Below are 264,300 nucleotides of genomic sequence, written 5' to 3'. Positions count from 1 at the left end.
AGCGTAATAATACCATAGGCTATTTGAGGAGAAAGCACAACAAGCAGTGAAGTATTACAGTAGGCTATTATGTGCATAGTTTGTACAAACGAATTGAAACATGCAGAATGACATGCCACACACTTATTGTAGTTTCACAGCAGCGTTTTTTTCCCCCATCAAATGTAGGCTTGCTGCATTCCAGTTTCAGATGGACGCTCCTGGTCCCACCGCTGTAAAAATAAAATGTAGTATATTTAAACACTGATGTGTTTATTTGAAAAGTTTCTTGTAAATTCTGTTTTTATTTGTGTGTCACCGAAGAGGACAAGTATAGATACGAAAACATTTTGCTGATTACTTACTTGCAAACAAATAATGTCATGTACACCCCCTCTCAGCTTTTTTTTGATTTATTGGGTACTTTTCTCTGTTTGTAATCAAACAATTCACATGTGGTCAGAGCTTTTATTGAAAAATCTATAGGCAAGGAATAAGGAGGAGTGAGAATAAAAAGCGTAACCTTCCTAATATTTTAATTTAATAAAATAATAATTACATTTTTATGATCGGAACTCGAGCTTGGAGTGAAAGATTAAGTAATGCCAAATGTAATGGCTTTTTTGCATTGTAAATTTCTTGTATTATAGCATCCATGTCAGTAGATGTCTTTGTGCCATTTGACAGGGATTGTAGATGGAATGGGGGAACTAGTTAATGTGTTTAAAGGAACCAAAGCAGATTAGTTTTGTATTTGGTTGCATATCCTTTGCATGTCATGACTTTCTGATGTCTGTGACCTATCATCAGGGTCTGGATATGTTGGAAGTTGTCCAACAAGCGAAACTAAAACTTGCATTTGAAGGGATCTCTATGCCAATTATGCTGATACAGTATGGAACACATTTGTTGGCTAAATGGCTTTGAGTCCTCAATGGTCCAATGTATCAAATGAGCCTCAAACCATCATGCTGCTGCCAGATATGCAGTAGATACTACAATAATTGTTTCCCCTGACTAATTTTTCTGTTGAACTCAATGGAAAAACTATTGAGGAGAAACAACCCTTGTTGTATCTACTGCATATCTTTGTCTCTCTCAGTGTGCTGCTCTCAATGCTATTTCACTGACCATTAAGAGCCCAGAATACACAGGTGTGCAGTTGGAGGCTTGCATGGAGTCCACTGGTAATGCCCTGGGAACCTGGCAATCTCCCCCCGCAAATACAATTATCCATGGGAGTCGCTGAACTTCTTGATGTGGCTCATAAGATCAAACTTTAAAACAAGTTAACTTGAGTGGCTTGTATTTCTAATAGGATTGACTGAAATGTGTATGTTTTGCAGTGCTCAGGTAACAAGCAAAGTGCTATCACCCATTCTAACACCAACATGAAAGACAACTCCACTGTTTACTCCTGGATGCCCCCTAGTGGGATCAGCAATATCTATTTCATGTAAGCAATCCAATAGCAGATTATTTAACCTGAACACAGAAATGTCCCGGCAGTGAAAAAAAAAAGAAGATTCATCAAAATAAATCATTGATGGATGTAACGCAGAGACTACCACACAGTTGTGGTTCATCCATTAATTATTTAAGCAAATAACATCACAGCATGGAGAGGATCATACATGAAAATTCTGGACCAGACTGGTTTCTAAGATGACCTTGTTGACTTAGAAAAAAGTGTGAATGTCAGGACTCATTTAGCAGGACCTTCAGAGACTAAGAATGATGGATTTGTTTCATGAGCAATTTGGTGATCAGCATGGAACTCTGGAAGTGGAAGACATCATTAATGAAAGAAAACATTGGGCCTTATGCTCTTATTTTTTTGTATGAAGGGCTCATACGAGAGTGAGATTCGACACACGCTCCTAATTTCTGATTTGTCCTACAGTAAATGAATATGTCCGCTATAATACAGTGTTCACGGTACTGTAGGTGGGATAGATGACCAAAAATATTAGACAATATCTACAAGCCGCATGGTAACTGTGCAACCTTTATGAGTGGCTGCAGACGGGTACAACATCAGCATTGCTAAGTGGTGCCCTTCAGCTCAGTCACCCAATCGTGCTTGAATAACCCCAACGTATTTTCAGTTTGCAAAGACCACCAGAAAACAGTCATTCTCCAAGAATGTGGCAAAAGGAAACTAGGTTTTGGAGGTTATGGAGGAGAGCAATTCAGCTTTTGAACCTCAAAAGTAATTTCCTGCATTCTGGGACATTAAAACCACCCACAAAAAAATGCCTTCAGCATGTGATGAACCACCATAATTTAAGCCAGTGATTAAAGTAATCTGACATTTTATTTTCTCTGAACAGACATTGCAATAAAAAGGACTACAAAAGACACATTTATTTAAGAACATAAACAAAATAAATTTATTTTAATTTATTTTACTTAATGTTTGAACTTCTTGAAGAAATATGAAACAGAAGTTGGCACAAAATCTTGAAACAGATCGGCTCTGGTTGCGCACCCCCTAGAAAACCCAGTAATCTTTAGCTATGAAACTAATTCACGTTTGGATAACCCTAACGTATTTACTTATGAAACAAATTAGCAATACTATTATTTCATTGAGAGTTATCTTTAATCTGTAGATATCTGTAGTGTCTTGTTTGGGGTTTCTCCCTTGTTTATATACGTCACGACGCTTTTATTTATAACGTTCTTTGACTCGTCATGTTTATGCGATTCCAATTGGTCGCTAAGGAGTTTGAAAATTCTAGTGACTCCTCCTCTTAACAACGGCATCCTAGCTCAACGCTGACTGGTTTAGCCTTTGAGACTCTAAACCAATCGTCTGATGTCTCAGCTTCGACGCACTTTCAAAACGCCCTTATGCGAGCAATAGGTGCTTTGTGGTATGTAATTGCTAGCTTGAACATTGTATAAAGCCTTACAAAAGAAAATTAAAGAATCTCGCTAGTCGTAAAAGGTAAGATAATAGTTGTTTTATCGCCGGATTGTTCGTCTTCCAGGCATTATTTTGTTATTCAATTGCTTCTCACAATAATTTTAGAGCAGATTTGCTAGCTAATTGGGAATGCGGAGGATTGGCTTGTTTGCTAGCTAGCTACGCTGGTTCGCTAAAGTTGTTCAGTTGTTATGTCTTGTCGCTTTAGTTATCTAATCTTACGTTTCGATGTGCCTGAAAAATAAGCTTTCTCTCCCGCTTTTGGATAGTGATCAATTACACTGGCTAACAATGAATGTAACCTCACTGCCATCAAGCTAGCTAACTATCGAAACGGCTGTGGCGTGCAAATGTAGCTAGCTAGTTGCTAATCAATACAATTCCTTTATCCACAGGAAACGATTGTTTGTCATTTATAGAGAACGTCTTGTGAAAATGCCATTTCCAAGGGGGAGAAAGCCAAGTGCCTCTATCCCTAAACACCATGTCAATGTGCCCGGGATGGAGAACCAGGTGGGTTATCTAAATCATTCTTGATTGGAATTTCATGGGTTTTAATTTGTCATCATTGCTATGGCAATATTATATTATTATTTGTGCCACGATTGTTTTTAAGTCATGTTATCTGGTTAATCGCTTCTATAGACTTTGATCGACATCAGTCTTCTGATGCCCAAAGTAAATAATTTTGTAATACGTTAGATTATGGTCGTTGCTATTACAGTATGAAGGAGTATATCTGGCAGCAGCATAATCTGCGCACTTCACGTTCTGTTATCTTATGCATTACAGGAAGACGCTTTCCATGTTAAGAGATCCCCCTCATCTCCTCAGGGCGCACCTAAGAAAAGATCAGCCTTTGTTGACATCACCAATGTAAGTACGGATAGGTTTTCCTTTTGGTTGTGAACTGTGCGGAAGAAAATAAAATCATGCATTTAATTTACCCAACCTAGGCTGTGTTTTGACGATGATGGCCATCAGAATTGTAAGTCAAACAGGCGGCTTGAAACCCAAAATGCCAATGGGAATGACCCTTTTTTTCCTGGACAGGGCCCAAGCATGCACACTTCTGAGTTTATTTTTCGTTTGCTCACATGCATAAAAGATGGTGGCACTCCAGTGGAAATATGATTCGTGATATCATGTTAATCGATTTTAACAGGCTAACAAGATCCAGGCCAGCAACCATACAAAGAAGGAGAAGAGCACTAAGAAGATTCAGAAGAGCAGTACAGTTGCTGTGAAAAATGAAGCCAACCTCAAGAAGTGATGATAATAATAATAATAATAATAATAATAATATTTCTTTGCTTCCCCTCTTATCGTCTTCAGGGTGCGCTCATATTTTGTGAAAGGTTATTTGTCTCATTGAAGCATATTGCCCAATATATTAAACTCTTAATGGCAGTTTAAGGTTGGATAAATAAATTAGACTTGTAGTGGTTATAAACATGCAAATAAAAATTCTATGCACTGCTAATAATCCTTAGTTGTTAACAGAATACTCTCACAATGAAAAACGTATCTGCCAGCTATTTGTCTTTACGTGTCCTCTCAATCTGTTTTTGCTCTCCGTTTTGTCCTGGTGTAGGTCAAACTCTCTTAGCTCAGAGGGGCAGCCTGAACTGGTGAATTCGCCTAAACTGGTGAAATCGCCTGTACAAGAACCCAAAGCATCCCCATCCGAAGAACCTGCTAAGGATCAACCATGGCAGGTGAGGACGGATTCTGCTGTTCATTGAATAGATGGATTTGTATAGCGCTTTTCCAACGCTAAAGTGCTTTCATAGATAAAAAATGCTCCTCTCTGCCTCAGCTGAAGTGTAGCTAGCGTTCTGTGGTAAAATGGTTGCCATTCATCACCTAGGTGGGTGCTACACATTGGTGGTGGTTGAGGCAATGTGTAGCACCCACCTAGGTGATGCATTGGGGATAGCTTGTACAACACCCTGGAATGTCCTGAGAAAGAAACTGCAGGCTTACTGAGCAACAGACATCGAACAGGTCGATCAAGGAAAACAACAACAGCAGTTCATGACAAACATTGTGAGAGCTCTGAAGGAAACAGACATCAGAACAAAACATCAGTCAGTAACATCACAAACAATCTCCATAGGGCAGGGGTGAAGGTATCTCAATCAACTGCTTGAAGAAGACTATATAGAGGCCTGATCGGAAGGCACGATTAAAATTAGCAAAAAAGTACAGAGATGAGCCAACAGAGTTTTACGATTAACCTCTACCAAAGTGGTGGGAAGCCAAAGTGTAGAGAGAGAAGGGATCTGCTCATGATCCAGAACATACAAGCTCATCTGTGATGCACGGCAGAGGAAGTGTCATGGCTTGCACTTGCGTGGCTGCTTCTGGTGTGGGCTCACTAATCTTTATTGATGTAACTGCATGATTAACTCAGAAACATTCTGTCTTCCAACTGACAGAGAAATGCATTGGAACTAATTTGGGGGAACTTCATCATGCAGCAAGACAATGACCCAAACCACACTGCCAACACAATAGGACTTCATTAGGGAGAAAAGTGGAAGGTTTTAGACTGGTCCAGCCAATCACCAGACCTTATTCCAATTGAGCATGCATTTCACCTCCTGAAGAGGAGATTGAAGGGAACCCCCCTGAAACAAACAACTAAAAGAGGCTGCAGTAAAAGCATCACAAAAGAAGAATGCTACAGTTTGGTGATGTCAGTGGGTCGCAGGCTTGATGCAGTTATTGCAAGCAAGGGATTGCAAGTGTTATTTACTTAAATACTCTGTTCCAATACTTTTGCTCACCTAAAGATTAGGTGGTCTGATACCAAAGGTGCTATGTTCAAAGTAGTTTAACACATTTAGGTGTAAATACCAGGAAATAAAAGCCAAAATTCTTGCCTCGTCTCCCCTGATGTCACACCTTGGCGGTGCACAACGGTCATTTTGCACTTGACAACTAGCCTCACATCACCCGAGGAGAAGAGGGAGGAAATTACTCATCCAAAGTAATTGGATGATGGCGAGAGTACGCAGCCATACGTGCTTTTGTCAAGGGCACAGGGGGACCCTACTGCTTTGGTTTAATGTTTAAAGTTTCCTCCTAACCCCGCCCCCCTACCACATCTCTTCATAGGTACCTGAGGAGTTTGACATTGATAAGGAGCACCGTGGGGACTGCTGCATGACTTCAGAATATGCCAAGGAGGTCTTTGACTATCTGAAGTGCAGAGAGGTCAGCTTTCGCTCAAATGTTGAATTGCAGGGGGGAGGGGGGGGCGGGATTGGGATTAGTTGATTGATCAATCCTGTTATTTTGTGGTAGGGATGTGCCTGACAGGCCAAAATTATTTTTGAATAGTCTATGGCTATTGAGAGAGAATATTTAGCTGATTTTGATTTAGTACCTCATAGCTTGCTAGTTTGGACTTTACACTGGTCCTACAACTTACTATTATCACACATTTTTGTGGCTTATTACTGTTGAACAAACTAATGGCTTCCTGGATGGATGACGTCAAGTTTCAACAACTGGCGGCACTCAATTCCTCATGTAGTCAGCGCTTTACTTGGTGGTGAACATAGAGTTTGACGCTGATCATGTAGGAACCGCTTTATGGTTTGTGACTGCAGAATTTCAGTCAATTTCTTTGCTTTTAAATCCAAGTGCAATGTCCTTTTAGTCTTGTGGTACGATAACTTGGTGCCGTACTATTTGCATTTTACTTCTTTGTCATTAATGTTCTCGAAGAATTCCCACATGGAACTTTTTCCTTGCCATAATTGAATGTTAGCTGCATGCACCGCATGTGTTGCGCAGTAGGCTATTTCACTCTGAAGTAGCTCAGGCCATTTCATTAGCCACCAGATAGCATGGTGAACTGTATACTGATTAAATAAACTTCAATACAAGGACCTGTCTGTTCAATTGAAAGGACGTTCTACCTTAGAGACTTAAGTCATAATGCAAAGGACATCTGTCCCAACTCAAAGGATTCAAAGGATTCCACCTTGATTTTTGGCAGTGAGAAGGGATGATTCATACAATAACCCTTCCTTTGCCTTGCTTGTCCAGGAGAAATTTGTCCTGCAGGATTACATGCACACACAACCTGACCTGAATAAGGACATGAGGGGTATTCTGGTGGACTGGATGGTTGAGGTCCAGGTGAGTGAAAGGAATCATGGTGACGCTGGTTTGTTTCATTCTCCGTCCCTACCTTAGTTGTCAGGTTGGCCACGGCTGCTTAGTCCTCACATCGTGCTCCCCCCTGCTTCACACACAGGAGAACTTCGAGCTGAACCATGAGACGCTGTATCTAGCTGTGAAGCTGACTGACCACTACCTGTCCTCCATTGTGGCCCTCAGGGAGTCTCTGCAGCTTATTGGTTCTACATCCATGCTCATTGCATCCAAGTTTGAGGTAAGAGACTAATGGCAAAGGGTCTTCTCTTGTGAAAGCCAGAATTTGAGGGGGGGGGGGTGGTTATGGCCAGCCCAACACCAAACCCTGTGCTTATTATTTTATTTGTATTTTTCCATAAAAGATGTTGCTTGTTCTAAGCGGTTTAATTTCTCCTTGAGCTGCTAAATGTTTTAACCCATTTGTTGGGTTTCTCTCAACCTTGATGTTCTCACCTTCGCTCACTAGGAGCGCAGTCCCCCCTGCATTGACGACTTCCTGTACATCTGTGATGATGCCTACAAGCGCGAGGAAATGATCGCCATGGAGGTCAACATTCTGCAGACGCTGAAGTTCGACATTAGCATCCCAGTACCATACCTCTTCCTCCGTAGATACGCCAAGGTGAGCGCTGCTGCTTGAACTGAACTTTTGTAATCAATCAATGTACATTATTGGCTTTATTTAATTTTATACACTTTGTTTTTGCCATAGAAATTGCAGCACTTTTTATACATAGCCCCTCTATTTAAGGGCACCGAAAGGTTTGGGACATATTAATATAAATGAAAGTGCTTACTCGCATATCCTTTTAATGCAATGCCTGATTGAAATCTGTGACCCAGAGACATCACCAGATGCTTACTGTCTTCTCTAGACATGCTCTGCCAGGGCTGTGCTGTCAGTACAACATCTTCAGCTCCTGCTTGTTTAAAGGGCTAATTGCCTTATGTTTTCTTGTCAGCCTATGAAACGCGTGTTCATTTTGGATTTTTTCAGTCAAGAATTTTTTCAGTTTTCACTATGAAATACTTGCTTAAGCAGTAGGCTTGGTCTATGGTATAGGGTCTCATTGTCTTGCTGTAGGTTGAAGCGCTGTCAAATTTGTTGAACTTGAGCAGGCAAGATGTGTTAGAATGACATTTCAAATTTTGATCTTGTACTAATAATTGTTTACATGGGAGTTTTTTTTTTTTTAAATTAACACATGAGAGGCATGCGTGTTTATGCAAGGCTCAAGCTGAGGTAGGCTAACGATCAGTGGCGGCTGGTGGCCATATACCTGGGTGGGGCGCCATACACACCATACAATCTACAACTGGCCAACAGATTTAATATTACACAACAAAACATAGATGTAAATAAACAGACACAAGGAATCACAAACCATCGCAAATTGTTCTCACAAAGACCAGACACTGCAAAACCTATTCCCTCAAATTAGGAAGTTAATTTAATTGTTAGATTATACCATGGTCTGGGTAAATAATTTGTGAACTGGCATTTGATATAACTGTGAATGGTTTTGTGTACATGTGAATGGTTTTGTGTATAATGTTAAGTACATTAACATTATATCAAGATATTAGTCAGCTCTCTTAATGCTAGTTTTCTAATGTTATGTGACGTCCTGAAATGGTTGTTTGTAAACGAACAACTCTCAATTATCTATAATCTTTCCCTATATTGACTATATTGACAGCACAAAATGGAGAAGCTGGCTATGTTGGCAAAATTGTGTGATTCTGGCATTTCAACTTTTCCAAAACTGCCAATAGGCAGTTGCAACACTGGTGTATTAAGTGCTTTCATTTATATGTGGTGAAACCAAAATGTGTTTAAAAGGAAGAAAAGGCCTTTGTGCCAAACATTATGGAGCTCACTTTGTTTTGCATGGAATACGTATAACACACAGGCACACATACACAAAGGTCTTCAGATTAGGCCAGGGTGACTGGACTGAAATTAGAATCAGTATGAGACACTGGGAAATGCTTGGATTAGCAGTCATGATGCATCACTTTAGACCATTAGCAGTGCCTGAACAAAGAACTCCACATTCATCTTTGACATTGTGTCCTCTTGGAAAGCAAGAGCATCTTTTACAGAAGCCAACAATCAGCTAGCCAAGCCGCCTCCACTGGATCTTTTCTTTTCTTTTTTGTGGTAACTTCAGTATTGTCTTAAATCTGTATTTGGGTATTTGAGCAATTTACGCTTAAAATGCATTATGTCTCACCCCCCCGAATGAGCATGTATATGGTTAAAAAAACGTATTTTTACAAACGTTATTTGCATTTTCTACACATTTTGCAGTGTTAAGTGATTCATGTCATCTACACATTTTCTTTTTTTCTTTTTTTTCTTTTTTTTAAGTGCTTGGCTGTATTACAGATCAGGTTTTTGTGATAATCAAACGGCTGCTCTGATCTAATAGCGGTTAAGTGGTTTATGTACCCTGAGCTGAACCTTTTCAACTCAGAATACCGTATCTGCAGGTAAAACTCTTAAATGCTATTTTTAATTAGCTGGCGAAGGTATAAAAGTTTGGAAGCTTTGAAACATGTCACTAAGCAAGTAGTTTTTGGTCCCCTGTTTGGGGTGGTCATTTACCTGAGGTCCTTCTCCCCAGTGTGTCCGTGCTAACATGGAGACTCTCACGCTGGCGCGGTATGCGTGTGAGCTGAGCTTGCTGGAGGTGGAGCTGGTGCCCGAGCGAGCTTCCTGCCTGGCCAGCGCCTGCCTGCTGCTGGCTCTCACCATGAAGAGTCTGGGAGGATGGGTAAGGAAGAGCCTGCCTGACACCACTCTTGTTTCTCCCTCTGGGATGTATGCCAGTTAACCCTCACGGGATCCCACATGTGCTGCTGTAAAGCTGGGCTGAGAACTGCACTGATTCAGTCTGCCCCCCCCCCCCCCCCCCAGACACCCATTCTGGAGTTCCACACAGGATACACTCTTTCAGAGTTGGGCCCTTTAGTGAGGAAACTCCACTCCATTGTGGCCTGCCCCTCTGATGACAAGCTGAAAGCTGTGAGAAGCAAGTACTCCCACAAGTAAGGACCCAAACTCCCCTGCTTTTGATAACTATTTGTTGTTGAGCTAATAAGATTAGTGTACGTGCAGTCTTCAACAGGGCCTTTTTCTTTATTTGTTTAACTTGAAGCAACCAACTAACTTGATGTACTCTCTGAGAGTTACTGCATGTTACTGTCTGTAACAAAGGGCATCTGTTCTCTCCCTACAGTGTCTTCTTTGAAGTGGCAAAAATTCCTGTTGTGGATATTCAGAAACTAGAGGAAGCCTTAAAGTGAACCAAAATGTATATTGGGGAAAAAAAAAAAGAAAAAAAAAACTGAATAGATTAGTTGGAAAGACATTGTAAATATTTATCCTGTTATACCACTTGTTTTATATATTAAGAAAATTTTGTAATTAGATAATGGCTTTGTGTTCAAAATTTTATACATATAATTTTATAGCATTTGTACTATGCTCATTGTATAATTCTGGTAAAATAATTAAATTAAAATATAGGTCACGCTTGCAAGAAAAGCAGTATTTCCATGAAACCAGAATGTGGAATTAAATTTTTTCAATTCCAGTTTTTGTGTGGCCATCTGCCATTATAAGCGGGTCGAATCATTGAAGTGTGTCTTGTTCTTGTCTGTCCATATAAATGTAAGTAAATATTTTACAGTTTATCATGTCACTGTCGCTTGGTCCAATAACCTTTGAATAATGGACAACTGTTTGCTATTTTTAAATGGCTTTGAGTGTTTTGTAAATAAAGATGGTTCTGCCCTCATTCAAATTAACATGTGAGTTTTTTCCAAATAGTTGCAGGAAGAGCTGCAATGCAATGTTTTAGCCAGTAGAGGGCAGTTGCCCTCCGTAAGCAGAAAATAGACTGAAGCAATGAAAAAAATAAAATAGAGCTAAGGCAGGGAAAAATGCATGCAAATGGTCAGCTTATTGACTGCATAAGCAATTACAGAACTCGAATACAATTTTTTCTTTTGAACACTTGACATTTTGCTTACAAATCTTGTCATTACTCTATTTTAATGCCCCAGAATAACTCCATAGATGTGTATTAGGCTAACAAAATAAGGTGTCAAACTCCAGTCCTGGAGGGCTGCAGTGTCTGCTGGTTTTGGGTGTGTTTCAGCACAAGAGATACATTTCAAAGTGTTTCATTGGCTAAAGAGTCCACACCTTGTTCTCAAGGCCTTAATTGGCTGCTGATTGAAAGGAAACCACAAATACCTGCAGACACTGCAGCCCTCCAGGACTACAATGTGTAGCGTTAATGAATGACTCAATCACCCTGAAACACCCGCCTGGAGTGGCTGGAGACGGGCAGCACTGGTGTTTCTGAAGATCTTATCAGCTAATACAGTATGGCCTGAATGACTGGTAGTTTTTGTGTGGGTGCTGCAAGTTCCTCAGTCTGAATAAGTCAGTCTCACTCTGATTAATGATGCAATCACTTCCTGTGGTATAATCGGCCTAAATACTTGATCGTTTAGTTTCGACCCTGTTATGTGGAATCATTTGTATTACTTATGGTGGTGGGCTATGAAAAGTAAATAGCTTCCTTTGCAGACAGTTTTAGGTCAGGTCAGTACATTACAACTAACGAAATCGCTTGTGGGCCGGCAAAACTCGGCTTTGGCAGGACTAGGACGCAAACCCCGGTCCTCGATGTGCAACTGCAGCAAGGTCTGATGCTTTAGCCTTGTGCCACCGCAGTACAAACGGATTAAAAAATAAATAAATTTAAAAAATATTTGCCATATTTTCAAATCCAGTAATACTAACTTTGTCCACTAGACTTGCTGCAATGCCTTGTTCAATATCTGTTTTCCAAAATTACATTTACATTTACATTTTAGTCATTTGGCAGACGCTTTTAATCCAAAGCGACTTACAAGTGCATAGGTTCTACCACAAGTCAAAGCATGAACAAAAGAAAAATGACAATGAATTTTAAGGGCCAAGGATGTTATGTTGAACGCTGCCTGTCTATTAGTTAACCCTTTGAAGTAACATGATGCGATTTGCGTTTAAAGAGGGCTCCTTAATATTTGGGCCCCATTGGAGTGGGAAATTATGTCCCCAGCCACATTACAATGTGATGCATTTCCTTGCATTTATTTTTCATATACAGTGAACTCCAGTAAAGTAGAACAGTAACTCCATAAACTTGTAAGGATTTCATGGGTCTTGCGCCCATTTTACACCACATGGAGCACAGCTTAGCATGTATACAGCACGTATAGACACAGCACTGCAAGCAGCACCACATTTTACACTGACTCCGATTCCAGTCCTGTGTGGTACATGCATAGTTTCTGTAGCCTATATACACCAAAGTAATTGTGTGGCTTTTCCACGTCCGTTTTGAACAGAAAATCAAACAATAACACAGAACAACTGTTAGCGTTTAACATTTTAATGTTCCCAAAAAACAGCATGTGCCGCAGTAGCTGTGAAGCTTATGGTACTCAGAAGCTAGTTACCGCTTCTTGCCTGCTGCTATGTTACTAATAATTGCTACAAGGAAACAGCTGGAATTGGGAACAAAGGAAGAGTAATAGTCAAATATTTTAACAAATAGTTGCTGTCACAATGTAGGCCTATTCTACGTTCTTAATGACAAGAATAAGAACATACAGACTGATGAACATTCAGAAATGTCCTTCGGTATTGTCTTCAAAAAAACGTTTTTTTTAAGTGGAATAATGTAACCGATAAGCATTTAGTTTCATTAAACCTGAGAATTAGGAACATCAGATAAGTAAACAGCCTGAGGCGGGCAACGGTTATTCATATGCTACAGTTCAGCCTTCTACATTTCCAGTGTACTGTGAAGTGGCGGCTAGTGGCCATTTACCTGGGTGGGGCGCCATGAATACACGCGCGCACACAGACACACACCAGTACTCACCCCCAACCTCTAATGACAAAGGAAAGACAAAGCAATGCTAATGTAACCCACTCTTTGGTAAGTACACCTTGCCTCTAGCTATGGTATAGACAGCTAGAACCATAATGTATGTACACCGTGTAGTACACGGAGTGTACAGCGACAACACATGTAAGTTTAAATTAAATTAATTTTGTTTAGTAACACATGAAAATTACAATGACATTAGGCGGCTTTCTGAATGACAAAATCAAAGAAATAAAAATTAGGGCACTTAAAAGAAAATAGTCTTTTCTCTTTCTTTCAGGTGAATGTGTGTGTGGCAACTGACACCGCCTACCACTAGGTGGATCAATAAGTTCAGTTGACCTGGTTCTAAATAAGATCAACTGCGAGGCTTGCCATCGACATTAACTGGAATCAGTGGACTCTTCTTCGAAACGATTTTCCCAGGCGCACTCTGTCTATAAGACCTGACCTGTATTTACAAATAAGGTTTATATTTTTGTGTTGTACAACAATTTAAACTACAGAATAAAACTTAACATCAAGTAATTACTTAATGATAACGTGTAGGCCTTTAATTATTTTCAATTTCAATAGAATATCTGTACTACACTTACTGTAATACCAGGCTTACTTTGTGTCACCTGTGCCTGATCCAAATTCTCGAACAAACAACGCAGCAGTCTGCTGCAATCCCTGTCCATACCCATGGCCCATGGTCCCACATCGCTATGGACTTTGTTGCTGGTCTCCCTTACTCTGATGGTAACACTGTTGTTCTCACCACTTCTTTCCCCAACCCAAACTACCCACGTGTTCCGCCTTCATGGCCTTCCGCGAGAAGTGGTCTCGGATTGAGGCCCAGAGTTCTACAGTAGGTTCTGAAGAGCCTTGTGTGCCCTCATCGGGGCTTCCCCGAACCAGAACTGTGGAAGGGTCTGTGCTGCCTCGCTGAGAAGACGTCTGCATTCTGGTCTCAAGCTCTTTTGTCGGTGGAATACGGCCACAACTCTCTCCCGGACTCACCTTTTCACTGCTGACTGGGTTACCAGTCCCCTCTATTCCCTGAGGAGGAGAAGGAAGTCATGGTCCCTGTCACACCACACCTGAAAAGCTGCCCGAACCACCCTGTTGCGCTACGTCTAGGGGATGAGGAGCCGAGCCGACCGCTATAGACATCCTGCCCCTTGCTATGCAGTTTGTCAGCAGATTTGGCTATCTGCTAAGGACATTCCCCTCCAGAACACCTCCTGCAAACTTGCCCTGAGATTTATAGGCCCTTCACCATCTCCTGTGTCATCAGCGCCTCTGTTTGTTCATCCGTGCTCCTGTTTGGTGGCTATTGACCTTTGACAGTCGGCTCATGTTAGATGCAGTCATAAAACTGTCTCAAGGAAACCGTGGTTTACAAAGTGAAAAGAATCAGGGCAGAGCTTAATTGTAATTGAATGTTAAATTAGCATTTCTACTTTTACACATTTTAATATTTTATACAGACTTTGTTTTATCGTGACTGGACAGTGACTTCTGCCATTTCTGGTTCACAGAGCCAATATACAGCAGATTTCTGTGAGGTCTGTCCAACTCCCAGTTTGAAATCTAATGAATTGATCCAGGTATTTAATACACATTTGTTTATTTTGGCTGATTTAGAACTTCCAGTTAAGCTTGAGATTTGCAGCCTTGTGTATTTTATATAACATGTGAATAGATGGCTAATGTATCTGTATGCCACAGCTCATCAAACTCCAGACTGACTGCCACAACCTTTCAGGCCTCACTGACAATCCTGAATGTACATATGATTCAGAAAAAGATAAATCTGATTGGGACATTATTATAATGATTATAATTATATATTATAATTCCTGCCAACTACAATAGCTATTGTGTTCTGTAAATAAAAATCTGTGTCTGTTATGTCACCATCTATGTCATGTGTTGGCCTACACGATAAAACCGGTAATCCTCATTTACTCCTGTAACTTTTTCAGTGAATTTAAAAATAAATATTTGCCTTTTATTTTCATTTTTATGTAATGCTTTCGCAACACTCAATATTTCCTGTCTTGCTAAAGAAGCCTTGTGGAGCTAAATTTGAGTCCTTTGAATCCTTAAATATATTCAGGGATTGTTCATGCTCAGCATGCAGCGTGATACCCCCGATGGTACTCCTAGCCTTGAATAAGGTAGATTACTTCTGGAAAGACAATTCTAGATAATCCATTGCTTTCATTCGATTGCCAGTAAAGATGTTAAGAATATTCTAATCACACACTTGTGCACTTACACCTTAAATGGTCATTTATATTTCCCTAAGCTTCAACAGTGGTCGTGTAACTCTTCTTCTGCTCTACATGATGCCTCTAAAGCACATTTTGTTAAGTTCTGGGGACCAATAGACAAGCTAATATACATAAAAAGATATATATATTTATTATTTTATTTTTTTTGTATATATTGTGTACAGGTGACACATCTGTTGAAAGAAATTAATGCATGGATACATGTATGACTTTATAATTAGATATTTACATATACACATATTCCATTATACCTTAATATTCACCTTGATACAAGTAAAAAATATTAAGCCATATAGGGGAAATTCCACAGTAATGTAAACCTGAGCATGAAAAAAAAAAAACTTACTTCCCAATTAAACTCACTAATTTATTTGTCCCATTACCATTGAAATCAATGCTATTTGGTGGCCATCTAGAAAACATTAAGAACCATTCCTGATGACAACAAATGTTTTATGATAAAATGTGATTAAAAATGTCAAACAATGTGCATTTCATTATTATTATTTATTTATTTATTTCAGATTTTTCCCTTTTTTCTCCCAATTTGGTAGCCAATTGTACCTCGTCTGATTCAATTGGAGGTAGTCGTATTAGATGTACCGCCCGTACCCCGTCCCTCGGCGGCCCGAATGAGAGCGACACGCCTTCTTCAAGCCGTCTCGTCTCGTGCCCGTTGCCGTGATTCCGAGGCGCCCAAGGTGCTTATTGTGCGGCGATCTAATAACCCTGCCAAGTCCCTCCCTCTGGAGCAGCGAGCCAATTACTGCTGCCCCACGTGAGCCGGCCAAAACAATGTGCATTTCAGACATGTCACATCCATAACACAATGGTGTCACATCCATAACACTGGTATCTCCTCTTACTTTCAGCATTTAACTTTAAAATTCACTGTTTCACTGTTTCACTATTCTTGTCATTCACAGAATTTTTAGAAAGTGTATAATCTCTCCGAAATACCTGTCTTTTTGCGTCACATCCATAACGCAAGTTATTTGTCAAATCTTTACTGGCTTAACAATATTTTTCAAAAATGTACTAAAAGGACATCTCCTCCTTATGCTGGCTACTCCTTATCCTAGGTTGGCAACACACTCTCCTAGGCTGGCAACTGACTTGGACTACTGATTTACGGTGATGCTAACGATAAACAAGGGGATAAACATATAGAGCAGGCTCCAGAATTATAGGCAAATTAAGAAAAAGGCTGTATTTTGTAAACCACACAAATAATAAACATTGGAAAACGAAAATGATAGGTGTCAAAATTATTGGCACCCAAAGTAATTATTGTAAATTAAATCAAACAAAAGTGAAATTGGCAATACCATTTTACTTAATATAGCTCAGTCTAAAGGAACTAATATTGTTATTACATGTTACTTAGCTGATGCTTTTATCCAGAACGTTGTGGGGTTCAGGGCCTTGCTCAAGGGCCCACCAGATGTGCAGATCTTGTTGTGGCAACAGCTGGGATTGAACCACCAACTTTGTGGGTCCCAGTCAAAATTAAACCATGCACCTGGAGTTTGGCATACATCATTGGAATTATGACTGGAAGAGAATGCTGTAGTCAGATGAGACCAAAATGGAATTGATTGGTTAATTTTGTGAAGATTAAGGAGATAAGATAAGGCGATTGAGAGAAGATATGAATGAGGAGTGAGGCAGACAAGGTTTTTAACACGAAAGAACAATCGTTGTGATGAATCAGGAGGTGAGGGAGAAATGCGCAGAACAGACAGAGAGTCAGGGAAATTCACTGCGGTATTAAGATTTAATGAGAAAGCAGAGGAATATATGAAGACAATTCTGACAACAGCCTTGGTTTAGAGTATCGGATAGATTTTATATGTAAGAGTCCTTAATCTTGGCAATTAAATGATGTGAAGATGAGGCTCAACATGAGAAAGCACTGAATAGGGAAGAGATAGGGAAACTCAAGGTTATACGCTCAGGGAGGCTGGGTGCACACAAGTATAGAGGATGTAAAGGAATAATTAGTAGAATACTAACATGTTTGAGTATGGAAGAGATGAAGAAGAATCTTAAAGAAGGGAAATAGATGTGAAACAAGGACTTTCAATAGATGTGTCCGCGATAATGACACTGATTACACGCCAATTCGATATCTCCCATTGAGTCCAAACATTCACATTCCAGCTGTCTGTGTTATTATATATTATATTATTATATTATTATTATTATTATATATTAGTTGTTAATTGAATTCACTCAACTCTAGGCCTAAAGATAAAAAATCAGTATGCGTTTTCACAGTCTCATGTTACCTAGTGATTTGAAGTCTCATGTTACCTAGCGGGATGACAACAGTATATATTTTTCAACATGCAGAGGTAGCTAATGTTAGCTAGCTTAGGTATTTGCCTACTGCCTAACCTACTAAGCTAATGTTACCCGGTTTAACTGAAAAAGCTATAGCTACGCAAGTAATGGAATCCAAACTAGAAAACTATATTCAATTATTTCTCAGATAAAACCTAATAAACAAGCAAGCTCAGGCTTGCTACACCAAACTCAATAGCTAGGAAATGTTTCCACTTTTATTTGTTAACCAAGAAAAAACTGCCAGCTTTTCATAAAGAGAAGCATTCTGTATTTGCTGTGTTAAAATGAAAAGACTGCTATGTAATTTTAACTAAGACTGCAATCTCCACTGTTTCTTGCTTGCTCCTAGCTAGCATGGACTTGAAGTGTAAGCCAACTCAGTATCGCAGTTTGCTTTGCCATCTTGTTATAGCTGTTCGTATCTTCATACATACAGTGTAAGCCATCTCATGCATGAACATTTTAACAAGGTATATCAGTCACTCAGTAATAGAAAACACAATTGTGTAGGATCAAACTACCATATCATTATACTGGGGCATGTTTCCAAACTTGGTTTCCCAGCCGATCACTTGTCTAACACTATGGTACACATCAGAGACAAACCAAAATGAGGTGCTTGACTGTATGCTCACTGTTTATGGAAAATAACAGGCTGAAATATCGAGGGCAACATGGCTGTGTAAACTGGGACGACAGATATGGCATGTGTTAGCCAATGTGTAATTGTGCTTAGGTAGGCAACATTACTGATGGTTCAGTTAAGAAGATTTTTCTTTCGTGCACCTACGGTTTAATTTCATACTTTTATCACTGCAATGTAGTAGAGGCCTATATTGCAGTCCTGTTGCTCATCCGGTAGCGATTTTGCGACATTGCCATGGTTATGGATTCAATTTCCACTGGTGCCAGCCATAGTGAGAAATCTATGCACTCATGCTATTGTAAGGTGCTTTGGATAAACTAATTCACCAATGGCCTGGAAAGGTTGCCACCCGGAGACTCCGTAGTTCTGCTGGGCGACTTCAATGCTCACGTGGGCAATGACGGAGAAACCTGGAAGGGGGTGATTGGGAGGAATGGCCTGCCTGATCTTAACCCAAGCGGTGTCTTGTTATTGGACTTCTGTGCTGGTCATGGATTGTCGATAACAAACACCATGTTCGAGCATAGGGTAGCTCATAAGTGTACTTGGCACCAGAGCACCTTAGGCCAAAGATCTATGATCAACTTTGTGGTCGTATCATCAGACCTGCGGCCGTATGTCTTGGACACTCGGGGGAAGAGAGGAGCAGAGCTGTCAACTGATCACCACCTCGTGGTGAGTTGGATTTGGCTGGCCCGAAGGTCCCCTGCAGCAGCAGACACGTACCGGGTGGCCAGAAGGGCTGCGGCTTCGGGGAGGCTATGGAAAAGGACTTTCGGTTGACCTCGAGGAAGTTCTGGCAAACCATCTGATGACTCAGAAAGGGCTTGTCTCAGGCAGTTTTCAGCAGGGGAGGAGAACTACTGACCCGGACTGGGGATGTTGTCGGGCGGTGGAAAGAGCACTTCGAGGAGCTCCTGAACCCGAACAACACGTCCTCTGTAGAAGAGGCAGAGCCCGAAGACTCGGGGGAATCTGCATCTATATCCCTGGCGGAAGTTGCTGAGGTAGTCAAAAAGCTCCTCAGTGGCAAGTCGCCAGGTGTGGATGAGATTTGCCTGAGATGCTGAAGGCTCTGGACATTGTTGGGCTGTCTTGGCTGACACACCTCTTCAGTGTCGCGTGGATGTCGGGGACAGTACCTGCAGAGTGGCAGACCGGGGTGGTGGTCCCCATTTTCAAGAAGGGGGACCGGAGGGTGTGCTCCAATTATCGGGGTATCACACTCCTCAGCCTCCCCGGGAAAGCATACTCTAGGGTGCTGGAAAGGAGGCTTTGACCGATGGTCGAACCTCGGATTCAGGAGGAGCAATGTGGCTTCCGTCCTGGCCGTGGAACAGTGGACCAGCTCATTACCTTGGAACAGTGGAACAGTGGACCATTTACATTTTTACATTTACATTTTAGTCATTTGGCAGACGCTTTTAATCCAAAGCGACTTACAAGTGCATAGGTTCTACCATAAGTCAAAGCATCACATCCAGAAACTAGCAAAATACACATGAAATGCTGTTCTAAACACAGTTGTCATCATAAGTGCATATTTATTTTATTTTATTTTTATTTTTTTTGCGGGGGGGGGGGGGGGGTTAGACAAGGATAGGGATATCAGAAAGGAGGGGCAGGGGAAATCAGGAGGGAGGACTAAGGTAGAGTTTGAAAAGGTGGGTTTTGAGTCTGCGTCGAAATAGGGGGAGGGATTCTGCTGTTCTGACAGTGGTAGGCAAGTCATTCCACCACTGAGGAACCAGAACGGAAAACCGGCGTGAACGTGCAGCTCGACCGCCAGGTGCACGTAGAGAGGGAACCGTAAGGCGACCAGAGCTGGCAGACCGGAGTGGTCTAGCTGGGGAGTAGGGAGTGATCAGGGATTGTATGTAAGGTGGGGCAGTCCCCTTAGCAGCCTGAAATGCCAACACTAGGGCCTTGAAACGGATGCGTGCGGCAATAGGAAGCCAGTGGAGGCCAATGAGAAGCGGGGTGACATGAGCCGACCTGGGCTGACTGGTGATCAGGCGGGCTGCAGCATTCTGGACCAGCTGGAGGGGCTTGATGGCACACGCTGGGAGACCGGCTAGGAGGGAGTTGCAGTAATCCAGGCAGGAAATGACGAGCGCCTGGACTAGGAGCTGGGTGGCTTTCTCAGTCAGGAGATGACGGATACGGCGTATATTATACAGAAAGAACCTGCAGGTTCTGGCAGTGGAGGATACTTGCGGAGCCAGGGTGAGGCAGTTATCAAGAGTCACCCCAAGATTCTTTGCCGTACGGGAGGAGGAAACTACAAAGTCCTCAACAGTCAATGAGAGGTGAGATGAAGAAAAGCTCAGTTTTGGCAAGGTTGAGCTTCAGGTGATGGGAAGTCATCCACGCAGAGATATCAGCCAAGCAGGCAGAGATCCGTGTGGTGATTTGGGTGTCGGGGGGGAAGGAAATAAAGAGTTGGGTGTCATCAGCGTAGGAATGATAAGAAAAGCCGTGGGAAGAGATAACAGAACCAAGAGACATGGTGTATAGCGAGAAGAGGAGAGGCCCAAGAACCGAGCCCTGCGGGACTCCAGTTCGTAGGGGGTGAGGGTCAGAGACTGAGCCCCTCCAAGTCACCTGGTAGGAGCGACCAGAGAGGTAGGAGGAAAACCAAGCGAGTGCAGAACCTGTGACCAGTGACCAGCGAGGTTGCTGGCGGGGTCATGGGAGTTTGCCCATCCAGTCCACATGTGTTTTGTGGACTTGGAGAAGGCTTTCGACCGTATCCCCCGGGGAACCCTGTGGGGGGTACTGCAGGAGTATGGGGTACCGGGGCCGTTGTTACGAGCCATCCGGTCCCTGTATAACCAAAGTGAGAGCTGTGTCCGCATCCTCAGCACAAAGTCAAGCACATTTCCAGTGGGTGTTGGACTCCGCCAAGGTTGCCCCTTGTCACAGGTCCTGTTTGTGATATTCATGGACAGGATCTCAAGGCGCAGCCGAGGTGAGGAGAGTGTCCAGTTTGGTGACCTCAGAATTGTGTCTCTGCTTTTTGCGGATGACGTGGTTCTGCTGGCTTCATCGGGCCGTGACCTTCAGCACGCACTGGAGCGGTTTGCAGCCGAGTGTGAAGCGGCCGGGATGAGAGTCAGCACCTCCAAGTCCGAGGCTATGGTTCTCTGCCAGAAAACGGTGGATTGCTCCCTCCGGGTTGGGAACGAGTCATTGCCCCAAGTGAAGGAGTTCAAGTATCTTGTTCACGAGTGAGGGTAGAAGGGAGCGTGAGATCGACAGGCGGATCGGTGCAGCGTCAGCAGTAATGTGGGCGTTGCACCGGACCATCGTGGTGAAGCTGGAGCTGGAGTTGAACCAGAAGGCAATGCTTTTGATTTACCGGTCGATCTACGTCCCAACCCTCACCTATGGTCACAAGCTTTGGGTAGTGACCAAAAGAACGAGATTGCGTTCTGGGGAGAGGGATGCCTGGAATACCCAGCTTAGCCTACTGCCACCGCGACCCGACTCTGGATAAGTGGGTGACAATGGATGGATGGATGGATGGATAGACCAAACGGCATATTCAAAATTGCATATTTTCAAATGAAATGCTGGAGCATGAGTTATTAATAGGTATTAGACTTTTTTTTTGCCCTCCCATTCAATATTACCACCAGCCACCACTGACTATAATCCTTGTGAAAGTTTGAATCTGAATAGTTTGCAAAAACAATAGAGGATAAAACAGACAGGTTATAGATTAGCTAATAGATAATTGGGACGTGGTATGCTTAAATAATGGTAAAGGAACCATTATTATCAGTATCAGTATTAGATATAGCATTAGTATCCACTGCTCTGGCAGGAGTTAGTGATTTGGAAGTGTGTAAAAAAACAATAGGCAGTGACCATTATCCAGCAGTATTCAAATGTTGGGTTAGAGGGAGAATTGGAATGGGGTTAGTGTCGTAAAAAGTACCAAAATAAACCTGCCGACTGAAAAACTTGCATTAAACGAAGGGGGAAAGCAAGCCAAGCTTGGCACAGGTTCTTCTACATTTTCTTTGCTACAAAATATTTCTGGGCCATGTGTGAAAAAACAACAATGCATCGGCAAAGAATTAACAGATTTCAGTTTCCTGGATCTTTAAGGATATCTGTTCTGCCCCAGTCCTTAATAATGTGCTGTCCCTGCAGCAGGTTATACTATTACTGTATCAAGATATAAATTTAAATTATTTCTCATATGCTGGTCTGTTTGACTGCAGCAGGCATGGATTGCATTCTAATGCTGAGATCAATACAGAACTCATCTTTGGAGCTTAACCTGTGGAGATATTTTCAGGTTTCAAAGAGAGGTTTCAAAATGTCCTCTAACATGAAATGTTTTCTGTCTTTATGTCAGTTGGATCAATCCGATCGCATGGAGACCAAATGCTTTGACTAAACATGCATAAATGAACTACAATATGTACCCATCTCTAGCAATGGGACATCATCATTTCTTACACCTGTGACCCATTCAAACAGGTCTGGACTTTCACTCATTTTTGCAAGAATGTGCCCTGAAGGTATTTCCATTGAAATATCTGAATTCAAGTAATTAATGTAAAAATGAACATAAATCTATTCCAGAACAAAGAATGTTGGATCATATTTTATGTGCTAATGTACAACAAAATTAAAAGAAAACTAAAATCAGTAAAGTGGAAGAGATACATTCAAATAAAGGATGGGGCATTCTGTTAAAAATCAATCACTTTCTGACCTGACACTTTTAGATCCAAACATGTTAACTATAATGACAGTATTAGAATGTGATTTGATTAACCAGAATGACCAACCATTCAGGAGACAGGGAACTTTTCAGCTTCGCTTGCAGCTCACACGAACACAGCGCTCTCGTACACGGCTCTCTCTGGTACGGTGATTCCCCGGTCTCAGGCACCTACTGTGAACAAAAGCACACATTTAACATTGTGGACTAATTTGAAACATAGTCCAGGTGTGTGCCTACTTAACCTGTAGGCATGGTCCCCGGATTGTCCTGCTTCCTTTCTGTAAACCGTGCCCTTGCCACATCAGGTTGTCAATAATTTCAGTACTTTTGGTCCAAAATATACAATACATATTTTTGTCCTTAATCCACTGCAACAGGTAGAACATACTGTCTAAGTCCAAATGAGATGAGCAAAGTATCATTAGCCCTTGACCAGTGGCTTCAAAATAAAAAGTATCTCCATACCTTCATATGGCTTTCGTCCACACACGTTTTACTGGCTTGCGCTTCCTTATAATGCAATTAAAATTTTATTTTCTGTTTTTTAATCATGTTATAATAAACAAATGGGAAAACAATGTTTTTTCTTCTTTTCCCTCGCACCATGAAGACATTTCATTGTTCCAGACCCTGGTGCTTTCTTATGCTCTCAGTAGCCCTGACCAACATTATCTGGCCCCTTAAAATTCATACCTCACACACTCAACCGGTACTTGACTGCTATGATTGCTCCCTGCAGTATCCCCATGTTGAGGGCCTTCACACGATCATCTGTGACTCAGAGTTTAAATGAGCCCCTTTCAAGATCTGGCTTTCCATTTCCATCTGAATTCTCACCTCTCTACCTGTGACTGCCCAAGCCTGCTTCTGTCCTGAACCTCTAAACACAGAGGGAACCTTTTGAGTAATTGCTGTGCTTTAAGTACGTACACGCTTTGATTAAAGTGTTTTTGTGATTTCTTTTTTACTTTTATTAGGTAATTTTGTAAATATTGTTTTACAGTGTAATTTGTACGTTTCACTGTTCTCTGAAGCTGGGTTTACACATGATTGATATATTGAGTTTAAATAACTTAAAGTTCAGGAGCGGTTAGTTTATGAGCACTGTGCAGGGTGGCACATGAAATCCAAATGGACATTAAGCAACATGACCCTAGTCACCTTTGAAGAAGCAATACTTTATTCATCATGCCCATGTACATCACTGATTAAACAGAAAGGTAATTTGCACTCACTAGCAAGCACAGTGCCATGGGAGGGCACGGGGGTAATGTATAAAACATTCACAAATAAGTGATGGAAACAAAAACACAGCATATTTTCACAATCTCGGTCAGATAAAATATGTTATTTTCTCTTTATATGGTTATTATTTTTAATTTTCTGTAGCAAAAATACTTAACAGTTCATAAAGCATCACAAAATGCAAAAGAAGAAACTGACCTGCAGCTCAAAAATATACAACCTATCCAACCTCACCCTTCGATCTGCTCAGCCTTGAAAATCTTATTTTTTCCAGATGGAGGTAACTCGTAAGATATCTTATCCAGTGAATATGGGAAGGTGGATCAATTTTGCCTCCATTTAAGGAGAATTAGTCCCTTAGCAATAAGAGTCAAAAAGGGCATCATTCTGGAGAGGGGACAAAGCTACATTCTGGGTGGTAGGCCAGTAACAGTGACCAAAGGGCAGAGATCAATATTAACAGCTAAAGCCTTCGAGAGTAAATTAAAGGTTGCCTGCCAGAATAAGAGCAGGGCAGAACCAGAACATTTGCAGTAGTAGGGCTGGTGCTTGGTAGCATCTATTCCATATAAGGTCTATATCTGGTTTTTTAAAATATATTTTAAGTTTAGTCCAATATACAGTGGGCTCCAGAATTGTTGGCAACCTTGATAAATGTGCACACAAAATGCCCCATATTTAGGAATGCCTACATACATCATTTAAACATTTAATCCAAATAAGCTCTGCTGAAACAGCGTGACAGTGCTCCTGTAAATGTTCAAATTGTACATGCAGATCAAATCAATACGGAGATGATCTGATAGTGTAATGTTGGGGGTGACGGAGAGCCAGTTGCGACTAGGAGAAAACCCCTTCAAAAAAGCGTGCACGCGAACGTGTTCGCCACTAATACTCCCAAAACACAACGGAAGTAAATACTTTCCTTCTCCCGAGACAGAGGGAGGAACAAAAACAAACCTGAAGGCGACTCAGAATAACTAAACCGAAAAGAAGCCCAAAAACTGGCTGAGGAGAAAATAAAACAACCCTTTAAAACTGGGCGAAATAACAAACCGAACTTGGTGCTTGTAAACCCTCAGTGAAGTAGTGGACTGAGGAAATCCCAAAAAGAAAATACAACCTAGCGAAAAAATGCTAGGCACAATAAAATAAAACCCACGAGACGCAGCTCGGGAATAAAAGGCAAACAAAAATACAATTACCGGGGACACCGTCCCTCTACCCACGACTCACATGAGTCTCAAATAAAAAGAACAAAGAACCTTAAAGGAAGGCGCCAGTGAACAAGAGCGAACAACTGCACGCCAACCTTACCCGTAATAGCAATCACAATACTACCAGCACAATACCGGACTCATAGAGCAAGAGTCTACCCTGTGCTTTTACCGGCTTGGTATAAGAGCGAACGGTTAATACACAAGCACTGAAAGGAAGTCAGGACTGGGCTTAAATAGTCTCCCGGGAGGTAATTCCCCTGAAGTAAATGAGGATCAGGTGTAATCAATGATCCTCAGCCCTCAGGTGGTGATCAGGGGTATTACCTCCCACCCTGACAGGACCCCCCGACTAAGGAGCGGCCCCAGACGCTCCTTCCGCCCCTCGCCTGCGAAATTCCTGGATCAACTCAGGGTCCAGAATGTTCCTTGAGGGGACCCAACATCGTTCCTCAGGGCCAAACCCCTCCCAGTCTATGAGATACTGTTTTCCCCTGCCCACACGATGCTCCGCCATGATGCGCCGCACGGTGTAGACCGGCCCCCCGTCAATAAGGCGTGGAGGTGGTGGTGGAACCTCCACAGGGGCCAACACACTAGTCAACACCGGTTTAAGGCGAGAGACGTGGAATGTAGGATGGATTCTCATAGACCGGGGCAGTTGCAGGCGTACCGTAACGGGATTGATTTTCCTGGTTATTTTGAATGGCCCTATGAAACGTGGCGCGAGCTTACGCGACTCCATCCGCAGAGGGAGATCCCGCGTGGACAGCCACACACGTTGTCCTACCCTGTAGCAGGGCGCCGACTGGCGGCGTCTGTCAGCCCACCTTTTCTGATTGGCCGCCGCCCTTATGAGAGCAGCTCGCACCTTGCCCCACGTGGCCTGGCACCGCCGAACAAAGGCCTCTGCAGATGGCACTTCGTTCCCTCTCTCCAACTCTGGGAACAATGGCGGGGGGTAACCGAATTGCGCCTCGAACGGCGAGAGCCCTGTGGAGGCGTTCAGCAGTGAATTGTGGGCATACTCTGCCCACGTGAGGTGACGACTCCATGACGTGGGGTTGTCAACCGCCAGACACCGTAGCGTGTTTTCTAGGGTCTGGTTAGTGCGTTCTGTCTGCCCGTTAGTCTCAGGGTGAAAGCCTGAGGACAGACTAGCCGAAGCCCCCAGCAGAGAACAGAACGCCCGCCAGAACCGGGATGCGAACTGAGGACCCCGATCCGATACCACATCCTGAGGCAGCCCGTGCAACCGGAACACGTGGTCAACCACCAACCGTGCGGTCTCCACTGCCGATGGCAACTTGGGCAGTGCCACAAAGTGGGCCGCCTTGGAAAACCGATCCACCACCACTAAAATGGCCGTTTTCCCCTCGGATGGTGGAAACCCCGTGATAAAATCCAGTGCGATGTGACTCCAGGGCCGCCTTGGAATAGGTAACGGACGTAACTGCTCCGCGGGAGGACTGTGGGAGCCCTTGCTGCGCGCGCAGACTGGGCACGCGACCACAAATTCGCGGACCTCCCTCTCCATCCCGGGCCACCAGAATCGCCGGGACAACAAATCTGCGGTGCGCCGAACCCCGGGATGCCCTGCTAAATGTGAGGTGTGCCCCCACTGCAGCACTTGGGACCGGACCCTCGCGGGCACAAAAAGACGGTGCGGTGGACCCCCCTCTGGATCCGGATCTTGCCGTAGTGCTCTCCACACTGCTGATTCAACCCCCCAAATGACTGGCGCCATGATCCGAACCCCATACAGAATGGGTTCCGGATTGTGTTCCCGGTCAGTTTTATCATAAATCCGGGAGAGAGAGTCTGGTTTGATATTTTTAGAACCTGGCCGGTATGTTACCGTAAATGAGAAACGCGCAAAAAATAGTGCCCAGCGGGCCTGACGGGAATTGCGCGTTTTAGCGGTCTGGATGTACTCCAGGTTCTTGTGGTCCGTCCACACTGTGAACGGATGTTCCGCCCCCTCCAGCCAGTGCCGCCACTCCTCCAAGGCTAATTTTACTGCCAGCAGTTCTCGATCCCCCACGTCGTAGTTTCTCTCAGCCTGAGACAGCGACCGAGAGAAAAACGCGCAGGGGTGCACCTTTTGATCTTGGGGAGACCGTTGTGAAAGAATGGCCCCCACCCCCAATTCAGACGCATCAACCTCCACAATAAACGGCAGAGACGGGTTCGGGGTTATAAGAATGGGTTCAGAACAGAACCGCTTCTTTAACTCCATGAACGCCGCCTCAGCCTGAGGAGTCCACACGAAATGCGTAGGGGCTTTCTTTCGGGTGAGCACAGTGATGCGACTGCTGTACTGAAATTCCGGATGAACCGGCGATAAAAATTGGCAAACCCTAGGAATCTCTGTACCTGCTTCACTGACTCCGGGGTTGGCCAATCCCTCACGGCCGCAATTTTTTTTGGATCCATCCACAATAAAACCGAGGAAAGTTACCGAATTTGCGTGAAACACGCACTTTTCTGCCTTTACAAAAAGGCGAGCCTCTAATAGGCGTGTCAGTACCTTCTTAACATGCTGAATGTGCTCCGAGAGTGTGGCGGAAAAGATCAGAATATCGTCTAAATAGACGAAAACAAATCTCTCCAGCATGTCCCGAAGCACATCATTAACGAGCGCCTGAAACACTGCGGGGGCGTTAGTGAGACCAAACGGCATAACCAGGTATTCATAATGGCCAGAGTGTGTGTTGAAGGCTGTTTTCCATTCATCGCCTTCCCGTATGCGTACCAGATTGTACGCATTACGGAGGTCTAATTTGGTGAAGACTGACGCTGTTTGCAGGCGCTCGAACGCTGAGTTCATCAATGGCAGGGGGTACCTATTCTTTACAGTGATCGCATTCAGACCTCTGTAATCGATGCAGGGCCTTAGGCTCCCGTCCTTTTTTTTGACAAAAAAGAATCCCGCCCCTGCCGGTGATGATGAAGGTCGGATGAACCCGTTGGTTAGGGCATCTTGAATGTATTCTTTCATAGCCCTGCTCTCAGGTACTGACAGCGAATAGAGCGCACCCCGGGGCGGAACTGTACCAGGATGCAACTCTATAGCACAGTCGTATGAACGGTGGGGAGGTAACACAGTAGCCCGTTGTTTACTAAAAACCTCCGCCAGGTCACTATACGACTGCGGGACATTAGATGGCAGCGGGAACGCAACAGCCCCCACCATCCGATCCTCTCTCCCACTGATAGCGATTTGTCCTAGGCTATCGAGATCCCTGTCTGTGACGTCACTACCCTCTCCCTCGTCTATGGGGGGGCTCCAGTCCCAGATTGGGTCCCACGCCAGGCTCCCTTCCGACTCCTCCTCCTCAGGTGCCCTAACCCCAGGGTTTAGGAGCTCACTAGACTCCTCCTCATCCCATTCGGAGCCTATGTCAGTATCAGTGGGAGGGGTAGGGGAATCATTCCCACGGTCGGTGTGAGCGGCGCACTGCGGACCCCACCGAGACACCGGATTACTCTGGCTACCCCAGTTCATGTGAGGCTGGTGTTTCATAAGCCAGACGTGTCCTAAAATTATCGGATATGCCGGGGATTCCACCACATAAAAATGTATGCGCTCCCAGTGCCCCTGGAACGGGATTCGCATAACCACCCGCTCTGTCCGCTGGCGAACCACCCCGGTCCCCAACGGACGCCCGTCTAGTGCAGTGATCGACTGGGGTTGCGGCATAGAGCGAAACGGCAGCCCCTTCCCTTTAGCCCACTGCTGGTAAATGAAATTATCCACCGCCCCAGAGTCTATAAAGGCTTCTGCCCCAACGGTGGCTCCTTCCCAAATCAACTCCATTCGTACTGTGGTGCGAAAGCTAATACCCTTGAGCGGTCCCACTAGTGACTTTCGCTCCACTAGTGGGACTGCTCTTTTGCTTTTAAGTCCGGACAGTCTCTGCAAAAATGCCCTGGCCGATGACAAAGAAAACACAACCCCTCTCTCCCGGGTCGTTTACGGGCACGCGCCAGAGTGGTAACCCCCAGTTGCATCGGCTCCTCCCCTCCGCGTGTCTCCCGGCTCCTCTCAGCCCTTATAGTTCTATCTGGGGGAGGCAGGCTGGGCCAATTGACTCTGCCCTGGCGACCGGCCTTTTCTCTATCTCGTTCCCGCACCCGGTTGTCAATGCGAATGGCGGTGGAAATGAGTGCCCCTAAAGTCTCCGGGGGTTCCAGGGTAGCAAGAACATCCCTAACGGGGTTGGATAGTGCACCCGAAAACAGAGTTATCAGAGGGTCGTCCGCCCACCCCGTCTCCCCAGCCAGAGCTTGAAACACCACAGAGAATTCGGCCACGCTCTGCGTTCCCTGCCTCATTTGTGTTAGGCGGACCGCGGCCTCTTTACCCGTAATGTTGTGATCAAACACTCATGGTCATTTCTTGAATGAGGGACTGAGAATCACTCATAACGGGGGACTGGGCGCGGATCAGGGGTTCTGCCCAGGCCAGGGCGGTGCCGGTCAGTAAGGATAAAATAAACGCTACCCGCGAGTCCTCAGTCGAGAACCAAGAAGGCTGGGCTTTAAAAAATATCAGGCACTGCGACAGAAAACCCCTACATTTGCCCGCCTCCCCTCCATACCGTAGCGGCAACTGTAACTTGGGCTCCCTGATTATAGGTGTAGTAAACAAGGAAGAGGGAGCCGCAAGTTGGGTAGGAGTGGGAAGTGGTTGATGGTCTAGAGAAGACTCTTGTACCTGCCCTGAGTGAAACTCGCTCGCTAGTTGTCGAAAACTGTCAGCCAGACCTAACAGCACATCCTGCTGCCTACCTAACTTGGCCAGGATTTCGTCCTGACGCCGAAACACTAAGGTCTGCTGCTCAGTGGTGGCGGCTTGCTGGGACTGCAACGTCTGCAGCACCTGCTCCTGCCTACTAAGCATAGCCTGCTGGGCGGCTACCACTGCTTCTAACGAAGAGTCCCTCCCTTCCATTCCAACACTAGACGCTGGTCTCTCCCAGGTGGCTTGTGTATTCTGTAATGTTGGGGGTGACGGAGAGCCAGTTGCGACTAGAAGAAAACCCCTTCAAAAAAGCGCGCACGCGAACGTGTTCGCCACTAATACTCCCAAAACACAACGGAAGTAAATACTTTCCTTCTCCCGAGACAGAGGGAGGAACAAAAACAAACCCGAAGGCGACTCAGAATAACTAAACAGAAAAGAAGCCCAAAAACTGGCTGAGGAGAAAATAAAACAACCCTTTAAAACTGGGCGAAATAACAAACCGAACTTGGTGCTTGTAAACCCTCAGTGAAGTAGTGGACTGAGGAAATCCCAAAAAGAAAATACAACCTAGCGAAAAAATGCTAGGCACAATAAAATAAAACCCACGAGACGCAGCTCGGAAATAAAAGGCAAACAAAAATACAGTTACCGGGGACACCGTCCCTCTACCCACGACTCACACGAGTCTCAAATAAAAAGAACAAAGAACCTTAAAGGAAGGCGCCAGTGAACAAGAGCGACCAACTGCACGCCAACCTTACCCGTAATAGCAATCACAATACTACCAGCACAATACCGGACTCACAGAGCAAGAGTCTACCCTGTGCTTTTACCGGCTTGGTATAAGAGCGAACAGTTAATACACAAGCACTGAAAGGAAGTCAGGACTGGGCTTAAATAGTCTCCCGGGAGGTAATTCCCCTGAAGTAAATGAGGATCAGGTGTAATCAATGATCCTCAGCCCTCAGGTGGTGACCAGGGGTATTACCTCCCACCCTGACAGATAGTCACCCCAGTTTTGTGTTGGCGAGTGTTGGCGAGAATAACATATTCAAATAGAGAGAGGCAGAAACAATTACATATCTATAAAATGGGGCAGATTGGAAAACTGTATATTACATGAAATATAATACTAATATAATAATAAAATATTACAACACCCCAGTCTTTTAATTTGGAATAAGAGTGCTGTCTCACCCATGTTCTGTGGAATTGCTGGTGGTCTGTATTTGTGAGATTCTTGAAGAAACACTAAGCTTAACTTTGCTGGATACAACTGAGGATCCTAATACATACATGTAATTGGATTATTTAGGCATTCACACTCAGAAAACATTTACAAGACACTGATAAATGTAATATACAGTATTATGGAAGAAATATAATAATAATAATAATAATAATAATAATAATAATAATAATAATAATAATGTAATCATATATTTATTGTTTTATTTAAAATCCAACGTGCAGGAGTACAGAGCCAAAACAACAATAAATTGTGTCACTGTCCCAATATTTTTTTCTTTAATCCCAAGAGAAGATATTTAGCAGTTACCAGTTTGAAGCAATTAGGCTTTTACAGTCCTATAACCATGATTATACAACCCAATGACCTGAGAAAAATATTTGAAATTATCATAAGCTCATTGACCTGAGAAGTGAGACAAATTGCATATGCAATATCCCATTTGAAAATGTGACATTGGAAAACTTGGAAAATGTGTTGAATCCAATGCCATCCTGCTGTCAATTAGACTATGAGGCATTAGAAAATGATTACAAACCAGCTAATATATTAACAATGCTGTATATAGAGTATAAATATGCTATAAGCTACTGTCAGAGTTTTTGACTTTGAGCCAAGGCTTGACTTTGAGGCTTTGTAAATGTCCTCCCCAAAATTTAGCTTCAATCACCAGGGACTTAATTTCTACAGTAAACACTGTATATGGAAGGGCTTGAAAGATGCGTATGCCAATTCCAGTGCAAAAGCTGGGATTTAAACTTGACGGGAGCATATGTGTACCTGTACGGAAAACGCTGGCCGTTTAACTCAATTCCTTTTACTTCACGTGAAAGTCCAAAGCCTTCTAACAAACAAATCCCTTGTCAGATGAACATCTAAGCCTAAGTAGTTTTTGTCTTTTTGGCATTAGTCAGAAACTGCATATTTCAGCATATAGACTGTCAAAAAAACTAAATGATAACATCATCGGCAGTAAGGGATTCAGCTTATGCAACCAGAGAAGCGGTTTGGAGTCCCACAGTACAGATGCATAAAATTCTAGTGCTCTTTTATTGCAGAACCCATTCAAATCCTGAATGTGACGTTCAACAATACCATTTCTATTTGATGGCGAAGGGTTCAAGCGGGGAGATATTTATGTGGGAGTAGTATCTGTATATTTGTGTGGATCTGTCTTTCATCTATGTGAAAGTTTGTTGCTTTATTATTTAGATGCAAGCTACATTTCTTGTAATCAGACAATAAAAATATTGTCACATCATATTTTAAATAATGTCCCATTGCAGGCTGATAATTGCTGTGACTCAATTCATTGTAACAATTATTATGAATTCCTGGCTATGGTAGTTTAACCTTATGGAATTTAACACTTAAAGTAAGCTTTGCTGTGCACCCAATGTGCACCCTTCTTTGCATCCCATTTAATGTCCGACCACTTCTCTTACATTTCGGATATGGTTGAGCCGCTGTGGCATGCTACCACTAAACTTCAATTTTCATTCATTGCTAATGCCACCAAACAATATAGCCCATTTGGCCTCTTCCCCCAACTAGCGTCTCAATTTTACACTGTGAAGTTTCTCTTTTGCTTTGCTTAAGTACGAAAAAGTGCCTAAAAAGATAAGCTTGTCACTGGGATGGTACATCATATTTACATTAAATAGTACCTCTAGCCATGGGATTAGGATTTCATTTGTAAATTTAGCTTTGTACAAAAGATACAAGCAAAGAACCCAAATAACAAGCAAAGTACCCAAACATTATTTTACCTCTCAGGGTAGGTTTGGGAAATGTTTTCCTGAAAGAACAAAAATACCTCCACCGTACCTTTATTTCTGAGAATGCAGGTTGCAGGGATAAAGATGACGGAATTTGATTCCTGCATTGAGCTTTCACTTCACCAGGCTCTGCAGTGGTTAACATGGGTGAAATTGGCTCAGGAGGTAAGAGCAGTTGTCTGGTAGTCGGAGGGTTGCCGGATCGATCCTGCCCTGGGTGTATTGAAGTCCCTGAGCAAGACACCTAACCCCCAATTGCTCCATGACGAGCTGGTGCCTTGTATGGCTGCCAATTGCTGTTGGTGTGAGAGTAAGAGTGAGCATGTGTGTGTGTGTGTGTGTGTGTGTGTGTGTGTGAATGGGTGAATGAGAAGCATCAATTGTACAGCGCTTTGTATAAAGGCACATATAAATGCAGACCATTTACATTTACTGTTTGAAGTAAATATCGAGGAATAAGCCCTGAAACACTGACCTTCATGTTTTGAAACTGAATTTGAAGAATGTGATAAAAAACCCAGCCACTCAATTAGGCTCCTGCCAGGTGTTTCGCTTCAAATGCTAACCATGCGATTCTGCTGGTATATGTGCAGCAAGTGTGGAATGGTGACTTTCAAGAGCATTTTTTTTCATGTGGACTTGCAGCATTGCAATTGAGTATCCTGCTCTTGTTAACCATGTGATCATAGCCCTTCAGTGCCATAAAATTAACGGAAAGCTGGTTTCCCCACTCTCACCCAGCTAAAGAAGAAAAGCAGAAATAAACTGAATGTTGAACACAACCTCCATACTGCAATTGTCTTCAATTACCACAAACTTCCAATTGGTTATTAACAGGAGACAGCCCCAGGTTTCTCGTTAGAAAGGATTGGATCATAACACTAGCATTGGCAATTCTGTTTTATAATTAATATTAATATGTTGGCCCATTTATTGTTTGCCTACTTAGAGAAGGAAAATTAAGATCAGAAAAAAACAAAACAAATTGTAGTCCGCATGAGGGTCACTGAGGTGAAGTGGCCTGTAAAAAATAGGGTTGTGATGCAAAAGAGTTAAGAAGCACTGGGCTACATTACTATGCTATGTGTGTTGGCTGTCACACATCTTTAACTTCTGGGTCTAATTCTGCTGAAAGCAGTCAAATAATAGATAAAGAAGGAATGTCTGAAGCAGTGACACTGCAATTTTCCTTGAAAGAAAATCAATTGTTTGCCTGCCTCCATCTCTTCCCCATGTAAAATGTCTAACAAACAAGATACAAAATACATTTGAGCAGTGTGGCAAAAAAGACAGTCTTACTTCTTTAAATTACCTTTGTGTCTTATTTCTAAAGTGGTAATAAAATGAAGCAATGCTTTTAGTAACTGGCTTCCTAGTATTTGTGCTGAAAATGAGACTGTAGCTTCGTAGCTTTAACGCCTTACGTATCACCCCTTTTCTTGACACAAGATTGAAAATGACATACCCAAAATAAAATGGTTACTATTCTTGAACCCTTTTGACTACAGGCATAATCCCGGTGTCTTCTGAAAGGTTTTGGGGTTTGTTTTCCAATAGTTATAATTAAATAATTGCTTTTTTTATTTATTAAAACAAAGCTCCAAAACTCAAACACAGTGAAAGTGGAAGATATTTTTCTCACTGAAAAGATTTTCTGTTTTTGAGTGGATACAGATTATTGTGGCGGTGCCTAGCACACTTAGAAACACAATGGAGCCACAGGAAAAACACTGTAAAAATCCCATTGTGTGATGCATGAAAACACTGTAAAAAGTACAGTGTTGTGGAAAGACAGCTTGTTATGAATTGATAACCCGTTGTGTAATGCATGAAAACGGCGTAAAATGGCTTAAACAGACAAACAACTGACATCAATGAAATTATGTTTCTCAACTGAATGCATTTGTCTTTTACAGTAAGTGTTGCAACTTTAAGGAATTAGCAGGAATACAGGGGAGGTAAAAGTTCCAGCACCCATAATTGTCTGAGTAAAACATTAAGAACAATCTTCACTATATCATTCATTATAAAATATGAATGTGCCAACATCCAAGGGCATCCTCTGTAAAATGGCAGCATAATCTATGCAAAGGAGAGTGGAAATGAAGGGCTCTCCCAGAGAGGCAACTGACTGCAGAACTGCCCTCTCACCCACATTTCACTCCTATGAGCTGGCTCCTATGACAGGCTTAAGAACAAACTGAGAGAGTAGGGGCAGGAAAGAACATTAACAGAAAAAAGCTGAAGCAAAGGCATTTTTTACCACTGCCCCCTCACCAAAAGCAGAATCACCACATTGTGTCAGTTCTGCCTTGCCTGCTCAAGCCAACTGGACCAACATCATGGCTCTTGTGTGTGTGTGTGGCTCTGCATTTAAATTTTCTCATCACATTTGCATAGCTGACTCACTTCGTTGACCTCCCCCCTTAAAACTGATGGATAAACTGTCAGATTCTGCAGCATTACGGTTTCTACATTTTTGAGTGACGTTCAAATCAACGGAGAAACCAGAAAACCTGAACAGCAGCTCTGATTACTGAGCTAGAGGCACAGCAGGCAGAACACAGCCATGGTGTTACATTAATTTCCTCCACGGTAAAGCTCCATGGCAGTTGATGAAGATATGGAGCCCAAAGGAGAAAACTTTGTGACTCAGCAGATAAAGTACTGAGGAAACAATGGAGGTCCAGTTAATCTCTGTGGTGTGATTGGATTTATTGGTCGCACGGTTTAAACACTTCCTGCTTTCCTACACAATGTCCCAGGATGGCACTGACAGTCTGCACTGAGCTGGTCTTAACATCCCCCTCAATGCCAATGCTTAATTTGGCCACCACTTCCTCCCCCTTAAAACCGTGCTGACGAATGTTACCAGAAAGATCCCCATTAAAGGCACTGCAACAGCTAATTGCCAAAACTTTGTGCAGTTATATACCAAGGAAACTTTTCTTGTCTTTTTAAGATGGATGATTGCCACTTCCCATTAAGAGATAATGAACCACAATTTATATCAATCATTAGAGGATCCAACTGACTACAGTAATGGCTTGACGATACATGATATTTTTCTCTTTTATCTGTCATTATCAATGCATTTTATCACCACAAAACATAAAATCCCAATAGATCAAAGGGCTCTTGTTGCATTCATGCTAGTCATCCATGTGGATTTGGATTTTCCCCATTTCGTTCGTACCCTTACCCTCCCTTCAGCAGATGTGCTCTTCAATTAGCTGGAAAGTTAAGAATAATACAACATTTAATTCTTCCTTCTGTCTATCCCTTCTTCCCTTTTTCAGACTGTCAGGTGGTGTCACAGAAAGTTACCTACAGTGGGCTCCAGAACCTTTGGGACCCTTAATACAAATTGAGAAAAAAGGCCGCATATAATATACAATGTGGATAATGATCTATATTTTATGTCCAAACATACAGGAAAACTATTTTTATTGCAATACAGTATCAGATTTCAATGTTTTTTATTTAGTAATCAAATTTTTTCTGAAAACCACAGGTGCCAAAAGTGTTGTGCCAATTATTGTAAATAAAATCAAACAAAGTGAAATTGGCAATATAATTTTACTTTAATTTAGTAAATCTCAGTTTAAAGGAACTATATTGTGTTATTCCATCACTTCCAGTTTCACAAGAGAATAAAAATGAAGTAACAAGCATGCAAAATCCTTTTGTCAACCATCAGCATGGGAAAAGTCAATTCAGAAGACACAGATAATAAGTGACCATCACAAGTCGGGTAATGGGTGCAAACAAGGCTGGATTATGTACTATAATGGCCCCAAGACCCCTTGGTGTTTAAAACGTAAGTTGACCACTAGGGCCCTTGGGCCCCTCAGCACTTACCATCGATGGGGTGTGGCATATGTGCATTGTCTCCATGACTTATTGGAAACCATTGTTGTTCAGCCAATGAGAAAATTTATCTTCAGAATTTCAAGCAACATAACTCTCTATGTGTCAGGCAGGTATTTTGGTAGGAAAAGCCCCAGACAGATTCCTGTTTTCTTGCTTAGTATGCCACAGTAATATATCCAGGCTTTTTAAATCTTTTTGTAAAATAACAGCTTTTTTAAAGGCTATTTCAACAATCCCTCCTAAGGGCTTAGGGTTATTTTCTTTTATGTGCTTTTCAATTTTTTTCTTTTATCTACTCAAAGCTGCCTTTAGGTACAAGTATACTATAAAATACTACCCCTTGATTGTATTTCCCAACAACAGTATTTGAAGGGTGTTGTTAATATATATTAATATTATTTAATAAGCATTGAGATATGCTATAGATATATTCATATAAAAAGCATACTAGTTCTGAAATATGGACCACGATCATTGGAGCTTCCAAAAGGAAAGCCAAAAAAGAAAAGGAGGCAAGAGAGGCAGTTTTGCTTCAAAGTGTTCCACTCATTGCCTCTGATAGTAATAATGATGCACTGTTGTCAGCTGTGAGGAAGCAACTAGCACTAGTTCAGTTTCCAGTAATGTAGTCCCCCAGAGCCATCCTTTGAAGGTGAACTCTCAATAGCTAATGGTATACAAGAACCATCATCTCCACCTCAAGAGCAGTTGGGCAGTTTATAAGAATCCAATCAGCAACCAAGCTATTCCTGGTACTATGAGGTCACTAACCCTGCATTATGGCAAAGCACATCCAGTGACATTAAATCAGTGCTTACTGAAATAGGAGCAGTCCCCTTCCAAAACCATAGTGTAAAATATCTAGCTTCAGTCCGAGAAAGGAAAGAAGTTTCAACAATGTGCTTCTGAACTTTATATTGCCAAATGGGCAAAAGGTTTCTAGACATTGACTACTGTACTCACCCTCAACAGGTTGTGTGTACTGTTTTGCATGCAAACTGTTCTCCAGCAAGCTCTAGGGCTTTTAATCAGGGGCCATAGTCAGGGGTAATCTAAGGCTTTGGTCAGGGGTTTAGTGACTGGAAGCACTCTGAAAGACTGAAAGCACTCTGTTTTGTACTTATAAAAAGAGTGCAGAACACAGATCATGCATGCTTGCCTTGCACCAGCAGACAAAGGGCAGTGCTATCGATGCAGATCTTGCAGCAACATTTTGAAAAGGGTGATCACGTTCTTGGGTGAAAGAGCATTTGCGTTTAGGGGAGATGATGAACGGTTTGGGTCAACCCATAACAATTTCCTTGCTATCACAATGTCACCTACGGGTAGCTGAACATATGAAAAAGTTTGGTGGAAAAGGAAGAGGCACAGTGTCCTATTTGTCATCGACAATATGTCAAGAACTCATTGATCAATAGGTCAGAAAACTCGTCAAACATTAGCAGAGTAGATTTGGGATTCCAAATATTTTTCAATAATTGTTGACTCTACCCCAAACCTGTGGACTAATTGATGTTCATATTCCAGTTTGTTAACAGCAGCACTAATGGAGTGGTGGAGCAATTCCTAGGCCCATCACTGTACACATTTTGCTATCCAGTTCTCGGTGGAATGCTCGGGCAGAGTCAAGCAAGTACTGTGGAGAAATGACACCCAGATAGGCCTTTGGTGGTATGTGCAATGATGATAATGAGAAAAAAGAGACTTGAATTGAGGCCGGTGGACTATGTGTTAAATTGGACACCTTATGGTGTTCATGGCACATTTCTGGGACGTCATATTTGATTGGTTCCACGCTACAATCATGCACCCACAGAAAAGTGACATTGACATCTCTGTAGCAGCACAGCTTTTGTCTTCATTGAGGGATTTTGTGGAGGGACAGTGAAACCAATTTGAGGCTTTCGAAAGGGCAGCCTTAAATGTGACAGGCGAAAGAGGAAAAGCAAAACATTTACAGATGAGAGATCAAAGTCAGGTGTGACACTTGAAGGAAGGGAGTTTCAAAATAGAAACATTTTATGTGGCCATTGATAAGCTAGTGGCATGCCTTGAACATCGCTTGGACGCTTACAAGCGTTTGACCAGCCTCTTTGGAGTTCTGTTCATGACAGATCAGGTGTCATAGTGGAAAAGGTAAATGCACTCTCCGCAGCATATCCATCCGACCTGGACAATTCAAGTCTTTCATGTCTGACTCTGAGGGTGAGAAGTGCCAAACTAAATTGCTTGAAACGTTGCAGGCACTTAATCTGCAGTCAGTGGTCCCCAATGTTTTTTGTGGCACTTTGGATTTTTTCACTTTGCCAGTGATAAGCTGTCAGGGTGAGCGGACATTTTCCTTTTAGGTAAGATAAAAAATGAGCTGCAGAGTAGCATGTGCCAAACACGTCTCAGCTCATTGTCACTTATGTCAATAGAGTCAGACCTTGACAGACAGCTAACCTTTGATGATTCTAGTGGATTATTTTGCAAGGAGGAAGGCAAGATCAAGGGTGCCAATAATTCTGGAGCCCACTGTATGTACTTAGGAAGCAATGCAATGCAATCCTCCTCAGACCAGGAAGAAAGCCCCATTATCCCAAATCTATAACTCGTGGTTATTCCCTACAGAGTCCAAAGGAGACATTTCATCTCAAAAAACTGATTTGGAAAAATATAATAGAGAAAATACAGTTATGCTATGGTTGAACCAGACACTGTTCAAGAAACCATAAACTATGTGTTTCCTCTTGTCATTGGTATCAACGAGTTCCATCTACCAAATTAGCTGTGGCAAGACTGGGATTTTCAGCCATTGAAGGCCTGTAATTGTGGAATGGTTGAATGAAGGAATGAACATTCATATTAGAAGAATAGAGTGTTATATAAAGTATATAGCAGATTCTCCACTCTAAAGTAAATACATATACAAACATTTGATGGGACTTGTATGTCAAATACATTTATTTTGGTATTAAGAATAATTGGTAATTTATATATGTGTGTATTTTAATCTTTCTATGTTTAATGTTTCTGTACACCATTGTGCCCGTTTAATGTCATTTAGCCATTTTGTCCCATGCTATCATTGTCCATTTTTCTGCAGCAATGTTTAACACCATGGTAAATTAGCATTGCTCTGGGTAAGAGGATCTGGCAGGTAAATTTATAAATTATGAAAAACAGAAACATTAGCATTTTGTTTCAATGCCATAAGCAGGTTACTGCTTGCTGTTTTAACCAGAAATATAAATCCAGTTCACTATCATCACCTTTATGATTGATTTCAATTCATTCTGTCCATCAGGTTTTCTGGTTAAGAGAAGACCAGCTGATGATCTTGCGTGTGCGCTGTGTGTTAATGTGGGGAGGCAGTACTCTGAGCCCAGCCTCAGGCATTAACAGATGGGCGAGCGTTCTGTTAAAATAAAATAACATTAATGCAGTGAGTGTAATGAGCAAACCTATAAAAATGAATGGCATTCCATTTCATAGACAGTTGTCATACATCACTGACAGCTCAAGGAAACTCTAGCTGTCAAATCACTGCTCGCTACTGCTTTACCCACAGCTGTTCTATTGACAAACACTGAATGTAGATTTCTGAAAGCACATAATCACAAGCCGCCTGGTCAAGGATGCAAAAGCATTCAGTGATCTTTCACTTTCAAAGCAAAATGCAACATGCCACTGTGATGGCTCTTGAGGAATCAGAGTCAGACTGTGCTCAGATCCAGCGTGCATTTTCTGGGATATTAATAGGATGTTAGACGCCAAGCACCTTGTGGACAATGTGATGATGGCTGGGAACCATTCTGATACATGCGTGACCTTTTTTTCCCAGTCCAAAGCTCACAGCTCAATAAGGAATGCTTTCCCTGAAACATAGTATATAGTATGTGTATTGGCATGACTGTACTGGACTGAATGCCAAACCGTTTACAGTATCATTTTAGGGCAAACTCAATTCATTCAAGTCATTCAATTTAATAAAACATTATCTCAACTTTGAGAGCAGGCAAGGGTGGCATGAGAGGCGTGCTGGTTTTGGCATGGTTTTGGTCCTGGTGCCTGTTGTGACCCATTATTCAGTCTGTGTTTTGGCTCATTAAAAGCAAGCAAATGACATGGAAGCTGTGCTGATTTAGGCTGCTCCAGGAGATGGAAGAAAAAATGATTTGATGCTATCACTACTTAATCATCTGCATGCTAATTGCTAAATTAAACCTCAATTTGCTAATTGACCCCCCTAGTCGCTGTGCTGAAATAATAAAAATACAGCCTATCAAAGAAGGTGGAAGTGTCCATATTTGAAATAGCAACTTGGCGTGCCAAGATGGAATTTTCTAAATTTGTATAGTTTATAAATATACAAGAATTATGTCATGGGAAAAAGAGGAGAAACAGTAGATGCATTTTGAGTTCAAGGTGCAGGGGATGGCAGGAGGGAGTGATTGTGTGCATGACATTCAGAATAAATCTGCATTGCGAAAAGAGGAGACATCTCACAGAAATTGGCAGTATGTCCCTTGCCAATGTCTTGCTCTTGGAGGCAGTATTTACGAGCAACAGAGCTTTATAAACTAAAAGTCACAAAAGGGAGTGTCTCGGTGGCACAGCCCTCATTGCGAGCCGTGACGTCGGCGGTTCGAATCCGACCGTCAGACATTTGGCGCATGTCTTCCCCTCTTTCTCGCTCCCATTCTTCCTGTCTCTCTATACCATACTGTCCAATAAAGCTGAAAAAGGCCTAAACAATATCTTGGAAAAAAAAAAAAGTCACAAAAGGGTGGAAAACATCCTTCTCTTATTCATCAATCAGAGGCAAACCATTTACTCCTCTCTCAGGGTCACGGTAAATGTAAATGAGACACAAGACCTCTGACTTGCTGTTTTAACAAAGGTTACAGGTCCATTGCCAATAGATACAGATTACAAGAAGCCAGGGGAAATGATGCAAATTGTACTTGCATGTGGCTTCTGAGGGATTATGTGTCTGTGTGAGCACTATCCCACTCTCTGATTTAAGTTTAAGTTTAAGTTTCCCTTTACAGGCATTCACTGAACTCAAACAGTACCAAGACAATGTAAGTAATAAATCACAAAAATATTTACAGTGCATAATGACAGGTATACAGTATGGGATACACAGACTGACTATTGTTTACTCTCACAAACCGTTCCTTCCTGGACTTAAGCTTGTGGCTCCCATATTCAATTGGCACTGCACAACACAGTATCCCCACTATCCTTATTCCCCACCCATAATTCTCTGCACTCATGTAGACAAGAGACATGACCACAGAGAGGCAATTATCCAAACTCCCCACACAGCAAAAAGCTCAGCTCAGAGAGATGTAATGTCTTAGATCACATCAGAATAAACAGATCCTTCTGTTCGACTCCACTGACATTTGATTTTAGGGAGCACACACATAGGTAAGCTATTTGTGTAAAAAAGGTATGACGTCTATTGTAGTGCTCAGGATTAAAACAACACAATATGGTTTCTACACAGATGGACGGTGATCAAATGGTGGCAATGGCTGCTTGCGCCCAGTGCGGTTTGCAACAACACATTTTGACTGATTGCACACATCCAAATAGCTCTTCAGGCAAAGAACACACACTCAGCCCCTTGCTGTGTACTTACTGGTATTTGTCACACAGCAAAGTGTTCAGAGTTAAATCAACTCTAGAGTCTGTTAGATCACAACTCTGAACATTTTACTGTGCACGTATCAAATTCAGAGATGAGCACATTCCTTACTGTGCAGGATTAAGGCTGGAATTCAAGCAACATTTGCTCATAACTTTGACTAATAAATAAAATCACCATTTTTTTATTTTTATCGGAGAATCCGCCCCTTTCTCACCCCCTACTCGACCCAGCTCCTGGTCCAAGCGATGGTTCTGTCCCGCCTGGACTACTGCAATTCCCTCTTGGCTGGCCTCCCAGCGTCCGCCATCAGACCCCTCCAACTCATCCAGAATGCAGCAGCTCGTCTGGTCTTCAACCTTCCCAAATACTCACACGTCACCCCCCTGCTTACTTCCCTCCACTGGCTGCCTGTCATGGCTCGCATCAAATTCAAAACATTGGTGCTAGCCTTCCAAGCAGTTAAAGGGTCTTCCCCAGCTTATCTACAAAAAATCATCAGACCCTACACCCCTGCCAGACCTCTTCGTTCAGCCTCCACAGGCCGCTTGGCACCTCTCCGAACCTCCACCTCACGCTCACGACTACTGTCTGTTCTGGCTCCACGGTGCTGGAACGAACTCCCTGTTGAGGTCAGAACTGTAGAATCTCTCCCCACCTTCAAGCGCAAGCTGAAGACGCACCTCTTCAAGCAGCACCTCTCCCTGTCCCTCCCTACCTCCCTGTGAACCTTAATTGTTGTCTCTGTGATGTGGTTTGTGTATCGGTATTTTTAGTTGGCTAGGTAAGCAGTGTTTGGATAGTTCACTTTGGTCACTTTTGCTCTGTTTGTTTGTTTATTTGTTCTAAAAAAAAATAAAAAAAGGCCCTCGTCCTTATCTTTGTTGTACAGGTAGCAGTTGAAATTGTACTTCCCTCTAGGGTCTTTCAGCGAACTTATCCCTGGTTATGGGTATGCACTTTGTTGTACGTCGCTCTGGATAAGAGCGTCTGCTAAATGCCAATAATGTAATGTAATGTTATCGTTTCATTTTATGTGACTGCAGCTAAAACTACAGCTACATGCAAGCTACTGTATATGCATTAACTGCATTAGTTAGTTAACAGTTGCCACCACATGATTGGCTGATTAAATATTTTCATTAACAGGCTGGTGTACAGGTCTACCTAATTAAGTGCTCAGTGAGTGTATGTACTGTTATCACAGTGTTCATGTGTGAATTAGGAACTACTACGGGTTCTATACCATTGGAGACAAAACAAATGAAACTCACCAGTAACACATGCAAGTTGCAATTGCCATACTAACCCTTCAAAGGATATTGGCCAGTACAGTATAGTTTAGTTTAAGCAACCCATGCCAGTTTTGAGAATTAATGATGGACTTGTGCGTAGGCTTACCAGACATCATCTTTTTTTCTGAAATAAAAGCTGTGCAGTCCTCATCTCTGAGGATGCCCACATGCCATGTAGCATTGATTCTGGAAAATAAAGGCCAAAGTTGCCAAACTGAGTTTGTCAAGAAAAATAGTAATATTTGTGTTAAAGTGTAAGTAAAAAGTTAAGGACAAATAATAATAACAATAAGTAGTTATTTAGCAGACTCTTTTATCCAAAGCAACTTACATTTGATCGGATCAAACAGGGGACAATTCCCCCTGGAGCAATGTGGGGCTAAGGCGCAATTGCTCAAGGGCCCAACAGCTGTGCGGATCTCATGGTGGCTACACCTGGGATTGGACCACCAACCTTCCGGTGTCCTGGCCATGTACCTTAGCCAGTAGGCTACAGGCTCCCCCGAAACGTCGCTTAAATACAAGCCTAGGTCCTCAGAAGATTATTCCACCTCTAAACTTTGTGGGGCCTCCCAGCTGCTCTCTATCAGTACTCTGCAAGACCACGCCTTCCCCCTTGACTGGATTCCTATCCATGCAGCATGCAGATGAGATGCTCCATCGTCACACATATACAGTACACACATGTGTACTGACAACCAAGAGAAAAGCAAATCAAAAAGAGGAATACATTGGGAATTCACATATTACCTGTAAGTAATGACTTTATGTCTTTCTTTGTTCCCTGTAGGTTCGCATAACTGCTTATTCCATCCACTGCTTGATTCACCGGAGGTGATCTTTATCCCCTTCATTGTCCTACACACAGTAGCAACAAAAATGAGAGACCAACCAGCAGTTCTACAGCTGTCCTCAAGAGCAATCATTTTATTTATAAAAAGGTAACATGACCTGTTGGTGCTAAATAAAGCATGGAAACTGGAGCTATGTATATATGGACTTATTTTCTTTCATTCTGGATATCACTCGGGCACCTGCCCCATATGTTGTATGTATTGTATTACCATCCATCCATCCATCCATTATCTTAACCCGCTTATCCTGAATAGGGTCGCAGGGGGGCTGGAGCCTATCCCAGCATACATTGGGCGAAAGGCAGGAATACACCCTGGACAGGTCGCCAGTCCATCGCAGGGCACACACACCATTCACTCACACACTCATACCTATGGGCAATTTAGACTCTCCAATCAGCCTAACGTGCATGTCTTTGGACTGTGGGAGGAAACCGGAGTACCCGGAGGAAACCCACGCAAACACGGGGAGAACATGCAAACTCCGCACAGAGAGGCCCCGGCCAACGGGGATTTGAGCCCAGGACCTCCTTGCTGTGAGGCGGCAGTGCTACACCATCCGTGCCGCCACCTATTACCACCTTTGCTAAAACAAGGTTACATTGTCCCAGTATCTTAGAATAAGATTCTTACATTTGCAAAGGTTGCTGGGATTTCTCAAGAACACTGCAACGGTTCTGTGAAGCAGCTTCTCTTCTCATGACCACAAAGATTCTCAGGATAATGCTGTGGAGCAGAACATTCTCTGCAGCACATTTATTCTTTGGAGGGAACTTTTTCCAAAGACATTATTGTCAGCTACCCTCAAGCTATTGATAAGAAGAACCTGTTTGCAATGTGCGATGTGATGCAAACTCCTGTTTTATCAGACTGAATATCACAGGTGTTGTTTTCCCCTGTGGCAGTAAATCCAGCTCATTGTGACAGGCATGTCAATAAACCTTTTGCACAAGGCAAGCAAAAAACTCTTCATGGTGCAATTTTGTCTTATAAGAGACGTTAATGTAAGCTTGTCCAATCAAACACAAACCCACAAGCAAAAAACCAGGGTACACAGAACCAAGTTAAAAGGTATCTTTGATTATGTATTTTCTTGTGTAGGTGCACTGAATTTTTATTTGTGCTTACACACACATTTGCTATCCATTCACTTCATCCAGATTTTCTGTGCTTTGAGATGAAAAACACATCAACACTACATTTATTTGACAATGAGGGATAGAAGAGAAGCCTGATTGTCAGTTTACTTGCCAAACAATCATCCCAACACAGTGAAATCTCTCGGGAGAAATCACAAAACAGCTCTGTATTAATGGAAGATGTTGTACTCAGTTCAGCTGGCAGAATTTCTTGTTTCGTGGATTTGATTACTTCAGTGCATGCACATCAGATATGCAATATGAATGCTACAAACTGAACATGGTACAATGCTATATAGTGCTATAATGCTAAACAGTGGCCAGTCTGTCCAGTCTGTAGAAATTAACCTATTCCAAGTGTGTCACACATACACAAATGATTATAGTAACTGTGATTTTGAATTGATTATTGATTACATAACCAAAACTGCTTTTTATGCAAGCTTTATGTGCAACTGTGGACACACATATGCTATAGGCTGCATTGAGCCAAAATGCCTCTGTATGCCTTCCAAAAGGCTGCCACTGCTCTTAAAAACAGTAACAACCTGCCAGTTCCAACCATCTTTACTGTCTAAGCTTGGCAAGCAAGCAGCAATGATTACAGCTAGCTAGCAAGAAAACAGCATTAAGAGAAAAATACTCTAGGAGTGATCACCTCTAATGTTAGTTGGATCCATCATCCGTAATATTTACATTTTGAAAAAGGATTGTGTGTGGGATATGAGGTGTGGGTCACCTCCTGTAGTGGACATTTCTAGCTTCACTGCATGAATGTGTTTTCTGACGTGTCCAATTTGACGAGAATGTGGTTCAATACTCTGAAGGGTTTTCTATTTCTCAGGGACATCATTGATGTCAGAATGGATATATAAATAACCGTTGTAAAGGTGCTGACTAATTCAAACAAAACCCAGTGACAGAGCTGAATGAAGTGGTTTGAACACAAATCAAACACTGTAATAGCAAATGTCCTGTTTGGAGTGGCTCTTTGTCCTTGTTTGTCCTCCTGCAGTGTACTGCCTGAAAGCTGTTGATAAATCACTCCTTGTACCCTGATACAGCTGCCTTCATGATCCATCCTTACCTAAGCTAGATGGATCTAGTCAGATAAACTGCCATTTTAAATTAACACCAGCACCATTACAATTGTATTCACAGGGTTTTCAAAGCGATTATCAAAAAGAAAAATCTTTTATTATTTGTTACTGAAACCTTTTTTTCAGATAGAAAATAGTCTGAAAATAAGGCGAAATTACTATACTTCACATTTTCCTAATTTTCTCAATCATTAATAAGGAGAGAGTTTAGAGTAATACTTCTGGTTGTTTTACCTGTCATATGCATTATTCACCCACCTGTTCAGAGCTTAACCAGTGTGGTGCAGGAAGGGGACACTCCTGCACCCAGGGCCCTGGTAAAAGCCCCTTTCTCTTCCCCAGTGTCCCTACAGAAGAACGGCAACACCATGGAAAGCTTGCAGTTGGAAAGCCCAGTGCAGCAGCACTCCAGGTCCATGGAGAACTACACTTCCCAATCAGGGAGGAATGCAAGAAGGCAAACCTGGCATCAATTAGAGCTCACAGCTGCAGCCACCCTTGTTCTTGAACTGCCCTGTTCTTGATGAGCTGCAATATTAGGGAGGCTGCCAGGGGACAAAGGGTGAGTAGGAGAATGTGGTTCAATGGTTCAGATGTGCCCTCACAGGCACTGAATTGCCGCCACGCCGCCACATGGACTGCAGCCAAGCCCTGCGGCCGCCCACCCTGGTTCCGCATGGCCTGCCCTCTGCACCTCCACAAGGAGCCCATGGCCAAAGGGGCTGAACCCTGAGTACCTGCACCTACAGGCCTCACCCCCCTTTCCCTACCCCTGACATAAAACAACCCTTGTGGCGCTTTCAGTTCAGTTTGCCTCTGTCCTCCTTGTGCTGTCTTACAAAAGTGCGGACCGTCCCCAGACCAGGTTTTGTGCTTTGAGCTTAACATTATACACAATTGGATACAGACAAACCATGCTCAACTTATTCAAAACAGTGTGCATAATATTTGGCTCTAAGCATTCATTTGCATGTGCTCCAAAACTGGATTTACAGATATAGGCCTACCTATATAACAAGTAAAGCTTCTAGGACTATGACTTGACTCTGACTATGACCCAAGGTTGATTATGCTGGCAGACCAGGGGGGTGGACAATGATGCAACCACCATAACCAATCACATACAACTGCTCCTTTTAACTGTGCTGTCTGGCTGACAGTCCAAGAGAGCTTTCTCCACAACTGTGAATTTGCTAAATAATAGCCCCAAAAAACTGTTTCACAGCAATTTTCTACCCACAACCAAGTCTAAAACGTACCTTAATTTGGTGTGAAAACCGTGAACTTGGCATCCTTGATGTAGACCATTGATGCGCATTAATTTAGAACCGGCAGTACTTCAGAGCTGGGCATTCATGAAAAAATAATCTACCCCTCCCAGCTAATTAGAATTGAGTATTCAGCCAAGCCGTTGTATAGATACACATAATTAACTGTGACAGGTAAAACAACCAATATATATTTGGTAAACAATGGCAGCACAACACAGCACAATAATGCCTAGTATATTATAGTGTGTGACAATAACATTAAATCTATTTGCTTGTTATTTTGAAAAAAATATGATACATTTTGCACTAAAAATGTGTAAATACCAAAACATGTTGATTGTTGTATTCATATACATTCCATGAGAACTTTATTAGATTTATTATTTTTTTACCTATCCACCTTGAGGTTTGACATAATGTGTGTTCAGCGATGCTCTGCGGCATATCACTGTTGTAATGCGTGGTTATTTGTTTTACTGTAACCTTTCTGTCAGCTTTGACCAGTCTGGCCATTCTCCTCAGACCTCTCTCATTAACAAGGCATTTCTGCCTACAGAACTGCTGCTCACTGGATGTTTTTTGTTTTTCGCACCATTCTCAGCAAATCCCAGTTCAGCAGTTTCTGAAATACTCAAACCACCCTGTCCGGTCATTCAGTCACTTGGTTGATGTGAACATTAACTGAAGCTCCTGACCCGTAACTGCCTGATTTTATGCATTGCGCTGTTGCCACACAACTGGCTAATTAGATAATCACATGAATAAGTAGGTGTAGAGGTGTTCCTAATAAAGTGCTCAGCAAGTGTATTCGTCTGCCGATTTGTATTAATAAAGTTAAAAAACAATACCTTTCTATGTGCAAGCAGGAAAGTCTTTTCCAAAGCAATATCAAATCAGAAATAACATCAAATAACATCTTGTGAATGAAGGCCAATATATTGCAAGAGAAAGAAATAATGAGCAATACAAAACCATAAACGGTCATAGAGGATGACAATCAACTGCTGTTGTTCCTGTCCTATTTTCCCATATGAACTGCCAAAAGATGCAAAATACATGATTGATTTTTTTTGTTTATTATGAAGAACAGCAGCGTGAAGTCTACAATATTTCTAATTCGTCTGTCTTGTTCTTCTGTCCTCAATTATTAGATGTGTCATTTGTTTGGGTTCCCTGGGATGTATTAAAGTAATTCCATGATTGTTGCTCTTATTGTGAATATTTTGGGGGGGGGGGGGGGGGGTTGGATTGCTTTAATCCTGTATGTGTTTCTTTGAAACACATGTTGAAAGCTCCAGCATGAAAAAACTGATTTCATTTCTAAATATCCACCAATAATTGTTATTTTCAACTGATAATATTAACAGATATAAGGAACTGTAAAAAAGATTCCAATATTCCAGGAAAGATTTAAAGATATTACTCCGGTATTTTCGCTACCGGTTCTTTTCTATGAAAAGACTGCCAGTCCCACTGATCTGGGTAGACTAGGAAATACTGATTGCATCATTGACTTGTGTATGACTGTATTTATATTTTACTTACGACTCTTGCCTAACCCTTTTGATTTGTTTGCCCGAGTGCTCGACCCTGTTCACCCACCCTGACTTTGCTTTGCCCCTCTGCTCACCGTATAGTGGTAAGGTTATAGTGTTTCCAGCTGCATCCTTCCAACAGGACACTGTTTGTTATTTTGCTTTGTTATTTTCCCTTTATTATTTTTGAAGGTGGTATTGTTTTTTGTACTCCTGCAATTGCCCTTGACCAAGGCACTGGAGTTGGTCCCCAGGTGCTGCATAGTGGCTTCCCACTTCTCTAGGATGGGTCAAATGCAGAGGACAAATGACTACACAGAGGTCGATAAATATATGTATATCTTATCTTATCTCATCAGGCAATTCTTCCAGACCATAGAAAGAGGTAGGGAAGGGAAATCAAATATCCCTGATTGGCTTGGGGAAACCAGAAATGATTCCAGCTCCATTTCACCAATTCTTGGGATTTCCCCTCTTAGCTTGCTACATTTAAGAAAAGGCACCCAAGTCCGTGCAGTGCTTTAATAGCAACTGGAAATACACAAATCACAGCACACTGGAATATTGACAAGTCATCATGCATAAGTGGCTCTAAATGCTGGGACTTTACTCAGCAGGTGAGCCAATCAAATGTAGCTGGTGGCAGCGGGTTTTAATTTTGCGCAGCATGCTGCTTGACTGATTGGCCTCAGTCGGGGCAAATGGGCTGCAGTGACTGCTGCCTTCCCGCTGATACTGTTGCTGCAGCATCCTGATTACTCATTGCTCTTGTTCAGCACCAGAATGGCTTCTGTCCTCTCAGCCAGCAACAGGACAGATAACACTGCCACAATCCAGGGAACGTCTCCCAAAGGAAACTTTTGCCAGAGAATTACTATGCTCCATTGTAGCTCTTGGACTCTTAACATACAGCCTAATATGATCAATTACTAAACTGAATGAATGTTCTTCTGAATGATATTACCCTCATATGAACACCTCTGTTAGAACGCAACAGAATAACTGGCAGGTCCCATTCCTGCCATAACTCAGGAAAAATCTCCCAAAGGAAATTCACCAGGGCCCATTGTATTTCTAGGACTATATTCATGCAGCCTATTATAGCATTAATGGTCTCCCATCCAAGTACTAACCAAGCCCACGCCTGCTTTGATTCAGCCATTTGGCAGGAGCTGGGTGCATGATGGTATGGCTGCTGACAAATATGATTCCATGGTTCCAATAAAATGTGATCAAGTAAATTGTTGCTTTGCATGACAGCCTATTTCTGTCAAAACGAACAATTCTCCCAAGTTGCACTCCCTATTATTTTTGCCATCAACATCACAAATGAATTGTAGTATTATCACAAGATCGGCATCTCATGGGCAACAATGCGATTTCATACAAAAATATAAGTCAGTACAACTATTTTGATTTCTGCCTTGTTGTGATATTGATTAGGCTAGTTAAATCTATAATAGCCTAGAGAGGCACAATCCAATGTTTTCATGTATTGGACCTTGACTAAAAGAATCTGAGATGACCAGTGAGGATTGATGCTATAGGGCTAGGCTGACCTCAGTGGCAATCATGCCTGCAAAAACCATGAATTTATTTCAATATAATTTATTTTGATTGGCTAATTCGTAATCTTGAGAAAATGGGAGTAGCAAAATAATACCAACCGATCTTGGCTTCGATAATAACATGATGATCGAATACCCAATTTAATTAGGCTACTTTCATTGATCTGGAGGGGTATCCACATGTCTTGCATGTGGCAAGACAATGCTTGCCAAGATTATGCTTCAGATTCCACATTTATACACGAAAGGAAACTTGATTGTGACAGTCCAAAGCTCCAAAGCTGCTGCCTCGATTTTGGCATGCCAAAAACTTAATCCAATCATATTATAATAGGACACTTCCCTATATGGCCCCTCATTAGCATTTAACACAACTACTTAACTAGTTCCTGTCACACCCTTGCCTTATGTGGGGATACATGGGTTAACCGACCCTTAAAAATACTTGCACCGTACCACAGATAGACACGTTGTTTCTACTAGTAAACTAGTTATGAAAATTGTGTGCGATTAGCTAACTAGTTACATAAATATATGCTAACTAGTGACTATATGCAACGTAACTAGTTAACATGTCACACTTTTTCTGCTGCACAAGTGAACTAACTTAAAATCCAAGATGTTAGGTTCAAAAGGCCACTATTGGGCTGAAAGACTCACCAATTCTGACGATGATGTCACTATTTGGTACTGTGTGCAACTAGTACGCTTTCTGACAAGTAGAATAATTAGTAAGGTGCAAATCCTTGATATCAACAAGGCTTCATTCAACTAGTAAGACAAAATCTTGAACATGTTGTGAAAAACAGGAAACGCAAACTGTATATGGATATGGAATGCATTCTAATTTGGCTTTCCATACGAATAAAGGTATTAGGTAGCTAAATATCACTGGTGAAAGGGATGCTTCGTCCACTTAGTTTTAAGCTACAGTTTGTCTACAATTGGAAGGCAAGCATGCATTGCATCTCAAATGCATATAACAGTCTCTGTCCTTGTGATCTTGCAAGACCGTTCTCGTAAAAGAACATATGTCAAGAACGTTCTTGCGTTTTTGAAAACACCCCAAGTTAAGCTCACAGTATGAGCCTGACAGGTGATGTTACTTGCCTGATGTAATCAGCACTGCCCTTTTTCGGAATTGATAAGACATTGCTCTTAATGAAAAGTCTTTAGAGCAAATTAAAGCCATGAAAAAATGAATGGAGCAGTAAACAGCCAACTGATATTGGTACTACAAAATGCTACAGCCTTCAGAAATATCCAAAGAAAAATTTGCATCCTCTCCTTTCAACATCCAGACTTCGCTTTTCCTGCTATACTGCTGCTAATTATACAGCGAAGAAATAAACACAACCAATGAATTATTTATTTCAATGCAACACCTGCAGCAAGTTCAGAAGTGTCACAGGCATGTATGCAGTAGGTGCCAAAACAGCGCACAGATTCACTCAGTTACACCACATCCTTCCCATAATGGTGATTAAGAGGCACGTGATCCATAAGTATCTGAAAGCCTCAGAAGCACATTATAATGACAGATGTACATTTTCATTCACAGAGTTCCCTCACAGAATGGTTGTCATCAACTCTGAGATGTCTGAAGAAAGCCTGCTGATTTAGTTCATGTTACCATCCTTGAAAACATACCACATTTTCAATCAAGCCTTTTGATTTTGAACGTAACTGACTGGATGATACACTGTCAGGTTCAGTGCACCATGAAAATCCATCTTTTTAAAATGTTTATTTAATCTACAAGCATCCATACATTTTCATTTTGTCTCATGACATTGCAAAATACATCTAATTTATTTCAGTGTATAAGGTGACAGTGTAGTTAGGGAACTGTGCTTCCAAGATTCTGTGTTCTGCTCCCAGCTGGGGCACTGCTGTAGTACCTGTAAGCTGTAGTACACTACTAACAGTACTAACTAATATATGAGCACCCCTGCTTTAAATGTCTATGCATTTGCAATGCAAACCTGAACTCTAAATGGTAGTTAAAGATGATACCTTTCTGCAAATATTAAAGCAAGACTGCTTTTTATTTAAATGTCTTACTGTTGCGCCCTGTGCAAAAGTTTGGTAACCCTTTTGGATTATTCTTTGTTTTTAAAAGGTGATTACTAAGGCCAAGACCCAGGTGATCTACTAGTTAGGGCTGATTGAGGCAGGTGCGTATAATTCCAGGGCTGAACTTTTTATTCTGAAGTAACATGCCTTCTAAAGTATCATACTGCAGTGGCTGTTCTGTCTGGTGTGAACAAACATGGGTTGTCCAAGGATTTCAGAATGAAGGTGGTGCATTTCCATCAAGAAGGAGAAGAATACACAAACTCCCTCAATGTTTCAAACTACCCATTTCCACTGTCAGAAACATTATTAGAAAATGGAAAAGTTGAAGTCAAGGCAAGGTTTGGAAGACCAGGAATCATTTCAGATAGAATGGTGAGAAATGCTCAGAAAAGCCCATACATCACTGCAAAAGAGCTGCAAAAAAGAGTAGCAAATACAGGCCAAGCTGTTCATAGGCATACTTTAAATAAGACCAACATGGCAGAGTTGCCAGAAAGAACACAAAATTAAGTGTCTGTATGTGAAAGACCCCCCCAAAAAACATTGAGAAGCCTGAAGCCTTTTTGAACTATGTGCTTTGGACTGATGAAACCAAAATTGAACTTTTTGGCCACCACCAAAGAAGGTACGTTTGGACAAAAAAGGTTCACCTTTGCAGAGAAGAATACCTTGCCAACTGTGAACCATGGAGGTGGATCCATTATGCTTTGGGGTTGTGTGGCAGCTGACGGCACAGAAAATATTGTGAAATATTGAGCTTATAAGGAAGAATGGATTCCACCACATATTAAGAAATTCTAGAGGCTATGTTCAAAGATCAGTCCAGACATTAAAGTTGAAGAGAGGGTGGGTATTCCAGCAAGACAGTGATCCAAAGCATATCTCAAAATCGGAAAGACGGATGAAGGTTTTGGAATGGCCACTACAGTCCCCAGACTTTAATATTATTGAAAATCTGTGGAGAGATCTCAAACATGCAAGGAGACCGAAGAATATTTCTGAGCTAGGGGTGTTCTGGCAGGAAGAATGGGGGAAAATTCCAAAAGTGAGAATTGAAAGAGTTGGCTACAGGAAGCATTTACAAGCTGTTATAGTTGCCTGAGGAGGGCTCCCAAGCTTTTGCACAAGGCCCTTTTCCTTCTTTTTTATTATTAAAAATGTGTAAAAATGTAAAATAAAATGTAGTCTTGCTTTAAAATGAGAAGAAATGTGTCATGTTTAACATTGTAAAATTTAGAGGTCAGGTTTGCTTCTTAGATATCAATTGTAAAAGGCCTTTTTACCAGGGGTGCCAAAATTGTTGCACAGTAGTGTAACCTGTGTTGCTATATATCATTCAGATTTATTAATGGATTGTATGTTCATTTGTTTCAGATGCTATGGAAATGATTATGCTTAATGCTATATGCATCTGCTAAATGTTTTAATGTATGCTTCAAACCAGATGATATTTTAATTTTAGCAGTTGCTTTTTATGCTTAGAAGATGAGTTAGTTATATTATATTGATATGGCGTCAATTCCAGTTTACTGACTTAAGCCCAGACATGGAGAATTACCCCTGCTAAGCTTGATGGACCAACTCTATGGAGTTGCCTGAATGGGAAGGATTGACATATTTAATCAGACATATGGGGCTCTAATTTCCAGCATGGCGTGTTGCAAGCTGTTGCACCAGTGTACAGTTTCGTTTTCATGGATCTTCATGTGCCCAAGTTGTTTGGTAAGTTTTTTATGCAGTTCATTGCAATGCCCAGACAATAACTGGACAAAGAAACAAAGAACTGGCATAACATAGGCATTGGTAAATATGTACAGGAAAAGTAGGCCTATTTTTGTAACAGCAAACTGACGGAAAGTCATTTGAAAGTACTCAGATAATCCAATTGTAATGGATTAAGTATTCACAATATGTAGGACATTTAATTTTGATGTTTTGAATGAGCATAATATGATTTCATAAAATTCCAGATTGGGGTTCACATGCTTAATGCTGACTTAATTTGTCTTCTGTGGGTTTCCACTGTAATGCAATGTATAAAGCTCCTGTTCCCAAACAATGCAATACATGCAATATTGCATTTTCCTCTCCATTTATCAATCTCTTATTCTTATTCAATATTTTTGCTAATATTATTATTATTATTATTATTATTATTATTATTATTATTATTATTATTATTAAATAATAATATTCAAGTCTGGGGACTGTAGTGGCCATTCCAAAACCTTCATCCGTCTTTCCTGGAGGTACTTCATGGTTGATTTTGAGATATGCTTTGGATCACTGTCTTGCTGGAATACCCAATAATAATAATAAAAATAAAAAAATAAATAATAATAATAATAATAATAATATTAGAATTATAATTGATTAATTGGCTAGGTCTGTGGTTCCCAAAATGTGGGTTGGTCAGTTTGATTGGGTAAAAAAATATGAGAAAATGGAAGACTGACTGTAAAGGGATAAAGACTGTGCAACCCTTAAGTCAGCAGTCGTATTAATCAAACTAAACATGGCAGACCCTGGAGCAATGTGGGGTTAAGGGCCTTGCTCAAGGGCCCAACAGCTGTGCAAATCTTATCGTGGCTACACTGGGGATTGAACCCCGCCAACCTTGCGGGTCTCAGTCTTAACCACGAGGCTACAGGCTGCTGACAGGGAATTATTTTGACCTATATTACAGTACAATGTCTTTGAATTTCAATTTGAAGCAATTAGTTTGAGAAGGCTATTCCGTAGCGCTTGAAGAAGCACGGTTTCATCGGGCGGATCCATCATCCTCCAGAAGTGCCCTCACTGACGTGGATGTCAGCTGAGTTAATGAATGGGTGCAATTTCAAATGAACCACCTTTGCTCGGCCATTACTCTCAGGGAATAAACCAGTGAAATATACATGTTCCTGCCCATTGACAACTCCACCACTGCACTACTGCTGATAGTCCCAGATCACGCCACCATATATTAATATACTATCATAAAAATATTTCTCACTGTGCATTCTTCCCAGGTGAGGGCAATATAGTCTCCTACCATGCAGGTTGAGTCATTCATCTGAAACAAAATCTTTCATTCCTTATTTACAATTACTCCATTCAGCCCCCAAATAAGTAAGAGCCGTTCTCATTTTTGCGAATCAGATCACAGTGGCTTAGATTTAAAATGCTGCATCAACCTATCATAGACTCACTCAGCTTTGAGAAGAAAGATCTTTGTGCAGTGCCTGAGCAGTGGTTTCAGAGTTTCAGGCCCTTCTCAGCTGGAATAAATCCATTAATCTTATGCAGGAAATTAGACTTATTTTTTTTGACTTAAGTTATGCTGCTGTAGCCTAGGAGTTTAAATAACCCCAATTGAAACCAACAGTTTAAATAAACACAAAATTATTGCAAAAGAACAATTTTGATACTCGCCTTCTTATCGTCTCCCAAATTACTTGCCTTTTATCCATAAATACGAAGAATCTGTGCAAAACATTTCATTATAGAGCCTGAGGTACAGGAAGTGAAAGTTCGGCACCTGTGTGGGAAAGTGCCACCAGAGACATCCACAAAGAAATCTATAAAAATAAAAATGTTTTTATATTTTCGGACATGGCGGCACGGAGGGTGCAGTGAGTAGCACTGCCGCCTCACAGCCAGGAGGTCCTGGGTTCGAATCCCCGTCGGCCGGGGCCTCTCTGTGCGGAGTTTGCATGTTCTCCCCGCGTGGGTTTCCTCCGGGTACTCCGGTTTCCTCCCACAGTCCAAAAGACATGCAGGTTAGGCTGATTGGACCCTGCGACCCTGTTCAGGATAAGCGGGTTCAGATAATCGATGGATGGATGGATGGATTTTCTGACATTTTATACAAATACAGAGGGTCAAAATAAGTCCATACAACACATGCAAAGTTGGTACAGGAAATCCAAAAACATAGCATTGCATAGCATCCCACCAAAATAGAAAATTGTAAAAATCATACAGTATCAAATATTCACTGGTTTTTGAGAGATGTAACACTGAATGGGGTCAGATTGACCCCAAACAGAATAGGAGGGTTAACAGGCTGGCACCTAACTGGCCGAGGGGTGGGGGGTTGGAGGTTTAGGGGGGGAATAGCCACTGGTGTGTGGAGAGATGCTGTAATCCCAGCCATCTCATCGCACATCCCTGGCTGATGCGTGAGCCAATTGTGTGTCATCCTGGACCTGAGTTAATTTACTTCTTTACCGTTCACTACCCTTTTGCAGACTTCTGCTCGGGTGAGAGATGGGAAAGAAATGGAAATGGACTTGCCAGCACAGATTGTTCAGTTCCATTGAGATTCTCTGCCACCCTCCCTCACTACACAGATACCAGAGGTAGGGCCAAGTTAATAAGACAACCTAAGTACATGCTCGTATGTACTAACGATCTGTACCTGATGAATGTAAATTATGATACTCTAAATTAAAATGATGTATTAAGTTCTTCAGACACTTCAGAACCATTCAAATGGGTATTCATTAAATATATGCTCTCGTACTGACAAAGCTGGCTCACCTTTGGGGTATCAAAATGGCTGACACATTTGGTGGGAGTGTAATGTAATGTAGATTAAATTCCCAGTTGCAATGCTGCTATTGTGCCATTGAGGAAGGCACTTAACCTGAATTGCTTCAGTAAAAACAAAATGCAGTCTAGATGGATTATACACAAGCAGTGTCTTATGACTATACAGTATGTCTCAGTTGCTCTATAAAATTGTCTATGCTGAAATATAATTGGTTATGAATATACTGTACATTGCGATAATCAGTTTTCTTTTCTCATCCTGCCCTGTTTAATGACTGTACAATTACAACTCTCTTCCTGCTCCTCTACTGATGTAAAGCTTCCATTTCTTTCCTGTTTTGGGGGTACATGCTGAATCTTGATTTGAATTTAGCCGTTAAACCTGCTTACTCATCATGATCAGTCATGACACTGGTTATTGGAATCTAATATGCAGATTCAGAAAAGAGTGCAGATTTGAATACATGCATTTGTACATGTATCTTTTTTAGAATGGTTTTATGTAGTCTTTTTTGAAGGGGATTTCATCAAGGAGATATATCTCATACACATGGACAGCCTAATGTCAAGCATGGCTTCCCACTTGGACCTATCTACCGTTACAAAAAGGACGCACTTTTGTAATTCATTGAACTTGAATTGTCCACCATACCAGTGTAGAAACAGGCCATGACATTTCCCTTCCACATGCATTAACCTCATAGAGCCAGGAATGCAGGTTTTTGCTGGGTTATCACAATTCCTCTGTTACATATACTCAGATTAACCAGTCACCTGCTTCTCTCCTGGTAAGGTCACTAGCCTAGACTGATGTTTAGATTGTGCTTGTGTAGCGCTGTGCCAGATACCCAGAAGGCAATGAGCTACCATTCATCACCAGTCACAAAAACATGCTCAGGCAGACAAGCCAGTCAGCCGACAGTCTTGTATCCTTAATGTCCTCAGCAGCAGTCTGCAGTTTGTCCAATAACAAATCACAGCATTGTCTGAAATATTAGCTTCCAAGGGCAGGGGGAGACATTTGTATTCTTGTTGCAATGAATCTTAATATTTCCCCTAATTTTTTAATCTAATTTTTCATTCCGAAAAACTGAATTACTAACTTTAAAGGGCAAGCAAGAACTCTGATATTAGGAAGTAATGAATTAACTGCTTTTCCTTAAAGAACCAAACATATTTAGAAGAGAGGGGGACTCAGATATGTGGGAATGAATGAATTAAATGATTCTTTATCTTAAAAATTGAGGAAATAGTGCGGATTTTTGTCTCAAAATTCTCATTTTCTTCTCAGCTTCTCAGATCTCTTGCTCTTCTGTGTTTTGGGCTTTAAAATCAAGATGGATTCCAGTTCCTTAATCAAGGACAGACAGATTGATTGGATTGATGGATTACATATAATCTGCATCATTTGCTCAGGATAAGACAACACATTTTATTAGGAACACCTGTACACGCCGTTGGCATGTGGTAGAACAGGAGATTTGGATGTGCAGCTTACATATCTGCAGAAATTGTGTGATGCAATCATGTCAACATGGAACAGAATCACAAAGGAATGTTTTCAGCATCTTGTGGAATCCATGCCACAAATAATTGAGGCTGTTTTGAGAGCAAAGGGAGCCAAGTATTAGCCACGTGTTCCTAATAAAGTGCTCAGTGACTGTATATTAACTGAATATCACCCTTCATAAGTTTCATTTAAAAAGGCTGTAGAGCGTTAAATATACAGTAGCTTTTTCTTTGTGGAGTAGTTATATGAGCTTAAGTTTGAGTCAAATTACTTTCTCAACAGTGGGCAGGTTTTCCTGATTGAATTGAATTGGTGCTCTTTGTTGGCAGTGGGTAAACAACTTTCTAAACTTTCCACAGGGCACCCACCCACCCCCCACCCCACCACTACCACCACCACTTACTGTAAGCTTTCTTCCTTGATGCAAGTCTGCTTGCTGTCCTTGTAAAAATTTCAATCATAGAAACATAGCGACTTTAATTACAACTTAAATAGCATCTGACCTTTCCACAAATACCTTTTTTTTGTGCACTCTTACAGAATCAAATAAATTCTGTACCAGGCCACACTTTGTGGACATGAATATTTAACTGTTACTTTTACTGATACCAAGCAGTATCTCCTGTATAGGGTTTAGAGAGGACAGACACATTGGTTTGAACCATATGGCTAGACTGTGTAGCTGGTATGGTTAGATGGTTAGTCGGTGCACACACCAGGTTGAACTAAGAATACAACAAGAGGCATCATTGTGTTTAAGCCAATAAAGTTTCACAAATATTGTGTTTGGATATGGCAGACCACAACCACTAAGGTTCATTGACAGCCAAGGTTATTCAATATCCATAAATAGATTCAACAAAATGAATTGTCTAATATAATGAAATGGATGACAGCATCTTCTACATATGTGTGTTTGCACAGAAAGAAAGAAGACATGTTAGCTACTGTGAGTTTCGTATTTTTCTTGATTTGGCTCTGTCCTCACAATTTTAGATCTGTAAACTATTTGCATGTGGTTAAAGGTATGTAATTTCGGACTCCTAACTGTCAAGAGAGGAATTGCAGCAGCAAACACCTTCAAACCACAACACTGTTTATCCCTCCCCCTTCTCTGTAAATGCGCTGATGTTGAAACACCATTGGCTATGGCAATTAGTACCAATTTTCAACCAATGAGCTTGAATTATTGTACAGCGATACAATGTTTTGGTACAGAGGGTAGGGCCGTCAACTGTGTATTTTGAAATCCAAATTTAAGGACTGTAACAATTTTTTTACACACAAATCTTACCTATTGTACCTATGAAGTACAGATTATCAGCTTTAATTAAAGGGTATTTTAGACATTTTTGGTTTCACCATGTAGATAACACAGAAGTTTTTTATACATAGATGAGCTGCTTCTGTACACTTCAGAATTCATTCTGCTGCTTACATCATCTTGATGAGCTGCGCCTCCTTTTGGCCTCCACACTTGCTCTTATCTGTCCACAAGACCGTTTTCTAGAACTCTGCAGACTCCTTTAGGTACGCAAACTATAACCTGGCCATCCTGGCAGGTTTGCATCTGCACATAGCCTCTGTACGTTTGTTAAGTCTTACTTTCACAGGAGTCACTGATATACCCATGCCTGCCTCTTGAAGAGTGTTTCTGATCTATCAGACAGATGTTTGGATTTTCCTCTGTATTATATGATCCAGGCATGCATATTCTTTCCGTACAACATCCGGAGAATCCGTCTCACATCTACTTCACCTAGCTCCTGGTCCAAGCAATGGTACTGTCCCGCCTGGACTACTGCAACTCATCCAGAATGCTGCAACTTGTCTGGTCTTCAACCACCCATTCCCATATAACCTAGTGATGTGTCGGTTGCGAACGAAACGGCTCTTAGAGCCGGCTCTTTGAAATGAACGATGGGAGTCGGCTCCTGCCTGGGAGCCGCTTTGTTTTTTCTTTTTTCTGTTCAAGCCGCACGTGATTGGTCAACTACACGATGTGTGACGTGTGTGTCTCTGCACTGAGCTATATTGGATACTGCTATATTGAGGTATGGCACAGAAGTTGTTTTTTTCCTGGTTTTAAAGGCTACATTACCGTTACTTGATGTAAATTTATTTATGTGCCAGGCTGTTCTACTTGTTTAAGTGCTTGCCTTTACCCACTGAGTCATTATTATTATTATTATTATTATTATTATTATTATTATTATTGTTTATTTCAAAAACCTTATTGTGTTATTATTTTGTAAAGTGTGATTCTCTAAGCTTCTCTATGTTGTTTCACTGTAAATAGTTAAAAGTTAATAAATAATATAATCAGAGATTGGACCTTTTGTCTAATTGAGTTGGGTCTTTGTTTTTGTACTTTATAATTTATTTTTTGTAGCACTCTGCTCCTTATTGAGTATAATAAGCCATATAAATAATAAACATTTGATATAATGTATGGGTTTTACATTAGTAATTCATTTTACATATAATTTAACGTTATTTTTGGTAATGAATTAATTTAAACACCAAAAAATCTGAAGAGCCACTTGGGAGCTGAAAGAGCCGGCTCTTTTTAGGTAGCCGAGCCAAAAGAACCGGCTCTCTAAAAAGAGCCGGAATTCCCATCACTAATATAACCCCCCTGCTCATTTCCCTCCACTGGCTGCCTGTTTTGGCTTGCATCAAATTTAAAACATTGACATTCATATTTTCTTTTTCCTTTTTAATTAGAGAGAATGATGATGTTCCAAAAATCATGTAAGCCATTATTTTACTGCATAATTTTTCTTGACCATAAGAAAGTAGAGAAAAGTAAGCAACGTGTATAAAAGAACATGATGCAGTAGGTTGGTTTTCCTCCTACCTCCCTATAATTCCTAATTGGCTATGTAGGCTGTTTATTGTAGCCATCACACTTGATGGTAACTTAATGTTATTTCTTTCCTACTTGTGTATGCAACACAATCTACGTATGGTACGAGCTAGAAATAAGGAATAAAGTGATTCCAACATGGAATGGATTTACTGTAAGCTGGTATAAAATGCAATTATTACAATGCTGCGGTTATCTGGGGAAGCCAGTATGAATTCATTTTTATATAACAATGTTCTGTGTTTTTGAGATAATGCTGAATTTAATTTAATGTCATGGGTCTAGAATTTGCAGTGACTTAAAATGTACCATTGTCCTTATGTCAGATGCAATGTTTTGCACTAGCCTTTCTCTCTTATTATTATTGTTATTGTTGCTGTATTTGTATGTCTTATAATTGGTCCCTCATTTATCACAGTATAGTGGCTGAAAAACTAGCTGCCTCTTGAGGGCACACTCCTTCCCTTCATGGTGGTTTCTCATTACAATGATTTTAGGGTAGAGTCAATGACCTGTTCTTCACCAGGATGGAACATTGAATTGACCTTTCTGAACTATGTATTTCTGCTGATTACAAAAACGGGATTTAGTTGAACAGATTATGCATTATTATGTCTATTAGCATGAGATATTGGCATTATTTTCCTTCATGTGATTCATTATTTTATTTCAGTTCTATCATGCTCACACTCACTTCTCCTGAGCCATAAAGGAGCAAATCTATCATCTTTGCTTTTCCAAAATGGGTTTGATTTCATTTGGGACAGTTGACAAAATTGTAAATTAAAAATAGGCTTATTGATTTTTTCAATGAGGATAATTGTACTTAATCTTCTCCAGGCAGTGCAGCAGAGGCAGGGGAGGACAGCAGAACTGAATTTTCTCAGTTAAAATATACAAACAGAAATATGTATGGTCTGAAAACCAATGTATCAGAAGAATTCAAATTGCCACTAAAAACTAAAATACATCATCTTTAAAGCCTATGTGTTTTTAAACTTTTCATACATCCTGAATCTTTTTATTTGTGTTCTATACTGATCTAAGGAGATTGGTGTTGGCCTCTAAGAACAGAAATATTTTTGTATTTCATATTATTTATTATTTATAGGCTAAGTTTTGGAGCTTGAAAGAAGTCACTTAGTCGATAATAGCAGGTGAGACCCTGCTCTGTTCACCACCCACAGCCCTCAGTGTGAAATACATTTCCCCATTGGGTTGCAGCCAGTGACAGTGCAACACTCATAGGTCCACTGTACAGTGCCTCTTGCCTTAGCTTCAGGCCTTAGCTCCAGGGCAGCCATTCCCTGGACAGTTCTATTCAATTTGGAACTGCTTATATTAATGACAAGTCCGTAATGAGCTGTGGGAGGAAGCAGGAACCAGACAGGGTTGTTTTGAGCTCACTCTGAAGTGCTCATTTAAATGTTCTGTCCTCAGCGAGACAAAGTTGCGGCAGGTCAGTGAGGTGTCTGACCCTCAGCAGCAGAGGGCCTTCATCAGTGACTAAACAAAGCAATAAAAAAACAAAATGCCAAATTATAAAAAATAAAAAAAACACATAACTGGTTAACCCTATCATCAATGTTGAACAGGACATCGCATTAAAAGATCAAACGGAGGCATTTTAAAGTTATGTGCTTGTACATGAGCTGTCGTTGTCCTTGAAACATTAATATTGATGAGCAAATGATCTATCATGGCTAATAAGGCTTCTGCAATTATGCTCAGTCTCAGCTGTTGCACCAGTATCAATGTTAATCAGACCTGTTAATCAGCAGGAAGGTACAATAGAGGGCAGTCCCTAGCTGTCTGTGTACTCTTTCTCAGAATGAGCGTTCAACATGACAAATCTGCCACCCTAACAGCTGTTCCATCATTAGATGATGTCCTCTAAGATGTCCCCTTTTTTGTGAAATGGTTAGCAAGCCCACACATTGTTGTCTTAGTTCTGCTAATGCAGGCCAGGTTTTAAAGTTTATTGATAAACAAAGTGTTTGCAAACCTTCAAGGAAAATAATTGCCTCTGGTGGACATCAGGATTTAGGAAACGTAAACCTTCCTAAACTAATCTGCTTCTCTGAAGATAATTGTCATGCCTCCGAAAGTCTAATTTTTGAAAGTTTTCTTCGGTTTATTCCCAGCTGAATTATTCCCTGTTTATTCACAGGGGTGAGACTACTTTGATTTCAGATGTTGAAAAAATGAAATGTGATATTAAATAGAGAAATTGGCTTTCCAGGTTCATTTTTTGAGCAGTAAATGTATTGCTAGTTCGACTTTAATGTCAATTTACAATTTACAAATATTGTTGTCATTGGTCTTGTACTGCTGATGTACAATACCACTGTATATGAAATATTACTTTCATATAAATAATATGTACATAGCCTTTCAAACTGGAATTATATTACCATAGTAAATTACATTATCCAATACAATTGTAAAACCCCCTTCACATTATTGTCAATCAAGGGATGTTAATTAGATACTACATATGTTGGAATATATGAAAAGAATACTGTAGGTCAATACTGAGGATCTTCAAGTAGAAATTTTAGGAGAAGAAGAAATAGTGGCATGCCATGACATAAAATCATTTTAGGGTACAATGTTATGATAGCTTTGCATTTGCATAGATACATTCAATTTTAAAGTAAATTTCAGGACACCAATGTCCTCATTTGGATAATCCAAGTTGATGCAAGTTTATATCATGCAAACCTCTTGGCATGAATCATGATAAAGGGAGGCCCATGCATGACAATTCCTCTGTGATTCAGACTAGTTGGTCATGAGAAGATGCTTTTACATTTTTTTTAATTCTTTTTTTTTTTTTTACAAAAGTGAAGACTTTTGTAACCTCAGCCACCAGCTCTGTTACATCACACAAAATGATCACTTCGTATTGGTGCATGTATGATTTGGAGAGCAGCCAGATGATAATTGTTTGAAATTAGCATGTTGAAATATGAGCAACAATGTATCTGGTGAATCTAGTGGTGACTCAATTAAAACCCAAGTATGAAGTATTCATTGTGTATTCCTTCCAGTGCCGGCAGCTATTTAGGATGGCCCCCGGTGCAAGATTTTCTATGGGCCCTTCCTCTGACAAAAAAGGCCAACCAAGATGCAGGCACGCGCACACAAATGCATATAACCTACGCACGCGCGCACACACACGCGCACACAGCGCCATTAAACAGATACTTTAAAGACAATACTTTGGATTTTATTTGACTCATGGGTAAGTTTGCTTATTGGGACAGGCTACATCGTTTAAACTTTAAAATATTTGTATTAATCAAGTCAGAACCATGGACCAACGTGGATGGTCATAGAATCAAATCAACAAGTCAACAAATCAACTAACGATAGTTGGGATGTTTACATAACTAAAGCTTAGGCCTATGCTACTCGTGTCAGTATCAGAGAAAAAGCACAACACAATAAATTCACTGAATGTATTGTTCACCATGTTACAATAAAATATGAACTGATATATGAAAATCTTTTATTAGCTTTTGTTTTATCTTTCAACTTGTCATTAGTATAAAAAAAACCCCCAAAACCCAGTATATTTATATTTTCTGCAGGTACTTATTCTGATATTCTTACTCCTCCTCCAGTTGATAAAACTAAACGGACCTATTTGGTCGCTTCCTCTTTCTTAAGGGATACAATTTATACTTTCTATATCATATATATTTTAAAACAGCCCCCTGACTTAACATTGGTGGAACGCTAGGTTTACAGCAGAAAACCAGTACAACAATTGAACAAACAAATCAAAGTCACGGTCACTGCTGGGAGAATTAGCAGTGTTCTTCGCTAATTTGAAAGCAATGCCCGTGAAGTACATTTACGGACTTATGACTAATGTTAATTAATGATTACAAGATTGAGCAATGTAAGAATGAAGTTAGCTCACATCAACGTTACTGCTTTGAGCAAAACAGGAATCCAGGGGTGGAAATGTAGGTTGTGAGACGTTTTGACAAGATGTCAAGGTTAACCCCAATACAGCTCAGGGTTTGCCTGGATAAAGCATGGCTACGTCCTAGTTGCTAGAAGACGTTTCAGCCAAATGTAGCCGAAGTTTCACAGTAGACTGTATCTAGCTTGCTATCCTACCTGCAAGGTTTCACTGCCGTTGGGTGCAATGATTGCGATGGGCAACTGCTACTGGGAACAGCGATTATTTTTCCAAAACGCCATCCAGTTTAGGTAGTTTTGCTACCTTTTCCTCCTGGTCCTTTTTCATCCTTTCTTTTCTGCGACTCACTTTAAAATAGAGACATGATATGAATTTAGCATGATTACATATTGTTCAAAGAAATAACCATGTAATTGTTATAACCATGACCAAGAGGAGTTTGCTTATTTAAGGATATATAAACATTGTGTTATATTCCAATGAGTGGTGAAATATAAAGGGTACTGATATAAGTACACATAGAGATATGGACCCTCCCAGACGAGGGGCCCTCGTGCCCTATGTGAGAGCCACTGATTCCATCATAGAAATTCACATTTAATGGAAGAGAGGGAGAGGTATGCTTTTTTGGCTCCATTTTGCACCAATTGATGTTTGCAGCATTGCATTCAGCTTTTCATTTAGTGGATATGATTGGCTAGAAATCATTGTTTTTTTGGGGTAGATCTGTGATGTGGTGACCAACTCCCCAGGAACAGACTCAGGAACCACCAGACATGAGACACCACAGCAGGTCCAAGCATTGACAATTTACCTATGTACACAGGCAGGCAGTGCAATATAATTTCATGATATGTCTGTCTTTATTGAAAATCCTTAGTCACTCCCACCAATTGTACCCACCAATTATTACCCTGCACGCTGGCAAGCACCCATCTCAAGGTATAGCATCCCACTAATTACTCTCAGGGTGGCCAGCCCATCCCTCCCCCTCCCCAGGTACCAGTGACTTCAAACCCAACGCCTTGACATCCCAGCACCTATCAGTACATTACAGTATTTCATTACTGATTATAAGCAAGATCCAGATGGACAGAGACTCAATCTAAGGCTACAGGAGTAGCATTTATGTGTACCACTTGGAATCCCAATCCAGCGTATTCCTCAGGGCCCTCTACTGCATTGCAGCTTTCCCATACAAGCCCCCCATGGCCTGTACTTGTAGGCCACAATCCTCCCGTAGTGACTATGAGTCCCATACGCCACATCAATCTGTCACTGAACTGCACTGCTTTCCTCAGGCTTATAAGCAGGGAGGTACATATGTACACAAGGCCACATTATTTGGAACCTATGCCACCTTCTTGCTCACAGGACCATAGCAGGGGAAGGGATGTTTGACAGTGACTGATTTGACAGCTGTTAATAGGATTAATGTTAATAGGGTAGTTGTTAACAGGATGCTGATTGATCTATTTTGTTGAACCGCTGTTTCTGAGTGTGTTTTTCTGTATTTTGTCTTGCTCCCGTAGTCCTACTGTACACATGTATGTGCTTCTCTTGATAAGTTGTTGTAGTCCTACTGTACACATTTATGTGCTTCTCTTGGTAAATTGCCCCAGGTGTTTGTGCAATGTACAGTAGAGTTTATTTGCTCCGAACAAACCTAAAACATTTCACTCTGTCTTTTGTCTTTTAGTCTGTTTTGCTGTTCAGGCTAAAAGATGTAGCATCAATTTATATGAAACATGGCAAGCATTTACAGTAATGAGAACAAATAAAACTTGGGGTTTGGTTTTATCTAAGGCTCACTGTCAGAGAGCAACAGGTAGAAATTGTCACAGCTATAGTGCTAAAATAAAACACCAGTACTAGCATCTGCTTATATATTTCAGACAGCTGTATTCATGTAACACACAAAGACGATGCAGATTTCTAGCGCTTAGATTATTGTATGCAATTCAATTACAGACAGTCAGAATCCACTTGCACTGCCTTTTCTGAGCGAATGCAATAAGTCTTCAGCACTTTGTAGCTGAGCTCCTCCATATCTGGCCAACCACTAAATGCAGTGCCTTCCCCCTGGAGCCAATAATCGCACCATACAGAGGTATTAAATTATATCTGAAATTCAACGGAGTGCTGCTGTGTTCTGCAAACTTGGTTTAATTTAAAGTTAACTTTTTTTATACATTTTTTTATACCTGGCCCATTTCTGATGAAAGGCATTTTTTTATTCCAAGTTTTATTTTAGTTTTTCTTATTCACATTCACTTAAGCCCATATTATTATGTCCAGCTGTTGAAATTTATTTGAAGTTATAGGCATAAGATCCCCTAACAGGCCACCAAATCAGTCAAACAAATAACCCTTTAAACCTGGAATCAACTCTATTTACTAAGAGCTATAGCGGCAGCACATATAATTTATCCTTGTTAAAATGATCAGACATACGGTGTGCTTGATACAATACATGACACACACACATTGGGTGGCTACCAGCATAGCATGACCTCAGAACGACAACCTTAGCACATCCTATACCGAAATACCGCACAAGTTTATGATGCAAAGTACAATAATGCTATCAACATAAATTGGTAATGGGCTATAACAACATAAGACCTCATCCGGTCCAGAAAGCAGAGGCTGCTGTGGGTACATGCTCACCAAAACTGGACAGCTGAAGACTGGAAAAATGTAGCCTGGTCTGATGAATCTCGATTTCTGCTGAGGCATACAGTCGGTAGAGTCAGAATCTGGCACCAACAGGACCCACAGACCCAACCTGCCTTGTGTCAACAGTCCAGGCTGGTGGTGATGGTGTAATGAGCATCAGATGAAGCAGATGCAGAGATGACTTTTAGAACCCTTCTGAGTTCTGAAGAACATCACAACATTCAATAACATGCCAGGAAACAGAAAACACCTGGAATCAGTTCAAATCTCATTCCACCAGCCCACACAGAATATCCATGAGTGATAGCTCAATGTTTTATCATTGGGTAATAGAAGACCTTTGCCAGAATGGAATGGTACTTCAGAATGCCTGAACATATGTTTACAACCACATGCCCACACTCATACACATATACACACACGCACACGCACACACACACACACACACACACACACGCACACACAAATACACACAGACATGCAACAATGGCCAGAGATTTTATTGATTGTCTGGATCCCATTTTTCAACAAACTCATTTGGAATGTCTGCAGGGGGGGAGACACACTCTAGAATTTACAGCTGGTTGAGTGACATACCTGACTGTGAGTCATATCTCCATCAGAAAGCATAAGCAGTAGTCTTTTAAACTATTTGATGAAATGAAAATATATTACTAAAAAAATCAAGACAACTCAAGATATTTTGTTGCTTAATGGAAAAAACTATCACAACTAAATAACTAAAATAATAACAGGGCATGCACCGTAGCTTCTCAATCATGTATTTGGATGTTTCCTGTGATCTGGCAAGCTCATTCATCTTTTGAAAACAGGTAATAAACACGATCAAGTGGTAGATGCATCATTTATCTGGTTTTGTGTGACAATTTTTCACATACCAAATGCTGTGCAAATGGCAAGGACAAGTTGCCCTCAAACCCAAGCATTGCTACAGCATAGAAATGGAGCAGACTGCAAGGATAAGGTCTGGGGAGGTTTGTCACATAATTCAACCTTGTACCATATGGTATATACAGTCAGGTCCATAAATATTGGGACATCGACACAATTCTCATCTTTTTGGCTCTATACACCACCACAATGGATTTGAAATGGAATGAACAAGATGTGCTTTAACTGAAGACTTTCAGCTTTAATTTGAGGGTATTTACATCCAAATCAGGTGAACGGTGTAGGAATTTACAACAGTTTGTATATGTGCCTCCCACTTTTTAAGGGACCAAAAGTAATGAGACAAACTAACAATCATAAATCAAACTTTCACTTTTTAATACTTGGTTGCAAATCCTTTGCAGTCAATTACAGCCTGAAGTCTGGAATGCATAGACATCACCAGACGCTGGGTTTCATCCCTGGTGATGCCCTGCCAGGCCTCTACTGCAACTGTCTTCAGTTCCTGCTTGTTCTTGGGGCATTTTCCCTTCAGTTTTGTCTTCAGCAAGTGAAATGCATGTTCAATCGGATTCAGGTCAGGTGATTGACTTGCCCATTGCATAACATTCCACTTCTTTGCCTTAAAAAACTCTTTGGTTGCTTTCGCAGTATGCTTTGGGTCATTGTCCATCTGCACTGTGAAGCGCCATCCAATGAGTTCTGAGGCTGAATATGAGCAGATCATATTGCCCGAAACACTTCAGAATTCATCCTGCTGCTTTTGTCACATCATCAATATATACAAGGGAACCAGTTCCATTGGCAGCCATACATGCCCACGCCATGACACTACCACCACCATGCTTCACTGATGAGGTGGTATGTTTTGGATCATGAGCAGTTCCTTTCCTTCTCCATACTCTTCTCTTCCCATCATTCTGGTACAAGTTGATCTTTGTCTCATCTGTCCATAGCATGTTGTTCCAGAACTGTAAAGGCTTTTTTTAGATTTTGTTTGGCAAACTCGAATCTGGTCTTCCTGTTTTGAGGCTCACCAATGGTTTACATCTTGTGGTGAACCCTCTGTATTCACTCTGGTGAAGTCTTCTCGTGATTGTTGACTTTGACACACATACATCTACCTCCTGGAGAGTGTTCTTGATCTGGCCAACTGTTGTGAAGGGGTTTTTCTTCACAATGTTTTTGCTGTCTCTCTGATGGGTTTGTTTTGATTTTTCAGCCTAATGATGGCTTGCTTCACTGATAGTGACAGCTCTTTGGATCTCATATTGACAGTTGACAGCAACTGATTCCAAATGCAAATAGCACACTTGAAATGAACTCTAGACCTTTTATCTGCTCCTTGTAAATGAAATAATGAGGGAATAACACACACCTGGCCATGGAACAGCTGAGCAGCCAATTGTCCCATTACTTTTGGTCTCTTAAAAAGTGGGAGGCACATATAGAAACAGTTGTAATTCCTACACCGTTCACCTGATTTGGATGTAAATACCCTCAAATTAAAGCTGAAAGTCTGCAGTTAAAGCATATCTTGTTCGTTTCATTTCAAATCCATTGTGGTGGTGTATAGAGCCAAAAAGATGAGAATTGTGTCGATGTCCCAATATTTATGGACCTGACTGTATGTCTGAATGGGCAATGCTTCAGTGTGGTAGATAAGAATGTGAGGACCTGACACTGGGGTGTGTGGGCTGAGGAGTAGGTGGTGTGTGAAGAGCGATACATGCAGTCTACATGGAAGATAGACCCATTATGTATTTTAGTGGGTTTGGAAACATAAGTGATAGTCCATAAGGACATAAGTGTTCACACTGATGTACTGCCATTTGGGTCTATAGCTGGATCAACTCCCCTGCCTCTCTGCTGCCCTGATTCCTATCTACACTTTGGCTGGAAACGTGGAGTGAAAAAAAGTCAAGGGGGAGACATTCAAGTGGTCCTTCAGAGTGAATCTCCCTAGTGGTGCCTGGTTGGCTATTCACCCCATAGCTATGAGAACAGAGGAATACAGTGGTCAGAGTATACATATGGGCTAACAGTTCTTCTCTCCAGGCAGACTCAGAATTAACAGTAAAGCAGTTAAGATTGTGGTGTATGCAATGAAAGACTCAAACCTTTCAATGTAGGCTACAAGAACACACTTTAGATACATTTAAGTTAACAGTAATGCAGTTTGAGTATGTTCTGTTTCTAACAATGTTCTGTTAAAGGCAAAAAGCATGCGCTTTCCGTGATGGATCAAAACGATTAAATGTGTCAGCCTATCAATGCAAACCCTGTTGCTTACTAGCAGCAACTACCCACTAATTCAGTTTTAACTTACAGCACTTGTTACTGTGTGCATGCTATTTCAGTAATTGCCCACTGTGCATAATATCTATCTGTTAAGTAACTTAATCAATGTGTTAACTTTACTGTGTGGCTAAAATGCTCCATGTCTTTAGCGCTTGACTCCCAGGCTTATTGCAGACTTAATTATTTCATGCCAGCTTAATCTTTAACTATCATTTGATGATTTCTTGCTTGGGGAGTTGAAATAATGTGATTCTTCTGGCAAAGATTTTCTCAGTGCATCTTCAAGGCCCTATGTGTTTCCATCTCACTTGTGCCTTGATTTATGCCTGCTCTTATCAGCCACATTTATAATATCACCACCCATATTACTGCATATAGTACAGAGGAGAGAGGCACACCTTGAAACATAAGAAACATGTTTCTGGGGCGGAATGCATCATATCTAGAATGCATCTGAAACTAGTCGCAAAAGGCTTAGTACATCTGGCCTTCAGTGCCTCTTGCTGATTATGGAAGACCTTGAGAATTCATGCATTTGTGGAAGTTTAATGGGTAAATCCTTTTGACTGTGACTACATGAGTGGTATAAAAAATGGGTGGAGCTGGAGAGAGGAGTGGGTTTTTTGGGTTTGGATAATGGAAATACTGCAATTGTTTAGTTTGTTAATTGTGAGTGTATGACATTGTATCTCAAGTATTGAGAAGTAACAGTAGCTTTTGTAATCAAGTCAACGGATTGGATGCCTTTTATTGATCAAGCCACTTTCCAAAGGTAAACTATGACCCAACACATGCATGCATTTTTTGACTAAGTCAGAAAAGCAGATGTGTATATGATGAATTGCAAAGATGAAATGCACTAGTTGGCAGCAGATCAGCATGTAACAGAACCCTAACTGTGGATTATTCCAGAAACACATGCTATTCAAAGGGTTCTTTTGGTGCCAAGTTTGCACTCTAATTTGGCTCTACCAGTCTATAATCAGTCAGCCTGCCCCCCCCCTCCCCCTGCAAAAAAAACACTGTCAAAAATAGAGCATCTACTGAAAGCCTCGGCTAGATGCATGCTTTAAGACCATGTGGTCAAAGTGCAGACTCAGAGCTTTTATTAAAGAGTATTTTCATACATTTTGGTTTCACCATGTAGTAATTACAGCACTTTTTATATGTAATCCGCAATTTCAATGTTTCAGATAAATTAACATCATTAACATCACGTCAATGTCATGTTTTGTATTTGGTTGCATATTTTTGCATGCCATGTCTGTGACCTGTCAACATCATCAGTGTCTGGATATCTTATTTTCAGGTTGTCCTACAAGCGATACTAAAAAACTTTTTATGGATCTCTATGGGAATTGGGGGGTGGGACTAGATTCAGCTGTAAATTATACTGATACAGTATAAGTCAAAGATGGCTTTAAGTCATCAAGGTATCAAATGAGCCTCAAATCATCATGCTGCTGCCAGATAGATACTACAAGAATTGTTTCTCCCGAAGAATTTCTGTTGAACTCAATCTTTTTCAAAAACATAAACTCTCACAAAGTGACAATTACATAGAAAGAAAATGAAAATTTATATAAACATTTGCAAGCATAGACATCACAAAAACATTCCATGACATATTGTTAATAAAGTCTACCCCTTTACACCAATTATTCAAAGTTGCCATTCAGACCCTGTGCAGTCTGGCATTTTTCAAGGATAAGAATGTTAAGATAATAACAGAGCCACACAGACTTCATATGAATAGGAATAGTTTTCTTTGCCGCTGTCAAACCTGCCATAAAGAAACATCCCTGTTTTAAGTTTAATTAATTCAGGATTCATCACGAAAAGGAACATTATTGGACATAAACAAATGTAAATATTTTAAAGATCAGCTAAAACCTTTGCTATTTTCTTCCACAAGTCAGCTATAATGGGGCATCCTCAAAATGTATGCAGAAAGTTACCTAGTTTCCCACTGTTACAAATCTTGCAGATGTTATCATTTTTAAGTTTCATCTGGCAGGCCTGATATGGAGAGATATAAAATCTGTGAGCCAATTTAAAATTTGAAACCTGATGTGCAGGATTCTTGGAAGATGTAAATACATAAACCCAAATCCTTTCCCAGTTAGGCTTCACATCCAAAGAATCGAGCTCCCTATTTCACACCAAGACTGCACCAAGCGGTCTTACTTCAGCGATAATCAGCTTGTCATAAAGAAGACACAAGACCTCTTGTAACCTTAGAAAGGGTCAGGAACTTGAGCAAAGGATGCTTGGATAAAGAGACATTCTAGGAAACACCGTAGGCACACGATGCCAGGTGCAGTCTAAGATACATGAAATAGTAAGTACCAGGCAACGAAAATGTTTATTTTAAGTCTGAGAAAGTTTTAAAACCATTTTTGTCAAATGGTCATCCAAGTCGTGCAGATTCCTATTTGACCAAGAGGAGAAGACACATGGCTTTGATCCTGTTATTGTTTCACAAAGGAGAGCAAAGAAGTAAAGAAGCAAACTTCTGTTTAACGCCTGCAAAGGGAAGGTCTTAAAGCCTATGTGGTGTAATTTGGTGTGGTTCCGGAGACCCAAATGCAGACCAGGGAATTTCCAAAAATCATAGTTTATTTCAGTCCGATATCAAAGCCTGGTATTCAGAACACACAGTGCCAAATAAAATTGCAGAGGAATGGTAAGGGTACAGTTAGCCTGTTAGTTTACGTGATTAAACTATAATTAGTGTGTTAATATCATTAGTACTATACAAAATCTATGTTATTTTGTATTAGTTGATTAGTGCTATCACAAACATGGATGGAGAAAAAGCAGGAAGTAAGAAAAGTGAGACTGAGAAGGAATCATGGGAATCCGGAAAATTCCAAAAACACCTGAATAGTGAATCACGCAGACAGGGAAGTGACTCGGGCTCAGAACTACATAAAGACACAGACATCACAGGGGAAGACGAGTCCAATGAACTATGAATGTAAACAGAAAACCAGACATGAATAAGAAAAATAATACATTTACAAGAATACAAAATTAAACTAACAGACACAACTCAGGAACATTACATGTGGTGCCACCGGCTTCTTCAATAGAGAGCCGAGGGACCTTGGAAGAGTACTCAAACTCCTGATGGCTTTCATCTGAAGGGCCCAGAAATAAAGCTTAAAATTAGGGTATGTGAGGCCACGTGCTAGTTTCTGACATTGCATTTTTTCTAGGGATATTCTTGGGCATTTATGATTCCATATACATTTCTTAGAAACCTCATCAACAATTTTTAAAAAGTTAGTAGTGGAATAATTGTCAAATTGATGCGAGGAAAAATTTTCATCTTGACCACCGAGATCCTGCCGTGTAACAAAAGATGTAAGGCAGACCATCTGTCTGAGGCAGACATGTTCACAAATCATCAAATACAAGTGCTAGTCAAGCCTCAAGTCTCTGAACTAGAGTCCAAGTCAAGTCTCAAGTCTCTGAGCCAGTCTCAAGAATGGAGCAGCCTAAACAATAGTATGGCTATAGAAATTCATCACAATTCCTATGCTAATTGAAGATATACATATTTTGTATATGACATCAAGTGTGTGACAATTGAAGAAGCAGTATTATCAGGGGCACACAAAAAGATAGTCATTATTTCCTGTATTTATTGATATATAAATTAGCCGCGGTGGCGCAACAGGCTAAGATGCAGCAGACTTGGGGTTGCAGTTCGCTGCAGTTGCACACCGGGGACCGGGGTTCGATTCTCGGTCCTGCTAAAAGCCAAGTTTGGCCGGCTCATGTGGAGCAGCATAATTGGCTCGCTGCTCCAGGGGGAGGGACTTGGCAGGGTTAGTAGTTCACTGCACAAAAAGCACCTCGGGCGCCTCGGAATCACGGTTACTAGCATGTGGCGAAACGGCTTGAAGAAGGCGTGTCGTTCTCGTAGGGCTGCCAAGGGGACGGGGTGTGGGCGGTGTATCTAATACTAGCTCTAATTGAATTAGACGGGTACAATTGGCTACCAAATTGGGAGGAAAAAAAATCAGAAATAAATAAATTAATTAATTAACTACCATGCCGGAGCCAACGTTTTGGCAAAGCCTTTCTCAAGGTAATTAGGTAATTAATATATCAATATATCAATAAATAAGATAAAATAAATAACCATTCTATTTTTTAAGAACTCTGTGTGACTAATGTGACTTATAATGTAAGCATTACCATGGGCTGTAATATAAGATGATGGTCAATAATAGGGTCTGGTTACATAAACACATATTAAACTTAATCCTGGACTAAATGCAGCTTTGTATGGATAATCTCCGATTAAATTTACATTTAGGACTAGGCTTAATCTGCATCTGCGACTCAATAATTATAATAATAATTATTATAATTATTTGTAAACAAAAAATTTTGAATTACGTTGCAGTATTGGTTTATTAATATACTCTTATCTTTTTAAATGCAAGGTAACTGTTAAACATTTACTTTAGTCATTCAGAAAAGTCAAATGAGGCTAGATATTGTTTATGCAAGAAATCAAGAGCCATGATTTTGTGACGACATCTACCTTATGCTATAGGAGAACATCAAATCCTAAGCAATGCCCTTGCACTATCGCATAGGAAAATGATAAATCATTTCAAAACCGCATGCAACTACAGTACATGCCAAACTCTGGTTCTATTGTAGTTTTTAATGTTTGTAACATCAATTACAAACAAGCTCTCTCGAAAATACAGTTCATATTTGTATGGCACTGGAACACCAAACAATGCCTACGCAACTAGTATATCACGTCACCTAACATTCAAAATCACTCGCTGTCCTGTTTGCAAATCGATCTTAAAGACCATACTGAAAGGTTTTTAAAATATTGCATCAGAGTCCAGATCAAAATCCCATTACATAGCCGTTTTACTGAAAACGCAGCTGCTTGCGTGAACTACGTTGACAATGAAAATGTACGGGCTTTTCAAGCCAACCTGAATAAGTTTGTTTTAAAGTTACTGTACATTATGCTCGCGGTTCTCTAGCTTGCATAGCTTTTCAAGATCAGCCATTTGAAATGCATGCCAATATCGCTACAACTTGGCAGTCAACAAAATAAGCTTTGTTATGCTGATTAAACGGTGACGCGAACATTAGCTATACTGAGTCTGAAATGCGAGTTATATTAACGCATCACTGAACAGCGGTGGGATCAGCTCCGGTGCTGGTAAACTGATTTACCTTTCCGTATGAGTTTTCAAATGTCTGTTTCACGTGGTTTCTCCCGCATCTTCCACATTTTGCTAGTTGCAATCATTTTGTTTGGCTCGATGAGCCTGAATTATTTAAACTCAAAGGCCACAACTTGCGGAACTAATCTTAGCGAGCTATACTGCGAGGAATACATTGTAGGGTGTTGCTATGTTTGCTACTAAAACTACATGGGGTGTGTTTTAACTAAGGAATATCTTTCATATCAATAATTGAAAAATAATAATTGGCTGTGGCATTATTCACTTCGTAATATTCAGTCTCAAGTCTGTGTATGTGCGACTCAAGTGTGACTTGAGTCCGAGTCACTGACTCAAGTCCCTATCTCTGGTCTGAGGTCATTTCTTATGTTATCTAGTCAAATTATTGGTGTGAAAGCAGGGAACAGACCCAGGTCTTGCTGAAGACTTTACCGCCGTCGTGGTAGACGGCTGGAACGGAGGACTGGTCAGGATACATTTCTTCGGTCACTGGGGCAGGTATGGACTGACCGAAGGATGGACGCATGGCAGCCTGGGCTCCAGCCCTTGATGGTTCATTGGACTCAAACAGGTTACTTGTTTGCGGTCTGACTGGAATTGCCACTGTGGAAGCCTGGCTGAAGTTACGATTACAGCAGAAGGGGATGTGGCAGGGATGTAGAGGCATAGTCGGACGGATAAGTTAAACTTCATATGATGTGATCATCTCCCCTTGAAACATTTAATAAGTTTCAGCCTTGGGAGCATGGATTTGTTTCTTGGGCAAAGTGAAAAGATCAATGAATTAAAATTACCCTAAATGGCGAGAAGCTTTAGAGAGAAGATATGGAGGATATTGTACACAAAGGGATAAAAACATTTATACTAATCTTCTCTTTATAGGGAAGCGACACAAAGATAAGAGGAACAGAAAGCCTTCAACTCAAACAGTGGACACTCTCTTTAAACCAAAGAGATTACAAGTGATTCTGTTTTCTTCAGGTGGTTATTCTCCACACACGCTACAATGTTAGAATCACACAAACTGTGCAACTAGACTACGTTTACAATGCAATGTTAATGCCAGATGACATATTAGAATGGAATTAGCAACCAAACGTTGTTTAATACAGACATAACATAGTACATGTGAATATTCAGTACATTTAATCCCTTGTCAGGCCTGGACTTATTACACCCCCATCCAATGTTGTGCACACTCATTGCCCGGCAATATAGGGTTAAGTAAAAAAATATATATTGTGGAGGCATTTGTATTACTTACTTCCAACAGGTGTCAAGTAAGCTAATCGGGACAACATGTTTACTATGTTCTTGTTTTTCATTGTTATATTAACCCAATATAGTTAATTAAGCCTCCAAGGTCAAGATTGTTAACTATATACAAAAATGTTTATTTTAATATTGGCATTGCTTTGTCTTTCCTTTGTAATCATATAAGTTGGAGGTGAGTACTGGTGTGTGTCTGTGTGGCAGAGTGATCACATTTGTGTTTCACCCAGTGCACATTTGCATAAAGTATATTTTTAGTGGCCAGAGGTTCTATGCCCAGCCACTTTCAATTCATTGATATCATATTAGCCACTCTGTTTCCCCTCTGTTTAAATAAAGCAAACCATGCATAAGATGGCAGCAGACTGTCATTTCCTGTGAATGCTGTCAACATATTCAAATAAATTTAAGCAATTTTTAATACTAAAAATTTCCAAACAGTGGAGTGTCAGTTAAAATAAGTAACAGTAGCAAGACCCAGCATTTTAGCAGTCTCGTTGAAAATTAACAATATCTTGACAGAACATTAACGGATACTTCAAGATATGTGCAATATTCTGGAGGAGAGATACTGTGAACTGATGACACAACAGATCTTAAGTTTACAATGATATTCATCATTGAATTTATTTTGTGTGTATTTCCTGTTTGCAATATTTTCCAATCAATAACTGATAACTGGTAAAAGTGAATCCAGATTATTAACCTGCTAAAAACAAAAGGCCTTTCCATGCCAACCTGCCATTAATATCAGTTATCAATTAATTTCAGCTGAGTGCAATTGATTTACTTAAGATAAATCAATTTAATTGATTCTTAAGATATGCTTATCATAAAAGATGGTTTGTGGTTTATAAAATAGGTGCCTCACATGTACTGTATGAACCTGAATCCTGACCAGAATATTGTGCTGATGCAAGGTGATTCAGTTTCACATTCTCCAAATCAAATTGGAGACATACTGTATGATTCAAGCCATTGACATAATGCTGGCTGAATCTTTCCAGAATGAAATGTTATGAGGATATGAGTTATATACTGTAGTTCTAAATTGATATTTTAGTTACTCTGAATCAGTGTATAATGTAGATCTTAAGTGTGTCATATGAAGTACGACACACACACACACACACACACACACTAAGGAATCATCTCTCATACATACAGTAGTCCACCTAACATTTTCAGAACAATTTCATTTGTACCTTTTTTGCTTGGAAAACATATTAATTTGTACCCAAAGAGAACCTTACTGTACTTTCAGGGTATATTTGGGAAAGTTGATCCTTGAAGAACAAATATGTGCCCTGTCACTTTATTTCTGAGAGTGTATGCATCCTGGGTATTTTTTTAACAAGCTGCAAAAAAACTGATGGCAATATGGCATATGCTTCACCATTAAATTTACATTCACACTTAAATGCACATATGATACTAAATTATGAGGTGCATTAACCATAATTGTAGAACACACAACATCGTGATTTGCAGATGCTGTGTATATGATCTGAATCTTATTTTATGGACTGAACATAGGGTCGGATGTCTACACTGAGTGTGCCTGGATCACTGGCAACCTACTCTCATAGGGTGAAGTCTGCACAAGGTCTTGTCTGAAAGCTGGAGAAATTGATTACCCTTCTGCCATTTTGATTACAGCTCTTGTAAATTTAGACTCAGCAGGCAGTGCTTCCATTAAGTGGTTGGTGGGGGAGGTCTGACCTGGCCACTGTAGTGGGTGATGGGACTTCAGCGTTAAATAATGAAGTGTTGATCCAGGAAAGAAGATCTCATCCTTCCATAAAGCCATGCTAAAGTAATTCTTAAAGTGTTTGCACACGGTTGGGGTTATAAAATGTACCTGCTTTGGAAGGAAAGCCAACGCAATCGTGAGTCAGCTGGAAATCGCAGTATTCTGTTTGAGATGGGAAACCCAAGTGTTTTACCCAACTTAATGATTGTATGCACATTATGTGTTGAAGCACGCTGGAATGTACTTTGGTCAGGCTTGGTAGGTGTACAACTTGATTATTAATTGTAAATTAATAATTTGCCAAGCTGTCTTGGTGCACCATAAGTGCATTTTGCCATCTGCCAGGAACCAGTCAGAATATGCGCATGTGTGGTGCTCCCTGTAACTAAAACTGTTGGTATCTTTCCATAGGAGAGCTGTGGTGTTTAATTTTCTGTGGTAGAAAAAGCAATACATTGTGAAAACATGAAGATCATGAGTCATTAATCTGAAAGATACCTGGTGCCTTGAAAAAAGTGTAGGCTTTCAGTGATTTCTCCTCAGAGATGTACAAGTATTTTTCTAACAACCATTTTTTAAAACAGAAGTCACTCAGAACAGTTAGCACAACCAACGGAACAGAATCACTATTTGCCAAATTAAGTATTTCACTTGCAAACTGCTCTAATTCTGTCAAAATATCAAATGCATGCCACATGATCAAATAAGTGTATTAAAGCAAAATTATCTTTCATTGCACAAGGTGCACAAAAAATGAACTATAAGTGTGGGTATGTCCTGAGCACATGCTCTTTTTCATGACCTCTTCCGTGCTCTCTTTCATGGTGATGCAGTATTGCAACACGGAAGCATTTGTACATTTTCACTTTATTAACAGTAACAATAACAGTTGAGCACCAAAGCAGAAGTAACATCACCAAAAGCACCAGTGCAAGTTAATCTATGCTAACCATGAACCCAAAGACAAAACTCGGAAGAATAGGCTACATACAGATTACTGCTACAACAAAGCAAAATCATAACAAATTCACTTCAATTCGATTAAATCTGTGAAGTAGTTTTACAGAGGCAGTGTTACAAAAAAGTCTGCATCATACGATTCTGCTGTCCTGATTACTTTGAGAAGTTCAGTCCCCTGCTGTCAGGACTTTGGTTTATGAACCACAACAGTTCTTCAATCGAATCAGAGTGTGTCTGTTTACCATTCTTTGTGCAACAGTAATAGCAGTAGTTGACTATCAAATGTTCCTGCTGTTAAATGACAGGTGGGAAATTGAATATGTAAAATATGTAACTATGGCTGAAAGAGGCTCCTGGAGCTGTACTACAAATGCTTCATGACCAAAGTAGAACCCCAAATCGAGAGAAATGAACTGGAATATAAAAAAGATACAGCATTTCAGGGCACCTGGCATCGATATGTACAGGACTGAACCACACACACACACACACACACACACACACACACATACATACATACATACATACATACGCACATCTTTTAGAAAGTGCAGAAGTGATTACACCAAGGTAATAAATATTGAATAGCTCAAACAGTGTTAAAGTGATGGTCTTAAATAATCTATGAATATACCTTATTCAGAACAGTATAATTATACAGTTTAATCGGGATTTCATTAATTAGCTCATCATTTCTTATTTCACTGATAACAATCAATGTTTGTCAATTAGGCCTATCGTCGAGCACCAACTCCATGCGTCCTGCGCAATTTTTAAAACTAGGTACCCTTCATTTCTATCTACCTCCAAATGACTCCAAAGCAGCGAAATTCCCCTGTTTTTCTTTGTTTCACCGCAACATATTACAGACTGTTCGCCCGCCTATACGCATTAATTGCAACAAACAGTCAAATGCACGCCTGTGCAGTTTTCAATCTGACTATTCGGTGCACTACGGAGATGCGACGGGCTTCTGTTCTCATCATTAGCTTACGATTTGATTTCCTGGCTCTCCGGACCTGCTCAAGTCCGTAGTTCACTGCAGGCTCAACCAGCGACTCAGACAGTGCATGAGCTGATGGAGGTAAGGGAGCAGTTTGACGCCATCTCCCCGTTTCTACGTTCTTCCCTGTGATGTGATGGTGGTCGCATCAGACCTCTCAATGTGGAAATTTAAGTTTTAGAGAGTGTATCAAAACCGAAAATAAGATTCAAGAGTGATAATGCAACAACGAGAATTTCCAACGCGAGGACATGAAATGGACTTAACTTGACAGGTAAATAACTTTTTATTTTATTAAATACAAGCTACTCCGTGAACCCATGCTTATTATTATTAGAATGCCTATTGTAGGTAACGGTGGATTGTGGACGTTCGAGAATTTCATTTCAAGGTCCAGTCAGCTGTGGGATTGTCTTACGTTGGTGTTTCTCACACAATTCTATTGTACTTATAGGGGGTACTGTAAGTGTACTCTGGTCGTGAATTTACATGCTTATTTTTTCACACATACATACATAGAGTGGAATGAGAATACATGGTGGATGCACTGTTGCGCATCCGTCTACATTCGTTAGACAAACGCCCGCTACGAACTTTTATGTCCCTATTAAAAATCCTATAAACTTCGTCGAACAGGATGTTAGTCTGCATCTCAGACACAACGAAGGAATTTGGACCCGATGCTCGTCCTGTGTCGACATTCAGTAAGGATGTGTTCAGCTCACCACATGTAATAGACACGAGTCATTTTGTGATAACTGCAATGCAATGCTTAGCCTAATTCTTTAGCCAGTTTCAAATTGCTGCCGCATGAGTCCATGCTAGCTTACTTAATGTGCTCTTTATGGAATCTGTAATTAGATATGTAACAGTTATTCTGTGCTGTAGAATTGCTTTGTGTGCACATACATGATCAGACATGAGTAATATGGATGTACCCTACAACAATTCATTCAGTAGGTTATATTTTCCCCACACGATTGCGTCCGAAAAGCACTGCTGAGAATAAAATGAAGACAATGATTACGCTAGTGGTTCTAGCAGAGAATTACAATTTAATACAACAGTGCTGTAAGACGGGCTAAGGTGGGGTTCATTGTAAAACAGACCTCCTTAAACCACATTGTTTTCCGTCAATGGTGCGTGATACTTGTGAACGTTTTTTTTTTTTTTTTTTTTCATCTTCGAATGATCCATTGCGTTGAAGGATTCTAAATACATTCTTAAAAAAATGTAACTCCCTTACATTTTATTCTGAAACGTACCCTCGTATTTTTTTAATGTAAATTTAGGTGAAAATTCCTCCATCCAATCTCCAGAATATTTTTTGATCTTTATTACTCCATTCAGTGTCATTTGTCATGGAAGCAAATACATTTTTGTTGTACTTTGTCAGGCAGGTGCCATTCGGGGCTCAGGAAAGACATGGCGTGGGGTACATGGACCAGGTGCTCTTGCGTTATACAGACCAGCAATTACAGGAATGATTAGGTCCATACAAACTGAGTTTGACATCACTGTTTCTTGGTCGATACACAGAAAAATTTTAAGCTGATGGAAGTGGCTCTTTGTATGTAATATGTGTAGATTGCTCGTCAATATTAAATTGCTACATGTGCATTAATCTACATTACATTTTGCCATATAATGCATTTTGAGGAGGGAATAGGCAACGCTACTACATAATTGTTCCACTGGTTAATTTCAGGCACAGTTCTGCTACTTATTCTTTGTCAAAATTCAGGCAAATAAGTATACTAAAGGTTTGTCCAATTTCCTGCTTAGATGAAGTGAAAGCTCCTCGCTATTTCTTTTTCAGTTATTTGAAGCCAAATCATATTCTTAGAATGGCTCAGAGTCAAGCAAAGCCTTTCATTGCCAAATACTTGCTACAAATGCATCATCTTTCTCTGAACTATATGCAACAGTGTTGCATGTTTGTTCATTCCTTAGTGGTGAGGAAGGCAACACCGGTTCCGTCTAGCTGCTGCATTCTCTTTCTATCTTCAAGTACTCATTCAGCATGATTAGTTTAAATAATGAATTGGTAATGTATTCATTTGTAGAAGATCAAGAAATTGCTCCATGGTTGTGTATACCTGGAAGAGTATTACTGTTGAGGATTGGAAAGGTATCTGTAGAATTTGTAAAGTTAAGTTACTTGGTCAGTGCCACTTTAACTGTGAAATGTCCTGTGGAAAATTGTTCTACAGCTGAATTATTGAACATTCAGGTCTACAGTTAATTGAAATGAACAGAATGTATTCCAAAATATTTAAATGATTGAAATAATTTGTGATATTAATGCATGGAATTGATGGTTATGATGACAGCATATCAAATACTGAATTGAATTTTCTTTAATATATTATACATATAAATGAGACAGGTGCGTGGGGGGTTGGACCCAAAATGCACAACTCAGAAACAGGGGTGTAATAAAGTCCCGTCAGGGCTTTATTCAGAGAATGTCCAGTGAACGTAGTCAAAAAACAGGCAATGTTCATACACAAAGACAGCAGGCAAAGTCGTGGTATAGGCAAGCAATGGTCAAAAAAACAGAAGTCTATAATCTTTGGTCAATAAACAGGCTTGGATCGTGACAATGGCTTGACAATGGCTTGACAATGGCTTGACAATGGCTTGACAATGGCTTGACAAAACCGCTCAAAAACAGGGGGGCAACAATTTTGCGAAGACATGACATGAAACTGAGCTTTATATGCAGGTGTAGACAGGTGTAGACAATTAGCTTGAGAGCAGCATGAGAATGGAAATCAGGTGTGGAGGATTAACAAGTTAACGAGGTAATTAGTAATCGTTAGTAATAAACCTATCCTGCCCTAGCGTTAGTAAATTAGTAATTGACATGCACAAGAAATGTAAGGTAACATGAACACATGGTTAGAATGTTAGTATTACCCAATCCTGATCTAAAGTTAGTAGATTAGTAAGAAGACAAAGGAAATTGACAGAAAGGGAGAGAGAGAAAGCAGGAATGCAAGGTTTGCAGAAAGACGAAAAAGTACGCTAAACAATGAACAGAACCACATAACATGAAACAAACATAAATCATGACATAACAAGTTCGCAACTGTGACATGAATAAACTACATAACGTGACAAGACAAGACTGACGATTAAATCATAACCACTAAACATGAAACGTAACATGACATGAAAATTAAATGTAACTGAAACATGACATGACAAACATGAAACGTGACAATAAATGCATACTGTACATGAAACCTCAAGCTGAATTTATTCTAGATGTAATGAATATTTTATGTAACCCTATTAGGAAAAGGGGGTGCCACGGATAGTGCAGTGGGTAACACTGCCGCTTCACAGCAAGGAGGTCCTGGGTTCGAATCCCGGTCGGCCGGGGCCTCTTTGTGTAGAGCTTGCATGTTCTCCATGTGTCTGCGTGGGTTCCCTCCCACAGTCCAAAGACATGCAGGTTAAGCTGATTGGAGAGTCTAAATTGCCCGTAGGTATGAATGTGTGAGTGAATGGTGTGTGTGCCCTGAGATGGACTGGTGACCTCTCCAGGGTGTATTCCTGCCTTTCGCCCAATGTATGCAGGGATCAGCTCCAGCCCCCCTGCAACCCTGTTCAGGATAAGCGGGTTAGGATAATGAATGAATGAATTAATTAATGAATGAATGAATATTAGGAAAACGGATTATAAATTGTACAGAATGCAAGGGGTTAATTTTTATGCCTCCACGCCGGTGCCAGCCCTGAGGCATAATGTTTTCAGGTTGTCCGTCTGTCCGTCCATTCCATTCTTGTGAATGTGATATCTCAGGAATGCCTTCAGGGAATTTCTTTCCACTTGGACTCAAGGATGAACTGATTAGATTTTGGTGGTCAAAGGTCAAAGGTCTAAGTTGCTGTGACTTCACAAAAGACATTTATGGCCATTACTCAATAATTCATAACTAATTATGACAGAATTTCACAGAAATGTCTAATAGGATAAAAAGATGAAGTGAGATGCCATTTTATATCCAAATGGTCAAAGGTCAACTTAACATGAATTCTTTAATGAAATGTATAAAACTAATTAAAAAAAACATTAAGCTCTACTTGTTGTGGAATCATAAAGTTTAGAACTTAGTTATTGCTGGACAGACAGGGATGTAAACTGCAACTTTACTGGTTGACGGAGACATACAATCACGAGGTGGTCATTTTGCCATAGTTTTCTTGTGGTTTAATGATCTTGTTTTAATGTGGTGTTGAACTTTGGTTAACCTTGCCAGGTCATTCCTGTGTTTCTGTACTTTCGGTGTACTTCTGTTCAGTGATTGGTTGTTCATTTGAGTTTGTTACCTTGTTTAAAAACTGTCTGGGTTTTTAATTAATGTCTATGTCTGGGGTTTCACTTTGTTTTTACTTGGCCAAGAATGGAGTGTAGACTGCATATACAGAACAGTGGGTGAGTTTGCAGCTGAAAGTTCTGGAATTTGGAGGAGTGAGAATTGCATTCCAATTTTATACAGTGAGTGAGTGCGTAGCTGGGCAATTTTTTTTATGTTTTCAGAATGGGAAGGGTTTGTGAGACTGTACAGCGAGTGCACCACTGAATGTCTACCTTTTAGAGAATGGGCAGTTGACAGGACGGAAACCTGGAGAGAATCTAGGCCTCCACGTGGGACTGACTCAGTCTTTTCCCAAGGAAATTGGGAATTGGGAAATTTAAATGCGAAAATCTTCACTCTCTCTCAGAAATACAAACAATACGCAAAAAAAAAATGTGAGTGCACTGGGCTCCAGTGATAAAAGTGCCAATAGTACAGAACTAAAATAACAAAGAATGTGTCACTGTCCAATCAATTCACTGTATCTCTGACTTGTTTTGTCTTTGGGTATGATTCCCAACTGGGGTCCTGCCCATGTACTGTATGTACCCTTGAGCTGGGACTTAACTGCAGGAGAAATGTCCAGCTGTATGTTAAAGAAATGATACAACAAAATGTTTATGTTTATGTTTTTATATATATATATATATATATATATATATATATATATATATATATAAATGTGGGGATGTGCCTTCAATGTTGTGAAAGTTAATGAATTTGTAAAATTATTCCAGAAAGAAAATCCAATGTACCCTTGGTCACAACAGACTTGACGACATAATATTATTTGAAAGGAGAAAGAAGAAATATAAGTAGGATGAAAATGTGTCAGTGATAAATTGTTAGGCATCTGTCTACTATTTGAACACAATGTACCAAAGTGGTCAAATACAGTACATGTAGTTGTCAGTACAAACTTTTATCATCTTAGAATTGTAACACAATTATTTATTACTTAATTATACCATGGTTTGGTGAAATACTCAATTGTGATTGGTCACAAAGGTGTTATTTTCCTATAATTTGCACAGAGAAACTGAATAAAATACAGTGCTCTTTTTTTATTTGCCTCTGTACTCCACAAATTGAGATTTGTAATAAAAACATATTTTCAACAAGTGCACATTGTCAGATTTTAATAAAGGGCATATTTATACAGTTTGATTTCACTATATAGAAATTACAGTAGTGTTTATACATAGTATGCCAGTTTTATGGCACCATAATGTTTGGGACACAGCAATGTTATGTAAATGAAAGTAATCATGTTGAGTATTTTGTTGCATATCCTTTGCAAACAATGACTGCTTGATTCATGGACATCACCAGTTGCTGGGTGTCTTCTCTGGTGATGCTCTGCCAGGCCTGTATTGCAGTCATGTTTAGCTCATGTTTGTTTCAGGGGCTAGTCCCCTTCAGTTTTCTCTTCAGCATATGAAAGACATGCTCAATTGGGTTCAGATCAGGTGATTGACTTGGTCACTCGAGAATTGACAATATTTTAGAAGTATGTTTGGGATCATTTTCTTGTTGTAGAATGAACCACCAGCCAATGAGTTTTGTAGCATTTGTTTTGTGGCTCCCTCCAACAGAGCCAACAAAAAACTTAGAGAAACAAAATTGCCCAAAATGCATTGCGATGCACCCTTTCTTCTTGCTGACCGTTTGAATTGCTTCCGTTTGAATTGATGCTGTCGTGGCACACAATACCAAATCTACACAGATGTCTCCACAATGTCAGTATGAGTATTTTGTCATTACAGTTTACTCAAGGCATACATAATGCTGCTGTCGATTTGGATGGAATCATAACCTTTTATGGCCTGATTGTAGGCTGTGTGGTCACTTCATTGTAGTGTCTTTCCTGTGCTTTGCCTTGGTTTCCAGTTTTATACTACACACTTGCCTTTAACAAGAATTTCCCCAAGCTGGGATAATAAAGATGAAAATAAGCCTGCTAGCATGCTCACTAATCTAAAGTTGATTAATAAAATAATAACATTTTAGATAACTAACTCTGGTTAGTTGTCATGCTTTCACTTTCATAGTACCCTACTACTAATTTTACATTGTATTGTTTGAAAGACTGGCTGAAACTGAAACAAGCCAAGCATTCAAGGACATAATGGTTTACGCATTCATCATTTCCACACAATAAAATGTAAGTAAACACATGTACAACGATATCAATCAAAATTGGAATGTTGTAAAGAATTAAGCATATAGCTGCAAAAGACAATGATAAACACACATTTATTGTTACTAAATGCACTTTATGAGTTTATACCCTGGTGTGAAAACAAGCATAAATTGTGTTAAATGAAGTGATTTAGGTCAAGTTGAGCCGCTCAGTGTAAATCCTGTTTGTGAAATTGATGTGCATCTTTTCGTTCCGCTGCTATAGTCTCTTTCCCTCTCTGGCACTGCTTTCCAGCCCCTGGGTATCTAAAGAGCCGTCTTTCCTGTTCAATCATGCTCATTGGATTTCTGTTATCTGATTACCCATCAAGTGTCCTTCCTGTCCTGCGTGCTTTACAGGAGGCACTCTCCTTCCTTTCCATTCCATTGTCTTATTCTTTCTGTTGTCTCCCTGCTGCTTAAAAGGGCAATTTGCTTGTTTTCATATGTGTTTGATTGTTTGTGTCCTCCCACGCTCACAAGGAACACTGTCTGCTATACGGAAAGGGAACAGGAAATGCACTGTTGTTCTGGCATGAATTAAAAATCATGGTTGTTGACATACGGTCAGTCAGGCTCTTTGAATCCTCCCAGAGCATCTTGGGAGTGTTTGAACACTTACCTAACCAGTTCCTCACTATTCGGGCCATTTGAGTTAGGTGCCTAAAAAATGTTAGATTTTCTGTTAATAACCTTCCAGTCCATTTTATTCACAGCTGAAAATTTTTATCTCCATTTTGCTGTTTTTGCCTCCTGCATCTGCTCAGACTGCTGCCATATTGGCTTAGTCCAAATTGTGTTCATCTAGTTGTGTTTCATAAGCCAGAATTTTTATCCGTGGGTAAACACATTGGAAAAAGGAGCCAGGTGCTGACATGGCCATCACCTGAGTCACTATTGCCACAACAGCCTCCCACTGTCTTTGGCTTAGATATTATTTATCCATGTTGTTGTGGGCTCACAATATGGTAATTTCCAGGTGATGGTGTGTTTTCATAGGGGAATCTCATGCATTTCCTGAAACAGGACTGACAAAACGTTTCTGTGAAAGCAGTCCGAGTCCTTGAGCCATTGACCAAGTTGTTTGTTCAGGATCTCTTTGTGTAATGGCCATATTCAAAACCCCCTGTACACTGCTGCAGTTTGCCTCTGGGCAGGTCTTGGAGCTTAAGATGGCAGTTATTGTAACATTAAATGTTTCCTGTCTGAAAAAGATGCAGAAAAAAGAATCACAAACTTTTACTAAATTATTCAGTCTAGTCTCAGCCACTACTACTGATAGCTTATTTTGTCATTTGTGCATGAAAATGTCACAAGCCTAAAGATCATTATACTTGATGATTGATTGGTGATTGATAAAAAATAATGTAGTGTCTGCAAAAAAAGCACAACACTAGAGCAGCATCTATACATTAAACGTTTTTTAATAGGAAGGTTAATGAGAGCATGCACATGGGTGGGTTGATTTCATGTGCTATTGTGCAGATCCAAGAGGATCTAATTTAGACTCACTGGGCAGTGAATGCAGGTGATGAAATAGATGGTACACAAAGTGTGGCTTCATGAAAACATAAATACTGGAGGTAACATGCCAGATAGGCCTACAGTACACTGCATTATAAAAAGATATCCAGCAATATGGTGTCCCACAAGGAGGATCGCGCTAACATTTTCGGGAAATGCGCTCCAAGTCAAGTAATTATGCAGCTTTTAAAAGGTATACAAAAAGCTAAAGCAAATACAACATGGAAATGTGCTGCAAGAGAAAAAACATACTGCAAAATGCCAAAGCAAATGTAAAAAGGAAATGTACAGCAAGTTCAGAAACAATTCAACTGGGATGCTTGAAATGTTGGTGCAGTGGGTAGCACTGCCGCCTTGGTCCTGGGTTCAAATCCCCGTCGGCCGGGGCCTCTCTGTGTGGAGTTTGCATGTTCTCCCCATGTTCGCGTGGGTTTATTCTGGGTACTCCGGTTTCCTCCCACAGTCCAAAGATATGCAGATTAGGCTGATTGGAGAGTCTAAATTGCCCGTGGGTATGAGTGTGTGAATGAATGGTGTGTGTGTCCTGCGATGGACTAGCGACCTGTCCAGGGCGTATTCCTGCCTTTCGCCCAATGTATGCTGGGATAGGCTCCAGCCCCCATGGATGGATGGATGCTTCAAAAGTGAAAACTAAAAGGAAAACGCACTCCAAATTCAATTCAATTCAGTTGATATGAAGGAAGTGCTCCATGCCAGTAGGGGGAACAACGGAATAGAGCTGAAACATTATCTCCCACTTTTTCCAGTATCTCTAGTTCCAGAAGTAAATATCAATTGATTTCCAAAAATGCCTAGCGAAAGAGTTTTAAGTCTTGAACTATCTAACTAGTTTTAGACCAAGGAAATTTTGAAAAAGGAAAAAAGGCAAAGGTACGAGACATAAACTTATGCAGATATGGTCAAGAGGTTCAGCTGTTTTTCAGACCAAATGTTAGAATGGGGAAGAAATGTGATCTAAGTGACTTTGACCATGGAATGATTGTCAGTGCCAGACAAGGTGGTTTGCTGATCTCCTGGGATGCACAACAATCTCTAGAGTTTGAGATAATGGTGCGAAAAACAAAACATATCCAGTGAGCAGCAGTTCTGTGGGCAAAAATGGCTTGTTAATGAGACAGGTCAGAGGAGAAGGGGCCAAGCTGACAGGAAGGTGACAGTAATGCAAATAACCATGCAGTAATATGCAGAACAGCATCTCTGAACACACAACACATCAAATCTGTAAGTGCAGATGACCAATAAGTCTAAGTAAGTTTATTAAGTTTAATAAATACCTAATAAAGTGCTCACTGAGTGTACAATTGATCAGAGTCTGTATTTTTACAGATCACTGTATACATTATTAATGTTGTTATCATGACTGCATAATTTTACCAGTTATGTTGTGTATATATTTAGGATATTTTTCCATTGTAAAATCACAAGCGGTACATGGAAACCTGGAGCTAAATTCCTGGTAGGTTACAGGCAGAGTTGCCACTGTGGTACTACAGTGCAGTGCCTCTCTTCTCTATGTGGTGCAAGTGCCGAGTGGATGCCCCAACAGAGGATTGTGGGAGTGGGGATGTTGTGTTTGGTTGTCACTTACCCGTCAGCCATGGATGTGCATCAGTGATCCTTATTCAGACACCTGGAGTTGTGATTGGCTCTCGGAAGGACGTCTGCATCTATGATCGCTGGGTGTCTTGGTTATTTTGGTTTGCTTTTGCCATTTACATTGAGTTCAGGGAATTTGTGTCTGTAGCAGAGAAAGTTAGACAGGGCATTCTAGACACAGCCTAATTTTGCCTGGTGACTTAGCATTATTAGGTTTTATGAGAGCTTATTTTATGATTGCTCACATTTGTTTTGTAGTGTGTGTGCGTCCATATAGAAACAGAATTTCTTGAGTGGTTTTCCTTACTAAAGCAGTGGTAAAATGAGCCTGTTAACATTACTTAATATCTGAAAGGAAACTATAATTATTTCTGATTACACTTTTTGTTTTTAGCCATTCTATATAATGCACAATAAGAAATGTTTCATGCAAGAAAAATATTTTAAATGGCAAAGAAGCATAAGCGTGTTTAACAGCTTTAGGTGACACCTTGCTGGTGAATTACTGAATAACATACTGAAAAGTCAGGGTCTGTAAGTAAACAGATCTGGAGTGAATCACAGCTGAAGAATAAACATTTTTGTTGCTCATGTAAAGCTGGTCATTAGTAACCTTTACTGGGCAAAAGTGAAATGATGAATCAAAATTTTGTAAACATTGATTGAAGACAATGTGTTATGCTTTTGATCCACTGTCAGTTAAGATAACATAGAAGCCAAGTAAATAATGGGACAATTACAGAATATGCAAGAGAGTAGAATGCATGCATACACAGGTACTAATGTTGTCAAAAATCTTGGGTTTTTCAGTAAATATCAATATTGAATTTCTTGAAATGGTACAATACCCAAATACCAAACAATCAATACCAACTGTGCCTTTTTTGCCTTTGCCATGAAAAACGGGACTATTTACCCAGTGTAAAAGTCAAGATAATAACTTATATTTCCGCTCCAACAGCACCACACAGACAAACACACACACAGCTGCCCACATGGAGCCCTGCCTTTTCCCAAGCCCAGCTTAACCAATCACTCACTGTGCTGTTCTCCACTATACTTCTCGACTTTTCTGAGCATATTATTGCAGGCAGATTAGCATTAGCCTTTTCTTGGACAAGAGCAATATTAATTCATCATGCATTTATAAAGTTTTCACAAAAACATTCAACCATTTTTTGATATATAACAAAGAACAAACTATGTATTTTTCCACTAAGGCTATAGGCTACTAATGATGGTTAATTAAGTTTGTTGGTTTTCCCTCAAGAGAAATTAGTGAGAAAACAGCCAAAGTGATGTAGGAATTAATTAGAAAAAGGCTCAGTTTTTTATACTGGTGATATGGGAATTAGTCATAAAAAACAAGTTTGTATTTTCAAAATCCAACACTGTCCCAAAACTAAATACACAAAATAAGAACAAGAGGGGGTACACTTACACAACAAACTTTTATGCTTAATACATTTTCCAATTTAATAGGGGCTTTTACTTGCATTTTTTGGTTAATTAAAGGCTGCAAATTGGCTGACTCCTGCTAGTTGAATTGTGCCTGTTCAGTAACTTGGGGTTGGTATACAGGAATTGTGACTGGGAGAAATTACTGCACAGGGAAGGGAGAGCCAGTTGCCTCAAGGTTATGGAATGGACAGAATATGGCTGGGGCATAGGCTGTGAACATTGATTGGAGGTGTGGTGGAGCTCTTCCATTTGCTGCCCTGTAGACTGGTACCAAGGTGTTAAGCTGAGTGTAAGCTGTAGTAGATAGTCAGTGAAGTGAGATAAGGAGGGGTGTGACATGAGCACACTTGGGAGGGTTGTGAACCAATTGCACAGCTATGTTCTGTATTAACTGCAGGGGTTTACTGGGAATTGTGCATGAAATAGTCCAGGCATGAAGGTACCAGGGGGCGGTTTCTTAGAATAGTCAATAGTGAAAAATGTGTACAGTCGATTCATTGCTTCATGGAAAGAGAAGGAGAGTTGCTGGTCTTGGGTTACCTGGCTCCTTTCAGGAGAAGAGCTGTGAGTGGGCTCTGCAGCAGCATCTGGATTGAGAGTTACAGTATAATATGGGGTGATGAGAATTTCTTAATGAATTTCTACAGTCCACCTCATTCTTAGCCAGGTTGTGAGAAAACACATTGATGTGGAATGGCAAGACCTCCAAAAAGTTCAGGCAATTGTTCACTCAGTGTTGATCTTCTGACTCTACCCTGCAAGACACAGGTTATTTGGTCAATCTTTTAAAATGTGATTATATTTTCTTAGAACATCAGTTAACAATGACCTGGGTTTATTATTTTGGAGACAGTTTAAGCTGCCTATTAAATGTTAATATTGTATTGCTCCAAGATTAAATATTCATCAAACATTTATTTCCCCAAACATTGTAAGTGTGAAGTCATATATCCTCTGACAAGAAGCAATGCTTTTTATGTGTGCATCTGTCTGCCAACAAAATTTTAATCAAAAACATATATGTAAATGGTTAATACCGTTTATTCCACATTAGTGTGTAAAGCCAAGACGACATTTGTTTCAATTGTCCTCGTGTCAGGGACAGTTGTAACAGTGCCATGGGACAGTTGGAACACTCATTTAAATCTATGGATTTATCCAGAAATCCATGTATGGGTGACACTTGGCTGCCCCCTATTGCCGGAAAAGTATTTCAGACAGCGATGGATTACACTGCTCACATTTGCCACCTGGAGGTCGTTGTAACATATACAAATTTGCCGCCAACCAAAAGATCTCTCAAAGCGGAAGCGCCAAATGAAGCACGTAAAGCACTGTAGGTCAGAGCATCTGCTAAATCAGTGTGATGCAATGTAAGGTATTGAGCATGACATAGCAGGTTTGTTTTAGATGATGTGTATGAAGAATATTACATAATGCTATTAATCATGCATCTATCAATCTAAAATTTGAAAATTAGGCATCTATCACCATAATTATGTAATGCATTAAAGTCAGTGGACCCTATTTTAAGGATGCAAATGGAGTTTGAAAATGTTAAGAGTGGTAATGATTGAGATTAAAAAGGTATGTTTAAATTAGTTTAGTCATTTTAATAATGCTTAAGCACTTTATTAGGTATTTATTACACTTAATTTATTAGACTGCTGGTACCTGTATGAGTAGCTACTTCACTTATTTAACCACATTAAAGCTCTACAAATGTTTGTAGGTAGGTTTACTGCATATTTTCCAAATGTAAAGTGAACTAATTGGCCACAGTAGATTAGACTTGCCCATGAACCTTTTTTATCTACAGCATTAGCAATGGTAGTTCAGTTTCCAGTGGTTGCATGTACGCATTACCTTTAAAACATTTCTGCAGGCACATTCTTTTGAGTTCAATGACAAAGCTTAAAGTGATCCATCACAGTAAATACATTTTTAGTTTCATTTGGTAGATTTTTCCACCAGGTAAAATTATTGACGTGTATGTAGACTATATTTTGTATTGTGCCACCTATTTTGGTATGACGAAAAAGCACATGTTCGGCTCTATGATGACCCCCATGTAGCCCAGTATTTCAACAATTTAAATAATGCAATGTATTTCAGTCACACTTAAAATGCTGTGTGCGTATGTTCGTAGCGCAGAGGGTACAGTCATAGCCTCAGGTAGACCTGTCAGTTCATGGACATGAGTCTGAAATCCACAACAGAAGTATTTGCATATCGTTGCTGGAACATGGATTGACAGGCCTTCCACATTTGTTTCTTAGGAGCATGCTGTGTAATTCATGGTGACATTATTGTACTGCCATTACCTTAAACCATGTACAATTAAAAGCAGCCCGTTTGGCAATGTGAGTGATTTTTAATTGCACACTATTGTGCGCATATGAAGGAAATGTCCATTCTACTGAGACATTATTTCTATGCATTGCATAAGTAATTGTTTCACTGCTATATCTCTGTGTAGGTGGTTGAGTTCTTTACTGTACATGGGTGCTGACTACTTGCCCCTGTAAACTGCTGCTATAGCCTATCCACTTAAGTGGTGTTCAGAGATGCTCTTCTGAATACCACTGTTGTAATACAGATTTTTTGCATTACTGTCCCCTGCCTGTCAGCTTTGACCAGTCTAGACCTTCTCCACAGACCTCTCTTATTAACAAGGTGTTTTTGCCCGCAAAACTGCTGCTCACTGAATGTTTTTTGCACCATTCTCTGCAAATTCTAGAAATTCTAGAGAGAATCCCAGGCGATAAACAGTTTCTGTGATATTCAAACAACACTGTCTGGCACCAACAATCATTCCACGGTCAAAGTCACTTACAGCAGATCACATTTCTTGCCCATTCTAACATTTCGTTTGAAAAACAGCAGAACCTCTTGAACATGTCTGCCTGCGTTTATGCATTTTCATGCTGCCACATGATTGGCTGATTAAAATATTTGCAAGCTGGTGAACAGGTCTACCTAATAAAGTGTACAGTGAGTGTATAAGCACACAGGTTCTTTCTAAATGAAGCCAGTTTCAGTTTGTAATGGGTCATTTATTTGGCCGTACATTGGCCTCTCAGGACCCAGCGAATTCAGTTAAGGCTGAATTTCATTTGTTATGTTAGTTTTATTATTATTATTATTATTATTATTATTACTGATTTTGTAGATTAGGTAAGTTTAAGGACAAGGATGGAACTAGAAACTGTTCCTACTGCTGTTTGCTAAAGACAAACAATCCATTGTCTCAGAAGCAAAGAAACTGAAGAGTGTAAGGATCTACGCTAAGGACAGCTTTTCTAAACTTTTCTGAAAATGCATCTAAAAGAAAGAGAGAAACGAATTACCAGAGATGTTGGCAGCTTGTGAACCGGCATCTGCCATTATGTGTTATGTGCAGCTGGCTAGCACAATGTTTCAGTCTGTATTACGTGTGCATTGTTATTATTATTACAGTATTTAGATTCATGACTTTGACAAATATTGCCTCCATTGTTTTTGTCCTATGAAAGAAAGTGCTACTGACTGATCAGTACAATGCAGTCCATAAGTATAGTATTTGGAAAGTGGTACCATTTCTGTTTGGCTCTATACTCCAGCACATTGGATTTAAAATGAAACAGTGGATATGAGGTTAAAGTACAGACTGTGACCTTTAATTTGAGGTTATGACATCAATATTGAGTGATTCATGTAGGAGCTACAGCCCTTTTTACACATCCCCCATTTTACAGGGACCAAAGGTAATTGGGCAATTGGCTTCTCAGCTGTTTCTGATTAGTCAGGTGTATTCAATGGCTTGTATAGTGCAGGTATGAAAAAGATTTCAGTACCTAGTCTTGATTATAAGCTTTTGATTGCATTTGGAGTCTGTTATTGTCAACATGAGGACCAGACTTGCTAATGACAGTTGAAGACGCCGTTATGACATAAACGTATAACAGTCAGAGACATCTGTCAAACAATAGGCTTACCAAAACAAACAGTTATCATAAGAAGAAAGGGAGTACAGGTCTATGTTTGGGATCCATGGGATGAAGCACCTTCCAATGAGTTTGGAGACATTTGATTGAACTTGAGCAGATAAGATGTGTCTAAACATCAGAATTATACTACTGCTATCAGCAGTTATTGGCACGACACAATAACCGTGTACAGCAGTTATCACATTTATCAAATATTCACAAAATAAACTTTAAATGAATGTATTTTGAATTTAACTATGTTTTATAGTAAATGTATTCTTTCGCTGAACAGTAGTTTATTGGTTGCTAAGCAACGGTACTAACGTTAGCTAGCTAGCATGACACTGACACACAAGTCATTTGTCTTTTTTGTAGACGTTTATCTGGACACTGCCAGATAACATGCAGTTAATGAAATAACTTGTGCTGAGTTTAGCCCTTTTTAGCCGTGCGTATATCATGGATATTGGCACGGCTGGAACACAAAACCTTCTATTTGAATTGTACTGTACCTTATCCAAACTGCACTCTAAAAATGAAAGTTTCAGAAAAGAACCCTATAGGCTCCTTAATTAGCCGTAGAGTTCATTTAATAACCCTTAGCCTGACAACAGTTCACATTTGAACCTTTATAAGTTTGAAAATTATCCCCTTTAAAAAGGGTTCTGGGATGTATTGAAAATATTGAATTCATTGTTTTCAATGGACTAAAGATTTATTGATATATATTGATATTTATTTAATATTTTTTAATGTGATCTATCAATGTTGTTGTTATTATTAATGTACTACTATTATTATTATTATTATTATTATTATTATTATTATTATTATTATTATTGTTATTATTATTATTATTATTATTATTATTATTATTATTATGCTACACAACAGATTCCACCAGGCACCTTTCAACCCCTGACATTGTTTTCATGGAACCTTTATAAAACCATAAAAAACTGTTCCTGGAGCGAAAAAGGACCCCTGAAAGTTCCTCCAGGAACTTTACATTTTCAGAGTGTGTAATTTGTTCTAATGACCGTGGTATGCATTAGTTGTATAAAAGCATCTGTTATATAAGTGTAATGTAATTTTATTTCCCATCCAATATGCTGAAGTAAGGAGCCCAAAGAACAGAAATTGTACCACTGTCCAAATACTTCACTGCACTGTTCAATGTACCTGTAATCCTATCAGTATAGAAACTGTTATTGGTTAACCAAAAACAATATGTAAAATGAAAGAACAAATAGCAGAAACAAAAAAAATTGTGCACTATGCCAAAACTTTGTGCTGGTTTTACACAAATGATTGACAGCTGGTTTAAGTACAGAAAGATAACAGAAAGGCAGTAGGTGCAGTGTAATTTGAGTTTGGAGCTGCATTTCAGATCATAGATTACAGTAAAGGCTCATCATTTTCTGAGTTAACTTATTAAAAAATCTGGGAATTCTTTGGGCTTTTATTTTTTAAAAACCATGTGAAAAATATGAACATTTTTTAAAAATGTGTGAAAATTGGATTATGATAATGCACATTTCTGGGATAAATATTTAATTTTCATTTTAAACATTGTCCTTTCTTTTAACCATAGGCTTTGTTAATGGACATATGCAAAGCCAGTGACATCACAGTGTTGTCACAGACAACATGAATCAGGATAAAATTGGTATTCTTTTTGCGGTGTTACTTTTTCCTGCTTCTGTCTTCAAACCGTAGTTGTTAGACATAGGGGAACCAAACTATTCCTTTTTGTTTCCAGGGTCGAAGGACACCCAACTCAACGATTTAGCTGGTTTCTGCTGCAAAAATAAAACAGTCCTTAGGCATTTGCTTCCTTTGTTGCACCGAAGAAAATTACATTAACTACCTTATATTATCGGCCTTTCTCCGCGACCATGCTCTCTTTCAAAACACACACACAACAACCAAAAACACAACTCACTCACCCAGCGGCCTCACACACACACACACACACACACACACACACACACACACAAACAATCAAAACATTCAAAATTGAAACAATCCCCATGATTCCCACTCTTAAAGCTGCATACCCTCATTTATAAACAATGGCAATGATCCAGAGAACCAAATCCATAATAGATTTTAATTCCAAAAACATTTCAAGGTGGAGAAACATGGTCTATCACTATCACAAATTATAGGAAAAGATTCATGGCTGCCTGTCATCTTTGCCAGCAGTGGTTGCACAAGGTAATAATGAATCACACTACTTTACACATGTGGGAAAATAACAATTTTTTTTAATGCATATTCATCAAGGGTGCCCAATAATTCTGGAGCTGATTGTATTTCATTCCTTTTCTTTTTTAATTAGAGATAGTGAAGAGATCTACCTTGATTATCTGGCCATGAGGGCTTTGTTTCCAGAATTTATGTGTCAAGGTGTCCTTGAGATCCCTGAACTCCCCATTGACTGTGCCATCACCATAATTCTCTGTTTTGTTCCTGCTGACTGCAACCAGAGGATGTAGTTACTTTATTCTTTTGGAGGACCACATCTGCCAAAATAAGAAATAAATGAATAAATTAGACTGGCATCATGGAAGCTCTGTGTCACTGTATGGTTTCACAAATATATATTTTATTTGAAATGGCATGCAGTTTAAAAACGATTATCTTGCTTTGTTAGAAGAAGTATTTCAGATTTGCTTTACGTTAATGAGAAGTGAAATATCTGAAACAGTACAGTGCTTATACTGTCTATGGCAGCCACCAGAAAGCAAGCCTCTCTGGGTGTTCTCTGTCTGTTCCCTGTGAAGAGCTGGAGCCAGCGATGAGGTTGTCTGCCTCCTCATTGTGCATGCTGTGTGCTTCCAGTGGTGTCTGCACAGCGCCTGCAATGTGGAGGCAGAGGGCCTCTGAGTCTCCCTGGTCTGAGAGACGACACTGCCACATCACCGTTTTATTTGTTCTGCACTCCCCTATCCCTCTTCATACTTTTTTAAACTTACATTTTCACCACAATCCCCCGCAATCACCGAATGTGCAACCTCATTCTCTAAACAGTGCCTTAAAACCCCACACCATTAAAGCAATTGGCCACTACACTATTTCATATGTTTTCCACTTTTACTGTATAATTGTACCACTGCCCCAGCTGGTTGTAAGGACATCACAGCTGAGGATTGCAGAGGGAGGCTGCAACACGCTAGAAGTTCTTTACCTGTGTACTCTGTAAGGCAAAACATCAGGTATGAGGTTAATGAAGTGTTGTGCCCTAAGAGAAGAGCCTGGGTGCCCAATGAGATTGATAAATACTGTAATAAACTTGTTTTTCTATATTTGTGTGTCCAGAAAATCTTTTGACAGCGATACTATATACACAGTCTGTCCAGTATTGATGCAAATACTTTGAACTTTTAATGTCAGGGTTTACGCAATGATCAGAAGGTGCTACACATTTGGTGGCAATAATGTAGAGATTGACCAACTTTGTGTGTTTTGACGCATGTGGTTAACATGCTATGGGTTCTTTGGCATGTGGTTTAGTGTTATCAACATTTTTGTACTCTTTTGGGAATTGCCCTTAGTGTTTTGAGAATGATGTTTAGGTTTTGGGAAATGCATCTAAGTGATTGAGAACACAATTGAGAACACAAATGCAGTCCAAATGTTACCTGCCTATTATAATTAAATGTATGTTACCTGTAATATTACAACATATTACACCTTGTCCCGGTCACCCTCATGACAAAACTGGACACTACACTGATTTGGCAATCCAACAGTGGTCTGATACATTCAGCATGGTACACGGCTCCTTCACTGAGAAATGGCTTCCTTGAGCCCCTTGTATACCTAAATCCTTGATCCAGAGCAGAACTGTATTTGACCATTGCTTTGCCTGAGAATGCCCAATGCTATTATTGCAATCAGCACTTGAGTGACTTACTGTATAACACTCCCAAACATTGCATGCCAAACAAGCAGTGTTATTGAAATTCACAAGCCTATAAGTAATGCAAACCTATACTGCTTTATTTAGTTGTGAGATGAAAATAAATTTTGAGGCATTCAAACTTGCGTTTTGTTTATTTTGGATTAACCAAGTGGGTGTGCCTGGGGAAACAATTAACTTGACTGCCCTGTATCCTGGCTGTGCTGCTTGTCAGTCATCTTGAATTTGTTGTAAGAATTCATTTAACATATTTCCATAAATGAGTGAGAAACTGTTACGTTTCATGCTTGTCATGTCATGTTTCATGTTTAGTTATTGTCATGTCACGTATTATGTTAGTCTAGTCTCGCCATGTTTTTATGTTTTATTTCTTGTTAGGTTTCATTTTCATGTGATGTTACGTTTCATGTTCAGTTCTTGTTACGATCTATTTTCTAGTCTTGTCATGTGATATAGTTTATTCATGTCACAGTTCACAAACTTTTTATGTCATGATTTATGTTTGTTTCATGTTATGTTGTTCCGTTCATTGATTAGCATACGCTTTTTCGTGTCTTTCCGCAAACCTTGCATTCATGCTTTCTCTCTCTCCCTTGCTGTCGCTCACGCTTCCCTAATTGTTTAATTTTCCCTTGTCTACTTACTAATCTACTAATGTTAGATCAGGATTGGGTAATACTAACATTCTAACCATGTGTTCATGTTTACCAGTCCATGGTCCACAGTCACTCCATGCCGCACGAGCAGCCTCCCTCTCCTCTGTCCTCATTCTTCTAGATCTCTCTGCTGCCTTCGACACTGTGGATCACTCCATCCTCCTGTCTGCCCTGTCAGCAACGGGCATCTGTGGCACAGCCCTGGACTGGATTGAGTCCTACCTCTCTGGTCGCTCCTTCCAGGTTGCCTGGGCTGGTTCGGTATCGACACATCGGCCCCTCGCCACAGGAGTTCCCCAGGGCTCAGTCCTAGGCCTGCTTCTTTTTTCTCTTTACACTCGCTCCCTTGGCCCTGTGATCACTGCACATGGGCTATCCTACCACTGCTACGCGGACGATACCCAACTATTCGTCTCTTTCCCGCCGTCTGATACGCAGGTTTCAGCCCGTATCTCTGCTTGCCTGAGGGACATCCAGAGCTGGATGGACAACCACCATCTAAAGCTCAACCCAGGCAAGACTGAAATGATACTCATCCCTGCTAATACCTCTCCTCATCTGGATCCCTCAGGGACACCACACTCGCGCTATTACCCAGTGCAAGAAACCTCTCACGTCACCCCCCTGCTTACTTCCCTCCACTGGCTGCCTGTCATGGCTTGCATCAAATTCAAAACATTGGTGCTAGCCTTCCAAGCAGTTAAGGGGTCTTCCCCAGCTTATCTACAAACAATCATCAGACCCTACACCCCTGCCAGACCTCTTCGTTCAGCCTCCACAGGCCGCTTGGCACCTCCCCCTCTCCAAACCTCCACCTCACGCTCACGACTACTGTCTGTTCTGGCTCAACGGTGGTGGAACAAACTCCCCGTTGAGGTCAGAACTGAAGAATCTCTCCCCACCTTCAAGCGCAAGCTGAAGACACACCTCTTCAAGCAGCACCTCTCCCCATCCCTCCCTACCTCCCTGTGAACCTTAATTGTTGTCTCTGCGACTTACTTTGTGTATCGGTATTTTTTGGTCACTTTTGCTCTGTTGTTTGTTTCTTTGTTCAAAAAAAAATCTTATCTTTTTTGTGCAGGTAGCAGTTGAAATTATACTTCCCTCTAGGGTCTTTCAGCGAACTTATCCCTGGTTATGGGTATGCACTTTGTTGTACGTCGCTCTGGATAAGAGCGTCTGCCAAATGCCAATAATGTAATGTAATGTACCTTACGTTTCTTGTGCATGTCATTTACTAATTTACTAACGCTAGGGCAGGATAGGTTTATTACTAACGATTACTAATTATCTTGTTAACTTGTCAACCCTCCACACCTGATTTCCAGTCGCATGCTGCTCTCAAGCTAATTGTCTGCACCTGTCTACACCTTGTGGTGCCTCGGGGTGGCTCCTGAGGTGCAGTGGGTGGGCGCAGCTGGAAACCAGACACAGGAGATAGCAGATATCAGAAAATTATTCTTTTTATTTCTGTGTTTTTTTTTTTTCGGGGTATTGGTGATAGCGCCCCCCCTCAGGGCAAGGCAGGGGAAAACTGGAGAAATAAAAGGGGCCGTTCTTTCCTCCCTCCTTCCCTCTTCAGCCGCGTCAGAGCTGGGTGGGGGAAACACAAAGATATAGGGTAAGTAGGATGGGATTTTATTTGGCTCACGTGTCAGGCGTCCGTTTCCGGGTCTTTGGGGTTGCCGTTCGTAAAGGTGGGGTCTCCTTCAGGGTCAGTACAGTGTAGAAGGTCCTTCCTCTCTCTGCCTTTCCCACTCACACACTCAGGAATGGTGCCAACTGAACCTGTTTGCAGCCTCGACCACGCCTTAAATACCATTCCCTGCTTATTAGGAAACAGGCTGCAGCTGAGTCAGTACCTTTCCACTCTGCTCACTCACATGCGCTGTCCGGGGTCCTGGACTGCAGGTAGAGGGATCTCTCTCCAAGGTGCTGACCTCCCCATCACCTTCATAGGAAGATACACTCCTTCACAGACCTCTCCCAATGCGCGACGTCTGCACGGTTGCCCTGCACGAGCCCCTCCAGGGTTCTCCACCCATGTGGCACAACATGCAGGAGCAGGGGTGCCACAACATGCAGGAGCAGGGGTGCCACAACCTGCATATAAGCTCAGTGTTCATGTCATGTCTTTGTGAAATTGTTGCCTCCTGTTTATCAGTGCACTCTTGAGCGGGTTTCCAAGCCATTGGCTGCCTGTTATGATCCGAGCCTGTTTATTGACCAAAGATTATTGACTTCTGTTTTGTTGACAAACTCTTGCCTGCTGTCTTTGTGCTTTTGCCCTGTGGAGCGGACTTCGGTCTTGACTCTTGCACCACCTTCGACCTTCGATTCCTGGTTACTGGACTTATTGCATGGTTTACCGATTTCGAGACTGCCTTCTCCCTCGGTACTGTACTTTGGTTTTGGCTGGATTATATGTGTATGAACTTTGCTTGTTTTTCAACTAGGCTCATTGGACATTCCCCTAATAAACCCCTCATGGGACTTTCTCATGTCTTTGTTGTCTGAATTTTGGGTCCACCCACCACGCACCCGTCTCAGAAACAAGGTTTTTTTTGTTTGTTTTTTTTTTCAGATCTGTAGCCTTCTTATTAACTGCCTCTTTTATCATCTTTATATCTAGCTATTTGACTGCATCTGCCAGGACTGTACTGTAGCTCAGAACATCTGAAATAGCAACAAAAAAAAAAGCAGTTATGAATCATGAAGTCATTTTTTAAATGCCTGAGCCATATTTTGGCTTGTGACTAAGCAATGTTTAAAACTGCACTGTTCTCGCTCAGTGACTGAGTGGGCTGACTGATTTAATTGACTGAGTCTGAAGTGCCCCCAAAGGACCTTAATATTACCAGAAAATGGTGAAACGATTCCACTGAGGAAAAGTGGCCACAGCCAATGAATATTGCCCGTGCTGTTCTTGTTTTAAAGAAAGGCGCAGTGACACCAATCTTAAGCACTCTGTCCTACAACATTGTTTTTCAATCTGACAATCCTCCAAGGTTTTTTTGTAAAGTGTTGTATCAGCACCTGACATCACTGCTCTGATAGGCGCTGCTTGGTTGCTGCTCCAGCTCTTCTGGGAGCTGCACCTCCATGTCTGATACAGAGAGAAACTGCCTCACTTGCTCCGGAGGGAGGAGCCTCCATTTTATGGGCACAAGGAGACTGGCTTCAAATGACTGGCAATTGGCATCTGACTGGTATGTGAGTGTTCTGACGGGATTTTCCTGTCCTTCAGAAAAGAAAAGAATGACATGCATTTGCTTAAGTGAAACTGTATTCAGCTTTTTGTTGCTTATTTCAGCTTTGATAGAATTCTAGATACAGTTGTCTCCAACATAATTACTCAGATTTTACTGTAATGATCTCATTCTTATTCCCACACTAAGATGAAACAGGATAAGATTTAATTCAGAAATGTGAAATGATTCAAGGTAATTATGACCATTAAGTTTGATGTCATGACTTTTAACCCAATAGTGTTTTATAGACCATTGCAGCAACCCGTCAGCACAGCCACATAAACTCATGAAGACTACAACATAAATGACTGAAGAACTCAAATTAATGGGGGCTGTTTGAGAAAACATTAATGGAAAGTTTCAGTTTGACATTTCAGTGAAGTACCAATCAAGAGTGTGTAACACTTCAAATGCGCTTTATTTCTTACTTTTCTGTGAGTGATTTTGATCTTTATGTGTGTGAGATATGTGTGTATATGTGTGTATGTATAAGCTACTGGATGCCTAAAATTTCCCTCGGGATGAATAAAGTATCTATCTATCTATCTATCTATCTATCTATCTATCTATCTCGAGAGTTCCGGCAGAAAACCTTTTTAAAGTATTTGAATTTTTTGACATTATAAAAGTGCCTTGTATGACAAAAACATTGCAGTGAAAATATATTTCTAAAAAATATTAATCAATATGTTTATTGACTGCCAAAACTGAAAGGCATTCCTTTTTTGGACAGACAGTGATTTTATTTAAGCACTTATGGGCGGATGCGACCTGCACGTTACATCTCCCTTTACAGACGGATGTGACACCACCGTATTGGATCATATTCATTCTTACCCCATGTTTTTCTAGACGCTTGACGGTTGAAATTCATTGTGATTCCTAGGCCTTTCTATGGGTTCGCCTTAGTCCATAATGGGTTCAAATTGTTTGCTTTTATTGTAGGTCACGGTCAAAACAGGGGTGTGAAAAATATGTTCCTAGCATTTAAATTTGGTCCCAGTTGGACTTGTAATGTGGTAAAACCAAAACCTTATGCGAGCTTCCTTATTAGAAACAGAAACAGAGGGATACTGGAAAAAAGGGGGTAAGGGGCAGAGAATTATGAATTATGAGTAATGGTAGCTTTGTGCTAATGAGTGATTTAATGCTAAGACACCAGCCAGGGATCATTCACTTTCTGCTAAATGAATACCCTTCAGGAGGCTGAGTAGAGTACTTCCACTACAGCCAATGTGGATGTACCACGACTTTCACACTCAGATTCTGCTACGTTCAGTGTCGGGCCACTAATCGACACATAAATCTCTACCGCAATTTGTCGCTGCGCATTAAGAGCCCTCATGTTTGTAAAAGAGAGAGACCAGGAAAAGTAATGCACTCAGCTGGGATCTGAAGTGCTAAATCAAGTCTGGCATCCTTTAGGGAGAGTTTAGAGGATACTTCTAATGTGATGGCTGGTTGTGCCAAGGTGCCCTAATAAACTAAATCTCTTGACCCTTCCCTTCACTCTCTGGACTCTCTGAAATATGATGAAGTCGAATCTTCAGTTTATCACATAACAGCAGATTATGGCACGTTTAGCTTTTAATGTGCTCTTGAGAGTCAGACTCCTGAGAGTACAGCATTGTCTGTTGCAGCAAGAACAGGGCTTGACATTAACACCTGCCATCCGCCAAATATAATTTGGCAGTGGCGTGTTCATTTGTTCACTCTTACTAGCCACTTTGGTGGATGAGATTTTGGTAGCATCTGGCCTTTGGAAAACCTCTGGCCGCAGTGGTTGGTGAGCCAGAAAGTGATCAAGAATTTAGACAGTAAGCAAGCAAGAAGGTTTCTCAGACAGACCTACAGGGTTGAATGTGAGAATATGGATGCACTCAGTGAAAAGGTTTGTTGTGCATCCTATTGCTGAATAAAGTAGATTAACCTATCCGTCAGGCCTTTTTAAGGTACTGTGGAGAGCTATAATGTTTCCCCCATCTCTCAATGTATGCTGCTGTGATGAAGAGTAATGACAGTTTGCTTCAGGCTGAACAGTCCTCCAGGCAGAATAAAACTACTGTATAGGTCTTCGTTCTGTATAGTATACCTGTCTTGAGACAAAACAAGAATATTCTTTCAAAACACTCAATGAAAATGCTTTGCTTGTGATGCCATGAAACTGCTTTAAATACAGGACAAAAAAAAAGTAGTTTTTAATTGCTTTTGAAATCTGTTTTTAACTCATTGCTTTAAATGTGTGGAGTGAATAGCCCATTAGAGCATGAGAACATAAGTATAATGATACTAACAACCCATTCATCCCATTTAGGCTCATCACTTTTCTTGTATTCTAAAGTACATCTAACAGTGTCAAACTTGATCTGCAATCCACAAGAATATGCTGACACTACAAAAGTTCTGGTGAACTATTCAACATAATTCTGCCTTTTTCTGCTGATAAACTGAAATGCCTTCTGTTATTCATTATACTTACACCCTTGCGTTTTTAAAAACACCAATTACATGTTTGCTGAGTTTCAGTTTGAGAACAAGTGATCATGTTTCTAAAGCCTTTCTTAATATTCAATTTGTATGGCTGGTTGTTTGTCACAGAAATCTTTCCCTGTTCCTTTACTGTGTTTGTTTAGGAGGAGGATAATTAATCAAAACAAACACACAACCATGTTTGTATTATTTTAGCAATGCCAGTTGTTTCTAACTGTTAAAGGCAAAAAGCATATATTCCGCGATGGAAAAAATGAATGATGATTTCTTGCAGTTATGTGTGAAATACTGTGATTTTTGTTGCAAATATTATTCCAGTGCAACGTTATTTCAAGATTCGGAGCCTGTGTCTCTGTTTCGCTTCAGTTCATGCCTCTTTAGAGGCAGAGAAATCATGCCCATTGCTAAGGGGCGGCCTGTAGCGTAGTGGTTAAGGTACATGAGTGGGACCCGCATGGTCGGCGGTTCGATTCCCAGTGTAGCCTTAATAACATCCGCACAGTTGTTGGGCCCTTGAGCAAGGCATTAACCCTGCATTGCTCCAGGGGAGGATTGTCTCCTGCTTCGTCTAATCAACTGTACGTTGCTCTGGATAAGAGTGTCTGCCAAATGCCATATATGCCAATAATATAATGTAATGTAATGTGTGAACTTTAGTAAAGTCAATGGAATACATAATCAGTCTCACTTATAATATCTCCGCATTTTATTTGCACAATCCTTAAATGCATATGCATTAAGGAGAGAAGTGCACCTTGCGATGACTCACCTAGATGGCACGCATTCAGCCCCGTGCACCAGTTTTATACATACGACACATGTTTCCATGTGTGCCTGAAAAAGGCTTAGTACATCTGGCCCATAGACTATACTGTCTTTGTGACTACAGGGGGCAGCCTGCTGCCTAATGACTAAGGTGAATGGGACCCCAAAGGTTGGCGATTCAAGCCCCAGTGTATTCAAGTCCACACAGCTGTTGCACCCTGGCTTAAGGCCCTTAACCCTGCATTGCTCCCTGCATAGTCTAATCAACTATAAGTTGCTTTAAATAAAAGCATCAGGTAATACTTTCTCCAGAATTGGAAGGTTAAGACACACTTAATTCCTGGAATTATTCCACTGTAATTACACCAGTCTTTATGTCTATTACTCATTGTTACATCATTCCATGCAATTACATAGCCCATTTATTTATATAACACATAATTGACATAATCCTATGCATTTCTTTCAGCTGTTAAACCTTTTTCTTGTAAACTCAGTCTGTAGACATTCAAAATGGTCTGTCAGTTATGATTAACAGCTTCTGTTAATACCAGCCACAAAAAATATTTAGTGTGAAATTCCCTCCCATGATTACATTTTGTTTTCCATATAAATGTTTCAGAAATTCTTATTCAGAAATAAAAAATACTTATACAGCTTACATTCATTACCTGCAATCCATTCCACGGCTGGGTATTCCCAGAAGCAATTCAAGCTGAGCCCTTTCCTCAAGGGCATAATGGTTATGCATAACCTGGGAACTGAACCTATGGAGATACAAGCCCAGTTCCCAAACTATTATGCTACATTACCACCTATGGCTCTAGGCATGAAAGTGCTTTGCAACATAATATTTTCAGCACACTTTTATATTCATTTAATCTTCATGACACATTCATGTTGTACATTTGCATAAGCACTGTGTAGAATGAGTGCAGTAACAGTCACATTAAGTGTTAATGATGTGCAATTAGATATCCCACAGGGAAAAGCATAGATAATTATTGATATCATGGCACTAGGTTTTGTCAAATTATTTATATTGCAATATAACCTAGAATATTATCATAGGGCTGCCAAGCAGCTGATATCATTTAATGAATGATTCATGAAGCTTTTATGCCATTTCTAGTACAGTATTTATGAATATGTTATAGATACATTGTAAAGATGCAGTTCATGTAAAGTGATTTTTATCCAGCAGGTGTGAAGAATGCATGCTTTAAAAGTGTGTTTATGTTTTATATATTCCCCAGGCAGGGAAGGAGAAATACATGTATTAGTCATATCCAACCATGATTTTACATACTAGACTTTACTTATTGAAATGTACTGTCCCCTCCAAAAGTATTGGAACAGCAAGTCCAATTCCTTTGTTTTTACAATACACAATACACAATACATTTGGAGTTGAGATAAAAAGATGAACACGAGACAAGAGTTCAGAATTTCAGCTTTTATTTCCTGGTGTTTACATCAAGATCTGCTAAACTATTTAGAACATAGCACCTTTGTTATCAGAGTGTATTTAAGTAAAGTAAGTAGCATATCCCTTGTTTGCAATAACTGCGGGGGGGTTGCCATCATGAGTTACAAAAATATTTCAAGACAACTTTGGAACAAAAATTGCAACTGTTTCATGTGATACTTCATAAAATGTTTTGTTTGAAACTTGAAATCTGATTATATAGCAGAGCAGTGGTAAGGGTTGTAGCTGCTACATCTTAGTAATGTGCAAACTACCTTCATGCTATGTCTACTTCCCAGACGGAAAGTGACATGGCATCTATGTCTGTTGTGGTATGTTGCTTTTCCCAATGTGCTATCTGGGTAGCTACTCATCATTTTCACCAGCCAAAATATATTTTTTTCATTTAAAATGCTACTGAAAGGTTACCCGCCAAAGTCGCTAGCAGCATAAGAGTGGCGGAGTTACATGCCACTGCTAAATGCTACCTGCATTTAGCGGGTGGTGGGTGTTAATGTCAAGCCCTGTTTAGAAGCCTCACATTTCCATATATTTTATGACCTTTAAAAAGCTGGTGTTCCTGTTTGCTGACTGGACATAAAATATGACTGAGTAAACAGTGCCTCAAAGAGAACCTCGCATATTTACTCAATTAAGTGTAATGTATGCTGGAGGCTTTCTGTCCAAGACAGATTGAAAATGTTTTGAAGGAAAAGGATACTCCAACTCTTGAGATTGGTTGAAATTCTTCATATACTGTATGTGTGTATATACAGGGCAGTCTGTAAGTATTTGGACACAGTGGTACAATTTCTGTTCTTTTGGCTCTGTAATCCAGCACATCAGTCAATCCATGTAGGAATTAGATCCCTTTTTTTTTTTGATCCCCTTTCCCCCCCACTTCCATTGTGCAGGTGCAGTATTAGAAAGCTTTCAGTATCTAGTCTTGATTCTAGGCTTTTGATTGTCTTTTGTGTCTGTTATTTGTGTTTGTCAAATGAGGGTGCGCATTCTGCCAATGAAAGTCAATTAAGCCATTATATAGATGTGAGTTCAGTGTACTCCTGTGATCTCCACAGTCACCAGATCTCAATCCAAAAAAAACACCTTGTGTGATTTAACGGAAGATTCACGGCATGAATATGCATCTGACAAATCTACAGCAACTACGTGATTCTACCATGTCAACATGGACCAAAATCTACTGTTAAATCAATGCCATGAAGATTTCAAGCTGTTCTGGTGGCGAAGAGATCCTACCCAGTAATAGAAAGGTGTACTTAATAATGTGTATGTATAAAAGGGATATCATTATTACATGAGTGCTGGAGTACAGCATCAAAACAATAGAAATTATGTCACTGTCCAAATACATACAGACTGCACTGTACAGTATAGTATACATACAGTGCATATACAGTACAGTACCCGCATAGACTATCCTTTTTTATTTATAGTTTTAATCCTGTAGCCTGTAATAAAGATTATTTCATAGATATGGTTGAATTAAACATTTTCAGGTAGGCTTCTAGCCTCTAGTTTCATCTGTACTACATTAAAGTGGTTTTGCAATTTTATAAATCGGGATAGCCATCTTTATTTTGCAATTCCCCTCAACTGGGATTCCTCTAAATTGTGACCAAATGGAGACGATACATTTTTGGATCCCATGTTCTTCTCATATCTCACCCCTACAATGCCAGCATTTGTCCAGATAATAGGCTGACAAGAACAAGAACATGACATGTAGTGTGACTGTAACTACCTGCTATACATACTGTAACTTGGAAATCAGTGATTATGTTCGTACAGACTGTGACCATTGATCTCGCTTAATGTTGCCACCTAATAAAGTTGGGATGTTTGACATAAAAGCTACTTTTAAATACCTGGAATTAAATATTTTTAATGACTTCATTATACAAATCAATTGGCTCTGAGTCGCAACTGGCCACTATATAATTAACATAGTCAAAGCACTTTTTGCTGAGATATATTCTGAATTGAAGAGATAGGAATTTCCAAAGCTGTTCAAATCAGTACCGCCTTTCTTATGCAATTATTGGCATCTTGTCTTCAATGATTCATTTTTCAATGTCCCAGTTTGTGTGCATTCTTGTGTTGTGAACATACTGTGTTGTTCTGTATTACAGCAAGCAAAAACAAGCTTTATTAATGCTTCAAATGCCAATTTGGATTTAGGGAGGGCACTAACGAAGAGAGGCCAAGGTGTTTCTGGTTGGGTTGTGAAGCCTTCTGTTCACACTTTGAACTTGGTCAAAAAACTGAGTCTGATCTCTAGACAAGTAGCCTAAAACACATTTGTCTTGCTCAAGAAAACAGACTCAGATCATAACGCGTTAGGTATTTTCTTCAAAAACAGAAGAGAAACCAACTGTCCAAATGGGGGGACAATGTATAAAAATGGATGTACATACCCTCAAATTAAAGGTGACAGTCTGCACTTTGACCTCATCATTATTTCATTTCAAATTCAATGTGCTGGAAAACAGAGCCAAACAGAGCCAGTCTAAATACTTACAGATAACTATATACCCAAACTATATTGCTGTGTTTTGCACACTTATTCAGACTTTGAGCATGAGAAATAACTAATCAAGCATACACAGCTGCAGTACAATGACTGCTTTTCTTCATTGGTAGAGTGTAAAGTATGGATGTGACCATTTGCGCTCTTACCCCATGAATTACCTCCTTGATTTCAGCAGACTGAAGATGCCATAGAGCATCTCACTATATGCCCCTGTCAAAGGGAGAACATTAACATCACAACACAGCCTCTTCACTTATGTGAGCAGAGGAAATTCACTGCAGACTTCAGCTTGTCTGCAATGGGAATTAGACGAGCATTAGAAACCCAGGCTTGTACTTTGTAATGCATTTTTCTGGTCATAAGTTGTTTTCTTACTCCTTGTCACTTTTATTGATGTCTATCAAGGATACATGGTTAAAGGTTATATTTTAGGTGGAACATCGACCCTCCCCGTGTCTTATCTGTTGCCCAAGCCTCCACCTGCTTATCATTTCTAGTGTCTCATTTTTGCTGTTTGAGGGAGCGTGACAATCTTACCGTGGGTTTGTTCCATTCTTTTCTCTGAGGATGGAGAAAGGAAATCAGATTGAACTGTGCCCTAAAACAGGAATGTGCACTTGGAAATTAATTGCTGGGTTTTTGAAACAGGGTTTGGCCTAATATTCAAGCAAATAGAAAACAGCTCACAGAGCAGTGTTGTCTGGGTGAAAGAACACATAGATAGCTGAGAGCTAAGTGACTTTTTCTAGCCCCCTCCTCCCACCCCATCTTCCTACTGCCAATGTATTATGACCGATGGCCATTCTCGCTGAATGATTTGGTATTTTGCCAATAGAAGGAATGTACATTACTTAATGAAAAGAGAGTCAAAGAGAGGGATTTGTAAATTAATAGGAATGGGCTTTGTGCTGAAAGGAGGGGGAGAACCATTTATGTATCGCACAATCGCAAAAGACTAGTCTGGACTGAAAAGGTTGATGGCTAAAGAGAATTTGAAAAGTTCACAAATGGCAAAAATTTTAAGAAATGTTGCATCACTATTTAAATTAAGATAAGTACAAAAGGATCTGAGAAGAAACAGTGACCAATATTGACCAAATTTGAGCAACCATAGCAATTTTGATATGTTCCTAACCCCATGCAGATATGGACCCTTTGGCAAACAATGAAACTAGGGGCTTTATTTTCTCGCATTGGCATCTTGCGAGCTGCACTGGTGAAGTGGTATTTTCATCACAGATTTTTATGCGCCTGAGCCTCTTGGTCCTTTTGTGACTTGTGCACTGATGTAGGAGGAGAGCTGCTGCTAAGGGAGTGCAGTCACGATAGAGCAGCGCATTGCAATTTTGGTGCAGCTTATTGCAATTTTCCTGTCAGACTAATGTGGCATTGTGCCACTGATTTTCTGTAGGCTTTACGCCATTTTCTGCCCATTGATTAATCATGTGTGAGGTGGAAACCAGGTTTTACCTGTTCTCGACCCTTCTATACTTTATAAGTATTTATTATACTTATGTTTTTGACTTATTGGTCTTCTGCTGCTGTAGCCTATCCACTCAGACACATTTCAAACATTGTGTGTTCAGAGATGCTCTTCTGCATAATGTGTGGTTTGCTTTACTGTCATCTTTCTGTCAGCTTTGACGTCTCTCATTAACAATGCATTTTTGCCCGCAGAACAGCTACTCACTGGATGTCTTTTGTTTTTCACACCATTCTCTGCTAAATATACAAGACTGTTGTGCATGAAAATCCAACTTAGATCACATTTCTTCCCCCGTAAAAGAATGCAGACATGGTCAGCTGTTCTCAAAAATGATAAGTGCTCTACTTCAGGATTCACTTGTAGGCTGAATAAAGCCACATCTTCTATCCTTCAGTGTGCTTACGCCCAACAATATTTCGTACAATAATAACCTTCATTGTGCTCCAAGACCATTCTAAGTCCTTCTAAGATAAAGGGATTTAGGGCAGCTGGATGTGAAACTTACTGTAGGAAATGTTGGATGTTGGATGTAGGAGTGTTTAGGAACTGCCAACAGCTGGAGCTAGATTCCATCTTAGGAAATACCAGCTAATATTCCTAAAATGGAATCTAGCTGCAACCAGCTGGAAATGGTATCACAGGGCTGTTATCTCAACCTTCTCATTGGCAGCTTGACCATCTCCAAACCAGCTTCCAACCAGCTGGGTCAACTTAAAACCAGGCTGTAACCAATGTGGAATTTCCGCCAGGATTATGATATGGACACATATACCTATAACCACCGTTTGAAAATATTGCTGTGAGAAGGCACACATACAATTGGCTGCCAAACCAAGGCATGTAATAAATGACATCACAACATTTTAACAGCACAACTGCAATAAACACACTCCCCTTGGTGTACAGAGCACAGCCCGGCAGCTTGGGATGTTTGAGTAATGACATAAGGTCATAGTACCTTCTTTATGGAAGAGAACCATACAGTATATGGACATATCTGCCCAAATTTGGTCACCCCACTATAAATGTAATGTGGTTGCCATAATCACTGATTGGATCACTCAGGGAATGTTTACATGTGGGTCATTCAGTGGCAACCATTTGAGGCCAATCCAGGATCTCAAACTATACTTGACTGAGATGGTTGGTGGACTTCATGGCTATTGCATGGAAAACCCAGGCAGGGCTAACAAATGTCAAATTGAAGGTAAATAATTGGTGAGTAATTCATAACTATAGTCATAACAGAATAGTGTGAGAGGAAGTGAGGGTGGATTGGGACACTGATCCTGAACCCACCCTGCTGCACACCTCCCTTTGTCAATCATCAAATTTTTCAAGGTCAATATAAATGAACTTACTTTTGTTTTCATCTTTTCATTAATGAAAACAATTTGTACTTATTTTGCAGGAAGATTAATCCTTGAGGCTACTGCGACATTTAATAAGCCTTTCATGCATCCCGCAATGAATACCTAGGGAATGTTTACATGGCTACCTGCATATTACAGTGATAAGCATTTAGGAATGATTTTTGTTCAGTATTTCACATCTTATAGTCTTGGAGGGAAACACAAAGTGAAGTGTTCATACAGTATTTCAGCTTGTGGTCACGCTTCATTTATTAATCTGTTGACCCTGCAGTCTCTTTGGGAAACAGCAGCTGTACAAGTGTAGCTGCTGAATGATAAACAAATAGAAGTAGCATAGAACATAACAACCAGAACCTGTTTTCTCAAGTCTTTGTTAGAATTAACCAAAATGTCAGGTCAAATTAGGCTCATCTGTAACAAGCTAATTCTTTTGTACTTAATTCATTTGCAATGCATTTTTTCTTATGCATAATTTTTTGTAAAACTCAACCATCTTATTTTCATGCATGACATAACTATATTGCACTGTTTGACCCATTGGATTAAAGACTCTGTCAAACTTAATATCTAAATATGGTTATAGGAGAACTGAGAAAAGGAGGTTATACCTGCAGTGGTGTAGCAGACCATAAAAAACAAGCAATTTTCACCTGGCAGAAAGACAAAAGATACTATGTTTATTTATTTACAAGAGACTCTTTATGTACCTGCAGATTAAATGGTTTGGGTGAAGGAATGGGGGGGGGGCAATTCATTTTTCCCATGGTACAAAAAAAATGCCACTTTTTCAAAACAACCTGGATGTTAAAGTAAAATCTTCTCAAGCTGACCCACAGCGAAGATGGATCATCCTGACCACATGAATTGAGTAAAAACTTTGTGGTATTATTAAACGAACAATAGGTAAGAAAAGGCTCACTGACATGTACATTTAACTTACTACATATGCCCCAAATAATGATGATATAAACTTCTTTGAGATTATTGTTAATAATGTATTGGCCTTATAAGCTTTGATTGGGGACTACAATACTGTTTTAAAGCCTGTCCCCGCAGGCCAAGGACAAAGTAAAAAGAGAATTCCTTTGAGTTAGGACCATCATTAAGAAGTGTATTGTGGTTCATATCACAGTCATTTGAATTGCTGTTAGAGTTGTTACTACGTATATTCAGATAATTCCAAGACATTGTGTATGTATTAATTCAGTTGCACTCAAATACTAGCTTTCATACCTTTCCCATCCTGATAATGAAAATGCCCATAGGAAGATAAAGTATTCCCTCTGTGTGCCATACATTAATTTCAGGCAGAAAGCTTTTACTAGGGGATGAGAGATATGGTTCTTTGATCACAAGACATTACCTCTCGTGCCTGCCAACCCTGATGTAGTCTTTTAAAGGCGAACATACAATAAACCCACATCTGCGCTAGCCTTGCTCATGCACTGGCATTCTCATCTCTCCTTGTATGGTGACGCCTACATGCTTGATGTTCTGATCTCTTCTACAGGGCCAAGCCCACACGCGCTACATCTCCTGCTTGCTCACTCCCACACTGCAAAGTGCTTATCTCCACGTGTGTGGCCTCACTGATCACCGTTTCACCTGTGTGACGCCTAAAGCTCCAGCTATATCTATTTAGTACAGTGCAGTGGATCGGTAACACTCATACGGCACTGATAGTGTGGTCTGCATAGCAGAAGTGGAAGCAGAGTGCTGGAGGAAAAATTTCCAAGCTCTACCTCCTGTTGCGTGTGAGTAAGTAGTGCCGTGCCCTGGATTACGACTCCCGCCTACTGAGGGAAATCTATGAAAACTGACAGAAAGGTCAGCCCTGTATCCAGTTAATTGTTTGCTTCTCACTGCCTCTCGCCACTCTGCCAATTGCCCCTCTGTGGGGATTGTCCAGTCACAATGACTGACACATTGATTTTTTAAATTGTACCTCGTGTGCCTTAAAGTGAGCCTTTAATTTATTCCAGTAGAACCCCAGAGAACCGGACACGTCTGTACTGCGAGTCGTTCGGGGCACTGACATTTTCAGAACTCTGAAAGTGATGCTGGAATGCACCAATTTTAGGAAATTAAATATTTATTTTACTTCATTTTGATTCTTAATAAACCAATAACCTCAATTGATCCAGTCGGCAAGAATGGACACAAAATGTCATAACCTCTCCCGGCTCAACACCTGAGGGGGAAAGTACAATAGGTAATTTCGGTCTCCTAATGGTCAAGAGAGGAATTGCAGCAACAAACACCCTCAAATCACACACACACACACCATTGGCTGTGGCAACCGATTTTCAACTAATGAGCTTGAATTATTGCACAGCTATACAATGTTTTGGTACAGAGTGTCGGTCTGTCAACTGTATATTTTGAAACCTGAAATATAAACTATAAACACAGGCAGAGGTTGAGTCAACATGTCAGTGAGCCTTTTTCAATGATAGAAAGGGATTGGTCTTGTATTAACACAAAAATACTGACTTTTGTACCTTTCAATATAATGATTGAATGCAATTTTCCAACATTTTTATTTATTAAAATACTAAAATAGCTTATTTATGATGGCTCTCTATTCAGAATAATAGCAGATGCAGGTTTGCTTACCCCTCCCCCCCCCCCCCCCCCCCCCAACCCGGAAGGCTCTGCTTACATGCCTATGACACCTTGCTGACAGGATTTATGGCATTCGCCCAAACAATAACTGTCATATAAAGTGCACTCAGATAGGCTAACCAACAAACAAATCAGAAACAAATCCACATTGTGACATTGGCAAAGCTCACACTCTTGTTTTTCATTACAATTGTGAATTTTGCAATGATGTCATGCGTGTATAATCCCAATTATAGCAACCCATTTCCTCCGATTCACTGCTTCCAAAAAAATAATAAGATTGGACAGAATTAATATTCTCTCAACTCAGCTGAAGAGAGCAGCCACCTCCAACTGAGGACCAGTGACATTCTGTTTAACTCCTTCTGCAGCACACCTTTTTAACAAAAGCCTGAAAAATGGAATAAAATTGTTGCTATTCTTGAAACCTTTTGACTACAGGCATAATCCTCATCTCTTCTGAAAGGTAACCATTTGGAGTTTCCAAGGGCCAGGATTACTCGAAATATTACTGAAACAAAATAACAGAAGAAGACATGGTTCAAATTGCATGACAATACCATGGAAAATGAGTGCATTGTTTTTTTTCTGAACAGTGCCTAGGTGGGTTTCCAAAAAGGCCATTTGGAGACTCCAAAAGCACACATGGTAAGCAAGTGATAGCATTGTCTGCAGAGGTGTTATATGCCATATTGTATACATGCTCATGGCAACTCTCCCTTTTTTCTTGGGTTTTTACCATATTTTTTTGCCATCTACTACCGTTCTCCTGTTTTATTTCTTCCCTAATCTTCTGTACATTCATAATGAATGGATTCATTTTTAATAGCCAGCATTTATATAGCAAGCGCTGTACAATAGATGTTTCTCTTTCACACACACACACACACACACACACACACACACACACACACTCACACACACACACACACACACACACACACACACACACACACTAATGGCGATTGGCTACCATGCAAGGCACCAACCAGCTCATCTGGAACAATTGGGGGTTAAATGTGTTGCTCAGAGACGCTTGGACACTCCCAGGGCGGAATCGAACGGGCAAGCCCTCCAACTGCCAGACAACTGCTCTTGCCTCCTGAGCCCAAAATGACCCCCCCCCCCTTAATTGGTCTTGTGTATTGCTTTTCAATCATGATCCACACATTCCGCAATCTTTCACCACCTCTTGCAACATAACCTGCCAGCCCAAAAGTAGTGTGCATCAAGGAAAAAAAAGTGTTGTCGGTGGTCTTGTGTTTCCTCTATTTCTAACAATGTTAAATTAAAGGCAATCAAGTATGTTCTTTCTTTGCTTGATGGACCAATGGAAGTGATTAATGCATCAAGTATTTCACTCGTAAGCTGTTCCTATAGGCTAGCAAAGTGCATCAAAATCACTTTCTTTTCTACTTCAAGCACTTGTTAGTAGCTGTTGCATTCCCACTCCTGTGCATGGGATCAGTTAGGCCTAATTGAATAAATTAAGGTCAAAAACACAATTTTACATTCTTTTCAACAAATTTGCCACAAATTATAATTTCACCTCCAATATTCCAACTAAAGTAACACCCTTGGTTGCGCCAAACATTAACAAAAAAGTATGGATGAAAATGACATTTCTGCAGTAAGGCCTAGCACAGAGCCATGTAGTGGGGCTAGCTAGATATTATGTAGTTAGATTAAATTGTTTAATTAAACCGTTTTGTGCGACTCCATAAATGATCTGATCTTGAACATTAAATTAATAATAAAAATTATTAATAATAATAATAATAATAACAAATATAATATGTAGGATGACATGTAGGACGTTAGGATTTTGTTAGGCTACCAGTTGCATTGGAAAGCAAAATAAGGGAAGGCTTCTGTATTAGGCACTTTCATACAGTGCAATTATCATTGATATGCCACCCACATAAAACATCATTTTGGACAGCTTCAGAGTGCAAAATCATGCTCTTCAGTGAAGAGAATGTGGAATTTGTACTGTAGATACAGCTTTGGATATTTTATGAAGACATTTTATTCATTCTCTTCTCACAGCCTGATTTCCAAGTGGTTCAGAGACACAGCTGAAAGCAGCCTAATGATGGAATGGAGCATTAAGACAGTGGACTCTGTTTTGTGGATGTAAAAATCCCCTTGCAAGTGCAAACACAGCTATCACAAGGGAAGATTGATATTTCTGCTGCAGCATAGGTCTGCCCAAGGACATTTTCTCCAATGCTAGTATTTTTGTGTGTGTGTGTTCTCACTGAGTAAGTGGAAAGGGGACTGAGTCACTCATTTTGTTGGTGTGGATTGGAACTGGCGCACAGCACAGCAGTTGCAAACAGATTTCAGGGCTTTGAAAATCCTACTGCCAGGGGTCAGCTGATGCAGTGATTGGTTGGAATGAAAACCAGCATACTCTTGTCCATGCATGGCACATGATTGGGCACCCTTGCTACAGAGCAGGTATCATCAAATCTGGCCCGCAAAACCAAATCCAGCCCTGGTTTTATTTTCTCCCGGCTAGTAGTTTACATACATTACCCATTACCTTTATTTAACAGACAGTCCTAAATAAGGACATTAAATCTAAATCTGTTGGGGTTATATTGATTTGGCAGCCATTTCGTTTTATTAGCTTTTAGGGACTGGAGGTGTTCACCCAGTATTTCCCGTTCGGGAGGTAGCCTAGATATCACAAGTAGGATCACTGAGTTGGATCAGTTCACAGAGTACAACCCAGATTATAACCCATATCAGTCTATGGTTCAGTTTTGGAGTGGCTCCAGGTTTTACTAAGTGAATTTATTCAGCTTACACTGTAATTTTGATTTGTGATATCTAGGCCTTGTTTCTCGTAACACTGTTTACAGACACCAGTGATAGTTTCTCATCAATTTGTTAACCGTATTTATTCAGACTCCATGGTTAAACCTTTTTGTATTTAGTTAATATTGTGTTTCCTTTGTAACTGTAGAGGTCGGAGGTGAGTACTGGTGTGTGTCTGTTTGCACACGCGTGTGTATGGTGCCACCAGCCGCCACTGCTGATATGTTAAGTTAAATCGGCAGCACACAGTAGCCTACATCTTACTTTTATAAACCAATGCATTTATGGTATAACAAAGTTGCTATCTAATTAATTCAAGAAGTAAGATTGTTAGTTAGCTAAGTACTGTACAAGAAATATGCTTTATATGCTAGTAATGAAGGCAAGTAAAATGGTGTATCCATATTCTGACGAGCGTGTAGTGAAGCCATATCATGGCAGCTAAACAAAATAAATTAATATTTAAACATTAAATTAATGACTTACTATTACATGATTGATCTGGGACAGAGACATAGTACTGAAAACTGTTGCCTAGCAGTAGATCAAATCAAACTGAGGCTAGTTATAATACCTTCTTCTAACACATAATACTACAGCTTGACCAACAAACTAACTCACTGATGGTGACTGATCCATGCTCAATTCAGTTGGATTTCACTAACATTACACCTCAAGTCTAATTTATTCAGTTTGAAGACAGGTCATGCCGTTTGATCAGGTAACATCAAAGGGTCTTGAACATATGCCCAGGAAGCTGAAACTGCTCATTAACCGATACCTGAGTTTCAGATGTTTTACACATGTCAGCAATCTGACTATTCTTGTCATATTTTTCTTAATTACTTTCTTCAATCAAAGGGAGACTTTGATTTGAGTTTCTCTCCCAAGACAAGGCCAAGTTTACTTTGAGGTCTGTGTCTCACTCAGGTAATTCCCCGCAGGTGGAAAATGAATTACTACTCATCTAATCTCAGATCAAACTTGATGGGTGTTAATTTGGGTCAGATGGCAGAACAACACCCGCCAAAGATTGTCAAAATTGATTATGACTTAATTAAGAGTAAGGTTTGTGGGCAGAAAACATAGCTGTGTAAGCCTTGAAGTCTGTGGGTGTGGTTGGTCTCCTCCTGCAGATATTCTAGTCAGCAAAGGCAGGAAACGTTACCTCCTTAGCAAGCTGAAGCAGACCACACTCTGGGTCAGAGGATGTCAGCACTGATCAGTGTAAAACAGACATTAAAGTGCTTGGCGTCAGAGAGCTTGGTGTCTGCCATGTTCTCTGCCCTTGGTCTAAACAATGACTCTACCCTGTACAGGCAGTTGTTCCACACAGCCAGTTCATTAACCGAGCAGATGCTATGGATGTCTGCTGTCTGGGCCATTGCTTCTGGGCCTCGCATCTGGTTTCTTTGCAGTTTTGTTTGCAGGTGTATGTGTGCAATGTAGGAATGATCCCCCAGTCCCCAGCAGCTACTGAATAAGCCTTAAGCAGTTGTCTGTCTCTGAGACTGAAAAATACTTATTTAAAACTTGAAAGGGCTATACTAACATTAGATAGATGCTACTAGGATTAGCATTCCTAAGTGCAGTGATACATCAGTCTCATGATACTTAATGGCATGATGATTACATTTATGCGGTGCTGGCGGTGAAATTTCAGTTTGATATTCTGTAGCTACAGAATTTTATGCACTAAACATGTTCATTTATCAGATGAGGTCACTTTAATAAGAACATGAGAACAAGAGAGTGTTGAAATCTGGGTCATTATTTGTAGTGACATCATTTGACTAATTTTTAAATGGTTTTTTGTAGCATTTAGCCATTGAAACATATTTGTTCAAAAGCATGGAACAATTATTAATTTGCCATGTTTTGCAATTTGACTGAAATGTTATTTGATGAAGTAGGTTTTCATTCACAGGTGCTATGTACACGATTTCAACAAATTTAGAATTTTCATTCACTTGTGGAATTTGTGTATTTAATGAATAGCATTCAAATTGTCAAAATATGTTTGGGTCCAAATTTGACTCATCACTTCAGTCTTTGCATAAGACTGGCATATTAGCATATTTACTCACGGTAAATTGTAGCCGGTTGCATCTATGTGTTCTCGCAAAGCTGTTTCTTCCTTCTGGATAATATTTTTCTCAGAATGGTGGAAAATCCAATTGGCCAAGCTAAATTTTGAAAATATGTGTGAGATGCAACACACATTTGTGAAAGATATCAGACCTGATCTGGTTGCATCACACATTACATCAATTTATTGTAGATTTTCCTGATGATTTTTAAGTTTATGTAAATAACAAAAACTAATTAATTAAGCTCTTATACAAGGACTTCATCTGTGGAAGGTAGTCATGAACTCAGCAGGCATGTACTGTAATAATTCTTCTGACTCACTTTGCAAATGTAACAAAGTGTAATTTGATCAATATATGTTATGAACATTATTATTCTTTCTTCATTGGAGTAGCATTTCTACCTTGAAATACATGAAAATCCAACATAAGAGGAGAGGACAGGCGAATGACTGAGACAAGATGAATGTTGATCACAAGAAACTCCTCGTAGCTATTGTATCCAGATCGATTCTTGATTTATTTATTATCAAATGTGTTGATTGGATGGTACTTTTTCATGTAGAGCCAGTCCATGTCAAGCTTCAAGGCCTGTGGGTAGAATGTAGCCTTTTTTGTCAGAAAACGTGGATTTCCCAACTGTAGACAATGAATGATTTATTGTTTCCTGTGATCTTCCCTTTGTGAGCATGACAGACAAGGATATTTCTCTGTGTAGCTCTAACCGAACAGCCACAGCTTTAGCGCAGACATCTCCAGGGTTGACTAAGCATTGGCCAGTGTACCTCCAGAGTGATTAGATGTATTGACCACTGAAGGCTGCAGCACGGCAAGTGCAAATACGTGATATCATAAGGTTATCCGATCTGAACGCACTGTGTAAAGAATTATGCCTTTCAATGATTACTGTGACAACTGTGAGCACGGCTAGGGGAGATTATTTACCTCTGTAGTAAGTAATCTAATATCTCTGTGGTAGATGGTTGGATGATGGCAGCACTGTTTTTACCGCAGAGATTTATTTACCAATTCGCACATTAAATAATGTTCCCTCCCAGTTCTATCCTGTTTACTTTATTGAATAGATCATCTGTTTTTCTACCTCTTTTTTCAAGGCCCACGGACGTAATTTGTCTGTAAGACAAAAGAAACAATAAAGAATACAGATTAATAATGTATGAGTAAATTAAAACTGTATTTGGATGAGCTATAGCTTTTCACTGAACTGCAGTAAGTTTAAGCACATTTTATGACAGCGCACAAAACATCTTGTATCTCCTACAAACACCAGTGAGAACAGTTCAGCTGTATTAAAGTGAACATTGTGCCAGCTTTTTCCACAGGATTGGCTTTGGACAAAATAATTTTGTTTAAATAAATTAACATAATTCTTGTTTCTTGGTGTAATCAATATGAAGACAGCTTTAATCAATCTGGCTGTGAGTGAGAAATGGGTCTATTTGAGTGTTTCTGCATTGACCAGGTCAGTCTCTGAAAGCACAGGGTTTCTGCATGCCAGTGGATGTATCAATGACAGGGCAGCTGCCTGTTTAGGCACCAATTTAATACTTCTCCATCTGTCAATTCAAGGCATGATTCAAACGGAAGGCATTTTAAAAATGTGTAATTTTAAGGTGCCTGATTATGCCTACATTTGAATCATTGAACTAAATGCACCATTCTGATCAGAAATGATAATACATTTGCCACAACTTTATTTGTGGAGATTTGGTCACGCCGAGAACCGCTCCACTTGCTTTGCAATGCACTCTAATGGGGCCACTCAAACAAGCCTTGAAATCCATTCTAAATGTGGTTTTCCAGAAAATACAATCTCAATTTGTAAATGTATTTAATAGACAACTGTGCACAGTTATTGCTCCAAACATAATTAATAATGTTCATTTTCAATACTGTACTTACAATATGGCAGGCTGATTATTGCCATCAATAATCAGAGAGGTGTGTTGGTAGAGATGATCTCTACTGTAACTTCCCTGGAAGCAATGTTATGTACTCCACTGCTTGTCACAGTTCTAACTGAGAACAACATATGCTTATGCTAAAAAGAAGTCTCTCTGAAAACACCAATGCCTGGTAATGGACAGAGGGAAAATTATATAAATTACATGAATGTCCCCTTCAGGCTATGCAGTTATTATTTTTTGGGCATTTCATGGCTCGTTTGCGTGACCCCATTATACTGCAGTGCAAAGCCTAATGGAACAGTTCTCAGGGTTACCAAAGCTCCACAATGAAAGGTGTAACAAAATTATTATCACTACTGATCAGCCTGGTGGAAATAGTTTGATTAGATGATTATATCTCATACAGGCATCCTGCCTCTCTCTGGAAGTTGTTACCTGCTCCCTAATACCCATGAGTGGTCAGAAAAGTCAGAAATCTGCACCTCAGGCAGAAATTCACATTATCCATAGAAATATATTGAACTACACAGGCCTTTGGAAGATGTGAATACACATACGCATCTTGAGGTTTAGGCCCAATGAACATTTTAAATGTTGAAAATGACTGTAACTGTCTGGGGTATATAAAAGTGACTTAACCAATATGACTAATTAATTAATCATTTTCTAACTATTTATATGCCCATATTGTCATGTATGGTTCTCCTCTAGTCACGTTATTAGACAATATTTGCGGTACAGAGAGTTAAAAATTGAAATAAATCTATAGATTTAGGATTGGATTGGACATTGTGATAAAATGTATCCAATGTCCGGATTGTGTCAGTGTCAAGCGTTACCCAGGGAAGAAAGGTTTTCTTTGGTTATTAAATCACCTTGGGTTTTCTACATTGAATTCAATGGGCAAAAAGCTCTTTTGTTTCCATTTCCTACCTGATTCAACTGATCAGAAACATAATCAGGTTTTACAAAATCACTTCTTCTAATAATCTGGTTTAGCCGGCGCTTTTGTAAACAATACATTGTTATGAGAATCAGGAACATGAGACAAATGATAGCATTTATTAAAAAGAGGACATAACATATTAAAAGCTCTCAATGGAGCAATGGAGTAATTTTCTAAACTACGAGTTTACTATGGGTCCGTACATACAGATGGCTCTGAAGATGACTCAGCTGTACAGTGACAGGGGACTCCATGGGTTGACACCATTTATAATCGCAAGTTCCCACCCAAGTCACTTTCCTGTCAACTGCCTGTTAATTGACTTTAACACATACCCAATGTAAGCTTCAGAACACTCCATGTTAGAATGCATTTACCATAGATGAAACTAAATTGCCTGAAGTCAGCCATATGTCTCATTTACAGAACAGAAACCACTGGATCATGCTGGAATGTGATTGGCCCAAAAAAAAAAGACGGCCGCCAGATGTGGGGAGAGGGGCCTGAGAGTCCCTCCCAGAAAATATTGACGCTTGTTTTGAGCACTACATTGACATTTGAATTCATACAAGGTGTGAGTCAATGCTATATTGAAGTGATAGGGTGTTTAATTCAGTCACCTCTACACCTCTACTGTGCTACAATAACCAAAAATGCATGAGAATTTCACACCATTGTTTGTTTTCTGTTTCCATATCATATCAAAACTTCTCAAAGCTAGAGCTAGAAATGTTCAATATTGTCATGTGAATGTCATGGGCTATCATTCGTGGCATCCATAACTTTGCATTTATGTGTAGGTACACAAAGTTACATAGTAATAATCATTGGGTAAATTTGGTATTTCTGAAAATATCAAGCGGATGGGTATATTAGTAGTCACCTTGTAACTGTGTGTAATAACAAAAAGTATGAAGACTCCAAAATGTGGAGAAGGAGAAAAGAATCAGGTAACACTTAACATTATAGTGCTCTGATTCCAACACAGTATATCTGTGTAAACACAATGTAAGAAATATTGTAATTTTACATAATCACACTGTATCTACGTTGTTACAAAGTTATATACATATATTTGTTTCTAATTTTTTCCCAATTTGGTGGCCAATTGTACCGTTTATTTAAATTGTACAGTATTGAAATAGGAATCCTCATCTGCAGAAAGAGCGAGTTTACTTTTACTTCCTGAAACATCATCTTCGTAACAATGAAATGTGGCTTAATGGAAATATACACATGGTTCAAACGCAACTCTGGTTTCATTGTCGGTCATTTTGATATATTTGAGAGTGGCAAGTCATGATAAAAAAGAAAACTAATGTAGATTCAGAAATAATAGAGTTATGCCACTGAGATTAAAGGGGGTGATTTATCCTGGTTCAAGGAGTTAATACAATTATAGACCAGTTTCAGCAGAAATATGAAGATCAGAGCAGAGGAAGTCAAAACACCGGCATGAATGACAAAGTGAATATTGTTACTTGAGTGAGAGGAGAAATTAGCACACGATGAAAACATTTTTTACGGATCTCCATGATTCACGTCATGTCAGATTTGGATCTCAAAATATCGATTTCCATCTTAAAACGGAAGAATCACATCCCTGAATCTGTGAATTAATAACACAAAGCCAGCAAGAGGGGTTTATTTTCTTCAGAACTTTATTAAGCACAAATTACATGAACGTTATTACGCACAAATGAGATACAAGCCTACTGTTACTTGTTATAAAGCCTACACACTGGGAAACACCTGTGCAAGATGTTGGGCCCTATTTTCACAGTTACTGTAAGTTGCAATTGTGAAACGCTAGGCCTAAAGCAAAGCGCTGGCAAATTAGGGCATGTCCAACTCAATTTCAGTAATTATGTGATAACAGGAGCACAGAGATAAAAGAGACTGGTTTGATAAGAAAAACATTAACTGTGGGTGGGGCTTTCATTATTGCCATGCTGTATCTTTCCCGTTAAAAACACTGCACTAGTGCCTCAGCCAACTGCAAATTTTGTCATGGCCTCAAACAAAATATATTTTCCATTTATATGCCAGATCTAAGAACTGGGCAGGAGCAGGAGGCAGCTGTCAGAAACGCCCTCCATTCAGCCTCATCACGCCTGCAAACCAGATGGATGGGAAACAAGATGGAGCATTTACTTTGAATTTATTATAGCTTTTAATTTTCTTTTCAACTATAGCTGTCAATTTCTGTGCAATACCACTGTTTAAAATAAACAAAAGCGCTTCAACTAAGTCTAAAATCAATTAGACTTTGTTGAAACGGTTGTGTAGTTGGCTGCAAAATGAAAGTACACTTGCTACGGAAGCAGCTTCACAACCAACCAGTCTCCGCTTTCTTGTGCCTTCTGTACTGCTCTTATCTTCATTGGCATGACTCTGCCTCTTACACTATGAAGTCTCCATAATATGTCCTCTGTGAGGTGTACCTCTCATCCATGATGTATGGCTATGTACACAGAACACCACAAAGAATACACGGCCTTTCTGAGGGCTGTATAGTAATGTACACATCAAGATATATAAGACTTGACGTGCGTTCAAGAAGGCAAACTATGTATGTAGCAAACAGTTACTGTTGAACGATTTAAAATTAAAGTTCCATTTAGTTTGCCACCAATACCTTTTTATTATGAAATGGATGTGACTTTGGTCTAACAATGCCAGCTAGTTCATTAGCTGCTTGCCTGTGATTTATTTTTAAAGGTAAGAACAAATGTTACATTGATTAAAGGGTATTCAAATATATTTTTCTCTCTGCGTTTTCCCCATCAGCAGCCATTTTTGTGCTTGTGTGACCGAAGCCTTATTGTTGCAATATGATGAGAATTTGACCACAGATTTTAAAGGAATGTTCTGGTCAATATAAAAGAAAAACACTGAAAATATTGTTTACTCCGTATCTATATTATTATTAAAATATAAAATAAAATAATATTTAATTAAAAATTGTCTGAAGATTTGATGTATGTGGTGTTGCCCAACAGATTCACTATGCACTAAATAAGAATAGGTGACTGGTGAATGCCCATATAGTTTGCTATATAGTGTAGTAAATAAACAGAGAATTTGGGGGGGGGCGTGGTGGCGCAACAGGCTAAGATGCAGCAGACATGCGGTTGCAGTTCACTGCAGTTGCACACCTGGTCCAGCCAAGTTTGGCCGGCTCACGTGGAGCGGTATAATTGGCTTGCTGCTCCAGAGGGAGGGTTGGCAGAGTAAGCTGATCACCGCACAATAAGCACCTTGGATGCCTCTGAACCACGGACACGATTAGAGAGATGAGACGTCTTGAAGAAGGAGGGGTGTGGACGGTGTATCTAACACTAACTCAAATTGGAATAGAGGGGGGTACGATGGGCTACTAAATTGGGAGAAAACAAGGGAAAAATCTGAAATGAATTATAAAAAATAAAAAAAACATCAGACATCATCTTTTGCAATCGAACAGCGTGATCATGTCAGCTATGCTGCTGCATATAGCCTCAAAACCATTAACAAACATATCACATAGCCGGTTCTTAAATAGTTGTAGACCCCCTTATGATTCCCGTAGATACTGTGATCTCCATACAGGTACATTGACTTAATAGCCAACATTGGACTGCATAACTGCAACACAGTGTTTCAAATAGCCAAATTAAAATAAATATCTGCATCTATATCTATATCATATCATGCGTTCATGTTTTCATGCATCCACATGTGTGCATGCATGATGACACAAAAATATGAAAATGAGTCGGTGCTCGAGTTAAAACCTGGTCTTAGTTGGTTTAAATGCATACGGATTATTCAACAATAACTAAAATAACTGAATAATAATGCAAACTTGCATGAAGCACACACCCTACAGTCCAGCCCATGTTGATGGAAATGAGTTTGCAGACCAGGAATCTACCTAACCTGGCACAGGTAAAAACATTCTGTTTGTGCCAGAAAAAGCTAGCAGTGTTTTTGCATTTGCATTGTCACCAAAATATGTCATTGTGTCATTCTGCAGTTTAGTGTGGATTTGCAATTCTGTTCAGATCACCTTAACTAACAACCCCGTTCCTAAAAAAAAGGAAAAATGGAAAAAGAAAAAAAGAACCACAAATTTCTGTAGAAACAGCAAAGAAAGCAGGTGGATGTTTCCTTGCTCAGAAAACTGTCATTTGCTTCACAATGTGTTTCAGTTTTGGAGAAAGATAATTTTCAAGGGAAAAGGTCACTGGGCACCCATGGATGAGGAAGATTAAGAAAGGAAACAAACATGAAACATCCTTGAGATGCAGGAGTGCAACAGTCTCCCAGGAGATTAGAAAAACTTTTCGGAAGAAAAACAGGTGTGGGCTGTCTGGTATTCAGCTCACTACTTTACAGGGTTTTGCTGATAGGTAGAAGAAAGATAGTAAGGAGAAATCAATGTGGATGCCAAGATTCACAAAAACAAACATATGGGTTTCAATTAGCAGACCCACTGCTGATTGAAAGCTTTCCATTTAAGGAGCTTAACCCATTTTAATTCTACTGTATGCACAACTGAGAATAGCTGTATTGAACACTCAGATAATTTTGAAAGAAACAGACACTGGTCATTTGCTTTTTCATTCAACATGGTTTCGTTCTCTTTTGTGAAAGAGAAGCTGCTCTGCAGCATGAATGTTGCAGTTTGCCAGTTCTAATAACGAGGCTAGTCCAGTCCTGAACTGGCTTGAGCCTAGGCTTCCCAGCTGCACTGCTTTTCGCTCCTTAAATTACTGTCTTCTGAGGAGTAGTAAATGGTTCTTCAGACCTTCAACCCCTGCAGACTAGTTTTATTTGTATGGTCCAATCAAACACATTCATTCAAGCCGTGCTCATGGCTCTGTTATGTCTGGGCTAAGCTCTGGCTAATTTGCTGACACTGTAGGGACACACCAGGCGGCACGATACTTCTGCCTTGCTTGTGTGTTGAAGCTTAAGGTAATTTTCCCTTGGTTTCATATGTAAGATGACAGCCCGTCTCCCCCTGACGTTAGGATCGGGCACTAGCGTGGCCCAGCTGTTCTTCACCGAGCAGATCAGGCTCAGTCAGCCGTCTCGCGATCCTCACCCAGAGAGAGTGAGCAAGAGAACCCGAGCAGACATGCCATCTGTCAGCAGCCATTTACTCGGATGGCGGGAAGCAATTAGGAGAATTTGGCCATACTCCTTAATTAACGGCCTCTTGTGAGGGCTGTATATGATGGACATACTTCTAAACCGTCCCTCCCAGACCCATGCCAATGGGTTGGGAGAAGACCAGGGGGGGCCGTTTTTTGCCATTCACTATGCACATCCTTTGCCGGGCTATTACAGAATGAAAGTAAAATGGAGATGAAGGGATAAGTCATGTCTGGTCTACTCCAGGGTTCCACAGCCAAGGACACCCTCCACTCTGCTGAATTCTGTTTTGTGAGAAGTGTATCAATCCTGCTGTTGAATGTGGTTGTAAAATGATTGTGTGACCATGGTGACATGCAGTGTGATGAGGTCTGGACCCAAGTTTGTGAACCTTTGGGTGTTCACTGTAGTGACAGACATATGCCATTGTGCTAAATGCAAAGCCATTAAAAGCTGGCCAGATTGCCTGTGAACTTTGATCTACTCGCCTTGTGGCCTTGTGGAGAGGACAGGGCCCCCCTGTCACTGGAATAACGGACGTTGCCCTTGTGCATTTGGAGTTTATTGTTCTTCACCCTGAGCCATGGAACTAATTTATGGCTTTTCTGTTGGCCAAGCAATTAAATCTCACTTTTTTTCTATTTAGGAGGTTCTTAAGGAAGTGAAAGGATGATTTGTTTTTTATTTGTCCACTTCTCTATTGCAGCCTAATTGAGTGCCAGGAGAAAGGTGTGCAAGGCAAACAAGGACCTTCAGATGAATGATTAATTTACTTTTCCCACTGGGTAGAAATGGAGCTTCATTGGAGATGATAGTCTTCATTCTAGGCTTTTGATTGCATTTGGAATCTGTTATTGGCCAAAACGAGGACCAGTGGAAGCCATTATGAGGCTGATAAATAAGAAAACAGTCAGAGCCATAGGTGAAACATTAGGCTTCCCAAAATGAAGTATTTGGAACATAATTAAGAAGAAAGAGAGCAGTGGTGAGCTCAGTAATTGCAAAGGGCCTGGTAGATCTCTATAGTTGGTGACTGAATAATTCTCACCATAATGGATAAAAAAAACCCAAGCGTCTGCCGATCAGAAACACTCAATCCTCCCTTGGAGCAATGCAGGGTTAAGGGCCTTGCTCAAGGGGCCAATGGCTGTGCGGATCTTATTGTGGCTACACCGGGATTAGAACCACCAATCTTGCATGTCCCAGTCATTTACTTTAACCACTATGCTACAGGCCACCCAACAGAAAGACTGTCAACAGAAGACTGCTGAAACTGCTCAAACAAAACTACTGCGAGGTGCAAACCAGTAGTAGCCAAAAGAACAGGATGTCCAGGTTACATTTGCTAAGAAGGGTGTTGTGGATAGATGAGATAAAGATTCACGTGTGTCACAATAACGACAAGAGAAAAGTGAGGAGGTTGAAAGGAACTGACCAAGATCCAAAACATACCACGACATTTGTGTAAACATCGTGATAGTGGATGCTATGGCTTGGGCATGTTTGACTGCCACAGGTACTGGATCACCTGTTATCATTGATGATGTATCTGTGGATAGCAGAAGCAGAATGAATTCTGAACTGTACATAAACAAACTAATCAGGCACATCATTCAGCAGCAAGACTATGATCCCAAACAGACTGCTAAAGCAACAAAGTTGTATTACAGTTTTTCATAGCCAAAATGTAAAATTCTTGATGCTGAAAGAACTCTTAAGGCAATTAGCATCATCAGAGAAGATAAATTGTGGAGTACAAAGCTAAATCAAGAAAATATATTCATTTCAAGCAAGAATTATGGATTGCATCATATATAAAACAGTACTTATTCAGGCATTACCTCATATTTTCATTCCCTAGAAATCTCTACTCTACAAATTTTCGGGAGTTATAGTTCCACAAAGATTATTTTAAAAAAGAAAATGAAATTAGTTTCTCATAGTAAATGTCTCTGGTATTTCAACTGAGGATAATCTCACACTTATTTTCCCAGGTGCCATTACAACAAATGACTCAAAGCACTCATAAAGCCTGATTTAATGTATTCTTGAAGAAAAAGGAAATACCCAACTATTAGGCTGCGTTTTAGGGGAGGTAAAATAAATGAGTTGCATGTGATGTGAGATGTTTTAGACTGCTCTGATTGGGGGGGCTGTCACAGGGAGCACTTTGATACGTCCCACTGTTGCTGTGCATGGCAGCATTCCATACCTTAGAAGGTAGTACCAAGGAAACAAGGATGAAACAATTTGCGACTATAAGAATGGGAAAATGACAAACAGGTTCTGCTTGATTGGAATCTTTGGCAGGAACAGGATGAGGTCTGGGTTGTAGAAAAATAATTCTGCTCCATGTTCTGTAGAATATCTGAAATTTGTGTTATGTCTAAAAGGTGAAAAAAAAATGCATTAACTCTTAAGCTATTAATAGATGATTCCCCGATAAGGTAAGTACCCGTTGTTCTATGAGTTATTAGTTGGGAGTACAAAGAGAGCATACTTTTTGCACTGTTTACTGGATACAATAGGAAGCCTCCCAGGCTCAGACTCTCCCAAACCAGTACACTGCTCTGGCCAGACCATGCCCAAACTTGGCTTTCTCCTCTCAAATCTGCTCCTGCTAAAATTCATCACCGGTGTTCTGTGAACTTTAAACCCTCATGGAGCTTACCAGAGGTTCAGTGACATTTTGATACCAGTTCCCAGGAAAACGTTGGCACAGTCACATCTGAGCCTTTGTTCTGGAATATTGTTCTGGAAGGTTTTTCCAAGCCACTGGGATCACCAGTGTTATCACCTCTTTCAAGCAGGGGTCTCATTCAGTTATTTACAGCCCTTACCTGGCCCTGCTGGAAATGCAAACAGTCAACATTTTTGCAAGTGCATCTTATGGTCTGTTCATTGATGGAATGACGCATTCCATTCCACAGAGAGTGAGTCAAAATGTGCTGAGCATCAGAAGAAAAGCTATCACTATTCTTGCTGGTGTATGTGCTTTGTGGTCCTGTTTCATATCATAATTTACATTACATTACATTATGGGCATTTGGTAGATGCTCTTATCCAGAGCGACGTACAGTTGATTAGACTAAGCAGGAGACAATCCTCCCCTGGAGCAATGCAGGGTTAAGGGCCTTGCTCAAGGGCCCAACGGCTGTGCGGATCTTATTGTGGCTACACTGGGATTAGAACCACTGACCTTACGTGTCCCAGTCATTTACCTTAACCACTACGCTACAGACCTTTCTATAATGTAGAAAGGTCTTTTTCACTAGGCTTTACACTTTTCAGCCCATAATAATTTGACCACAAGTGTGTACAGATGAACAGTGCTATGTTTCAACCACAATCCCGTTGTCCAGCTAGCCAACATGTGCATGAGGTGGGTCGACTGTTATTCACCACCACACCTCCATGCATCCCTGACACTTTAGATGTGTCAACACCTTCTAGTGCTGGTGAAGACTAGTACCAAACACAATCCTGATCTAGTTTGCCTCCTCAGGGTTCAGCTGAATCAGTGAAATCCATACCGCCTCTTAGAGAGGACCCGTGTCAGAGTGATTTGTTTCCCAATGTAGAGCGCTTGTCCCTGCATAAATCAATGTTCCCATTTGTGTGGAAAAATATCGAATGGTAGGCCTCTTTTTTTAATGAATGTCTTCATGTTGCTCTCTTGCTTTCTGTCCTGCCAGTACAGATGGATTCTCATATGCTTCCCCTGAGGTGCATGGTCCATGGGAGACAGAAGACAGAGTGGCTGAGAGATTCAGTTGGGGCACTGGACAGGAACTTAACCAAATGGCTCCAACATGGAAGAGTAAGTCAGGCCCCATCTCAGTTACTTCCTGTAGCAAATGAGGCAGCCAATCAAGGTGGGAAATTACAGTAAATTGTGGGATTTACCTGGCTCTTACTCAGCAGCAGGAAGGGGGATATCATCTTCAGAGTTAGGTTTATAATGACAGTTTTAGGGGAAATCTCTGAGAAGTAATCTGTGGACCCTTTCAAAATAGCAGTTCATGTCAGTATACCTGAATACTATACTACAGCATATTTTAATTATACTAAAATATTGTAAATGTACAAGATTAACCCCTTAAGTATCACCCCTTTTCTTGACAAAAGCTTAAAAATGGTGTACCCAAAATAAGATGGTTGCTATTCTTGAACCCTTTTGACTACAGGTATAATCCTGGTCTCTTCTGGAGGGTTTGTTTTTCAAGAGTCAGAATTACTCTAAATATTACAAAAACAAAGTGACAGAAGCTGAAACACAGTGACAGTGGAAGCTTTTTTTTCTCACTGAAAAGATTTCATGTTTTTGACTGGATACATATTATTGTTGCTATGGCTGGTGCACTTAAAAACACAATGGAACAAATCCCCTGGACAAACACTGGACAAAGCCCCTTTCAAAATTGAGGATAATAACACCAAAACTGAGCATTCTGCGATGTTTTCTCTAATCTATGTCTTGGCAGTTTTCCAAAAAGGAATTCTGGAGACTCCAAAAGGACACATGGAAAAATAAATGATATTATGGGTCTTATGAAGGGTAAAATACTGCATTTTGCTTACTAAACTATAGAATACTTTTTATCCTGAAAAAGATAAACTTCCCCCCACCTGTCACCCTCCCCTACTTCTCTGTCCCAGACTCCCTCTCCTTGCAGCTTTCCTCAGACAATAACAGGTTGAGAAGTTCATAACAAATAAGTACAATAATCACAATAATAACATCTTGCATACTAATATATTGATTGAGGTCCATTTATTAAAATTAATGTTAAAATTAAAAATATCAAATACCCAACCCCCATCAAAAAGTCAAACACATTCCATAATTGTACATGCTATTTATTATTCAAAAGCAGGCTGGCTCCTTATTTATAAGCATACTGAATAATAAAACAATCTTTTGAGACTGTACTTAGATGCTCTAAAAATATAAAATGGGGTCACGTCACTGAAAATATTGTCTATTGTGTTGTCAACAGTGTTTTCACTGTCATTGTCAGAAATATTCACTCAGAGGAGATATTAAATCTATTAAAACTATTCCAAAGAAAGTCCTCTATTTAGATGTTGGCATTGCAAAATAATTGTTTTGTTGTAAAACGTCAACCATTTTTGGCATAACACATTTGACCCGTTTTTGCCGAAGTGCAACTGGCATGGGTATTGAAAACGCTAGTTTCATTCAGCAGGCAAATGAATACTGTGTTGCTTTATGCAAGCCTAATCAGTTATACACCACTGTAAACATAATGTCATTAGCTAAAATGCTTTTTAGTCATCACTTCAAAAACATAGTATGGGCATATAGTACCGCCCATAGTCGGTTCTTTAAGGAGCTGAAGTTATACTGAATTTTCTTACACAGGGATGGGGGTAACACATTTTCTCTGCAACTACATTACAAATACTGGTCAGAGATGGTTGTACTTGGGCTGGTAAATTTTGGAGAGAGCCTACACAAAATGTAGATAATATAATTTCTATGTACAAGTATTTTTGTAGAAGCATACAATGGCGAAATGGACAACGATGATAATTCCTCCAGAGAAATTCTAAGTAATCAATGGACATTCTATCAAGGTTTTTCAGAGTTAGAACATTTTTAGAATGAGAAACTATTATGCATTTGGTCTGCTAGACACTTATTGTGAAAAGGATGCTGACATTACCTTATTTCTTGTAGTATGTGGATTTCCAAAATGTAGAGAAGGTGAGGTCCCTCCACACTTGTTCTACCACCCACCCAAAATAAGGAACTGTTGTCGCTAAAGCAATGGCTTCTTAAAATAGGTTATACAGATAGAACCATGAGTTTTAACGCGTTCAAACTGTATATCCTGTTACCATAGTGATTGAAAATTGCACCCTGAAAAAAGGAATGAATGCAAAAACAGGGGTTAAACATGAACTATACTTAATAATACTATTTAGCATGGGTACCTTTTAAATTTAAATAGAACCCATGCTGTCATTGCAGATGCACTTAAAATACTATTAAAATGAGACAAAAGGACATGCCTTTGTGCTACTGTTAATAATACAATGTGGGGAATTTATCAGTATTTGATATAAAGAAGGGTGAGACAAAAAGGAAACAGTTCACAAAAGATGCCAAAGCAAGAATCTGAAACTGATTGTCCTAAAAAGACCTATATTACCATTGGTTTGATTAATTATTATTCACACAACCGATGGTATACAAAGGCAAATTGAGAATAGATCATTAAAGAATAAGGCTACATAACTGTAAGCAAATAATTATGTAAGATGATGTAATGTCGCATCACTTCCAGTGTTACTTTCAATGTTTCAATGTTCCAAACAATCACTATGTCAGAGACCTTTTTATCTCTCATATAAGCTATAGCCTGCCTTGTGTGATGGCAAGATGCAGTATCAAAAGATGTAACTGTTTAAACTCTGAGGGTAGTTACCAAGCTGAAAATAGAGTAAAATGGCACATCATTTTGAAAGAAATCAAAATGCTTGTCTATTAAGGGAATGGATTCTTTTCATTTATGCTCTAGGCATTAACTCAAGGATCCTACTCACATCAAGCACACTTCAATAATAAGAAAAGGAAGATATAGGGAGAAAACGGTGGCAGTCCTGGACCATTCATCCTTTGATGCAAGACTTCTACAGAAAAATCAATCACAGCCTTGCTCTCTTGCTATCAACTTTGCCTCTTCAAAACAGTTAGCGCTTCTGCTCAATATGGTTTACTCAACTCTTGGTGGGCTCACTGCTGACCCCAAGTGGAGCCTGAGTAAATAGCAAGCAAAAAGAGGATATTTGTGCTCTGATGATGGGCAGCACCAGCAGCCCTATGTCTGTGGGTTTAGGCTCCACCACCGCCTCACTGGACACAGGCCAGCTGGGTGTGCTGACAGCGTCCATCAGCCTTAATCAGAGCCATAACCGGAGCCAGACAGACCCCAGGGTGACCATCAAGGAGAAGAACTGGCCGGCCCTGCTAATCTTGGTCATCATCCTCCTTACCATCGGCGGAAACATCCTGGTCATCCTAGCTGTGTCTCTGGAGAAGAAGCTACAGAATGCCACAAACTTCTTCCTGCGCTCACTGGCCGTGGCTGACATACTGGTGGGCATTCTGGTCATGCCCATCTCGCTCATCAATGTACTGTACGGTGGGTGCTGGGCGCTTCTGCCCTCTAATTTTATCATCTTTCCATCTCTCCTCCATCACTCTCCTCTTCATTCTTATTTACTTACATCCTCAATCCTCCATCCTCTTCTGTCCTTGCAGCTCCTTGACTATGTCCCTCTCCTCTTTACTCCTCTAGTTGTCTATCTTTCCTTTCTCCTCTTCACTTCCATTCCGTCTCTCTTCCCCCTTCCAGTCAAGCCAGACAGTGGCCTCGCTCATGACATGATGATGATGTCATACTTAACTAATTTAATAATAATAATAATTTGTCCAAAGACATGCAGGTTAGGCTGCTGGAGAGTCTAAATTGCCCATAGGTATGAGTGTGTGAGTGAATGGTGTGTGTGCCCTGCGATGGACTGGCGACCTGTCCAGGGTTTATTCCTGCCTTTCTCCCAATGTATGCTGGGATAGGCTCCAGCCCCCCTGCGACCCTGTTCAGGATAAGCGGGTTAGGGTAATGAATGAATGAATGTTAATTATCTGAAGTGACTTACAGTTGATTAGACTAAACCGGGGCTTGAACCACCAACCCTCCAGGCCCCAGTCATGTACCAGTCATGTACCTGCTCAAATTCTGAACTGAAACAATATTGATGACATTATTCCAACTTAAGTAAATAACAGATGCACAACTGCTGCAAGAAAAGAGCAGTACTTTATAAGGAGTGATGGTTATCTCTTTTTCTGTGGCTGTGCAAGAGTAGATAATCTGTCAAAGTTAAAGGGTTTCTGTTTCCAGGGTACATGTCTGATACAGTTTCAAACTTTATATTATCATGCGATTTGGCTGAGGGTAGAAGCACAATGTGTTCTACTTGAGAAAATCCTGAATATTTTTTAAAACTTGTTCCTACACACACCCACACACACACACACACACACATACATGCACACAGGCACACACATACACTTAACTGGCCCTCCTATCTCCACAATGATTAAAATGGCATCAATACATATACATGCATCAAATACATTTGGAGGACATGAGGCCTCATTGATTTCTCATGTCATTGTCTCTCTAATGAACTGACAAGTGCCCTAGTATCTACCTATTAGAGACATTGCCAAACAGCAGGGGGAGAACTGGTGTTATCAGCAGTGCCAAATGTGTATTAGGGCCAGGCACAAGCCCCACTATGTAGAGTCATCCTTTCAAAGTGCACACACCACAGATTATAATCTTGTGGTTCAGAATGAGGGAGGGAGCACCTGCACCTGTGTCTATGGGCCTGGGGATGATATGAGGAGCCGTGTGCCTTCTTGACTGTTAAAGGAACTGCATATTTTATCATTTATATTTACATTTCTGGCTTTTAGCAGATGCTCTCATCCAGTGCAATTTACACAGCCTATGGTCTTTGTACACATTTGTACACTTTGTACACATTTTACTGAATACTCGCTACCTGCTGTGCTACACTGCGGCAGTTATCACACTTCCGCTCTGTTCTGCATATAAAACTATGCCATTAATACAAGCAACTATTTTCATCCACACTTTTTTTTCATCCACAATTTTTGTTTGTTTTTACAATGGGATGCAAAAACCCCTGGTTTAATTGTCTGTTACAATGAATCTGTACGTGATCAAAGCAAACATGAACTCTAAATGGTACTCTAAATGACTCTTAATCACAAGACCTTTCTGCAAATTTTAAAGCAAGATAGATTTTTATGTTTATTTTTTACTGTTTATAAATTATAAAATGAGTCAGGTAAGTATAATTCCAGGGCTGAACTTTTTATTCTGAAGTAACTTATTCTGAAGTGCCTTGTAAAGTTTCCAACTGCAGTGGCTGTTCTGTCTGGTGTTGACAACCATGGGTTCCTCTAAACAGTTGTCCAAGGATTTTAGAATGAAGATGGTTCATTTCCACCAAGAAGGAGAAGGCTACAAACTGCCTATTTCCACTGTCAGAAACATTAAAAAATGGAAGATAAATGGAACAGTTGAAGTCTGGAAGTCCAAGAAAGATTTCAGATAGAATGGCCTGAAAAAAATGCTCAGAAGAACCTGCACAGACGGATGAAGGTTTTGGAATGGCCACCACAGTCCCCAGACTTGAATATTATTGAGATATTATCTGTGGAGAGATCTCAAACATGCCATATGTGCAAGCGAGAATTGAAAGACTCTTAGCTGGCTACAGGAAGCATTTACAAGCTATTATAGTTGCCCGAGGAGGAGTTACAAAGTACTAACTGACAGTGTTCCCAAACTTTTGCACAGGGCCTTTTTCCTTTTTTATATTAATTTGGCACTGTAAAAAAAAAAAAAGTAATCTCTCTTTAAAATTTGAAGAAATGTGTAATGTTTAATATACCATTTAGGGGTCAGGTTTGCTTCTGTTCACTTAGATATTCATTCTAAAAGGCTTTTTGACAGGGGTGCCCACATTTTTGCACACCAATGTACACTTAATGTTGATATTTGATACAATTGCATTGTTATAATAGCACAATTTTACAGTCATAATGTGTTAGAGTCACACAGGGACACACTTATATTTGGTGGGATGTACATGTTTGTTTCTTTTTATCCGCAAGCACAGTTTGATGAATTACTTGAACAGGTGGGTGAGCTTTTTGGTAGACCAAGCTAGTGCCAGAAAGGTATCTAGCACTTACATGCAGAGTGGGTCGTGGCAGTGTATGTGAGAACTATCTGTGTGGCATTGGGTGAAAAAGCAGGGCGCACTGATTGGCTGGAGGAGTACGTAAGGGGTCCAATGCAGAGCTCCACTTTATGGGGCCCCTCGGTGTTAGCCATGCCCACATGCCAAAGCGGTAATCAATCAGCCATGTCTTCATCTTTTTGCTCCTTCATTACATCTTCACAATTGAGCCATTCCCTTTTCCCGTCTGTTCTTTTGGGAGAGAAGAAGGGGAGGGTCTGACATTGGTCTGGCAGCCACTTGGAGGCATTAGCATGTGGACTGAATCCGGGCTGATGGATTGTTTGGTGGTAAAAAGTGATGGGAAGGACAGGGTGTTCGGTCATGGCAATGGAGCTCTATCCAGTGAAAAGTCACATGATTAAAGAGATGTTTCAGCAGCCATTCAAATCGAATGGCAGGTAGACTCTGGAACAGGCCAGCTGTTCAGACTCACAAACTGAGAGATGATGGAGCGTGTTTATGGACTTCCTTTGATTTAATTGAATAAACAATAGTCATCTTTGCCCAATGGGTGGGAAGGGAAATATGAATGAAATTACAATTAACTCTCCTTTACCATTCAATGGTACCAATAACAACATCGCTGTGACCTCAGCATGTGTGTAGTGTAAGCTAAATCCCCCATATCTCTTGTTTGTGTATGGGGGAACATAATAATCATCATCATCATCATCATTACCATCTTTATTTAAGCTCAGTTCATGAATGGTACATGTCAAATCACCTTTTCCTGTGCATTAAGACTAAATACAGCATATAACAACCACTTTGACCATTAAATGCTGCAATAATAAGTGTTCATGGTTAATTTCCAAAGGAGTAACAGTTTAACTGATATCTGATATTTATCAGCAAACCGTAGCTTAATATTTCCTGTCTGCATTGTATGAGTACAAAATCAAAGTTGGCAGCTGAGGTTTATCAGGGGGTTGTAAGTGACTCATTACATTATTACATTACAGTCATTTGGCAGATGCTCTTATCCAGAGTGACTCTTGAATACTGAAAAGAGATAGCCAATGCAAGGAATTAAATATATGCAGAATGATCTTGAATTTATCTTGATTATATTTATTACTTTTTGTGTTTGCATTTTTGATTTAATTCATTATTGGAAGGCAGTGTAAGCGCCCTATACTTGCTGGGCTGGGAAGTATGATAGAAATTTGAGTTGGAACTTATTGATGTACGGGCCAAACTATACCTGTCCCTCAAACCTCTCTGTTGCCTCAGATTATGCCTGGCCTCTACCCCACGCATTGTGCCCCATATGGATCTACCTGGATGTGCTCTTCTCCACCGCCTCCATCATGCACCTGTGCGCCATCTCGCTGGACCGCTACGTTGCCATCCGCAACCCCATCGAGCACAGCCGCTTCAACTCCCGCACCAAAGCCATGATGAAGATCGCCGCTGTCTGGACCATTTCTATAGGTGAGAGCTGGAGGGGAGGCTGTTTTTATTATCAGCCTGTAGCCTAGTGGCTAAGGTACTTGTCTTGGACCCGGAAGGTTGGTGGGTCAGACCCCGGTTTAGCCACGATTACATCCGCACAGCTATTGGGCTCTTGAGCAAGGGCCTTTAACCCCACATTGCTCCAGGGGGGATTGTCCCTTGCTTAGTCAAATCAACTGCAAGTCACTTTGGATCAAAGCATCAGCAAAATAATACACTATTATTACTATCGATTACATAATACATTGGAATTCATCATCAGGAATTCAGAGATATGAGTTAGCACATGAATGTACAGAAAACAACTACAGTACTCACCCCTGGTGAAGCAAAAATGTAAAATTAGTTCCCTTGGCTGGGGACCTTGGTCTTTAGCTCAACAAAATGGTAAAATAATAAAATCAGTTGAAAGCAGCAGTAAAAGAGAACCTAGTAATCAGTCATTACATCATGAGTGCACCACCTGAGTTAAGTGAGCAACAGCGCCTTGCTAACAACATTTCCATAGCAGTGAGCGTATGAGCAACATCATTACACTCTGAATTTATGCCAGCATAGAACCATAATGAAATCAATGACTCACATAGCTAACACCCATACAAAACCACAAAGCTCAATGATACTGTATTATTTAATGGCTGTAGTAATTGTACAATAGTTCAAATTAAAATTAAATAAATGGGTTGTGTTGAACAAGACAAACAAATGTGTGGGTGGCAGTGTTGCGTGATAGTTATGGAACCGGCCTTGTATTTCAAAGGAACAGAGTCTGCTAAATATGTGAATGTAATACCTATAATTCAAACCTTGATTAAGCACCAATCCCTATCAAATCTATGATCCTCAATTTAGAGTGTGCAGTTGAAACACAATGTACCTCCACGCTTTCTCAGTAAAAGTTAGAGTTCACCCCCTCTTTAAAAGAGCCCTACAACTGCCCCACAACTAACCCGATCCTCTGCTTCTGCCCAAATGACCCAGTGCCACGATTCATGATTCATGCTCCACCTGGAGAAAAACTGAGCTATGGATTTTCTCCCTAGACCTCATTCCGTAGCCAGCTCTGATTTTTTCCCATTTTTCTCTTATCTTCAAAGCCTTAGGAGGAATGGTACCTCATAGCCCCTCTGAAGCCCTGGGTCACATCCTCAGAGAGATTCACTTTTATCGGAAATGTATTTGGCTTCATCTTGCTCCCTCTGGTTATTCTTCTGTTTATTTCATGTTTTATCTGTAATAAATTGTCGCTTTTATTGCACTTGGTAAGCTGTCTCTGCTGGTTACTTGCGGTATGTTAAGCGCTATATCTGACAGGCAGTTTGATTGACTCCTTCGCTGTTAGTGATGTTGCATTTTGTGCATTTTACAAGGTTGTCAAACACAATGCTGTGACAGGAAGACAGAATGTCAGATTGTGAAGTGGAGACCTTAGATATGAAATAGAAAAATGGATTTCCACTCTCCCCTTACCCATTGAAGACATTTTTCTTCCTTCTCTCTCTCCCTCTACACACTCTCCCTCCTTTGTCTTTCCCTCTTTCCCTCCCCCTCCTCTCTCTCCCTCTCCCCTCCTACCTGTCTCTCTCCCCCCTCTCTCCTTCTCTGTCCTCTCCCCATCTTGCTCTCTTCTTTGTCTCCCATCCTCTCTTTGTCTCTCTCTCCTCTCTCTTCCACCCCCCGTCTCTCTCTCCCCTCCTCTGCCCCCCTCTCCCTCTCTCTCCCTCTCTCTCTCCCTCTTCCCTCCTCTGTCCTCTCCCCATCTTGCTCTCATCTTTTTCTCCCATCCTCTCTTTGTCTCTCTCTCTCTCTCTCTCTCTCTCTCTCTCTCTCTCCCTCTCTCTCTCTCTCTCTCTCTCCCTCCCTCTCTCAGTGATCTCCATGCCCATCCCTGTGATCGGGCTGCTGAATGAAGAGAAGGTGTTTGTGAACGGGAGTTGCGTGCTGAACGAGGAGCGCTTCATGCTGGTGGGCTCCTTCGTGGCCTTCTTCATCCCACTGATCATCATGGTGGTGACGTACTGCCTCACGGTGCAGGCCCTGCAGAGGCAGGCCTCGGACCTCCTGTACGAGAGCAAGAACACCATCTCCCAGCAGCCCCCGCAGCCGCCCCCCCCGCCCCAGACTCTGCCCAGACGCAACAGCCTCAGCTGCCTGAGGCTGGAGCCGTCACTCTCCACCACGCCCGCCAACAGCATCTCCGTCATACCCGGCTCCGAGACCCCCTCCCAGTTCAGCTCTCCCGGGGTGCGGGACGTGGGGGGCCACGGACGGAGGGGCATGATGCAGGCCATAAAGAACGAGAGGCGGGCCTCCAAGGTCCTGGGCGTGGTGTTCTTCCTCTTCCTGGTGATGTGGTGTCCGTTCTTCATCACCAACGTCATGTACGTGCTGTGCCGGGGAGCTTGCGACGAGTCCCTGCTCGGGGAGCTCCTCAACGTCTTCGTGTGGGTGGGTTACATCTCCTCGGGGGTCAACCCGCTGGTCTACACGCTCTTCAACAAGACCTACCGCCGTGCTTTCTCCAACTACATGCGCTGCCACTACCCGGGGGCGGGGCTGAGACCCCACGCCGCCCACACCCCCTGCCCGTCGTACACGGTCACCCCTACCCTCCTGTGTGGAAAGGAGAGCGTTGACCGCAACAGCAACTGCCACAACGGGGGAGGGAGTCCGGTGGAGGGACCGGAGGGGGGTGACACGGACGACAGGCTGGAGCTCAGGCCGGAGATGGCCAAGCTTTCCGTCAACAGCTGCCTCGCCCCCAGGGAACACACCAGCTGCATGTGATGTGACCTCCACCCTGTCTGCTGCCACTCTCTCAGCCAACGGTGCTGTGGTGAAGAGTGGGCAGGACATGGCACACCTCACTGTGCGTGTGTGTGTGTGTGTGTGCATGTGCATTTTTGCGTGGACGGTAGGGGACAGACAAGGAGAGGTGAGCGTGACTCACTGGAAATCCCTTCATTGGGGTTTGATAGCAATCAACACACACAAGGAAATGGACTAAATGGTTCTGCCGGTTACCAGGACGCATTGCTTTACATCACGTTTAAAGGGAAATGTACATATTCTCTGACAAATTGCAATACAATACAGTTTTTGGACTAGCTTGGCAGCTGTGCACAAGAGAAGATTGTTTAGAAATGCATATCTACGGGACGGAAACATGGAGTCACATCACCCCCATGTGGTGGTAGGGATGATTTGCTCTCGTCTGGATAACAAGGCTGGTACAAATATGGTGTTGTTTCAGAAAAGAGGCATTAAATTAATTTTGCAGACAGCTGTTACATATGTCAATGTGTTTAGGGCATTGAACGGCATTGTAATTGCTGATCAGCCATTATAAATACCTACTCCCTAACCCTGGGTGGAAGATTCCACCAGTTACCCTGGCACTATTCGATAATTAGCTGCATGCTCCAATGACAGTTCATTCGTAGATTTTACCACAGTAACACAATTCAGACACAACAACAGAGATTATCGAGAAATGTAGAACATCAGATTGAGTAAATGGCAGATGTTTGTGTGAAATCCAAAAACGAAAATTGTCCACCCCTGCTCAAATCCACAACCCCAGTATTTACCATTCCCTGGGATGTAGCACCAGAAACATCAGTTGTTGTCTAAGGTGTTCATCTCTATCTTAAACATGCATATATTGAGCTCTATGCAAACATAGAAAGGTGCATCTTGTGTTGCATTGGCAAATATAAATAGGTGCTGAAAGTAGTGGGTTTCTGACCTGGGTCAAACGTTTTTGGGATTCAAATACTCTTCTATACTATGGAGCTTGTCTGGTGTATTCAAACTGGTGAAATACTCTCAAAAAGTGCAAACCCCACCTTCTAGTCCTTTTGGTTAGCTCAATTGCACCTGGCAAGATCAATAAAGCACAGAAAAGTATTTGAATGCAAAACAATTACGTATTTGAGCCAAGTCAAATATATTCCAAAGGGATTGTGGTTCTGCATCTGACTGATTCCCTGTTTTTGTAATTGGTTTGTCATCTCAGACATGTGATAACAGCAAACATTATGTTATATTTGCCATTTGTCCTTCACTCCAGGGGAAAAAAACAAATGTTCACCCCATAGTCCATCATCTGGTGTAGGCTATATTTTAAGACAGCTTTAACCCTCCTAATGTGTTAGTAAGCTGCACGCACCTTTTGTGTTAGTGGGTCAAATTTGACCCATGTTTTAAATCGGCCCAAAACACAAAATAAATCATCATCCAATATTGTTTTTTAACTTATTATCCATTCATAACCATACAATCACTTTTTTATTTTTGTATGGTTCCCAACCCATTTACCTTAGAAACTCCATTTCAGGAAAGATGTCTAAATTCACTCATTATATTTCCTATAGTGAAATCAAGGGGCAATTATGTTAGCTGACTATTAAGGACTAATATTAGAACATACTTTCCTAGAATAAAGAGGAATGTGTGTGTATGTGTGTGTGTGTGTGTGTGTGTGTGTGTGTGTGTTTGTGTGTGTGTGTGTGTGTGTGTGTGTGTGTGTGCGTGCGCGTGTGTTTGCATGTGTTTGCGTGTGTCAGTGTCCATATTCTGCAATAAAAATGTAGTTCCCAATTTGGAGTACAAGTACATACTGCAAGAAAATAATTGTTCCTGGGGAGGAAGGGGAGGGGGCAGGGTGTCTAGACCCAAAGATGAATCTTGTTTGAGTCCCCACAACTACCCACAACTTTTCAATGTTGCATGCCATACTATCAACAGCCAACATTCTCTGCCCGTAACACCACAGAACATTTCTTTAGAGACCTTCAGAATTGAATAAAATGGTGACCATTGGTTTTTTTGTGTTTATATTGCTGTTTTTGAGGATATCATGAAGGCTTGTTCCAATACAATAAACTGGATGGTATTTATAACACATCTTAACTTGTAAACTGGTCAGATTTGACCCTAACACAATACATGGGTTGAGGTCAGTGCTGTCTAAGAGATAATATGGCAAAATGAAATGCTGAGGGGGAGAGGACCGTTTTGTGTGTCTCTGGTTTAGGTCTATACATCCATCTGAAAAGTAGACAGAAACATGTGCTCATTCAAACTGTGAAGATGGTCTGGAAAGGCCTGATTGTGTTTTTGTGATTACCTAAAGAGCAAAGAACTAATCTGTTGCTAGATATGAGCTGTACTGTAAATGTTAAGCCGATTTTTCACTGTGTATTTGGTGAAAGTAAATATCATTCTGTCTTGAAATGATATTTTCCCAAACTATTTTTTTACCATTGCACATGTATGTTTCTGTCAATTTATGTAATGTTTCAGTCTTTCACCGTCTTTTCAGTTTCTTTTCTGTGATGGTGCTTTTTATTTATTAAAATGGTCTTTGTTACAACCTGTGATTCATTTCCTTAGTAGTTGGGATTCGTTCTCAATGTGTATGTATAGGGATTTCTTGCATATGGTATGTATAACCTGTATAGACCTAAAGCTGAAGAGCTTTTCTTTCAATTAGTAGACAGTTTAGGTCCTGGGAAGAAGATGTGTGGATTGTTTAGTCAATCAACAAATTCAGTTAATCACTGGTGCTGAAAATCACTGAAAACCAGCAGACACTGCAGCCATCCAGGAATGGAGCCTGGTACCAGACAATAAGGAGTGCACAGTGGCAGCCCACAACTCTCCAGTAACTAGGATGTGTCATATGCAGAGGACAAATGATGCCTCGGGGTTCAATAAAGTATATCTTCTTTTTCCTATTAGGAACAGATTCTGTACTGCATGGCATTGTTTTAGGGTTGTGCTACACTATTATGAAAAGGTAATCGACATTTGGTGATGCGTAAGGAAATTACACATAGGGTTCCTGTAGCACATGGGTAGGCAACCCTGCTCCTGGAGTGCCAGAGATGGTCCTGGATTTTAATCTGATTTTTAATTCAGCAGATTTAATGAATGCAGGTGACCATGCACTGGAGGCACTGTGTTTCACCATTCAGGATCAGACTTTATATCCTCCATCAAACTCTAGTGATCAAGCTCAGATAGAACAAAAACCCATGCTATAGCATGATGGGTATTTTGTGGACAGAGAGGTAAATGAGAACATAAATCTACATGATGGTTCAATAGCTTAATAAGAAGAGTAGAACAGCACCACTCTAAGAAGTTCCTGAAGGGATGGAGTGAACATGCTTGCTCACAGAAGTTCCAGTTTCGCAGTTCCAGAGTCTGGATCCGCAGTGATTGCTGTCATGTTGCCCCAGTCTCGCGCATGAATGGCAGAGCTACACAGCAGCTATTCAGAATGAGATCAGCACCAAGGACAGCATCTGATGGAGTGCCTGCCTGTTTAGACAGTAAACTTCCTGGACTGGTGTAGAAGATAGGTAGTGAATGAAGAAAAGGCAACATACAAACATAAAGTCATTTCATAGAGTGATGAGAGTGTTAAGTCGAAAAAGACGCCCCAGGTATCATTCCTTACTAACCCGCAATGGTTTGATTGGTTTAATATCTTGTGACTGTGATATTTTTATACTAATATACAGGTCTATTCATATATTTGTGTACACATTTTGAAATCTCAAAACCTAAATCACATTGGCTGCCATGAACGTAATAGTATACAGACGATAAATTATAAATAATATGTAGATAAAACACTCATGACCCCTGTCCTGATTTCAGCATGCTTCTTTCGCCTTGATAACAGATGTTTCATCAAAAATCGAAATGAATGAGACTGAATGTTCTGCGCTCCAAGTAGTCATATCTACAGTATGTGAGCGTGAAATTTAAATGTAAGTACACTGCCATCGTGTGGGAAGGTGATGGAACTTCACAGAATTTTTATGCATAATACTCCCCATTTTTCTTGGGGTCATTAAAGTGTTTTTTTTTTTGTTTACAATTGCTAACAAGCATCAATACTGAGTTCACCTTTTCAAAACTTTTAATACAACTCTCTGCACCAACAGGCAGACTGGTACAACAGTTCATATCATGCTCAAAATGCATTGGTAAAGGTTGTCATTGGCATACAGTAATTACAAATGAAAATAAGAAACCAAAATTCCAAAACTATAATATATTAAAACCAATGTAGTTTACAGTGAAAAAATACTGGAAGTCAGAGTAATGCTGGTTTTCGTCTACCCAGTCTACTTTGGCCACATGTTCTTGTCAACATCACACCATATGTCCTCTCTTACTATACACTGCTGTGCATGCTTGATCCATCCCTGGCAATCATCAGTTGATATATCCAGGCATATTGCATCCATCTTCTATGTTCAATGGCTCCACAAATCTGTACTCCTCTTCCCGCCCCCCTCTAATGTCCCACCATTTGTCTTTCTCTTTCACCCACTTTTGTATTTCTTCTGGGTTCATCTTGATCATCATCATCCCAAAGATGCACATGTCTCCAACTGAAGCCGCTGTGATTGCTTTCTTCAATAACCAAGTCACAATCAAAAGCAAAAATGTTTTTAGGGTTTTTAATGCATTTACATATAGTATTTGTGGCTTAGCATTCGGCTTGACTCCCAACTGAACCGACTAATCAGGGAGGGACTTTATAAAAGCAGGGGCCTAGGGTTGGGGCAGGGTTACACCGGGGCCATAGGAAAAAGGACAGGGATGGAGCAGGGGAAGGGGAGCTTTGCGCATCTACTCTGTGGACTCTTCCCCCCTGTGTCTTCTCCAAGGAGAGGTGGTTCTCCGCTAGTTCAATGGCCGCACCCAGACAGGTTGGCTGGTGGCACCGGAGCCAGTCGGAGGTCCCTTTCGGGAGCCCCATCACAAACTACTCCAGTGCCAACTGTTCCACCATTTCCTCGGGGTTGTGGCTCTCGGACTGTAGCCCGCACCGGTAGGAGTCCAGGAGCTGCCTATCATAGGCAAGACTGTCCCTCAGTCTCTTTCGGTGGCCCTCCGGCTTCAGCCCCACCTGTTCCTTGATGGTTGCCCAGAGGGTGGTGTAGTCGGCCAGGGCCCCAGCCGGTATGTTCCGGCTGCCTCCCCTAGCAACAGTAAGATGCGCAACGCCCATTCCTCCCTGTCCATCCGCTCAAACAGTTTGATAAACGCCTCCAGGTCATCTTCTGCCCCGTCTTCTGTAGCCTGATGTGGGCCAGGGGATGGGTTGATCTTTCCCTCAGCAGCTCTGTTAGTACGCCTCGATCTGCAGCCTGCGATACCGCAATAGCCTGCATCGCCTGGTGTTGTCCAGCAGGCTGCAGAGAAGTTGATGCTGGGACTCCTGTATCTGGGCGAGCTGGGTAATCAGCTGAACCAGCGGAGAAGGTTCCATCCTCAAAGTCTCTTCTGTCCTGGGTTTCACCACTTAATTGTCACACGCCATGAGACCCCCCCTGGGCGGACAGAAGAGATTGACACAGGGAGGTATCGAAAGACCAGATTTCACCGCCGTCTCCGGGGTGGGGTTTTGAGAGAGAGAGAAACTTGAATGTGAATCAACAATAAGTTCTTCGCCCATCTTGATCTTGTGATCTGGGTCCAAAACAACTAACTCAAATACTAACAATTAACAAAACCACATGGTAGCTTTCGCTCTTCAGCTTTTCAACTCTGTTGGATTGCGGTCTCAGTTCTCTCTTGGACATTCACTCTCTAGTCTGTGGTTCCCCGGCCTCAGAGGAAAGAGTACACATTTAACAACCTGGACTAATTCCTCATATAGCCCAGGTTTGTGTCTATTTAACTAGTAGGCATAGTCCTCAGATTGCCCTGCCTCCCTTCTGCAAACCGAGTCCCAGCTGTCACACGGTTGTTTTGCAAAGAGACTAAATAATATAATACGCTAGAGTACATTACAGAATTACGCAATCACGCATTTATTATTTTTGGCAAATGATGTTAATATTCCTCTTGTTTAAGCTGCTGGATGACTTACCGTATGCATGGATGGGCAGCACGGTCTGGGATTGAATGTTGAATCCTGACCGTGTCAGTGCCAACCTTGGTCAGCAGGGCCACAGGAGATGCACAATGATCAGTGGTAGTATCACCCAAGGTTAGAGGGGTTCAGTCAAATGGAATCTGCTTGTCATAACCCTCAGGTGACCCCCACCAGTCAATCAGTCAACCTGAAGTCTGCTTGCTAAAGCTGCATAGATAGTGTCTTCCTCTGACTAATGTCTGGGTAAGCTTGGCTTATGGGCTGCAGTATGAAAAGAAGCAGCTGGGAACATCATGTGCTTCAGAGGAAAGTGTGTGCTTGATTACACTGTCCCACTGTGGAGATCGCAGAATGAGTGCAGTTATATACGACAGGGCATTCCAGTCTGTATTCATATTCATCTCAAACACCATTGATTCTGTGATGGTAATCGGTAATGATAGGTAGCCATTTGTAGTATTTTCAATATGGTTTAATAGTTTAGTATACAAATGTCCGTATAATACTATATATTATGCATTATTTTATAAGGATACTCCAAAGCACTGCTGTAAATTGTAAAAAGTATTAAAAGAGTATATCCTATAATTAAAGACACTTTAATTTCTTTAATTTATGTGAAATATCTGTCATTTCTATATTTCATGCAGTTATTTCTAAATTTCAGGAGTTATACAAAAAAGCTGCGGAATTATGGCCAGCATAAACACTGATGCCAACCACATCTTAATAATGAACTTATTTGATCATTAGACTCTTATTTGATAAATACAGACACTTCTGTATGGCAATAACACTCTATATACCTCTATATGAAAGCATATGTTTGAAAACTTCTCTGTAGTTTGGTCTGGTAGAGCAATCAAGTGTGTTCAGCCTCTTGTCTCATGGAGGAATTCTGAAGAGTTCTTTTTTACAAAGCTGTGAATGGGGCACTTCTTTCCACTTCAATAGCCTTCCCTCTAGGCCCCCTCTCTTGCTTTTACCCCCCTAACAATGAGGTTACCCCTCATTTAAGCTTCTGTTCCCACAGTACCCCGAAAGAAGACCGGATGCTCGTTGTTCGCACAGCAACAGACCCCTCCCCAACAAAAAGGATTAAACTGTGGGGGAAGTTTGTCTTGAAAGTGAACAGCTGAAATGCGTCACAGGGCACCATTTTGCAGGCTGGTCCGAAGTCTCATTTGGAACCAAGCTGACATTCTTCTTGTCCTTTCTGTGAGTGTTTTCTCAAATATAACAGGTACCCCAAATAAGTAAAACTACAGTCAATACATTTTCAATATAATATTATGTGTAAATCTCTTCCATGTTTCTCATGGAAACGTGAAGAATCAGAGCAAAGCAAATTACATATTTCTAGCTTCCTTTAATATAACCTTATGTAATGATAGGAATACATTTATCTGAATGCACTGCAATGGATTATTGCAGTTTATTAACTATGGGGGATTAATATGTGTCCACGTTAAGAAAGCCAGTTTTGAAATTTTGTGGGTATCACTTCCTTCTGTTTTTTTTTGACAAGTTCGTTGAATTTTTTATGACCACACTCAGATTGAGCTTTGGGTTTATATTGTAACGTCACCATTGAAATAGGAATGACGTAATCGGTTTTGGCAACCACGCAGGCCTACTTCAAGCACTATGTGTAGTTGTGGGATGCACAATCAGTATACATTAACGGTTAGTCTGCATACATTACGATGTAACAAAAGTCATTCTTGAAATCTATCCAATTTATGAATAAATGTTGCGTGGTTTGGAAGTGTTAATGCTGCGTGAAGTAGCCTACTTACACTCATTACGAGAGGACGTTGCGCTATAATATCTGTTGGTCTGTAAAGCTTTTAATCGGAGAGGCTGCATTTGATTGTCTTCTGATGGGTGCCCATCGGACCCCCACGATAGATGCTGTTTCTTTCAGCCCTGAATTTTGCGAGCGCGTGAGCGTTCCTGTGTATCACAGGGTGGTGGTCCGTGTGCCCCAAGACACGCATGCGCCGGGGTCTCTCTGCTGCAGAAAGCGAACCGTGGAGTAGATGCTACCAAGGAAACAGGCATGCAGACAGAAGGGAACCCAGATTTACGCGTCCTCCATTCTTTTTGGCTAGGATAATGCAAGGACCGTACTGAAACGTTTTCGATTAATAAGATTCATAATGCATTGTGATTAAAAACTCAGAGGGTGATTGAAAATAAAATAATAATAAAGGAAAAAAACCACTCGTCTGAAGTAAGTCGATATTTTTATCCCTTTCATATTCATGATCATTAGATACATTGTGCTTTGTACGAAGCGGAATGGTTGCATGCAATTTTATACGGTGACATGAACCTAAACTACACAGCTGTATGGGCTTGCGATGGCCGTATATTGTGGTGGAGGAGGGGTTGCGTCGTTCCATGCAAAACTATATAGTCTTGAACTGGCTAGCCATGGTTTAGCTAACGCGAACAATGGATTGTCATAGTGGTACATCCTCATCACACATCGAGGAAAGAAACGCTGACCATAAAGCCAAGATTCTTATTAACATTTTCTTTTTAATATTAGTACTCAGCTACCTGATCAGACCTCGTCATTTATGTATTTCGTTTTGTTCTGCCCGGCGGTCCTTTTTATTACACATTGTTTTTCAAGATTGCAGTTTTCACTCGCTCATCACCTGTTTAGCCTTAACGCTAATCGTGTGTCAAGTGCACAGAGTTCCACAGCCACGTTATAGTAATAATGGTTGGAGCTGAGCGCGAGCTAATTAATCAATTTCTACCAATCCATTATCTAAAAAGATGCATGTGATGTAAACTTTATTTCCATATTCGTGTTATGTATGGCTTGATATGATAGAGGTTCGGTCTCCTCCCTCCTGAGAAAATGTGGTGGAACATTAGATTAGTACCCACTTTAGGTTATTCTGTATATGGTATTAGGGGAGAAACCATCAACAGCTGTCTGAAATCTGTTTAATACCGTCATTTTTAGTTTTACAAGCTTTAATATTTGCCTTGAGGTAGGAATTGGGGACTTTACAGGTGTTATATAATCTTATGGCAGTGTTGTACAGTTGTATTTTCACACTTAAATTGTGTCACCTCACAGTACACCATATCTGATGGAGTGAATACTTGAGGAATTACAGTATATGGATGCAAGTTTTGCCAAGACTATGGCCAAACGTTAATTCCTTTTTTGTAATTACTGTCTTGTCCCCAGAAAGAGGCCTAGCATGTCCTTTCCTCAGCATTGAGGAATGCCATGGTCACAAGCCAAACCAAAACAAAGATGGGCACGAGAAGTGGTGTGTAACAGTCTTCTAATATAGAAGATTCTCTGTGTGACCATGCAGTATTGAAGTAACATCACCGAATGAATACCCGAATGATTCAGGCGTTTCTTTGGTGTCCGTAACCCAATGCGGAGATTAGCCGTCTTAAGGAATAGAATGCTTGCAAGCATATATGCAGCTCAGGAAAATGAAGTTCAGAACACAGTACGGCTGATAGAAAAGTTGTCATGACCCTGCTCTCTGGGAGTAAGGGGAATGCTTTGGATTGGAGAATTGCAACTCTTCCATCTGGCTTCCATGTCTTGTGAAGGTGGGTGTGTACTCTCTGAGACCTCTCTCACCTGCAAGAACTTGGTCAAATATATACTGTTTTGAATTCAAATACTTTTCTGTGCTCAATTGATCTTGCCTGGCGCAAATAATACCACAAATATTTTCAAAGATTTTGCATTTCTGCATTTGAAGGGTGAAAGGGTTTTTTATTCACATATTTTAAAGTTACAAGTACCACACAGCAGCTGTCCAAGTAGCTTACTCAAAGGTGACAGATTGTACTTTGAGATTGGACTTAGATTGGACTTCATCAAGAGCGAATCAGGACTGCATGTTATTGTTTTTTGGTCTACCAATAAAAAAAAATCACAACCCTAGATAGAATCAAAAATTGAATTTCTTTGTGCATTAAGTGACGAGCATGCACTGACAGATGGAGAAGATGCAGAATGGTCTTATATGCACCCTTGATTTTCAACATAGATTGTGATTTAATTATAACAGTGGTTGTGCATTAAGTTGAATTGCTTCCTGAGTTATGCTCACTTTGTTGATTGAGTATAGAGAGTAATGGGGTATAAATATTTAAGTAGACTCAATGCCAGCTATCATTAGGATTGCCATCTGGGACTGATTGCTTTAGAGATTATTCCGTCCCCTCTCCTGTGTTTAATCAAAAATTGTTGCAGAGCCACGTAGTGTTTAAGAAAGTCTACAAATGTATATGTACAAATGTATCAATGGCTAAAAGAAAGTGTGAGAGCTCTCCCATTTGTTTGAGACAGTGTACACAGTTTATATCTTAGAGTTTGAGGAGGATTAAAGTCTGTACTTTAATTAAAACTTCAACATAATAACCTTTTAAACATGGGTTGTTCTTAATATAGCTAGTATCTACAGATTTAAAAAGAAGGCTGGATTTGAATCCAAATTGGTTTCTTTGTTCCTGATGTTCCCTTCCCTTGCTTCAAGGACAACTTAAAAGACCAGAGGTCCACAAAATACCAGGATGAAATATGGAGGCCACACAAAGTGGGGTTTGGTTCAGAATTCTGAAAGTTATAAAAGGACAGTTTAGTCACATCTGTAATGTGGTCCTCAGAGTTGAGGTCAAGGTTTAACTTGGTCCTTAGTGCTTAGTGCAAGTGACTGGTGTGCAGACAGTTTCTCTCACTGGGCCTTTGCCCAAATGATTATGATCTCAGTCTTCGTTCAACTCTCAGATGTTTTCTGACATGCTTAGATGTATGCCATGAGTACAGTTCAATGGGGCTATAATCATCTGGAGATACAGAAATGTACAATAAGGTTTCGTGACACTACCATGTGGTAATATGTACAAACTAAAAAGAATAGGGCCTAAAATATAGCTGACAGGAAGGTGACTGTAATGCAAATAACCATGCATTACAAGAGTGGTATGTAGAAGAGCATCTCTGAACATACAACACGTCAAACCACTAAGTGGATAGGCTACAGCAGTAGAAGCCTAAAAAAGAAGTCTGATAAATACCTAATAAAGTGCTCACTGTGTGTATACTGGGAAATCAAAACAGGAAATTCAGTCAAAATCAACATTATCTGCAATATTTTGAAACAAAAGTGCAGCTAACCACTATATCTATCATCTATCACACGTGTACATATGAACAAATTGCCTAAACAATGTTTTTACTAAAAATATCACTATATTTTTGATTCGTACTGTAATAAAAAAAATACGTTGAACCATGTTTTTGTTGAAGCAGTTTGATGCAACAACATGGGAATAATTCAAGAGATGATTTTCCTCTTTGTGTCAAAACCAGACCTTCACGTAAGGAAGGATATTCTGGAGTGAGACCCTGTGCACTAGCTATGCCCCTGCTATGGGATTTTTGGACAGAAGAGACCAAACGTATTGCCTTGGAAGTTGGCTCTGTATATGCCATTATCTACAGGGGCTGTTTAGGAGATCTCGTCTGTTTAACAAAAGTACTTTCCCCCATCTGTCACTGGATGTGCTTACAGTAGCAGACTGTAGGTTACCTCATTACTCAGTTAACACATGCCATTCCTCAGGGTCTGCATGCATGAGAAATATGAGTCCACGGTTAAGCTTTGAGATGACATATTTAAAATGTTGATGTGTGAAGACAGGTTTGGTGCCAGCAAACCACTATGTGAAAAACAATGTGGACCAGTTTCAAATGTATTATTTTAAATATGTTCACATTCATTGGTAATCTGAATTCATTTGGGCAGTACTCCAATTGTAGCATTTTTGATGCCAAACCTTCTTGAAGACCTTAATATTGAACATGTTCTTGATTCCAGAGGTAGGAAAATGAGTCATATTGATATTAAAACTTATAAAGAGACCCAGTTTGGTTTTATTTCCTACTTGTGTCCTCAAGTAGCCTACACCAGAAAGCTTAACTTCTGTGTCAGTAGCAGTCTAATTAAAATGTAGGCTATATCACACCGACACAGTACGACCAAGAAACTTACAGAGCTTAGCCCTCAATATAAGCTGAACTCTAGTACTAAATGGGACAAATAAATTAGAGGTCTTATATTATGGAAATGGCATTTGCCTTGTTATGTGGATTATACAGGAGTTGAATGTTCTCTAAAAACACTGTGAAAGCATCAAAACGCACAATCCCCAAATAAATCCACACAGTGCGTATGAAGAAAATGTGCATTTAAACGAGCTGTTTAGACTTCCGTGAAGTTATGACATCACAGCGATATGCCCACCTGTTTCAGCATGGCCCACCTTGTAGCCAGAACAAATCCAAGAGCTTGGCTCAGATGGAGCTAGCCAGCCAATCAGAACAGAAGTTCATTGATATCAATGAGCCTTAAAGACACAGTGGCTAAAACACCCTGTTCACTGGAGAATAGAATAGAGATTGTAAAACTGGATAGAGATTGTTTTTGGTACTGGAAACCACACAAAGTCTTCTCATGGATATCAGAACCTGAAATAAAGGCGTGTTTCAACTATACAGTGCAATATAACTTTTTGTGATGTTGTGTTTTCTGTTTACTGTATTGCATAGTATTGGAATGTCACTAAATCAGTAACATTTATTCAAAACGAGTAATCTCTGGTCTTTTAAGTTGTCTTTTACATATCTCAGTGTGAAATATTGTATTGCAGAAAGAGAGACTGATTTTAAGTTACTGTAAGGAATATTCTTCCATTGTCTTAATGACAATATGTTTTACCATTTTGACTGTTGTGATTTCAAACAATGACTCTTGATGGCACTGACTAATTCATTGAAAGAATTTTGAAACATGAGTGAAGTATGCACTTTTGGAGGTGAACCATAATAGTGTGCTGTATGCATAAAATATTTTGGCAAAGTTATGAGACATAAAGTTATGAGAACATTAAAACTGTTGCGGGAAATGGGCCAAAGCAATTGAGAAAAACTGTAATGTTTTTACATTTGATGTGGGTTCCTTGGACAATGCTCAGGCCAGGTTGTGTTAGAGATGATGGCATTCATTTTCCCATTGCCCCATGTGTCAGACACAGAAGCTGTAACTAGCATTGTAAATGCCATTAGCTGATGCTGACTATGTAATGTAGTTGTACTTTTGGGTGTGTTTGCATGTCTTCGTTTCATACTTCAGTGTTGACTCTTCATATTTGACCATTTTTCAATGGAGGAAGGTGGAATGGCTGTTGATTTATATATACATTATATCCTATCAGTGGATGGATCAGAGAACCAAAGGTTGAACATTTCAAACTTAACATTTCTTCCCAGTTCTGACATTTGGTCTAAAAAACAGCGGAACCTCTTGAGCATGTCTGCATGCTTTTATGCATTTAGTTGCGCCCACGTGATTGGCTGATTAAATATTAGCATGAGCAAGCTGGTGTACATAGTATCTAGTATATAGTATCAGTCAATAATTCCATTGATCATTGATTATTTTATTGATATTAACTAATATTAGTAATTGGTGTATTGATCTTTTTTTTGTTTAAACTCAATTTGCTGATTTTCCTATTAAGTGTTTAAATTCCAAACACAGTAGCATTGAATATGGAATCACACAGATTGCATTACTCAAAATGTGGCACATTGTTTTATTTAAATTTTAAATTGACAGAACAGAATTAGCTCTGAATTTAGGCTGCTATCAATGATTTTGCATGTTGTTACATTTAGCATTTTACATTTGTCCTGTTTGATGCATTCATTTGTTCTCTAAATATTTGTTTAGCCAGTTATAAACTTGCAGCATTACAAATCAATTTCATGTTTAGTACTTTTAAATCAGGGGAAACATTCACTAAAAGATAATATAACTTTTGGATAACACCCTACAAATGTAATGTAATTTAATGAAACCAGATGGTTGTGAGTGATTATTATGAATTACCTGTTATGATGGGTTCTTCACCGTTTCTATTTCCTCATGGTGAATACTTTATGCATTGCTATGCATAAAGTCTTCCAAATAATTGCTGTGTAATTGCTCTGTTTGATATGGAAATACACCTGCTGTTGGTACTGGACTTCTTCCCAACTTTGCTTTATGAAATACCTCAGCCTGAAATGTTTTAAAAGCAAAAGATATCTGTCACTGTCATCCACAGTCTCTTCTTGCTTCTATTCCCCCTTGAGGTTGTTTACACACATTTAGCTCTTTCGTTATGCAAATTTGGTGCAAAGTAGACAGCTGCCAGAGGATGCCATAGCCTTGGGGAACGTCATGTCCTATTTCTTGTGGTAGTGGAACAAATTAATGGGCAGCATTTGTGTTGGATAGGTAGCCACAGTACGCTTTGCTTCATGATCTTTGATTGTGGTTATGGCCTGTTCTTCAGCACATGCATAGCTTTCTCATACATGCTTGTACGTATACTGCATGGTATATATTCAGCCATGCTCATCTCTGTTATTACTGTTGTACTGGGCCACAGAGCATGTAGAAGGCCCCTCTGCGTTGCCATGGCAACGGCCTGGCATTGGCTGACTGAAGCTTTCCAACAGACTGTGTGTTCCTTCAAAGGCACTTCAGTGCTCTCAGCCCACTCCATTTTGTTAAAAGCTTAGTGAACAGCAGACTAAATATGACATGTCTACAAGAAGAAAATTGCTGTAAAAAAGGTTTTGCTGTACAATCATAAAATTACATGTGCGGATGTATATAATACTGAGAGAGATCCATTGCTTCTGATAGACCTGAATGGACAAGGTACAATGATGATTGCAAAAGTGCTTTTTGTTGAAGCAGGATATGAAATATGTCACTGGAGAAGTCAGTGTTTCCTCTGGGGCTACTTTTAGGAATAAGAGGCAAAACTCCTTTATTGCAGACCCTTTTATGTTAAAGGTAGCTTGAACTCTTGTGGCTATAGAGCACAATGATGCTTTTTCTCAATAGAGTTTCTTGCAGATCCACCGCTATTGATAGTGCCACTTTAGAAATACCAATATTGTGTATTGTCCCCTGTCTATTGTCCAACTGCAAGGCCAAACCATGCTCTGAACACGGTGCTGGTGAGGATTCCCATGGCCAGCGGAAGGATGGCACTTGTAGATCAGTGAGTCATTTTCAAGGAAGATGTGGAGTAAGAAAAGCAAAGCATTCATTGTCAAAAGAAAATGAGAGGGGGGGAGGGAGGGAAAGAGGGAATAAGGGGTTGTGAGACACAGATATAGTGAAAGGCTTCATGTATTTGTCTTCCTCTGGCAAGGGTTCAGCAGTTGGCAGTTTGCCGCTAGGCCACATTAGAGTGAGGCCAGACAGTCACTTTCCATTAATCTGATTGGCTCAAAGCAGTGCATGCGTGCACACACACACACATACACACACACATGCACACACAGAAACACAAACAGTGCTGTGCTCATCTTCATGTTTCAATAGCATGTTTTGTAATCTTGGGTTCCTTTGCACCCTAGAATCCTGTCCTGGAATTTTCATAAACGGGTCATTTTACTAATTTATTAAATATGTCAATCATTTGTAGCACTTCAATATTCTTTATGTTGTTATTATGCCACAAACGTCTTTTGCATTTTGTTTACTTTAAGTAGTAACTACATTAGTTACTATCTGCAACCCTTGTCATGCACACTGTGATTGAATTACGGGCCTGTATTTGTTGCACTCCCTTTGATACCCAGCTTTTAGCTGTCAATAGGTTACCAGTCATTTTCTCACTCACCATCCCTTGCTCCTTTAACTGTTCCTTCTGGATTTTCAGCATTGAGTCCTGATGCAGAATTATTTTTCTCCAGTACTAAAAACTGTACTACAAGGCTAATGCTGTCTTTCTGTCCAAATGTCAAAAGGTTAACTTCAAAATACACCCCCCAACCTCAAATTTCTCTCTCTCTCTCCCTCCCTCTCTCTCACTCTCTCTCTTTCGCTCTCCCTCCCTCTCTCTCTCTCTCTTGCTCTCTCTCTCTCCCTCCCTCTCTCTCACTCTCTCTCACTCTCTCGCTCTCTCACTCTCTCTCGCTCTCTCTCTCCCTCCCTCTCTCTCTCTCTCTCTCTCCCTCCCTCTCTCTCACTCTCTCTCACTCTCCCTCTCTCTCTCACTCTCTCGCTCTCTCTCTCTCCCTCCCTCTCTCTCCCTCTCTCTCTCACTCTCTCGCTCTCTCTCTCTCTCCCTCCCTCTCTCTCTCTCGCTCTCTCTCTCCCTCCCTCTCTCCTCTCTCTCCCTCCCTCTCTCTCTCCTCCAGGTGCGAGTGCGGCGCAGGTGTAGCCATGCCGCTGGTGAAGAGGAGCATCGAGCCCAGGCACCTGTGCCGAGGAGCCCTGCCAGACGGGGTGACGAGCGAGCTCGAGTGTGTCACTAACAGCACCCTGGCAGCCATTATCAAACAGCTGGGAAGTCTCAGTGAGTGCGCTGACCTGACTATAACTTTGCTACATATAACATACAGCAGCTGGATGATGTAAGAGCTTGATAGTGATATAGCCAACAATATTGAAAACAACTGTTGAGGTTATGAGTTGTGGTGGGGTGGGGGGGACAGTTTCAGGGTCAGAGGTGATGGGTGCTTAGAAATTGGGCTAGTCCAGGTCCAACCACCTCATTATGCTAGTGGTGTAACTGAAATAAAGGCAGTTACTGCAAGCTAATCAAGGGAAACTAGAAGTTCTCTACAGAAAGATAGGTTTCTGTAGGGAATATTACCCAGGCGCAGAATAAAGTAACAACCCAATGTACGCAGGTGTCTTTGACGCAGTCAACTTCCTCTGTTCCAAAAATAAACATTTCCTTGATAACGTCAAATTACAGACTGCTCCTTCAGCTAGTTTTTTGAAAGTACAGTCACATCAAACAGAATTAAAAACCTCCACATTTCTGATTGCGTGGCTAAAACCCTGTCCCTCGGGATGGCGTTATCTCAAGGGTAGGATCGGGTTATGCCTTTTGGGCCAAGTTTATGTTCCCTCTTCCTCATTGGCACTCTGTCCCTGTCCGTGTCCCACATTTCTGGGCGGGAGGAGTGAGCTGAGGTTGTGTCAGCGCTGTGAACTGGGTCAGCTCCTTGGTTCTCCAGCGGCTCGGCCTGTGCGCTTCAGTGATCCCGCAGGAGCTGTGGGCTCAGTGGAGGCACGGAGCGCGCAGCGAGGGCCCCCCCGGGTCTCTTTGTGAAACACTTGCTGCTAGGGCCTGTTGTGTAAGGAAGGCTCAAAAGCAGGAAGCCATTTTAGCTGCCACGATGGGTCATCCCAGTCAAGGATCAGGGCTGTCAGTCTATTTGATCCGTATAGCATCAGTGAAGTACCATTAATGGTGTAGATTATATCTATTTTTATGGATTAGTGATGACTAGATTTGCTTAGTAAAACAGTTTATAATCTAAATCCATTCGATTAATTTACTGTAGTTTACTGTAGGAAGGCTTCCTATAAAGAATGTTGTTGGGGCCACAGGCCATTTTAAATACTCTGTTCTGCACATCCCACAATAATTTTCTTGTCATTTCTATTGTGTATTAGTCACTGCACAAGTTTATTCTGGTCAGTAAATAATGGACACTTAAACTACCATGTCTTGTAGGTAAGGCTGGGTATTTGTCATGGAAAATATTGACTACGGAAGAATGGCATGGAGCTCCCACGGCAAAGTTGTTGAAAATCACAGAATAAATAAAAAAGTCGATTTAATTACTAGTTCTCATGGGTAGCATGTGCATTTACTGGCTTCATTTAGGAAAACTGGAAGAAATAGCATTTTGTTTGCTGTTATCAGAATGTTAAATAGAAAAAATAAGGCTTGCTCAAATTGCATTAATGAAAAACAGTTACAGTATGTCTGGTAGTTTTTTTGGTATATTACCTGTTGTATATTGCTAGATTGGTCGTTGATGGAGCACTTCTTGTCACTGAATGCTACGAACGTTGTTGACAGGGGCTGTCACATCTGAGTGCAACAACTGAAAAGGACGACGAACTTGATCGCAGTGCATTCCAAATATCTATACCTATTGTTACACTTTTCCCAGCCTTTGTTAATATTGATGAAATGGATATGCCTACTGTATACAAACAACACTGTATGCTATCTGGAGTTTAAGTTATGCAGACAAAACTGCCAAAGAATCACAGGGAATCGCAAAAATCATAAAAAATGGTGAAAGCCAAATTTATTGACAAAATCACAGAATGTGTGACATCCATGACAAACATCCAGCCTTACTCATTGGTACTCTTACGGATAATAGATTTGCTCCTACTGGGGAGGGCCACAGGTCAACTAGGCAGTGTGGTTATGGGCCATAATTCTGTTAGCAACTGATCGTGCCTGTGTGTGTGGGTGTGTGTGTGCGTGTGCGTGTGTGTGCATGTGTCCGTTTGTTAAAACAGGTAGGCATGCGGAGGACATCTTTGGGGAGTTGTTCAACGAGGCAAACAGCTTCTACATGCGCATGAACAGCCTTCAGGAGAGGGTGGATCTACTGGCTGTGAAGGTCACACAGTTGGACTCCACTGTGGAGGAAGGTGGGTGGAGCCGGGGCTGGGGACAAGGGATGGCTGGCTGGGATTGGTCAGGCTTGGCTTCTTTGTCACTCTTTCTGTCCTGGTGTCTTGTGCTATGTCTGCACAGTTAAATGTCTGGTACAGTATGCTTGGTCCCTCCTTTATTCATACTGTGTAAACTCAGTTTACTTAAATGAACACTAAGAATGTCACTGTACATATTACAGTATCACATTAAGCTAAGCGCTTCACATTTTCATTTCTGTGTGCATTTTTATTCAGTAATAATAAGATAAATAATAATACATTTGAACACAAAAAAATTTTTTTTGAGTCTCAATGTGTAGCAGTTTATGCAGTAAAAATATTATATACATATGATTCTATAGAAGATTTGCTCACCAATTTGACTTGGCATTTTTGCGTTGTTTGTACTTCACTGCATTACATTACATTGTATTATTATTCATGCAGAAAATTCAGTTTTCCTGGCATGATGTTCCATGCAATCCTTATATTTCCGCTTGTAGCTCCAGCCTTCTGGTTACAAGTTGCATAAGCTCATTGCTACACTGCTGCCCTTGTAAGGCAGTTTATTCAGCTCTTGAGGCCAGAGGTCCATCTGACAGTGATAGGAATAAGAAGACTGTATGAAACCTAGCCAGGCAGTGGTCGTCACCTCCGGGTGAACCCGCTTGGGGTGCATAATGGATCAGCTGATCTTGTCATACAGACAAAAATACACCCTCTCTCCCTGGGTAGTACAGTAAGCTCCTCAAGGCCTCTCTGATGGCAGAGATCTCCAGAGCACAATCATCAGAAACAATATCTGTGGCAACTATGTTTGATTTAGTATAGTTGATTGTGTAGATCAGGGATCATCAAATCACGGTCATCGAGGTCTGAGGACTGCTGGTTTAACACCCTCCCTTTACCTGGGAGTCAGGTGTCTGGCCAATCAGTAGCACACATTTTTCAGTTAATTACCTGGTACAAAAGAAAACCAGGGCCGGATTTGGATTTTAGGTCCAGATTTTGTGACCTTGGAATTATAAGGTTCCATCTGTAGTTTTTAGATATTGAGCTTCAAAGTGAATGGTCTCCAAACAGATTTTTTAAAATACTTTTAGACAGGAGTTGTATCTAAAACTTTAGACTTACTGTACATTTTGTGCCCTATAAGCAGCATATTTATAACACATTTATGACACTAATGGCTGTCAAATGTCAAGTAGAACCTTATAATTCTCTAATAACAAGTCTCAATTTGATGATTGCTGGTGTAGATTATTCTTGTACTTAAAGAGAATGAATGGGCCAAATGTAGAGATGGACTTTTAATGTGATTGTATTCTCTTCACATCTAGACCATCTGACTATTAGCAAAATGACTAGTCAATGAGATAATACACCATCATACTAAAATAGCCATGCGCAATAATGTGGAAACAGTAAATACTGGTGCCTAAGAAATTTGATGAGAACATTTTTACCAGTTTTCTTGGTGCTACTTTCAGAAATGGGAAGGTGTGAACTGTAGATTCTCTGTAACTGTAAAGTTCTTGCCTGACTCTCAAGACCTGCTGTCTTTTGACAAACCGAGATCACATGTTATGTGAGAAAGTACACTGGGTTGTGGGTAGAAACTGTAAAGTTGTCTCCAATTCTCTGTACTTGGAGGGCAGGAATTGGAGGGTCCAGAAAAGTTGAGGGGAAAATAATCCACCTAGTTCAAAATGTTGCTGCAGTGGAGTGCTGCAGGGTGATCCACTAGCATAGTGACCTGTGTTGTGTATCGTCAAATAGTTATAAGTGTTACCTGTTGCCTATGCTTCTTTCTGAATTTAAATTATTTGAAATACACTAACTGAACACTTTATTAGGAACACTAATACTGGGTAGGGCCTCCCTTTCGTGCTGCGAATCTCCCGTTCTACCACATGAATAATTGGTGTACAGGTGTTCCTAATGCAGTGCTCAGTGATCAGCATAAATAATTTAATATGAACTCAGCATGTACCTCTTATGTATTTAAATCACTCATCATGCTGCTAGAGTCCCCTTTGGGCATTTTTGAATGCAGCCTGAGGGACTCAGCAGGTAGCAGAGAGTTGCCTCAGATCTCTACCCATGTCATATCAGCAGTAATGTCGAAGGGAGCCTGTCAGCGATAGTTATGTTCTTTTAGATGTGCATGTTTGTGCATCGAATATATTATATCCCAGAGTCAGTTGGATTGTGCTGCACCCAGTTTGATGTAATAGGAAGATTATACTGCTTTTTGTCCACTGAGCAAGTACATACAGTAGGCTTGTAATTCAGTTTGCCTCATTTGGATGCCCTTCCAAAAGCAAGAATGGCCCAGACACTAGTTGTACTCAGTTGTGAGGGATATGCCTCTGCTTTGATGAACACTAGTTCTTCTGTTGTAGTACTCTGTGGCCTGTAGGAAATGAAATACTCAGTCACGTCTAGGCAAGCATTTGAAGCCTACTTCAATTTTAATGCATGGATGTGAATGGTACAGCACTGAAAGTAGATGCACAATAAGGGGTGATATAAAAAATGTGGGAAAATTCAAATACATTTAAAAAAGAGAATGGGGTGGAGCAGAGCTGTACTGCAGGCAAAGAGACAAGAGTATGAGCTATTATGTTTGAGGAATAGGAATCAAAAGAAATGGACGGGGAACAGGAGAGACAGAAGGGTGAGCACCGAACAAATCCATGAGTCACCGGGGCACTTTATCTCATTGGCCGGGTGTTTTCTGAACTCCCACTGAGACAGCGGAGGCTATTGTGCAGTCTCCGTACATAAGACTAGAGTCATATCCTGCTCAAACTAATGTCCAGATGGTACATCTTAGTCTAGATATAGGGACGTTATGATTCTTTCATTGTATACACAGTACAGCCTTTAGTCTTTCCTGTGCAGGTCTACAAATCTTTCTGATTTCAGAGAAAGCTATTTTTACCATATGTATGATCTATGCTGTGTGACTTGCTGTCTGCCACATACAGTAGGTAAGAATCAAAGCCACTGCAAATGGTTGTTTCACTCGTATAGTATAAACCCTGTCATACCACTCAACGGCACAAAGCATGTTGGCCTCAGATGAACTGACTCTGCTCTCTTACACAATTTTGACCAAGCAAATGATATGGTTGTGGTGGTCAGTCTTGTGCTTTCATGGCATGTTCATGTTATAGTGCCAAAACTCAGGTCAGAAACAGCCATTGTATACAGAGCAGTCCATAAGTATTTGGACAGTGACACAATTTCTGTAGTTTTGGCAGTGTACTCCAGCACACTGGATTTGAAATTATATAATGAATGTGAAGTTAATGTGTAGACTATCAGCTTTCATATGAGGGCATTTGCGTCCATGTCTGGTGATCTGTGTAGGAATTACAGCCCTTTTTATACACAGTCTGCCCATTTCACTATAATATTTGGGAAAATAGCTCTATGGTGTATCCCACTAGTCAGGTGTCATCTTAGTGTAGGTAAAAGAGAACTTAGAAGAAAGCTTCTAGTATCTAGTCTTAATTCTAAACTTTTAATTGCCTTTTAATCTGTTATTACCGTTTGTCAACTTGAGGATCATTAGTTCTGCCAATGAAAGTCAGGGAAGCCATTATGGCTGAGAAGTAAAAATAGGGTGGGCTGTACTGTAGCGGTTAAGGTAAATGACTGGGACAGGCAAGGTATCTCGGTGAATCTCGGTGTAGCCACAATAAGATCCGCACAGCCGTTGGGCCCTTGAGCAAGGCACTTAACCCTGCATTGCTCCAGGGGAGGATTGGCTCCTGCTAATCAACTGTACGTCACTCTGGATAAGAGCGTCTGCCAAATGCCAATAATAATAATGTAATCATTATTAAGAAAAAAGAGAGCACTGATGAGCTCAGTAATCAGTGACCACTGTCCTGAGAAGACTTCATTGATGATGTACAGTAACTGCTGATAGCAGCAGCATAATGAATTCTGAACTGTATAGAAGTATCTTATCTGCTCAAATTCAACCAATGCCTCCAAACTCTTCGGATGATGCTTTATCCCACAACAAGACAATGATCCCAAGCATACACCAGTGTTTTTTCTTAAATGGCTTCCTTGACTTTCATTGGCACAACTTTTGCCCTCATGTTGACCATCACCAATCGCAGACTCCAAAAGACTAGAATCAAGACTAGATACTCGAGGTGGGACGAAATATCACAATTTACATAACCGCATATTTTCACATTAGGACCAACGACTTTACGTCAGGTATTTGCAAGACCTTTACTCCAATGAATTACACAAGTAAAGTAAATCAGCAAATGAATAGCCGTTTACCTAAGGCCGTTTTCAATTGTTGAGAACAAAGGATTTCAGAAGCTAATGAACACTTTGGAACACACATTTCATTTGTAACATAGTTCTAGCCCTTTACAGAGATACAAAACAAAACGTGACTCAGGTTTAATGCTGCTAACTATATCTCACTATCAACCGACGGCTGGACCTCCCCAGCCACCCAGTCCTACATCACAATCACTGCCCACCCCATAAATGATGACTGGAAAATGGAAAGCATTGTATTGCAAACCAATCCACTATTAATCTGTCATACTACAGCGAACATAGGGGAATTGCTGAAGTCGGCTGTTTAAGAATGGAAGCTGGAAAAGGCGTGTCATTGAGTGCATTCAAAAGTTCATTACTTCCATTGGTTACATACAACGGTTCCATCCATTGGACATTCATTAGGTTTCTTACAAACATGGAAATCACAATCCTCTGCTAGTACCAGACATTTTCTGTGCACATATATGTATGTGTATTTACACATTATATTATTGGTGTGTCACAGTGCAAGACCATTGGTTATAAAAATGCATATTCATATTATTTGTATTTCATACAAGGGTCAGTTAAGATATGAATAGAGAATATTGATGCATGCCCATGTGTGTGTTTGCAGTGTCACTGCAGGATATCAACATGAGGAAAGCCTTCAAGAGCTCCACTATCCAGGATCAGCAGGTGGTCTCTAGAACTTCTGTGCCCAATCCAGTAATGGAGATGTACCACCGCTGTGACAAGCCACCGCCCCTGAACATTCTCAGTCCCTACAGGTTAGTATGGGCATTTTGACTCAACTCACTGATTCAAAATGTATTGTTCAGTTGAATGTTCACATTGTCTGTTTCACTGACTTTTTGATATGGTTCAGTGTAGTGAATGGTTTCTGTGAATACTTTTGTTCGTGATGTATTTCTTAGTATTTACAAGATGATTACTGTAAAACATTACCAATCAAAATATTAGTTATATATGTATAGATATTTAAAGAGAAAGTCTGTGTATGTAACTTGTACTCCCATATGTTTATTCCTCTTTTTAACCCTTTCACTTTACTTTGCCCCCCCAAGAGGGCAATTACACCTAGTTTACACTTGTAATATAAAAGTGTCAATATCTCAAAAAACGATTTACTACACACATATGGTTGAAGACTTAAATTAAAGAAGAGTAGGCTTGTACCATTCAGATATTTGAGACATGGCATTATGTCAGAGTATGTATATACAGACAAAATAATTACAAAACGCCTTATGTTTTTATAGTTTTGCTCTGAATATCTCAATTTGTAAGTGAAGGACCAACCCAGAATTACTTTATATTTGAAATATGGTAAAGATATCGACAGGTTTTCCTAAAACTGCACCCAATGTCCTGAAATGTCCCCAAATCTCTCCAAATAAAAACCATCTGTATATATTTTTGTCCAGACACATGAATGATCAGAAAAGCTTCTCTTTGACACAAAATGTAAAGAGAATTACTCACCACGTGTATTTTATTCACATATATGAGAGTATGTTTTTATAAAGCATTCCCAAAATGTCCAAAAAGCTATCCAAAAAGTATTACTCCGCCTAACGCTTTCTAACCAACCTGCAACACATTTAAAATGGAACTTTCTTTCAAAGTTAGGTTAACCACAGCCCCGTTAGACCCATTAGCCAGTGCAATTACAGGCTTATCTATAGCAAGTGCAAATCCTGTAATTACACACGGCTGTATTTAGTAAGGCTAAGGCATCAGACTTGCGTTCGATGCAGCTGCACACCGAGAACCGGGTTTCACACCCCACTCCTGCCAGATCTGAGTATGGCAAGAGGTAGCGGCTTACTTGGGCCTCCGCCCCGAGGGTGGAGGGAGGGACTTGGTGGAGGTTCGCTGCATATGAGTGCCTCTGATCGCCTCATTCCGGGGCTCCAGGCAATGCGGCTTAAAGAAGGTTCTCTTTCCGGCTGCCGGGAGGCAGGGTTGTAGGAGTGTTTCCTCAATATACATGGCCAATTGAAAAAAACAGGTTACATTTGGCCACCAAAATTGGGAGAAAATGGGAAAAATCTTATTCAAATGATTCAATATTCAACAGTTGCTCCTAAAGTGGGAGTTTGTTACACCTGGGTGCTGTTCTGTTGTTCCAGGGAAAAAGGCAGATGTGACTTATAGAATTATAGGAGCAGTTATCATTTCAACATGCTGTACTGTGTTTTCTTCCCATGATCATTACGTAATTGGGTACACTGTTCTGCAGGGATGACAAGAAGGATGGCCTGAAGTTCTACACAGACCCGTCCTACTTCTTCAACCTGTGGAAAGAGAAGATGCTCCAAGCAACTGAAAACAAAAGAAAGGAGAAAAGAAGGCAGAAGGTGAGAATGTGTGTGTACGCATGTGAGTGTGTTACTGTGTTTTTGTGTATGTAGCATATATTGTGTGTGTGAGATAGAGACTGAGAGAGATTGTGCATGTGTGTGTACATATGCGTATGCGTATGCGTGTGTGTGTGTTCCTCTTCTTATTATTAATGGTAGTAGTAGTAGTAGTATTATACCACTATAATACTATTATTTTATTATTATTATTACGATAATAATATTAATAAAAATCAAAAAGATTTTAGTAATATGCAATGTTATGCCATGATATAAATTTAGCTATACGTTGAGCGAGAATTATGTGAGGGCCTGACCCCCTTTATGTCTTCAAAGGGCTAATTCAGAAACTGCCTACTGTATGTGCACAGTGATAGAGCGCATATGGAGCAAGCGCTAAGCCTTCTCTGCTGGGTGCAGAATTAACCTCCTTTCCTCACTGCCTTCACACACTCACTCTACCCTTCTCCCTTCTCCTGCAACTGTCCTCTCTCTTTTTCCTTTTTCACTCCCTCACTGTCTCTCATTCTTTCTACTGCCTTCTTCCATTCTCTTTCATCCTCTCATCTCCCTCTCTTTCTTATACCGCTACCCCCCCCCCCCCTTTCCTCTTTCCCCCTCCCTCCCTGGGGGGTTATCACTGTCAGGCTTAACACACTGCTCATTACACTCTAAGCTCACAAGCTTCCAGGATCAGAGGCTGCAGTGATGTTTGTTTTGACAGGCATGGAGCAAGGAAACGGAAGAGGAAAGATAGAGGGGTTTGATAGTGGTGTGACATTTTCCATTCCCTCACTATGTCTATATCAGCTAAATGTTCAGACCAATTTCAGGTCCTCACAGGTTAAAATAGGCTATTTTTTAAGTTTAGTGGTCATTCCATTTAGAGGCTTGCCATGTTTATCAAATATTAATTAAATGTATAACACAGATTTAAATAACACCTATTTCTTAAGGCATGTGTCCTCCACAGTACTGTGTACTTAGTTTTTCCACATTGGAAAGTTGCCCTGCCAAAAAACAAATAGCTTCGACTATCAGCTTGTCTCTTCAACCATCAGCTGAAAGGATATTATGCTTGGTAAAATGTCCTGTTCTGTCATTACTGCATAAATCTCTTTGAATCATTCTTATTATGGCCTTATTTCCATTGGAAGAGCTTTGTGTGTTTTTTATGGTTGATCTAGACATACTATATAGATCATAGATGAATGGCAGTCATTACCTCTGACAGGCTTTTATCCAAAGACATGTACACAACTTACTATCAGTTTACACAGTTTTATATGAACTCAGTTTACTTCAGCACATTATTAGGTAGACATATTTAGTACTGCATAGGACCCCCTTTTGCTTCAAGAACAGCCTGAATTCTTAAAATGACAGTGACTTTGGTTTAATCCAGTAGCCTGCACAGTCTTCATTTCACAATTTAAAAGAATGCCTTTGGGATGAGGTGGAATGGCAGATTTTCAGCATGAATGTATTGAAGCAGTGAAGCAGATATTGAAGTCAATTACCTTGCTCAAGAGTACAATGTCAGTGTTCTACTTTGGAGATTGAACGTCCAACTTTTGGGTCACAAGCCCTGCTCTTTAAACACTTTATTGTACTGCTGCCCCACCTCTGGTTTTACCATTTGTGTGTGCTGATGTGTGGCTTTTGCAAGTGTATGTGAGTGGGTACTCGGTTGTGCGTGAGTGCAGTAGTGCATGTGCCACATAAGGTATTAGGAATCCCATTCCAGTCCATAATTAGTCTGCCTTACACTTGGAAATACAATAACAGTTGTAGATTAAAACTGCCGACCCAGTGCCTTTCCTATGGGGACAGAAGGAAAAAGAGCCTCAACCAATGGGATCTCCTCCTCACAATGTTATTTGTGTGAGTGTTCCCACTGTCCTACCTCTCCCACCCCTGTGTCCCTGTGTGTTTGCCACCCTGGGTGGAGCTCCAGGTCTAACCCTTCAGGCTCTCCCCTCTCTCTAGACCAGCGGCCCTGTCCAATCAGACCAGGCTAGGCCCCAGTCCAGACAGGCCCATTCCAGAAGTCCCCTGTTCGGCTCAGTAAGGCATCTCCCACTGTTATCTCTGTACTGTTGTCGTCCGTCCACGCGGACCTGCGAAGCTGTAGGGGTGTGTTTTGTGGGTCTGTTGGGTCTTTCTTTGGGAAAGTAATGTTCTTTCATGTTCCTTTCTAGAGCCTCGTTCTGTTTTGTTTTGTGATACAGGCTAATGTTAATCAACTTTAACATCCTGTATCTGTTCTGTTTGTATGTTGAGGGTTGAGGGTCCGAATGAGATACGAAGCTCTATCCCCCCACATCAGATTCAGTGGTCAGACGCGGCGCAATGTTGGGCTTTGTGTGGAGATGTTTGGAGATGTTCCTCTCCCTCAGCGGGTGCAGCCTCCCTCTGTGCCCTTCCCCTGATGCGAGGTGTCAGGCCGGCGCTCTCTCTTGTTCCCGTCAGGAGCAGAAACAGGTGGAGGACCCCAGCCGCGAGGTAAAGAAGGTGCGCAAGGCCCGGAACCGGCGGCAGGAGTGGAACATGATGGCCTACGACAAGGAGTTCCGTCCGGACACCCGGCTCACACCGTCGCCCTACCACGGCATGTCGTCAGAAGGTTCCCTCTCTCCTGACAACAGGTAGGCACTACTCCCGTTCCCTCCCTCCTTGGGGACACCAAGCTGCTCCGAGCACCAAGCTGCCAGAATATTCACTTCACAGCCCTGCCTGTGCTCTCTACTGCCCTCTCCTGGATGACTGCAGATCTCTTGATTTTCGTCTCAGAACCATTTTATACAAGGCAAAGGTTCAGCATCAGCAAATTCTTTAGTACCAGCAGGCTTGTTCAGAGTAAAAAATGACACTTTATAAATGGTTTATGAGTGTATATATATTTGAGTTAACAGGGCCTCCATGGTGCTGAGTTTGAGCCTACTGCTTTAAGACAGGGATATTCAACATCAGTCCTGGGGGACCCCTGTGAATGCTGGTTTTTGGCCCAACGACAATTGCAATCCAATCATTTTTAACAAGTTGTTAATGTGTCTCAATTAGGTGATTTATTTGATTATTTACCCTTTTAAGCCATATTAAATCAGAAATGGCTATGCATGTCATTAAGTCCCATGTTATGCTTATTGTGCTATATGGCCAACAACTGCATAACAAAAGTATTAAAATGATAAAAATCAGGACTGAGGTGACTAAATAGGCTGTTAATTGGGTAATCAAATACATGCATCTCATAGGCAAATTCTTTCCCCTAAACTTAACACTATGCAGGCTTGACTCGTAATCATTTGCTCTGTCTTTGAACTCTTAGGAGTCCATTGATTCACCTCAGGTTGTTAAATTTGTGGGATTTTATACACAGGGGTTCCCCCAGGACCGATGTCGAATAGCCCTGGTTTAAGTTTTCATTCCAGAAGTATACGTAATGAGGAACTTAGGGGCCCTGTCTTCACACGGTCTCTGGCCTGCTCACCCTTGGCTCTGTTCCTTTCCGTCCCTCCCCAGGTCGGTCATGTCAGACATGGGGGAGCACTCTTTCCCCGCCAGCCCAAACCACCCCTCCCAGCAGGTGAGCGGGTCCAGCTCCTACAGCACGGCGGAGGGCAGGGAGCTGTTAGCCGCCGCCGCCCAGACCCAGTCCCTGGACCGCGTGTACCGACCCACCATCGCCGCTGCCGGCAGGCAGGCCAACTCCCTGGGCCGCGTGCAGCCCCCCCACGCCCCTCCGCCCGCCGACCCCGCGCTCAACGGGCCCCGCCCGCAAGCCGTCAAGGACTACAGGTGTGTACGGCCGTTATTCTCTCCCTCTCCTTTCTCCTTCCAAACCCTTTATATTACACTGCTGGAAATACATGCAAAACACTTGATAATGGCATAACTGATAAAGAATACAGTAAGTGTTTCATAAGCTGTGCTGCCAACACCATCATAGGTATTTATTTATGATCCAATCATTTGGCTGCACTTTCAGCCAAACAGACATTTGACATAGTCAGCAAACATCACTTGATATAGAAATAGAGCAAAGTGGCAATCAAATCAGTGCCACTGTTTGGGAGCATACAATATAAATCTAGAGACAAGTTGTTTTTTTAAATAAAAACATTATTATTGAGGTATATTTTGGAAAGATGGGTTTTTGTTTTCTGGCAATGGCTGTTTATCCTTCATAAAGTAGGAGCATTTCTTTCTGTGAGATGGAGAGAAAAGAAATGTGAATTTTTTGTCTTTCACAGTGGCCAGCAGATGCCTGAGGGTTTCGTGCCTCCAGCCCCGCCCCCTCCCCCGCCACTCATCCCCTCCGCCCAAACAGCATTCGACAGCCCAACTGTACCCCCTACCCTGCCCCCCAGCGCCATGGCTGCGATGTCCCGCCCCTACAGCCCGTCTCCTCCCCCCGCCCCGCCCTCCTCTTACATACCTTCTCCCTCCCACCCTCCGTCCGCTGGAGGTCCTCCTGTGGCTCCTCCCCCGCCCCCTCCCGGACCCCCGACACACGTCCTCTCCCCCGCCCGCAACCTCGCCCCTTCCTCCGGCGAGGTGCAGCCCAGAAAGGGTCAGGTCCCGGCCACGCCCATGACCGACGCCCGCAGCGACCTGCTGGCTGCCATCCGCAGAGGTGAGAGGTCAGAGTTCAAGGTTGTGGGACCACCGGGAAGGGACTCGGCAGAAACCGATACGCATAATTTTTATCACTGCCCATCGCTGGGGGCAAAAAAGAACCTAAGAATTTTTTTTCTGTGGTTATATTTATAAGCATTCACCTAGCAGTCACCTATTATGCCTATTTGACAACTATGTGAGGATTGGATCACAGCTTTGAACTAATGAGTATCATTTGAAGGTACTCTCTGCATAATAAGGCAGGTCATGTAAATGTCAATTCCTGCAGGACAGCTCATGTTATTGTACAGTATGGGTTATCAGAATCCAGTCCTTCCCAACTACAGTGTGTGCTGGCTTTCAGCATGTTTCAGCACCAGTGATTAATCAAAGTTGTTGATTGGCTAATGTGGCGACACACCTTGAATGTAAGCCTTAATTGGCTGCTGAAAGGAAACCACGAATACCAGCAGTCAGTTCAGCCCTCCGGGACTTGAGTTTGACACCCCTGTTGTAGAGTGTGTGAAACATCAGGTCAAGTTAACACAAGCATTAAAAAAGACAATTCATAAAAAATAAAAAACATTCATGAAACTGGCAACATTTTATTTGAATCCTTACCATAAGGCTGACATACTGTAACACTGTTATGCACATGATATAACACCTGTCACAAGATGGCACAACAGATGATGTCTGGTTATGTCATACTTTTATTGGTAAATTTAATGACAGTAACATCTGTTGTGCCATCTTGTGACAGCTGTTAAGCATGTGTATGACAGTGTAATGTCAGCCTTAGGACGATGGGTTCAAGTAAAGTGTTACCACTTTGATGAATGTTTTTTTAATGCTCGCATTAACTTGACCTTTCTTACCGTCAAAGTTCATCTGAATTGACTGTGACAGGGGCTTGTGGGTAACTTGTCCTCACCCCCCTAGGTATCCAACTGCGCAAGGTGCAGGAGCAGCGTGAGCAAGAAGCCAAGAAGGAGCCGGTGGGCAACGACGTGGCCACCATCTTGTCACGGCGCATCGCAGTGGAGTACAGCGAGTCGGACGACGACTCCGAGCTGGAGGAGAACGAGTGGTCCGACTGAGCGGCCCAGAGCGGCAGCGTGGCGCCCGTTTAAAGTACACTCCGCTGCTACCCCCGTCCGAGAAACCTGGCTTTCCCTCCCCCGCCACTGCGTCCGTAACCTCATCCATCATTTAGAGAGAAGAGACGGAGGGCAGCCACCGGTGCAGCCTTTCCTCTATTTACCAGCCCACACACGGACCCCAAATTTTATGCGCCTTTGGCAATAATGCGAGCCCTTTTCTATTACGTTTAACACGTTTTGTTGAAATGAACGACCTAAAATCTTTACCTTCTCAAATCATGTGAAAGTCATATTCCTTTAACGTACCGTGGATACATGCGTGACTTTCCAGTAGCACTGCTGTTTGATATGCGGACGTCGTTATTGAGTCCATGTGAAGTGACAGAGCACTTTGACCACATTAACAGGGCATATTGAAGTTGTGTTAATTGGATTTGGCTGTAACATTGTAAAGCACTCTCGCCTGACAGCATGGTAATACTGTTTTTAAACCACCTCCAAGTTAGCCTGTTTGCCAACCGTAGGCCTTTCATTGTGCTTTCTTTACACTTTTCCAGTTTGACATTTAATTTGCATTTTAATGATAGACACAATTGCTGGAAAGCCTTGCCATCACTCAATATAAATCAACACCACACATTGAGGGATTTCAATCGCAGTATGTCATTTAACACGGAATGAAATGTATGACAGCAAATTGGGTTGTGCATGTTCATTGAAAACACAGTGCTAGTGTAGTCGGCCATCCAACTTGCACCCTCTTTTGTGGATTAAAGACTCTCTGCCCTGGGGGCTACTGGGTAGCTTTCTCAGTAAAAGTGCTGCTTGCAGCGTATGAGCGAGCACCACAGTCTCGCTCATGGATTGAATCTAACCCATGCCAGTCCTGACTGTGCCCTGTGGGCTGCTGACCAGAGGGTTTTGCCCCTCTGCCCCTGCTCTGCACATGCTGGACTTGTGGCTGTGGTGTGAATAGAGGCAGATGATTGGCACCACATGCTTGAGAGGAGAACCATGCGTTGTCTTTACTCTCCCAAACCGCCATCAGAGGGGCATACATATTTTCATAAAATAATATCCAGATTTTGGTGAGATTGGAGATGCCAAAAAGAGTTATTTTCTCTTACAGTTAAACTTGAAAAGTCCTGAAGGTCAATGTAGTCAAGACGCTAAACTACACAGTGTGCTGGAGTTTTTATACTTAAAAAAAGCGAACAATTGTTCACTTCTGGAAATATTGCTCCAGAAGTAGAGACCAGGGGCCAGATTTATGTACATGATGTGGTCGCAGTTTGCCTGAAATAAACGTCTTATTTACAAAGGCTACAGCTCATTACGCAATCAGCGAATGGGACTGCCTATGAACTACATTTTGTGAAAGAGGCAGAGCTTAAACAGTAAAGTTAAAACACATGTTTAATGTTTGAATATCTTCACTGCGTGTGGCAATATCCATGGATCAGCTGCTACGTAAAAGTATATCCAGCGCAGGACAAAATGTGTACATATTCCAGCTGTGGGGGCTATTGTTGTTTCAATTAAATGCTGCGAGGTCCAATGAGCATAATTATGGCTGGGATAGAATGGGAACGTCGTGTGGAAGATTCAAGTACATATTTTATTTCTCCCAGAAGCATACTTATTTGTATGGCTGTATGTTTGTCACAGAAGTCGCAGGTGATTTTCTCTTTCCGCGATGGACAAAAGCCATTAAAAGCAGCATATCATTGCATTTAGCCTACTCATATTTTTTACTAGCTGCAACACAGATTTACTTCAGTTACTGTCACTACGGTTGAGCACATGATTTCAGTCAATTTCCACTCCTTCGCATTAGATATTGTTTGATTTAATCAGTTATTTTGTCAATATTTTCTGTGACAGACACCCAGCCTTAATTATTGCTTGGCTGTTAAATTAATAATTGAATAATCTGTTTGATGATTTCTCTGTTTGATTGCTCTGGGGGTTGAAATGTTGTGATTCTTGTTGTAAAGATTATTTCAGTGCATCTTCAAAGCCTAGATCTGTGTCTCTGTCTTGCGCCTCAGTTTACGTCTGCTCTTTAGAGGCGGAGAAATTTCTCCCACAATTCGACCCTCGTAAATTGCGTGTGAATTCAATTTAGTACAAAACTTTTGTAAATTCAACGGAATACATAATCAGTCACACTTATAATATGTCCACCCTTTATTTGCGCACATTCCAGGACAGAAGTGCATCTTATGATCACACGCATACTGTGGTTCTAGCCCCATGCTTCCTACATCTGGCTCCATGTGCTTATATCAGGAGTTGAAACAGAATTGATACATTTCAGAGTATGTGCCGGATATATACAGTACATGTCCACCGATGAGCCAACACATTATGACCACCTGCCAAATATGCTTTTGGTCCTCTGCTTGCCGCCAAAAGGCAAGGACTCTACAAGACCTGTATCTGGCAACAAGACGTTAGCAGCAGATCCTTTAAGTCCTGTAAGTTGCAAGGTGGAGCTGCTGTAGATCGGACTTGTTCCAGCACATCTCACAGATGCGTGATCGGATCGAGATCTGAGGAATTTGAAGGCCAGGACAACACCCTGAACTTCGTTATATTCCTCAAACCATTCCCTATGCCAGCAGGGAATACCGTTGCCATGAAGGGGCATACATGGGCGGCCTGTAGCGTAGTGGTTAAGGTAGGTGGTTCGATCCCCGGTGTAGCCACAATAAGATCCGCACAGCTGTTGGGCCCTTGAGCAAGGCCCTTAACCCTGCATAGCTCCCAGGGAGGATTGTCTCCTGCTTAGTCTAATCAACTGTATGTCGCTCTGGATAAGAGCGTCTGCCAAATGCCATTCATGTAATGTAATGGAATGGTCTGCAACAAAGTAGGTGGCACATGAATGCCTGGATCCAGGTTTTCCCAGTAGAACATTGCCCAGAGCATCACATTCTCTCCACCGGTCATCCACTTGATGTAAATAAGTCATCTGGCCATAACAATTTGGCCCTTGTCAAAGTGCTCAGGTGTTTACACCTTCCAATTTCTCCTGCAAACAACACATCAACTGCAAGAACCAACTGTATACTTACTGTCTAATATATCCCAGACTTTGACATGTGCCGTTGTTACAAGATAATCAATGTTATCAGCATCATCTGTGAGTGGTCATATTGTTTAGGCTCATCAGTGTATGTGTCCAGTGGAGACATAATACCAAATGCCATATGTGAGACCTGAAATATCTTTCTTCACCCTGTGATCAGGTCAATATTTGTACAGCAGGACATTATTTTATTATTAAAACATGAAGGGCGGTCACCACAGATTATTTTTAACTGCTTTGCCTTAAGCATAAGTTAAAGTGTCTCTCCAGCCTATTCTCCATTTCTGTCATCCTGTTTTTTCCAATGCTGCCATATTCTGCCTGGACTCCAGTAGGTCAGAACCAGGGTGAACCTTCAGAATCATCACTGACATGCCCTTTATTTGTTTTCTTATTTCCAGAAGTGTAATACATTCAAGAATATGACAAATTATTAATATAAATAAATGAATATAAAAGGTTCCATGTTATGTATTAAATAATTTGGGAAGTTGGTGTACTCTTTAGGACTGAGCAGTGAGAACTTGTACTTAATTGTATTGCTAAATGCAAACTTATTTTATTTTTGGTTTTCCCCTCTTACATATAATAATTGGTGCCATATCTGTTTCTATTATCACTCTCTGTTCTGATTTTTATTATGTAGTGGTTGAGTATTTGCCATTATTGGCATTATAGTGATTTGCTGATTTGAAGACACAATTAGTTAAACATTTGGTGGTTAATGTAATGGACTATTGAGCCCTGTGAATTCTCAATTGTTCAATTACTGGTGTATTCCACAGTTCTGTGTTCCCTGTGAAACTCAGTTTTGAAAAGCTATCATGCAGTTGCCTATTTGCCTAAAAAAAAAAAAAACTCTTAATTTTGCGAGTATGTCTGTGTACGTGTGTGCGTGCGTGTGCAAGAGACTCCCCTTTTTTATTTTTCAGTGCTTCAAGTACAGTACATTGCTTTCCATAGGGCTTGATGACATGCCAGCTTGTCATTTGAGGGATATTTTGCTTTTGGTGTCTCTGTTTTAATACTCAACGTCTATGGTTGAAAAGGAGATGGCACAACTGTCAGCTTAGGAAGCTATGATGTATGCCTGTAGTTTCTCATGTGTACTAATGTACTCATGCGTTTATAAATGAACTGTTGTACAGATTTTTGTAACACAGCTTGTATAGGAGTTATATATCTAGATAACAAATGTCAGTGTACCACATGGAGTGACGTAGGCAAGCATGCATGTGAACATCTAATAAAAAGGTGGACAGCATTTTATTTATTTTTTTATTTCTGTTTTAAGAATGAAATGTGACTGATGACTTTAAGATTACTGGCTCACATAAAGTAATCTAGCAGTTGCCTTGCGCACACTTGTCGATGAGAAATTCTTCTTGGTCAAATGTGTATTTGGCAATAAGCAAATATTTGAGTGGAAGTGTCACCTGTATGCATGTGGCACCTTGTTCAGCCCTGTTGCAGTTGTTTTTGTTTTGTTTTTTTGATGGAAACTGTAGTGAATAAATGTACTGAACTTTATGTGTCCACGGTTCATTTTGTGTTTTCTTTTCTATCAACTAAATATCTGAGAGGGTCTGTCTGTTCAATGGACTGTTGCTTATCAGGTGGCATATTTCACTGATAGGGTTTGGCTGCAGTAGGAGCGAATGATGGTATCCCTTCCAAAACCTTGGTATAAACCTGCTTACACTTACTTTTCTGGGAAGGGGGGGGGGGGGCGTCGATGTTCTGCAGAGTTGCTGATCTTTGTTGTGGTGATAGCTCATCCTTTGCAGTCAATTATACAGATTATGTCAATCCACATTTTATAGATTCCTGAATTTGTGCTAACTGATGCAACTACCCCACCCCCGCACCCCCTCTTTTCTCTTATCAGTTCACTTTGATTTCTCAAGTCTCTATATGGGGCGGCACGGATGGTGCAGTGGGTAGCACTGCCGCCTCACAGCAAGGAGGTCCTGGGTTCGAATCCCCGTCGGCCGGGGCCTCTCTGTGCGGAGTTTGCATGTTCTCCCCGTGTCTGCGTGGGTTTCCTCTGGGTACTCCGGTTTCCTCCCACAGTCCAAAGACATGCAGGTTAGGCTGATTGGAGAGTCTAAAATTGCCCATAGGTATGAGTGTGTGAGTGAATGGTGTGTGTGCCCTGCGATGGACTGGCGACCTGTCCAGGGTGTATTCCTGCCTTTCGCCCAATGTATGCTGGGATAGGCTCCAGCCCCCTGCGACCCTGTTCGGGATAAGCGGGTTCAGATAATGGATGGATGGAAGTCTCTATATGGGCCTATTTCAGGAAGAGTATCACTTAGGCACTTAGGTAAGATAATACCGACCCCTCAAACAAAAATGGAAACTTTGTGTCAAAAAGCCTTGGGTTTGCCCAGGCAACAAGCTGCTATGGCAGCAGCTTGCAGCAGAAAATCCCTGGGGAAACCCCTGGCATAATATTTAAAAGTTGTTTAAAGTTCTTTCTGTCATTTTGGTGAGAGAATAGTCTTATGGAGAGTTCCAGGAGCAATACCTCAGATTGTTGTGCATTAATGACTAGGACCTGTAAGGTAGGTGGTTCAAGCTCCAGATGTAGCCATAAAAAAATCAGTGGTGTTGCGTTGACTATGCCAACATGTTCCAGTACTATATAATAAGGACTGTCATAGATATATAGCAAATACCATGATTAGACTGTGTGGCAACAGAAACAGAAAACTATCCCCGGACATACATACAGAGAATATAAAAGGTTGACCAGTCAGTATTGGCGATATGAACTTTGGATGTGAGAATCCTGGAGCTTCCTATTCCATGTACAGTTTCATATTTCATTTTACTTTTTGCCTCTGCGGTAAGAATGCCATCAGCCGGGAAAGAATTTACGAAAATACAAAGTAATTTACAAATTCACAAAACAAAAACTACACAACAGAGCTGTGTTCCATTCAGAGTTGGAGGCTGGAATTTCCCCGTTTAAAAGCATCCCAGGTGCACAACAGAAAAAGCACACAATGTTATATTACATTACCTTACAAGGCATTTAGCAGACGCTCTTATCCAGAGCGACGTACAACGAAGTGCAGATCAAACACAAATACAAGTGTGAAGAGGACCTGAGAGGGCAGTATGGTTCCGAGTCCTAGTGTGACCATACAGATACAATCAGAACCCTTGAAGAATACATCAACTTAAAACTAGCATTCCACAGTTGGTGGCTAGAATATCCTGAGTACAACAATATAATAGCTATATAACTATATAAGTGCCATGATAGTCTGGCATATATAAGGCTATTCATGGTGGTAAGTTAGGGAGAGAAAGGTGCAGCCTGAAGAGATGAGTCTTCAGTCTGCGTTTGAAAGAGGTCAGAGACTCTACCGTTCTGACATCCACAGGAAGGGATGCCCCCAGAAAACTCAGTGGTTCTCACGTCTTGAGTAACATGTAGAACATGGGTACATACTGTAGGCTATGTATCTGCTGCTACAAATAATAGGAATATATGAATGAGAGCATAGCAATATACACACATACTCAATATACACTTTACTGCAGGATCGATCAATTGATCACACTAGTTTAAAAATCCTTTTCTTAACTTAGCTTTTATTGCACATACATTTGTTCTGTTCCTGAATAGTACAACCCTCAAAGTCTTCAACCATGTGTGTGCAGTAAATAGTCAATAGAGACACTTTTGTTTAACGTAGAGTTGGCATTGTACATGGCTGTTGCATGTTGTCAGATCTGTGCTGATACCTTGACAGAGCAAACTGATGTTAGAGTTAGGGTTGATCAATTTCACTTAAAACTGGAGCTGGCAATGTTTGGGTGCAAGCAGAATCTGGGCAAAAGAAAGATTTTGAATGTATACAGTGGTGAAAAACCCACCCCCCTCCTCTCCAGTCAGTCTCTCAGGGGCATGCGGCACAATTTTGATCAGCAGGTAAAGCCACCTCCTGGCTGAGAGCTGCCCTCATTGGATGTTAGCTACCGGGGGCGATGAAAAATGGACGTCCCAGAAAATCTGTCCTGGGACAGTCACAGACATCAGATTTTTTTTTTCCCAGAGCAGTTGGTTTATTGCAACATAGACCACAGTCAAGATTTTGAATCTGACCTTGGCAGCAACTGTATCATGGAGTTCAGAAAGCTAAGCAAAGTTAATAGTTGTATTCTTCAGAACCACACCTCTCAATCTTTGGTTTGGTCATCCTGAGGTCCTCAGCCCATTTCTCAGTTCAGGTTTCAGCCCAACCATCCTAAAGGGTGTCACAACAGAACAGGTCCAGCCAGACCCAGGGAAAATTGAGGCCAACAAAGCCTTTCATTCTCTGTGCTAGCCAAATGCTTAGATGGCATCCAAACCTGCCAGCCAAAGCTGTCAAACCCACTGCTTGAGATAGATGAAGCTTCTCTCTCCTCATATAATCACCCCAAGCCAGCAAGTTTTTTTTCTTTTCTTTTTTTTTTCTTCCTGGTCACTCCTATGAGAGCAGTTCCTGATCAGGAACCAGGACCGTATCAACCATATAACCCTGGTGCTCCAAGCCCCCAGTACAAGCTAATGAAGCAGAGCCAACTGCTTTGGCAACTACTGCTTTGGCTTCCAACTACTCAGTCAGGGTGATACCCCCCACATGCTGCTGCCTACCCTTCTCAGCCAACTTAGCCCGGGGCCTCTCCCGGTAATGTACATGCCAGCACCTTTCAATATAGAGGGCCCAACATTTCCAGACTTCTTTAAGTCAGAGCCCAGTATGTAGGGCTGCACCTAGCTCTCGGCACCCTGCCTCACTCCAGCCGGCCTAAACCTTACAAGTATGCTATCCTTCTTAAGCACATTAAGGTTCCTACAGCCCATCAGCTTGTGTTAGCACAGGCGGAGCCAAAGGCTCTATTGCCCTGGAGTCCCTGAGTGAGAGGTATGGATGAACTATATCCGTACACCTTGAAGGAACTGAAATACTTACCCCCCCCATCATGTAATGTAACTATCAGATCTTAGAAACGTGCTAGTTTCATTGCGTGACGGTGGGCTAAGCATTTCCATATATCATAATGTAAAATTGCAATGTTACAATTAGCCATGGAGGGAAGTTATGTTTATTCAGCTGAGCATAGACAGCTCATGTGTGTGACCTGCTGCCTCATGCCTCTGGCCACAGTCAATAAAATAAAATGAAAGCACTAGAACAGTGCCTTTACAGGATGAACCACACCGCAGCCCCCAGATTAATAACACTTTTACGGAGGCCAGTTCTACAGAAGAACAGAACATTTATTCACTTTGACTGGAGAATGTTATGCAATTGCTGGACGCTTAATCATTTATATGGTTCCCTTTAAAGCTCTGCTGTGGTAATGAAAGTTAGCAGCACTGGAGTTAGGCAGTTAAAACCTATAAAAGCCACGCCATTATAGTAATTGCGCCTATGGCACAATTTACACCCTGGACATCATACAAATATTGGACATCGTTCAAATGATTTCAAGTTAATTTTATTTTTTGTTTTATTTGACAATGTCAAGTTCTTGTCTGTATATGTACAGTAATAAAAATAAATTATTTCCAGCAAGGAATACATTCAACACAGTGCAATATTTAGCATGTCCCTTCTTTTGTAAAGTGCATTGTACTTAAATCTAATATTAAACTTACTTTCACTGTACAAAAAAGAAAGGTTAGTCACAGTATCATAAACCAGTGTTCCCTCACCCCCTAGGACATATTCTCAGAACCATTTAATAAAATATTTATAATTCTAATTAATAAACAGCATTCCTAAGATTTACATTTATCTCCCCTGTGTGCTGACTTTGATGAGGAGAGAGCTTATTAGGGGTTATACTGGGCAACAACGAAATCAATGTTAATTGGATGTAGAGCCTTTTACCAGCAGATACATTGTTAAACATACAATTACAATACTGGAAATAGATTAAGAGGGAGCATCTTTCACAGATAATTCTCTGTTATTTTTTCAGAGGATAGATTCAGTCATAATGCTGAAGCTTTTTGTGCCTTTTAATGGTGCAAAGCTGGGTTTGTAAGGCCTCTATTTTGAGCAAATTGAACAGTTTTGTCTTGTGTCTCTGGATGTATTTTTAGAAGTGCTGGATTTATCCTTGGGAGAGTTCCAGCAAAATGGGGACTGTCTTTGCAATGACCTTCCTTTATTTGTGTCCTAATGCTCCAGTCTGAATGAAACAAAGGCTCTCTGAAAGACTGCCAACATGGTCCACTGCTTCTTTTCATACCTCTACCAGCAGAGTGTACTGGTAGCACACACAGCACAGTCTGTGGAGCTAGGTAAAATCGTGGCCACTAGTGAGAGCTCAGGCCTCTCTACTGCCATATTTACACCTTCACACTGTAATAAGAGTTCTCTTAGCTGCCGTACACCAGCACTGTGTCTCTATATAATGCCACATGACTGAACATGAGCCTTGGTAAATATTATTCTATCCTCTCCTCTCACAGCAAATACGCCACAGGAAGCCTCTGTTCCTATATTGCCATCTGTCAAACATGTAAGCAGGCCAGGATACCCCTGTGCAGTCCAGAACCGTCACAGCAAGGTAAACTGAATGCTAGACTCAGCACATACTCCATTAGAGAGACTCATGCTCTTCGTTTTGATGCAGGCTCATGGTCTTTGTGTTGCAGAATAAATCCCAGCTCTCCCTTGGCCATAGTTTTTGCTCACAGCATTTGGGCTGATTCATCTACTATTTACTGAATCCTCTACAGAATCCTCTACTCTTTTACAGTATATTATATTTGCTATTTGATTTGATATTTTCCCATTAATTTAACATAAGCAAAGATGGAACATCATGAGCCTTAACCCCCACCCCCACTCAAACCAAAAAAACAAAAATATAAAAAGTTTAAGAAATAAAAACAACAAATGAAAACATTTCATATTGACTCTCATCCAGAACAATAAGACTTGCATTGTCCATATATACATATTTCAGAAAACTGATCATTAGAGTATTTTCTATTTTAAACAAAGAAACCCTCTCACACACACACTCACACACACACACACACACACACACACACACACACACACACACACAAACAAACACCCACACTCTCAGAACAAGCACAATATTGAACCAATGCCCTTATGATGTGTATTTAGCTATGTGTATGTTGCATACTATAAGAAAAAAACATATGCCAACTACGAGGTACTTCTGAACAGACTTTAAGGACTCAATGAATTCAATTGAATACATCCCAGATCCCAATGCAGTCTGGCAACAGAACATCAGTATATGTGATCTATAGAACTGTTTTATTTAGGTTCAGTAAATAAAGGGACTTTAAAGGGCCAGATACAGACACACACACACACACACACACATACACACACACACATACATATGCTCACTATCATACTAGTAGAAAACATATATCAGAGAATAAAAGTTTTTTTTAAATCATACACAGATTAGACATTTTCAGGAATATTTACACTGCAATATGCAACAAAATTGAATTGGCAGGGGTAATCTTATCACAGTTGTGTCATATTTGATCCTATGCCCATAATTCCCACTATATGATCATGGCTAAGTATTGGGTTACTGCATGTGTTCTGTGGTCTTCTAAGATTCAGTGCATCTCAATCTCAAATGACCATACAACCTTACAATAGACTCTGGGTCCACACCTGTTTGCCCTGTTTGGATGCATGTTTGAAATTAAGTAGTGGCCACTGTTTTATGTACTGGAGCTCACTAATCACAAAATGAATAAAAGATTCATTTTTTCTGACATGATTTCACCAAAAGTAAAGACAAATTACATTTCAGTTAGTTTGGACATAATGCTTATATACAGAACCATTTGACAGAACAATTTGGCTAGAACAAAAATGAAATTCATTTTTACAGAAACACTCATTTCTACAGAAAGAGGTCAAATGTTTAATTCTTAACTCAGTGGAAATAAATATAATGTATTTATATTAGATATTTTTATATATATATATATATATATATATATATATATATATATATATATATATATATATATATACACACACACATTCAGTGAACACTTTATTTGGTATTTATTAGACTTTTATGTTGCCTTATGTGTTCAGAGATGCTTTTCTGCCTACCACTGTTGTAATGTGTGGTTACTTGTGTTACTGTCACCTTCCTATCAGCTTTGACCAGTCTGGCCATTCTCCTCTGACATCTCCCATTAACAAGGCATTTCTGTTTGCAGAACTGCTGCTCACTAGATTTTGTTTAGCTTGTTGCACCATTTGTTGCAAACTCTAGAGACTAGTGTGTGTGAAAATCCCAGGAGATCAGCAGTTTCTGAGATACTCATACCACCCTGTCTGCCACCAACAATCATTCCATGATCAAAGTCACTTAGATCACATTTCTTCCCCATTCTGATGATTGATGTGAACATTAACTGAAGCTCCTGACCCGTATCTACACGATTGTATGCATTGCACTGCTGCCACACAATTGGCTGATTAGATAATCGCATGAATATGTAGGTGTAATAAAGTGCTCGATGAGTGTATATATTTCTTTATGAAAGGCATTGAGGAAAATTGGATCAGGGCTTGACTAAGAAAACTGTAATATGTGCCAGTATCACATCATACACATGTTAGCAAGGAACTCATTTCCTACATGCACTGATTAAGCAAATGCAGTCTGACATCACTCACAGGACACTTCAGGCCTTTAAGGGTAAAATATCCACACAGACAATTACACAGTACATACAGAATGCCACAAAGCAACCCATGATCCAGTGACTATCCCTGGATTCCACTAGCTTAAGTAAAGAGTGAAAATGTACACAATGGTCCATACAGGCTCGGCTCGAGCCTTTGGGCCATCGTAGGAGAGATTGTAGATCAGGGTGCTGGGAGCAGTGGATCTTGGGGTGAATATGATTGTGACTGACTACCAGGGATGCAACACTTTTTTTTTTTTCTCCTTAGTTTGGTGCCCCTTCAGACAGTTGGATAGTGCCTTAGACAATCATATACAGTGGGCTCCAGAATTAATGGCACCCTTGATAAATATGCACCAAAAAATGCTGTAAGCTTTATTTTCAAACATGTATAAAGTAGTGTGCTTTATTAATAATTCAAATCAGTCTTACATTTTCCCCCCCAAAAAAATGTTTCCCCCAAAAACAGGTTCCACAATTATTGGCTCTGGTGGTTTAATACTTTACATAAACACCCCTGGCAAAGATGACAGCCATGAATCTTTTCCCATAATTTGTGATAAGGTTAGAGAACACATTTAGATGGAATTTTGACCGCCCTTCCATGCAGAACTTTTCAGAATCATTGACATCCTTGGGATACTCCCCTCTTCAGTTCAGAACACAGGATTTCCATGGGATATATTGTAAGTCTGGAGACTGAGATGGCCATTGCAGAACATGGTTGTTGTTTTTACTTCACCATTTCTGTGTAGATTTTGATGTTTGTTTAGAGTCATTGTCCTGCTGGACAATCTACCTACAGCCAAGTCTCAGCTTCCTAGCAGAGGCAACCAGATTTTCAGCCAAGATTCCCTGGTCTTCCCTGGACGATGATCTTAAATAGTGCCCCTGGACCCCTAGCAGCAAAACATCTCCAAAACATAACTGACCCATCCCCATATTTGACAGTAGGTATGAGGTGCTTCTCCTTGTATGGATTCCTTTTTGCTGCTAAACATGTTAATGGTGTGTATGGCCAAAACTTAAAACTCATCTGACCATAGCACTCTCTCTTGGGTATATTTTTGTACCCATTACCAATCAATTACCATCTGTGTTTTCTGAATTGACAGTTCTTTGGCTTTTCCCATAGTGATGGTTGACAAAGGGATTTTTTTTCCAACAGGATCTGATGGAATGACACAATGTGGTTCCTTTAGGCTGAAATTATCTAAATTAAGTTTAATTGGATAGCTAATTTCACTTTGTCTGATTTTATTTACAATAATTTGTAAGGGTGCCAATAATTTTGGTAACTGTGGTTTTCAGAAAGAGATTACTAAATAAAAAACATTGAAACATGAAATAAAGTATATCATTTTCCCATATGTTTGAAGATAAAATATGCATCACGATCCATGTTGTTTATTATATGCAGCATTTCTTCATTTTTATTAAGTGTGCCAATATTTCTGAAGTCTGTCTACAGTATACGCTACAGTACAACTGATCCTGGATGGTTAGGGTCATGTTGTGTTCCTGCCACATCTTCTATTGAGAATGGAACAACAGTTGTTGTACAATAATTCAAAGATTGGGCCTTTGTATCCAACATACATTTTGCACACGCTCCTTTTGGCTTTAAGTGAATTTGTCCATTAAGTCTTTCCTTTTTTCTTTCGTAACTTGTCAGTCACATATTTCACTCAGAAATGGGCAGGCTGCCGATCCTTACAAAAGACGATGTTGAAAGATATAACACTATAAGGTACATATTTCTTTATACATGTCAAAATGTGCATATTATTATCGTGTGATGGAATGCTTTTGATGTAGCATACAAAAACACATACGTTGCAAAATACAGTTTTGCAGAAAAGGACTAAAATACAAGGAAGTGGCAGCGAAAAGCATTTGTCAAGATAATTACACATTTTGACATATATGAATATATCCCTTATATTTTCTTTTTCAAACAAATTAGCTAGCTTTTACATGAATGAGCATTTCTGTCATGACAATACATCATACAGTACATTACACATCATACATTATTGCAAGGTATCATAAATAAGGCCAGAAGATATCTTTAGATTCTGCATGTCATAAAGTAGCCATTTTACCAACAGTTGAAAGAAATATATTTATCTTTGCAGGATCGCATATAACACAATTGCTGATTGTTTGCATACTCATAATGATTACTTCCCTTGCCCCCCCTAATAGTCAATACAAAAGTCCACTTTTGAATATGTAAAAATCATTTTTAAAAAGTACTACATCAGCTTGTGTGCGCCAGTTGTCAGAGATATCAAGTTTTGTTTGAGTTCATGTCACTTTTTTTGGTAAAAGCATTGAATCACTTTGTGGTTCACCCTAATATGAGGACGTCATATAAGCAAAATTAAAGTAATACAGTTTAAAAACATGTGGTTTTTAAAACCAGCCCAATTGAAACCCGATTTTACGATGCACATAAACCTGAGAGCGCCAGAGTAACCTCAGTTTAGGTGCAGTTAAGACCATTGTTTAACTCAGTGCGAATCAGATATACAACATAAAACATTAGGACAAATTCTTTAAAAATATAATAAAATAATATCAATAATAAGAATAAGAAAAATAATCAGTAGGTTCATGAGGGTGCAAATAAATGTTTCTATGAAGTATATCAAATTAACCACATTTGTGATGATCAGGAAATGCCATTTGATTGGTTTTACAGTACACTTGATACATTTTGCAGAATGTCTCATACTGTATAACGAATGTAGAAACACAGGATGATGCAGGTGCTAGTGTCAACAATGTACAGTAGTAGGCTGTTCACATACTAGCTACATCTAGCTCAATGATGTGTTATACAGTTATAGTTATATTGCTAAAACCCTCCACAAAAGAAATTTAGAGAATTACTGAAAACATTAAACTGACTCTTTTGACGTCTACTTTATCAATTTGATAAGCGCATTCAGATTAACCTCAGAATTTAAAGGTACAATAGGTAGGACGTTTGTGTTAGAACATTGTTACAAGACCATTGTAAATCCCTTCCTATCATTGAAAAAGGCTCACTCAGATGTTGACTCACCCTCTGCCTGTGTTTATAGTCCTTAAATTCGGGTTTCAAAATATACAGTTTATGGTCCGACACTCTGTACCAAAACATTGTATAACTGTACAATAATTCAAGCTCATTGATTGAAAATTGGTTCTAATTGCCAAAGCCAATGGTGGAGTTTCAACGTCAGCGCGTTTACAGAGAAGAGGGAGGGATACACAGTGCTGTGGTTTGAAGGTGTTTGATGCTGCTATTCCCCTCTTGGCCGTTGGACGTCTGAAATTACCTATTGTACCTTTAAGATACTGCAAAGCCAGAATGATCGCTGCAATGCCAGGATGCTCGCTTTCGAATATGAAGGTATTCTCCAAGGGACATGTGCTAAGGAAGCGATACAGCTGTGAACTAATTGAATCATTTCTACTTATTCAATTAGTAGAATTGCCTCTCAAATTGGCGGTCAGCAATAGCCAACTGCCCTGACTTCCCTCTTTCAAAGTGAAAAACGGAATTTAATATACCTACGTTTCACAAAATGTGCGTCTTTCGGGTAAATTTCCTCGGGTCGTCCACCATTTCAAGGAAGAAGCTTTCTACATTCAATTATATAAACTTGTCAAGAATATGTTCCCTCCTGTATTGCAAATATATTAAACGATTTACGAATCACGTTTCTTTACGTAAAATGAATAAACTACAAGCTGACAGTCACACACATGCAAGGAAAGTTATACAGTAGTGTGCGAGCCTGCCTGGCATGATTCCTAATCCATAACTAAATGTCGCCTTGGAATAATTTGAGGTCTGAGCGTGCTCACCGGAAAATAGCTTTGGCTGAAACTGTGAGTATTTCCACAGGAAGCGTGTTAATTTGTGCAAAATAGAATATTAGTTTGTATTATTTGTTTATAGATATGTAAGTGCTAGCTAGAGTGGCACGTCTAGCTGTCGGAACCAGAGACAAGTTAAAGTCGCTGGACGCTATCCGTGGTGCTGAAGAAACTTGGCGGAATAAATTATATACTTGTCACCAAAATTGCTGGCTGAAAAACCCTGTATTCCAGTAGTAACATTTTGACTGGTGTTACAGCATTTAATTCAAACGGGCAGTTTTACGATGGTTATGTAAACAAAGGCTATTTGGATGTTATATTTCAACAGTAATTAAATTATACGTTGCCCTTCAGGGGCGTAATTTTCTATTCTCACATTGGCTAATTTGAAATGCATATTTTGGCTAGGTCACGGGTGTTTAGAGCGAATCAATCTCTTATTTTCCATTAAGGCTATTCAGTGCAGTAGATATCACCAGATGAATGTCAAGGCAACGTGATGTAGCCTACTGTATTGTCATCATATCAATATGACCTGTAAGGCAGACATTTGCTGTAGCACTAAAATGAAACAGAGGAACTCCCAAGTGGCAGTAAGTATCACATCTGTATCACATAAAAAATAAAAAATAAACATTCTAAGTTGAGTGTTCACTCCTCCTTTAGCCTATGTATTTCGACTATAGAATATGGTGTGGTTGCTTATCTCAGCCAGGTCCGAGGCAGGTTTAAACGCAACCTTCCCTTCTTCCTTTCTAAAGAAATTCCGACCACAACATCAAACGCTTAGACTTTCATAAATGCAGATTTCGGCTTCCGCAATATAACGACGAGTTTAAATAAATTAGCACTCGATAGCTCTTATTAATGTTCCCATGTGCTGGAAGTGGGCTATAACGTCCCCCTCTGTGCCAGAAATAGAGGCTACCACTGGAATACATGTGGATATAGGCTAACTCCTGTTTTATGGACCTCATTATGAGAATGCCGTCTTATACTTCACACCTTCACAACTCTTCACAACAATTAAACCCCAGAGAGCACGTATAATTTACAACAAAAACAGAGTTTCAGAAATATGAAAGACACGAATCACGCTATGAGTGGGAAAATGCGTAGTTACACGTCACTTGACATCCTTGGCCGCATGGAGAAGTTGGAGGGAACGCATCCGCAGCACGCGAGCCACAGGGATTTCTGGATGTCGGGGTTTCTGAAGGCATAAATTATAGGATTGATGGCTGAGCTGCAAGTCGCCGGTAGAACAGTGGCATATGTGTAGACCATGGGGTATCTAGAGTCAGCCACGAGGGAGTACATCGCAAAGGGTATCCAGCACAGCGCGAAGGTGCCGAGAATGACCGAGAGAGTGGAGACACCTTTGGTGGTAGAGGAGGCGTGGGAGGTGGCCATAAATTGATGCTGCACCGCGATCTGTTGCGCGTGCCTGAAAGCTATTTTGCAGATCTGCAAGTAAAGCTGCATCATGAGGGCAAATATTAGCAAAAAAGTTACCGCCAGCAGGGCTGCATTGTTTTTAGTCACTGGTCGACATATGCTGCAGGTGAACTCGTCTTGCAGACAGTTCCATCCCAAAACTGGCAACATACCCAGTGCAACGCAAACCAGCCAGATGAGCACCAGGATGACGTAGGTGAATGTCACGGTTCGCTCTGTGTGGTAAGTCAGCGCGTTGTAAAGGGAGAGGTACCGGTCCACTGTGATCGCCAGGATGGTTAGTACGGAGGCAGAAAACGCAGCGATTAGCAGTCCGGCTGACACCAAATGTACAAATTCCGTACTAAGCATGTAGGTGAAGATGAAATTCAGTATGAGGCCGAGCCCAGCCAGCAGATCAGCAAAGGCAAGACTTCCTATGAGAATGAACATTGGGGCTCTGAGTGCGGGCGTGTAAAAAATGATGGCGATTACAATTGCGTTTTCGCAGGAGATCAGGGTTCCCGTCACGCACAGTGCAACGTCCCAGGGGTTGACTACAATCGGTTGCAGCTCAGCGGTCCGAACGGGCGAGGAGTTCCTTCCATCTTCAAAACTGAAGGTTACCGAGTTCAAGGAAGAGGTGTTTTGGAGTTGGTTGTTCATTGCTGCGGCAAGAGAGTGAATCATAGCTGAGAGGGAGAGATGAAAAGGCGGAGGGAAGGGGTGTGAGTGTTCAGAGAGAGAGAGAGAGAGAGAGAGAGAGAGAGAGAGAGAGAGAGAGAGAGAGAGAGAGAGAGAGAGAGAGAGAGAGAGAGAGATGGTGTGTGAGTATCAGTCATTTATACTCCCCAAAACACACGCACCGCCACGCAGGGACAGAAATGTTTTGTACGCCTACTGGTTTCACTGCAAGTGTAGCAATAGAATGTTCTTAGAAATAGGCCTCCAAATATTTCACTTTTCTCAGATGAAAATGGCCGATTTGTGCAGACTTAACGATTTTCTATCGGCATTGTTTTTTCGGTCGGCTAAGGCTTGTCGTTGATCAACTGAATGCTTTATATGTAATTAACCAATAGCCAATCGTAAAATAGTGACATGTAGCCAATGAGTAACAATGAAACGAGAATCTGCCCTGCATTATAAATTGCCTATTATTGACACCATGCAGGATAGATGATAAGGGCTAATAGCCTTTGCAATTAAATATAGCTAGGCTATGCATTTTGTGCGAGTGAACTGCTCAGTGTGAAGATATTGAATTTAAATCTGTTTTCTCTTTGATGCTTGCCAGCATTCACAGACAGAAGCCGATCGACCACATTTTAAACCATGCGCATGCTATCATTCGCAAATTTTCACCATGCATTATTACCAATATGCCAACCGCGAATAAAGGACTACAAAGGTCACAGAGTCAATACAATGGTACAATTCCTGGTCACAATATTCGCTTTACGTACCGATTGCAGCCTAATACATACTACAGTTTGTAATAAGTACAGTAGCCAATATCAAAATACCGATGTGTCCGGGGAAAGTAAAACGAAACACCAACCGGAACATCCGCGCAGTTTATCCTCTAACGATCTTAGCGTCCGCCAAGAAGCACTGAAGTGTGCATTTTGAAGAAAAAAAAAAAACATTCAAGTGTGCATATCCCAGCCAGACAAATACATTCAAGAAAGCAGCAGAGGGGGATGGAAACGCTGAGCGAGTGAGAGAGAGGTGACGGGAGAGGAGAAATTACCAGTTCCTCGTTCTTCCACCATATGGGTTCACACCGCCGTCAGATCACGTCGTTATTTTCGGAGAGTCTGATCGGAAGGAACGTATTGTTCCTTGGTTAACATTGATATGTTAGCTATTTTCCAGCAGAGACGGTCTTGTGTTGTACCCCATTGGACGTACCAGTGGTTCTCACGTCTGACGTCAAAAGTGTTCACTTATAGGCTATACACAAGAGACTATGCGATCAGACCAATAGCGCCTATCATCATTATGTCAGAAGTAACTATACCGGTGGAATTTCATGCATCGTGTCATTCGTCCTCAAGGTTATTTTCAACAGCTGAATATCCCAGTTATAAACTTAGGCTATAGTGCACCCTGTAGTTAATACCAATGACTATGCAGAGCTATCTGAAAGCTATATCTAGTAAAACATTGCAATCAATACCCTTCTAATCGCTTTTACAGCAGTATCATGTTTAAATAACTTCTAGACTTTGTTTCTGATAGATTATTCTAAAAGTCAAATATATGTATCGCTTGTCAAAATATGATGATGATTTTTATTATTATAATCGTCATAGCTTGTTATTGCTATTGTTGTTATTCATGAAACAGTAATTACATGGTAAATGGTTGGCATTCACCCATTCATACACACACTCACACACCGATGGCGATTGGCAGCCATGCAAGGCACCAACCAGCTCGTCAGGAGCATTTGGGGGTTAGGTGTCTTGCTCAGGGACACTTCGACACGGCCCGGGCGGGGGATCAAACCGGCAACCCTCCGACTGCCAGACCACTGCTCTTACTGCCCGAGCCATGTCACCCCATACATTGGGCTCAAGAATTATTGGCACCCTTAATAAAAAAAAAAGAATAAAAAAGGTTTCCTATAATAAGCAACATAGAAAATTGTTATTTATACATATGGGATAAGTACATACTTTTATTTCATTATATTCACTCTCATGTGTCAATGTTTTTTTAATTAGTAATCTATTTTTATCTGAAAACCACAGGTGCCAAAATTATTGGAACCCCTAACAGTTATTGTAAATTAAATCAAACAAAGTGAAATTGGCAATACAATTTTACTTAATATTGTACATTTCAGTCTAAAGAAACTATATTGTTTCATTCAACACCAATTCCTGTATCACTGGAGTAAAAATAAAGCATGTAAAATCCCTCTGTCAACCATCAAGATGGGAAAAGCCAAAGAACTGTCAATTCAGAAGACACCAATTGTAATTGACCATCACAGTGGTTAGTGGGTACAAAGAAAATGTAAAAAATATAAACACATTGGTGGTTAAACATACAATTTAGTACTGTCAGGGCAATAATAAAAAGGTGTAAAACATATGGAATGGTTGTAAACTTGCCAGGAAGAGGATGCAAGTACAAATTATCCCCACAGATGGTTAGGAAGATGATCAGAACCAAGCATCTTGAGTTTGCCAAACATCATTGGAATTATGACTGAAAAGGAGTGCTATGGTCAGATGAGACCAAAAATTTAAGTTTTGGCCATACACACCATCAACATGTTTGGCAGCCAAATGGAATGCTTACAAGGAGAAGCACCTCATACCTACTGTCAAATATGGCAGGGGTCATCTTTGGGCCAAATGTCCTGTTTTGCAATGATTTTTAGACGCACATATGACACATTCTGCCCAGGACACATGGGTGTCATGTATGAAACTGGTGCACAGGGCTGGAACCACAGTATGCGTGTGATCTAGGCGAGTCAACGCAAGGTGCGCTTCTCTCCTTAATGCATATGCATTTAAGGGTGGATCACGCAAGTAAAGGACGGAGATATTATACAGGTGGCTGATTATGTATTTAGTTGAATTTACTAAGGTTTATGTCCTTAATGAGGGCCGATTTGAGCGTCAAATTTCTCTGGCTCTAAAGAGCAGGCGTAAACCGAGGCTCAAACGAGACAGAGACGCAGGTATAGGCTCCGAATCTTTAAATAACTTTGTTGAAATAATCTTTGCAACACAAATCATACTATTTCAACTCCAAGAAATCAAACAGATTATTACCATTAAATATTAATTACCGATTGCAGCCAAGCAATAATTAAGGCTGGGTGTTACAAAAAATATTTAGAAAATAATATATTCAGTTAACCAATATCTCATGCAGTGGGAAATGACTGAAATAACATGCTCAACTATAGTGACAGTAACAAGTGTTATAAGATTAAGAAAACTGTTGCTGCTAGTACAAAGTATAAGTAGAATGAATGCATTGATATGCTGCTTTTAATCGCTTTTGTCCATTGCAGAAAGACATCCTTTTTGTGTTTAACAGGACATTGTTAGAAACAGAGCATGCTCAACTGCCATTGCCAGAATAATAAAAACAGTGTGTTTGTTTTGATTAGGTATCCTCCAAGAAATGGGGGGAGACTTATGTGACATACAACCAGACGTACAAATAATCTTCTCCTGCTTCTGGAAGAATTAAAATATGTCACGGAACCTCCCGCACAACGTTTCCATTCTATCCCAGCAATGGTCAAGCTCATTGCATGTTGGATCTCGCATTTTGGATTCATTCAAACGACAATAGCCGCTACAGCTGGAATATGTAGACTTCCCATGTTCACATGAATCATATGCCATGAAGAGCGTGGGTGGCTGTTCATTGTTGTCACTTTCCCATCACCTCAGCAAGGCTGCTTCATTCATCCTCAGATTTATGCTTGACTGTGCAGGCTTCCATCATCCTGCATTTTCTCAATACACCCAGTAACATCAGTCATATCCTGTAAGCATTTATGTGCCGATGAGGGGGTGTTAATGACCACAACAATCACAAAAAAATGTGTTATTACTGTATGCTGTATGTTATTCCTGTATTTTACTACTGTATCATACAAAATGTCGCCTCACACCCAAATAGTGAGTGAAGTCAAACTTGCCCATTGATTTTTGTCTCATGTCCTAGAACTTCTTTGTCTGGCGGTGCAGGTGGCGTGATGTTATTTGATCACACGGTTTTGAGGGACTTGTGCAAAGGCAACTGATTGCAGAAGGAGCAGAGAGTCCATCTTGCTCTCTCAGTCTTCCCCCAAATTCATCTCTATCAGAAGGTATGGTCCCCTTTCGAAACGAGAATATTGATAATTTTGGCAGTAACAACCGAATTGCCGTGCAGCGTTTGTCATGCACTCTGTAGACGGTGTAACCAGTCACAGGAGCAGACAGAAGAGAACAGGACTGAATGAGAGGCATCTTGGAGCTGGGATTTGTAAAGAGTGCTATAAATAAAACAGACATCCCGCTGTCTGGCTGTGCTGGGTTCTCTGTAGCGTGCAGCGAGACAGCCGTAAGTTATGGCAGGCAGGCCATTTCCCCAAGGTGTGAGAGCACGTAGCCTGTAACAGCATCTGCCCAAAAATAACTATTCTTCACCTGGTGTCTACACCTTGTTTCTCATCAGGGGGTGGTGTATAGGTCATGCTTAATTGCAACCTCCGTGTGTCCACCTTTCAACAGTCCATCCTAGGCATGCCTATGCATGTGAATGCAAATGCATTGGCTTTCAAAGACATCTACAGGGAAAAACATGGCTGTGTATTACCATCTATTTCTTGGTGGCATAAACTCTTATTCCGGATACATTATTATAGTTTATATGTTGTACATATGATTCATGCATGGAGTAGCATATTCAAGCAGCTCAATTGTACAGTAGATGTGCCACATTTAGAACCTAAAATACAGCAGGGAGAGAAAACAATATGTGACAGAATGTATGCTAGAACTGCACAAGTCATTTATTCCCATATGACATCTCTGTTCTTGTTTTTAAAACATCACAGTTATGAGAAGGCCATTTTATTCCATGGCTTGTTGTGGACCACTGCACCAACGGACACATTGCCTTAACATTGAAGGGGACAACCAAACCATTTGCTATACCAACAAATGCTAAACAAACAACCCATTTACCAACACTAACTGTGAGTAAAACATTTAAGGTATTTAACCACAGATGAAAACCATAGGGTGCAACCCTATTACAGCCGTGTCTGACTGCTATGTGTAATAATGTCACAATGGTTCAATCCCTTCCATCTCTCTTTGCCTCAAGGTGATTTTACACAGACCACAGCTGCAGATTGGCAGGACACCGATAGGACAGGGGCCTTTGAGTGATCATCAGCTCTGTGTAGCTGTACCCTAAACAGACCTTCTGTGCATCACCATTTTACAAGAGAGCTTATCTGTCCTTGGCACAGAGCCATTTATCCCCTGCCATCTCTCTTTGGCTCTGAAACTGATGGCTCTCAGCACTCCACAGACCTCATTACGTTTTGCTGATATTGAGCAGTTACATGTTGGTTGTCTTTCCTCCTCGTCTCACCCGCCCAACCCCCCACACCTATTTCTCTCCCTCTCTTTACTCTAGGGTCTAGTGGAGGTTTACCTATGGTGAATCCTTCGCTGAAGTCTTCTCCACACCACTGATTCATCATTATTTATTGTATCAGTTTGTAAACACTTGATTTGCACTTTGTTGTACGTCACTCTGGATAAGAGCGTCCGCTAAATACCACGTAATGTAATGTAATGTAAACACCTTCTCAAAAAACATCCTTGTTTGCGTTCACTTGGTGTGGACCTTAGCTAGTGAACCCGGAGTAAACGACTGTACTGTGGAATCCATGGACTGTCCCATCAACGCATATGTTTTCCACTTGTATAATTGTGCCACAAGACCAGCTGGTTGTGAGGACATCACAGGAAGTCTTTTACCTCTACTCTCTGAAATGGAAGACATCAGGTATGATGTTGATGGGGTGTTGTGGCCTAACAGGGAGGAGAGCCTGGATGCCCAGTGAGACTGATGAATACGGTATAAATATTTTCTATTGACTGCAATACTATGTACACAGTCTGTCTGGTTTTGATGCAAATACTTTAATGTCAGGGTTTGGGCAATGATCAGAAGGTGCTCTATATTTGGTGACAGCGATGTGTTTTGACCCATGTGGTTAATATTTGTAGGTCTTTTGCACAAGTGGCTTTGTGTTATGAGAAATAGTTTTACCATTTTAGGAATTGAGTTTTGAGAATGAAGTTAGAGTTGCAGGAAATGCATCTAAGCAATTGAGAAAATGGTAAAGACATGCTTCAGAGGAACCTCCACTGAAAACAACATGAACTCAGAATGCAGATAATGGCAAATTAAGAATATATTTTGGTTCTTTACTTTTTACAAGGCTATGACCTTCATTCGGAAACACAGGGGAGAAATCCACTATAGGACTGCTGGCTCTCCAGCTCATGCTTCTGACTGCTCTCAGTATCCAGGGGTGTGGTTTTCATGGTTGTTGATTTGCTGAAATGTATTTGTGTTCTGATTTCCCTTGTTTCAAAGCATATCAGGGACTGTCAAAACCCCTGGATGGTAAGATAAATGAGGAAACTTCCAATTCAGAAAGTGAGACTTCAAACTCAGAGAGCCAGCAATCCCATAGAGCCATCTGTTGAAGAGAGTGACGACTTTGAATTATACAATACCAAAACATAAGTAAACATAAACCAGTAAAAATGAACCGAACATGTGAAACATAAACCAAATGAGAGATAATATTGGCCATTCTTTGCATTTTATTTCATGTTTTCCAGTCTTTCGAGTGGATATTCTCTTTAAAACTTGATTTCTGGTCCGAAGAAAAGCAAAGAATGAAATGTGTACAGGTGAACACATTTCCCAAAACTGCATTATGTCCAAACATTTCCAAAAAAAACACAGCTCCAATAATTTACCATCTTTGCTCAGGACACCAACAAGACCCCTCCGTTCTGCCACTTCGTGCCGTCTGGCGCCTCTCCCTCGTCACGCTCACGATTGCTGTCTGTCCTGGTCCCAAGGTGGTGGAATGACCTCCCGGTGGATGTCAGAACGGCAGAGTCTCTGACCTCCTTCAAGCGCAGACTGAAGACCCATCTCTTCAGGCTACACCTTTCCCTCCCCAACTCACAATCACTGTGATTAGCCTTAGACCGTAATGGCACTTATGTATAGATATCGTTACTTGTATAGGTATTGTTGTTTTTATTGGCTGTTGTATTGTTGTATTCTAGCTGCCAGCTGTGGTATGCTAGTTTGAAAGTTGATTGTACTCTTCAAGGGTTCTGAATTTCTGTATGTTTACACTAGGACTCGGAACAGTACTGTCCTCTTAGGTCCACTTTTGCACTTGTTCTTGTGTTTGATTTGCACTTTGTTGTACGTCGCTCTGGATAAGAGCGGCTGCTAAATGCCACGTAATGTAATGTAATGTAACAAGGAGGAGTCAAGTTTAGTGTGTGTAGTGGTTAATGTACATGACTGGGACCCACAAGGTCGGTGGTTTGAGCCCCGGTGTAGCCACAATAATATCCGCACAGCCGTTGGGCTTTTGAGCAAGGCCCTTAACCCTGCATTGCTCCGGAGGAGGATTGTCTCCTGCTTAGTCTAATGTTTTTTTACTCTGCTATGATTTTATTAAGCAGTCACATCAGGCCCATTCATGTCTTTACCTTTTACAGCACTTATCAGTAGAGAATGAGCAGATAACTAGATAATCAACCAGGGGCGTTGTGCACCCAAAGTATTTGATGGGGCAAAAATTCTAACAGATAAATATGGATGGTTTTTGTTCACAATACAAATCCTTTTTCCTTCAGTCATTTGTTTTCCCTATTTACCAAGACTACCAATTACAACAACCAACAGTGACAACACAGTCTAAAATACAGACAATATTTAAACAATATATTATGCTAAATGGTAGTGCTGTAAATATATCAGGACAGCACTGATAATATTTAGTTTAGATTAATTAGCAAATCATAGGGAATAGTAAGTCGATCTGTACTGTACACTCCCCCATCTCAATCCTTTCTTTCAAGAAGGCGAAGAGCTTAAGGGGACTACATGCAAGTTGTCTGTATCTTAACTGGTGCATCTCTCACTCTCTCAGTCATCTCTGCCTCAATTGCAATAACCAGAAAAAAAGCAATTTGTGCATAGCATCTCTGGTGGAAATGATATAAGCAATTATATAATCGAGTGATGTATATAATTTCTTCAGTTATGAAAGTTATGCCCAAGTTGAATCCAGGCATGCTCACTTTAGGTCTGTGGCTATTGAGTTGCAACACAACACGGGCAACACTATCAATATTTGAAAGACGACAGGGCATTTGCAGTGTGCAGAGTTCCACTGCAATTACCACCTACCATCACAAAAACAACCAAATACGAGAACACATACCTGAATGTTTATGCCAGTTGAAGTTTAAAGAATATGGCTCAGCTGATAAAAGAGAGAGTCTGCCTATGCTGATGAAGAAAAAGCTAAACTTTAGAGCAAGGTTTACAGTGTGAGGTAAAAGGTATACACCTAATTGTTGCAGGGGAAAGAAATAACTTATTAAGAGTCAAGAATTTGGTTTGGGTTCCTGATTCAAAGTATTTTGTTAAACTGGCAGCATAATAAAGAGTAAAAGATCTTGGTGGGGCCTAAAGACAGATTTTGACCAGTGTGGTCAGACCCTATGCCAGGATGATATTCCTCCTCCCACTGTACTACTCTTGGATTAGATTGGTTCGGCCCAGTTTTTACTTTGAACTACCCCAGACAAAACATTAGATTTTTATATAAAGTCATTGGAGGATGTATGGCTTAACCTAGTTGCGGTCTTCGAAGTTCTGGGAAAGTGGGTGGTGCTAAATATGGATTAGCAGTATGTTGTCTGATAACTTGCAAAAAGGGTATTGTGGATCACATTTTCTGATTGATTTGAAAACAGATAACCTACAAATGAAAGCAGGGAAATAATATTTTTTACAGTATTTTCAATACTTGTTTAGATTTACAGGGCCAAAGAATAATTATTTTCATCAAGAGAAAGAAATACTGGCACAATATAAAAATGTAGATTTATGTTTATAAATGTGAATAACCACTATACTGTAAAATCAATCTTATTCATTTTTAATGAGATAGAATTCAAGCTCTGTTACATTACCATGTTGCAAGTATTCAAAACAATGTTTGGACATCATGAGTATGCACATTCTCTCACAATTGCCACAAGATGGCTTTAACTCAGAGTTCAATGTCAACATTACCTTCTGCATGAAACATCATTAAGTTCAGCAGTGTTATTCACTAAAGTTTCTGCAAAATATGCACTAACAACCTTTCCCATCTTTCAAGGTTACTGAACTCTCTTCTAGCCATGGTAGCCAAACAGAATGTGCAACTGGGCCTGCCCAGAAAGCATAATCATGCGCAAATTGGGATAGTAAATCCTGAATTAACCCAGGAACCACAACTGTGTAAAATCATCTGCTTTCAATAAGTGTTTCCTTCAGGTAGTTACCGGCATGGCCCTATTTAATTCAAATGAAAATATCCCCTTAGCAATTTCAGTCCCACGCATGAGAGGAAGTGGCTCCACCAAAATTCCAAGGGCTTTTGGCTTTTGTTGAGAAAATAGCGAAAGTTGAGAATTTAGTAGGGTTTTAATAGGGGCTGAAAACAATAGTATAGCAGTCATGCTAATTGTTTGCAAAGGCATAAGGTGAAGAGTTGGCATTTAATGGTAGTAACACTTGAGTGTCATATGGCACTCTTTGGACTGAAAGGGGTCATTATTTTCCTCCATTCCAGAATTCTATTGACGTTGCGCATGAGATCGGAGGCATTGGAGAATTGAATTTGGGCCTCTGCAGTTCCCAGAAGGTGATGCCAGAATCTTGAATGTTGCATCCATTATGATCTGACCATTCCAGCAGCTATAGCACATAAAATCACTAGGTGGCAGCAAAGAGCCACACAATAGAAACTTTTATCTCCAGTAAAAAAATATATATTTTGTTATTAATTGAAATAAAATTATAATAAGAGGATCAGTGTCATGTTTGTAGCCTATAGTCACCTGAAGGTCTGCAGTGGTGCTTTCTGACAGATGTAATGAAGTTTCCCTCTTAAACAGGAGGTTATTTTTATATTCACACAACACAGACTCTTCTTTCAGATGTGACATCTTGTCTGGTGAAAGTAAAGGGAATCTCACTGTCAATACGGTACATAAAAAGATCCTTTGTGATCCCTGCACACACTCACAAAGGGCAGTCATACAGTAGATGGCCACCTACACCAGTCAGCATGCCCAAAATCTAATTTCATGTATGTCTTTACTTTGTCCTCCACTTTACACCATAAATATAATATTCAGAATATTATATTCAGATATAATATTCACAAATGCTATTCTTCCATTAAATATTTTAAGAATCACACCTCAAATATTATTCCAAAATGCATGGGAACACATAACTTTTGTGTTGCGGCAACTGAACAATTTTTTTTTCTCTGAACAACAACTGCTGTGAACAGATGTACTGCTGTTAATTTCATTCATCATTCATTATCCTAACCTGCTTATCCTAAACAGGGTTGCAAGGGGCTGGAGCCTATCCCAGCATACATTGGGCGAAAGGCAGGAATACACCCTGGACAGGTCGCCAGTCCATCGCAGGGCACACACACCATTCACTCACACACTCATACCTATGGGCAATTTAGACCCTCCGATCAGCCTAACCTGCATGTCTTTGGACTGTGGGAGGAAACCGGAGTTCCCGGAGGAAACCCACACAGACACAGGGAGAACATGCAAACTCCGTACAGAGAGGCCCCGGCCGACGGGGATTCGAACCCAGGACCTCCTTGCTATAAACATATAAAATAATTTGTGGCTCAAAACAGATGCAACAACAAATCACTGTACGGCCTGTAGCGTAGTGGTTAAGGTAAGTGACTGGGACCTGCAAGTCGGTAGTTCTAATAAGTAGCTACAATAAGATCCGCACAGCCGTTGGGCCCTTGAGCTAGGCCCTTAATCCTGCATTGCTCCAGGGGAGGATTGTCTCCTGCTTATTCTAATCAACTGTAGCTTGCTCTGGATAAGAGCATCTGCCAAATGCCATTAATGTAATGTAATGATCATTTTCCTGATCAAAGAACTGGTAATCACCATCTACCTTTCTGGAGTATGTTTTACTGTAATGTGTTGAAGACAGTGCATAGCCATTGCATGAAAAACTGCCTTTGCTGTAATTATAGCCTGATTTAATTCAAAGGAAAGGCCAGAATAGATGGTGACAATAGGTCACCCGTTACAGTCTAAGAGCATCCCCTCTTGTGTTGTACTAGTAATTCTGCATAACAGGCAGACTGTGTGTGTGTTTGACCACCACTGTGCTCAAAACTATTAATCTAGCGGGTACTGCCAGGGCATGGGTGCGGTTGAATATGGGCCTTGCCTTATCATCCTGCTGTTTGGTGTTAGTCCCTTTAAACTAATGCCAGTGCAGTTTTTAGATTTTCACAATGTGAAATGGATACTTCAGTTTTGTACACACTACTGGGTATCATGTGAGTTGATTCAACAAAGGCAGTTTATAAATCATCTGTGACAAAACTAAAACCGGTTGACGAACTTGTAACTAAAACTAAAAGAACTGCAATTATTTACACATGTGAAAACCAAATGCAGCAATGACCTTAGGACACGGTTAAAAGGAAGGTAAGGCCTGCGCATGCAGAACTGCACTGTGTGAACTGTAGCTACATGTAGCAGGCAGAAAAAAACAGTATCATAATACAAAGATTTACAAAGAACTTTGATGAATTATTTTACAAATACTTTGATATGAAAAAGCTTGCTAAAGATAAAATGTCATTTTCAAGAACAAGGACATTTTAGTTCATAAATAAGAATTGTTAGATTTCATTGTTAAATCAATAATATGGGTTAAAGGTATAGCAATCAGGCTCTTGGTCACTGCTGTCCAAATATATCATTGCAGATTTATAGGATACAATGTTAGAGCTTTTATTTTGGGAATATTTAATCCCTACAGCATATTTGTTCACATCAGTCATTTTAAAAGTCAAAGGTGCACTTTCTGTCATGGTACGTGTACACTACCGATGAAAAGTTTGGGATTCACCTTGTCTTTTTCTGCAGTTTCTGATTTAATATTTTATTTTCTCTGTTTGCCATCGAACAATTCCTACATGGTCAAAACACATTTATTGAATACAAAATGTACAAAAAAATACCCTCTAATAAAAGCTCTGACCACGTATTAATTGCTTGATTACAAACAGAAGAAAATAAATAAATAAATCAGAAAAAGACAAGGTGACCCCACACGGTTTTGTACGGTAGCATATATGTATTTAAAACTTCAAAACTAAAAGTAAGATGTTAATGCAAATATTTAATCAGCCAATCATGTGACAGCAACTAAATGCATAAATGCATGCAGACATGGTCAAGAGGTTTAACTATTTCTCAGACAAAATGTGATCTAAGTGACTTTGACCATGGAATGATTGTTGGTGCCACACAGGGTGGTATGAAAATCTCCTGGGATTTTCACGCACAACAGTCCATCCAATGAGCAGCAGTTCTGTGGGGAAAAAAGCCATGGTAATGAGAGGGGTTAGAGGAGAAGGGCCAGACTGGTCTGAGCTGACAGAAAGCTGACAGTAACACAAATAACCACAGATTACAACAGTAGTATGCCGAAGAGCATCTCTGAACACACAAACGCGTCAAACGTCTAAGTGGATAGGCTACAACAGCAGAAGACCAATAAGTCTAAATATTAAGTCTAAATACGTAATAACTCACGGAGTGTATTTCGCAAATAAATTAAAGAGTAGCTAGACCGTTTTTTTTTTACAGTGTTTACATTATTTTCAACAAGGCCACGCTATTCACTGAATCAACAGCAGCAGAATTTCATTTTTTTTTAAGTTACATTTGGTTATGACAATTATAGGCTTTATAAAACATAAAATGCGAGATGCAAAGCTGATACCCCCTTACCAGTACACCAAATGCAACTGAATACACTTCAATAGTGTACCTACGTGCTGACACCATGCCGAATAGTACTCGATAATCTTGCGGAAAACACGCGAACGTGCGCGCCGGAGTCAGTGGTTTCTCTTCCTCCTGCTAGCTGAACGGCCAGATCATTTTACGTCCGAATGATGTAACCACCTGTCGAGGGCTCATCATTCAAATAGGTAAAGGGATTGATGAATGTGCGCAAATTCATCGAACGGGCTACATATTAATTGACTTTCCGTAACAATTTATATGTCTAAATGAAACATTTTGCCGTATTTAACTGGTTGAGGATATTGCATTTCTATTTATGCTCCGTGGACTCAAGAACGACTCGTCTGCATACATTCAAACAATCACCCTCCCCTTCCTCGGACTCCACTCTTAGCGTTTGTGTGCGAGAATATTGACTTGACTCGCATTCACCAGTGCCGCACTTGAAATCAACATTGACGGCTACAGTGCAGAGGGAGATATCGTCAACGAGGTAAACGTTGGTTAACCTATTTTAGTTTAAATTATGTTGTAATATATTATCTTTTATCCTCTTGTTGCTATTCGGTAACTGTATGTTTGGTCAAAGCGATGGAAACCCCACGCGTGAAAGTATTTATTTTGTATCCACTAAGTAGCCTAACCCGTCCCTCATGTAGCCTACTTACAGCTACAGAATGAGATGCAGCAAATTTAATTTCGTCACCCTAATCAGAAGTCGTTCTGCTTGTATGTGAGGCTTGGAGCGCACCTTCGCACGCGGCTGTCTGTTTTGACATTGGCTCTTCTTTATTATGCTCTGTGTTCATCAAAGTGTATGTCGTGGCACAAAACAAGGATAACGTGCTTACATAAAAAATAACATTTTGCATCCGAACGATACGTTAATCACACCATGATTTGTCATAGATGGCAGGTGATAAACAGACTATATAGTCTGAAGTGGATATTATATTGTAGCTGTGGAAGGTCCGTTATGGAAGTCAGCTACCAATATCAATGGAACATAGACAGAAATGCAACACTGCTGTCCAATTAACTGTCTCAGAATTCGGAAAGCATTTTGTTCTATAGAAATGCACACAATATGAATTATATTCGCCGACGGCTTTGGCAATTGATAATGGCGTACGGTAATTGTTTTAGGCATCTTACAATGCAGTTTAATTACTCAGCATTGTGTATCTAAGGATTTGTGTAGGCTATTTGCCACTCATTCAACTGATTTCTAAACATGGTTTTCTTTCAACAGTACATTTAAGCCAGTTAAGATTGATTGAGCTGCTTGGTTGACGACAAATCAAATAAATTATGTTGTAAAATATTATCTTTTAGCCTCTTGTTGCTATTGGGTAACTGTATGTTTGGTCAAAGCGATGGAAACCCCACGCGGCAAAGTATTTATTTTGCATCCAGCAAGTAGCCTAACCAGTCCATCATGTAGCCTACTTACAGCTACAGAATGAGATGCAGCAAATTAAATTAAGGAAAATAAATGACTTTACAAACTCTCCAGATGACTTTGGGCAGCGGGTGGGGTTACTGAGAGGAGAGGTAGTGATGATTGACCCTGACCCCTCACCTGAGCACGTGGACTAAAATGATCAGTCTTCATTTGGTCCATCAAAAGCAGAAATAAGATGTCAGAACTCTGTCTGTATTTAATATTGAGGATATTTCTGAAAGCGTAAGTATTCTGTAGTTTTAGGGTTTGACAGGTGCGCAGTGTTGTCTGGATATTTGTTCAGATAATGCACGGCAGATACAGAATTATATTTAAACTAGGAAGTAAGCCAACAGATCTGATTGAGATGGATCTTATCTGCACTGCTGCATGTGACACCCAGGGAACCATGGGAACTGTTAGCTGAACCTAACATGGTTGTAGTGTGTACAGTTTGAGCTACATTTTGCATGGTTCTTTGTGGAATGTTACAATACTTATATATACACCAATCTGTAGAACTGTAGTAGCTATAATGTACAGTCACCAGGCTGTAGCTTTGTAGCTTTGTGCAGGGGATTTACCTTTGCTTGTTAAGCGTAATGAAATGCACAAAATGCTCTGTATCACTTGTGTTCATTTGTGAACCCAAAGTATCCTGCCATCACTGTGTTGGTTAGGACTGGATAAATGAACTACTTGGAGTTAGTTGCACCAAGATTTCACAACATTCTGTTCACCAGAAAAAGAGAGTGCTATCATACAACTGCATTTTTCCAACACTGCATAACATATTTTATTGGCTGACTCATTGCTTTAATTTGATCTGTGCAAGAATTACATCCTTTTTATACATAGTCCCCCCATTTAGGGGACCAAAAGTAATAGTTTGGAGGCATTTGATCTGTTGGGACAGATTTTTTTTGTTTTGTTCTTTTTGTTTTCAGTATGGCAAGAACTCACCAGTGCTTCTTAATGATGTTCCAAACAGTTTATTTTTGCAAGACTGTTGTTTGGCCTATGTCTCTGGCTGTTCTTTTTATTTCTCAGCCTCATATCGGCTTTTTTGACTAACAATTGTACAACTCTGGTCCTCAGGTTGACAAATGACAATAGCAGAGTCTAGAGGCAATCAAAAGCCAATACTCAAGACTAGTTACTGAACACTTTCTTGTACTTACACTATGGTACGGTAATGTTCTCTGCATTACCAATTATTTAAGTTTCCATGCAATTAAATGGTAAGCAGTTATCGTAATCGTCATGTGATTACATATAGCACATTAATCGCTGACAGATACATTGCCCTCCATTATGGGACAAAGACCCATCATTTATGTATTTGCCTCTGTACTCCACAATTTGAGATTTGTAATAAAAAAAGATTACATGTGGTTAAAGTGCACATTATCAGATTAGTATCAGAGTATTAGTATCACCTGTAGGACAACCTGAAATAAGATATCCAGACTGTGATGATGTTGACGGGTCACAGACATCAGAAAGTCATGGCATGCAAAGGATATGCAACACAATACTAAACATGACTATTTTCATTTGCTTAACATTACTGTGTCCCAAACATTATGGTACCCTGAAATGAAGGGACTATGTATAAACACTGCTGTAATTTCTACATGGTGAAACCAAAATGTATAAAAATGCCCTTTGTTAAAATCTGACAATGTGCTTAATTATAAGTACAGAGGCAAATAATAAATGATGGGTCTTTGTCCCAAACATTATGGAGGGCGCTGTACATGCTGTTGGCTGTACATGGCTACTTATGAAGGTAATGCACCATGATAGACTGTGTTTAGTTGTGGTTGCCTTTTCTGTTTCAGCAGGCATTTGAAATGCTGTTATACACAGATAATGGTCAATATATGAATATGAAACTGCATTTTCATTAATGAGTAAATTAGACATTAAAAGTCTATCACTAATCACAAGTTTGGACATTTCATCATTTGGACATTTATACTTTTTACATTTTATAGGTCTGGACAGCTAACAAAAAATAGGTAATACACACACACACACAGGCACTCTACTCTCAGCAAGTCATTATTTACATTCTACAGTGCATTCAAAAAGTATTGAAACGCCTTCATTTATTTAACATGTTGTTATGATATACAGCGTTATTCTAAAGTGGATTAAATTACTTTCCACCCACATTCATCTACACACAATACCTTATAATGACAAATCAGGTTTTTAGAAATGTTTGCAAATGTATTCATTGTATTCATGTATTCATCTGAAATGTCACATTCAGTCAATTCAAACCCTTTTCTTAGCACTTCTGGCAGTGATTACAGCACACCTGTTCTTCTCTGCAGATCCTCGCAATCTCTTGTCAGGTTCAATGAGGAGTATTTCTGGGCGGCCATTTTCAGGTCTCTCCAAAGAGGGGCGATCCCCGGTTCTGGCCGGTGACAAATACACTGTATATATGGATTCCTCAGTTGTATATTTCCTGGCTACTTGTATTTGTTTATATGAATTATAAACAAATACAAGTAGCAGGATTATATCTCTTGCTTGCTTTCCATAACAACAGTATGGGTGGGCGGCCTGTAGCGTAGTGGTTAAGGTAAATGACTAGGACACGGAAGGTTGGTGGTTGTGATCTGATCCCGGTGTAGCCACAATAAGATCCGCACAGCCGTTGGGCCCTTGAGCAAGGCCCTTAACCCTGCATTGCTCCAGGGGAGGATTGTCTCCTGCTTAGTCTAATCAACTGTACGTCGCTCTGGATAAGAGCGTCTGCCAAATGCCAATAATGTAATGTAACAGTATAGATAGGTATTTATATTTATTGTGAAATAAAGTTTCTCAATGCTAGCTAATGTTGAATGTTTTTCATAATTTCAGAGCAAATCTGTTCCACGGGAGTAGGCAGTGAAACTGCTGACTCAGGTCTGACAACCATGGCTGCAAAACTGAACCCTAATGTCCTGTACGTTCGGGAGCCGAGAGAGACTCACCCAGCACAGGATATAGACCGACTAGCACAGGCAGAAGCTGCCGATGAATCATCTGACAGTGATGGGGAACAGGAGGAAACTTCACACAAGCTCATCAGAAAAGTGTCCACCTCTGGGCAAATTCGCGCAAAGGTAAGAGAACAAGTCCAACATTAAATATTCAAACACACTTGATTTGCTACTGTAATTATTGCAGCATTTCTTCTATTTCCTGTATTCCATTCAGACTTGTCCTCAAATTTGTTGAAATATTTATATAGATCATATTAATAATATTATCTATATAACTCCTGAACTGTGTTTGCAATGAATAACACTCTTTATCTGGAAAAGGTAGAGGCAAATGTTGGAATCTATCCATTGTCCATTTATAGCTGTAGTTTAATTTGTTTCCTCCCATTCTGCATTATAAATATGGAACATTTAAACATGAGACCATGTGCTGGGCTGTCTAATGAATTTAGTCAAGGTTAAGCACAGTGCTCTGGAATCTAATCCCCGAAGTGTCCACTAATCTGTTTAATTAATTCGGCGGGGAGTAGAGTTATCGGGTTTCATTCACATGGCAATTAAGTCAAACCCAGATCCCCTGTGCAAGGATAATTTATGTATCATTGTTACAACTGTCCCTGTCATCATAGTCATTGCTGTTGCTGTCATTTACATTTGCTTTTGGTTCCGTATTAATGTTAATAAATTACTGCAGTGAAAGAGGATGATTTAATTAATTAGTAGTTCTGGCAGTAGTGGCCACAAGCTCATGCTTGGGGGAATGTTTAAAGAATCTTGTCTGAGGTGTGTCTTACATCAGCCCTGGGATCAGTGATAATTGCCTGCCATTGGCTGGTTCTGATGGTTACCATTTTGCTCTCCTGATTCCAAAGGACGGGATATCCAATTGTTGTGTTGTGCAAGAAGCATTAATACACCCTCACCCTGTGCATTACACTAAATTACATTTATTTAACAGGAACGTATCCAGGAACATAAGTGCAGTCACCTGATTAATATGAGACAAACAACATTCGTAGACCAGTGATTCCAGCTACAGTACAACATCACTAAAATGCTAGTGCTAGTTAACTTGCTAACCTAGAATAAATTCAGAATACATTCAGATGTCATAAAAATATGATCTATAAAATTATAACCTAAACCCATAAAAGACCATTTGTCAGCAGCTGTACCACCATGAGGCAAAGCAGATGGGGGCGTGTTTAACAAACTAAGTTGATGCTGGAAGTGGTGTTTTGGCGGGCGAGTAGTGAGTAATCATCCATCTGATCAAATAACTCTCGATGCTCGATGAAGTGTTTTTGGTATCATCTCATTATTACTTTGTCCGATCACCACGAAACTTGGTGAGAATCTTGAAGTCTTGACTTGGTACTACCACATAAAATTTGGGAGTCTGTTGGCAAATGGGCAGGTTTTAAAGTGTGTATGTTTGGCTATGGTTAGTTGGAAATCCTATAACTTACATCATTAGATCCTACACCTTCAGATTAATAGCTAAGCCTCAAGAAACAACATCAGAGATTTTGATTTAGAATCTTTTTTGCCTACAAACGTGATACGGTCTTCACCATATTTCACATGGAGCATGCCTCAATTAACTCAGGATTTTTTGATGCTCCAAACAGTTTTTCCATGACATGTCAATCATCATTGTGGGCATGGCCATTTTTACTAAACAATTGTAACTTATGAATACTTTGTCCGATCATCATGAAACTTGGCGAACACGTGCAATAGTAGCATCTGGCGCAGTATGAACATTTCTGTGTAGGTTCGGCCTAGTGTAGATGGCACTGTAAAAGGAATATAAATACATGCCTCTTAACTCCCCAATTTCTTTACCAATCTTACTGAATCTTTGTATGCTATGGCTTTGTGTCAGCCCCCAATTGGCTGTGCAATGATAAAGTAATTGGCCGCCTATATTTTTAACAGTCAGCCTTCATTGCGCATGTGACAATGGCTGGTCTTCATGAATCTTATATGTACATACTGTTTATTGACCTCTAAACTAGGGAATGTCATGTAAAATTTTGGGACAGAGACTGAAAATATTTGTACCCTTCATCAGATGTGTGTCCTTACAGCTTGACAGTTCTTACTTGCCTCATGTTGACCATGCTCGACCCTATTAATTACCGCTTGTGGTTATGTCAGTTTTATTGTCATAGTATTGTTACTTGTGGAAATAGACCTATACTTACTGGCCATTCGTATACTTTGTGTGCTTTCTTATATTGGGCTGATACACTCTGCTGTAGCCTGACCTGCATCTTCCTGTCACTTCTCTCATGTTACAGTACATCATCACCCATTTTCCTTGGATTCATGTTGTAGTTCATATTGATTGTAGCGTAGTGGTTAAGGTAAATGACTGGGACAGGCAAGGTCGTTGGTTCGAATCCCAGTGTAGCCACAATAACATCCGCACAGCCGTTGGGCCCTTGAGCAAGGCTCTTAACCCTGCATTGCTCCTGGGGAGGATTGTCTCCTACTAATCAACTGTACGTCGCTCTGGATAAGAGCGACTGCCAAAAGCCAACAATGTAATGTAATGATTGCAGATCCTTCAATCTTGCTTCTATCTTGGCTCTTTTCAGCATTCCCCTCTATCATCTGATACCCTGCTATTCCTTTTGCAATTTCTCCTGTTTGATTTCTTCAGGCCTTAAGTGTTCCGGGTGATTCAATTGATTGATATCTATCATGTTATCTTATTCATACATTGTATTATATCACATGCACTCACTTTATTAGATATTTATAAGACTTGAGTCTTCTGCTGCTATAGCCTATCCACTTGGAGGTTTGACCTATCACTGTTGTAATGCCTGGTTATTTGCTTTACTGTCAACTTCCTGTCAGCTTCGACCAGTCTAGCTGTTCTCCCTTCTCATTAACAATGCGTTTTTGCCCGCAGAACTGCCGCTCACTGCAAGTTTTTTGTTTTTCGAACCATTCTCTGCAAACTCTAGAGACTGTTGTGCATGAAAACCACAGGAGATCAGCAGTGTCTGAGATACTCAAACCACCCTTTCTGGCACCAACAGTCATTTCCAAGTCACTTAGAACAGATTTCTTCCCCATTCTGACATTTGGTCTGAAAAACAGATGAACCTCTTGACCACATCTGCCTGCTTTTATGCATTTAGTTGCTGCCACATAATTGGCAGATTAAATATTTGCATTAATAAGCTGGTGTACATGTCTACCTAATAAAGTGATCACCGAGTGTATATTGGTTTCATATTGCACCAATGGAAATGACTGTTGTTCATTTTTTCTTTTCTTTTTTTTTTTGGCCAAATTAAATTAGGCTACATTAATCTTTCAATTACGACCTATTAAAAATAAGCAGCTGAGCAATCCATTTGATGCATGCATTTATGTGTGGGGTGGAAGGATGCTTAGGAAGCTCTTTGAGGGCCTTGGAGTAGTTATACGGTTCTTTACAATTGTGCTACAGGATGAATGAGGCATGGTTCATATTGACATAGACTGAGCACTGCACACAATACGTAAGAAAGGGGGCAGGTTACAGTAAAATATCACAGCAGGGCAGCATGTAGCAGTTAGACCTCCATATAGGCTCTATTGTAGGTTTGCTTGTTCAAAGATTCAGTTAAAAATCTTAAATTGTTCAAAATGGTGATATGTCTTAAAATAGTATTTGAAACCCATTGTACTTCCTCACTGCAGTCTTTTTTCCTCCAGACCACAGAACAGAGTGTAAAGCAAGTAATGCCACCACCAGCTGTTAGCTTAAGGCAGCACTCGGCTAAAATAGATAAATTCCAAAATTGAAAAACAAAGCAGCTTAGGATATACAGTATATCTACAGCTTTCTGAGGTGAACTGTTTGAATAATTTTTGAAACTGAATTTTCATTTTATGAACTCTACTCACTCAGTTAACATGTTTATATTTTGTTTGTCCACTGGATATGGGGGGCTGAAATGCATTCTGGGTTTTGCACAAGAGGCTTGAGAATGATCTAGTTATCTTATTTACTAAATCAAATTGAGTTCTTAAATCATAGTAAGGAAAGTGAGGGAAGCCAGTAACATTTGAACGACTAGGAGGGACAAGTGGATGAGATTGCAGCAGGCATCAACTGCAGAAAGTTGATGTCTGCCTGATGGTTCTTCTCAGGATACTAATGATCTCATAGATGATGTTAACAGAGAAAACAAATGCACACCAAAACAAACACACACCAACAACATTGTGCAAGGTGCTGGATCACAGGAACTGGATTATTTTTCTTTTCTAGTCATCTTTGAGATGTTACAGTGAGTTTTTATACAAAGCCTGTAAACAGATATTTAAATTGTGTTACTTTGATTGGTCAGGATAGTATCAGTCGATATTGCAGCAGTTGGCTACATGTCAGGTTGCTAGGCAATTATACCTAGTCCTTTCTTTAAATGTTATATGACGTCTTGGTATATTGGTGGGGAAACGTCACTGGCCAGCTGCACAGCTGCATCTGTAATCACTTGTAATTCCCCTGGAGAGGTGGTCTATAGGACATAGAAACGGCATATGTAGCGAGCAATAGAAAATAATTAAGTGGCAGAGAAGGGCAAAGGAAGGGCAGTGTCATATACCTGCAAAAACAATCCAATTAGTACAATAAAATTAGGTAGCAAACAGGTGGAATATATTAGTAAGCTGAGTAATCTACGATTAACTAAATTAATATGCAATAGAATACATAAGTGGGTATATGTATGTCTGAGGTAGCTACTGGCCAGAATTTGATGAAGCAAACCCAACGACAACCCCTGGTGAAAATCAAACCCCTGTTAGTGCGATGCTTGGCCTGTTGACCTAGGCCATTTTGAGGTGTTAAACACTGACCACATCACGCATCCAGATATAGGAAATCCATCAAACAGGTTTAAATTGACAACCTATCACTATGGCCATGGAATTTAAATTGAACTACCTTTTCTTGAATGATGAAGACAAAACACAATGTATAACACTAACACAACTGAGGGGACACATATTGCATATAACTGTGGCAAATGTGAGTATCCAGCGTCCAGTTATAGCAGTGAAGTAGGTTCCACACCTCATCGTCAGTTCCATTCTAAACATTTTTGTAAGTTTGCACTGTAGATTGAGGTGTGTTGAACGATTCCAGGTCCAGAATGACAGCAGTTGAGCATACAGTAGATGTTAGTGATATATCTCTAAAGCTACAGCTGAAGCCTGCTGTAATGTTAGTTAGTGGTCACACAGTATTGTTGCGACTGCATAAAGCCAAGTTGGCAACTTTTTCTGCCCTGTCCGTCTTCTCTAAAGATTCCATTTTGATTTCCTTCGAAGGCTCACTTCTCTGCTGTAGCCATGTAATTCCTAATTTTGGAGAAGGAGCACCACTGGCATTGGGCCCTGCCCCCTAGATCTGGCCCTGGTCTGGATGTAATTCTGCACTGCTGGGTTCATCACTGCAGGGCAAATACATGCACAGGCTCAATGTGCCACCTAGCCAACCAAAAGAAAACTTCAGTTTCGGTTCTGAGCCTGTCAGATTAGCTCATTTTGAGTGTACAATATCAGAAAACTAACATCTTTGAGGTTCACAATGGGAGTTATTAGTCATGTCATTATAATTTTTCAGCAAGAAAGAAATGAAAGGATTCAACTCGTCAACGTGATGTTCTCTCTTTCTGCTATGATTAATGTTGTGTAATGATAATATATTAGCCTTTTGCTATAAATAAGCTCATTATCCGTGACTTGGTGTTTTTCATGGCGTACAAGTAGATGGCTTTAAAAAACTGTAACTGGACGGTATTGCAGGGACTATTATATTGCTCTTGTAATATCTTTTTTAAATATTAAATTAATTAATTTGCTAAATTATGCAGTACATTTGAATCAGTTAAACTTCACCATATGCGTTTCGGCCTTTTGGTGTTTTAACAGTGCTTTGCTTCAGTGGCCATTGTGATGCCATTTTTAGTGCCACAGTGTTAGGCCAAAGGGCTCCGTTTCCCTCTGCTGGTTTTTATACCTGTCTAGTGTTAAATTAAATATCGACTTAAAGTTCTGGCCTCAGAGCTCAGTTTTTGGCAGTAACAAACTATGCCTTCACCTAAGAAATATGGGTCCAATTTGTGTGAACAGCATGGAATAGGGCCGCAGTGGTGTTCTGCCAATTGAAGAAGTGAACGGCAGCTATTTGTGAGCCTAGGATTTTGAGACAAAAACGTCTCCAGTACTGATTGTGTCCCTCATTCCAGTGCGTATATTCGAGTGTTTAAACCCAAAGGACAATACTCTGGGTACTGAAGTGTGGTACTATTACAGCACATAGCTGAGGCTGAAGATGAGGAATAATGAGTAATGTTCATAGCTGTTCAGTAATGCAGACTTCTCAGATAACTTTGGGTCAATATTGTGAAGGTCAAAGCACGATACAGTCGGCTTATGATGCCATTAGGGAGGTAGATTCTCCTGTTCTAGGCATGTGGTGTAGTCCACATAAGCATGAGTGCCGTGCTCACAGAGCCAGTGATGACCAGAGCTCTTTAGTCCGGTGATCTGGCATCTTAGATAGTCTCATGATAACCACAGAGAGGACATTCTTAAATGCAAGATATCTGTTGTCTGTTGGCATTTTTGATGATTAAGGAAAAGAAGTTGCACAAGCCTGCACTACCGATCCTCTCTAATGCTATAATAAGTGCACTTCTCCCACAATGTCTAAGGTCTGAAAAGCAAAGCCCATCTCCATCCCTATTGATTCTCTATGTGGAGGTTCAGTGTGAGACTCATCCCAGCATCCATCAGGTTTCTAGTGATGTAACCCAATACACAGGGCTGCTGGGAAAACCTGGGCCCATTATGTATTAAGATGGCCCGAGTGTGAATTATTCATGGTGGATGCTTTGGGTTTTCAGAGAAGGCAGCTCTATTTTTTTCTTTCGGACTCAGCTATATGTCAAGATGGACACCGCACACTGCTGGAATTGGCAGATTATCATCTAATAAATAAGTAAACCCAAACCCATGAATGTCATCATGCCAGTTATTACATTTTTCTGATGAACTTAGCCCCCTGCCTCCAGCCAGCTTCAGGGCCCTGTCTGACTCATTATCTGTCCCTCTCCCAGAGTTCACGGCCCACTACAGCCCTGACTCTCAACTGGTTGAAGGCCATGCCTTGATGCAACCGGGAGCCCCAGATGAATCACCCTGCAACATTATACACCTCTTAATTTGGACTTTTGACTTTACCCGCTATTTTAATACCAACTGTTACCTGCTATGCGCATTCGCTTATTTGCTGTGATAGTTCCCTTATTGCATTTGTGTTACATCCATTCTATCTCAACTGTACGTCGAGCCGGCCAGAAGAGGACGTGCTCCCCCTTTTTTGTCTCGCTACCGTTTCAGTCTTTTTCTTCCCACTGGAGAGTTGTTGTTTTTTACCTCACTTGCTTTTTGGGGGTTTAAAGGTGTTCACTCACTGACAAGTTCACTCATCCTCTGCCTGTGTTTATAGTCCTTAAATTCTGGTTTCAAATTATTCAGTTGACGGACCGTTTATGAGAACCAAAAATTGCTTTTGGTCTGAATGATTTAAACTAAAATATCTCTCCATTAGAAAGGGTCGGTTAAGGGTCAGTGTGGTTTCTTTGTAATGAGGATAAATGTATTCTGTGATCAGCTTTCTAGTGAAGGTTACCTTGAGTGGGCAGTTGCAGTGGAGCAGAGGTATGCTGTGATGGTTTAGATGTAGAGGAAAAATTGCTGAAGTTTGTGTGTCACTATTACTCCAATCTCTTCAGTAATGGAGATTGATCACTTCAGACCCAAGACTGAGACCCCTCACCATGTAGATTATAGAGAGCCAGCACACAAAGCAGCTTCACTCACAAGAATATTAAAATAAGGCTTCAGTTAAACCTAATCTGTTGGGTTTGAATAAATGTAACATTCATGAATTTCACATTTTCTCATTTAAACTTTGTTCTATGTCCATTTTGTAATTATTAAAAATTACATTCAAAACCCATTGTGGCAAATTTGGTCAAAGTCTGGTGGTACTGGCATTGACTTTTCCTCGTCTGTAGCACGGACGTTTTTGAGTGACGGGAATTTGGCTAGAGTGCTGCATATGGCCTTCGTTGGAATGTAGCAGTGACACCTGAAGATCTCTGTTTGGCATGTGGTGGTTCAACAATGTGCTGGTTCTCGGTCTGAAGTTGACAATGAGAGTATGCTGGCAGCTTTTCTTTCCGAGTGCTTTTTACTGGATGTGGTGAGACGCAAGTGTGCCCTCCGGGTGCATTCGGGCCATTGGTACCACAGCTTGGCTCCTGTCATGCCACCTCCTGTTCAGTGCCCTGACATCTATGCACCTACAGCCAACACCTTCACTGCGAGACCTGAACTAAACCTGTCAATACAAATATTAAATAGAACAAAAAAGTTTTCTGAGAAGGGGTTGGAGCAGACTTCCACATTGTTAAGGTGAGTGTGGAAGGCCTTTGTTTTTAGGGGCTAAGCCTAGTTTCAGGTTTGCAGCAAAACTGTAACTGGGTTATAAACGATGACAGATAGGAGGAGGAGGAAGTGGTTTTGCGTTCAGCTTAGTTTGTGTGTAGCTAGTGTATTTTTAGCAACAGACAGCAAATTTACTGAGACTGTTTCTTTGCAGAGCTTATTATTTCCTGCCAATTTAATTAGATGGTTAAAATTAACAGCTGCAAAAAAGCTAGAAGTTAATGCTAGAAGGCAGCCACAGCTTCTGTATATAGTGTATTTGTGTAGCTGTAGTGATGTTTCTTTTAACACTTTTAATTGTTTAGAGATTAGCAATCATGTTCATTTGAAGTTTGACCTCTTACTTGAACTGGATGAAGCAGAATTGCCATATCTATATGCTGTTGAAACATCTGTGGTTATTAATGAAACGTAAGAAACGTAAACGTAGATTTTTCCACCGATTGCATTCAAAATAGGACTTGAAAAGTATGATGTATCTTTCCATTTGAGAGTGGAGATGTTTCCACTTGAAAAGCGCTTATTGTACATTTTCACATTAATGGTTCTGATGTGAACTAAAGGACAGTGGGTGTGAAAGGCTTCACAGTATCATTGACCTTGAATAACTGCTTTGAACAGAAAGCCCAGTCCAGAATGAAGAATGACAACCATCTGAAGAAAGTCTGTATCTGTATGAGTCACCTTGACATTTTCCCTGTGTAGACACGACAGTATACATAATGTATAAGAAAGGACACCAGGAGTCATTGCCGTATAGCATAGGTTTTTTAACCACATAGGTTAAGAAATAAATACTAAGTAGAAACTGAGATTGTTTTAGAAGTAATTTGGGTATTTTATCCTTTTAGTCTACAAATATTGCATCAGTCTTTATTTTAGATTTGTTTGTTGCTGGCGCAAGACCTGTTAATGATGGTTTGTAGGTTTGTAGATTCCCAAAATATGAGCTACTGTTGCACCTATTGAACTGGAATGGAAACTTGGTCAAATGGTTCAATTCAATCCCATTGAATTTGGTTCTTCTGCAAGTGGCACCACCTGAAGAAAGCTTAAATCAAGGGCTTCATTGATTGGCGGCTGCTTCATGCTGAAGCTGAATGCAAATTGGACCGATAATTATGGAGAAACACCTTAAGCCTGGGGTTACGAACACCTACACTCAATAAGCACTTTATTATGTATTTATTGAACTTTAGACTCAATCTTTCTGCTGCTGTAGCCTATCCACTTAGACATTCTGCTGCTGTGGCCTATCCACTTAGACACTTTGTGTGTCCTGAGATGCTCTTCTGCATACCACTCTTGTAATGCGTGGTTATTTGCATTACTGTTACCTTCCTGTCAGCTCCTGTCTCCTCTGACCTCTCTCATTAACAACACATTTTTGCCCACAGAACTGTTGCTCAATGGATGTTTCTTTATTTTTCGCACCATTCTCTGCAAACTCTGGAGACGGCTGTACTTGAAAATCATGAGGTCAACAGTTTCTGAGATACTGAAACCACCCTGTCTGGCAAAAATCATTCCACAGTCATTTTCTTCCCCATGCTGATATTTGGTCAGAAACAGCTGAACATCTTGATCACGTCTCCATTCTTTTATGCATTTAGTTGTTGCCACATGATTGGCAGATAAAATATTTGCATTAACAAGCTGGTGTAGAGGTCTACCTAATAAAGTGGTCACAGTGTATTCACAACATCCTGAACAGTGCACATGAAGCAAAATGCCTGCCCACCAGTCTCTCAATAGCAAAAGCCACTGTTACAAGCAGGGCTCCATTACTTTGTCACTGCAGAGAGGTGTCTTTTAACAAGTTTTTATGGAAAGGGAATTAGGCTAATTAAACTACACACAAACAAAATCCAAAGATAACCAGGAGAAAATGTAGCAATCAGAACACCATATTAGCTTACTAATATTGCTATATACTACCCATATTAGAGCTAGCCACAAAAATGGATTACATACTGCATTCCACCAAAGATAAGACTCAATATTTATAACTGGCTTGTAGTTAGCGCATAACGTTAGCCTAACTATCATAATTTCCTAACGACATTGTATTATCAATATAATTTATGATAACCTGTATCACCTCTTGCTGCTAATGCTGGTTAACTTGTCTAGCAAGCAAACAAAGCTAGTTAACTAGCTAGGTGCAACATACAAAGGCGGTGTGTAGCGTTGTGGTTAAGGTGCTTGACTGGGACCCGCAAGGTCGATGGTTCGAATAAGATCCGCACAGCCGTTGGGCCCTTGAGCAAGGCCCTTAACCCTGCATTGTCTCCTGCTTAGTCTAATCAACTGTACGTCACTCTGGATAAGAGCGTCTGCCAAATGGCAATAATGTAATGTAAAAAGGCAGCCCTTACAATCTGCGAAAGGGACAATGTGACCTTGTTCGCATGATATGTCACGTTGTCCAATCAGAGAAAAAAATGTGGGCTATGCCAAAAGTACCATTTTTCTGTGGCCGTTTCCCTTCTTGTTATATTGCAGTTCAATGGTTGCACCAAAGAAAGATTAATGGAAAAATACAGTGTACCAGTCCTGAAACAGGTGGCTGTGAAATTCCGCTTTTGAAATAAGAGAGAATAGGAGTATCAAATCACACTAGGAACAAAGCCGGAGAATGGAGGAAATGGCCCTCTGAGCCTTTTGGTACACAGTGAATAACATGATAGCACCTTTTGTTTTGCAACGTACTAACGAATGGCACCGCCAACAAGAATCAGGTGAAAAATGAGCTGCTTGACAGGATGGCCCGCTGGCACAAGTGTTGTGTCTTTGTAGTGACCAGTGAAGACATCAAACTGGTCGGAGCCAGTGTATGTGTCTGCGTTTTCCACGACGGTACCTCTGTAGCTGCTCTGTTTGACACGGTTTAGGTTTCCGGACACAAGATCTCCTGGTGCTCCTCTTTTTGGATTCCTGCAGGCTGGGACCTGACAATCGCAAGTGTGCAGCCAAGACTGAGGCCCCTGAAGGGCCCCGGCTTTCGGCTGTTATTCACTGTTTGCACTGTTTGCAAAAACTCTCTATGCAGGATATATCTACAGGGCAATAGGGTTAAATCCTCTGGTTAGTTGGGCATGACTTGTTTTACCGCAGACAACTACCTGAATTTAGAAATTACCCAGAAGTCTTATGAGGTTACATAAATTTAAAAAATTTAAATGTGATAATGTACAGTATGGCCAGTGAGAGTTGCCTGATAGTAGTAAAAGTACAAAGAAGCTTCAGTGTTGCTTTTGTGTTTGTCAAGTTCTGTCGCCTATTTTTAGCAGGGACTTGGGGTTTGGCACCCCACCGCTGCAGGTGTGCGGTGCGTGGGGTGCAGAGGGGCCTCCCGGATCGGGTGCCTGTCCGGGGCCTCGCCGCGGTACTCCTGTGCAGATTCACGGCACGCCTGCCGGGGTCCTCCCGTGAGATGGATGGGGCGTGTGGGGAGGGTGCCGTGCGTCTGGCAGCGAAGATAATGAGAGCGACAGAGGAACCACGTGCTGGGGGAGGAAACCCAAAGATGGCGCTGATAAGGCTGCTTTTGTTCTCTCAGGTGTCAGGCACAGTAGGTGCAAACCACACACGCGCCTGTAACCTTGTGCGTAATCTCTTAAAATGAAATTACAGACGGCTTTTATGTGTATATTGAGATTTGAGGAGTGCATGACATGTCATCGCATTGTATCTGCATGTTTGTATCCTCCTTTTGAACTGGCAGGTTCAGAGATTCAGAATGCAGCTTTCTTTTGTTTTTTGAAGTAAACAGCAAACTCTCAAGTGTAAAATGAGTGAGGACCCTAATAGAGTGCATATCCTCCCTTTTGGTCTGGAACAGCTCACATTTTCAATAGATGTAGAAAATTGATTTCTGTTCATCATAGAAACTACTATACATTCAATGGTTGTTTCTAATGTATAGGCTGTGATAATAATGCGATCCACAAGCTAAATATTCTATCAGGCTTCGTGGAGATAATGGCTGCGATTGGTAATCCCTCTCTTATTCCTCTTTAGGGAGATGATGTTTCATATTTTAATGGCTTAAGGTGTGAATAACTTCCTTCAGCATGCACACATAACACAGCTTAATTGATTAGGTGTTACATGTACACTTGTGCATGAGTCATGATGAGCTTCATTTGAACCAGAGTAGTGGCTGTTGCAAATTTAGGCAGGGAAGACTGGTTTAAATCAAACATGCATTAGTGCAATCAATCCAATGTTTTTGAACAGAGCCATTCCTCAGTTCATGTCACCTCATCAGTTTATGTTCCTGATCCATCAGTGTTTTTGAGGTCTGCATTGTCAACTGTGGAGATAAGTGCTGGCATTCAACATCCATTATTTGTATTATTTCTTTGTTTAAATTTACATTCGCCATTTAACAGACATTTATTCGCTGTGAATTACAATTGCTTACAAAGGGTGTGCAAGCTTAAACAGGTAGGACAAGGAGCAATAATGATTCTGATTTATTTGTGTTATGACCAATAGCAAGTGTTGTCATGCAAACTCAGACATTAAAGTGTTAAGAGCCATAGTAGGTGCAAGAAGATATAGTAAGAGTTTAGGGATATAGTGGAAAAAATAGTAAATAGCAAAAAATAGATTTGAAGAGTATTATCTACCTCTGTTCCGTTTATACTATATGTAAGACAGGCAGATTTGTAACAGGTTGTTGGTATTGGCAGATGTACAATCACAAGTAGTACAAATAATAAAATGTACAGTTGCCTGAAGAACATCTCATAAGAACAGTAAATGGTGTTTGCATTCATAGTTGGGAAAGCAATTGACTAATTTGTAATCTTAACAGTAATCTCTGAGGCTTCAGGAGACAAAATAGGAATGCATACACGGAGAAGCACCCCATACCTTATAGACTCGTGGCTATCATCTTTGCCAGGGGTGTTTACACAAAGTATTAAACCAAGGGTGCCAGTAACCGTGAAATCTATTTTTTTGGGAAATATATGTTTTATTTGAAAATGTAAGACTTTGATTGATTCAACTGAATTATTAATAAAGCCCACTACTAAAATAGCTCACTAATAAAATAAAGCTTTTGTCAATAATTGTATTATTCTTTAGTTTACAGTATATTGTGGATATTTATCAAGGGTGCCAATAATTCTGGAGCCCACTTAAATGGGGAGGGATAGAGGGACAGAAGATTCTTTAGTGGTCATTGCGTTCTATTTGAGGGTATGCTGTATCAGGGGGCATTAAGACTGGGGTGAAAGTGGGACAGTTGTGGAAGGTGACCATTCGGCGGCTGTGATCAAATGGGTCAGTTGTATCTGAACGAGTTTAACTGACCCCAGCAGTGAGAGGCATGACCTGGAAACAGTACACTCTGAGAAGCAGTCGCCGCCTTTATAACTGCACCATGTATGAGTGACTGTGGATACACATGGCGTATCTCCGTAGCTTTGAGGTCTGTATGAATTACGACACATTTACAACAAGGCTATATTCTCTCCAAAGATGCAGCCAAACCCAGAGAAAAATACAAGGCAGAACGGCCACCGTCATCGTACGGCTGTTTATTTAACCTCCCACCCACGTCTTCACCTATGGCGGTTTGTGTCCATGGCAACACCGCTGATCAGAATGAGTTACACTTCAACAATAGTGAAAGGGGTGTGGTCAAGGCAGCAGTGGGGATCTCAAGCTGCAGCAAACTGCATGTGTGTGTGTGTGTGTGTGTGTGTGTGTTTGTGTGTGTGCATGTCTGCTCATGCATGTACAGATGTGCTTGTGTGGGCAGATACCATATGTCCATAATGGTAATGAGCTTGCAATCAGTGACAAATGAGAAATGCTAAATTGTTATCATTATGCTTCAGGGCTCCGACATTTACTATGGAGCTGCATAGGAAAGCAATTTAATCACCTACTGTTGGGGAAGCTTTATTAACTGTCACCATTTTTGATATTGCGATAGCTCCATGCAGGTAGTTCTGTGTGCCTTTTTGAGTTGATGGCATTGTAGATGACCCTGCAGTCCCATTTTAGTAATGACTTTACTCTTTCATTATGCTCAGCAGCATCCTGCATATGTGTGACAAATTGCTCTTTTTTCCCTCAAAGAGAGTGTGAGGGAAACCCAGGGAAACCCAGGCAAACCGGCTTGTGATGAACTCCCCAGCGGAGCTTGCCGACTTTAGCCTGCATTAGGAGCTCAGTGCGTACCCTCCATGTGGCCACAGCCCATGCTTCTGAATGCAGGAGAGCTTTTTGAAATGGGTACATCTTTACCTTTTGTCAGCGTAGCTCAGTGGCATGTATGTTCACATAAAGCAGAGCATTTTTGATTAATTGTTGAACCCCCCCCCGTCAGTCAGGAAAATAAAATGATAGAAAGTGGGAAAGTGTTGTTTATCTCATAGCCATTTTGATGAAAAAATAATGGTTCTTTTGGTGTTATCTTGAGTCCTATTGTATTTCACTGGCCAAATGCTGCATCAACATAGCATATGTATGCCAGTGAAAATGAACCTGGGGGAAATCTGTCAAGAACTGCTGGAAGGTTTTCAACGTGTCCAACGTTTCCGCTGTCCCTAAACACTTCACTGACATTTGACTTGCAAAGTGTACCCAAATCCCGCTTTGCATTCGCAGTTTAGGTACAACAGCAACAAAGAAGCAACAATTATTCTTGCAATTTATGCAAATCTAACAAGTGGGTGTGGAAGGGCACAGAACAAAAAGAGGTTGTGGAGAAGGCGATTTTGTGGGTCGGCAGTGTGTGTGTGTGTGTGCGGTGAGGAGCGTTATGGGGAGTGAGGCACTGATTCCTGATTTACAACACCGCTTGGACGTTTAGGCCTGGCAGCATTAGCACTGAGCTGAGCACTATTTAAATGGTTTTTGATTGATTCCAGAAAGTGCAGCTCCCCTTACCGATGCGGCCTTTACAGATAATGTGATGTGTCTGAGAGTATACATTAATGTTGTTGGAATTTTTCTGTATGTATTTGCTGTCAAATTACAGCAAGAAATTACTGTAAATGTAATTGTGCGATGCAGGGTTCATGTTGTATTCCTGTTTTTATACCTCCTGTACTGGGCAGTGAGAGGGATTAGCGACGGTAACCTAAAAGGGAATTTAAATGTGAATTCAGAGCACACAGTATTGTTTAAAACAGGAAATTGCTCGCTGTGTGTTGTAAATTCTATCCCAGTGGGGAAGAGTTCGATTACGATTACCTGTATTATTTCATTTGTCACCTTATTTTGGTACGTGATCGTTTTGCTAGTGACAGCCTGTTTCCTTGACCAACGGTGCAGGCATTATGAAGGCACAATAGAAGAATCTTCCTTTGTGAGCCAAAATCGGGCATCTTGGTTCTCTCAGTGTGACATGCCGATTTAGTGAATCTTAGCCTCCGATGGAAGACTGGCAGTGTCAGATATTTTGGGCGAAAATTGTGCAGTGAGACAGCTGCTATGATCAAAGACAATTAACGTCTAATGAACAACAAATAGAAGCTTCGTTATACAATACATGGCGTAGCTACTGCAAACAATACAGGTAACACTCTAACCACGACAAGAACATTTCTAGTGTCACTTTCAATACTAAAATAGTACTTGCATTTGGATGCCTAGGCTAGTTAAGTGCACCGTTAAAATGGCATTGCTTTTGCTACCACTCTCAAACCGTTTTGCAGTCTAAATAAATAGCCAAAGTTGAGACACCAGTCAGTAAGAATGTAGCTAATATCCAAATGGAAACCAAGAAAAGACAACCAACATTAAAAAACAGAAGCTATAGAAGAACATGCTCTTTTAAAAAGCAGAAGCTATAGCAGAAAATTTAATACAACAAGCTTCATAATGTTTGGAACAAATGTAGTTAAAGACGAGCTGAAACAGAAGTTAGAGCAACACTAGTTCCGTGATATGACGCATAAGTGAGTGAAGCAGATCTGATGGGGGGAAATTTTTGGAGGGCCGGGATTCGATTTGACTGACATTAAATGAAGAGGGGGAAGCAGTAGCCTATGGCTCCGGGGGAAGAATACATGCCGCGGCGACATGTGATATACTAAATAAACACCCACTGGTACGAGAACACATCAAATCTCCTTTTCTAGGAGGTGGATGGAAAAAACGAATTACCATTTTATTATTTATTTTGGAATATATCTTTATATCTTTATGATGTGTTCATATGGTTATGAAGAATGGACTAACTTGAGGAAAAAGGGCACTTTTATACATAATATATATTTATCCATTTGATACATTGTAACTATATAAGGATACTTTATACTTATAGTTACAACTTCACACTGGAAAGCAGGGCAGAGTTATATGTGGAGTTGTAAGTGTGTATGGTGCATAGGGTTTCCTAATAAAAAATATGACCTTCGCAATAAACCACCTACATTGTGCCAGTCAAACAAAACAGTAGCTATTAGTCAAAAAACATTTAAAAATGCTAATACTGCAAGAGTCTTTGTCATCAAGTGTTTTGTTTTTCTTAAATAGTTTCAGCAATGTTTCTTGAGTGCCTGTCATGTTATTTGCTTGCTTTGGGTATCTTCCATTATGTGTCAACAAGTGAGCTAAAGAACCTGTCATGCCTGGAGCATTCAGTTCTATGTACTGGTGTAATTAAAGGTTCAGGATCTTGGATGCATTTTGCTGTTTCCCACCAAGAGAGCCTGTCAGTAACAGATGAGCCTTCTAGCATGTTCAGTAGGCTACATCAAGTCCAAAAACAGTAACTAAAGGATTATACAGGGAATTAATAGTGTGTTTTTTTAGGATTAGTCTAGTTGTGTATACAAAACCAGACTGTAAGGCTTCTGCATTTAATTATTTGTTTGCTATGTACATGAACATTCATTTAATCATAACTGTCCGATTATAGATGAGGAATGTTGAAAGATCAATATGGTCTTATGTGGATGTTGATCTGGGAAGACTGCTCATGTAATGCATCTTACACATGTGAGTGCATTCCTCCTGCTGTGGAAATGGAGTTGCAATGCTGTGATGGAAGTTATGTCGAGTTTTCTGATCTCTTACTTTGGGTTCTCCTCTGCTGTAATATCCAGTTCTGCAAGCTTGAACAGCTTGAAAATTGAACCTGGCAAGCTGGTCACAAGCTGGTCTAGCTGGGTATGAGCAGGTCAACCCGCTAGTGCTGGTACAGTAAATTGTCTGTTTCAAAACATAGCTTGAGCTGGTCCAACCATGTCAAGCTGGGAACTGGTCTGAACTGGTCAACCAGCTTAACCATGCTGAGCTGGGAACTTGTCTGAACTGGTCAGCCAGCTGCCAGCCATTTCAAAACATAGCTTGAAATATTTCCAGCAGGGTCTACTCCTCACCTCCATGCCAGACCCTTCCCCCTCATAGGGCGTGGCTTCTCTATGACCCCTGTTCCATTTGAAGCTGAAGGACAGAGCCTGACTCTCCACGGCTTGACTGGATACACCCTAGCATGGCAGAGGTTGTTCCGGCTAAGATTCTGGCGTCGTGTCACATTTAACAGGCCTGGGTGCCGGCTGTAAATGTGACTACTCCACCCACTCTGCCACATGCCTCGCATGTTTGGAGGGAAGGCTGACTCAGTGACTAGGGCTCGTGTACTGTATGTGGGGAGTGCCGACTAGCTTAAAGCACTCATGTAAGTGCCACAGGACTGCTGTTGCTTGATGAGACCAAGGCCCTAGTCTAGCAGAATGCACTGTGGTGTGTCAACAAAAACAAATTCCTTAAAATCATTCTTGTTGCGGTGTTTTTCTTAACCCAACCAACTTATGCATGGATGATTAAATCTAAGCTTGGGTAAGGAATGGATTTTTATTTTTGCTTTATCATTGTCCATTTGCCAGAAGAGATTTTTACAAAATGCGTGGGCATGCATTTGCTACAGGGCTAGTTACATACACTCAGTGATCACATTATTTGGTAAACCTGTGCACCGGCTTGTTAATGCAAATATTTAATCAGCCATTCATGTGGCAGCAACTAAATGCATAAAAGCATGCCAACGTGGTCAAGAGGTTCAGCTGTTTTTCAGAACAAATGTCAGAATGGGGAAGAAAAGTGATCTAAGTGACCATGGAATGATTGATGATGCCAGACAGGGTGGTTTGAGTATCTCAGAAACTGCTGATCTCCTGGGATTTTCACACACAACAGTCTCAACAACAGAGTTTGTAGAGAATGGTGCGGAAAACTAAAAACATCCAGTGAGCAGCAGCTCTGCAGGCAGAAACATTGTTAATGAGCGAGGTCAGAGAAGGGCCAGACTGGTCGTAGCTGACAGGAAAGTGACAGTAATGCAAATAACCAAGCATCACAGTGGTATTCAGAAGAGCATCTCTGAACACACAATGCGTCAAACCTCTAAGCAGGAGCAGAAGACTTCATCTCTAAAGAAATAAGTCTAATAAATACCTAATAAAGTTCACTGAGTTTACATGGGTCATGTTAGCATCACCTTAAAAGTATAATAGGTAAGATTTTTGTGTTGAAACATTGTTACAAGACCATTGTAAATCCCTTCCTATCATTTAAAAAAGGCTCAGTGACATGTTGACTCTCCCTCTGCCTGTGCTTATAGTCCTTAAATTCAGGTTTCAAAATATACCGTTGACGGCCCGACACTCTATACCAAAACATTGTACAGCTGTACAGTAATTCAAGCTCATTGGTTGAAAATTGGTTCTAATTGCCACAGCCAATGGCGTTTCAACGTCAGCACATTTACAGAGAAGGGGGAGGGATAAATGGTGCTGTGGTTTGAAGGCGTTTGATGCTGCTATTCCTCTCTTGACCTATTGCACCTTTAATGCATACATACTTCACATATACAGGCTGAGAAATGTCTTTATCCTTGAGAGACCAGAGGGAAGGATGGGTCAGAAGGATAATTCCTTTTAGTGTGCTGTGGAATTACTCCCTCGGATGATAACAGCTTAATTAGCAGGCTGATCAATGCCTCTGCCCTTGTTTTGGCCCAATAAAGAATCAGAGAGACTGCCACCTCAACATCTTCCAGGGCACTGTGATTGATCGTTAGGAAATGGATATTAATGAGCTGCTTGTGAAAGCCACAGGCCAGGGAAATGCTTCCTATTGCAGCAGTGGCTGTTCCTGCATTAGTGGCATGTTAGATATTCAGAGATAAAATCTAATTTTAAGCCTGGTATTGTGAAAAAAACTTGTATCTATTAATTTAATATAATTACTTATTTGCACAGATTTATAAAATACATAATCCAAAATTATAACCAAATATAGGGATAATAAAAATCTATAATATTTGGTAATGTGGACAGTGTGGATAGTGCCTAATAATCATAAGGAGGAACAATATTTGCGGAGATTGTATGCTGATTGCATTGCTGTGTTGTTGCATAGAAACCAGATGCTTATTCATTGTACGTAATTGACCGCATTGAAGGAGAAAGTGACTTTAGACTTATTCAGTCCCCTAGCAAGTCAGGGGAGGTTCTGCAGTGCATTTATTGGATTATTAATCACAGTGACGGGGCCTCTACAGGCAAATGCTGCTTTCATCATTACAATTTTATTTTATTTTGAAATTGAATTTGTCAATTGTGGTTTCAAGGCTAAATAAATACTTGGTCCACACAAGTAAACACCCCAAATGTATATACTCATACTGTGCCCCTGTTAAACTCCGCTCAGAGGAACCCCAAGATTTTACAGTAGACGAGGGCTAAGGTCAGCGAGAGGGATACAAATTGAGGTGATTATCCCACATCATTCTGGGGATGACAAAGAAGTCTTCAGTCAACAGTTGGGCTAACCACTGGGTCATTACGGTGCAGTGCTGGTCCATATTCAGTGTTTATTAACATGTTTGAAGATGTGGTGACCTGGCTTTCTTCCTTCGCAGTTTATTTTGTTTTGGGGTTTGTGGTGTTTCAGTGTTTCCCTTGGCACACACTGCCACTGTGCACTAATTCTTATAATACTGTGACAGTTGGTCTCAGCTGAAATTTTAATAAGACATTGTTTGGTTATGCTTAGGTTCAGTAAACCACAACCTTTAAGGACGGAGAAAGGTTACAGTTGGCTATGCTGTTTAGGCTTCGATAATTGTATCTCTAACAGACCCACCCACACTCAGAACCTCAGCGATGGTCCTCCGGGCTTGATGATGTGGATTTTACTTTGTGATGTTGTGGCCTGCCACAACTTTCTGACCAGGTTTGTGTGTGTATTTTTCTGTCTGCTGTTTGTTTAACCATGCAGCTCCTTCAACCACCCAGGGAGCCGTCAACATGTACTAACATGTCCAACATGTACTGCTCCCCAAACTAGTTGGGATTGAATTTGCTGTTTAGTGTTGGAGGGCACTTTTGTCTTTGTGAGAGGCATTACCTGGAGACAGATTTGAGGGTCTCGGCCCGCTGCGCTGATGCAGTGAGAAGGAGGGTCTGAAGTGGCGGTCTCTTAGAGACCACGTGACTGACAGCTCTCTGATTCTGAAGCAGGGAGTCGTGACTCTGAGCAGCCTCTGGGCTAAGGAAGGGGAGGGGGGAGGAAGTGGTGAGGGTGGAGCCGGGTTGTGGACGGTATAGCGTGACTGGCAGGTGTGACGTGGGCCTCTTAATCGGCCCCCCCTGTGTTGTTGCACCGACCCCCCCCCAACCTCCCTTCACCACCGCAGAAAGGGACTGAGAGCATGTTGTTATGACCCCTTCCGGAGGTGCCATTCTCAGCCACCCACCACCAAGACCCATAGACACTTTGCAGAACTATAAGTGGGATTTGATTTACCCTGATGGATCTGTGCATTTACTGAAAGCCTGCTCTCTGCCCCTGACATGTGGAGTCCTGTGTTAGCCTCCATGCTGGAATAATATGCCCCAGAGATCCACTGAGCAGGTAAATGTCCAGGTCAGCTGATTTTGCTTGGTTTATCAGTCCATGACTCTCTTTTATAATACAAGACATATAATCCATAATATAATATATATTGTTTGATAAAGCAAGTACCAGTATTATAATATTTGGACAAAAGCACACAATAACTACAATTGCTATAATATAAGGACAGTATTCCTAATTCATCAGAATTTCACCCATAAATAGAGATAAAATTCTAGTAGTATTGTGTAAAACAAAACAAAATGAACAAGAGCTTTTGGTTATTATTTGTTTAGTACAGGTAGTCTTTTTTATGTTATTCAGGCTTGCTTGCAGGCATTGGTTCTAAATAAATGATGCAAACTTACGCACACTCGACCTTGCAGAGTTCAGCATCCCAACTCAGCCGAATAGAAGGGGCCGCACCCATTATGGTGACTTTAAACTTTACAAGTGGTTCCTATAAAGCATTTCATGTGGTCTTTTCCCAGTCTTTAATTGTCAACTGTATGATAATCTCTCTCTGTCAACCTCTCTCTCTCGCTCTCTCCTGTCTCCAACATTTGCATATTCTCTTTTCAGAGCCGCTAGTTCATATAATGCATCTTAATCATCGTGAGGGTAGTTGTGTTTGACTGCACTTCAACTCCTGATCTTTGCATTGTACATTCCACCAGATAAGCACATCTCTCAAAAAGGAAGGTAGAGTAAAATAGTATACTGTAAGCAGCTCTCTCTTTCCAAAGATGACTGTATTATCACTCTATCACTGGCAAACTTAGGGACACTTCTAAAATAGTCAATCTCAACTATTTCGGTATGACTTGCTATTTCTATGAATAACGTCTGAGAGGATGTGGTTTATTTTTGGGTGAAGTACACCTACGCATTGTGCACATGAGAACAGAAGATCAAAGGTTCAGTCAGTTTCCCTGTTGCACGGGGTGCTGATTAGTGCAGAGGACAGCTTCTGCCACCAATGTAAAATGCTATTTTTGCAAGTAGCATACTGTACCTGTACCATATAGATAAAAAGTAGCAACAGGTCTTGGTATTAATGCGTGCTGTGGGCCCCAGAATTATTGGCACCCTTGATAAATATGCACAAAAAATACTGTAAACTAAAAAATTATACTGTTAAAATAATGTGTGTGTGTGTGTGTATGGGTGTCCATGTGTCTATCTGTTATAGCAACTCTTTCTCTCCTCTTCTGTATTCTCCACCAGCAGGCAGGGGGCTAGTGTAAGTTTGCCTGTTTCCATGGTAATCATGCATGCCAATGTCTTTGCACATTGTTCCTGGCTCTCCAGAAGACAGAATCTGGCCGCCTCTGTCCGTAGACATATCCACACAGCCCAGTTTGTGACGCTGGTTTGTAGGAGACATTAAACTGTGTGATGAGAGTGTGTGAAGTACCTCGGCTGCATACAAGGCCAGTTATGTAACGTTAATAAGAGGGCTTCATTTCAAATTATGCACAGTGGTTTCTGTGGCAGTTTTTGCAGTTCAGAGTGTTATTTCTAAACATTTGTAAGGTATATTCACAGCTTGGAGAATTTTGCATACATGGAACCTATGAATGTGTATCCTTGGAATTTGCATTCTGAATAAGCTGTTTACGAACCCATCTCTTTTAAATTCTCTTTCAGCTGTGCAACAGGTGTTTGAGTATGCATGGTCTCTCGCAGTATTGTACTGTACATAGGAACCATAAGAGCATGTGGGTCTGATGCTTATGTCCTTGGTGCAAGCAGGGGAGGAATGCTCACAAAACACGGAGAGAGAGAGAGAGAGAGAGAGAGAGAGAGAGAGAGAGAGAGAGAGAGAGAGAGAGAGAGAGAGAGAGAGAGAGAGAGAGAGAGAGAGAGAGAGAGAGAGAGAGAGAGAGAGAGAGAGAGAGAGAGAGAGAGAGAGAGAGAGAGAGAGATTTTTTTGTTATCAGTTGCAAATGCATGTCTGTACCAGTCATTTGGGGACAGTTTGCTGTAGGTACCACCACCTGGTGGCTGCAACAAGCACTGCAGTCTTTAATTAGGTGATACTATTTCTACTATTTGGCAGAGACGCACCATAGTAACCATCCAAAGCATTACTAAGGTACCAAATGTCAGAAAGGAAAGAAGGTTTTGTTGGTAAACTATGTTTACTAAAGAGTGCAACAGCGACTGTGATAGTCAAAGTGTTGGGGGCTTCAATTTAGCACAAGCCATGTTATACTGTATGGATGCACACTGGAAGTAGGACATTCAAGGAAAGAGAAGAGAAAATTCCTGGAGATCAGCATGTTCTGACATACTCAAACCACCCTGTCTGGCATCAACAATCATTCCACAGTGAAAGTCACTTTGATCACATTTCTTCCCCATTCCGACATTTGGTCTGAACAACAGCTGAACCTCTTGACCACATCTGCATGGTTTTTATGCATGTAGTTGCCTCCCGATGAATGGCTGATTAAATGTTTGCATTAACAAGCTGGTGTACAAGTCTACCTAATAAATTGCTCAATCAGTGTATGGGCTATGGCTATTTCCACACAGCAGGTCAAACCCGATCTTTAGGACTGACAGAACACACTGTTAATTTGCAAGTGATCAGATTTGTGTCTTCAGGCAGTGTATTAATTTGTTGGCAAATCTGCATTGGTTGCAGTTATAAGAACGTAGGCGTGAATATGTAACTAAGCGCCTTCAAAGATGGTGCATTTCTCCAATAGTGAGACTGAGTGCTGCAGTCTATGTGCATCCCCCCTTTGAACTCTTGATACGCTCTATGGCAGGGGTCACCAACCTTTTTGAAACTGAGAGCTACTTCATGGGTACTGAGTCATACTAAGGGCTACCAGTTTGTTTTGTCACGCGCACAATACTGACCTTTGAACTAGAGTAGGTCAGAGTTCACCTGAACTTATCTAAACTTCATGTATAATAAACATATTTTTAAGATATTGTCATTTTTAAATCTATATAAATGCAAGTGTGATTAAAAAAAATAGCAACAGAATAAAATTAAATTTCAGATGCAGCTCACTAGTGAGTTGTGCTATTTTTAGAACAGGCCTGCGGGCGACTCATGTGGTCCTTGGGGGCGACCTGGTGCCCGCGGGCACCGTGTTGGTGACCCCTGCTCTATGGCATCCACCCACAGTGACAGCAGACTGGTGTTCTCCAACTTGTTGCCCGGTTCTCTTGCCTCTCATACATTTTGTTTTGTTTGTTACTTGGTGCTGCGCATGTGGGATAGCAGGTGTAGCAGGTCCTTGCTCATTGGCCATCTTTTAATTGCTGCCTATGGCCTGCCCTTTGGTTCATTGATTTAGCTGTCTGTAAATCTGTTATTACAGTTCTGCTTGGACATTCATCAAACAATCTGTTGGTGTATTGTTTGATTAGAATATCCAACAAGCGGACTGGACTTGTACAGTATTTATTTACCTTAATGTGTATAGCTCACTATCTAGAAAGCACTAATGTGTGTTTAGTTATATATAAGCTTCCCAGACTGAAGTCTCACAGCTTGGTAGTGATTGGGGTAGCAGGCATAGGAGGTCCCACGGTTTTATTGCTACCTGTGGCCTGCCCTGTGGCTCATTGATTTTACTATCAGTTCAGTCTGAAACGCTCAGCTGGATTGTCACTCTTGTCCTGCATGGTCTCTATTTGGTATGCTTAAATAGAGAGCGCACTGAATGGAGCCACATCTTAAATGAATCAGAGCTGTTCAAAAGCGATAATGAGATCTGCTCAATGGTGTTTGATGGTTGATTTTTGTGAAGCGTATGCCAGCATGTTGTGGAAGCTGATTGATTGATAGATAAACTGAAGTCTTTCAGAATGTGACCCTGGCTAAGCACTCAGCCCCACTAAATACAGCCTTCAATGAAAGCAATTTAAATCTTTTAAACCTGTAATCTTTACAGCTAAATGCAAAACTATCGGGACAGTGACACAATTTTTGTTGTTTTGCTGCACATTTTCTTCTCCACACTTTTCTCTTTCCATCACCTTGCTACAGGACAATTTGTAAATGTATTTTAGCTGACATTAGTAACATTATCAATTATATATACTATACGCACACAAACGTACTAAAACATCATTACAAGCCAAGTTCCCTAACCATTATGCTACACTGTCTTTGTATGCCCCACTGAAAGTGCAGGGCAGTTCAGACCCCAGATGAGTTGAATGGAATATTCCAGTCTCTGTGACTTCCTGCTGTCAAACCCCTGACTGCCCATGCAAATATGGTATAAGGCGGTGGATTTATGTATGCTCATCATTCCGGAACGTTCTTGCCTGGACAGGCCTCTGATCAGATTGAGTTCACAGCTGAGTGTGTTCAGTCCTGTACCATCTTTGAATACTGTCACTTCATAGATGTCCATATATGACTGTACATGCTAAAGGGCTTTCTATTAATAGAAGGAGGCCATCACATGCTCCCTATAGACGTTTGAAGCTCTTTTCTGTTTGAAGCTCATTTTAAAAATATAATAATTTTATATAATATATATTTTTAAAGGCAGTGACATCATCTGACTGATATTGACAACAGTAATTTTTTTTAACTAAATTTCCTCACATCTTGTCATAAACACAAACCTTGGGTGCCTGTATTGTTCCTACACACACTGCTAGTAATACTGCTCCTGGTTTACAGCTTTATTGATTGGTTTTCCTCATATGAGCATATAGGAACATGGCAACTCTGATTTACTGCTTAAATCCTTCATCAGCTATTTGTCTAATGCAGGGGTCACCAACCTTTTTGAAACTGAGAGCTACTTCATGGGTACTGAGTCATACTAAGGGCTACCAGTTTGTTTTGTCACGCACACAATACTGACCTTTGAACTAGAGTAGGTCAGAGTTCATCTAAACTTCATGTATAATAAACATATTTTTAAGATATTGTCATTTTTAAATCTATATAAATGCAAGTGTGATTAAAAAAAAATAGCAACAGAATAAAATTAAATTTTAGATGCAGCTCACTAGTGAGTTGTGCTATTTTTAGAACAGGCCTGCGGGCGACTCATGTGGTCCTCGGGGGCGACCTGGTGCCCGCGGGCACCGTGTTGGTGACCCCTGGTCTAGTGTCACTTTAATTTTTCTGAATGCATTAAGGAAAATAATGGTTGATGAGACTCTGTTGCATCAGAGTCCATCTTAAACAGAAAAACAACAACAAAACAGTACCTCCTTTAAAGACAGATTGATGTTACTGTGAGCCTGTTATTCTTTGATAGCAATTCCTGGCATTGTGGAAATAAGGAGTGCACTGTATAGTTTAGTATATTATAGCATGGTACAGTGTAGTATGACATACAAGGTAACAGTGTAGCACGTGGAAAGAGGAATTACATCACTATGGTTGTAGGCTTAATTCCTAGGTGGAGCCCTGCTATTGTACCCCTGAGTACTGTACTTATCTTAATTTTTACTGTAAATATTCTACTGTGCAAATGGATTGTTTGTACAAAGAATGTCAGTTGCTCTGGAGAAGTGCATCTGCTAAATAATTAAAGTTTTTCAAATGTGCTGTGATAATAGTTGCTGTGCAGGCAATGGTGTGAAAAACAAAAAACATCCAGTGAGCAGCAGCTCTGCAGGCAAAAATGACTTGTTTATGAGAAAGGTCAGAGGAGAAGGGCCATACTGGTCTAAATGGGTAGACTACAGCAGCAGCATACCAATTAGTCTAAAGAAAGTGCAATAAATGCCTAATAAAGTGCTCAGTAAGTATACAATCTCATTCCTTGCCAGTTCACACAGAGGGTGGCCTTTTAAACGCCGAGAATTTTCTTGTGCGCTTTCCCAGTGACTCAGTCCTGCTGACTGAAGGGGCATTTATTTACCTCAGCGCAGCCTCCCCCCGCCTCCTAAGAGAGAAACGGCGCGGGTGTTCAGCGGGAGTGTGGGGGACAGCAGAGCGATGGACTGGCTGGCGGCCTTGTTTGAGAGCCGGGGCAACATCCCCGGCCCTGGCGCTATCTTGACTGATGAGTCTGTCCTGGCAGCGGCTGCCAAGAAGCTGAGTTTATAAGCAGGACAGACTCTGCCACTGTGCCCCTTCCGCCAACGCTGCACAGCTGTTCCGCACAGCAGTAATTGATTCACTCAGTCCTACCTGCCGCAGTCAGAATTATTCAGCAGCCCTGAGCAATCGCTCTGGATCAGGCATGGACGGTGATGAGCATCGTCTTTATGTGGCATATATTTGACAATGACAACCACTTGCTTCCATCAGAATCAAGGTGGCTGCTCTTTGCAGAGCTTGCAGCAGCTGCTTTTAAGGATGATGGGGTATTATGGAAGTATTATTAATACTTGTAATACTTTACTCACAATTTGGAATCTCCAGTTGTATTTTTGCTAGTGCTCATTGCTGAAACATCTGCTATCCAGGATACAATGCAAGTGCAAATGCATAGACAACAAGAAGACTTTACTTGGGAAACAGAGCTAGAACTAGCAAGAATCACAAACAGAGCAAATGCTGGGGAATTGATTCACAAGGGTGATCCAAGCAGCCTGCAACAAGTGCAACACAAAACCTAAGACACAAGTGAAAATGATAAACTAATAAAATGCAAGCACAGCCAATAGTAAAAGCAATCATACAATGATAACACAACTCACACCGAAGAAAGGTGAAACAAAATAAAAAAGAAGCAAGTAAATAATCCAATATAACACTGACGAGGAACAGGGACCAAGCGTACAAGACAGAAAATATCAAGAACTGGCGGCCTCTGGTGGTCAGAGACAGGAACTGTGACACAGAGCCTTAACAGGATGAGCCCCCCAGGGTCTAGTTGCTTTTTAATTAACTCGTATGTGATTGTACTGTCTCTCAGGTCGTTCCCAACACCCAGCTGACACTGCCATGGATATACAACATACACAGATACCATTGGAGAGGCAAAATCAAGCAACATTGCAATCTCTCTCTCTCTCTTTGCCAGAAAAGTGTGAAGGAGGGACTCCTGCTCAAACAGACCAGCTCCTTCCAAAGGTGGAAGAGGAGATATTTCAAGCTTCGAGGACGGACTTTGTACTACGCCAAAGACTCCAAGGTTAGAGACAGGGGCACTTGCTGACTTTATCCCAAGTTTCAATAGATCATTATATTGCTTATAATCACAGGTGGATAGTCCAAGGGTCCGAAATGATACATTTTGATCCCATCACTTGATAACCCAAACTCACAAAATGTATCAGCTAGGAGGTAGAACTAATTAGTGAAATCAGATGGCTGAGTTAATGGGTGGAAGAAACACTCATTTACGTGGTGACCCCTCTTAATATTGTTTGTAGGTACAGTCGTGTCTGTAAAGGTGTACATGCTGAATAATTTTTGAGCATTCGTGTATATGTGTGTGGTTTTGCAGTCTCTAATATTTGATGAGGTAGACCTCTCAGATGCCAGTGTGGCAGAAACCAGCACCAAGAATATCAACAACAGCTTCACGGTAATGGCAGCATCTCACTCAGCAGACACACATGTGGAACAGTCTTAACTATAAACAGTTTATAGTTTGTGTATACCTTTTGTGGCTGCACAGCCAGTTTACACCTCTTTCCCTTTTGGTCTTTCTCTCTCAGGTCATCACTCCCTTCAGGAAGTTGATGTTATGTGCGGAAAGCAGGAAGGAGATGGAAGACTGGATTAGCGCTCTGAAGTCTGTGCAGAAGTGGGAGAGTTACGAGGTGCATAGTCTGTCGCCCTTGCTCCACTACTGGGATTGTTATCCATCCATCCATCCATTATCTTAACCCGCTTATCCTGAACAGGGTCGCAGGGGGGCTGGAGCCCATCCCAGCATACATTGGGCGAAAGGCAGGAATACACCCTGGACAGGTCGCCGGTCCATCGCAGGGCACACACACCATTCACTCACACACTCATACCTATGGGCAATTTAGACTCTCCAATCAGCCTAACCTGCATGTCTTTGGACTGTGGGAGGAAACCGGAGTACCCAGAGGAAACCCACGCAGACACGGGGAGAACTTGCAAACTCCGCAGAGAGAGGCCCTGGCCGATGGGGATTCGAACCCAGGACCTCCTTGCTGTGAGGCAGCAGTGCTACCCACTACACCGGGATTGTTATTTATTATAATAATTTTATTATTATTATTTTTCAGATATTCTAATAAGACCCCACAATGAATTGTATCCCCTTTGACGGACATGAGTCTCAGGTCTTAATCTCGAGAACCATATATGCTCTATCAAAATCAGTTGCATTAACCCCAAAATGTGTATGTATGTAAAATTAACAAGTGATTTAAGAGAACTTGGCCATTCACCAATTTTCGCGTATTTAGAATTTTTTCTTAAGTAGGAACAAAATATATGAGTGGTCCCGACCTTTCTTACGAATAATGTAAACAACACATTCCATTATTTTGTTATGGAGAGGCTCACCTGACTCTCAGAACTCCGATCAAATTTTCTAACTCAAATATGAATCAAGATACAAATTTCTCGCCTTTTCAGAAATGTGTTTTAGTGGACTGTTTAGGAGGAATAAGATAAATTTGGGTGGAGTAGCTCCGCTCCTCTCAGTGACGGACAGTGCTTCTTTCGTCATACCTTTGTCAGTTCAACATGGAGCACTTCTCTGGGATGCACAACTGGTACGCCTGCTCTCACGCCCGCCCCACTTTCTGCAACGTGTGCCGAGAGGCCCTGCCAGGGGTCACCTCTCACGGACTGTCCTGTGAAGGTACAGCCGTAAATTCACCCTCATTCTCCCCGTTCACCATCTGCATTATCTACAAGATTATAATCACAAAAGAGCAAGTAGCTGATTTGTGCTTAATGAGCTGTCGCATGTCAGTTTTCCACAGGTTTTCTCCAGACAATGGCTGACACATCGTTGTCTTTAAAGTGGAAAGCATAACCTGTACCATTGGTTCAAAAACAGTTTGTGATTAACAGCCCATTTTTGCCCCTCCCCTTAGTGATTTAATGAAGCTTAACTTCCTATTAGTAGATAAATGTAATGCATAACCACATCCACACAGCTGGGCTTCTTTATTCATTACTATATACACAGACTTAAACACACACACTCACACACACATGGATGTGGTTATGATATGTCTGTCTGCATTGTCAGTCTGCAAGTTCAAGGCCCACAAGCGCTGTGCTGTGAGGTCTACCAACAACTGCAAATGGACCACGCTGGCATCGATCGGAAACGACATCATTGAGGATGACGACGGAGTGAGTCATTCTTGTGCCTCCTTTACAGAAATGGAGTATACTGCAATACATTGAATTAAAAGTTTAATTAAAAGCTTTACGGCAGCAAAACTTCACACAGACTATACTGCGGTATATTGTATTTGTGAAAGGGATTACATAGTAATATGAACTTTTAATTCAGCCCATATACTGGAGTCCCACAGAGGGCAGGGCTACAGTGGATAGAGATCCTCTCCTCGCTGGGTTTTGGCACAGCCCCCAAAGGCTCTCACAGGGTGCTAATGAGGCATGCTGAGAGTGTACTCCTCTCTCACACAGGGATGATTTGTGATGTATTCATGGCGGGAGTGTGACTTAACGGTTATGGATGGTCATGGGGTTACATGCACATACCTATACATGGATATTGTGCAACGCAGTTAGCGCTAACCTCAGGTCCATGTACAGCTGGTGTGTCGCTAACATACTTGTGCCATGTGTATGCTTTAGGTGTCCATGCCGCACCAGTGGATGGAGGGAAACCTTCCTGTCAGCGCTAAGTGCAGGGTGTGCGACCGCAACTGTGGCAGTGTGAGACGGCTTCAGGACTGGCGCTGTCTGTGGTGCAGGGCCATAGTGAGTCTAACCCCTACATGTCTGTGTGCACCTGTCCCTGTCCAAGTCTCCACACACTGTTACCAGAAAGATTATCATAACGATCGATGAGCTTGGAGGACCTGAAAATAAAACCAAATCTGGTTTGCCCGTAGCGGCCTGTGGCGTAGTGGTTAAGGTAAATGACTGGGACACGCAAGGTCAGTGGTTCTAATCCCGGTGTAGCCACAATAAGATCCGCACAGCCGTTGGGCCCTTGAGCAAGGCCCTTAACCCTACATTGCTCCAGGGGAGGATTGTCTCCTGCTTAGTCTAATCAACTGTACGTCGCTCTGGATAAGAGCATCTGCCAAATGCCAATAATGTAATAAGTCTGAATGAACCTGGATAGAAGTATGAGATCACAGACACCCATACAAGTGTCTTTCCAACACAACATTTTTCAACATTGCAGTAAGTCTCTATAACATTTTGGTAAATAACTATGCTGTAGTGTTTTAAAATATGTATCAGTTGGCCAAGCAACAAGGGTGCATAAATCCCCTGTTGATTTGGCTAGGATTATCTTTCTCTTGTTACCATTATTTCAAGTACAGCTCATACAGAAAAAATGATACAGGTTGACAGTTCATAACATCAATGGTCTGAGGTCTCTTTGAGGAGAGGGGTAACACAAGCCAACTTGGTCCAAGGAAACATTACCACAGACAAGGGAGCCGTTAATAATGTAGTTAATCGGATATAGACTGGAGGACAGCTGATGGGATAGGTTCAAGCAGACAGGTAGTTAGACAATGCATCTTGCATCTTCAAGGAGGTCAGTGCAGCAGTGGGTGTGCTTTGGGGAGTAGGCGGCATCTTGGACTAAATGTGTTTGCTAATGCGGTAGCAGATGTAAAGGCTGGCAGCAAGGTGTGATAAGAGGCCAGGTCATTAGATGATCAGGATTTCCTATGCATGTGCATGTATTGAAATGTGTGTGTGTGTGTGTGTGTGTGTGTGTGTCTGTGCACATGTTTACGTATGCGTGTGTGTAAATGTTGGTGTTTATTTATGTGGGTCTTTATTCATGCCTTTATGCCTGTGTGTGTGTACTGTGCAGGTACACAACGGCTGTAAAGAACAAATGGGGAAGCGCTGTCCATTAGGCCAGTTCAAGGTCTCCATAATTGCACCCCCTGCACTCAACAGCATTGATTCTGATGGTAACTGCCTCCACTTATCTAAAGTCACTCTGCTATAGTTGATCATTCCAGCTGGATATTGTCAGTTCTCAACTGCAGTTAAGCCTTTTATTACTAGCCTGTGAAGCAAGGAGTGATACGTTTTCACTGCCATGATAAAATCATCATCACCGCCGTCATCGTCAACATCATCATCCTCGTTTTTGTTACTAAAGGTCCTCTGTCTGCTCCCCTTTGGTTGTTTGCTCAGGGTTCTGGAAAGCTGCTAACCCGTCCTGCTCCAGCCCACTGCTGGTTCTGGTGAATTCCAAGAGCGGGGATAACCAAGGGGTCAAGTTCCTGCGCAAGTTCAAGCAGTTACTGAACCCGGCCCAGGTGTTCGACCTGATGAACGGCGGTCCGCAGCAGGGGTAGGAGGGGGAGGATGGGGCACCATTCATAGTCATAGGTTGTGGCACGCTTTTAAACCTACATTGTTTACAAACGATATACCACCTTAGTGGAGCCCTTGTGTGGGCCCATACATAAATGTATTCATCAAGTATGCATGCAAGTGTTCATATGTAGTGCATATAGTTTCAACCGACAATGTTAATTTCAAACAATCTCTCTGTTTTCCCTAGGCTGCGTCTCTTCCAGAAGTTTGCGACCTTCCGGATCCTGGTGTGCGGTGGGGATGGCAGTGTGGGCTGGGTGCTGTCAGAGTTGGACAAGCTGGGGCTGCACAAGCAGGTGAAACCCTGGTACTCAGTACTCAGTACACATACAATCAGATATCTGGAGGAGTGCTGATACTGACACGTAGCAGAACCACTGCTCACATGAGAAAATATCAGATACAGATAGCTATCATATCCAATGAAGGCAGACACCTGAAATTGAACTATTTAAAAATAGCGTTGGATCTCTGTGACATGATATGTCATCTTTCTGTGTGTATATGCGTGTGCATGTGTGTGTGAGAGAGAGATTGCAATGTTGCTTGATTTTGCTTCTCTCAATGGTATCTCTGTGCATATGCGGTGTGTCCATGGCAGTGCCAGTTGGGTGTTCTTCCCCTGGGCACTGGGAATGACTTGGCACGGGTACTGGGCTGGGGAGGGCTCTGCGACGACGACACCCAGATACTGCAGATTCTGGAGAAACTGGAGAGAGCTACCACTAAGATGCTGGACAGGTATGTCAGGGAGACATTTAACAAGAGCTGGGATGCATCGCTCTCTCAGTATCAAAGGTCTGCAGCATCACCCGTCAGGATGAATACTGTAAAAAATGTACAAACAGACACTCTTTTTTTTTTTTTTTTACATTTGAATAGATAACCAGACTTGTCTGTGGTTATCACAGCCTGTTGTCCATGTATGGAAAGGTTTCTGACCCCTGCCGTGTATTACCGTACTTCTGGACTATGGCCTATGTGGATCTGGTGGTAGGGGGATGAGATGAGATGAGATGTGTTGAAGAGAAACAGAGGAGGGAATAGCGGAATAGTGTGGAATAGTGGTGTGGGTGGAACAGTGGTAAAGTCTCAAGATGCTTATAATAAGGGATTATAATCAATAATATAATCATCTTGGGAACTGGGTACAGTATGATTGTTTGCCGACAAGTTATGTTTGCGTCTGCGATTTCAGCAGTTGGTGTATGTGTAATTGTGCTGGTGTAATTCTTTGTTGCTTCAGGTGGAGCGTGATGACATACGAAGTTCCCACGAAACTCTCCCCTCCGCTGGTGAAAGAGGATGACACCAGGGACTCCAGCCACCAGGTAGAGCCTCAGAACACAGAACAATAATCCCAGAATCCCAGACAACTGACTATTAGTACTAAACATAAGTTTCTCTGTTAATCAGACAGACTTCAGATGGAGACAGACAAAATGGGACTTGTTCAGTGGATTCTCGTTGGTGGGAATGCTTCAGCTCTTCAGATCTTGCCTTGAACAGCAGCTCTCTCATGCCTTTGCTTTTCACAGATACAAATGACATTATATGCTGATTCTGTGGCCTCCCACCTGACCAAGATTCTTGACTCAGACAAGCACAGTGAGGTCATCTCCTCTGCCCAGTGAGTGAAAAATGACACACAAAATCATCAAGCTGTACTTGTGTGCTCCCATGGAGCGATTTCTCTAGCTGAAGACTACAACTTAGTAAATAATGATGTTGGGTTTAGAACCAGGAAAGTAGACTTTGCTGCTGTGTGTTAGCCCTACAACACAATTGTGTGGCTTGGTAGTTTTTGTGTAAGTCTCTGCATCTCTCCTAACAGGTTTTTGTGTGGGACTGTGAATGACTTTGTGTCAGAGGTGGGGAGGACATATGAGAGATCGACAGAGAACAGGGAGGAGGCTGCAGTCATGTCTAAGAAGGTGAGCTTGTGCAGCGCAGGTCGACTTGCGAGGTGTGGCACATTGGTCATGGATCAGCTGTTATTATACATTTTGGTTTCACCATGTTGACATTACAGCACCTTTTATATATAGTCCCCTATATCAGGATGGAATAATATGTGGGACAAATGGCAGGTTTCTGATTAGTCAGGTGTGTGGTCTTGATCCTAGGCTTTTGATTACCTTTGGAGTTTGTTATTGGCATTTACCAACTTATGCCAATGAAAGTCAAAGAAGCCATTATGAGGCTGTGAAATATGAAAATATGTGATCCTAAAGAGACCACTCTTGAAACCATTACGAACACAGCACGACCTACCCACTGTGCTGTGTTCGTAATGGTTTCAAGAGTGGTCTCTGGATAACGCTACCATAGCTTTGTAACCAACAGAAAAGAGAAACGAAAATAATTGCATAAAGCCACCCAGCCTCCCGTATTTTTACCGGTGCGGAAACAGTTAACCCACTCTACTAATCATGGCAGAGCAGCCAATCTTATATGTGGCTTAGTGAATAACCTAAAAGTGACAACAAACGGAGACCGAATAAGGCTCTTGCCTCCGGCTCTTTATTATGACAGAGCAGTTCAAGGTGAACACCAAAAATACACACTGCAGTATTAAGCGCAACGACAGTCGAGACAAATAACCCCAGCCCAGGGGTAGAAATAACCTCTAGCCAAAATGAAAGGATGTTTCTGCGTCTCTAATTGAATAAGAGTAAAGCAGTTCTCCCACGGACGTGTACTTTCCATGGGTAAATGACTGAATGAAAAGATAAGACGTGAAAACAAAAATGCACAAGGCAGACTCAGCCTCCAGCTAAAGCCTGATTTATATGCTACTTCTGCGTCGAGTCTACGCGGAGACTAAGGCGTAGCCTACGAAAGTACCCTACGCCGTTGAGAGCATATAGCTACTTGTACTTGGGGTGTCTGCGTCGCCCTGCAATCACACCTCCAAAGCGCTAGTTTTCGTCATTATATCCCATAATCATTTGCGATTAACTGTATGCTCTTACTTCTAACCCTGAAGGGAAACAGCTGATACGCGAGGCTAAAACTAATCTCAGGTAGAGACCCAACGGCCGAAATATCAGGCTAGTAACCACCCAAACATGGCAAAGAATGGCACCCCATAAACATGGTTACCTAACTACAGGAAGGGCCGGGATAGGGATTAGTTTTACTTTGAAACATTCTCGTCTTTCCACTACCATACACCTTGCATATTGCGTAACTGAGTGATGATACGAACTGCATTGACAAACCAACTCGCCTTCAGCTTTGCTAACACTAAAGGATCTGATAACCGAGGCGAGAGGAGATTTCAAAGTGATAGCAAACTGCCGAAGTGTTCGGCAACGATACCCTATGATAGAAACCCCGGAATCCCCGGAATATGAATCAGCCGTAAGTAAGGAAATTCCTAGAATCCTTTTAATTTTAAAAGGGTTCCAGTCTCCTGACTCGGTCTTTACCAGCTTCATGAAAGCGAGGACGTGGACTGTAACAGGGAAGCCAGTCCCCAGTCGTAGACAAGACCCGCTTTATATAGACTGCTAACACCTATTTGCGGTTACCAACTCCTCCTGCAATCAGCGATACTGGCTGCACGAGGCAAGCATTGACGTGTCAGGCATGTCCTCTTGTAATCCCAAGAGTTAAAAGTTTTTGTGTTAAAACATTGTTACAAGACCATTGACTTGTTGGCTCACCCTCTGCCTGTGTTTATAGTTTCTAAGTGTACATTTGTCGGGCCGTGGATATTTGTATATTCGGGAAGCTAACTACTAATCGCTAATTTGCTTGTTATAGCGAACTAACTAGATAAGAAATAGTATACAGAGTTTCAGTGATCGCTTGTTTGGAGTGCAATTTAGGTAGCTACACGTTCCATTTGTCTTTACGTGTTCAATCATCCGTGTTTAGCTAAACCTTTATTTCTCTCAAACTGTAAGTTGCAGTTGCATCGTTTGTGGTAGACTATCATATCTTAGTTATAGCCTATAGCCAGCTAGTTACGTAGCCAAATAACTAGCTTGCTCACAATATATTTGGTTTGCTGAAGTGAAAACTATAAATAGTGTTGTGTAGCAAAAGTCAAGATCTCATAAAGTCACGTATTGGGCGAACATTTTCTTACTAGAACACCACGAAAAGATGGCAGGCTCTGTTGCGTGTTGTCAGCTTTCCAAAACAGTGCAGGAGAACACTGAATCGTATAATAACGATTTATATTACGCGTTATATTCATAGACCTGTTGTACCTTTAATGCCCAAGGAAGCGAGGTAACCATGACAGGTTACAATTCAAGCTCATTGGTTGAAAATTGATTCTAATTGCCACAGCTGGCGTTTCAACGTCAGCGCGTTCACAGAGAAGGGGTGGGATAAACAGTGTTATGGTTTGAAGGTGTTTGTTGCTGTAATTCCTATCTTGACCGTTAGAAATCCGAAATTACCTATTGCACCTTTAATTAAGATTGAACCAAACAGTTATGTGTAGTAGGCAATGGCTTGTAATGAAAGGTGTGTATTCCTTTATTATTCATTAAAATTATATGGTATTAGTGATCATTTAAGCCATTTTTGCTCTTTTGATAGTTTGTTATGACAATCTGAATCACATAGAAGTGTTCTTTTAACATTTAAATGAAAAGTCAAATTTGGTAGTGCATTAACAGGGTTAAATGTTGGAAATTCTTGGAATGAGAAGAACAACAATAGCTTGTGAACATTAGTACATCATCAACAAGCTCTGGTTGTACACAAGGGTAGTAAATTCCAGTAAATCCAAATGGTAATTCATGCAGCACATCTTCTTGAGAAAGGGAATGAGCTGCTTGCTGTGATTTTTTTTGGTCAATTAAATTGTTACATTGTTAGTAAAGCAAAACAAATGACACCATGCTGAGAGAATTGATTAGTTTCATAATTAGACATCTGTCTGCTCTGTTTTGGCTCTTGAGCCATCAGTGGAGTACAGCTTGTGAATTGAGCATACTATGAGGTGTTGATTTGGTCAAAAGTCTGTCGAGAACAGCGCAGGGGCTGTCGAGGAAGTTGTGATGGATTGAGGGTAACTGGCACAGCCTGTCGAGGAAGTCGCGAATGGTCTCTGTCGAGGGCCGCTAAAGATACTAAAGATGGCATGGGTGGTATTACTGATCCAATTATCCAATTGACGAGAAGTGGCTATATGTAATAGTACTGAGTATAATGTGAATGTTCCTAGAAAACGTCCGGTTGGTCAAGTGTTTTGCTTACAAGTTGGCTAATTTAGCTAATAATAAAAACTGTAAATTTGTACCCTCAAATTTGTACATTTTGAATGAAGAAAACTTGGCAAAACTGAGCCTGTTGTTGGCTAGCTAGGAGTGAGCTGTATAACAATTTTTTTTTTACTAAATTCAGTTGGATGATATCACGAGACCATTATGTTCAGCAACGTTATCAGGTGCAGGGAGCTAGATGTGTGTCTTGTTTGTCCTCGACAGCCCCTGCGCTGTTCTTGACGGACTTTTGACTGAATCGGCGCCTCATAGCGTACACCCATGTGGCAGAGAGTGTGTGAGTGTTCTCTGTCCAACAGTGTGCTATGCTGAACGAGAAGCTGGACTCTCTGGTGAAGGCTTTGGGTGAGGAGTCCGATGCCCAGCTGGTACCCGCAGGTACCCAGCCTGAGGGCGGCCGGTCTGAGCCACCTTGCATCCCGCGGGCCTTCAAGTCCAAAGAGCAGCTGATGCTGAGGGCCAACAGCCTGAAGAAAGCTCTGCGGCAGATCATCGAGCAGGCCGAGAAAGGTAGGCCCACAAATCATCACAGTCTCCACGTCAACGCTTTGTGGAGGCTTTACCTTTAAGGCAGAGGTGTCAAACTCCAGTCCCAGAGGGCCGCAGTGTCTGCAGATATTTGTGGTTTCCTTTCAGTCAGCAGCCAATTAAGGCCTTGAGAATGAGTGTGGACTCTTTAGCCAATGAAAGACTTAAATTCATCACACGTGCTGAAGCACACCTAAACGAAAGCCAGCAGATACTGTGGCCTTCAGGACTGGAGTTTGACACATCTCCCACATAATGACTTCACTGCTTTCCCTTTTCCCCTGCTTCTTTCTCATCCCTCATTCCCCCCCCCACTCTTCAATGAAAAACATTTGCTTTCTTCCGTATTCCCACTTTTGTCCTCTTTCATCAGTGGTGGATGAACAGAACAGGCACACTGAGGTATACCGCATGGCCTCCACTTCCTCAACTAAGATGGAGAGCAGTGAGGACCTGAAGGAGACAGACACAAGTGAGTGTTATGCATCTATCAGCAGCACACCAGTACAGAAAAACACAACAAATTACATAGTCAGATTACCACTTATGTGAATTTACCATCTTATGTGAATTTATTGCCTGCTCAACATACTGGTCTCTTTTTAATTGTCCCTGTATGTATACAATTCCTATTTTCATTTGCATGGACATGCAGGACCTGGAACCACAAGCTCTGCTACCTCTCCCATTGTCCTGGAGAAATCAGAAAGTTTCAGCTCTGTGCTGCTGTCTGACGACTCTGTGTGAGAAACTCTTAAATACTGTATACTGTGCGCATGGCCTCAGTCACCACAGGGTACACCACCTCTAAGCTGCACATGAAAATGACATTTCAACACTACTCTGAGATTTTAAGCATTTGTAAAATGTTCTAGGAATGCTATGTCATATTTTACTGTATAGATACTATCTGTGAATTCAGAGAATATAATCTCTTTAAAAAAATGCTGCACAAGGATTATTATGTCTATAATGGATGATTGAGAATGCCTATAATCCATACTTACTGACTCCATATAACAATATGTTGATTCTTTGGGTTTATGTTGGTTCTGTTTTAATCTTTTTGCAGACTGTGCAATGAAAAGTGTGTTATGAACAATTACTTTGGGATTGGACTGGATGCAAAGATTTCCCTGGAGTTCAACAACAAGAGAGATGTGCACCCCAAGAAGTGCAGGTAATTATTGCAAGACGTGTGTGTGTTGGGTGTGTGAATTAGCCGTGTCGGGTGTAATGTGCATGTGAATGATTTTTTTCCCCTTACTCTTCATTCATTCATACATGAGCATCCGTATGCATCTACTCATTGATACTGAAACCCAGACCATGTACATTTGAGTGGAACTGACCTCATACAACTCACTAATCCAGCTGTACTGATAGGGATTACAATGACCAATAAAACGAAAACTTAATGTTGACTTTCACCAGAGAGTCTTATTTTTTGCAAAAACATGCATATAAAGTTGCCAGTAGTTTCCCCTGATGTTCATCAGTTAGTTAATCCTGGAAAAAAGCATTAGACAATACATACTATTTTAGGTTGTACTGAAATACCAGATTCCCTGAACATTGCTAACCTTTCCAATAACATTACATTACAGTCATGTAGCAGACACTCTTATCCGTTCCAAGTTCCAAGTTCCAAGTCCTAGAGTGATCACATAGATAAAACTTGAACCATTGAAGAGTAAATCAACTCTCCAACTAGCATACCACGGTTGGCAGCTAGAATAAAATTAACATGATTGCATCAAATTATTTTGTTGCCTGTTTAATATTTTGAACTAATAAAAAGTCTATGAGACTACACTCAGTGAGCACTTTATTACGTATTTATTAGACTTATTGCTTTTCTGCTGCTGTAGCCTATCCACTTAGAGGTTTATCGTGTTGTGTGTTCAGAGATGCTCTTCTGCATACCACTGTTGTAATGCATGGTTACTTGCATTATTGTTACTTTCCTGTCAGCTTCGACCAGTCTGGCCCTTCTCCTCTGTCATTAACAAGGCATTTTTCATTAAGAACTGCTGCTCAGTGGATGTTTTTTTTTTCACACCATTGTCTGCAAACTCTAGAGACTGTTGTGCGTGAAAATCCCGGGGGATCAGCAGTTTCTGAGATACTCAAACCACCCTGTTGGGCACCAACAATCATTCCACAGTCAAAGTCACTTAGATCACATTTCTTCCCCGTTCTAACATTTGATCTGAAAAACAGCTGAACCTCTTGAACATATCTGCATAATTATATGCATTTAGTTGCTGCCACATGAGTGACAGATTAAGTATTTGCATTAACAAGCTGGTGTACAGGTCTACCTAATAAAGTGCTCACTGACTGTATATCCTTGCAGTGTTCTTGTCATGTACAAATAATATTTATGGGATGCCAAGAAAAAGGCCAGGAATAAATTATTGTTAACAGGGATTGTTTTGCAGTGAACCACTTACAATAGCGCCCTGTGTCTGTGTCACTACCCAACAGCAGTCGCACCAGGAACATGATGTGGTACGGGGTGTTGGGGACCAAAGAGCTGTTGCAGAAGACCTATAAGAACCTGGAGCAGCGCGTGCACCTGGAGGTACTGCATCAGCTATGGCTCCAGACGAGCTGGAACCCTGACTTATACTCATGTCATATGGCTTTGGACCAGGGTCAACAAAGTAACTATGCTTCTGATAGTGGTGTGTGCCATGTGACTGGTAGCCCTGCATGGTGTTGCACAATTTCCGTAATATTAATATAATCTTAATAATCTAATATTGTTACGTTCACTTCTGTGTCCCCAGTGTGACGGCGTGCCCATGTGTCTGCCCAGCCTGCAGGGTTTGGCAGTTCTCAACATCCCCAGCTATGCAGGGGGTATCAACTTCTGGGGCGGGACCAAGGAGGACAATGTTAGTCTGCCTGTCTTTTCAGGGTCAGTCTTTGGGAGCTTGGTGGTTTCAGCCTTGTTTTATACATCACCTCTTTTGTTTCTCCAGAACTTTGGGGCTCCCTCCTTCGACGATAAAAAGCTGGAGGTGGTGGCGGTTTTTGGAAGCATGCAGATGGCGGTGTCGCGTGTCATCAACCTGCAGCACCATCGAATCGCTCAGGTCAGAGTCAGTCCCATATACGAGCTGTTGCACATGTACGCATACACATGACCCACACAAGCACACACCCCACACACACACATACACACACACCCAAACACACGCACAGACAGACACAAACACATGCCGTATACATGCATACACACACAAAACACACTGCATGGAGATATGCGGACAAACTCATGCTGCACACACGTGCATTTCTAGCCTGGGCTAGTTTCTGTTGCGTGCAGTTCTGACTCAGCCTGACCTCTGTGTTCTCACCAACTGCTGTGTCCACTGCTTGCTTCCACAGTGCCGGCAGGTGAAAATCACCATCCTCGGGGAAGAGGGTGTACCTGTGCAGGTGGACGGAGAGGCCTGGATCCAGCCACCTGGAATTGTCAAGATCGTCCACAAGAACCGGGCCCAGATGCTCACCAGAGACCGGGTCAGTGGCAACTGGAGATTTTACATTGACTTTTTTGGCATTTAGTAGATGAACTTATACAGATTACATTTTTACATACAATCCATGAATACAGCTGGACTGAAGCAATTAAATTCAGAGCGTCACTCTCTTGGATTGCGCTGCTTCCTTCCTGCCAACCGCGCCCTTGCCACAGCGGTATATGCGGTAATGTAGGTAAGAACCTTGCACTAGGGGCATAAAAATTCTCATCTGTGTGATCTTGTTACAACAGGACTGTGGATATCTTGTAACCATAGACTCCATGACTCTTGGCCCCTCATATGGGCCTAACCACTCCAACCCACCTCATCTCTCCCAGCATTTAGCATCTAGAAAACAACTTTCCATCTCACAACATTGTCCATCCGCTGTCGCTTTACCTCCCCGGCGCGTCCGCAGGCCTTCGAGAGCACACTGAAGTCGTGGGAAGACAAGAGGAAGTGCGACAGCTACCGCTCCTCACGACCGCGTCTGAACTCCCAGCAGTCCATGGAGTACCTGACGGAGGAGGAGGGTGCCCAGGTGAAGCAGCTGGGACAGGCAGCCGATGCGCTCATCGCCAGGTGTGTGTGTGTATGCCACCTGCACGAGACAGGTCCCTGGCTAATACCTCATCTGTTCTAATTCTGAAACAGAGAGAATGCTAAGCAAGCCATCTGTTGCTATTAGCGTAGTGGCATTTGTCTCGCTAAGGTAGAGCGGGAGGGCATATCTTAGAAGGTTAACGTGCTTGCTGTTTTACACAGAATCAGGGAAGCGGCAAAGACCCACAAGATAATGGAGCAGGAGCTGGCCCATGCGGTCAACGCCAGTGCACTGGTCCTCAGTGAGGCCTTCCCCAGTAAACCTTCCTGTCCTGAGGTGAGAAGCCATGCAGCTACAGTAATACTCACTCATACACTCATGCATACCTACACTTCCATACATAGCAAACTTATGACTAGATCATTAGTAGCTAAATGTAACATAACGTAACATAACCTAACATAACATAATGATGAGATCAGGCTATGCAGCCCAACAATGCTGACAATTTTCCGACCTCTAATGGGTACCTAGGGCTTAACGTTTACATACAAATTAGTGTCAAGCCTAGTCTTGACAACACCCTGACTTTCTGCCTATACAACATCAGCTAGCAAGCTATTCCACACAGAAACTGCTCTCTGTGTGAAGATATACTATCTAATATCTGTGCGGAATTGACCTTTGGCTAATTTCCATTTATGCCCCCTTGTTCTACTTACAAAACTCAAACTGAAGAATCTTTTGTACTGTAGTCCACTTTGTTAATACCATTTATTCATGATCTGAATCAATTCGCCCCCAAATTTCCTTTTTCTAAGCTCGAAGAGATTAAGATACTCAAGTCTTTCCTCATAACTTTTATCTTTCATACCAGGAACCAATTTAGTTGCCCTTCTCTTAAACTTTTCCAGAGCCTCAGTATCTTTCTGGTAGTCCAATCCCCAGAACTGCACACAATACTCTAAATGTGGTCTGAAAAATGTTTTGCCTAACATAACTATATGCAAAACATTTTAAAATCCAAAACCTCCTTGGATTTATCCTCAAGGCTTACCGTACAGTACATCCCAGCATCTTGTTGGCCTTTTTACTGCCACAGCACAATGCCCAGTACCTAAAAAGCATGTAATTGATGCAGCTCCTCATTTATGCTGTGTTTCAGAAATGAGAGACATCATTTATTTGTTTCAATACATTTACTGTTTCTAGTATATGGCACATGACAGTCAGCTTTCATAACTGATCTGATCCTATTGTAGGAATTTGGTTTTATAACCAGGCAGAGGGGAGGAACTTGGCTATGCATTATTTGAAAAACAATGAGAACATCTGCAGATTGCAAAGCTTAATGCATTTGTACCATTACAGCGATAGTGGCCATTTGGTTGGTGTCCAAAACTTTCATTTTTTTATTACCTCTGTGTAGCCCTATAGGGACAAGGGAGACACTTAGTAATTGTGTGAGCTTTGTTAAGGGTAGGCTACTCTTGAAACATTGTTCATTGTTCTAATATCTATGAACAAAAGAATACCAGTCCCCGATTGGTTTATTGATTATAATGCCTAAATCTTCTGGAACGATCACTCCTCTGCATATTCAAGCCCAGTTTTCTTCATTCCCAGGCTAGAAACCCTCCCACACAGCCATTAACAGTGACCTTTTCCTCATAGTCATTACTTTACAGAAGTGTGCTGACAGCCAGTCAGAAAATCTTTTCAGGGAGATAAATCTGCATATTGTTTTTTAACTATGTGAACAGATTATGTTTCTGCCATTTTGTTAATTTAGGTCAAATTATATATTTGTCATTTGAATCAATGCACAACATTGTGTAAATATAATATATAAATAAGAATTGGGAAATTAAATAGTTATTTTGACTCATCTTTGCAGAGAAGTTGTTACTGAGGTATATTGTACCTGACACAACATAGCCATTTTACTTCTAACATTTGAATGTATGTACTGCGTCTTGCAAATGCACACTCGCAACCGCTTTGGGCTCATCTGGTCATTCAAGTGCCTACAACACAACAAGTCTGCCTGCACCACAAACATAGGTAGCACAGTACAATGACTATGCAGCTCAGCTGGTGCAACATGGGAGAGTGCAGACTAGGATACAAATCTTCCAAAGGCAATCTCTCCCAATTGCCAGACTATATTGCAGAAATGAGATGGATTTAAAATGGAGTTTTAGGCATTGCAGATTGAGAGTGAAAAGAAAGTAATGAGAAAGTTCCTGTCCATCTGCATGTGTTCTTCTAGTGTCTGAGTCGGACTGCAGTTGTGGACATTGTCAGTACCACCAAGGTTCTACAACAGGAAACGAGAATGCTTTTGGATGGGAAGCTTCTGGTATGTGTACCTTCTCTTTTCTTCTTTATGTCATGCTCATTTTGATATATATTTTTGTTAATTTCATCAGCTGGGATGTATTAATCTATTTCCCCTATTAAAGTGATCTATGGACATGCATGCTAACAAGGTTCCAGGAGCAGATAAAGTGTGTCAGTTTACATTGAAAATGAGGGTGATTATATATCAACACTGCTGTATTTAATGAGCTAATACAATACAACTGTGGCGACAAAAAAAGAAGCCAAAGAAATGTAGAAGGTCCTTTTCCTTACAAGGTCACCATAGTTCATGTAACCTACATGCATGGTTGTATAGCACAGCTTATATTAATTAATTACTAAAAGGGTTGAAATAACTACATACAGAATCAAAAACCAATACTATGATATGATATATGCACTCAGTGAGCACTTCTTTAGGTAGACCTGTAGACAAGCTTGTTAATGCAAATATTTAATCTGCCAATAATGTGGCAGCAAATAAATGCATAAAAGCATGCAGACGTGATCAAGAGGTTCAGCTGTTTTTCATAACTAAATATCAGAATAGGGGAGAAATGAGATCTAAGTGACTTTGACCGTGGAGTGATAGTTGGTGCCACACAGGGTGGTTTGAGTATCTCAGAAACTGCTGATCTCCTTTATTTTTACACACAACAGTCTCTGGTACACTGGCCACAGTTTAGCTGCAACTGGACCTCAGTATTTTGATCATTTCTGTTCTTTAACAGCAGCTGGAGTCCCCACAGGAGGAAGCACTGCTCTCTGCTCTGAATAGCCTGAGTGCAGAGCTGCAGAGACTGGGAGAAATCCACTGGATCTGCCCCATAATTCACTGCTCCGAAGAAGAGGTTTGTGGGAATTTAAGAGGGTGGGGTAGTGCCTATCATGTGGGTGGGTAACACTTTACCTGAAGTTAGTTCGTTTTATGTAGCATTCACAACAACATAAACACAATGGCTACCCAAATAGTTTTCTTGTTAAATGACAGAAGATACTATGTCATTGGTGTCAGGTTGCACACAATGAAGTGTTTTGTAACCTTATGTTAGTTGTTTTAATTTGGCCTTAATGAGGACAGGAGTTATGTCAGTTATTTAGAGCTGCTTCAAATAGTGCTACCCATTGGTGTGGGGGTTTTGTGTACTGTAGGTCCTTACTGTGACATGGTTTTAGGCAAGATGAGAAGCTGTGCTTCTGGGATATACCTGGGATATATATGGCCCCTTCCTTCCTTCACCTTCCAGGAGCTTTCCAAGGGCAAACGTAAGAGCAGCATGAAGATGAAGATCATGCAGAAAAGCAAGAAGGACAGAGAGAAGCTGCACAAGCAGAAATCCAACAGCTCCCTGTCCTCTCTGTCAGGTGAGGACTCCCAGATTCCTCGGTCTTTATCTGACAATACAGACAGAGCAGCAATCACAAGATTCCTTCTCTTCCACAAAAGCCAACTTTACTGCAGAACGTAACAGCAAATTTACTGTGGATCATTAAAATCTGGTGTATAGCACATCACATACTTTTATGTGCAAACATAACATCCTCCAGGACAGGTGTTTCTAAATCACCTTTTGTCTGGAAAAGAGGTGATTTGACCAGAAGAAGCAGCGATGTCTTTCGTAGTAATTTGCATATGATTTCTCCAGCGTGACTCAAGTGCACAGCATGGTTCATATTAATTGCAGCTGTTTCCATTTGATTTCGTTTGCCTGGAAATAAGCTTTTTTGTATTCAGTAAAAACACTTTACTTGTATAATGTAATTCGTCCTTTATGGCCCCAAAAATAGTCTTTGATGGCCATTATGCCATTCACATAGAATTGGAAATGGACATTCCAGAACTGCATAAATCGATACAAATGGAAAAATAATTATACATTTGCAAAGTGCTTTTGCTTTAAAACATCTAAAACTGAGAAACGGCCTTATTCGATCAACATGAAAGAATCTCTCAGCTTCCTGTTACTGGTTGACCTGATAAAGCCCTTCTCCTGAAAGAAAACTGCTCAAAGTTATGCTACGGTTTCTCTTCAATGCTATCCAACTGAATGAACTAATGAGCAGTTGAGATGCTGCTGTGAAGTCGCTTTGGTGTGCTGTCTGTGCTTCTGTGATTCTTCTTCCCAAACCTACCTCTCCATCAAACCCTCCTTTTTACTTTTTATCTCTCCTCCTTTATTTACTGTATCTAAAAGACTTCTGTAGCTCTTATTTCCTACTTCTACTCTTCAACGCTCTCCTCCCTACTGTATATCTCTCCCCTTATTGTTTTGTCCTTTTTACTTCTCCATTTCCTCTCTGTTTTGTCTTTTCTGTCCTGTGGGTCCTGTTTGTTCCTTCCTGTCCTGTGGGTCCTGTTTGCTCCTTTCTGTCCTGTGGGTTCTGTTTGTTCCTTTCTGTCCTGCAGGTCCTGTTTGATTATTTATGTCCCACAGGTCCTGTTTGGTTCATTCTGTCATGTGGGTTCTGTTTTTGTTCTGTTGGGGTTTTTGTCTGGGTGTTTTGTATTGTTTTGTGTTTCTTGTGTGTTTGTGGCATGCAAGCGGAGAAGTGGGCCGCGGAGGAGGTAGCTGTGTGGCTGGACACGCTGGGGTTAGGGGAGTACAGAGAGATATTTATCCACCATGACATCAAGGGCTCGGAGCTGGTACTGCTTCAGAGGCAGGACCTGAAGGTACAGGAGGAGCTGTGTGCTCGCGGTGGGACCAGGGCCTTTCCTTCCCAGAATCCCACAGCTGCAGACCTCTTAATTAAATGCACCTGCCTGGATTTCCTATCTGAGCTCAATGCTGATCTCAAAGAAATAATTGATGCTAATCATATTGCTATATGCAATGTTGGCATGATGCCAATCAGTTTAAACTATCCACACCTTTTCACATTTTACTTCTAACATTTGAATGTATGTACTGCGTCTTGCAAATGCACACTAGCAACCGCTTTGGGCTCATCTGGTCATTCAAGTGCCTACAACACAAGAAGTCTGCCTGCACCACAAACATAGGTAGCACAGTACAATGACTATGCAGCTCAGCTGGTGGAACATGGGAGAGTGCAAATGTTAAAAGTAGTGTTGCTTAAATATTGTATGCATTAGTGCAAATGAGTCTCAGTCCGTTCCTCCAGACCGTACTTGGCATGTGTTATGTGTTGCTGACCAGCTAAATGCTTTTAAACTATTTTAATGATTCAATTTCAGTATAAGATGAAGTTGTTAACATTGGTTTTGACTTGTGCTTGACTTTCTCAGGACCTTGGGATTTCAAAGGTGGGGCATCTGAAGCGAATTCAGCAGGCCATTAAGGAGCTGAGCGAGGAGCCCTAATGGCCGCCGCCTGGTCAGTGTTCACCTGTGAGAAGGACCTGGGCCCACCCCATTTCACAGACAGGAAGCGGCTCCCGTGGGACTGAACATCAACAACTGGGGCCACATGTATAAAGCCGTTCAGAATTATTCCTAAGAATGGTCTCACAATTTGACTTAGGAGTTAAAGAAATTCTCACCAAAAGTAGGGCCTAAGTGCTATGCATAACAGCGCTAAGACAATTGTTTAGCTGAGATTAAGTGGCATTCTTAGGTGCTGACCTCAGTTTAATTCACAGCACACTCAGGTGCCGTAAAGGGGAACTACAATGATGGAGCCTAGGGAAATCAATTAACTTAAAACTGTCAAAGCCTTGATAATGGCCCATATGGCTCTACCTGCTAATTGATTTATTATTATTTAGCATTATTGCCTGCAGTAGGGGAATATAAAACATCTCTTACAAGATCACTGACAAACATACTATCCTCATAATATCCGCTACTTTTTCAAAAATCCGTCCCATCAGACATTTCCAATACGTCCTTTCTTGATGGAAAGATTTGTTGTCTGCACGCACCACAGTCATCTGCTGGCAACTCTTAACCAAGTTAAGACACCTCCCGAGCTCTCTGGAATAATTTAAGACCATGTTGACACGTAAGAATTTTTATCTAATGCACTTATTCTTACTAAGATCAAAATCATGTCATTCTCAGAATTCTGACGCACTTAGTAAGTTTTACTTTGAGCGGCTTTATACATACCAGCCCTGAGCCGGCTTCCCTGCTTCTTCCTCCTTATTTCCTGTCTACAGAGATGTGGCACATGATCAAAGCCCATGGCTGTGGTGCAGGGTAGGGGGGTTTCAGTCTTCGGTAATGTGATAGGTCTTCATCTTTGCTGCAGGTTGATGGCAGTCTGCAAGAAAAAAAGACGGTGTTAAAGTTATGGCATCGCCTCAACGATCTGCTTGTGCTTCTTGCCTACCTTTGTTGTGTAGTGACGTGTCACATTTTGATTGCTGTAGACTAGTGATCAGGCACTGAAAGTACATTCCTGACAAGCAATGACATTCATATAATGCACACATTTCTTTGTTTTGGGTGTTGTGTATAGTCTGTTGAGACTATACGTGTGTATGCTTAAACAATAAAAAACATAATAAAAAGAACAATTTGCACCTCCGTTACGGCAAAATATTCGCATATATATTGTTGAAACATCGCTGAGATCTTATGAGACGACCAAATGGACAACATTATATTTTCCGGCAGTTTTACTTTTAATGTGGCAATTGCAGGAGCAGCTCTTCTGAATACGTGATTCAAACGTTTACAGCAGTCAAAGTGCGATACTTCACAATAAGTCAATATGCAGAAGGATCCCAAGCAGATTGTTGAGCCGAGCAGATCGTAGACCGTCGATGGCAGACTAAACTTTTATCGAGCAGTTTTGAACAAAAACAAAGTCTGAATGTAAAAGGCAGCTCGCCTCTTCCCATAACTACAAAATCAATACATAGATACCTGTTTGTACATAGAGTGCCCTCCATATTGTTTGGGACAAATAACCATTATGTGTTGATTTGCCCGCAATTTTAAATTTGGAATCGCACGATTAATGTGGCTAAAGTGCACATTGTCAGATTTTAATAAAGGCTATTTTTATACATTATTGTTTCACCATGTAGAAATTGCTGCAGTGTTTATACATAGACTCCCATTTCAGGGCACCATAATGTTTGGGACACAGCAATGTTATTTAAATGAAAGTAGTTTTTCATAATTTGTTGCATATCCTGTGCATGCAGTGACTGCTTCAAGTCTGAGATTCCTGGACATCACCAGTTGCTGGGGGGTGTCTTCTCAGGTGATGCTCTGCCAGGCCTGTATTGCACCCATCTCTAGCTCATGCTTGTTTCAGGGGCTAGTCCCCATAACTTTTCTCTTCAGCAAATGAAAAGCATGCTCAATTGGGTTCAGATCAGGTGATTGACTTGGCGTCTCAAGAATTGACCATTCTTTGCTTTGAAAAACTCCTTTGTTGCAGAATGTTTGGGATCATTGTCTTGCTGTAGAATGAACGGTTCGTTCTACAGCAAAACAATGATCCCAAATATTTTTAAATCACAAAATCTCAAATAGTGGAGTATAGAGGTAAATAACTAAATGATTGGTTTAGTTTGTCCCGAACATCATGGAGGGCACTGTATGGATCCTCAGAAAAGGCGAGTATTAACGAAAGAGCATCTTGATGAATGTATGTGCTGTTAATGTGGAAAAACAAATTGTACAAAAAATGTTTCCTTTGTATGAATGGCCTTCAATTAACATGGTTAAGCCGACTGCTTATCGAGGCCCCTTTTACATTGTGTTATTCATGGCTCAGTGGCGTCAAAGCAGTAAGAGGTTTTATGCGTTTGCTCAGGCAGCTAGTAGTCTCATTGTGTAACTATTGTCCCTGAAGAGCTCTTTATAAGTGTGGTGTGCTTGTGCCAATATTGTGCCTTGCACAGTGGATAATTATACTGGAAGAATGTAAGTTTTGTGTCTTAGTTGTCTTACGTTGCACTTTAAGACCTAGAAAGGGTAATATACATTTATAGCAAAACTCTATTATTATTTTTTACATGAAGTGTCCTCTAGTTTTTCATGAGCATAAAATGGTCATAGGTTGGTGCGACATAACAACGGCTGTGTTTTACTACCGATGTCACCCTTAAATGAGGTACTGTGATGTGAACGTCTGTAAATGTCAAAAGAGAATAATGTAAGACAAAATTATGTATTGTTTCAGGATCTTATGAGCCAAAATGAAACAATTCAGGTGTGTGCAACTGGTACATTGCTTATGTACTGTAACAAGTTATGACATTTCCTAAAGATGGATATGATGTAGGATTGAGACAGAAATGATAAACTCGCACTGTTTTACATGTTCACAAATAAATAATGTAAAATAAAAGTATATATAAAAAATGGTCTGTCAGGTATAGCTATATACGTATAGTTGATAGCTTCACGCGATAGATAGATACTTTATTCATCCCGAGGGAAATTTGAGCTATGCCTGGTAAAGACCATTGCATGTTGAAAGTACGTAACCCAGTTTGTAAAACAGCGTGTTGGAATTCCTTTCCTCCTTATAATTCCTTAAATATTTAGCATATTAAAACCCCTTTGTTTTTGTTTTTATCGGCATTAAACTGGAAAGAGTTTGGGATAGATTTCACCAGCAGAGGCACTGTTGTGACAATCTCAAACAATTGTATTCCCCACTGATCAACATTCACACTGAAATGGAGAAATGAAGGAATTCTGTTTTGTTTTTTTTGTTTTGTTTTTTTTAAAATACTGGATTGTGTAATAAAATGCAAGTTATTCCAAAAATAGTGGGGCTTACACATATCGCAGTTCTTAAAGCTGCATTGGATATTACACATATTTAAATGTCAAGTACTTACAGCCATAGTTCATGTATTACATAGTTCACCAAGGTGGAATGTATTTTTTTTAAAGATTGGTTTGAATGTTTAATTACTGGTCTTTTCTGTTGAAAAATATCAGCTCCTTCATTAAGTCATTAATATGATCACCAGTTAGACTGTACATACTTGTTATCTGGGGTTTGACTGGGCTTGCGGAAACTAGAAGCTTGCTGTGGCAAAAAAAACTGTCTGTAAAATGCTGTTGATTTCAGATGAAAATGATTTATAGGTGTTATAAAATAATAATTTTCAGGATTCATATTTATTTATGAACTTATTTTTGGAATTCTCTTTGAGATACTCATTGTTGAGAATGCTCATTGTAATTTCTGTCAACGTTTAACAAGATGTCAACTGCAGTGCCCAATGGAAACAAAGTAAACAATAAAATATTGTTATTTATTGTTTAAGTTTTTATTTATTCAAATGGCTTTCCACCAGGCTGAATCACAAACAACACTAGTAGTGGGTGCAGCAAACAAAAACACAATTGAGCGAATTCTGTGTAATATCAGGACCTTTTGAGGACACAGTGATGCATGAAACATTGCCATTTATATTTTTTGGTCTCACACAGCAACATCTTTGTCAGCCAAACAGAACATTTTTTATCTGATCTTTGGAAATGTCTATTTCAAATGAATAGGCATATGGGTCTGCATTGGGTCTCCCAATGTTTGGGACAAATACTTTT

At 40.8% G+C, this 264,300-nt stretch overlaps 5 protein-coding genes across 6 annotated transcripts; 4 read left to right on the top strand and 1 right to left on the bottom strand.

The window, feature by feature from the left end:
• The first annotated feature begins 2,789 nt into the window (after positions 1–2,789).
• ccnb3 (cyclin B3) lies at positions 2,790–10,900 on the top strand. Its single transcript, XM_061249304.1, has 12 exons — positions 2,790–2,932; positions 3,307–3,424; positions 3,704–3,787; positions 4,077–4,180; positions 4,506–4,629; positions 6,035–6,133; positions 6,974–7,066; positions 7,185–7,322; positions 7,551–7,706; positions 9,715–9,864; positions 10,008–10,138; positions 10,330–10,900. The coding sequence occupies exons 2-12, from the start codon at positions 3,347–3,349 to the stop codon at positions 10,394–10,396; spliced, it is 1,224 nt and encodes a 407-aa protein (XP_061105288.1). The 5' UTR covers positions 2,790–2,932; positions 3,307–3,346; the 3' UTR covers positions 10,397–10,900.
• Positions 10,901–137,947: 127,047 nt separating this feature from the next.
• On the top strand, positions 137,948–147,982 carry LOC133133125 (5-hydroxytryptamine receptor 2A-like). Its single transcript, XM_061249142.1, has 3 exons — positions 137,948–138,446; positions 142,384–142,584; positions 144,476–147,982. Exons 1-3 carry the CDS (start codon positions 138,101–138,103, stop codon positions 145,390–145,392), a joined length of 1,464 nt encoding a protein of 487 aa, XP_061105126.1. The 5' UTR covers positions 137,948–138,100; the 3' UTR covers positions 145,393–147,982.
• A 5,601-nt stretch (positions 147,983–153,583) lies between these two features.
• On the top strand, positions 153,584–181,100 carry LOC133132123 (actin-binding protein WASF3-like). Its single transcript, XM_061247305.1, has 10 exons — positions 153,584–153,749; positions 161,781–161,938; positions 163,918–164,052; positions 169,001–169,154; positions 170,630–170,747; positions 172,740–172,817; positions 173,223–173,398; positions 174,276–174,551; positions 175,007–175,389; positions 176,316–181,100. The coding sequence occupies exons 2-10, from the start codon at positions 161,806–161,808 to the stop codon at positions 176,471–176,473; spliced, it is 1,611 nt and encodes a 536-aa protein (XP_061103289.1). The 5' UTR covers positions 153,584–153,749; positions 161,781–161,805; the 3' UTR covers positions 176,474–181,100.
• A 12,190-nt stretch (positions 181,101–193,290) lies between these two features.
• Positions 193,291–194,298, bottom strand: LOC133134047 (G-protein coupled receptor 12-like). Its single transcript, XM_061250426.1, has one exon. The coding sequence runs from the start codon at positions 194,296–194,298 to the stop codon at positions 193,291–193,293; it is 1,008 nt and encodes a 335-aa protein (XP_061106410.1).
• Positions 194,299–207,453: 13,155 nt separating this feature from the next.
• On the top strand, positions 207,454–264,016 carry LOC133133634 (diacylglycerol kinase delta-like). Of its 2 annotated transcripts, none has more exons than XM_061249742.1 (29): positions 207,454–207,789; positions 211,621–211,865; positions 240,125–240,235; positions 240,551–240,631; positions 240,765–240,869; positions 241,768–241,891; positions 242,288–242,394; positions 242,866–242,991; positions 244,073–244,175; positions 244,405–244,564; positions 244,778–244,886; positions 245,192–245,331; positions 245,837–245,921; positions 246,129–246,220; positions 246,425–246,524; positions 250,139–250,349; positions 250,741–250,839; positions 251,023–251,110; positions 251,440–251,547; positions 252,858–252,954; positions 253,163–253,270; positions 253,358–253,471; positions 253,767–253,901; positions 254,322–254,485; positions 254,669–254,783; positions 256,720–256,809; positions 257,546–257,662; positions 258,059–258,176; positions 260,062–264,016. In XM_061249742.1, the coding sequence occupies exons 2-29, from the start codon at positions 211,677–211,679 to the stop codon at positions 260,112–260,114; spliced, it is 3,249 nt and encodes a 1,082-aa protein (XP_061105726.1). In that variant the 5' UTR covers positions 207,454–207,789; positions 211,621–211,676; the 3' UTR covers positions 260,115–264,016. The 2 variants fall into 2 exon arrangements, with proteins under 2 accessions (XP_061105726.1, XP_061105725.1); XM_061249741.1 differs by having other exon boundaries at positions 257,543–257,662.
• Positions 264,017–264,300: the final 284 nt, after the last annotated feature.

Source organism: Conger conger, chromosome 7 (assembly GCF_963514075.1).
Source record: "Conger conger chromosome 7, fConCon1.1, whole genome shotgun sequence".
NCBI lineage: Eukaryota > Metazoa > Chordata > Actinopteri > Anguilliformes > Congridae > Conger > Conger conger.
This window is presented reverse-complemented; position numbering and strand designations above follow the sequence as displayed.

Bases quoted from the DNA above. Each gene is read 5' to 3' on its own strand.
- ccnb3 (XM_061249304.1), top strand. From the start codon at position 3,347: ATGCCATTTCCAAGGGGGAGAAAGCCAAGTGCCTCTATCCCTAAACAC. The intron at 7,323-7,550 runs GTAAGAGACTAA...TTCGCTCACTAG, and splicing joins TCATTGCATCCAAGTTTGAG to GAGCGCAGTCCCCCCTGCAT. The intron at 10,139-10,329 runs GTAAGGACCCAA...CTCTCCCTACAG, and splicing joins AGAAGCAAGTACTCCCACAA to TGTCTTCTTTGAAGTGGCAA.
- LOC133133125 (XM_061249142.1), top strand. From the start codon at position 138,101: ATGATGGGCAGCACCAGCAGCCCTATGTCTGTGGGTTTAGGCTCCACC. The intron at 138,447-142,383 runs GTGGGTGCTGGG...CTGTTGCCTCAG, and splicing joins GCTCATCAATGTACTGTACG to ATTATGCCTGGCCTCTACCC. The intron at 142,585-144,475 runs GTGAGAGCTGGA...TCCCTCTCTCAG, and splicing joins TGTCTGGACCATTTCTATAG to TGATCTCCATGCCCATCCCT.
- LOC133132123 (XM_061247305.1), top strand. From the start codon at position 161,806: ATGCCGCTGGTGAAGAGGAGCATCGAGCCCAGGCACCTGTGCCGAGGA. The intron at 169,155-170,629 runs GTTAGTATGGGC...ACTGTTCTGCAG, and splicing joins AACATTCTCAGTCCCTACAG to GGATGACAAGAAGGATGGCC. The intron at 172,818-173,222 runs GTAAGGCATCTC...TGTTCCCGTCAG, and splicing joins GAAGTCCCCTGTTCGGCTCA to GAGCAGAAACAGGTGGAGGA.
- LOC133134047 (XM_061250426.1), bottom strand. From the start codon at position 194,298: ATGATTCACTCTCTTGCCGCAGCAATGAACAACCAACTCCAAAACACC.
- LOC133133634 (XM_061249741.1), top strand. From the start codon at position 211,677: ATGGCTGCAAAACTGAACCCTAATGTCCTGTACGTTCGGGAGCCGAGA. The intron at 250,350-250,740 runs GTAGGCCCACAA...CTCTTTCATCAG, and splicing joins CATCGAGCAGGCCGAGAAAG to TGGTGGATGAACAGAACAGG. The intron at 252,955-253,162 runs GTACTGCATCAG...CTGTGTCCCCAG, and splicing joins AGCAGCGCGTGCACCTGGAG to TGTGACGGCGTGCCCATGTG.